This window comes from Loxodonta africana, chromosome 10, assembly GCF_030014295.1.
Source record: "Loxodonta africana isolate mLoxAfr1 chromosome 10, mLoxAfr1.hap2, whole genome shotgun sequence".
NCBI classification, from domain to species: Eukaryota; Metazoa; Chordata; class Mammalia; order Proboscidea; family Elephantidae; genus Loxodonta; species Loxodonta africana.
In genome coordinates this window covers 112,941,231-113,199,125 of record NC_087351.1, presented here as the reverse complement: position 1 = coordinate 113,199,125, position 257,895 = coordinate 112,941,231, and the positions used below count along the sequence as shown (strand labels likewise).

Below are 257,895 nucleotides of genomic sequence, written 5' to 3'. Positions count from 1 at the left end.
GATCCACAGAGGGGCCATGGGCGGCTGCAGCCGGTCTGTCGCCGTTGGGACTCCTGGGAAGGACATCCTTGGTAGCAGAGCCCCACAGTGGAGAAAAGAATAAAGACGAGGGTCCAGGCAGGCTGTTTCCTGCTGTCTGGGGGCGCTCTGGAGAGTGCTGGTCCCTCCCTGACCCCCTCCCTCGATGTGTGACCTTGGGCAATGGCAACCCTCTCTGAACCCCTCCATCATCTGTAAACCTAGCTTCTGTGAGTGGGGAGGGCACAGGATGTGGGGTCCACACTTTGTCCCCTCAGGAGATCTCCCGTTAACCCTCCCGGGTGGGGCTCACTTCCTCCCCAGGCCCACAATTCTAACACTGAAGACCCTCTTACAGCGAGGATTGCTGCCTGCTGTGTCTGCTGCCTTGGCATCTGAGTTGGTGATGAGGGACTCAGGCAAGGCTGAGGGGGACCTCAGGAGCTGGGCATGCTGGGGCACAGGCTAGGTTCTGGGTGCCAGGGCTGGAGGCTGGCCCTGGAGTTGCCTGGGGCCTTGCTGGGCCTCAGTGGCAGCCAGTGTGGGTGGCAGGGTGCCCAAAGCTGACTCCTCCTGGCAGTCTTAGCTGAGTGGGCGTGGTGTTCGGTGCACCTGTCCAACCCCAGGCAGGTGCCTAAGGACCCAAGCAGGTGGACTCAGAAAGTGCAGTGGGGGCGCAAGGGTCCTGGTCTTCAGGAAGGAGCCTCAGGGCAGGGGCGAAGGGGTCTGTGGCTAATCCCACACTTAATCGCCTCCACGTGGGGATTTGCTGTCCCGTGGGCGAGGGTGGACTTTTCAGCTGGCTTCCTGAGTCCTGCCTCACCCAGAACAGGGTCCCCACCCCCTGGGGAGGATGACTGTTGAATCCACACGTCTGCCGGGACCTCACCTCCTGGGCCCCAGGTGGGTGTCCTGGCCAAATGTTCAAATATAACCCCACTGGGGGACGAATACTGGGGATATCTGGACAGGTGGCAGGGACTCACTGAGAGAGGGTTGATCTTGAAACAAAGGTCGAAGGGGGAGGTCAAAGGGCATTAATAACTCATATCTCGCCCCCACGGCCTCATCCTGCACTTTTCCCTGGGCAAAGCCCCCAGTTGCCCTACTTGGGCAGCACCCCCACTTCCATGGAGTAGGGGGCCAGTCCAGTGTCCCTGTGGTGGCGCTCCAAGGGTGTGGAGACCAGGACGGGGTGAGCCTCCACTCTGAGTGGCTGTGCCCAGCCCCAAGCTCCCCTGGAGGAGAGATGGTTTGTCCAGTGGAGTAAGGCCTGGGATTTAAGGGGGGGTCTGGCTCAGCTGAGGGTGCAGTGAATGCAGTCAGCTCCCTCCTTGGTCACTTGGTAATAATTACAGCAGGAGGGAGGGGGAGAGACATGTGGGGGCAGGCTGGACATGGGAGGTCCCCTGTGGGCCTCAGGGCAGAGAGGCTGGCCATGTGTGTGTGCGTTCACATGTGTGTGTGTCTGTGTATGTGTGTGCGTGCAACAGGTCTGGAGAGAGCATGAGGCCTTCATGCAGGGGCCAGACTACCCAGGCGGGGTATAGGGGTTCCAGGGTCATTGCTGGGGGTCAGGGGCTAAAGGCTCATGTCCCCTCCCCCCTTCTCAGGCCCACCCCTCCTCTGGTTCCGCTTGGGGTGAAGGCAATGACAGCAACTGTACCGGGGCCCCTCGGTCCCCAGCCCAAGGGTAGGGTCATCATCCAAGCCCTCTGGGACCAGGGTGCGGGCGGGCTGTCCCCGAGTGAGAGACACTGGGTGAGGGAGAGTCAGAGATTACGTCGTTGTCGCGAGGTTGTTGACGAGGATACTGGACGAGGATACTGGCTCACCTGCTGGGCATTCCCTCGGGGCAGCCCGGGGCCCAGGCGTCCCTATGACCCTGGGCCCCTGCTCTACAGAGAAGTCTCCAAGAGTGGAGGGGCCTGCCCAGGTCACAGGCCCAGAGGGCAGCAGGCAAGCAATCCCTGTCCCTGGGGGCTTCACCCCTGCTGTGAGCCCAGGAGCCTGGGAGGAGGAGGGGCTGCAGGCTGGCTGTGAGGCCACACCCATCTCTGGTGCACAGCTGTCCCTCCACCCCCACCCAAGGAGCCTGAGAGCTGCCCATCCCTTACCCCCAGGGACATCCAAGGCAGCTGCAAGGGCCTCTCAGGATGCCTCCTTTCCTGTCTGGGAGCCTGGAAGCTGGGGCTGGTCTAAAGCCACCCAGGAGGCAGTCAGCTTGGTGTGCCCAGGCTGGAGGAGGGCCCTTGAGGGCATGAAACCAGCTCTCAGAACTGTGCTGGGGCACGTGTGCACCTGTGTGAGCCTATGTGTGTGCACCTGTGTGAGCCTGTGTGCACCTGTGTGATCCCATATGTGTGCATCTCTGTGAGCTCACGTGTGTGCGGTTGTATGAGCACGTGTGTGAGCCTGTGTGAAGCCATGTGTGTACCTGCGTAAGCCTGTGTGTGCACTTGTGTGAGTCCATGTGTGAGCCCGTATGAAGCCATGTGTTCATCTATGTGAGCTCATGTGTGCACCTGTGTGAGCCTGTGTGTGTGCACCTGTGAGCCCATGTGTGGACCTGCGTGAACCCCTGTGAGCCCATGTATGTGCACCTGTGTGTGTACCTGTGTGAGCCTGTGTGCACCTGTGTGAGCCCCTGTGTGTGCAGCTATGTGAAGCCGTGTGCACCTGTGTGAGTCCGGGTGTGCACCTGTGTAAGTACATGTGTGCATGTGCCTGTGAGTTGAGCCCATATGTGTGCATCTGTGTGAACATGTGTGTGTGCCCCTGTGTGAGCTTGTGTGTGTACACCTGTGTCAATCCATGTGTGCACCTGTGTGCACATGCCTACGATGTGAGCCTGTGTGTGTGTACCTGTATGAACATGTGTGTGTGCACCTCTGTGAGCCCAGTGTGTATACCTGTGTGTGTGTGTGTACCTGTGTGTGCCTGTGTGTGTGTGTGTCTGTGGGTCTACCCTGGGGCTCTCAATCCGTCCCTGTGGGTTTCCATGGTCTCTGCGTGTGTCTCTGTCCCTCGTGAGGGCACTGGCTTGTATGAATCTCAGCATCTGTCTGTTTGTGTGTCTGCCGTGGCCTGAGTTATAAGGAGGGTCTGCACTCCTTGGGCAGGACACAGGAAGTGTTGTCCCCAAGGCCTGCCGTGCCATCCTCATCTGCCCACAGCCACTCAGGCTTAAGAGGAGTAGAGGTGCCCAGCTGGTCCTCCAGTCCTGGCCCAAGTCCCAGGAAGGCCTCCCGTTTGCTGCTGCCTCCATCCCCCAGGCAAAGAGGATGAAGTCTTGAGCAGGGAGGAGACGTGGGCCTCCTGCAGCCCAGCACAGCCAGGTGAGCATGGGAGAGCAGTGGCAGGGAAGGAAGTGCGGGGGCGCGGGGCCTCCTTCCTGATCCCACCACCTTTGATCATGCCGCCCTGACCCAGCCCGGAGACACTTCCCTCCACACAGGTACCATGGCTGAGCAGCGTGGGAACCCAGAGCTGCCTTTCCTGGGGCGGGAGCAGGTGGACTGCTAGGTACTAGGCACCAGCTGAGCTCGCGATACACAGGCAGACAGCGACAGCCATCCCCAAAGTCTCCCCTGCGAGTGCACCCCGCTGACGTCCAGTGACTGCTCCCCTTCCAACTCCGCCCCTGAACACGAGGCGTGCACGGCGCCTGCCTGCCCTCCCATACCACTGACCACGCTCAGCGGCTGTGCCTGTTCCTGGACAGCCAAGCTGTCTCCACCTCCAGGGCTCCCCCTCCCACCTGCCCTGACCCTGTTCCTGGGTGGAGGGACCTCCTCCCTTCCAGGTCTCTGTCCCAATGGCACCTCCTCTGGGAGGGCCTCCTGACCACCCACCCAGCACTCCGGCTATTCCACCTTCCTTCCCGACCTCATTTCCTCGACAGCCCGCCAGGAGCCTGGGAGCCCCGAGAGGCCTGGCCAAGGTTCAGGCAGAGCAGCACTGCTGTGTCATGGGTGCCCCCTGAGCAGTTGTTGAAAAGGTGTCAGATGCTAGCGGTGAGCCTGCTGGGCGGCTGGTGCCACAAGAGACCTCGGGCCCACGGTGGGGATACAGAGGGCTGCCTGGGTTCCCTGTGTTCCCCATCAGCTGGAGGCTCGGAGCTTCAGGATGAGCTCGCAGGAGCCAGAAGGCACGCGCACATTAGCACACACTCACACACACACGCTCTCCACACATATGTCCATGCTCCCACACGCATACATATACACACGAGCCTGTGCACACATAGTGCACATATTCTCACATGCACACACACACACATACATGTACTCACACACACACACACAGAGCACCCTGCATACACATCCATGCTCCCACTTCTATAGCTTTGCACACACACACATGCTCCTGCACACATGTACATGCTCCTACACACCTATGTACGTGCATGCAGGAGCGTGTGTGCCCACCCACATTGTCATACACACCTTCTCACTCGCACTAACTCACACCTCACTCACACAGTGCACACACACACTTCCATGCACATATGTGCACACACCCCCATACGTGGTCACACACACTTGTACACTCATGCTGTGGCCCGCCAGCCACTGCAGTGTCGTCAGGAGCTGGGGAAGTTGAGTTTGGTTTTGTTTTCCCAACGCATGTTCCCACAATAAAGAAAACAGGAAGGGACTTGGAGCCAGGGACAGGAAGAGGAAGTGGCCTGCACCGGGGAGCTGGCTCCAGTGGTGGACACTGGGTGGGGGTTGGGTGGGATGGAGGGATAGACAGACAGACAGCTGCAGGGCAGGGAGGTGGAGTGCTCTCTATGGTATCTCTGCCCTGGCACAACCCTCACCTGGCAGGTGTCACTTCTCCTGGTGACACACCGAGTCTGGGGACGGGCCTGTCCCAGTCACCCAGGAGGGCTCGTGGAGCTGGCATTTGACCTAGGCCCATTGGATACCATGCGCTCAGCAACACCATGTCCTGGTCCTGGTCCCCGGCCTGTATCAGTGACCAGGTAGAGGACCTCGGTCTGGAAGTGCTGGGAGTTGGTGGGCCACTGGCCATTTACTCTGTGGAAGGAGTACCCCTCCCTGCTCTGCTTTTAAGGGTCCAGCACATCCCACCCCATGGGATCCTGGACTGAACTTTGTGCAGCCTCGTTGGCACCGGGGGGTGGAAACGCCCATGGGAACAGCACACCAGATGGCAGGGTCCTGCCTGATCTCTCCTGCTCGGAGCCTGGCCCAGGGCCAGGTATACAGAAGGTGCTCATAAGTGCTCCAAGATGTGTACATGGGTGCAGAGAGGAACCACGGCCTGCCCAGAGCCACATGGTGAGGCAGGGCCTGACAGGCAGGTCTCACACCAGCCGGGGCCTCCCCCACCCCCACGTCCTGAAACCCACCCCAGCTCCAGTGGGGAGTGGAGGTGCAAGAGGAGAGTTAGGCAGGTGGGTTCCCGCTGAGCCTTCCTCCCTGAGGCTTCAGCTGCCTCCTGCTGAGATAGCTGCAAATCTTCAACCCGCCAGGTACCGCACCCTGAGCAGATCTAGTCTCAGAGAAGCCCTGACAGGTGCGACTCCTTCCTGCTTGGCAACCTTCTTGACTAGCTCCTCACTTTGCTGACCCGCCTCCGATTCTGCCCCCAACACCCACCCCACCAGGGGCTTAGCGAGGGTAGCAGGTGCCCAGGTGCAGTCTCTAAAGTGCACCCCCACCCCCCCATTTCAAGATGAATAGATGTCGACATTGTTGTTGTTAGGTGCCCTCCAGTCGGTTCCGACTCATAGCGACCCTATGTACAACAGAACAAAACACTGCCTAGTCCTGTGCCATCCTCACAATCATTGCTGTGTTGCAGCCACTGTGTCAGTCCATCTCGTTGAGGGTCTTCTTCTTTTTCGCTGACCGTCTATGTTTATAGTGGCGCTGAAAAAGAGAAGCCGGGAGCCCTGTGGCTCACCAAGATTTCCTGCCACACCCGAGTCCCAGGCATCCCAGGCGTCCCAGGTGGCCAGGGGACCGACAGGCAGACTCTGGGGCAGCAGTCAGGGCTGACAAATCACTCCTGCAGACAGGCAGGGCTGCAGCAGCAGAGAGAAGCGCTGAAATGTGGCTGAAGCGGGCACGGGTTTTCTGGAGCAGCTCAAGTCCCGCATAGTTTGGTGTTGGACAAATCTCTGGACCATGTAGTGTCACCCCCACTAACAGCGTCACCCAGTGGGGTCCGTGCCCCCAGCACCCCCTAGTGACACCACTGGTGACTTGGCATGTCATTCTGCCCCTTGTCTGGCGCCTCCTTGGATTTGCGCCAGGGGAAGTGTCCACCTCTGACCCCCTGCTACGCCTCTGCACCCCTCCTGCCTCACCCGTCACCCCACCAGGCACAGAGCGGTGGTGTTTCCACTCACCCCAGAGTTGTCCTGTGGTGGAATCTAGGTAGCAAGGAGGGGGGCGGTGTCGAGGTGCAGAAGGTTAGAGCTGAGGGTTTCCGAGAGAACCCTAGTAGTTTTGTTGTCTTCCCCCTCCCCTTCTCTTAAAACAAAAATCTCAATTTGGAGGGTCCAAGGATGACCAATGGTCCTGGTTTGCTCAGGACAGAGGGAGTGTTCCCAGGACACATGGGACTGTCAGTGTTGAAACAGGAAATGTCCCAGGCAGATGGGGACACAGTGATCACCCTAGAAGGAGCCCAAAGCCATTTAATCTACCCTTCCCCTTCCTTGAACTCCTTCTGCTCTGTCCTCACCCCGTGGCTATCCAGGGCCCGCTTCCATACCTCCAACCACTGTGAGCTCATTACCTTTCAGAGCAGCGATTGCCAACCACAAGATAGACACAGCCAGGGCCAGGCAGCTACACCGTAGTGAGGTCAGATTTGGTGGAGCAGAGCTCAGGGACCTCACCTGCAGGGACAATCAGACAAGACTTTCCAGGGAAGGGGATGAACGGGGATATGGGGGGGAGGGAGAGGGAATCCCTGACCAAGCCAACCACAGGCAAAGGCCAGGAGGCCTGACCTACCTTCATAGGGACTGAATTCCTTCCCTCTTCTCCCTGGCAGCCAGTGCGAGAGGTAAAGGTGGGGCTGTGACTCCATAGTTGCCCCCACTCTGCAGAAGGGACTTATTTTAGGGAACATGGTGGTCTCCCCCCTCCAGCCTTTGCTCCTTGGTTTCTGAGATGGGAAGGCCTTGGTGCGGTTGGAAGAGGTGCTCAGATGCCTCTGGGTGCTGCTCCGCCCCCTCTTGTTTCTCTGGTGCTCCTGGAACTTCAGCACCAGCATCTGCCCCCTCCTCTGGGAAGCCTCCCTTGACTTCCCTAGCCTCAATACCTCCCCTTCTGCAAGCACCAATGCTCTTCATCCCTCAGGGTGGCCACCACCCTGGCCTCTGCCAGGCACCCCTGTCATCTCCAGTTAGGCTTTCCCACCTCTTACCTTTGCGCCTGCTGGCCCCTCTTCCTGGAATGTTCATTCCTCCACCTAGAAAAAAGGAGTTGTCTCTCAAAGACTCAAATGCCATCTCCTCTAGGAAGTTGTCCTGGATCTCACTAATCAGGGCTAATAACCGGCCTCTTGCCCTTTCTCTTTAAGCCACTTCACGTGCTCTGTCTCTGTGTGAAGAACGAGGTAGGCCTTGAACCCCGGGGGGCCAGGATGCTGCAGGTGGTGACCTGGGGCCCAGAGAAACCCACACTGGGATGCTGCCTCCTGGAATGCAGGCCAGGGGCTCAGAACGCTCCACCTGCCTCGTTGCCCTGGTTTCTGACCCAGGGCCCTTGATGGCACCTGCCTTTCACCTGTGGAGGCCCAGGAAAGGGGCTGAACTGGCCCTTAGCCAAGCACACAGAAAGTACTAAGTGCTTACTGGGGTGCGTTCTCTTCAGCAACACTTCCTCAACACCTGCTCTGTCCTCTCACAAGAGCCACACAGCCTCCCAGCCCCCCGAAACATGTCCAGAGCAGTGAGCATCCAGTAAGTGCCCAATAAGTGCTGGCTGGTGTAGCTCAACCAAGCGATCTGAGGCCAGGGCCATGCCTTCTGTAGCCTTGGAGATAGACAGCCCAGCTCCAGGTCCGGTCCTCTATCGGCTGTATGGTCTTGGGCAGGTCACTTAACCCCTCTGAGCGTTTGTCCCCTGTCTGGGGTGGAGAAGACAGTGGTGGCTGCTCGGGAGAGCTGGGCAGGACGACAAGCGGGCACCACTAGGGTGGATCACTCGCTGGTATTCTCCTTCTTGAGAGCCCGCAGCTGCCCCTTGCTGGCTGACTGGGACCACACCCAGGGATAGAGCATGCAGGCTTTCCAGGGGCCCAGGGGCTGGGGTCTCAGGGGCTGACTGAGTGCCTGGGGGTGCGGCAGCTTCTAAGGCGGCATTCTGGGCCACCCGGGAGAGGCCAGGCAGGGGAGGGCAGTGCCCAGATTTATCCACCAATCCTGTGGGCTCCCAGCCCGGAGTGCATTCTTATCTGTCCGGCAGCATGGGGGGGCAGCCGGCCGGGAGGCGGGACGCCACTGGAGGTTGGGCATGCAGCTGGGCCGGCAGCCCTGTGTCCGCCTGGTGGGAGACAGCCGCCACCGAGGTCTCTGAGTTCCTGTAGGCTGTGCCGTCACCCACTGTCCCCGCACCATGTCGGACGGCGAGGGCCCCTCGGCTGGTGAGTGGCAGCACTATATTTACCCCGTGGCTCCAGCTGCAGAGCCTGGGCCGCCAGTAGCCGAGGGCATGGCCCCACAGGCTGCAGGCAGCTGTGTGCTGGGCAGGGGGCCTGGCAGGGGGCTCAGCAAGGGCTGGACAGGGAGCTGGGCAGGGGTTGGGCAGGTGCTGGCCCCCTGCTTCCAGCCCAATGCTGGAGGGCCTATGTCCACAGGAAGGGAACGTGTCTTTCGAAGCTCAGCTTCTGCCGTGCGCCTGGGTTTCCATGGGGCGAGGGCAGGAAGTGGTGTGCTGCAGACCCCTCCCAGGCTGCCTGCTGGATGGGTAGAGCTGACCCACAGGGCAGGCGGCAGGGACCTAGACCACACTGGGTGGCTCAGGGTGCCTCGGGCCCTGAAACTTTATCTGGGAGAGGAGAGCCCACAGGCTGTGTCAGATCCCCCAGGTCATAGACGTCCAGAGGTTCTGAGCCCTTGGTCCATCGGCACAAGGCAGGCCCTCCATGGCCCTGTCTTCCTGGCTGAGAATGGCCAGAGACAGAGAAGTTCTCAGATTCTGCCCACATGCCCTTCACCCTGCTGAGGGCCAAGGGACTATGGTGGGCCTAGCTGTCTGCATCCCTGGCTGGTACCCCTGGCTCCTACCAGTTAAAAGGCAAACTCTGAGGTGGATGCCCCTCCAGCCATCCCTGGGCTGGGGCTGCAGGGGTGGTGGCAGCCTGGCTCAGGCGTTACCTACTGGACTCTGGAGTCAGGCTGCCCAGGCTCAAATCTCAATCGTTTCACTTCTAGGTTGGGTGACCTTGGACAAGTGGCTTCACATCTCTGAGCCTCAGTGTCCCCAACAGAGATAGTGATAATGGCACCTAATCGTCAGGGTGGCCGTGGACAGTGAATGCAGTAATGTATAAAAGGTCTGCCCCGGTGCCCCTGGTGCCAGGTGTGGAGTGGGTGCTCGCAGCTGTGGCCCTCTGGGGAGGCGGCAAGTGGGGGCAGGAGCCCAGAGGCAGCCGGACAGTAGATGCATCCAGGCCATGCCTCCCCAGCAGCCCCTGTGGAAGCCACTCCATGTTTCTGCCTCGGGTACTCGCAGGGCACCGCAGCTGTCCAGTGGGTGCTGGAAGGGGGTGGTGGTGTGGCACTGCCCTGCCTCTTGTGTGATGGACAGTAGGCAGTCCCAGCACCGCAGCCTGGCCGGGTCGTATTGGAACAGTGCGTGTGCGTGTGTGTGTGTGTCGTGGAGAGGGGACACTGAGAAATCCGGCCTGACCTCTCCTTTCCCGCTGGGCGCCGGTCGTGTTGGCTGCCAGGAATCGCCAGGAATTGGCTGCAGGCCGAGGGAGTTGGGGGCGCCGGCAGACAGGCGCTTTCTGGCTGGTCTGCCCCACACCTGACCCTAACCCGGAATAGCTCACCCTCCACCCGAGACAGGGTGCTGGTTTTAGCAGCTTGTAAACCCAGCCGAGCAGAGAAGGGTATTTCAGGAAGGCCAGGACAATATTTAGCCCTTCGGGTGATGGCATGGGTGCTGAGTATGTGTGTGTGTGCAGCCTGGAGACTGGGAGGGGATGGGGGTCTCGCTGTCCCTCCGGTGTTCGGGAGGAGGGCCAGCCCACTAGGAGGGGTGTGCTGGCGGGAGATGCAGACTGAATCCTGGCTCTGCGGCGCTGGCTGGGTGGGTGCCCTGGGCACACTCAGGGCTGGGTTTCCGTTTGTAAAAATGTGGCTCCAGTGTCATGGTCTTTGGCCTCTGATATGCTGGGCTTGTGACTCAGCCGGTGGCAGGACAGAGACATCCCCTGGAGCAGGGGTGCAGGTTTATTTGTGGGGGTAGGCTTTAACAGAGGAAGAGGGCTCTGTGGGGTGTGTTGTCTGAGTCCAGGCCCTTAAGGACTCCAGGCCTGCAGCAGTCGTTGGCCCAGAGCCTGCTGTGAAGGACCACCACCTATCGTCTGTGATCAGCTCCTGGCCCCGTGTTGACAGAGCAGGCAAGATCTCAGCTCTCCGCCCACGACTTGTGTGACCCTCGGTGGATCACTCAAGGGCACTGTGCCTCGGTTTCTCCACCCATTAAATGGGGACATTAATCTTGTGTTAGCTCCTCAAGTGGCCGTGAGGATTATATGACTCAAAGCATATAACCCACTTAGGGCAATCCTGGGCTTACCATTGGGCAGTCTTAGTTGTTATCATTCAAGCGAACAAGCTGCAGCCCAGAGGCAAGTGAAGGGACCAAATGACCTGCTGTGTCCTGTGTCCTGGCCATTTTAGACACAACTGTAGTCCCCTGAGGTGGGCAGCATGAACTCTATCGTGTAGCTAAGGAACCTGAGGCTCGGGAGATTAACAGGCTTGCCCAAGATCACCCAGCTGGTAAATGGCAGAGCTGGGATTCGAACCCGCCTGCCCAGACCCTGTTAGTGCAGAAGCCAGGTTAGTCCTCCTTCTGGGGGCCTGCCCTGCTCCCTGAGAGGGCTGAGCTGGCCCTCCTGGGCTGATGCCCCCATAGGCCTTGTTGGTTCTCGTCTAGCACTCAACGTTGCCTCCAATAATTGGAGCCTTGAAAAAAACCGTGATACCTTGTTAGGGTGTCAGAAAAATTCCACAGAGCAGGAGAGCCACAGCAGGCAGCCGGCCCCAGGATTTATGGCCCGGCGCCTGGTCTGGCAAGCCCAGAGGCTAAGGTTACCAGGAGTCAGCATCGTATTTATAGCAGGACTCGCTGCACCCGTTGAGAGCTGCTGGCCCACATGCCCCGGCCGCAAAGACACTTCCCCACAGTTGTCTGGACTCTAGGCCGGCTCTGCCTCTTGGTGTCCTGGAGATCTGGACGGGTCGCTTCAGTGCCTGAGCCTCAGTTTCTTCATCTGTAAAGTGGGGGGGAGGGGGCACCACATTTCTCACCATGCCTGGAGACAGTGCTTACACATGCTGGTCACAGTGCCTGGCATGGAGGGGGCCCCGAAGTGCCGGCTCCAAGCTCCTGGGTCTGTTTACAGTCTTTTCCTGCCTGACCTTGTGATACGTGCCTCCCTTCCCACTGAGCAAAACACCGGAAGGGCATCTAGGCCTCTGCGCTGTCAGTTTCCCTTCGGTTTGGGAAAGTTTCCAGCAAGGTGACTTTACAGTTCCAGGCACCAGAGTGTTGTGGTTGTTGGCTGTGTGGAGTTGGCCCCCAGCTCATGGCAACTCCATGCACAGTGAAACGAAATTCTGCCCAGTCCTGCACCGTCCCCACCATGGGCTGTGGATCAGACCGTTGTGACCCACAGGGTTTTCACTGGCTGATTTTCAGAAGCAGGTCTTCAGGCCTCTCTTCTCAGTCCACCTTGGAAGCTCTGCAGAAATCTGCTCAGCTTCACAGTAGCCCACAAGCCTCCACTGACAGATGGGTCGTGGCTTTGCATGAGGTGCATCGGCCAGGATCTGAACTCAGGTCTCATGCACAGAAGGCGAGAGTTCTACCATGAAACCAATAGGCTGCTGTATACTCAGCAGAGTCCAGGATTCAAATCCCAGCTCAACCACTTCCTAGCTCTGTGGCCTTGTGTAACTCACTTAACCTCTCTGACCCTCAGTGAAGGGTGGGCACCCGGCCTCCCTCAGAGGGTGTTGGGAGGATGAACACCCCGGCCGAGTAGTCTTGGCAAACAGAGTCACCCTCTTTCTCCTCCTGCCAGCCTGCACCAATCCTGCCCCCTGTGGGCACAGTCACCCGTTTGTACAGCAAGGAGGGGGTATGTTTTCCTTGGCTGCCTTTGCTGGTGCCTTTTTTTGGGGGGGGGTTCCCTTGTCTTCAGGAGTCCCTGGGTGGATCAAACGGTTAGGTGCTTGACGACTACCCAAAAGGCTGGCGGTTCAGGACCACCCAGAGATCCCTTGGAAGAACGACCTGGAGATCTGCTTCCCATGAATGAGCCATTGAACCCCATAGGAACACAGTTCTACCCTGACCCACACGGCGTCACCATCAGTTGGAGTTGACTTGACAGCAACTGGTGTTTTTTCCTGTCTTCACGCCTCCATCAGTGATGTGTGATTCTGCTGGGGAGCTGACGGCTCATTTGGGTCCCCAGAAGGCCTCCCGGCTGCTGGCTGCCCATGTAGCTCACTCTGCCTGACCTCAAATTTCTCCCAGGGCGGTGCCTAAAGACAGTGGGGTGGGCCAGGCTGTCCCTTACTCAGTTCACTCCTGAATTGGGACTCCCGGCCTCAGAACTGTGAGATGACAGATTTCTGTCATTCTAAGCCACCCAGGGTGTGGTACTTTGTGTGGCAGGCAGTAAAAACAAGGTGGGACAGTGTCAGGTGGGGGGCTATTTCCAGTTCAGGCCCCCCCTGCAGGATCCCAGCCCACCACACCCCAGCGGTGGACACAGCAGGTCCCTTCTCTGACCGTCAGTCAGGCTAACACCCTGACCTACGGGGGCATCCTGTGTTGTGGGGATTAGCTGAGGTGACACCGCTAAGCCCCTCACAGACCGTGAGCATAGGGCGGTGTGAGCCACCTGGGTGATCCTGCAGGAAGGAATCTGTGGTCTGTCATCGCAGGTGTGCTGGGCACCTGGGCTTGATGTGAGCAGCATCAGAATACCTCTCAGGGGAAGCTGGGCATGGGGATGGGGCAAATGTGGGGAGTACCTGTGGGATGTGGATTCCCGTGACTGGGCCCTCACTGGTGCCCATGTGTCAAGGTTTGCCCCACATTCCATGTCCTCTGTTGGTCCATGCTCCCAACCCGTGGGTTACCCATGTTACGGAGGAGGAAACTGAACCCAAGAGAAAGCTAGCTCCCGTCATCCAGCCGTGAATGGTGAGCTGGGACTCAGGCTCGAGTCCTAAACTCAGTCCCATCCCCAGCCACACCTGTGCTCAGATCTTACTCCACCCATGTGTCCAGAGCAGGCCCATCATCCTAGCCCAGCAGGAGCCCTGGCCTCCTCCAGGGTCTCTTCCCGGCATCTTTGGAGCACCCATGTCACCCCCATCTGCTCCTTTTGGCGGGGAGTGAAGTTGAATGGTGCCAACCTGGACACCAGGCCGGCTCCCAGGAGGCTGGAAGCCCAGGCCCGCTCAGCCCTTATGGTGTTGGCCTGGGACAAGCCGCCTCCCCTTCTGGCCACAGAGAGGCTCCTGGTTTGCATCCACCCAAGTAGACTCCTTCAGGCAAGCACAGGCTGGGCAAGCGTGTCCCACATCAAGACATCAGGCCCACCCACTCAGCACATGACCTCAGCACAGCGTGTGAACCTCTGAGCAGCGAATGAAGAAATTCACCTCACTAGGGAGCTGGGCTCCAGCACCTGAAGTGCCTGGGGTACATTTTCATTTCCAACTAGAAATACAGGTTAGAAGTTGTTAGCGATTCATTGTGGAAACAGGCGTTCCCTACTTCTGCTCTTTTAAAGCATTGAGTCAATTTTAATTGGGCATTCTTGAGATAGCAAGATAGGTTTTATTTATTTTTTATTTATTTTTAGACAGCCTTATTGAGCATAATTCACATGCCGCATAATTCACATGCCATATAATTCACCCATTTAAGGCGTAAGATTAAATGGTTTTTAGTGTGTTTCACAGATGAGTGCAACCATTCCCACAGCCAATTTTAGTAATTTTGTTGTTGTTGTTGTTAGGTGCTGTCAGGTAGTTTCCAACTCACAGGGACCCTTTGTACAACAGAACGAATCACTGCCCAGTCCTGCGCCACCCTCATAATCATTGTTATGTTTGAGCCCATGGTTGCAGCCACTGTGTCAATCCATCTTCTTGACACTTTAATCACCTCAAAAGAAACCCCATACCCTTTAGCTCTCACCACCAACCCCATTTTCTGCTCTCACCCCCAGCCCTAAGCAACCACTAATCTGCTTGCTTCTCCAGAGATTGTCGTGTTCGGGACATTTCATATGAACGGAATCACACACTATGTTGTCTTTGGTGTCTGGCGTCCTTCTCCTAACATAATGTTTTTCAAGCTTCATCCACGTTGCAGCACGGATCGGAATATCACTCATTTTTATGGCCAAATGATATCCCCTGGTGTGGAGAGACCACGTTTCGCTTATACATTTGCCAGTCGATGGGCATCTGGGTTGTTGCCACCTTTCGGCTGTTGCGAACAGTCCTGCAGTCAACTCTCATGTGTTTTTTTCTGTGGACGTAAGATTTCATTTCTCTTGAAATGGATTTGTTGGGTCAAATAGTAACTCTATGATCAATCATTTGAAGAAGTCTTTTTTTTACTTTGTTTTATCGTGGTAGAAATATATACTACGGAACTGCCAGTTTAACTTTGTCTACATGTACAACTCAGTGGCGCTGATGACACTCATCGTGTTATATAGCCATCACCACTATCCATTCCCAGATTTTTTCATCACTCTTAACAGAAGCTCTGTGCCCCCTAAACAGTGACTCCACCCCCTGCCTCTGGTAACCACGAATAAACTTTGGTCTCTATACTTTCACCTGTTCTCGTATTTAGTATAAGTGAGATCATACATTTGTCCTTTGGTGACTGACTTATTTCACTCATGATGTTTTCAGGGTTCATCTCTGTTGTATCAGGTATCAAAACTTTGTCTCCCTTTATGGCTGAGTAATATTCAAAACGTGTATGCACCACATTTTGTTCATTCGTTCCTTCATCAGGGAGCCCTGGGGACACAGTGGTTAGGCGCTCGGCTGCTAACGGAAAGGTCAGTGGTTCGAACCCCTCAGTGACTCCTCGGGAGAAAGTTATGGCAGTCTGCTTCCACAAAGATTAAAAAAACCCCAAACCTATTGCAGTTGAGTTGATTCCAAATCCTAGCAACCCTACAGGGCAGAGTAGAACTGCCCTAAAGGGTTTCCACGGCTGAAACCTTTACGGAAGCAGACCGCCACATCTTTCTCCTGTGGAGTGGCTGGTGGGTTCAAGCTGTGGATCTTTCGGTTACCAGCTGAACGCTTAACCACTGCATCACCAGGGCTCCTTCCCAGAAAGATTATAGCCTTGGAAAGCCCATGGGGCAGTTCTGCCCTGTCCTGTAGGGTCACTATGATTTGGAATTAACTCAACGGCACCTGGTTTGGTTTTTGATATTTTATTCATTCATCCGTTGATGGACACTTGAGTTCTTTCCACCTTTTGGCTGTTGTGAATAGTGCTGCAATGAACATTGGTGTAGGGTATCATTATTTTAAAATGAAGCAAACCATTGGCATTTGCAGCCACTTATCTGGTTTTTCTTGTTACTATGCAGTCAAAATAAAATACAGAAATTGGTTGCTGAGGTGAGTAAAAGATGCCATTTTTCATCCATAACTGCTGAGTTCAAATTTTTGTGTTAATTGGAACAGTCTTTTTTTGTTTGTTTGTGTTTTTGAAATCGTTGTTGTTAGGTGCCGTTGAGTTGGTTCCGACTCATAGCAACCCTATCTACAACAGAGTGAAACACTGACCAGTCCTGCTCCCTGCCCACAGCCGTTTTTATGCTTGAGCGCATTGTTGCAGTCACTGTGTCAATCCATCTTGACGAGGGTATTCTTTTTCGTTGACCCTGTACTTTACCAAGCATGATGTCCTTCTCCAGGGACTGATCTCTCCTGACAACATGTCCAAAGCATGTAAAACGTAATCTTGCCATCTTTGCTTCTAAGGAGCATTCTGGTTGTACTTCTTCCAAGACAGATTTGTTCATTCTTTTGGCAGTCCATGGTATATTCAATATTCTTCACCAACACCACAATTCAAAGGCGTCAACTCTTCTTCGGCCTTCCTTATTCATTGTCCAGCTTTCACATGCATATGATGCAATTGAAAATACCATGGTTTGGGTCAGGCATACCTTAGTCCTCAAGGTGACACCTTTGCTTTTCAACACTTTAAAGAGGTCCTTTGCAGCCAATTTGCCCAGTGCAATGCATCTTTTGATTTCTTGACGGCTGCTTCCATGGATGTTGATTGTGGATCCAAGTAAAATGAAATCCTTGACAACTTCAGTCTTTTCTCCATTTATCAGGATGTTGCTTATTGATCCAGTTGTGAGGATTTCTGTTTTCTTTATGTTGAGGAGTAATCCATACTGAAGGTGTGGTCTTTGATCTTTATCAGTAAGTGCTTCAAGTCCTCTTCACTTTCGGCAAGCAAGGTTGTGTCATCTGCATAACGCAGGTTGTTAACGAGTCTTCCTGCAATCCTGATGCCCCGTTCTTCTTCATATAGTCCAGCTTCTCGGATTATTTGCTCAGCATACAGATTGAATAGGTATGGTGAGAGGATACAACCCTTCCTGACTTTAAACCACACAGTGTCCCCTTGTTCTGTCCAAACAACTGCCTCTTGATCTATGTACAGGTTCCTCATGAGCATAATTAAATGTTCTGGAATTCCTATTCTTCCCAAAGTTATCCATAATTTGTTATGATCCACACAGTAGAATGGGTGTGCATAGTCAATAAAAAGGTAAACATCCTTCTGGTAGTCTCTGCTTTCAGCCAGGATCCCTCTGAAATCAACAATGATTTCCCTGGTTCCACATCCTCTTCTGAATCCAGCCTGAATTTCTGGCAGTTCCCTGTCAATACACTGCTGCAGCAGCTTTTGAATGATCTTCAGCAAAATTTTACTTGTGCGTAATATAAATGATACTGTTCAATAATTTCTGCATTCCGTTGGATCACCATTCTTGGGAATAGGCATAAATGTGGGTCTCCTCCACTGGATTAGCCAGGTAGCTGTCTTCCACATTTCTTGGCGTAGACGGGCATGCACTTCCAGTGCTGCCTCTGTTCGTTGACACATCTCAATGGTAGCACATCAATTCCCAGAGCCTTCAGTGCTGCTTGGACTTCTTCCTTCCATGCCGTGGGTTCCTGGTCGTATGCTACCTCCTGAAATGGTTGAACCTCAACAAATTCTTTTTGGTATAGTGACTGTCTGTATTCCTTCCATCTTCTTTTGATGCTTCGTGCGTTGTTTAATGTTTTCCCCATAGAATTCTTCGGTATCGCAACCCGAAGCTTGAATTTTTTCTTCAGTTCTCTCAGCTTGAGGAATGCCGAGCATGTTGGAAATAGTGGTAATTGCTGCACAACGTTTTGAAGGCAATTAATGTCACCAAACTTTACACTTAAAAATTATTAAAAGGGCAAATTTTATGTTGTATATACACATATATGTAATTTTTTTTTTTGAGCCTCTGTTTTTTACTGTCAGACTGGGTTAGGCATCCTATGGAAACAAACAAATCTCAGTGTCTTAAAGCAACAAAGATACAATTCTTCTTGTAAAATCCATTGTGGGTTTGGGTGGCCCTCTAGGACAGGTACGCTACCTGGGTGGCTTAGCACGACACCTCCATATAGACCCATGCTTCCCCAATGACTGCTGCAGGCAAACAGAGAGGTCCGGATACCAGCACTTAAATACTCCCACCTGGAAGTGACAGCTATTGCTTCTACTGGCATTTCATTCGCTACAGCAAGTCACATGGCCACCCCTAATGGCAGAGGGCAAGGTCTGGCCCTCCATTGGTGAACAGTAGTAATATCTGTTCTCACCATTGACCTTTTTTTTCCAATCGGTTTTTATAGTTTATGACTAAACAAATCTAAATAAAAATGTACAGCCTAACAAACAAATGGCTGTTGCAATAAACAACACACATTTTTTGTATAATGAGATAAGGCCTAGTTTAAAATTAGTGTTTGCAAAGACTAGATGTTATCTATGAGCCCTTCCATGAGAGTCGGTGATGTTGACTGAAGCGCTGGAAATAAAACTGGAGTTCTGTTTGGGATTGTCCTGGGCCCCATGTTCCAACCGCCAAGCAAACTGTTTAGAGAACTCTCTACCCACTTTAAACACATCCTCCAGGAATTCTGCCTCATTTATTTCGGGTGGAAAAACATGTCAAAGCACTGGGGCAGTTACAGAAACACCCTTCCTGCGCTTCTCACTGGAGGGACACGGTCCGAAGCAGTGGGTGCCAAGTAAGCAGGTTCTGTGTGCACAGTGGAGTCCCTGAAGGTGCAAATGGCTAACACACTCAGTAGTTTAAGACCCTTTTGAGACTCAGTTCTTTGCTGCTTTAAATTTTTTGCTGATATCATGTGTTTTCCTTAAAGGAAGCATGCTGAATCATTGAATGTTATTGAAGTTTTGGTAGGTAGCATGGATTTTTTTTTTTCACCCCTACCAACAATTCTACACCAGGAGTCCCAAGGGACATAAGGTGTCACACTATTTCTATCCCTGACACCCCCTAGAGTTTAGAGGGACATAATACAGTGTCCCAAAGAAAATTTTTCAAAATTTCTGTTTCCTACGAAAAATGCACACACCTCAGAACACCCTGTAGAAAAAGTGAATAGTAGCATATGGCCAAGTTTCCAGTTTCAGATAGTCACAAAGGCCCCTGCCTTGTGGCAGTGTGCACTGTCAGTGGGAAAGTAGGTTCCCAAGGAACCTGAAAGACAGAAAATGTTGGTGGGCAACCATGTATACCAACAGTTATGAAAGCGGTAATTATTAAGCCCACCCTGAGGTGGGAATCGACGGCAGTGGCAGTGAGTTCTGAGGTGCCTTGGAAGAAAGCCTTAGCCATCTAGTTCCTAAAAATCAGCCTTTGAAAACCCTGTGGAACACAGTTCTACTCTGACACACATGAAGTCACCATGAGTTGGAGTCGACTTGGTGGCAACTGGTTTCGTTTTATGTGCAGCGTGGCCACTTGGCACTGTGGTGAAGGGAGAAGCAGGGAGTTTAGCTATGGCTCTTCCCTTGTAGGGAATTGCCTTCATGTTCCACCCCAGTTTCCCTGTCCATAGGGTTAATAGACTGAGATTGCCAGAGGGCTAAACAAGAACACGTGGAGTAGGCACCCCTCTGTCAGCACGTCATACTGTGGAGGTTTGCGTGTTTCTGTGATGCTGGAAACTCCACCACCAGTATTTCAAACACTGGCAGTGTCACCCATGGTGGGCAGGTTCCAGCAGAGCTTCCAGACTAAGATACACTAGGAAGAGAGGCCTGGTGATCTACTTCCAAAAATTAGCCAATGAAAACCCTATGGCGCACAGCTAAACATTGTCCAATCTAGTGCTGGAAGATGGGCCCCCTAGGTTGGAAGGCACTCACAATACACAGTGGCTGCAGCAGTGGGCTCGAGTATACCAAGGGTTGTGAAAAGCAACATTTTATTCTGTTTACATGGGGTCGCCATGAGTTGGAGTCAACTTGAAGGCACAGTGTGGGTGGCCCACTGGGCACCGTGGAACATGGGAGGAGCGGGGGCTTAAGCTCTGACTCTCCCTCTGTGGGAGTTGCCTTCACCAACCCACCTCAGTTTCCTTGTCCATAGCATTAATAGCCTGAGGTTGCCAGAGGGCTAAATGCAGTAGGCACTAAATAAATAAATGGCTTCCCTTTCACACACTTTCAGTACTCATACTATAACTCTCTGTGGTAAGCATTATTCCATTTCCCAGATGAACAAACTGAGGTTTAGAGAAGTCGAGTGACTTGCCAAGACCACACATTAAGCAACTGGAAAAGGTGAGACTGGGCAGCAGGGGTGCTGCCTGCAAACCTGGGGTCTTTTCTTTTGCCCTCAAATCAGAGGGGCTCACTCCTTTCTAAAGAAGGGAGCCCAGGTCTGAGAGAGAAGGGAAAGCTGTACTTGAAGGTGAGTTTGGTGGGTCTCAGGGTCTCCACTACCAGTTGGCTGTGCCGGGAGATGGCAGGAAGAGGTGGACGGTGCATGGGTAAGGGTCACCTGAGGGTGTGCTGTGTTTGCTCCTGACTTGCTCAGCAAGCACGGCCACACTGGGCCAGGGCTATGGGGTGTCCGTCACAGGTGAGCAGGGCTCTGGGGTTAGGAGTGTGAGCTGTGGGCAGGATCTGAGCCCCAGCCTGCCCACCTGTCACTTGTCATGAGGACCCTGTCTCTCCTTGGAGGAATAAGTGGAGGATGGCTGGTACCCTTGGCATTGCTCCCACAGGCAGGGGCACCAAGACCACACCCCAGCCTGTCCTCAGCAGACAGCGACCATGCTGGGGGCTTGGGTGGGAACAGGGGAGCTGTGGGAGTCCCCGTGGGGAGGGTAGTTGACAGGGAACGGGGCCCTGCCTCACTTTGGGTGTTTGGAGCTTCAGGCCTGCCCAAAAAACCTCTCTCTCAGCCCCACGGACTTCCTTCCCCTTCCTTTGCATCCTGAAATGTGCTGAGCTTGTTGACAGAAGTGAGAGCCTCAGCAACAACCAAACATGGGGTGAGGAGCCGTAAATAGGTGCCATCGGAGCTGAAAGCTGTGATGTCACGGGACTGTGTGCGGTCCCGGTGCCCGGAGGTATACCGTGCACCACCAAGTCAGAACAAGACGGCCCAGCACCCCACGTGGCCGCAGCCAGGATCTCCCTGGGCACTGCGGGGTCTGTTGGTGGCCTCAGCCCCGAGCATCAGGGACAGCGCCTCACAGGGGATCCCCAGGAAAGCACCGATGTTCAGACCCGAACTCAGTACAGACAAGCTAACCCATCTTTGGGGCTACCAGAGGAGGGCTTGTGGATTTTCTTACTGTGTGCTGCTCGGCCCCCTCCCAAATGGGTTTTGTCCCCAGAGGGCTTTGGAGATAAACCACGAGCATCCTCCTGCAGGCGAGTGGCCTCTGTCCCTTGTCGGGGGCACCTGTCAGAGGAACCAATGGCCAGCAGATAGCCAGGCTGATTATAGCCGTACCCTGAGCCAGGAGGCAGGTGGAAGGTAAGAGAATCCAGCAGGCTGCTCACAGTGGAAAACAAACTGCCTCTGGCCCACAAGCACTGGACCCAGAGAGAGAAGCAGGAGAGGCCACCCTGATGTTCCTGTGATCTGGGAAAGGCAGACCGTACCCGACGGGAGCCTCCAGGCTCTAGGCCCAAATGTTGGATGCCGCAGGCAGCGGGAGTCCCAGGCCCTCTTCTGCTCCTGCCACTGTGTCCCTGACCACTTGGGGTAACAGGCAGAGATGCGGAGGGGGAACGGTGGCATTCAAGTTCTCCACCTTGTGCTGTGTGACCTTTACAAATCACAGAGCCTCTCTGTGCCCTTGTCGCCTCTTGTGCAAAATGAGCTGGATAATAACTTTCAGGGGATGGCAGGGGGTTTGCTAAGAGAGAATGAAGCTTGTGTTCACGAGCAGAGTGGGGGCTGGAGGTGGGGGTTCCTCTTCAACGGAGCCCCTAGAAACAGTGGTTTTAACATAAGCCTGTGGTTTCCTGGGGGAGGCTCCCGGCAGAAGGCAGAAGAGGCGGGAAGGCAGAAGTATAGGGTTCCAAGTGAGTCCAATTTCAGTTCAGACCGTACCACAGTCTTTCACACCCAGCCCCAGTGAGCCAGGGGGCTTCAGCCCCCAAGGGCAGTCCTTCAGAGAAGGGTTGGCTGGAGCACCCACAGCACCCAGGGCATCTGGGTGCAGCTTTGTCAAGAGTCATCACAGCCTTCAGAGGGGGCCAGTCCATGCTGCAACAACACCCCCAGATGCTCTGGGACGAAAACAATCCAGGTTTATTTCATGAGTCAGCTGGAGGTGCTGCCATGTGTCATCAATGTCCTCACTCAGGGACCCAAGCTGGCACACCTCCACCATCTGGTCACTGCCAGTCACAGGGCAAAAGTGCCGTAGGATGGACTTTCTCGGAAAGTGTGCAGGGTGTTGTCAGGGGGTGCTTAAAAAGGACCTGAGGGGTGAGAAGGATGAGTCATTGGGATCTTGGGGGAAAGCGACCACCACAGAGGAAACTTCAGGTGCAAAGGCCCTGAGGTGGGTGTGCCTGGTCTTTTCAAAGAGCACTGGTGAGATTAGTGTGGCTGGGAAGAGGGGACAGGGGGCTGGAGGAGGTGAGCTCACGGACGGCGAGGGGAGACTGTAAAGGGACGGGGGTAGGGGGTTAGCTCATGGGGGGTGATTGTACAGAGACAGTGAGGTGGGCGTGAACTCATGGGAGGAGGGGTGGTGATTGTAAAGGGACAGGGGGTAGGGGGTGAGCTCATATTGGGAGGGGTGATTGTAAAGGGTCTTCGCAGTCCCAGAGGGACTTTGGCTTTGAGCCTGGGTGAGATGGGCCTCGTGGGAGGGTTTTGAGTGGAGGAGCGGCGGGATCTCACCTGGGTTTTATGAGCAAGCAGCAGCAAGTGGGGATACCCGTTTCCCAGGATTGTGAGCGTCAAAAGATAAGAGATGTCAGACTCCGGGCCTCGTTCCAGCCTGGGCTGGAGTCAGTCACAGCGTTCCAGGCGCAGCTTCTCCAGAGCCACTGCTAATTGACCCAGTGAGCAGCAACTGACGTTTAAAATGCCATCAGCTGGCTCTCTGGGCTCCAACACCGAGAGCTCTGAGTTCTCTGCCTGGAGGCAGCTTAGCCAGCAGATCCCCCAGGAGAGCTTTTCCTTCTTCTGTACCCTGAAAGTCACTTGAAATGCCAAGGTTCTTGTCACTAGATCTCCCCACGACAAAGTCTTGAAATGATGACACGCAGACACACACAAACACACAGACACTCATTTATACTAACACACACACATACTCACTCACACACAGATAAACACAAAGGCACACTCATGTATGCTAGGGTTGACAGAGAGAACTCAGAAGTTAAATTAGAATTTCAGATAAACAAAGAATTTTTTAGCATAAGTATATCCCAAATATTGTTCCTCATTGGCAACTAAGAAGAGTCCCTGGGTGGTACAAATGGTTAACATGTTCAGCTGCTAATCAAAAAGTTGGAGGTTTGAGTCCACCCAGATGCACCTCAGGGGAAAGGCCTGGAGACCTAGTTCTGAAAAATCAGCCACTGAAAACCCTGTGGAACACAGTTCTACTCTGACACACTCGGGGTCACCACGAGTTGGGTCGACTCAATGAGAACTGGTAATGGCAACTAAAGAATCTCCCCTCCCCCCAGGAACCCCCCTGCCTCACAGGGTGGCCTTTTGGGCTCACTTTGACCCCCCCCCGCCCCAGCCCCAGCACCTCCCTGAGCACTGCGAATGGACCCAGATACGGTGGGGGTCAGTGTCACAGAGGTTCATGTCTACAGCTCCCCTGCCAGGGCAGCAGAAAATACCCTGGTTCCATTGGTGCAGGGAAGTAGGTGGGCTGGGCAGCCAGGGGCTGGGGAGGAAGGGGCATATTCCTGGGCAGCAGCGCAGCCTGAAGCTCCTGGAGGCTGGGGAATCACAGCTTGCTAAGGACAATTCCCTCCCCACCCCCTCATCGTAGGTTTCTAACCCCTTTGAGGAAGTGATTTACGGCCCTGAGAAAACAAGGTTGTGGGAGAGGACACCTGGGGGCCAATTCTGGGAAGATGAGCAGCTGCTATCTTTTAGAGAAACATGTTTTCAAACAGGAGTTTTTAAAACAGCGAAGCCTGAATAAGGAAATAAACCCCAAAATGTGTGAATAGTGGGAGAAATACCCCAGGAAGCTGAAAGCAGGAGAAAGAACTAGGAATGGAAAGAACACAGCCTTTGGCACTAGAGATCCCTGGCTTGGACTCTCTGCTCTGTCATTTATGGGCAGGCGATTGCACCTGGCTGAGCCTCAGTTTCCTTCTTTGCTATGTGAGGCCCACCTCAGGGTGGTGTGGGAATGAAGCCTGGAAATCAGGACAGTGGAGATGCATGCATGTCCCAGAGAAGCATCCCTGGTCCCCGCCTGCCCTTCCCAGGGGCCCCTGGCACTCACTCCCCTCAGCTTGTGCTAGGAGCTCTGACACTTCAGCTAATGAGACCCTTTGGGGAGAATTCTCCACTAGAGTTAAATCGGAACCCTCGGCCTGGCACACACCACTCTTCCTCAGTGGTCCCCTCTGAACTTCCTGCCCAGCTCTGCCAGTACCCCACTCCTCACACTCCACGCAGAGCCAAGGCAGATAGAACTGTTTGCACATTCCATGTCATTTCTCACCTGGCCCTTGCCAGATCCGGTCCTTCTTCCTGGAAACCTTGTTGTCCCCCAACAAAGCCCTCTTTCACTCCCACACCACTTTCCCTGGCAGGGAGGAGCACCTATGTGCCGACATCTCCCAAACTGTTTCATTCTCCATCACTGCTGGTCTACATGGCTCTGTTCTCCCCCAACCCCCTGACCACTAGACAGGGAGCATCTTGAGGGCAGCGACTATGTCTCATTCATCTTTAGGCCCAGTACCTAGCCCAGTGCCTAGAATATAGTAGGTGCTCAACAAGTGTCTTGTTATTTCTCTGATGCTGCTAGTCATTGTTCCTCCAACAGACTTCACAGGGCACTTATGGATAAGGGTTGTCTGCAAGGCCAGGGAAGCAGTAGTCAACAAATCAAATGAAGCATTGCATTGGGCAAATCTGCTGCAAAAGGCCTCTTTAAAGTGTTAAAAAGCAAAGAAATCACTTTAAGGACTATGGTGTGCCTGATCCAAGCCATGGTGTTTTCAATCGCTTCATATGCATGTGAAAGCTGGACAATAAATAAGGAAGATCAAAGACGAATTGATACCTTTGAATTATGATGTTGGCAAAGAATATTAACTATACCATGGACTGCCAGAAGAATGAACAAATCTGTCTTGGAAAAAGTACAGTCAGAACGCTCTTTAGAAGTGAGGATGGCAAGACTTCCTCTCGCATTCTTTGGACATGTTATCAGGAGGGATCAGCCTCCGAGAGGAACATCATGCTTGGTAAAGTAGAGGGTCAACGAAAAAGAGAAAGACCCTCAATGCGATGGATTGACACAGCAGCCGAAACAATGGGCTTAAGCATAACAATGATTGTAAGGATGGTGCAGGACCCGGCGGTGTTTTGTTCTGTTGTACACAGGGTCACAGGGTCACTATGAGTTGGAACCGACTTGATGACACCTAACAACAACACCAACACCAACATCGTATTTTCTTTCCCTCACAAACCCACCAGTTAGATATTATTATCACTCCCACTTTATAGCTAAGGAAACTGAGGCTCAGAGAGTGTGGATCATCACACAGCTAGCTAGTCCATGGAGGCGTGAAGATTCAACTGCAGGGCTGCTGGATACAAAACCAGAGGGCTTTCCAATAAGTGACCCTCCCTCTCTGCTGTGTGTCTGAGGCCCTCCTTGGCTCTGCCACTGCGTCGCCAGGGGTTCCTGAACAAATCTGTTTCTCTCTTGGGGCCTCAGTTTCCCCATCTGTAAAATTAGGAATGCTGCATCTACTGATTTCTAAAGTGTCACACCGCTCCAGGCATCCCTGGGGTGCCAGCCTCCTAAACAGGCTCATTGGCCCAAGCCCTAAACTGCTTGTTGTGACACCACCTTAATCCTGTGGCTGGAGACAGTGTCGCCAGATTGGCGAGGGCTCCGGGCAGCCCTGGCAGGCAGATGGCGAGGAGGGGCCCTGTCTCCCAGCTTGGAAGGCCACATGCCCCCCCCCTGCCCCACCGCTTCCACACTACATCGGTATGCCTGACACTTGGAGCCCATGGGAATCTTATGGGGCCCCAGGGGCTCCATCAGATCTCTGGGTGGGCTGTGACTCAGCTACCAGACTGGCCACTTGGCCCCAGTGCTGAGGAGGAAGCGGTGAGGCCGGGGCTGCAGACTGACCCCCTGGGGCTCCCTTGGCTGGCCTCAGATTTTCCCTGCTTGGCTCCATCCTAATGCTGGAGGCAGAGATGTGGGTGGGCAGGGTTTGCGCGCATGAATTCACTTTTTCCAAGTCTTTCTTTGAGGACACTGAGTCCGACTGACATCCTGGCACAGGCCAGAGAACACTGGCTAAGCCGTCTGCCAGCTGTGCAGCCTGAGCCTCAGTTTCCTCACCTATAAAGTGGGACCAGTCATGCTGACCCATATAGTCTGGCACCTGACAAGGCCCCGCCTGTGATGCACCTGGCTTGTGATAGGGGCTCTGTAGGGTGTTGCCTCCCCAGCCCCCGTGACTCCGCAGACAGCAGGCACTTGCCTCTCTGAGCCCATGCAGCCTTGCAGGAGGGGACAGGTGGCCACGAGGAAGGGCTGTAAATCTAGCCGGCTGCAATCCGTTAATGGTTTATCTTCCTTTCATGAGGAAGCCGCCCAGCGTCCTGCACCGGGCTAGCAACAACAGGCCTTTTGTGTTCTTCGGAGAAATTGAGAAGGACTCAGAGGAAGAGTCAGGTGTTGGCCCTTTATCTCTCCTGGCAAAGCGAGGGCCTTTGGGCCTGGTCCCCGCTAACAAGCCGAGGGAGGCATGAATAATAGAAGGGCTGGCACTGGGCTCCCAGCCACCCGGCTGGCTGCCTCAGGGGAGCTAAGGGGGATGAACGGGGGAGGATGGGTAACCACGGGCAGCCTCCAGATCCCAGAGGCCCAGAGGGGCTGGGGCTGAGGAAGCGGAGTAGAAAGGGACTGTCTGATGCTGCACAGGGCATCCAGGTGTTTTCTCAGGGCCTCTGTGAGGGGTCCGGGCATAAATCTCAGGTCTTATAAGCTGTGTGTCCTTGTGCAAGTCCAGCAATCTCTCTGAGCCCTCATCTTCTCATCTGTGCTTCCTGCCTACCTCTTGGGATGGTTGTGGGGGCTTCAGGGGAGAGCCTGCTGTGCAGGAGGTGCTGGCAGGGGCAGCTGCAGAGGGACAGTGCCCAGGGTGTGGCAGCAGAGAGTCTGTGTGCCTCCAGGACAGACCTTTCCCCCTGCTGGGGCCGCTGACCTGACTCCCTCCTGGGACACAAAGGCTGTTCTGGCTCCTGAAAGCTTGTACGACTCCAGTGCTGACTTGTATTGATGCTTAACCGGTGCCTCTCACATGGGGAGGGGTGAGTGAACTGAGATGTGGGTGTGGTCGAGCAGGGCCACCAGGGTCATGTGGAAAGGGGGCAGGGGCAGAAGCCAGGCCCCAGGCCAAGGGTCAGTACAAGGAGAGGATATTTCACAGATGAGGAAACAGAGGCCCAGAGAGCTCCGGCAACCTGCCCTGGTCACCACCCTGATGCGTGGCAGGGTCTGTCCTACTCCCCCCATAGCAGGCCACCTCCACATCCCATACCCAGCTCCCAGGTGTCACCATGGAGGAGAGAGTAGCCATGACATACTCGGCAAGGAGACCTCCTGGATCCTGGGCACCCTCAGTGAAAGGGAGGCTGGGGCAGAGTTGTACTGGGTAGGGTCACCAGGGTGCCAAGGGGCCCGAAATCCAAACCTACCTGTGTCACACTCCTGGTTGCACCCCAGGGCAGGGGGACTGCTGACCACTGCTGAGCACTTCTGATTTTAGGTGGCTCTAGTTTTTTTTTTTTCTAGACAGGTGGGGCCCCTGTTAGCTGCACCAGAAATCAGCCCTACCTCTGCTGGCCTGTGCAGGGAGGTGGAGGCCCAGGGCCAGCCCTCAAGGCCACTTCTTCTTGCCCTGCTCTGAGTCACTGCCTGGCAAGTGGCCCAGGCAACAGCTGAGAGAGCCCTCTGGCTGGGTGCCCTGAGGTTATCACTGACGGCCCAGTGCAGCTTTGGTGCACGTGGTTGCCTTCGCGTTCCTGGGAGGGGTTTTGGTCCATTCGAGAATCTGGACTTCAGATAAGAGGGTTTTAGCCTTGTGAGGTTCTCAACATATCCTTAAAGAATGGTCATTGGCCTCAAATGTCAGTGAAGGTGGGTCTCAGATCTCCTTATGCTTCATCACCCGGAGGAGGGGCTCGTTTGATCGACAGATTCCTGAGCCCCACCCAGACCATCGAGTCCAAATATTGGGGCTTCCCAGTGATTCACATATCCCCACTGTGTGAGGCCCTGGCCACAGGCAAGCCGTCTCTGATACCTTCTCATGGATTTTCAATACCCGTCTCAGGTCCACTGTCTTGTGCCGCACTCACACGTGTCCATGCACAGACCTGCACCTCACGTGGGCAATATACACACATCTGCATTCTTGAGTTGACACAGACACGCAGATGTGCAGACAGACACACGGACACGCAGACTATGCAATATGCAGGGCTCAGTGCAAAATGAACATGCAAGGCCCTCGTTCACAGAGTATTCAGAATTCCAAGAGGGCGACACAGCACATCAAGCCAAGTGCGGGTCCTTCCGAGCACGGGGCCCTGCGTGACCCTTGCGTTCCCACTCGCCCGTATTCTGGCACCCTTGTGGATGAGCCTACCCTGTGGCACACACAAATACCCTCATTTGCACACATGCTCACGCATTCTTTACTCCCTCCTCACATCACACACGCTCCCACGGACCCAGGCTCTGGATAAGACTTTTCACTGGGATGAGGAAGTGTGCTGGAGTTCAGTCATACATGGGGTGCTTGTAAGCGAGAAATGCCAGATGGAGGACTCAGTGAATCACTGTCCTGAGTTTTGTGAACCACATTTTAATTGGCTGTGACTAGTTTGGGAAAATTTTAAGGCACCCCGCAGCCCCCGCAATCCAAATTAAACCAGTGCTTATTTAATGCTTCAAAGCACTGAATAAAGTGTGGACTTAGAGGTTTCGCAAACACGCATCTCTGCTGGCCATATCCCCAAAAATAGGGAAGCCAGTTCTCTTGGGAACGAGCAAGGGAGGAATTAAACACCTACTACTTTTTTTATGCACCTGCCCTGTCGTGCAAGCTATAAAACTATTGGGTATGCATCGCTATTTGTAAGAGCTGGGCATGGTGCCTGGCACACAGTAGGTGCTTAGTAAATGGTGGTTTATTGCTCTATTTCATCGACGCCTGTGATCCCACAGATTGTAAGATGCACTTTGTTTCCTGGATCACTGAGAAAGAAGAAGCGCAGCCATCGAAACCCTAGCACCAGGCCAAGGTGTCCTGATGGGCAGACACACTCTAACATCCAAAACCAGTTGCCAGGGAGTAAGTTCTCGCTCCTGGCAACCCCATGTGTGTCAGAGTAGAACTGTGCTCCATAGGGTTTTCAGCGTCTGAATTTTTGGAAGTAGTTGCCAGGTCTTTCTTCCGAGGTACCTCTGTTGTTGTTAGGTGTCGTCGAGTCGGTTCCGACTCATAGCAACCCTATATACAACAGAACGAAACATTCCCTGGTCCTGTGCTAGCCTCACAATCGTAGTTATGCTTGAGTTCATTGTTGTAGCCACTGTGTCAATCCACCTCGTTGAGGGCCTTCGTTTTTTTTTGCTGACCCTCTGCTTTACCAAGGATGATGTCCTTCTCCAGGGACTGATCCCACCTGAAAACATGTCCAAACTACTTGAGAGGAACTCTTGCCATCCTTGCTTCTAAGAAGCATTCTGGCTGTACTTCTTCCAAGACAGATTTGTTCATTCTTCTGGCAGTCCGTGGTGTATTCAATATCCTTCCCCAACGCCATGATTCAGAGGAGTCAATTCTTCTTGTCTTCTTTATTCACCTGAGGTAGACTCAAACCTCTAACTTTTCAATTAGCAACCCAGCATGTTAACCACCGTACCACCCAGGGACTCCTATTTCACTATCAGAGGTGCTTAAGTGTGGGGGCCGGAGGAAAAGCGTGTCTTAAAACTGATGGAAGCAAGCACCCTAAAGGAAAAATTAGCCTCCCCATTCAACAGATGGGAAAGACTGAGGCCCAGAAAGGAGAACAACCTGCCTGAGGGGTATTTGGCTCTTGATGTGATGTTCTCTGGCATGATGTTCCCTGCCCCATCTGTCTGTGGGGCGAGGGCTGTCGGGGGGGCTGTCTGGGGAAGGAGACCTGCCTCAGTTTCCATGGAACACGGGTGGTGCACCCTGCCCTGAGTAGCCTGGGAGCTCAGGCATTTCCAGGGCAGCAGGCTTCACTCGCTGGTCTCCCCGCATTGGATCAAAGGCAGGCACAGTTGGGAGCATTTTCTTCGCAGCAAGTTTTAGGGGGGGACCCAAGGTCCTGGAAGGGGACACGAGACCTGCCCCAAGCCCGGCCAGAGGCCTCCGTCTGTCCTCGGCAGTGATTCATTGTGTGAGGATTTTTCACAGACGGCATTGGCCTTGGAAGGCAGTGGCTTCATGAATATGCATAGATACCCTCATAAATTATGCATTCTATACAGGACCTCTGGGGAGAGGCCAAGGAGGCTGAGAAGCCCTCAGCCGGTGACAGAAGGCGGCTCACAAGGCCTCCTTGTACAGCGTCATTCCTGCCCGGTCCTCCCCATCACAGTGAACTAGCGGCCACCACCCCACAGGCTCTGGTGTCAAAGAAACAGTTTTCTCTCCGGTTGCTTCACTGATGACATCACCCTTGGGTCAGCAGGGGTCTGTCGGAGGTCAGAACAAGCCACAGGCTCAGCTGGGCAAAGTTGCTGCGCCCCCTCCTTGCTCCAGGCTCAGGACATCAGGGAAGCAGTTGACCTCACCAAGGCTCAGCAGCCCGAGTGGGGTCCTGCTCGGAGCGTGGCCCCAACACCTGTCTTCACTGTCCTTGGGAGAACCCTGGCAGAGGGGCTGTGACCTCACTTTCTGCAGAGGAGGTTGAATGACGAGCTCCAGGTCACATGGGAAGGAGCACCTGCAGTGGGATTTTAACTCAGGCCCTCTAACGCCAAAGTCGCTGCTTCATCTTTGACCAAGACTGCTCCCCGAAAGTGAATGACTGCCCCCCAACTGGCGGTCACCTGAGACCTGGCCTGAGCCTGCAGCGCTGAGTCTGAAGGCTCACCACGAACCATAGGTGCCTGTGCTTTTGGCCTAATGCGTGGCCACCAGGAGGGACTTTGGAGGATTTCCCTGCCCCCTGCCCAGACAGGACTGTGACAAGTCTGTGAAGTCCCCCAGAGCTCTTTATCGAGGTTGCCAAATCCGGGTGCCTGCAACCCATGCCTCTCTGGCACACCACGGGCTCCCGTCCCACTGGGCAGCTGCTCCTGAGCTCTGTGTTGGCACCTCCTGGGGCCTCCTGATGGTGGCTGTACCATGGGCCCCAGCATCACAGCATGGGTCAATGTCATCCCTACTGGTTAGGCACACTGGAGTCCTCTCCATTCCACAGTGGACATGCCACATGTAAAAAAAAAAAAAAAATTGGCATAGTGACACCTATGAAAATAGCTCATGGGGGAGGGCGCAGTTGGCAGACAAACACAGAGGCATGCATTGTTTGCAATATTTCATGTAAGTGGGATCATACAGTCTCTATCTTTTCATGACTGACATTTCACTTGCATGATGTTTTCAAGGTTTATCCACGTTGTAGTGTGTACCAGAACTTCATCTCTCTTTATGGCTCAGTAATAATATTCATTGTATGGATAGGCCACATTTTGTTTGTTCATTCATCTGTTGGTAGACATTTGGGTTGTTTCCATCTTTGGGCTATTGTGGATAGTGCCCCAATAAACATTGGTGTGCCAGTATCTGTTTGAGTCCCTGTTTTCAAGTCTTTTGGAATATGCCTAAGAGTGGAATTGATGGGTCATATGGTAATTTAGGCTTAAATTAGGGTTGTATGTCAACTTGGCTAGGCCGTGATTCCCAGTGGTTTGGCGGTTATGATGTAGTTTGGCAGTTGTACGGTGATGTGATAACTGCCAGGACGAGATTTGACATAATGTGATCACCTCCATGGTCTGTTGTGTGTAACCAATCAGTTGAAAGGGAGTTTCCTTGGGCATGTGGCCTCAACCGAATATAAGTGGACATTCTGGCAAGGTTCGCAGGCTTTTGCTTGCTCTGGGTCCTACCGCTGGCTCCTGTTCGTCTGCCCTCTGGTTCTTGAGACTTGAGCTAACAGTTTACCTGTGATCTTGCCTGATGATCTTGGGATTCGTCAGTTTTTAAAGCCTGTAAGCAAGAGCCCTGCTGTCTGACCTACCAACCTTGGGTTTGCCTGTATGGCTACATGAATCAGGAGAAGCCTCCAGCCTAACTGCGGATTTGGGACTTTCTACAACCCCATGAGCCATTTCCTTTATATGAATCTGTCTATATAGATATCATTTACATGCTTTACTGGTTTTGCTTCTTTAGAGAACCCAACCTAAGACCCTCGACAAGATGGATTGACACAGTGGCTCAAACATAGCAACGATTGTGAGGATGGCCCAGGACTGGGCAGTGTTTCGTTCTGTTGTACATGAGGTTGCTATGAGTTGGAATGGACTCGACGGTACCTAACGACAACAGCATGGTAATTTATATTTAACTGTTTTCCACAGTGGCTGTACCATTTTATACTCCCACTGACAATGGATGAGGGTTCCAATTTCTCCACATCCTCACCAACACTTGCTCTTTTTCATTTTTCTAATAATAGTCATCCTAGTGGGGGTGGAGTGGCACCTCGTCGTGGTTTTAGTTTGCATTTCCCTAAGGACTAACGACTTTTAGCATCTTTTCATGTGCTATTGGCCACTGTATGTCTTCTTTGGTAAAATGTCTGTCCAAGTCCTTTGCCCATCTTTTGATTGGGTTGCTGACAGGAGTTTTAGCTATCCTCACCCAAAGCAGGGCTTGGGGAAAGCAGCTCAAAAACATTGTTAACATTCATGGATGAAGAGGTAGGCTTAAACTATTCCTTTAAAAAAAAAAGTAAAGCTTTACATATTTATAAGAGAAACACAACCTCTACAAAAAGTTGTTTAAATGGAGAAGAAGAAAATGAAATCAGCAGTAGTCATGTGCTTGGAAACCGAGCCCTGTCGGCAACATGGAGCTTCCTTTCTCTCACTGCCTGTTTCTGAGCAAAGTCGCCTGTGAAGACGCCCATAAAACGGCATCTCCTGTTTCCTTCACTAGCTATCATGGCATAAACTTTTCCCACGCTGCTGTGTTAGCTTTGTAATCATCAGTCCTAATGACTGCAGAACATGGAGTGGAATATTAGGCCGACTTTATGCATGTAGCCAGTCCCTTCTGTTGGGTATTACTGTCTAAGAATTTTAAAAGTCACCGTTCAGAAGAAATGACTTCCGGCCTTCTGTTAATTTAATTCGTATGCCTCATTACTATTGGAGGATTTCAACCATCTCTCCTCCATGCAGCAAACCTTTTATAGCAAGCCACCCGCTCCTCTCTGCGTCCTCATTGTAAGGGCCTGGAAGACAGGCTGGGGCCGGCTCAACTCCCAAACATGTGCTGACAGCCACCAGGATTAATCTTGGCCTCATCAACGAGCACCTAATCTTGTGCCAGATGGTCCCCCAGTGTGTGTCATCCTACACCCATTTACAGCTGAGCAAACAGGAACTCAGAGACGCCGAGCAGCTTGCGCTCAGCCAGTAAGTGCAGAGCTGGGTTTCGATCACAGGTATGTGTGTTACCGGTGGATGGGCCACAGGAACAACGAATGCCTGGCTCTGGGAGAGTCACAGACAAGCAGGGAGAAAGAAAACAAGGAATCACAAGCGAATGTCAGAAGTCCTAGTAGGCTAATAATGCCATCCGAGGCTTGTAAAGTGGTTTCTCTGTGTCAGGCACAAATGCTAACTCAATTCCACCATCATTACCCCCACCTTACAGATGAGGAAACCAAGGCTGAGAGAGGCTGAGTAGCTTGAGCAAGGTTGCACAGCTAGTGAATGGCAGAGTCAGGATTGAACTCAGGTCATCTGGCTCCAGGGTTCATGATCATAACCATCTTGCTCTCTTAGTTCAATAAGAACCAAGTTAAATTCAGCTTTATATACCCTATGGTCCTTAGCACAAGGCCTTGCCCACTGTAGGTGCTCAATTAATATGTGTTGAATGGATGGATGAGTGACAGGTGTCACGGAAGAAGGCTGCTGGAGGAGCAGAGGGTGGGTGGAGACCTAATATGGACCAGCACTGATGGGTGACGCAGTGGACTCTGGCAAGGGCTCTCGTTGGGCGTCCCGGGACCTGCCCAGTGTTTGTGTGAAGGATTTCAATGGAGACGCAGGAGGCATGCTTACCAAATGTGTGGACCACACCAAGCCTGGGGTGAGGAGGTGGACTGGCAGATCACAGAGTTAGTAATCAAAATTATTTCACCTAGGCTAGAATCGGGAGCAAGACTGACAAAAAATTTGAGGCTGACAAAATTCAGCACATGGAGCAGCATGAGGAATAACAGGGCTGACACCCTAATTTGGATTCCTGGCCTCCAGAACTGTGAGAGAACGGAGTGCTGATGTTTTAATCCATGCAGCACGTGGCACTTTGTTATTGCAATCCTAGGAAGCTAATCCACCCTGTCTGTTTGTTGCACTGTGGTGGCTTGCATGTCGCAGCAACGATAAAAACGGACTGCAGCCTCCCAGGCTGAGCCCTCCCCTTCCTGCACCTTGGGCACCTCTGAGAGTTCAAACCCCACAGGACAGCTGGTGGAGAAGTGGAGGCCCTGGCTGGCCAGACTTGTTTCAGAACCTAGCCTCGCCTCTCCAAGAGCATGAAGCCTCAGGTATACCCTTGGCTGCTGAGAGGCTTGTTTCCTGAAAGGTAGAAGGGGGACCGCCCCAGCTTCCTCAGGGGGCTAATGAGGAGAGGAATGTAAAGCACCTCCCCCAAGACCTGACCCAGAGTGCAGTGTGCAGGGGAGCTGCCTTTTGTGTTGTCCATCAAAGGAGCATTGGTGGAAAGGGCCCTGACAGTGAGGGGCCAGGTGGTGCTGACGCTGCTGGTCCTGGGCCTTACAGCCTAGAGGAGGGCACAGACTTACGGACGGACAGGACACCTGCGGAGGGTCAGGGCAGCTTCCTGCAGGGCCCACCAAGGTGCTGCTGGAAGGTGAGGAGGTGGCCACTGAATAAGGAGGGGAGAGGCCAGGATCTGCATTCCAGCCCAGGCTGTTATGAGTCGCTATTGAATCAGGTGACCTTATGTGTAACAGAAGGAAACACTGCCCAGTCCTGCACCATCCTCACAATTGCTGGTATGTTCGAGCCCATTGTTGCAGCTATTGTACCATCTCATTGAGGGTCTTCCTCTTTTCCACTGACCCTCTACTTTACCAGGCATCATGTCCTTCTCCAGGCACTGGTCCCTTCTCATAACATGTCCAAATTACGTGAGACAAAGTCTTGCCATCCTTGCTTCTAAGGAGCACTCTGGCAGTACTTCTTCCAAGACAGATTTGTTCCTTCTTTTGGCGGTCCATGGTATATTCAATGTTCTTCACCAATGCAACAACTCAAATGTGTCAATTCTTCTTTGATCTTCTTTCAATTCTTCCAGGGCAGAAAATGCAGGTGGATTATACAGGGTAAACTGCTTACCAAAGTTTCTGGATAGAACTTTGGCCTGGCTGCCCATGGCGTCAAGTCAATGTTTCAGGGACCTCAAATCATTGCCCTCATCCCTCAATCTGGTCTTTTTCACCACACACAGACCAAGTCGATTAACTATTTCAGGCAGGCTTACCAACAACGGAAACCCTGGTGGCGTAGTGGTTAAGTGCTACAGCTGCTAACCAAAAGGTCGGCAGTTCGAATCCACCAGGCACTCCTTGGAAACTCTACAGGGCAGTTCTGGCGGCAATGGGTTTTACCGACAACAACAGATAAGCTGGTCATTGTGCTCTAACATTATTTCACTTTCGGTGACTAGCTCTATCATTTTAGACTTAAAAACCAAGTTTGATCCTCACCGTTGCAATTCTACTGGACAATGTTAAATATCCACCCAAATCAACATTGATAATGTGTTTCACTTGGCAAGAAAAAATGTTTAAAATTTAATGGAGCCAGTAGATTTCCACATGCCCTTGTTGCCAAGTAGCAATCATACTAATAAATGGCCAATTCTTGTAGAAAGTAGGGGAGGCCAGTGTTTGCTTGGAGAGAGCTCATCAGTCGCTAATGGACTGGCCTGGCCACTGAGTGTCTATAGGAAGTAGAGTGCAATCCATCATTCTGGAGTGTTTACTTTGAAAACTCAGTGTGTTCTCGGGGAGTCACAGTTTTCCAAAGGTCCTCTTGCTGGTTCTGCTGATTCATATTCCCATAATCCCTTCACCACATAATATTTTCCCATTGCCATGGTGACCGTGTGAGAAGAAGGCATAGTGGGAAACTTCAGGGCTGACTTCTTTTATTTCACTGAACCAAGATTAGACTTTGGCTGAAAAGTGAGCTGCAGATTTATATTTGAAAGGGAAGAGTTGGGTTCCATTAAGCAGAGGTTACCACAGCCAAGAGCCACCACTCAGGGAATGAGGAGAGCTGGGCAACTGGTCCTGGTTCTAGAACTTTCTAACTGTTGACCTTGGGCAAGATGTTTTGTTTCTTTGAGCCCCAGTTTCCCTCTCTGTGAAATGGAGTGGAAGAATGGCAAACGGGTTCTCTGTAGAATCGATTGAAAAAATGCAAAATGTTTACGGATTGTCAAACCTTACTTGAAAAACAGACGAATGAAAACCTTATCCTAAGCCAGGAGTCCCTGGGTAGTACAAATGGTTAACAGATCCAGCTGCTAACCAAAAGGTTGGAGGTTCAAGTCCACCCAGAGGTATCTCACAACAAAGACCTGGTGATCAGTTTCTGGAAAGTCAGCCATTAAAACCCTGCGAAGTACAGTTATTCTCTAACACATGGGGTCACCGTGAGTCGGAATTGACTTGACAGCAATGGTGTTTGTTATTATTATTAAAATTTGAGGAGTCCGTGGTTGGTGCAAAGAGCTAATGTGCTCGGATGCTAACTGAAAGCTTAGAAGTTCAAGTCTGCCCAGAGGTGCCTTGGAAGAAAGGCCTGGTGATCTATTTCCAAAAAACCAGCCATTGTAAAATCTACGGAGCACAGTTCTACCCTGAAACACATGGGGTTGCCATGCATCGGAGTTGACCTGGCGGTGGCTGGTCTTTCATTCCAGCCCAAGATGCTGTTACAGGTGGTTCTGCCTGGCCTTACCATTGTTTGCTTTTGTGTGGCTTCCCCCAGGCCCTTTACTCACACACCCACCTCTGTGGCCTCCTGCAGGACAGGAACCTTGTTTGGTGTTAGTATTGAACGCTACACATTGCAGACCATGTAGCTTAGGTCATAGAAGGCCCCAAGAAACACTGAACTGGACTTGCAGTTGCCTGCCAAGTCCCAGGTGCACTTGTGGGGGTAGGGGGCACAGAGATAAGTCAGGACAGGAGGCTGAGTCACCTGATTTAAGATGCATCTTTGATCACATAGTAGCTTTTCCATGTGATGGGGGAAAGGGTGATGACCCCCATGTTAAAAGTCCACATTGAATGTAAGCACCCTGATTTCAGAAACATTCAAAAGCAAAAAGGTATGCCTTAAAAAACAGAGTTAAGGAAATCTGTTCATTGCAATGCCATGTGTTACATGGAATTTCCAGACAGGTGTACTGTTTGCAGAGATGACCTAGAGGAGGGAATGGTTAATTTTGCATGGTGGGGTGGGATCTCGGAGAGTTCTGGGAAGCAGCCATCTGAGCCTAGAGGGTGATGTCTGAGGCAGGACAGTGATGTCTGAGCTGGGAGGGTGGCATCTCGCTTGGAGGGTGAAAGACTGATATCAGTTGATTGAGCCACCAAGGAGGAGACTTGAGATGGTGGGAACAGCGTGATGCCACTCAAGGAACAATCTGTGATTCTGTGGGGCTGGAACCACGTGGAGACGGAGCCCACGTGGGAGGGGTGGAGATAAGCTGGACAGACCCTGGGCCGGGAATGACCACATACTGCTGCACTGGCTCAACTGGGCACAAAGGAATTCCGTGCTAAGATTACGTGCCATCTAGTATCAGAACAAGGAGCCCTGGTGGCCCAATGGCTAAACTGTCTACTGCTAACCAAAAAGGTCAGCGGTTCTAACCTACCGGCTGCTCCATGAAAGAAAAGACTTGGGGATCTGTTCCCGTGAAGATTTCAGCCTAGGAACCCCCATGGGACAGTTCTACTTTGTCCTATAGGGTTGCTATGAGTCAGAATTGCCCCCAACTGTGCACAACAACAACAGTACCAGAACAACTGGTCAAAGGGGAATATTTTAGAAATGCGTCTGAGAACTCCCCACTCAATTTTGTCTTTTTGGTCAGCATTTTGGGGCTCTAGGGCAACCCAGACTGGTACCTGTTGGTGGTTTTGACGTGGAGTCCAGGGAGCCAAGAATTGCAGACCTTCCACTTTTGAGGGAGCCAACCCAGATGGTCCCTTTCTGGTCCACCTTCCATGCCAGCCTCTGGAGCCTGCCATTTGCCAAGATTTGATTGAGCAGTGGGGAAGGCAGGAGCTTTCATCATCTCCTCCCTCAGCCTGGCAGGGGTTTTGCAGGACTGCTGGGCCCTTCGGGTGCTGCAGGGGCGGGGGGGGGGGTGGTGACAGCATGTAGACACCAAGACCTGCTTGGCAGATGGCATCCTGGTCACCCCATGGGGCACTTGACCCAAGTTAGGGGGCTCTTGTGGGAAGAACTCATCCTGAGCTTCCAAAAAAAGTGCCATCCCATGGGGCACCAGCTGTGGCCACAACCCCCCCACCCCACCCCCACCAGCACTAGCAGGAGAAGGCTCTGGGTGTGCTCTGGTAAAATGAGCTTCTTTACGTGGCCTTTTGCATTGGTTCTTTGGAAAAACTGTTTGAGAGATTTCCCCCCTAACCCCTGAGGAACTACTTTTGCCCTAGTTTTCTACACCAGAGGGTTTGTTACTTTTGCCCAGGTTGACTGACATTTCTTGGGTAAACTATAAAAAACTTGGTTTGATACTTTTTGTCTGGTCCTGGGCTGCAGCCTGCCCTGTGATTGGTATGTACCTTGCAGTGACTGGCCAAGAGACTATGCAAATGAGGTGAGTTGTAGCCTACTATGCAAATGAAGTGTCTCTGGCCTATTGAAAGGGGTTTGGTCAGTTTGTGCCCCCCACAGGGGCCATGCCTTGAAACTGACAAGAAGTTGTTGATATAAGTAGCCAACCCCACAGAGAACTGTGAGACAGAAAGAAGCAAAAAAGTAGCAGCAGGAAGAAGCAGAGAGAGGAGGAAGCAAGGAACCTCCTAAAGAGAGCTGTAACACGGGTCAAGGGCTGTGACACTGAAGGCAGAAGGGATCCTGGGGCAGCCAGTGGTGACAGATGGCAGGACCAAGAGGAGCCTGTCCTGAGGGGCTGCGAGGAGGCCTGCACACAGGGGCTGAGAGGAGCTGAATAAGTTGTCTTTCACTGAAGAAGGGAGGTTTGCCTCCATCCTTTCTGATCCTGATCCTGCGTTGTACCCTGTTCCTTCATAAACCACTCAACTGTAAGTACGGCCTATGAGTTCTGTGTGACCATTGCAATGGATTATCAAACCCAGAAGAGAAGTAGAGAATGCTGTGGGAAGGACAGCTGGCGTCACAATTGGTAAAACGGTTGGAGAGTGGAGGTCTGCCTGACCCTCACCGCATGGGAATCGCCTTGGGCTGGTCTTAATTCGAATTATCCCCCCTAAAGGCAGGCAGATACTGCCACTCTTTGTACCATTTCACAGGGGCATACACGCGGGGGATGGCCCTTTCGGAAGTCAGAACGCACAGTTCCTTAAAGCTCCTGTTCGTTCCAGCAGCTCGACTCTGACCTCTGTAACCTTGACTTTCCCAGGCCACATGGGCCACGGAAGCAAGTATCTCTGTCCTTTCTGGGGGTCCCTCCCTTCCCTCCATCCATGAATGTACAGCAGACGGTTCTCTGAGCTCCCTTGGTTTATGCGTTGAATGTGATCTCATTCCCTTTTGGGGCCTCAAACACCTAGTTTAAAAAAAAAAAGTCACCGAGGCATACGTGTAAAAACTGTTAAATTGGGGCATGTTTTGCTGTGTATACTCTCAACAGCAAAACCAAAATAAATTTTATATATTAAAAAAAAACAAACAGAAATGGTTGCCATCAAGTCAGTTCTGACTCACGGAGTCCCTGAGTGGAGCAGATGATTAAGTTCTGGCTATTAACTGAAAGGTTGGCGATTCAAACTCACCTAGAGGTGTCGTGGAAGAAAGGCTTGGCAAGCTGCATCTGAAAGTTTACAGCCATGAAAACTCTAGGGAGGACCGTTCTGCTCTGAAGCACATGGTGTCACCGCAACTACTTAAGCAGGATGCTAACTGTCTGCCTGTTCTCCGCACTACCGAGCCCCGCCCTTTGAATAACCACTCCGGCTCTGAGGACAAGTGCTTGGACATTTGGACAGGTGTCACGATGTCCTCAAGACGTACCTGCTTCTGATGTTCGGATTTTCTCTGGACATTAAGTTGGGGGCTCTCAATTTAGATGTAGGGAAAATCCCTCGTGCTGTTCCTTCTCTTAGTTCACACCATTCCCATAAACACTTTTCCCCAAGGCAAGGAAATAACGCTCCTCTGTTCTCTGTGGTTATTTCATAGGAGTCAGATCTTGTTCCGATTCCAGTTGTGACTAGCCAGTTATTATACCTCCCCGCCTAGCCCAGCCATTATGCCTCCCTGAGTGTCAGTTTCCCCATCTGTACAATGAGGGTGATGATACCACCTTGCCAAGAAACGAGAATTATACGAACTAACTGTAATGTGCTGTGCACAGAGTGTGGCACCCAGAAGATATTCAGGAAATATTAATTTTTTTCCCTTTCCTGGTCTTTTTTTTTAATTTTAATTATTTTGTTGTTGTTGTTGAGAATAAACACAACAAAATATACCAATTCAAGTTTCTACATGTACAATTCAGTAACATTTATTATATTCTTCAAGTTGTGCAACCATTCTCACCCTCCTTTTCTGAGTTGTTTTCCTAGTCTTTATAGCATTTCCACCAACATCAAAATGACTTGTGTCTGCCCCACCCACTAGACTTTGAATTTTCTAGGATCCAGGGCTTCAAACCAGTTCAGTCTGGTTTGACACCCTGCTAAGAATTTGCACTTCCACCCCAGATATACTGAGTCAGAATCTACATTTTAACAAGATCCCCAGATGATTGTTATGTGTAAATCTACATTTTAACAAGATCACCTGTTATGTGTTGAGATTCCCTCTGTTGTTTGTGATTTTTTTGTCTAGCTGTCCTATCAATTGCTGAGAGAAGGGTGTTGAATTCTCCTAGTATGATTGTGGAATTGTCCATTTCTCCCTTTAAAACCATCAATGTTTGCTTTGTGTGTTTTGAGCCTTTGTATTAGGGCATACACATCTATGATTGTTATGTCTTCTTGATAAATTGATCCTTTTATGAAGTATCTCTATTTTTAGTAATAATCTTGAAGTCTATTTTATCTGATATTAATAGTCACTCCAACCCTGTCAAACTTGCTATTTACATGTTACACCCTTTTTCATCCATTTACTTTCAACCTATACATCTTCATATTTAAAGTGTATTATAAATAGCATATAATTGGCTCTTGCTTGTTTTGCCACTCTGACAGCCTCTGCCTTCTAATTGGCGTGTTTAGTCCATTAACATTTAATGTAATTACTAATTTGGTTGGATATGGCCCTACTATTTTATTATTTAATTCTCTGCTTGTTCCCTCTGTTCTCCATTCATCTTTCTTGTCTTTTTTCATTCGAATATTTTTTAGAATTCTATTTTAATTTATCTATTGGCTTTTTTTTTTTTATTGGCTTTTTAGCTATACCTCTTTGTACTACTTTTTTTGGGTTTCTCTAATGATTATAACATACATCTTTAACTTTTCACTATGTCCTTAAAAGTTAATATCGCACCACTTCACATAAAATATTAAAATTTTCCATTCATATAGGTCCATTTATCCTTTCTCTCACTATCCTTTATGCTGTAGTCGTCATATGTATTATATCCACATGTATTATAAATCCCACAAGACAATGTTTTAAGTTTTGCTTCAAACGGTCGCACATATTTTTTAAAATTTAAGAGAAAAAATTTTTTTTAAATATTTACTCTAATATTTACCATTTCTGATACCCTTCATTCATTCCTGAAGATCAGAGTTTTCTCATAATTTCCCTTCAGACTGAAGAACTTCCTTTAGCATTTCTTACGGTGCAACTCTGGTGGTGATAAATTACCAAAGTTTTCCTTTATTTTAACACATCTTTATCTCATCATCAGGGAACCCTGAGGCTCAGAGGTTAAGAACTCAGCTGCTAACCAAAAGGTTGGTAGTTCAAATCCACGAACCGCTCCTTGGAACTTATGGGGCAGTTGTACTCTGTCCTATGAGTTGAATTGACTCAATGGCAAAGGGTTTTTTTTTTTTTTTTTTTTTTGGTTTATTTCCCCTTCATTCTGGCCTCCTTGGTTTCTTTCTTTCTTTCCTTTTTGTACTATAAACTATTTGTTTCCATGTAAGCTGTAATAGTATAATCATATCACATAAGACTTAAAAAGTAGGAAAAGGAAAAAAATTATTCTCAGTATCCCACTGCAATCTACGTTATCGTTCTGTTATTTGCCTTTCCATTCGGTTTCCTCTGCATGTAGTTGAAATTACAGTGTGTCCACACAATCTCGCAGTCTGCTTTCTCATTTGTCTTTTTTTTAATTAATTTTTATCGTGCTTTAAGTGAAAGTTCACAAATCAAGTCCGTCTCTCATACAAAAATGTATATACACCTTGCTATACACTCCTAATTGCTCTCCCCCTGATGAGACAGCACACTCCTCCCCTCCACTCTCTCTCGTGTCCATTCGGCCAGCTCCTGGCCCCTCTGCCCTCTCATCTCCCCTCCAGACAGGAGATGCCAGCATAGCCCCATGTGTCTACCTGATCCAGGAAGCTTGGTTTTCACCAGCATCCTTTTCGATCCCATAATCCAGTCCAATCCCTGTCTGAAGAGTTGGCCCCAGGAATGGTTCCTGTCCTGGGGCGACAGAAGGTCTGGGGACCATGACCTCTGGGGTCCTTCTAGTCTCAGTCAGACCATTAAGTCTGGTCTTTTTATGAGAACTGGGGCTCTGCATCCCACTGCTCTCCTGCTCCCACAGGGGTTCTCTGTTGTGTTCCCTGTCAGGGCATTCATTGGTTGTGGCCGGGCGCCTTCTGGTTCTTCTGGTCTCAGGCTGATGTAGTCTCAGGTTTATGTGGTCCTTTCTGTCTCTTGGGCTCATAATTTCCTTGCGTCTTTGGTGTTCTTCATTCTTCCTTGTTCCAGGTGGGTTGAAACTAATTGATGCATCTTAGATGGCTGCTTGCTAGCATTTAAGACCCCAGATGCCACTTTCCAAAGTGGAATGCAGAATGTTTTCTTAATAGATTTTATTATGCCAATTGACTTAGATGTCCCCTGAAGCCATGGTCCCCAAACCCCCACCCCTGCTATGCTGGCCTTTGAAGCGTTCAGTTTATTCAGGAAATTTCTTTGTTTTTGGTTTAGTCCAATTGTGTTGACCTCTCCTGTTTTGTGTGTTGTCTTTCCCTTCAACCAATCGAATTAGTGAAAACCCCCCTTCCTCCCTCCCTCCCCCGTCTTGTAACCATCAAAGAATATTTTTTTCTCTGTTTAAACTATTTCTCCAGTTCTTTTAACAGTGGTCTTGTACAATATTTGTCTTTTTGCAACTGACTAATTTCACTCAGTATAATGTCTTCCAGATTCCTCCACGTAATGAAATGTTTCATGGATTCATCATTGTTCTTTATCAATGCATAGTGTTCCAATGTGTGAATTTACCGTAATTTATTTATCCATTCATCCGTTGATGGGCACCTTGGTTGCTTCCATCTTTTTGCTATTGTAAACAGTGCTACAATGAACATGGGTGTGCATATATCTGTTCATGTAAAGGCTCTTATTTCTCTAGGATATATTCCGAGGAGTGGGATTGCTGGATCCTATGGTAATCCTATTTCTAGTTTTTTAAGGAAGCACCAAATCGATTTCCAAAGTGGTTGTACCATTTTACATTCCCACCAGCAATGTATAAGTGTTCCAGTCTCTCCACAACCTCTCCAACATTTATTATTTTGTGTTTTTTGGATTAATGCCTGCCTTGTTGGAGTGAGATGGAATCTCATTGTAGTTTTGACTTGCATTTCTCTAATGGCTAATGATTGTGAGCATTTCCTCATGTATCTGTTAGCTACCTGAATGTCTTCTTTAGTGAAGTGCCTGTTCATATACTTTGCCCATTTTTTAATTGGGTTGTTTTTTTTGGAGTTGAGTTTTTGTAGTATCACGTAGATTTTAGAGATCAGGGGCTGATCAGAAATGTCATAGCTAAAAATTTTTCCCAGTCTGTAGGTAATCTTTTTACTGTTTTGGTGAAGTCTTTGGATGAGCATAGGTGTTTCAATTTTAGGAGCTCCCAGTTATCTGGTTTCTCTTCTGCATTGTTAGTAATGTTTTGTATACTGTTTAAGCTATGTATTAGGGCTCCTAGTGTTGTTTCTATTTTTTCTTCCAGGATCTTTATCATTTTAGATTTTAGATTTTGGTCTTTGATCCATTTTCAGTTAGTTTTTGTGCATGGAGTGAGGTATGGGTCTTGTTTCATTTTTTGCAGATGGATATCCAGTTATGCCAGCACCATCTGTTAAAAAGACTGTCTTTTCCCGCAGTTAAATGACTTTGGGCCTTTGTCAAGTATCAACTGCTCATACATGGATGGATTTATGTCTGGATTCTCAATTCTGTTCCGTTGGTCTATGTGCCTGTTGTTGTACCAGTACCAGGCTGTTTTGACTATTGTGGCGGTATAATAGTTTCTAAAATCAGGTAGAGTGAGGCCTCCCACTTTGTTCTTCTTTTTCAGTAATGCTTTACTTATCTGCGGCCTCTTTCCCTTCCATATGAAGTTGGTGATTTGTTTCTCCATCTCATTAAAAAATATCATTGGAATTTGGATCGAAATTGCATTGTATCTATAGATGGGGTTTCTCTCTCTCTCTTTTTTTTTAATACATTTTATTTTTTGCTGTTGTTGTGGAGAGTATACACAGCAGAACATACACCAATAATTTCTACGTGTACTATTCAGTGACGTTGATTATATTTTTTCAAGTTGTGCAACCATTCTCACCCTCCTTTTCCAAATTGTTACTCCCCCATTAACAAAAACTAAGTTTGCTATCTAATCTTTCAAGTTGCTGTTGTTAATTTGATCCCATATAGTTTTTTTATTATTATTATTTTTATTGTGCTATAAGTGAAAGTTTACAAATCAAGTCAGTGTCTCACACAGAAACCCATATACACCTTGCTACACACTCCCAATTACTCTCCCCCTAATGAGACAGCCTGCTCTCTCCCTCCACTCTCTTTTTTTCGTGTCCATTTCGCTAGATTCTAACCCCCTCCACCCACTCATCTCCCCTCCAGGCAAGAGATGCCAACATAGTCTCAAGTGTCCACCTGATCCAAGAAGCTCACTCCTCACCAGCATCCCTCTCCAACACATTGTCCAGTCCAATCCATGTCTGAAGAGTTGGCTTCGAAAATGGTTCCTGTCCTGGGGCAACAGAAGGTCTGGGGGCCATGACCATGGGGGTCCTTCCAGTCTCAGTCAGACCATTAAGTCTGGTCTTGTGAGAATTTGGGGTCTGCATCCCACTGCTCTCCTGCTCCCTCAGGGGTTCTCTGTTGTTTTCCCTGTCAGGGCAGTCATCAGTTGTAGCCAGGCACCTTCTAGTTCTTCTGGTCTCAGGATGGTGTAGTCTCTGGTTCATGTGGCCCTTTCTGTCCCTTGGGCTCGTAATCACCCTGAGTCCTTGGTGTTCTTCATTCTCCTTTGATCCAGGTGGGTTGAGACCAATTGATGCATCTTAGATTGCTGCTTGCTAGCGTTTAAGACCCCAGACACCACTCTTCAAAGTGGGATGCAGAATGTTTTCTTAATAGATTTTATTATGCCAATTGACTTAGACGTCCCCTGAAACCATAGTCCCCAGACCCCTGCCCCTGCTACACTGGCCTTCAAAGCATTCAGTTTATTCAGGAAACTTCTTTGCTTTTGGTTTAGTCCAATTGTGCTGACCTCCCCTGTATTGAGTGCTGTCTTTCCCTTCACCTAAAGCAGTTCTTATCTATTATCTAATTAGTGAATGTTCCTCTCCCACCCTCCCTCCCTCCCCCCTCTCGTAACCAGAAAAGAATGTTTTCTTCTCAGTTTAAACTATTTCTCAAGTTCTTATAATAGTGGTCTTATACGATATTTGTCCTTTCGCAACTGACTAATTTCACTCAGCATAATGCCTTCCAGGTTCGTCCATGTTATGAAATGTTTCACAGATTCATCGCTGTTCTTTATCGATGCGTAGTATTCCACTGTGTGAATATACCATAAATTATTTATCCATTCATCTGTTGATGGGCACCTTGGTTGCTTCCATCTTTTTGCTACTGTAAACAGAGCTACAATGAACATGGGTGTGCGTATATCTGTTCACGTAAAGGCTCTTATTTCTCTAGGATATATTCCGAGGAGTGGGATTGCTGGATCCTATGGTAGTTCTATTTCTAGTTTTTTAAGGAAGCACCAAATCAATTTCCAAAGTGGTTGTACCATTTTACATTCCCACCAGCAGTGTAGAAGTGTTCCAATCTCTCCACAGCCTCTCCAACGTTTATTATTTTGTGTTTTTTGGATTAATGTCAGCCTGTTGGAGTGAGATGAAATCTCATTGTAGTTTTGACCTGCATTTCTCTAATGGCTAATGATCATGAACATTTTCTCATGTATCTGTTAGCTACCTGAATGTCTTCTTTAGTGAAGTGTCTATTCATATCTTTTGCCCATTTTTTAATTGGGTTATTTGTCTTTTTGCAGTTGAGTTTTTGCAGTATCATGTAGATTTTAGAGATCAGGGGCTGATCAGAAATGTCATAGCTAAAAACTTCTTCCCAGTCTGTAGGTAGTCTTTTTACTCTTTTCGTGAAGTCTTTGGACGAGCATAGGTGTTTGATTTTTAGGAGCTCCCAGTTATCTAGTTTTTCTTCTACGTGCTTTATAATGTTTTGTATACTGTTTATGCCATGTATTAGGGCTCCTAACGTTGTCCCTATTTTTCCTTCCATGATCTTTATCGTTTTAGATTTTATATTTAGGTCTTTGACCCATTTTCAGTTAGTTTTTGTGCATGGAGTGAGGTATGGGTCTTGTTCCATTTTTTTTGCAGATAGATATCCAGTTATGCCAGCACCATTTGTTTAAAAGACTGTCTTTTCCCCATTTAACTGTTTTGGGGCCTTTGTCACATACCGGCTGCTCATATGTGGATGGATTTACATCTGGATTCTCAATTCTGTTCCATTGGTCCATGTATCTGTTGTTGTACCAGTACCAGGCTGTTTTGACTACCGTGGCGGTATAATAGGTTCTAAAATCAGGTAAGGTAAGGCCTCCCACTTTGTTCTTCTTTTTCAGTAATGCCTTATTTATCCGGGGCCTCTTTCCCTTCCATATGAAGTTGGTGATTTGTTTCTCCATCTCATTAAAGAATGTCCTTAGGATTTGGATCAGAATCACATTAAATGTATAGATCGCTTTTGGTAGAATAGACATTTTTATAATGTTAAGTGTTCCTATTCATGAGCAAGGTATGTTCTTCTACTTATGTAAGTCTCTTTTGGTTTCTTGCAGAAGCATAGTGTAGTTTTCTTTGTATAAGTCTTTTACATCCCTGGTAAGATTTATTCGTAAGTATTTTATCTTCTTAGGGGCTACTGTAAATGGCATTGATATGGTGATTTCCTTTTTGATGTTCTTTTTTGTTGGTGTAGAAGAATCCAACTGATTTTTGTATGTTTATCTTTTATCCCAATACTCTGCTGAACTCTCCTATTAGTTTCAGTAGTTTTCTTGAGGATTCCTTAGGGTTTTCTGTGTATAAGATCATGTCATCTGCAAATAGAGGTATTTTTACTTCTTCCTTGCCAATCTGGATGCCCTTTATTTCTTTATCTAGCCTCATTGCTCTGACTAGGACTTCGAGCACAGTGTTGAACAAGAGTGGTGATAAAGGGCATCCTTGTCTGGTTCCCAGTCTCAGTAGGAATGCTTTCAGACTCTCTCTGTTTAGGGTAATGTTGGCTGTTGGCTTTGTATAAATGCCCTTTATCATGTTGAGGAATTTTCCTTCCATTCCTATTTTGCTGAGAGTTTTTATCATGAAAGAGCATTGAACTTTGTCAAATGCCTTTTATCAATTGATAAAATCGTGTGATTTTTTGTCTTTTGTTTTATTTATGTGGTGGATTACATTAATTGTTTTTCTAATGTTGAACCATCCCTGCACACCTGGTATGAATCCCACTTGGTCATGGTGAATTATTTTTTTGATATGTTGCTGAATTCTATTGGCTAGAATTTTGTTGAGGATTTTTGCATCTACTTTCATGAGGGGTATAGGTCTATAATTTTCTTTTCTTGTGGTGTCTTTGCCTGGTTTTGGTACCAGGGCTATGGTGGCTTCATAGAATGAGTTTGGTAGTATTCTGTCCTTTTCTATGCTCTGAAATACCTTTAGTAGTAGTAGTGTTAACTCTTCTCTGAAAGTTTGGTAGAACTCTGCAGTGAAGCTGTCCAGACTAGGACTTCTTTTTTCGTTGGGAGTTTTTTGATTACCTTTTCAATCTCTTCTTTTGTTATGGGTCTATTTAGTGTTCTGCCTCTGTTTGTGTTAGTTTAGGTAGGTAGTGTGTTTCTAGGAATTCATCCATTTCTTCTAGGTTTTCAAATTTGTTTGAGAGTAGTTCTTCATAGTAATCTGATATGATTCTTTTAATTTCAGTTGGATCTGTTGTAATATCGCCCATCTCATTTCTTTTTCAGGTTATTTGCTTCCTCTCCTGTTTTTCTTTTGTCAGTTTGGCCAGTGGTTTATCAATTTTGTTGATTTTTTGAAAAAACCAGCTTTTGGTCTTGTTAATTCTTTCAATTGTTTTTCTGTTTTCTTTTTCATTTAGTTCAGTTCTAATTTTTATTATTTGTTTTCTTCTGGTGCCTGTGGGTTTCTTTTGTTGCTCTTTGTATTTGTTCAAGTTGTAGGGATAATTCTTTGATTTTAGCCCTTTCTTCTTTTTGGATGTGTGCATTTATTGATATAAATTGGCCTCTGAGCACCGCTTTCACTGTGTCCCAAAGGTTCTGATAGGAAGTGTTTTCAGTCTCATTGGATTCTATGAATTTCTTTATTCCATCCTTAATGTATTCTATAATCCAGTCTTTTTTGAGCAGGGTATTGTTCAGTTTCCAAGTGTTTGATTTCTTTTCCCTGCTTTTCCTGTTATTGATTTCCACTTTTATGGCCTTATGGTCAGAGAAGATGCTTTGTAATATTTCAATGTTTTGGATTCTGCTGAGGCTTGCCTTATGACCTAAAATGTGGTCTATTCTAGAGAATGTTCCATGTGCACTAGAAAGGAAAGTATAGTTGGTTGCTGTTGGGTGGAGTGTTCTGTATATATCTATAAGGTCAAGTTGGTTGATTGTGGCATTTAGATCTTCCGTGTCTTTATTGAGCTTCTTTCTGGATGTCCTGTCCTTCACCGAAAGTGGTGTGTTAAAGTCTCCTACTATTATTGTGGAGCTGTCTATCTCACTTTTCAATGCTGATAGAGTTTGTTTTATGTATCTTGCAGCCCTGTCATTGGGTGCATAAATATTTAATATGGTTATATCTTCTTGGTGTATTGTCCCTTTAATCATTATATAGTGTCCTTCCTTATCCTTTATAATGGATCTAACTTTAAAGTCTATTTTGTCAGAAATTAATATTGCCACTCTTGCTCTTTTTTGATTGTTGTTTGCTTGATATATTTTTTTCGATCCTTTGAGTTTTAGTTTGTGTCTCTAAGTCTAAGGTGTGTCTCTTGTAGGCAGCATATGGATGGATCTTTTTAATCCATTCTGCCACTGTCTCTTTATTGGTGCATTTAGTCCATTTACATTCAGGGTAATTATGGACAGATATGAATTTAGTGCTATCATTTTGATGTCTTTTTTTGTGTGTTGTTGACAGTTTCTTTTTCCCACTTGATTTTATGTGCTGAGTAGGTTTTCTTTATATATTGTCCTTTCCTCATATTTGTTGTTGTTGATTTTGTTTCTGCTGAGTCTGTATTTTTCCCTTGTATTTTATTTTAATGAGTAGGATAGTTTGTCTCCTTTATGGTTACCTCGTTATTTACCCCTATTTTTCTAAATTTAAAACTAACTTTTTCTTTGTATAGCCATATCTTCCTCTCCATATGGAAGGTATATGATTACATTTCTTAGTCCCTCTTTATTATTTGAATGTTGTCTTCTTTTATATAATAACATCGCTGTTACCCTGTTTTGGGCTTTTTAAAAAATAATCTTACTTTGTTTTTTTGGATTTCCCTGTCTGGGTTCACTTCTGGTTGCTCTGCCCAGTGTTCTAGTCTTGGGTTGATACCTGATATTATTGATTTTCTAACCAAAGAACTCCCTTCAGTATTTCTTGTAGTTTTGGTTTGGTTTTTATGAATTCCCTCAACTTGTGTTTACCTGGAAATGTCTTAATTTCACCTTCATATTTAAGAGACAGTTTTGCTGGATATATGATTCTTGGCAGGCAATTTTTTCCTTCAATTTTTTAAATGAGTCATCCCATTACCTTCTTGCCTGCATGACTTCTGCTGGGTAGTGCGAGCTTATTCTTATTGGCCCTCCTTTGTAGGTGACTTTTCGTTTACCCCTCGGTGCTCTTATAATTCTCTTTGGTTTTGGCGAGTTTGATTATGATATGTCTTGGTGACTTTCTTTTCAGGTCTACCTTATGTGGAGTTCGATGAGCATCTTGGATAGATATCTTCTCATCTTTCACAATATCAGGGAAGTTTTCTGCCGACAAATCCTCAACAATTTTCTCTATTTTTTGTTATCCCTCCCTGTTCTGGTACTGCAATCACTCGTAGGTTATTTCTCTTGATAGAGTCCCACATGATTCTTAAGGTTTCTTCATTTTTTAAAATCCTTTTATCTGATTTTTCTTCAAATATATTAGTGCCAAGCGATTTATCTTTGAGTTCAGAAATTCTAGCTTCTACTTACTCAATTCTGCTTCTCTGGCTTTCTATCGAGTTGTCTACTTCTGTAATCGTATTGTTAATCTTCTGAATTTCTGATTGCTGTCTGTCTATGGATTTTTCCAGCTTATTAAACTTTTCATTATGTTCCTGAATAATCTTTATAATTTCTTCAATTGCTTTATCTGTGTGTTCCTTGGCTTGTTCTGCGTATTGCCTCATTTACTTCCTGATGTCTTGAAGGGTTCTGTATATTAAACTTTTGTATTCCTGTCTGGTAATTCCAGGAATGCACTTTCATCTAGAAGATCCCTGGATTCTTTGTTTTGAGAGCCTGTTGAGGTGATCATGGCCTGTTTCCTTAGGTGACTTGATATTGACTGTTGTCTCTGAGCCATCTGTAAGTTATTGTATTAGTTTATGGTTGCTTACTGTGTCATAGCTGCTTGCTTTGTTTTGTTTTGGTATACCCCTATGGGTTGCTTAAGTGAGCTAGCTTGATTATTTTCACCTTTGGAGCTCTGGTGTCCTGTCGCCAGCTGGCTAGAGGTGTTATCCGGTATATCAGTCTAGGAGTCCATTCAGTTTTCTTGTGTGAATTCAGCTCAAGTTTCCAGGTAGCCAATCATTATGTGTGGGGTACAGGTTCTGTCCTACAGTCTTAGAGGGGCAGGGGTGATTGGTGTATATACCAGTATCTGATTGCAGCAGGGGGCCACACTCTGAACAAGGCAGGGGGCTGAGAACTGACCCCAAAGTGTCTCTGAGGAAAACGCATCTCTGTTGCCTAGAGCATGCTGGTGAGTAGGTTCTGCAGAGGGACCATGAGCACCCAAAGTTTTTGGTTGTAAGGACTGGGAGGTACCAGTTATCTTTGGACGACTGTCGCAAGTGGGTGGTGACCTGAGTGGAGCTACCAGTCCTTAGGTCCCTGATGTGGGTAGGTGAGGACCTTGTTTAATAGGCAACGCAATGCCAAACGTCAAACACCCACCTCTCCACTGCACAGCTGAAATGGTTGGAGTTTGCCAACAAGGGCCTATTCCCCCAAAATAGGACCACACAGGTCCATGCAGAAGGGAAAGGTGCTCAAGGTCGATGGACGGTTCATGCCTGGACAGGAACCACTTCTGTCCTGAGCTCCCCCAGTTATTGGAGCTAGCAAATTATCTTTTCCCCCCAATTGCAAATTTTTTCCTTCCCCAAGGCCGGGAGGATGTCTCTAGGTGCTCACCAGGGTCTATCTCAGGCCCAGGGATTCAGTTGCTGAGGCTGGCTTGGGGGTTGGGGTGGTGCAGTAAAATATACGCAAGTGCTTAGCTTTTGCTGAGAGTGCGTTCTCCTCAGGTTCCAGAGGTGTGAGTAGGCTGTATGGCTGGCTGCTTCTCCCTGAGGAAACTGCGGTGGAACGCTAGGAGCAGCCCGCCACCGCCCACGCTGCTGCTGCTCTGGGAATGGTGCCTGAGGGCTCCCCATGATTCAAGTCTGGTAACTCCTCTCCACTTCTAAACGTCTCTTCTTCCCCCTGCCCCTCAGTGCATTGTCTAAGCTTGCCTTTGATGCTCAGGGCTCCCAGCTTGTCACAAATACATTCATTTCACTTGTTTTTTCGGGTCTTTGTTGTAAAGAAGGCTTGCCGGAAGCGTCTGTCTATTCCGCCATCTTGGCTCAGCCTGGATAGTTCTTAAAACAGTACAATGCTCAAGGCAGACATTCTAAACTAGTTAAGCTAAACTGTTGTTTGGTTCAAAAAAGACTTGGGAGAATATTTTTGGTCTAAGGTTTAAAGATTATCTCAGGGCAATAGTTTCAGGGGTTCATCCAGCCTCAATGGCACCAGAAAATCTGGAGTCTATGGGAATGTAAAATTCTGTTTTGCATCTTCCCCTTTTTAATCAGGATTCTTTTATAGAATCTTTGATCAAAACGTCAAGTAATGGTAACTGAGCACCATCCAGTTCTTCTGGTCTCGTGGCAAAGGAGACAGTTGTTCATGGAGGCAATTAGCTACACATTCCATTTCCTCCTTCTATTCCTGACTCTCCTTCTTCCTCTGTTACTCCAGGAGAATAGAGACCAATTGTTGTGACTTGTATGGCCACTTGCTAGCTTTTAAGACCCAGGCACTACACAATCGACTAGGAGGTAGAACAGAAGCACTAAATACAATATTTGGCCTTCTTGGTTTCTGATGAGACGTCTGCAACCATTCAAAGTATTGCTCCTCTGTAGGAAATGCATCATTTTTCTCTGGCTGCTTTCAGGAATTTGCCTATATCTTTGTTTTTCAGCAGTTTGACTATGTTGTGCTGAGATATAGTTTTCTTTATATTTATTCTGTTGAAATTTTGCTGAGCTTCTTGAATCTGTGATTTTTTTTTTTACCCAAATTTGGGGCATTTTCAGCCATTATTTCTTCAAATGCTTTTTCTCCCTGTTCTCTCTCTTCTCATTCTAGGACTTTAAAAAAAAGTCCTTTGATATTGTCCCATATGCCCTGAATATCTGCTCATTTTGTTCTTTTCCAGATTGGATAATTTTTTTTTTCATCTGTCTTCAAGTGTACTGAATTTTTCCTCTACCGTTTCCATTTTGCAACTGAGTCCATCCAGCGAATTTTTTTCATTTCAGATATTATATTTTTCAGTTCTGAAATTTCCATTTAGTCCATATCTTTTAGTTTATTTTTAAGTGTACCATTAAGTAGTTCTTTAGTATATTCTTAAAGTTGTACAACCATCATCACTAGTTCCAGAACATTTTTATTACCCCAAAAAGAAACCCAATACCTATTAGCAGTCAATCACCCCACTCCTCCTTGCCCCCAGTCCCTGGCAATCGCTAACTTACTTTCTGTCTCTCTAGAGCAACCTAGTCTGGATATTTTATAGAAGTGGAATCATGCAATAAGTGGCCTTTGGGGACTGTCTTGTTTTACTCAGCATAATTTTTCCAAGATTCATACGTTGTAGCATGTATCAGTACTTCATTTATTTTTACGACTGATTAATATTCCATTGTATGGCATATGATATTATGTTTACATCCATTGAGGAGTATTTGGATTGTTTTCACTTTCTGGCTATTGTGAATAATGCTGCCAATTGGTTCATTTTTATATTTTATATTACTCGGTTGAGATTTCCTACCTTTTTTATTTATTAGAGCATGTTTTCCTTTACCTCACTGAGTATAATTATAACAGCTGCTCTAAAGTCCTTGTTTGAGAATTCCAACATCTGGGTCAAGTTGGGATTGGTATCTGTTGACTAGCTTTTTTCTTGTGAATGAGTTACATTTTCCCTGATCTTCATATGTAATGTTAGATTGTATCCCAGAAATTGTGAATGTTCTGTTGTGGAGACTCTGAATTCTGTGATATTTTCTGAAGAGTGTTGATGTTTCTGTTTTAGCAGGAAATTAACTTTATTAGACTAAAACTGCAAACTATATCATACTCGTGGAAGGTAGAGGCTCAGATCTTGGTTCAGACTTCCTTTAATATACCTCACACATATGGGCAGCTCTGGTGGAATAATGGTTAAGAGCTTGCCTGCTAACCAAAAGATCAATAGTTTAAATCCACCAGCTGCTCCTTGGAAACCCTGTGGGCCGCTTCTACTGTGTCCTATAAGGTCGCTATGAGTTGGAATTGACTCGATGGCAATGGGTTTGATGTTTTTTTAGTTTACACATATGTGGGTTAGGGTTCAGCCAGAGACTTTGGCAGAATTGACACACAAAATTTGGGACTCCCTTTCTCTGGCTCTCTCCTTTCTGGGGGTCCTCCCCACTCTCCAGCAACCCTGGTTGCCCAAGGCTCCTTCTCCTGGTTCTTCTGTCCAGAAGAGCAACAAGCTTCTATTGGAATTTTAGCCATTTCATGCCACTACCACAAATGTGGCAAAGCCTCAAAATTGTGAAACTCACCCCATACAAATTGATTCCTCTAGGATTTGATGCTGCTCCAAAACCTCCTTGCTCTCATTCACTCTCCGGGGCCCTCAGGAAGTTGTTTTTTAAATTTTGTCCAGAGTTTGTAGATGTTGTCTGCAGGAGGTTTTTAGGTGTCCTCTCCTTCGTACCAGAAGTGGAATGCTGGTCTTAATCCTCTGATAAATTGATTTCATGATCCATTAACGGGTCACAACCCACAGCTTGACCGTTGCTGCCCTAACGCCCTCCTAACAGGGAGCAGGTGCTCTGTAACAGCTTGTTGCGTGAATCAAAAGCAAGAGTTTCTCCCATCCCTGCCCAAGACCTGGAAGGCTTTGTGTCCTGAACACACTGGGTGCAGGATGGTCATACCGCTGTCCCTGTAGATGGTGTCTTAGTCTCCTGGTGCTGCTGTAACAGAAATACCATAAGGTGTGGCTTTAAAGAACAGAAATTTATTTCCTAACAGTACTGGAAGCTAAAAGTTCAAATCAGGGTCTGATTCTTTCTGTGGGCCTCTCTCCTAGTTTCTGGTGGCTGTCCACAATCCTTGGCCTTCATTTGCTTGTAGACGAGTTTTCAAATGGCAACTGTCTTCCCCCTGTGTGTCTGTCTATTCAGCTCTTTTTATACCTCAGAACTAATTAGGTTTATGGCCCAACCTACTCTGGAATGACTTCACTAACATTAAAAAAACAAAAAAACCCAAATCTGTTGCTGTCACATTGATTCCGACTCATAACAACCCTATAGGTCAGAGCAGAACTGCCCCACAGGGTTTCCAAGGTAGATTCCAACTGCTGGCTTTTGGCCAGCAGCCTGAGGTCTTAACCACTGTATCACAGGTAGCAGAATTACATCTACAGGTACAGGAGCCAGGGCTCCAATCCATATTTGCAGGGACACAATTCTATTCATAATAGTTGCTGTGCATGACTGTATTCCCTCCCCGTCCTGGGCATACGATGACCAAAGCCGCAAGTGAGAGTCCTCCAGAGTTAAGACCTCACTGCCCAACGGTGATTTGGAGGCTTGGACGCCTTCCCAGCCCCCAGGGCAGCGATGTAAGGTTGCCAACCGTCTGAGTCTCCTAGTGCTGCCCTAACAGAAATGTGGTGAGTGGATGGCTTTAACTGACAGAAACCAGTTTTCTCAGTTCAGGAGGCTAGCAGTTGGAATTCAGAGCACCAGCTCTGGAGAAGGCTTTCCTTCTGTGGGCTCTGTGGTAAGATCCTTTTGTCTTTCAGTTTCTAGTGCTGCGGCATTCCTCGGTTGGTGATCTCCATGTGGCATCCATCTTCCCCAGTTTGTGCTTGCTTGTCACTGTGTCTATGCTGGAGCCCTGGTGGCACAGTGTTTAAGAGCTCGGCTGCTAACAAAGGGTCGGCACTTCAGGTCCACCAGCCACTCATTGGAAACCCTATGGGGCCGTTCTGCTCTGTCCTGTATATAGGGTTGGCGGCAATGGGTTGGGTTGGTGTCTATACTGCTCTTTATACCTCAGCATTGATTGAGTTTAGGACATACCCTACACTCTTATGGCTTCATTAACATAACAAGGAAAACCGTATTCCCAAAAGGGGATCATATCCACGCATATAGGGCTTAGGATTCCAACACATATTTACATATTTTGGGGGGACACAATTTAGTCCATAACACCAACTTTTTCTTTCACTAAATAAGGAAGTTTAAAAATAATGCCCATTGACTCAGTCATCATTTCATGAAAGAAATGCTATTTTATCACCAAAAGAACAATCTCAGAATAGAGCAAAAACCAAACCTGTTGCTGTCGAGTCGATTCTGACCCATAATGACCCTATGGGACAGAGTAGAACTGTGCCAGAGTTTCCAAGGAGTGCCTGGTGGATTTGAACTGTCGACCTTTTGGTTAGCAGCCATAGCTCTTAACCACTATGATGCCACCGGCGTTTCCCAGAATACAGCAGAGCCCTGAAATTAAATATGTTTCATTTCATGAAAAACTCACTCCACATTTTTCCTTACTGTTCCGTGGACAGGCATTTCAAAGCCTCTGACTCAGCGAGGGCCACAGAAGGTCAGGGCTGGGGAGACACCGGGAGGTCAGAGAAGTCACCTCCCTCCGGTGTCAGGCCTGGAGAGGAAGGGGACGTTTGCCTAGGATTACGTGGCTGGGAGAGGGATAAGGCTTTCCAGTTTATCCACAGGTAATGCTCAGCTGAAATTCCAAGTTGCTCTGATGGCAAAGACAGCCCAAGCTCCCAGATCCACCTCTCTGCCCAGTGGACAGGCCACTAAGCCCACATCACTCGCTGGGCTGCAGGTCCCCAGAGGCGACCCTGTCTGCCCTACTTGCCATCACCCAGATATGCAGGGTCTTGTGGCCAAGCACAGAAGCCTGGTGCTCAGAGGCCCTGAGACCCATTCCAAAAAAAAAAAAAAAAACCCATTGTGGTCGAGGTGATTCCGACTTACAGCAACCCTATAGGACAGAGTAGAACTGAGCCATAGGGTTCCCTAGGCTGTAAGCTCTCTACAGAAGCAGACTGTCATGTTTTTCTCCCTCAGAGCGGCTGGCAGGTTTGAACCACTAACCTTTTGGTTAGCAGCGGAGCACTTAACCACCATGCCACAGGGCTCTTTCTGAGACCCATTAGTGCCTACATAATGGACAGCACTGACTCCCTTCCTGGAAGTCAGCCAGCCCGTTGTGCCTGATGGCCACGAGAGAAGTGGGACGCAGCACTCTGTTCATAAAGCCAGCCTGTGCCACCCAGCTCCCCTGGAGGAGGGGCTGCCGCTGCTCACCCAGGAAGGCCTGTCTTGGTGTCTTTCTTCTGCGGACGGAGGCTGGGTGAGCATCTCCCCACTCCCACCCAGGTCTGTCCTGCTGAGGGGCTGGGCTGCTGGTGGGGGGACCTCTGGGCCCTGCTTGGGGGCTGAAAAGGAAGGGCTGGGCCTGCAGAAGAGCCCACTGAGGGACAGAGAGTGGAGGGAGGGAAGCAGAGGGCTTGGAGGTAAGAGCGTGGAGTCCTAGGGGCAGGGGCACTGTCCCTGGCCCTCAGAGATAGCTGCGTAGTGGGTGGTGGGTGGCCTGTGGCCTCTTTATTCACACATGTCCACCCTCTCCACCAAACTGAGGCTTCTCAAGGGGACTGCTTCCAGGCATCTCTGGAGCTGGCAGGGCCCCGAGTCAGCTGGCCCACCTGGTTTGGCCGTTGTGATTGTTAGGATATGGAAGTATTTCTGTAATGCTCAGTGTTTAGCTACTGTCCCGCCACTCCTTCCCCAGTGCTCTCTCCCTCCCTGCCCCCCACCCTGCTCCTCTTCCAGGCCCCCTCAGTTTCCCCAGGTCCAGCCGCTGAAGGGCTCACATCTGGCCATCAGGGGCCCTCCAGGACCCTCCTCCAGCCCTGGTCTGGGGGCTGCTGCTTATTTTCAATCACCCTGTTGGAGCCTGGGGGCTCAGCTGCTTGGCTGAGGGGGGGTCTGCTGCCATGGGTGTGTGCCCTGCTGCCTGTGGGCACTCCGAGGTTGTCAGCTGTGCTCATTGGTCCCTGCAGCCCTGGGCAGGGGAGAAGCTGGGAGGAAGGGCTGCAGGAGGGGATACACTGCCAGCACTCTGTGAACGGGAAAGAGAGCTGAGAAGGAAAAATTTAATTGCAAATCCCACTGACAGCTTGACTTAAAGGGAAAAGATGAGCTAAATTTAACCCAGCCAGTTAAAGAGCCAAAAATGCAATTTACTAATTAGCTTAAAATGGAAACTAGTGCAGTGATCAGAAAGAGTTTTTCTGGTTACAAAATGCAAAAAGAAAGGAAGGAAGGAAACAAAGAAGAAAGGAGGGAGAGAGGAAGAAAGGAAGGAAAGAAGGAAGGAAGGAAGAAAAAAGAACAGGTTGTCCCTCTTCTGATAGTGACGTGCGTTTTAAAGCAGTTATATAATTAGGGAAGTGGCTTGTGGGCCCGCTGCCTGTGACATGCAGGCAGAGCATCACGGCCACCTTGAAAAATTACAGGAAACTGGAAATATGCACAAAGTTCTGTGTTCAAGTCAGATCCATCAGAGAGGAATCCAGTCCCTGTTCTCAGGGGTGCAGAGCCCAGTGAGTGAACCAGGCAAGGCCAGGAAGGAGAACTATACACCTAAAAAAAAAAAAGAGAAATTACTGATTGGTACAAACAGTTTGCCCTCAGCTACTAGCTGGAAGTTTGGAGATTCAAATCTACCTAGAGGCACCACAGAAGAAAGACCCCGCAATCTGTTTTTGTAAGATTGAAAGCCCTATGGAGTGCAGTTCTATTCTGACACACGGGCAGTTGCCACGAGTCAGAATCCACTCGATAGCAATGGGTTTAGAAAAGTACTAGGCCCCAAGGGATTCAGAGGGAGAGAAGAAGGAGGGAGGGGTGGGATTCTCAGAGTAGGTGGCTATTGAATTGAATGTCGAGGGATGGCATCTAGGATTATGGCAGCCATGGGAAGGGACAGCACAAGCAAAGCCTGAGATGAGAAGGAGTGGGGGCTTATCCAGAGAACACAGAGTAGTCTTTTTCGTGGACAAGTAGGCTGAGGCTGGGTGGACATGATGGATCCCAGGCTAGAAAGGCTGGCCTGGCCCCATTGCAGCAGGCTCACTGGCCGGGTTCACTCTTCAGCACACCATGGGGGCCGCTGGGGACTTCTGAGCTGGGCAGTGAGGGGCTTAGGTCTTTAGCAGACCGAACTGGCCACACTGTGGAAGTTATGTTTTCATTACTGTGGTGTGTATTTTACTTAATTTAATTTTAACACCAATGTGAAAGGCACACCAAATACACCAGAACCAACCAAACCCAGTGCCGTTGAGTCGATTCTGACTCATAGCGACCCTATAGGACAGAGCAGAACTGCCCCATAGAGTTTCCAAGGAGCGCCTGGCAGATTTGAACTGCCAACCCTCTGGTTAGGGGCTGTGGCACTTAACAACTACGCCACCAGGGTTTCCACCAAATACACACATATAGCTTTATATGTGTCGTCTCCTTCCTGCATGATGGCGGTGCTGTGCTGGAACGGCAACAAGGACTTAGAACAAAACATCTTGTGGATCCATCAAGGCACAAAAGGTAACATGTGGGAGGGAGGCATTTTCACAGCGAATTTTCCTGATACAACTTATGTTTATATTCTTCCAGCTAAAACAGTTGGTTTTCTGAACTACTGCTATCTTCTGAGAATAGCTTCCTGCCACTCCGATTTGGTGCAATAAAATGTCCTATAAGCAAAAATACAACCTTTGAACGTAACCCAGGTGTTCGTATATTACATACACAAAAGACAAGTCGAAATCGACCCGACAGTGAGTCAGTCTCAGTCATGTTCTTACAGGTGAAGCTGACAGGAAGCCATTATATCTTTTATACATGGAGGAAACGGGAAAGCCTGTGAAATTAACTAATGTAGAATCCCAAGCATGTATAGCTGAACATTTTCCAGTCATGCTTATTGAATAAACCAAAATCAAAACCATTGTCATCAACTTGATTCCAACTCATAGCGACCCTATAGGACAGAGTAGAACTGCCCCATAGGGTGTCCAAGGAGTGGCTGGTGGATTTGAACTGCCAACCTTTTGGTCAGCAGCCAAGCTCTCAACCGTTGCTCCACCAGGGCTCTGTTTATTGGATAGTTAGTTTTTAATCACTAAGTCACATCTTTAAGGATGCACAAAATGTCATTAAGGACCACATCTCAGTTCATGGTTTATAAATGAATTCTAATTTGTCCTCATTAGTAATATTCGTTACGAGTGAATTCCCCTCTTCCCAAACAGTAACGCGCTGGCCATAAATTTGTCCCCAAGCCACCTTTCCCAGCGGCACATCTATTTGTCACTAGAATGGCAAATATATGAAAATGTGAGTTTACACATTGATGTACCGTGTGGGATTTTTTTTTTTTCTGAAAGTTTTATCATAAGATCTGTTTTACATTGAAAGCTTCAGCCACGCATTGCCCCACTATTTACACTGGTTACAAAGTAGAATTCCTTCTTCTTCAGAAACCCATGTACTAGGCAAAATAAAATAAAAAGACATATTGATCTTTAACCTCTTGTAGTTTTCTTCAATCAAAGGAAGGGTCCCAGAGGGGCAGGAATTGAGACTTCATTCTCGACCCCTCAGTTTCCTGGCAGACAGAAAGTTCGCAGCAAACGTCTGTAGAATGAACAAGTCAATGAACAAATGAAAATAATAATAATAAAATAAATCGAAGCTCAAGAAGTTAGATAAAAACGCACACGATTTTAAATTCAATTTGAATTTTTATCAAAGTCATACATGTACGTACTTTAAAAATGCAAATCCTTCAATTAGGCTTCTTACAAAAAAGCAGTCCCCCCACCTCCCGTGCCACCCCGACATTCTCACTTCCCAGAGGTAACTGCCACTCCCAGGTACGTCATCTGTCCCTTTGGTAGGCATTTCTTTTTCTTGGAATAACATGCGTACACTGCTACTTTCCGACTTTTCAGGTGCAGGCACTCAGTCTCTGTTCCTGTCCCACCACAGACGATGGGAACATAGTTCTCTGTCACGTCACCCCCTGCGCATACTCACCACCACCCACGTGTGTGCCCACACACACACACACACACACAAACACAAACATGAGTGCTTATACGCACACGCTTCCAAGCAGCCTCCCAATAGAGTTAAGTCATAACTCTTTATGTGAGCATTGTGTGTTTATATTATTGTGTCTACACAACACTATTCACAATTAAGCCATACAGTATGTAATTAGGTTTCCTTTCTTATACAATTTTCTGTTTCTCTGGAGTCATTGGTAGTTCAGTGGTGGAGCTCTCACTTTTTGTGACGGAAACCTGGGTTCAATTCCTGGCCAATGCACCACCACCCATCTGTCAGTGGGGGGCTTTTGTGTTGCTAAGATTCTGAACAGGATTTCAGCAGAGCTTCCAGACTAAGACAGAGTTGGAAGAAAGGCATGGTGATTACTTCCAAAAATCAGCCAGTTAGAGAAAGCCCTATGGGTCACAACCATACGAGACTCAACCCATCATGGGGGTGGCACAGGACCAGGCAGCATTGCGTTCTGTTGTGCGTGGGGTTGCCATGGTTTGCAGCTAACAACAACAACGTGATGTCCCCAGACCACCAGGATGAAAACATCTGTGATGAGGGTGGTGGGTAGGAGCCAGGCAAGCCTCAGAAGTGAGTCTTTCACTTGATTGTCCTGATGCATATGCAGATTTATGGTAATGTCTCCTCGTTTATTGCAACTTGGATGCTCTGCAGCAGCTTGTGATGGCATTTTTAAGTTTACCCATATGAGTGTAATTTTTTAATTTCAATACTCAGTATGGATAGGTTCTAAATCTTTCCATATTATCTAGGATGACCGTATAACTTATCATCCAAACCAGAGTCAAAGGGGGCACTGCTTATGATCTCCTGGGAAACTAGGCAAAAATCAGGACGGTCCCACGCACCCCGGGAGAAGTTGTTGCCCTATTATTCGCTTACTTTCTCTGTGATTTGTCAGTGGTACGCCAAGAGCCACCATAAAGCCTTATGGGGAACACCATGGAGCAAACAAACAAACATTCCTGAAAATAACTTTGTTCAGTGGAGATACTGCAGTCGGAAGCTGGTTTGCAATCTCCCGAAGTACCTGCATTACTCTATAAACCAGAGAAAATTACAACGCTGAGTTTCCTAAGCAGAATGACATTGTAAAAAGAGAAAACCAGCCAAATATTGCTTTTAATTTTCCACTTCACTTCAGACACTTCAAAATACATAAATCCTTTTGATCGATGCAAATCATTACGAATGCTTTTGAGTGAATAACCTACCAGGGGGAAAAGGCCACAGGCTTCTCAGATAATAAAGAGCTTTCATATCCGTTTGAGCTATTATGCAAATCATCTGAGGCAAGGCTCTGGATTTCATGATTCGGCAGTGTCACTATTTTTGTGATAAGATGATAAAGCTGCAGAGGTCCTGGATAAGTCTGTCTTTATCACATCTAGGCCTCCCGACCCAGGCCAACCTGGCCAGGTGTGGCGTAGGTAGTCAAGGAGCTGGGCTCATCAGGCTAAGGACGCCTCCCCCTTATAAGATAAGCTGCAGATGGGTATTCACACATGGGGTCTCCAGCCAGGGGCAGGCCAGGGTGAGCGCTATAAAGACGCCATGTTGGCTGCTGCGGAAGAATGAATGGAGTGAAGAGAGGGCCCTGCCCCCACCACGATTACAGTCCAGCTTCTACATGACAAAAGGAAAGTTGGTGTCCAACAGATAAAAGGGACTGGCTGCCTGCCGGGCTCAATCCAAGAAGGGAGGCAGGGACTCTGGTGGGATTGGAGGAAGTAGCATCTGAACCCGGCTTCACAAACTGGGTGCGAGGACATTTCCAACAGCAGGGATCACACAAGCGAGGCCCAAGAACAGACAATGGGGATGGGGGGAGGATTGGAAAAGGGAAGGCAGAGTGGGTTGAATGGGTGTGAGCTGGAGGAGCTGGAGCTGCCCGGTGAGGGTGGGCGGTGGTCTGGAGGACCCTGAAAGCCAGCCAGCCTGCATATTTAGGACTTGGCTCTACAGATTTCTTTTTTCTCCAATAAAGAAAATGATAGGAAAACTGGGAAGGGTAGAAAAACACTCCTTGGAAGGAATTGTCAAGAGCCCAAGATTGACAAGTGATGACAAGGGACCACTTAGTGTCTGTGACTGTATCCTCTAAAAAAAAAAAAAAAAAATAGGCCTCAGCAAATGAGCTCTAATTCTGCCAGACGGGAGCCACACAAAATGGGAATGAAAAAATGTCATAATTTTCCAAAAAGGCAGAAATGGTTGGATTCTGGAAAACACAGATTATAAGTTTGATATGGATACTGGTTCTGAGCAAGAGTTTAACAGATCTTTGAAGAGCTAGCATGTAAACGCTTGGACAGGAAAGGTGGTTACTGAGTCAAACCAACTTAGCTGGCCCTTTTCATGGCATCATTACCAAACGTGATTGACAAAGCACAGAATCCTTGTGGACAATACAGAGAAAAATAGGCTGGTGAACACATTAGACTGGTGAACACAACTGGGGGGCTTTCATATTTAGTTGGGCAAACATGTCCAGAGTACTGACAAACAGATCAGTAGAGATGCTGCCTGCAATCTGTCTCCAAGGCTGTTCCTAGACTCCACCTCACCCTGCCCACTAATGTGTTTGCCGATTACATGGATAAGGAAGATGTTCAAGGGTTTATCGTGGCACATTGGCTGCTGTCAAAACACTGATATGTTAGATGTCAGATTTAAGAGCTTAAAAGATATTGGTTGGCTAAAATGACGGATTGAAACCAACACAATGACATTTAACAGGGGTAAAGATAAATCCTGTTTTAGATTTTTCAGAAAATCAATCAGATCGGCACAGGATGAAGAAGACCCAACAGCAGTTCATTTGAAAAAGACAGATAGGTTTATAATTGACCAGAAGTTCAATATGAGCCAATGGTATATATCCTGGCTGCTCAAAAAAAAAAAAAAAAAAATCAATACAAACTTCAGTTGCATCAATAGAATTATAATATCTAAGTTACTAAAGGAAATGCCACCTAGTGCTGGTCAGAGTCCTCTGGGATTATTGTATCCAGTCTGGGTACTAAGATTCAGAAGAAAAGAACCTAGCTGGGTGGGGCATCTATGCAGACAAAGAGGAAATGGAGAACTTTATCCTGGAGAAGATGATAAAGCATTTGAAAGTCTGTCATGTGCGGTGAGCAACTGATTTCTTCCAGAACGTTCTTTCACTTATTCGCTCACTCATGCACTCAGTATTCACTTACCGCCAGTTATGCCAACACTGTGTCAAGCATGATGGTATCAGAGACATATATACAGGTAGTTCTCGACTTAATGACAAGGTTCCGTTCCAACGACTCCATCTTAAGTCGGTTCTGATGGAAGCTGAATATCTCTTTTTCAAATTTTCATAATTATTACCTTTTATTATCAGTATCTTTATAAATCTGATCTTTATTTGTCTTTGGGGGTTGGAAACATTACATATAAACTTACAGGTATATTTTAATACATTAAAAAAACCTACCCACTGCCGTCGAGTCGATTCCAACTCATAGCGACCCTATAGGACAGAGTAGAACTGCCCCACAGAGTTTCCAAGGAGCGCCTGGTGGATTTGAACTGCCAACCATACACACAGACATAAAAAAATACACAAATCCTAAAAAATACTTCCGCGATGAAAAAGAGTTGGACCACGTTGGCATTTTGTCAGTTCCGGTAATAACTCCACTGAGGAAGGTTCTGGGTCACCTGAATTATTCCAGGGCATGAGGATGGTGCTCCTAGTCAGAAAATTAGTGAGAGTCGTCTGTTTGGTCCTTTCCTTTTTTTCTTCATATATTTTATGGCAACATTTCACTACTTCCCGAATCTGCCTATCAACTTTAGCAAAAAGTGCAGCTTGTCATAACTCAAATATGTCATAAATCAGAGACTGCCTGCGATCTCTTGAGGAAGAGACACACACACACACACACACAAGTTTCTACAAGGTGAGGCGGCTTGTCGTACAGGATAGGGTGACATACCTGCAGACGGGGTGGGCTGGCAGAGGAGGACAGGATTGCTTGTGACTTCAGAGCTAGATGACCAAAGACAGGGTAGCTTCCATGCTGGCCGGGAGGGAAGACGGGCCCTCAGGACTGGTGAACGCATGCCCGAGGCCAAAGTGTTCAAATGTATGGCATGTCTGAGAGCTGTGAGCAAGAGTTTGAAGCACTGTGGTATGACAGGCACTTGTTGGATGCCCAAGACGGTAGCATCTGTGGCATACAAGTGGAGAGACTTAAAGTCCATACCAAGATGTTTGGACTTAACACAGTAGATACCAGAGAACAAAATATCAGTTAAACCTCCCTTTGGAGTCTGGGTGGCGCAAGCAGTTTGCAATTGGCTGGTAACCAAAAGGTTGGCTGTTCGAACCCACCCAGCTGCTCTTCCAAAGAAAGACTGGGAGATCTGCTTCGGTAAGGATGGCTGTTGTTGTGCACCGTTGTTCCAGCCAAGAAAATCCTATGGAGCAGTTCTCTCTATGGTGCAGTGAATTACTTAATGTGGCCGTTCTAGCCATAGTCTTTGTAACTCCCACCCAATGACTGGGTGGGACTATGTAAATGAGGTGCATGGAGCCCTAGCGAGGGGATTGGTCTGTTTTGCCCTCCTGCTAGGCTTAAATGGAGAGAGAGAGAGAGTAGGAGCTGTAATAGGGTAGAGAGGGACAGCTGTGATGCTGGAGATTGTGAGAAGTGGCAGAGAACAGCGGCAGCAGAACCAGGGGACCGGTAGGACGTGGTGTGGTGGGCTTCCGGGCCCATGGAGAGAGAAAGCTGAGCGCCTTTGAATAGGAGGCTTACTGGCGGAGCGGGGTGCCTCTCGGCACTTATCAGCAGAACTAAAAGAGCTTTATAACGCTTGCCTGAGCAGGGCAGAGGCCCGGGAGAGGGGCTGAAGGGCCAAGGGACAGGGAGAAACCTGCCTGCGGCCATGTCTGAGAAGAGGCTGTCTTGATTGCAAGAGCTGTACCCTGAGCGTTCCTGAACCTGAATTGTAACCGTTCACTTCCCTAATAAACCCATAATCTTGAATATTGTCTGTGAGTCCTATGTGGCCATTGTAATGAATTATCAACCTGCAGAGAAGTAGAGAGTGCCGAGGGAGGGACAGATGGCGTCCAAATTGGTAAAAAGGGCTGAGAGAAGGCATGTCTGACCTCCGCCTCATAGGAATCAGCCTTGGTCTGTTGATCTTGATTCTCCTTCCCCCTTGTGAAGTTAGAGGAGGTCAGACACCTCCACCACGCCATTTTTACACCTCTGTAACACACGGGGTTGCCATGAGTCGGGGGCCAACTGGACAGCAGCTAACTACAACAAGAAGCCCTCATTAACTTCAGAGTAATGAAACCAGGAAAACCAGGACACAGGCTGTTACAACTCCAAACAGACAGAAGCCTGAACCAGGATAATAAGGAGATTAAATTGACCTACCAAACAAGGATCAAGGAGGGACATTGAGGGGAGAGAGGGGGCGATTTGGGATAAAAATAAACAATCTTTTTAATGATTTGAGTCCTTCTGCTTCGAAATGAGCTAAGCAATCATTTATCAGGGACATTGTGGAAAAGATCACTGCATTGGCAGGCAAGTTGGAGACCATGTTTAATGTTCTTTATTGATGCTAAGAACCTGTGATTATCTCTCATTTTATAGAGAATAATCTGAAATTCTCCCTCTGTCTGTTTCCTAGCACTTTCACCATTTGCCTTCATTCGTTCATTTCTATGATTATTTGTCTCACACCTAGTGCTTCTCAGACTTTGACTGTGGCCTACAGGGAGAAATACATTCCACATCTCAATGTGGCACACTCATAAAGACCCAGGTTTCCAGTAAAAATACTTGTTCTTACGATGTTTAACTCACTGTAATTATCTTTTCTTCCACTTCATTTTAAAGTGCTGATTGTGACCCTTGAAACTGATTTTACCCACCACCAATGAACCATCCTGGGTAGCACAAATGATTGAGCACTGGGCTACTAACTGAAAGGTTGGTGGTTCAAACTGACCCAGAAGTGCCACGGAAGAAAGGCCTGGCAACCTGCTTCCGTAAGGTCACAGCCATGAAAACCCTATGGAGTGCAGTTCTATTCTGAAACACATGGGGCCGCCATGAGTTGGAATCCCCTTGATGGCCACAGTTTTTTATGTTTTTTTTTTTTTTTAAATGAGCCATCACCTGCAGTCTGGAAATCACTGCGTTCTGTGGGCTGGATTCCCAGCCTCCAGCCCAGGGCCTGGCACTCTGGAGCTATTTTTGGAGAATTGTTGAATTAAACAACAGATGCATGAGGCCTCACGTTTCTGGTTAGTTTTTATTACTTCTCTTTGAATAAAGGCTACAGAGCTCCTTTTTTCCTTCTGTTTTTCTATGTTGTACAAATGCTACTATTAACGCCACTGAAGGCTGTGGTTACAACGTCCTAAAGAGGGCACATCAGTTATTACAATGACAACAGTTTTTTGGACCCAGGCCATAAGTAATCTAAAAATGGCATGAGATAACAGCCTGTTAAGATGTTTGGGCAGCGAAACCACACATTATTCATTAAGTTTTCAGAGATTTTTCTTGAGCTTTCTCCATAGATATTTTTTAATGCTGTGTTGATTGTATCTAATTGACTTCAGGTGCCCATCCTTGTAATGATGCTAAATTTTGCTTTTTTTTTTTCCCTCGGGGTAAGATTTTTACCCTTGTGGAAAAAACATAGTGGTTTCATACTCTAGGTTAAGGGTATAAAAATGATCTTTATCATTTCAAAAGCAAATAGACTGAGTTCTGAATTGTGTTTTTGTCATTTGTCTCCAGTAGAAGTAACAAGTCTCCTAAGAAAATCTCCAGCCCAGTTTTACAGCCAAACTTTTAGACATATTTCTCCTCTCCCATTTTGGAATCTTCTTTATTCCCTAACCTTTCTTAGTTGGGGCCACCAAATATCATATCTTTAACATTACAAATTAGGAATATTAACGTTCTTAAAGAGAACCTTCTTTTCACAATTTGTTTATGATTATCACATCCTTTCCAAGTTCAAGGATGCCGCACATCAGTTTTTTACACCAATTGGCCAACAGATCCTAAATTATGAAGCTGCAAAGCGGAATAGAGAAAGCACGAAGACTGGAATTGTTAGTTGCCACTGAGTCTGCTCCAACTCATGGTGACCCCACGTAGAATAGAACAAAATGTTACCCGGTCCTGGGCCATCTTCATTTTTGTTGATATGCTGGAGTCCGTTGTTGTGGCCACTGTCTATTTTGAGTAACTTCCAGCTAAGGGGGCTCATCTTCCAGCGCTGTATCAAACAGTTATTGTCTATTGTGATCCACAGAGTTTTCACTGGGTAATTTTTGGAAGTAGATTGCCAGGCCCTTCTTCCTAGTCAGTTTTAGTCTGAAAGCTCTGCTGCAACCTGTCCACCATAGGTGACCCTGCTGGTATCTGAAATACCGATGGCATGGCTTCTAACATCATAGCAACATGCAAGCCACCACAGTATGACAGACTGACAGATGGGTGATGGAAAGATTGGAATAAAGGGGGTAAAGAGGGAGAGATAGGAAAACAGAGAAAGGCAGAGAAAATTGTCCACCTGGGTTTGGGTGTGTTAAGTCCCACCCTTGATGGTCCCTTGTCCATAGCACCTGGCTCTCAACTTGGAGATGCAAAGATGCACCTGTACTGGGCAGGGGAGCTCTTTACCTGACCCTCCTGCCACCTCTGCCCTGTCTTTGGCCCCATTTCCTTTTCCTGCCAAATGGACCCTCCCTTTGATGTCCAGCAACCCAGCTTCCAACTCACCGCCTTGCCAAGAGGCCAAGGTCACTTGGGAGCCCTCTGCCACCACGTGGAAGGGCCTTTCTCAGCCTTGTCCACCTCAGCCACTTCTGCAGAGGACCTCGTGATTTCTCCCACTGCCTTGAAGCGCTCGTGCCCTTGGCTTCTGAGATACCTTCTGCAGATTTCTCTGCCTCTGTGGCTGCTCCTTCAGAATTCTCTCTCCAAGGCTCTGCCCCGCTCCTCTGTCTTTCCATTGTCTTCTTTTGAGAGTTCAGGTACCACCTCTTTACTGACAGCTTCCACAGCTCTCCAGTTGCTACAGGGCGTTTCTAACTGGATGCTTTGCACCCAGCCACATGGTCCTAAGGACAGTTTTCCTCTTACTGTCCGAGCCCCAGTGCCTTGTTTCTGGAGCATTGCAGACAGACCTAGTCTGCTCCAGACCCTGGCCCCTGCAGGCCAGGTCACACCCAGATTCAGCTCCGGCGTGAAAGCTCCAGCGTGAAAACCTCTGTGGGTCCCTCCATCTCCTGCCAGGTCTGGTTCAGACTCCTTGCAGGCTGTCCGGGCCTCTCGTACCCAGCCCTTGTCTCAGCCCATCCCTAGTTCTTGTCTGCAATGTGATCCGCCAACTCACATCAGGCTGGCTCTCTTGGCCTGTCCAGAGGCCCTGTTCCTCCTTTCTTCCACTGATCACTAACAGTGTCCTTCCTGCTGTCCTGCTCCAAGCCAACAGCACCTGTGGCCCTTCGGCCTCCACCCACAATGTTCTCCTTCCCTTCTTCTTCCCACGAACAATCCCTCTTTCTGTGCTCAGTGTCCCTGCCTAGGACAGGAATCGGGTCTTAGACCTCTCCCCTCTGCCCACAGCATCTAACTGCAGTCCTTGCTAACCCATACACTAAAGATGCCACAGGAAAAGTGACAGAGTCCTGGGCCCTGACCTGCCATCCACTGATGTCAAAGCTGTCCTAGGAAGACAGGCCTCCATCTCCTCTGTACCCCAGGGAGGCCCACGAATTTCCCTCAGAGTAACTTTTTATTCAGTTCTTCTTTCACCCACTTGTGTTCAACCTATACAAGCTCATACCAATTTGAAACCTTTCGGACTTTTACATGTAATTGAATCATGGCTATCGTGCAACAACGAACACAGATGTTATGCAGCCGTCTTCTTGACCGAGCCTGTGCCTGGGTTAGATCACCCTATTCATATAAAAAAAAAATATATGTTTATGTACGTTGCTTCCTCTCCTGTTACCGCCATCTTTACTTCAGAGCGTGGGTAGGGAAGCTCAAATGATGGATCTAGTATTTGTATGTGTGGGTGTGTTTCTCTTCCTCTCCTATTTGTCCTAACTCTTTGCCTCTTTCTGGGATAGAACAAACAGATTTCCTGAGGTCATGCAGGGATCAAGTGAACAAGCCTGCAGTGCGACAAAGTTGCGTCCGAGGGCCTGGTCTTCCGGGGAAAGAAGAGCGTGCATGTTTTAACTTGGAGGGCTTCCACCGTGCTTTTAACCGCGGCAGTTTCCAGCCCCATATTAGGGTGGCCTCTTTGGAAGTAGGAAGCAGCATCTTTTTGGGCGTGTGAGCAATAGTTGACGCGAGTTACAAACCCGGAGGCAAGGCCCTGCTGCAGCGGAAAAACAAGTGGAAAGAGGGGCGCGCCTCGGGGGACGCGGCCAAAAGTGGAGCTGCTCGGAGGTGGAAAGAGCTGAAAAGGCTCCCCAGCTGCCCATGTTTGGTTCTGGAGCTGCCGGCGGGCCGGGTCTGGCTCCGGGGAGGGGTCACCCCAGGCCGTCCCCAGGGCCAGGGAGGACTTCCCCGCCCGGCCCATGCTGCTGGCGGCCGGGGGTCACCGTCGAGGCCCCCGCCCCGCCCTGCCGACGGGCTGCGCCCCCTGGGCGAGGACCTGGCGCCCCTCCGCGTGGCTGCGGCTCTCCCGGCCTCTCCCTTTGTCCCCGCGCCCGCCCCCGGCCCTCGCTCGGCGGAGGAAGGCGGCCAGGGGGACCGAGGGGGGCGCGGCGGCCGAGGCTCCCCAGCACCTCGCCCTCCCCTCAGGGCGCAGAGGGCGGCCGAGGGGGCGGAGAGGGAGGCCGGCCCCGGGGGGGCGGAGAGGGAGGCCGGGCCCGGCCCCGCCCCGCCACGTCCCGCCTCCCGCTCGGCCCTTCCGCCGCCGCGGCGCCCCCTGGCGGGTGGCCCGGCGCTCGGTGCGCGGCCCGGGGAGCGCGCGGCGGCGGCGGCGGCGGCGGCGGGCCCGGGGTTGCCATGGTGACCGGCAGCAGCCGCCGCCACAGCAGGGCCGGCCCCAGCGCCAGCGCCGGCCGCGGCCCGGGCTCAGTGTGTGGGTGAGCGGCGGCGGCGCGGCCGGGGAGCGGAGCGGGCTGGCCGGCGGCCTCAGCATGGAGGACGGCTTCTCGAGCTACAGCAGCCTCTATGACACGTCCTCGCTGCTGCAGTTCTGCAACGGTGAGGGCGCCGCGCCGGAGGCCGCGGGCGGGCGGGCGGGCGGGCGGGCGGCGGGGCCGGGCCGGCGCGAGGGCCGAGGCTCGGCGCCGCGGGCGAGGCCGCGCGAAGTTGCTGCTGAGGGGCGCGCGGTTCCCGCCGCCGGCGGCGCATTGTGCTGGGGCCGCGGGGCCGCGCCTCACCCCGGCCGGAGCGCAGCGCGGGGCCCGGGCGGACCCCGGGGGGACCCCGGGCAGACCCCGCTCCCCTCCGGGCTGACCCCGGGCGCACCCCGGACGGACCCCGCTCCCCTCCGGGCGGACCCCGGGCGGACCCCGCTCCCCTCCGGGCGGACCCCGGGCGGACCCCGCTCCCCTCCGGGCTGACCCCGCTCCCCTCCGGGCGGACCCCGGGCGCACCCCGGGCGGACCCCGCTCCCCTCCGGGCGGACCCCGGGCGCACCCCGGGCGCACCCCGCGCCCCTCCGGGCGGACCCCGGGCGCACCCCGCTCCCCTCCGAGCGCACCCCGCTCCCCTCCGGGCGCACCCCGCTCCCCTCCGGGCGCACCCCGCTCCTCTCCGGGCGGACCCCGCGGACCCCGGGCGCGCGGCGGGAGCCCAGGGCGGCGCACAGGCTCGGCAGCTTCGGGGTCCCCGGAACGTGTTGCGTTTTTGCTCGCAAACTCGCATCTGTTTGGGAATGACTGGCCAGAAAACTCGGGACACGAATCAATAACAAAACACTGCTGCGAGGATACACGCAGGGTTTGTTGCACAGGGACCCCCGGAAGCCAGTCTGTTCTACTTTAATGAAATTATCCCAGTTAAATGCAACCTAGAGCTTTTAGAACGGAAAGGTAAAGTGGACCGGGCTGAAAAGTGTTCCGTCTTATTTTTTTTTTTACGGGATGATAGATTTTTCTGCCTTTTTTTTTTTTTTTTTTAACAGGAAGGAAACATTCATAAATACTGATATGGCATATTCTCAAAAATATAAAATCCTACATACTTGAAAGATTTTAGGGTCCCTAGCCGGGTTGGAAAAGATTTTCACAGAACACTGCATATTTTATCAGAGCAAGATGTCAGATAATTCATGTAGGAAAGTTAAGCACACATTTTATATATTGGATTTATTGCTTCATCAAAGGGCCCCAAAAGTTTGTTAAAGGTAAAAAAAAAAAAAAGTAATTTATAGAATTTGCCTGAGCTGCAGTCAGAGTAATTTTGAATTCTAGACACTTCGGCAATTGGAGCAATTTATTTTGCATTGGGATTTAGGAGCAAGTGTTATTCAAAACTGTTGCAAATAGGAGGTATTAGCTGTAACCGTAGGGAGTAAAGAATGTGTTGATCCATCTTGTCTCTATAGTGATCTTTTTATCTCTGTGAAATCTGTCTTTTTCATGGCAGAGTTCCTATATACTGTGGTAACTTGCAGCTTGTAAATTTCTGATGAACAACGTGTGGGCCTTCATTAACTTAGTAATGACTCCTTCAGGGGAATGAAAGAAACTTTTTCACTCTCTCCAAATTTAACTGCAGTTTCTGAAAGCAGAGCTCCTGAGAGTTGGAGCCCCAGAAGGTGTGAAAGGTAGGCGGAGGATATTTGACACTCTGCTGTTCACTGGTACGCCTTATAATACAGAGTCATGGGAGCTGCTTCCCTCTCCCTTAGTTTGAATAGATTCCCTCAGTTAAATTTTGAATAGTTCCCATAACTGACTTATAATCAATCATGTTTCAATTGCTACTGTTGATCTAAAAGTTAGGCACAGCCTCCTATTTCAGTTCATGATAAAATTCTCCCTAAGTTAGTTGTGAAAGCGATATAGCTGAAAAATTATATTAAGTGACTCCCAGGCATAAAGGGTTTTTTTAAGAAAATGAATACATGGGCATTAATTGACAGTTTGGCTAAGGATATGAAAATGAGTGTAGATATTTTTATTTGAAGAGTTGTTTTGGAGCCTGGTCATAGAAAAATCACTCCAGAATCAAACAGTAAGATCACTTAAAAACACAAGTAAATTGTAACTGTTGAGTTACTTTTCTCCCAAAGCTCTTAGCTCGGTGCTTATTATTTTTGGGTTGCCTTCTGAATGAAGTTTAAAGCGAGAATAGCCTATGGGGCAGAAATGAATGTTAACTGATGATGTCTTAGGTAACAGATGTTTTGATGTGAAATTATTCATTTTAAGAGGCTTCCATTAAGTGAAAGTATAAATGAATACAATTCAGTTAATTACTATGATGATTCAATTAAAGCATTAGATCACAGAATCACCATCTCACCAAGAACTAAATTAACCATTTGGATATTTCATTAGCTACGTTGCTTTTTTTTAGTTAGAGATTTACATTACAATGGCAAGACGACATCAGCATGAAATATGAACTCAGGCATTTTCCTGTGATGTGCAAGCTCCGTGGTTTTGATAGTGCTAGGAATGAAAAAAGTCATAATTATATATGAGTTTCAGAAAATAACAATCCATGCTTACCATTTGGATGGCTATTACTGTTTTGTTTTGTTTTTTTATTACTGTTACATTCCATCTGTTGAGATAAAGATACGAGATGGTATAATACATGAGAAGAGAGAAAGAGAAAACTTCGTTCCAATGAATGAAATTTCTGTCTTCCTCTTAGACTTTCTTTCTTGCTATCCCTCTGACTTAATTTATAGTGAACACTAAGTGTAAACTGAGGTAGGATCTAGTCTCCTGAGAAGGCTGTCCATTTTCATGTAACTAGAAAGTGGCTGCCTTGGTTAACTAGAAAATTTGTGTGGCGTTTTTTTCTTCCAAGTATTTAAAACTCTGTACACTGAACTAGATGAGGGCAGTGGTGGTTCTGTGGTAAAATTCTCACCTCCCGTGTGGAGACCCAGGTTCGATTCCTGGCCAGTGCACCTCATGCGCGGCCACCACCCATCTGTCACTGGAGGCTTTCGTGTTCCTATGATGCTGAACAGGTTTCAGCAGAGCTTCCAGACTAAGATGGACTAGGAAGAAAGGCCTGGCAGTCCACTTCTGAAGATTAGCCAATGAAAACCCTATGGGTCACAAGGGCCCGCTCTGCAACCGATTATGGGCATGGCGCAGGACCCGGCAGTGTTTTGTTCCTTTGTGCGTGGGGGTCACCGTGGGTTGGGGGCCGACTCAAAGGCAGCTAATATCAACAACAGCAAAGTAAACTAGAAATCACAAACTTCTTCTAATGCGGTAAGAAAACTGCAGTAGTTGAAAAATGTGTAGTTATCATTTATAAGCCAGCTGAGACTCAGATGTTTTTGTAACTTTATAAAGGCCTCACAGCTAGTAGGGGCTTGGATACAGTCTGAATCTTTTTTTTTTTTTTTTTTAATATGTAGCAGCTTTATTGAGATATTACTCACATAGGATAAAATTCAGCCTTTGAAGGTATACAATTAAGTTGCTTTTAGTATATTCACGGAATTGTGCAAGCCTCGTCACTGTCTACTTTTAGAACATTTTTATCACCCCCAAAAGAAGCTTCAGTGCTCACTAATAGTCATTCCCCGTCCCCCTATCGTCCTGGCCACCACTAGTGTACTTTCTGTCTCTGTAAAAAACCTGTTGCCCTCAAGTCGATTCCGACTCATAGCAACCCTATAGGACAGAGCAGAACTGCCCCATAGGGTTTCCAGGGAGCAGCTGGTGGATTCAAACTGCTGACCTTTTGGTTAGCAGCCGAGTTCTTAACCACTGTGCCACCAGGGCTCCTTCTGTCTCTATAGAGTTCCCTATGTATTCTGGACATTTCATATAAATGGGATCACACAATATGTAGTTTTTTTGTGAGTACCTTCTTTGACTTAAGATAATGTTTTCCAGGGTCACTGAAGGTGTAGCCTGCGTCTGTATTTCATTCCTTTTTATTCTGGAATAATATTGCGTTATATAGATGTGCCACATTTTGTTTATCCGTTCACCAGTTGATGGACGTTTGGGTTGTTTCCACCCTTCGGCTATCATGAATAATGCTGTTCTGAACATTGGCACACACATTTTTGTGTGGTTGTGTGCTCTCGGTGGTCTTGGTAGGTTCCTAGGAGTGGAATTGCTGGGTCACGTGGTAACTCTGGGTTTCCCATATCAAGGAGGACCCATCCTGGATTTTTTGAAATCTAAATATCAGGCTCTTCTCACTGCACCCTTCGGATTGAAGAATAGGGAGTTAATGAAATGGATGGAAGAGGGAAGGAAGCGGATACAAAGAAGAAACATTTGTTACTTTGTTTCTGTGACTCACTTCAGATAGTTTCATCAGGCAAGGTTTACCAGAATGAGGGCATGCACCTCCTGGTTCAGTTGCCATAGGTTATAAGAATCCCTGCGTTTGAAGGGACCTGACAGATAATCTCATCCCTTGCTTTACCTTTTTAAGCCTTTGAGCTGTTTCTTCAAAGTAAAGCTTACCCAGAAACCCAAAGGGAAAGCAGATAAATGTGGCATTGCCCTAGCTGAACTGGGGAGAGGGCAGCACTCCAACCCCCCCCCCACCTGAGTCAGGCTAACCCCTGAAATCCCTGCTCCGTGGAGGGTGCTGGAAAGGTTGCTCACCCGGTGCTTGAGCAGTTCCAGGCGACGGCAACCTCACCGCTGTCAGGAAACCCACTCTTCCTTTGGACAGTTCAGACCGTCGTTTCCTCTGTGCAGTCAGAATTTGGTCCAAGCTCTGCCCCTTGGATCCAAAAACTTCCGTTGTAAAATCGACTCCGACTCATGGCGACCCCATGTGTGTCAGAGTAGAACTGCGTTCCATGGGATTTTCAATGGCTGATTTTTTGGGAAGTAAATCTTCCAAGGAACCTCTGGGTGGACTCAAACCTCCAACCTTTCAATTAACAGCCAAGCATATTAACCTTTTGCACCGCTCAGGGACTCCTGGGTCCATATAGAATAAATAGGTTAAATATCTTTTCCATGTACATTTTTGAAGATATTAAGGATGGCTCTCTCTCAGGTCTTCTTCCAGTTAAACACAATCATTTTTGAAGATATTAAGGATGGCTCTCTCTCAGGTCTTCTTCCAGTTAAACACAATCATTTTTGAAGATATTAAGGATGGCTCTCTCTCAGGTCTTCTTCCAGTTAAACACAATCATTAAAAAAAAAAAAAAAAATCCTCATAAGATACAGTTTCGGACCCTTAATCATCCTGGTTTCCCTCATCTACCCCGTTCCCTTTTGTCTCCATCCCTTTTTAAAGGTATTGTAACTTGAGGTAGTATTCCAGGCATGGCTTGTAAATGGCAGGATCCTCCGCTTCCCTTATTCTAAAGTTCTGCTTCTAATAATGCTGCTTAAGATCGTATTGGAAACCCTGGTGGCATAGTGGTTGAGTGCTATGGCTGCCAACCAAAAGGTCAGCAGTTCGAATCCACCAGGCGCTCCTTGGAAACTATGGGGCAGTTCTGCTCTGTCCTGTGGGGTCTCTGTGAGTCAGAATCGACTTGAAGGCAACAGGTTTTTTTTTTTTTTTTTTAAAGATCATATGTATTTTGCTTGTCACATCGTATTGTTGCCTCTTATTGATGTTCACCTAAAATCTTGTCTGTTTTACATGTAATATAAGGCCCTTTCTTCTCTTCTAGTTTTTTTTTGCTGTTGTTGGAGGGGGGGAGAGGCAGCAAATGCAATGCCTTAGGATACACGTTTACTGAACTTCATTGCATTGGATTCAGCTTGTCTTTTCAGCCCTTAAGTTCTCTCTCTCGTCACATGGAGTCCCTGTGGTCTAAGATCAAGGTTTCTATGCTGCTCTTTATTTGCCCGGGGAGGGTGAGCTTCTCCCAACAGACCTCAGCGTCAGAGCCCTCGTGGGTTATAGTACACCTGCAATCTGTGTTATGAAGCTGTAAATCATCTCAGCGTTCATGTAAGATATTTCAGCATTACAGTGAGATGGACGTGGTCCTTTTCAACCAAGCTATGATTCTGGCTAATCGGCTTTTCCCCACCTTGCCTTGGCAGGTGTCATGAGAGGCCTTATTAAATCCCTCTTACAGCCTGTACCTAGGAGCCCTGCACACACAGCGGTTAAGCGCTTGGCTGCTGACCAAAAGGTTGGTGGTTCAAACTCAGCCAGTGGCTCGCAGAAGAAAGACCTGGCAATCTACTCGCATAGAAGTTACAGCCCAGGAAGCCCTGTGGGGCAGTTCTGTCCTGTCACTTGGGAAGCCGTGTGGGGCAGTTCTCCTCTGTCACATGCCGTTGCTGTGATGGAAGTGGACTCGGGGCACCCACGGGAACAACAGCAGCTTCTCCATCGTGTATCTCCCATCCCTGGTCTAGCTGAGGTGCCTCTTCTGCAGGTGCTGCTTGTTAACGACACGGCAGGCCGAGTCCCGCCGTCGGCTTCTCCTGGCCACCTTTTGAAATAGATTGTAATAATCCTTCAAGATACTGCAGCTTATTTTTTCAAGTTTTGAAATGGAAATTTATTTTAATTTCCAAGCATTTGTATCTTGGGAATTACAAATAGTTCATTCGATCATTTTACACCTCCTTTGAAGGCTCTGATATTGACACCTTTCTCTTAGATTTGAGTATGATGGAATTTCCAAGTTGACAAGTAGCTGGATTTAAAACAGGATCAAGGACCTTGACAAGGCGAAGTGTTTTCAGACGGCTTTTGCTTTCTCATGTGGTGACAGAGTGCCCACTTAGGCTTCCTGTGCTTGCCAAATCAGAAGAAAAGGCTTTCGTGGCAAAGTTTTTGACCTAGGGGAGTGCGAAGCGGGCGCCGGTGCTAAGTGAGCATTCCTAATTGGTGCACTCAGCACTCTGCCAGTGAGGAATTTGTTTTATAGCCAAACCACAAGCATTTATGACATTATAAACAAACCCAAGCATTTCGGTGGAAAATTCACAAAACTGTGTTTTAAAAGTAACCATCAGTTGGTTGTTGTTAATTTCTGTGATGGTATAATTTTTTCTGTATTCTCTTAAAAAATAAACATTTTAGTGAGGTGGGGGAATGGATAGAAACATTATGCTTGTTGTGTAGGGGCAAATTTAACCAGTAGGTTTGGATGGTGCAAGAGGGCAAGAGCTCAGTGCCTAGGACCTGCCACAGTGGGGTGTAGGGAGAGGCTGCCCCACCCGCGGGGCTTTGCTCTCAGAGGCAGGGAGAACGGAAGCCGGCAGCTCCCAGGGGTGGCCGCCAGCTGCTGTCTCCTGGGGGGTGTGCTCACTGCAGTGCTGTGTCCCTCATTCTGTGCATCCTCTGTGGGGACGGCGCCGTCATTCTGGACTGCAGCTTATCCCCACAAAGAACTTTTCAGGGACAGCGGACAGCACACAGTTCAAGCTAACAAAGGCAGAAATGGTTAGGCAAATATTCACCGAGGGGCCTTGAAATCCACTTGACAGGTTGGACCCGTTTTTATTGCATGCCTACAATGTGCTGAGGACCATTAAAATGTTTACAACGTGGTCTTCCCTATTAGATTTCCCTAAGGACCATCTTAGATGCCTCTCTGCCCCACCCTCACTTCTGATTGGCTCAGTATCTGACCCAAAGTCAACCCAAATATCAGATATTCAATCTCTTGTGCCTTAGCGAAGACCCCGTCAGTTCTCACCTGATTTTTGTTTTTAGCAGCAGCCCCCCCACTAGTCCTCTTCCCCCAGTCTCGGTCCCCTTCAGCTCATTCTTTTGCATTTGACAAGCATGTGAGTCCCTGCCAAGCATGTGAGTCCCTGCCGTGTTCACTGTGACCTGTGCTGGGGCCTCCAGCAGTACACAAGGGGGCCTGGGCCTGGCCCTCAGGAAGCGTCCATGCTCATCGGGAGGTAGACAGCGTTATTGTCACAGCCGGTTATTTAATGACAGCAGTGGTGAAAAGCGTAAGGGCCAGTGGTAGAGTGTGAAGGCCCTGGGGCTGAGGGGCGGGGTGGGCATCAGGGAGGGCTTCCTAAGGGAAGCATATGTGAGGTTGGAGTCCCTGGGTGGTGCGAACATTGAAAGGTTGGAGGTTTGAGTCCACCCAGAGGTACCTAGAAGAAAGGCCTGGCGACCTACTTCTGAAGTCCCTGTGGAGCATGGTTCCGCTTTGACACACATGGGTCACCATGAGTTAGAATCGACTTGACGGCAGCTGGGAAAAAAAGTGAGGTCATCTCTAAAAGGAGTTAAGTCCACACACTGAAAGGGGGTGGGGTGAGGGTGAGAGAAGGGGGTCCTGGGCAGAGGAAAGTGCTTAGGAAGCTGGGAGGTGCCAATAGTCTGTGCTTGATTACTAACCTAAAGGTCGGTGGTTCGAACCCACCCAGCAGCACCATGGAAGAAAGACCTGGAGATCTGTTCCTGTAAAGATTACAGCCAAGGAAACCCTGAGGGGCAATTCTATCCTGTAACACACGGGGCCACTATGAATGGGAATTGACCCCACGGCAACAGGCTTGGTTTTTTTTGAGACAGGGAAGAACCCTTCAGAAACTGAAAAAAAGCCACGAGATGAAAGAAGAATGAGCAGAGTGGCTTGAAGTGAGGTGGGAGGGCCATGGGAGGCTTTTCAGCTCTGGTAAGGAGTTGGTCTTGCTCCCAGGAGCAGAGGGAAGGCAGGGAAGAATTTCCAAGCCAGGGAGTGAGGTGGTCTGATTTTCAGAGTCAAAGGTCACTCTCCCTGCAGGTGGAGGGTAGATCAGCAGAGCAGGTGAGGTGAGAGCAGGCAGGCGCGGCTGGTACCTTGGCACAGGGAGCCGGTGGTGATTTACATAGAAGGGAAGCTGGTTTGGGAAGTACTTATATCAATGGGACTTGAGTTACTAGGAATGGAGAGGGGGGAGTCAGGGTGACGCCCAGCCTCTGTCTCATCCTTGTGCAGAGACGGAAGGGCAGGTGGGGCGGGTGATGGCCCCAGTTTGGGCTTGTGGAGTGTGGGGGACTGAAGGGCCTATCAGCTGAGATGCTGAGCCGGCTGTTGGATCAAGGGTCAGGAGATGTCCAGACTAGAGATGAAGAATCTGAGAGCATCAGTATAGTCATTGAACCCATGGACATGGGCGAGCTGACCTAAGGAGAGATTGTGCTTGCAGGAGGAAGATTCACTGAGAGAGACTTGGTCATAACAGCCTTCTGCCTCAGAGCCTGTAGGGCCCTTCAGGGGGTGGCTCTTCCTTCTGGGGAGCTGCCTGTCATGTCCACTCCATGCTGCTTCAGGATCACCCACCTGTCACCATCCCCGGCTCCCAGTGTGATGAGGGGCCTTCCTCAGTGGCCACACCTGAAATAGTATAGTACTGTGTTATAATGGTCATCCCAGGGGCCGTCCCTGAAGCTTATGGCCGGGGCAGAGCCTGGGGCAGTCATGCCTGTCATCTGTTCCCTGGCAGGCCCAGCACGTGATAGGTTTCCTGTTGGATACTGGGTGAATGAAAGCAGAGGCTGTCCTGTTCACCCCCACAACCACGCACACCTGCTTTCACACTCGCCCAGCGCAGTGCCTCCCGTGTAACAGGAGTGCCCTACATAGTGTTAGAGAGGCAAAGCACTGCTGGCAGTGCGTCCCTGTGTGCTTGGGATGATGTATATGCTGTGTAGTTATATGTTATGTGTCACATGTGTGCATTGCATGTATGCATGTGTGCGTATATGTACATACACATACATATGACATTTCACTCCTCCTCTCACCAAAGAAAGGAGCTGCTCGGCTGCTAACCAAAAGGTTGGCGGTTCAAACCCACCAGCCACTCCACGGGAGAAAGATGTGGCAATCTGTGTCTGAAAGATTTACTGCCTTGGAAACCCTGTGGGGCAGTTCTATTCTGCATAGGGTCGCTATGAGTTGGAATCGACTCGACGGCAGTGGGTTTAGTTCTCACCAAAGGACGGTAGACGCAGGCACTGGGTAGGGAGGGCATGCCAGGTGTGGGGACATCATTGGTAAAACTGAGATGCATGTGGGATGGCAAGGAGCCCGGCCTGACAGGGAGTCAGAACTCATGTGCACAAACACTCCAGAAGGCTCCTAGCTGGGCACTGCTTCGCTTGAATCCCTACGGGAAACATTTGCAGTAGCGTTTCGTGGTTTAGCAGGCTTCAGGCAAATTATTTTCAGCCAGAATAATTGGTACAATGAAATAGTTCTTGGCAAAACCAGCATTTTTTTTTTTTTTTTTTAAATTTTTATTAAGCTTCAAGTGAACATTTACCATTCCAATCAGTCTGTCACATGTAGGTTTACATACATCTTACTCCCTTCTCCCACTTGCTCTCCCCCTATTGAGTCAGCCCTTACAGTCTCTCGTTTCGTGCCAATTTTACCTTCTTCCATCTCTCTCTATCTTCCCATCCCCCCTCCAGTCAAGAGTTGCCAACACACTCTCCCGTGTCCACCTGATTTAATTAGCTCGCTCTTCATCAGTATCTCTCTCCCCCCCACTGACCAGTCCTTTTCATGCCTGATGATTTGTCTTCGGGGTTGGTTCCTGTCCTGTGCCATCAGAAGTTCTGGGGAGCATTGTCTCTGGGATTCCTCTAGTCGCAATCATACCATTAGGTGTGGTCTTTTAATGAGAATTTGGGGTCTGTATCCCATTGGTCTCCTGCTCCCTCAGGAGTTGTCTCTTGTGCTCCCTGACAGGGCAGACATCGATTGTGGCCGGGCACCAACTTGTTCTTCTGGTCTCAGGATATTGTAGGTCTCTGGTTCAAGTGGCCCTTTCTGTCTCTTGGGTTCTTAGTTGTCGTGTGACCTTGGTGTTCTTCCTTTGCCTTTGCTCCCGGTGGGTTGAGACCAATTAATGTATTTTAGATGGCTGCTTGTTGGCATTTAGGACCCCAGGTGCCACAATTCAAAGTGGGATGCAGAGTGTTTTCATAATAGAATTATTTTGCCCATTGATTTAGAAGTCCTCTCAAACCAAGTTCCCCAGACCCCAGCCCCTGCTTCGCTATCCTTTGAAGCTTTCATTTTATCTCGGAAACCTCTTTACTTTTAATCCTGTCCAATTAGGCTGACCTTCCTTGTTTTGAGTGTTGTCTTTCCCTTCACCCAAAGCAGTTCCCATCTACAGATTGATCAATAAAAAGCCCTCTCCCTCCCTCCCTCCCTCCCTCCCCCCTTTGTAACCACAAAAGTATGTGTTCTTTTCCATTTTTTCTATTCCTCAAGATCTTATAATAGTGGTCTTATACAATATTTGTCCTTTTGCAACTGACTCATTTCGCTCAGCATAATGCCTTCCAGATTCCTCCATGTTATGAAATGTTTCAGAGATTCGTCACTGTTCTTTATCGATGCGTAGTATTCCATTGTGTGAATATACCACAATTTATTTACCCATTCGTCCGTTGATGGACATCTTGGTTGCTTCCAGCTTTTTGCTATTGTAAACAGAGCTGCAATAAACATGGGTGTGCATATATCTGTTTGTGTGAAGGGTCTTGTATTTTTAGGGTATATTCCGAGGAGTGGGATTTCTGGTTTGTATGGTAGTTCTATTTCTAACTGTTTAAGATAACGCCAGATGGATTTCCACAGTGGTTGTACCATTTTACAATCCCACCAGCAGTGTATGAGAGTTCCAGTCTCTCCGCAGCCTCTCCAACATTTATTATTTTGTGATTTTTGAATTAATGCCAGTCTAGTTGGTGTCAGATGGAATCTCATCGTAGTTTTAATTTGCATTTCTCTAATGACTAATGATCGAGAGCATTTTCTCATGTATCTGTTGGCTGCCTGAATATCTTCTTTAGTGAAATGTGTGTTCATATCCTTTGCCCACTTCTTGATTGGGTTGTTTGTCTTTTTGTGGTTGAGTTTTGACAGAATCATGTAGATTTTAGAGATCAGGCGCTGGTCTGAGATGTCATAGCTGAATATTCTTTCCCAGTCTGTAGGTGGTCTTTTTACTCTTTTGGTGAAGTCTTTAGATGAGCATAGGTGTTTGATTTTTAGGAGCTCCCAGTTATCGGGTTTCTCTTCATCATTTTTGGTAATGTTTTGTATTCTGTTTATGCCCTGTATTAGGGCTCCTAGGGTAGATCCTATTTTTTCTTCCAAGATTTTTATCGTTTTAGTCTTTATGTTTAGGTCTTTGATCCACTTGGAGTTAGTTTTTGTGCATGGTGTGAGGTATGGGTCCTGTTTCATTCTTTTGCAAATGGATATCCAGGTATGCCAGCACCATTTGTTAAAAAGACTATTATTTCCCCAATTGACTGACACTGGTCCTTTGTCAAATATCAGCTGCTCATACGTGGATGGATTTATATCTGGATTCTCAATTCTGTTCCATTGGTCTATGTGCCTGTTGTTGTACCAGTAAAACCAGCATTTTTGATGTGAAAACTCTCTGACTATTAAAAAAAACCAAAAACCAAACCAGTTGCCATCGAGTCTATTCCAACTCATAGCGACCCTATAGGACAGAGTAGAACTGCCCCATAGGGTTTCCAAGGAGCACCTGGTGGATTCGAACGGTTGACCTTTTGGTTAGCAGCTGTAGCTCTTAACCACTACACCACCAGGGTTCCCCCTGACTATTAAACCAGCCCCCAAAAGTTATTTTGTGCAACTAGAATTTTGCCATCCTTGGAAAAGCACGCTCCAGTTGAGAAACGGTTCAGTGGAGCTGGGACTCTTGTACGATAGCATTATTATACATTTCAGCTTTAACCCTAGTGACACAAACTGTTGACAGTCCCTAGGGATAGAGCTTGGTGATGACTCTTCACCTACTCCCAGTCACACCGTGGCCGCTGCTCTGAGGGGAATCTGCGGGAGATATCACACAAGTCATGATCTGTTAGCCCGTCTTCACCAGTCGGCCCTCTAGAAAGTAGTTAAGGAGCCTGGCCCACACTCCACTGCTCTCGAAGAATAAAATTGGTCTTGGTTTGTCATTTCTTTGCCTTCCTTGAAAATGTCTTTTCATTGAGTTGATAACATTTAATTATATAAAAATACGTGTTCCGATTGCATCTTGCACTTAGTAGTAGGTCTTACACCACAGAGCATGTGCTGCTTGAAGGTGGGGGCCTATCGCGTTCAGCTCTCTCTCCTCTGTGCCAGGCATCTTACGGACAGATGGAGATTAGGACAGATGGAGATGCAGGTACAGGCAGTCCTGAACTTACGACGGGCCTCCATCCCCATGACTCTGTTGGAAGTCGGTTCTGATGGAAGTCGAATACCTGATTTTTTTTTTTTCAACTTTTCCTTATTATTGCTTTTTATCATCAGTATCTTTATAAATCTGACCTTTACTTGTCTTTGGGGGTTGGAGACATTACCTGTAAACTTACAGATGTATTTTAATACAGATGTACATAAAAAATACACATCATAAAAATTTACTCTGATGAAGAAGAGGAGTTGGGCGACCTTGGCAGCTTGTCGGTTGCGGTAGTAACTCCACTTGTGGAAAGTTCGGGATCGTCGGTTTTGTCCGTGGGAATGGAAATGGTGTTCCCAGTCAGAAAATTAGTGAGAGTTGTCTGTATGGCTCTTTTCTTTTTTCCTTCATGTATTTCATAGTTTAACATCTCACTGCTTCCCGAATCTACCTGTCAGCTTCAGCAAAGCGGTCAGTGTTTGGGTCCAGGTTTTCAAACAACTGAAGCCCCTGATTTAGTTTAGAAAACTACGTCCATACGGCAGTGTTTTGAACAGTAAATCATAAAATTGAACATCTGAGAGCAATAACACCAGCAAATTACGTGCTGCTACATTGTATATGGTACATATTACTAATACGTACCCCCCCCCCAAAAAAAGGACAGTTGTAAGTACAGTTTGTCGTAACTCAGATACGTTGGAAGTTGGGGACTCACCACATATCAGCTGTTGGTCTTAGTACTTTATGTGTACTCTCTCATTTAATGTTCACAAACACCCCTTTGAGGTAGGTACTGTTATTGCCTCCGTTTGGTTGATGAGGAAATGGAGGCCCAAAGAGATGAAGTAACTTGTTCAGGGTGCCCTGGCTGGTACGTTTGAGAGCTGGGATTCAAACCCAAGCATTCTGGCTCCAGTGTCCACAGCAGACTAAGGAGGTACTCAGTAATGTTTGTGAATGAATGAGGGATCAAAAGGGTAGGAGTGATTATGACATGAAAGGCGGTTAGGAGATTTTTTCAGTCTGCCCCTTGCTTCTAAGAGAGGCCACGACACGTTGCTCGAGCAGATCTGCATTCCTTCGCACCTGATTACTGAGGTATCTGAACAGGTTTCACTGTCTTCTCCTATGTTCTTCTCCAAATCACACCACCTCAACACTTTCCATAAAAAATCTCCTTTACTTCTGAATTTCCCAGAGTCCTCACAGAGGCTCCCCAGAGCGTTCAGGACACAGGGCCAGCTCGTTGTGGGCTGCCTCCTGCCCACTTCCCTGACCCATGGGCAGCCTTTCCTCCCAGTGCCCTTGGGTCCAAACCAGCTGGACTTCCGGTAGTTTCTTAATGTGTTTTACATGCCTTCTCACACACTCTGCCCTCTTGCCTTTCCTGGAATGCCTCTTCCCCCATCCTTCTTCACTTAAGTAACCCCTGGTCCTTTAGAACACAGCCCCCATGCCACCGGAAGCGGTCCCCAGCTCTGATCTAATTTCGGTGTAGCTCACTCTGTGCCCAAGGCCCTGCTGCACACTTCTCTACTCCGCAAACCCTGACTTTCCCTCTAGACCACCATGCCTGGGGGACACTGCCTTGGGCTTCTTCAACTCTAGGCCCTCAGGACCTGTTTGTTGAACAGAAAAGTGAGCCTTTTCAGAGTGGAAATATTACATGGTAATTTCCGTCTGATAATCGCCTGGTTAGAACGTTTTAACATTCCCTATCAGTAGAGTTCTGTTGGGTCGCTATGAGCCGGAACTGACTGATGGCACCTAACAACAATAGCTCTCAGTAACACATTCTGACTGATGTAACTTCGTATCAATGAAACTTCCAGTTTTTCTTTTGCTTTTTTCACTTCCTTTCTGTTAAACAAGTTCTAGTTCTATCAGTTCTTTTTTCAGTGCTCTTATTCTAATTACTTATTGTCCTGCTTTCTTCAGAACTTTAAAAAAAACAATAGCTTTATTGATGCCACTAAGTTCCACACAAGAAAAAGATGAATTGGAAAATACTGTTATATATGGACCAATAAGCAGCATCATGATAAACTGAGAAAAGGTGGAAGTTGTCAAGGATTTCATTTTACTTGGATTCACCATCAACACCCCTGGCAGCTGCAGTTAAGAAATTAAGTGACACATTGCATTGGCCAAATCTGCTGCAAAAGACTTCTTTAAAGTGTTCAAAAGCAAAGGTGTCACCTTGAAGACTAAGTTGACCCAAGCCATGGTGTTTTCATTTGCCTCATTGCATGCAAAAGCTGGACAATGAATAAGGAAGACTGAAGAAGAATCAATGTCTTTGAATTGTGGTATTGGCGAAGAATATTTAATATACCATGGACTGCCAAGAGAAGGAACAAATCTGTCTTGGGGAGAAGTACAACCAGAATGCTCCTTAGAAGCAAGAATGGCGAGACTACATCTCACATGCTTATGGACGTGTTATCAGGAGGGATTGGTCCCTGGAGAAGGACATCGTGCTTGATAAAGTAGGTCAGCGAAAAAGAGGAAGACCCACGATGAGATGGACTGGCGCAGTGGCTGCAATGATGGGCTCAAGCATAACAACAATTATGAGGGTGGCACAGTATCGGGCATCGTCTCGTTCTGTTGTACATAGAGTTGCTATGGGTTGGAATTGACTCAACGGCATCTAACAACAACAATAACAATGTTATATATGGAGTCCTGGTGGCACAGTGGTTGAGAGCTTAGCTGATAACCACCAGCCGCTCCTGGAAACCCTATGGGCAGTTCTACTCTGTCCTATATGGTCACTATGAGTCAGAAATGACTTGACGGCAGTGGGTTTGGTTTTGGTTTATGTTACATATAATTTTGCAGCAAAAACTGTATATACGTATATACATACATGTAGTTGTTGCAAAGCCATACACATACACACGCACACATATTGTATAGTAACAAATAGGGGCTACTGATACTGGTACTTCTTAGACGTAACCAGTCACCTCACGGAATTAGTTTTCTTGGTTTGAAGACTTAGGGCATGGTCTCATAGGACGGTTCAGTCAGTTGGCATAGTATAGTTCTTAAAGTTTATATTCTGTCTCCTACTTTGCTTAGTAGTGTCTGGGATCTTTAAAGCTTACGAGAGGCCATCTAAGATACAACTGTTGGTCTCTGTTCATCTGGAGGAAAAGAGAAAGAAGGAAACCCAAGAATCGGAAGGAACCAGACTGTAGGACTAACTGTCTCCATGAACTAAATGTCTCCATGTCTCCTCTACCTTGAGATCAGAAGAACTAGATGGTGCCCAGCTACCACTACTGAATGTTCTGATCAGGGACACTATAGATGTATCCTGATATAAAGGAAGAAAAATGTGGACTAGTACTTCAAATTCTCAAAGAATCCAGACTTATCGGATGCAATGAGTTTGGAGGAATCCCTGAGATGACTGCCCTGAGATACTCTTTAAACCTTGAAGTGTAACTATCCCCTGAAGTCACATTTTAACTAAATAGGTTAGCTCAAAAAATAAAAAAGGTCACCCTTGAGTTCTGCACTGTTTTGAAAAAATTATCTATTTGAGACCAAATGGACAACAGTTACTCTAAAAATAGATGAGAAATTTGGGGGCCAGTGAAACAACTAGAATGGAAATAATAAGAATGTCGACTCAATGTGAAGAATGTAACCAGTGTCACTGAGCAATATATGTAGAAATGGTTGAATGGGAGCGTGTTTTGCTGTGTATATTTTCACCAAAAATACAATAAAATATTTTTTAAAAAACTAATAGTTTTAGAGAAAAAAAAATAACTACAAAATGAAACAAAAAGCAATAGTTTTATGAAGTTAGAGAATCCCAAACTGAGCAACATGTACCTAAGGGTTCAGACCCTGGTAGAAAGAGTGGGATAATCACCTGTACATTCTAGACTGTCAGAGTGTCTGCTGCCGTGTCACCAGTCACACCCACGTGCATCACAGGCACTGCTCAGCACGTGTAAAGCCTAAGTGTCTTATCTCCGGGATCCCAGTAATAAAAAGTGTGTTCCTTCCCTGAGCCAGAGCCAGTAGGAGGTTAGATGCAAAAAGGGCAGTGTGCAGAAGGTCGGAAAACTGGGCTCAGACTCTAAACTGCCCTTTCCATCACTGCAGGCAACAGAGGCTGCTCTGATAAACAAAGAATAGTGACAAGTGTCTCAGTTCTTTTGGGGAAGGAGGAGGTGGAAAAAATTCAGAGCAATTTATGATGGGGGCATATGTTTGCTAAAGAAATTCCATGACATATGCCTTCTGAGCACCAGTAACACGCATCCTCTCTCAGCTAGCTCAGAATCTAAGAAAGGAAACAGCAGATGCAAGGCCCATGATCTAGGCAGGAGCTGGACTGGAATCTTGGATTATCTCAGAGGTTTTTTTTTTTTTTTAAAGATGGCTGTTGCACATTTGGCACAAGCCGCTGACGTACGCGTCTGATTGGAGCGTCTCATTTGCAGAACTGCTTAACCCTTTGGTGACCCAATGATTTTCTGCTATGAATTTTTTGATGATGCTATGTTTGCGTTAATGGAAGCGTGCTGAAACATTGAGTGTGTCTGAATCTTTGGTAGACCGTATGGATTTTTTTTCTTGCCCCGTCCTACAAGCCTACTCTCAGTGTTCAGAGGTACACATGAAGTACCACTAATTATACCCCAGAGTCCCCACCAGGGTCTATTGGTACATATATGTAACAAATAAAAATTTTCAAAATTTCTGTTTCCCTACCAAAAATTCAGGCACCTCACACAATACCCTGTAAAAGCAGTAGTTTGCAGCACATGCCCGTTTCTTTGGTTTCAAACAGCCCTAAAGGCCCCTGTCTTGGGGCAGCACACACTGTCAGTGGTACAGCAGCTTCCCGGTAAGCCCTGGAGGCTGAAAAAGCTCCTGGTCCCTCTGTGTACTGCTGGGCACAAAAGGGTTGTTACAGAGCAAAGCAGGCACATGTCAAAGATGAATAATTAGCTCTGGAGAATTAGCACAAACGGTGATGTTCTTCTCCTCCAGCAGCCTCTGTAATTTCCCACCGGGTGACTTTTCCAGGTAGCAGAAAGAGCAGGGCCTTTGGAGGCAGACTGATCTGGGTTAGAGCCTTGGTTCTGCCGTTAATAAAATCACAGTATGATTTTGGATAAACAGCTTACTCTTGCCTGCCTCAGTTTCCTCAGCCCTAATCAGGGAAGGTTGTTGGTGAGGTGGGTGGACTGAGGTGGTTCTGTCAGAATTCAGGCAGGAGACAGATGATGGTCTCAAGTTGGGCAATTTGAGGAGACTGTTCACACAGGCGTGGGTAGGGCTTGGGGGGATGCAGGGGTAGTCCAGTGCCTGGGGCTGGTAACAACAGATATGGTCCCCTCAACCTGGAGCCTGAAGGGGCAGAGAGGGAAGCAGTCACCAGGTGCCTGTAGGTTGCTTGTAGCTACGTCCTGCTTTAAGAAAACTGGACGTTCACCAGTCTGAATGTCTAAACCATGAACCATTACAAGATTATTTACAGGATTCCACAGAGTTTTCTTGAAACTATAAATTTCCTTAAAACCAAAAACCAAACCAAACCCAGTGCCGTCGAGTTGATTCCAACTCGTAGCGACCCTATAGACAGAGTAGAACTGCCCCATAGAGTTTCCAAGGAGCGCCTGGCGGATTCGAACTGCCGACCCTTTGATCAGCAGCTGTAGCACTTAACCACTACGCCACCAGGGTTTCCTTACCTGCTTAAAATATAGTGTTTACCAAATTCTGACCCTGGTCTTTAGGGCCACATCCAGGCTTGCATTTTTTTCCCTTCGTGGTTCTCCCTCAGATTACAATATTACGTATCTTAAAGAGGCGGAGCAGCTGCTGACTTTGTAATACATCCTTGTTTGTGCAGTTTTCCGTGAAGGAAACCCAACATGCCCAGGATTTGTGGCTGAGGTTCGGACAGGCGCCCTGGGTGGCCCCCTGGGAGCTTGGGCTGATTTCTCTGTCTTGTGCTGGGTCCAGCCCCCAGAGTTGATCTCAGGTGACTCAGGGCCCAGCAGCCTGAGGGAGAACCAGCTTCTCACTCAGGCCCACAATCCCTCATCTGCGATTCCATAATCCAGAAAGCTCTGAAAACCAAATGTTCCTGGTAATTCATGTGTTAATAAGACTTGACCTGACCTGAAATCATTTGGCAGAAAAACCTCACCTAAATTGAAACATGGGTTTTTAAAAAGAATTTATTTCTTTTAGCATGGAAGTTCTTCTGTAAAAGTGTTTTCGAGTATGACTACAGGGTGCTACCCCAGACTCTTCTGAGGGCGTTGGGTGATCTGTGGTATGTCGTCGTTGTCGTTGTTAGGTGCAGTCGAGTTGGCTCCGACTCACGGCAACCCCATGTACAACACAACACAACACAACGAAACACTGCCCGGTCCAGCACCGTCCTCACAACCGTTGTTATGCTCGAGCCCATTGTTGCAGCCACTGCGTCAGTCCATCTTGTTGAGAGTCTTCCTCTTTTTTGCTGACCCTCTACTTTGTCAAGCATGATGTCCTTCTCCTGGGCCTGATCCCTCATGATACCACGTCCAAAGTACGTGAGACGAAGTCTCACCATTTTTGCTTCTAATGAGCACTCGGGATGTACTTCTTCCAAGACAGCTATGTTCATTCTTCTGGCAGTCCCTGGTATATAACCTGTGGTCTATGCCCTGTATTTCCTTTCTAAAGTCAGAATCTGCATTAAGACACATATCTGGGCCCTGGGCTCCTGGGAAGGGTTGTGGTCTGATAAGGCCTCATGACCAAACCTGCCCTGTGCCGACACCAAGGAGCCAGGGTTTTTCCTGCTGTCACTCTGGTGCTCAGGTCTCCCCACTGCCCTGGGCCTGTGGACGTATACCCAACGCTTGATCTGCTCCCGCGGTGTGCATTCACCTGCCCCAGCGTCCTCTAGAACAATCCGGCAGCTAGAGCGCCAGCCAGGCTATGCCAATTTTGTCCTGCGAAAGAAAAGCTCAGGGAGATTCTGCTGACTTTACTACATTCGTTTGTCTACTTCCTCTCTTGATTTTGTTGTTCAGAGGAATTTGTGTGTCTGCTCTCAGCAGAGTGCAGCACTGGTCTGGTGAATAGTAACAGTGTGTAATCTTGTTATAGGTCCTCACTCAGTCCTGGCAGTGGGTCAGTGGAATTGCTGGTGTTGTCTTTTTTAATCGAAGAGGAGGCTGAGGGTTAAGTCGCGTTTCCAGGGACGCACAGTATCCAGCCTCACAGCACCTTCCTGCAGAATTAAAGCCTCTTTTCACATTCATGGTCCCCGACAGGGTGCATCACCCAGGGAGCAAGCCTCTTGCTTTTCCTGTCTGTCACCTTATTATGCCTTCAAAATGGTATGTTGGTTTCAACCAAATTCTCCCTTTTAAGATTCACTTACTCTTCAAAACCTAGTCCAAGCAAAGCAGACTTACTTTCGGATACCTTGTACAAGTCATCTAGTCTCACTGTACCCCAAACCAACCCACCAAACCCAGTGCCATCGAGTCCAAGCAAAGCAGACTCACTTTCAGATACCTTATACAAGTCATCTAGTCTCACTGTACCCCAAACCAACCCACCAAACTCACTGCCATCAAGTCGTTCCGGCTCATAGCGACCCTGTAGGACAGAGTAGAACTGCCCCATAGAGTTTCCAAGGAGCGCCTGGCGGATTCGAACTGCCGACCTTTTGGTTAGCAGCCGTAGCACTTAACCACTATGTCACCAGGGTTTCCCATTGTACCCCATTTTCCTAAAATGGTGTCCCTAATCCTAGCAAAGGTACCCTGTTTTTTATTAAGCACTCAGCTAATATCCAAAAGGTTGGTGGTTTGAACCCACCAGCTGCTCCTCGGGAGAAAGATGTGGCAGTCTGCTTCCCATCTTGCAAGAGATCCCTGGGTAGTGTAAATGGTTTGATAGTTGGTGGTCCGGACCCAGCTAGCAGCACCACAGAAGAAAGGCCTGGCAATGCTTCCATAAAGATTATAGTTGAAAAAATCCTATGGAGCAGTTCTACTCTGTAACACATGGGATGACCATAAATTGAACTTGATGGCAACACGTATTTAATCCTTGCCGTACAAAGGAAGCCCTCAGTGAGATGAATTTACACAGTGATCATCACAACGGGCTCAAGCGTATCCAAGACCTTGCAGATGGCACAGGACTGGGCATCTTGTCATTCCGTTACACCTAAGGTCACCATGAGTTGGAGCCCACTCAGGGGCAGCTAACAACAATACCACCTCCTTCCAAGTCTTAAGTGAAATAATCTATGCAACTGTGCTTTGTGAACTGCAGAACTACCCAGTCACCTGGGGCAGCATTTCTGGATTCCTTCCTTTCCCGTCCCCACACCCAGATATCTGTCTGGGATCCCCGTGGCATTCCCCCATCCTTGTGGGGTTCACCTCATACGCTTATTTCTCTGCCGTCCTGAAGCCTCCGGCACAAAGCCTGTTGTGTTCATTCTCTCTTGAGAACTGTGCATTGCTAAGCATAACTGGTGAACAATACCTGTTTGTTGGAGCAGGTTAGTAAGTAAGCACGTGAAATTCGTCACAACAGATTAGTGAGTAAGCACAAGTAAGCTGTGTTTACCTTGTTTACCGGGTAATCCGTCCCTGACAGGGATTGTAAATTTGAAAAGAGGCTTTGATTCTGTAGGAAGGTATTGTGAGGTTGGGAGAGAGACAGATGCCAGCCATACCTAGAGGCAGAATCTTTGGTGTGGTGAAAAAATGTGAAATTGTTCACTTCACGCTAGGTGATCTGGTAAGCAAGGAAAACACTGTGCTTACCTTGCCTATCGGCTAATCCACCCCTGGTTGGAATGCATTCAACAGAGAGAGGTGTAGCTCATTGGAAGGAACACCAAGGCTTGGTGGTTCAGGCTTGCTGACATGGTCAAGGGCGCCTTGGCAGCTGTAGGGTCCCCAGCCCCCACAGCCACGATTTCAGTGTACGCGTGCCTGTCATCTGCGGGTGACCAGGAACGTCTACCAGGCTGTCTTTGTGATGCCAGAACACTTGGATGTAGACTGAGGAGGAACGTTAACCAAATGAATGCTTTCTAGCCTAAATCTAAGAATGTAGGTGTTAGGCATTGTCCAGGAGATGACTCTTTTCAGCACGCTGTTACTGAAACAGTCACTAGCTGTGAGGCTGAGGTGGTGGTTGACACGCCATCTGGCCTCTTGGCCAAGCTGTGCAGCGTGAAGGTGTTTGTGAGAGTGTCTCCCTGCTATAAACCTCTCCGTGACCCTCTCTGCCCGTACAATGCACCTCCCAGCAGGCATTGTCCCTGTCCCCGCCCTACACAGTTGGCTCTACAATTTGTCTGGCTCAAAGATGCCTCCCTACCAAAGAGACTCAGAGTGTCAATATTTAGGGGTGGTTTGAAATGCGTAGGGGCGGGGAAGGGGGCTGCAGGCTTCTCAGTAGGGTTGCTGAAAGTTTCAGGGGTCAAGGAAATTATAGAAACCTTTGAGAAGGGGCGCCGAATAGTTCGTTGGGAGATTCCCACTGGTGAGCATCTCAGTTACCAACTGCTTTGTAACAGATTGTCCCCGCCTCCTTTAGCTAAACGTTCCTAAATGGTTTTCAAAGCAAACGAACTGATAAAGTGTCGCCGCTTCTAATCTTTCTCCTTCGGAGCTGCTTCTGACAAAGTGGAGAGTGGGCACGGGGGCTGTCAGCCAAAGACGCTCTGACTGACTGCGCCACAAAGTCTGTCCCACACTCTGTCAGCTCCACGCATCTTCCTCCTTAAGGCGGAATCAATTGGGTGCTGCCTTTGAAGCCAAGTGCCCTGGTTGGCCTGGTAATCTTAGCTAGCTACCTTTCCTGAGCAAAAATGATTAATCTGGTTGTGCTGAGCAAAAGGACTGTGGGGATGGCCGAGGCAGTTCTGTGTGCTTTGAAGTATCAGCCCTGTCATTTTTGTGTTTCTTAATGAGGGAGTAACACGTGATCACCCCATGCAAGTGAAGCACTGGCTTTTGATTTAAGGAGAAAAAAATAAAACAGTTGCTTACCTTTTTGTAAAAAAACAAAACGAAACAAAACTATATTTTCAAGGCAAAAATTGAAATACACTAGCATATACATTTAATTTTTTTTAATTGTAAAAAAGAAGATTATCAGGACTGTCAAAAATATGTTGTTGGGTGCCATACAGTCGATTCCAACTCGTAGTGACCCCATGTGACGGAGAAGAACTACCCAAAAGGGTTTTTCTAGGCTGTAATCTTTATGGGAGGGGCCTTGGTGACACAATGGTTAAGCGCTTGGCTGTTAACAGAAAGGTCGACAGTGTGAACCCACCAGCTGCTCCTCAGGAGAAAGATGTGGCAGTCTGCTTCCATAAAGATTACAGCCTACAAAACCCTATGGGGTAGTTCCACTCTGTCCTGTCTGTGAGTCAGAATTGACTCCACAGCGATAGGTCATTTTTAGGGAACAGATCACCAGGTGTTTTTCCCGAGGAGCCACTGGTAGGTTTGAACCACCAGTCTTTTGGTTAGCAGCCAAAGGCTTAAACCGTTGCACCACCAGGTCTCCTTGGCAAAAATAGAGATGTAAAAAGGCTGTAAACTTTGCAGATCATTGTCTTATCCGGAATGGATGAATCGTTATCACTGATTTCATCAGTTCCGATTGAATTCAGCTTTGTTGTTAGGTGTCAAGTGGAGTCAATTCCGACTCCTGGCGACCCCATGGGACAGAGTAGAACGGCCCCATAGGGCTTTCTAGGCTGTAATCTTTAGGGGAGCAGGTCTTTCTCCTGGGGAGCCACTGGTGGGTTCAACCTGCCAACCTTTCACTGAGCAGCTGAGTGCTTTACCCTTGCACCCCAGGGCTCCTCGAATTCAGCTGTAGTTTAGACAGATTGAATATAGCTAGTCCCCAGATTACGGACGCTTTCTGTTCCTAAGTCTGCCTTTAAGTCAAATTCGTGCTTAAGTTGGAACAGTTAGGTACGGTTCATATCTAACATTGGTTAGCGAAATGTTTGCCTTAGCATATAGTATATAGTGTACCTTTCAGTGTATAAAAAACATTAAAGAAACACTTCCAAATACACTAAAACATCGTTAACATAATAATACAGTAATGAGAATAATGTTTTGATGTGCATCACAAAGTGGGGCCCCTGCATTATTACAAACCATTGTATGTACCTCGAGTTTTTAGTATAATAGGCTTTACGGGGGTTCATTTGTAAGTTGGATGTTCACAACCCGGGGACTGCCTGTACCTATTTTTGTGCTCTGGAAAACCTCACCTAAGAATCCATTTTCCACCCATTGTGAGGGTGCAGTGTCCGAGTCAACCACCCACAGCACACTGTGTCTGTCAGAGAGACCTTGCTTAGCAAACCAAGGCCATCAGCTCTAAAATGGGTGATGAAGATGCATGTATTTGAAACATTTATATCCTGCAATAGTATTTTATGTTAGTGGAACTTCCAGAGTTAATAGTTTTTTCCCCAAACACTAAGAAACGAAAGGGGAAGGTAGAGCTAATGTCATTTTAATGGAAGCCTGGGAATATAAAGAGCCTAAGAAATTTGTGCTTATTCTATCTGCATGCTGAGCAAATAATCCAAAAAGCTAGGCTATATGAAGAACAGGGCATCAGGATTAGAGGAAGAGTCACTGACAACCTGTGTTATGCAGATGACACAACCTTGCTTGCTGAAAGTGAAGAGGACTTGAAGCACTTACTGAGCCTTCAGTATGGATTACGCCTCAACATAAAGAAAACAAAAATCCTCACAACTGGACCAATAAGCAACATCATGATAAATGGAGAAAATATTGAAGTTGGCAAGGATTTCAATTTACTCAAATCCACAATCAATGCCCATGGAAGCAGCAGTCAAGAAATAAATGATGTATTGCTTTGGGCACATTGGCTGCAAAAGACCTCTTTAAAGTGTTAAAAAAAAACAGAGATATCACCTTGAAGACTAAAGTATGCCCGACCCAAGCCAGGTATTTTCAATCACTTCAGATGCATGTGAAAGCTGGGCAATGGATGAGGAACACCAAAGAAGAATTGATGCCTTTGAGTTATGGTGTTGGTGAAGAATATTGAATATACCATGAACTGCCAGGAGAATCAATAAACCAGTCTCAGAAGGAGTACAGCCAGAATGCTCCTTAGAAGCCAGGATGGTGAGACTTTGTCTCGCTTACTTTGGACAGGAGGGATCAATCCCTGGAGAAGGACATCATGCTTGGTAAAGAAGATGGTCAGCAAAAAAGAAGAAAGCCCTCAATAAGATGGGATGACACAGTGGCTGCAAAAATGGGCTCAAACATATCTAGTATTGTGAGGATGGCACAAGAGTGGGGAACGTTTTGCTGCGCCATACACGGGGCAGATATAAGTCAGAACCGACTCTTTGGCACCAACAACAAGAAATTCAAGGCTATAATTCATTTCAAAAATAACATTTAAAAAAATCCAAAAATGAAGGTTAAGGAACAAATTGTATTATAAAGCATTTTAAAATTAATAGGTTGTGACACTATATAATTAACACTATATAAAACAAAAGAATGGATTATGTAATGGATTGTGTTAAGATACGTGTTAAAGCGACTTTGCAGAACATCAGAGGCTGGCTGATGCTCAATTTGACATTGGGCAGACAGCACAGCCGAGGCTAATGAGCCTTCCTACTCCCCTCCTCCGCCCCATGGAGAGCCCCACCCCAAATGGAGCCAAGAAGATGCTCTTTGCCAGACTACAGACTGTACCTCTCCTGCAGGGTGGCCTTCGTGCAAGTGTGTCCTCACTCTGACAAAGGCCAGCACTGAGTGACTGACCACTTCGTGCAGGGTGGATATGTGTTCGATTAACATTTTGTAATAACTCTGTGATGGGAAGGGTAGGTCGGCTTACCTTGGGTTTCTTCATTTCTTTCAGCCTGAGAAATGCTGAGTGTGTTCTTCCCTTTTGGTTTTCTAACTCCAGGTCTTTGCACAAGTCATTATAATACTGTGTCTTCTCCAGCAGCCCTTTGAGATATTCTGTTCACCTCTTTTACTTCATCATTTCTTCCGTTTACTTATAGCTACTCGACGTTCAAGAGCAAGTTTCGGAGTCTCTTCTGACATCCACTTTGGTCTTTTCTTTCTTTCCTGTCTTTTTTAATGTCATCTTGCTTTCTTCATCCCACAGCTGGTCTGGTATTTGGTCATTAGTGTTCAACAAGTCAAATATTTTCTTGAGGTGGTCTCTAAATTCAGGTGGGATATGCCCAAGGTCGTACTCCGGCTCTCTTCGACTTGCTCTAGTTTTCTTTAGTTTCAACTTAAACTTGCATATGAGCAATCGATGGTCTGATCCGCAGTCAGCCCCTGGCCTTGTTCTGACTAATGATATTGGGCTTTTCTATTGTTCTCGTTCCACAGATATAGTTGATTTGATTCCTGTGTATTCCATCTGGTGAGGTACACGTGTATGGTTGCTGTTTATGTTGTCGAAGAAAGGTATTTGCAATGAAGAAGTCGTTGGTCTTGCAAAATTCTGTCATGCAATCTCTGGCATCATTTCTATCACCAAGGCCATATTTTCCAACTACCAATCCTTCTTCTTTGTTTCCAACTTTTGCGTTTCAATCACCAGGAATTATCAATGCATCCTGGTTGCATGTTTGATCAATTTCAGACTGCAGAAGTTGGTAAAAATCTTCAATTGCTTCATCTTTGGCCTTAGTGATTCTTGAGTAAATTTGAATAATAGTCGTATTAACTGTCTTCCTTGTAGGTGTATAAAGATTATTACTGACAGTATTGTACTTCAGGATAGATGTTGAAATGTCCTTTTTGACAATGAATGCAATGCCATTCCTCTTGAAGCTGTCATTCCCGGCATAGTAGACCATATGATTGTCCGATTCGAAATGGCCAATACCAGTCCATTTCAGCTCACTAATGCCTAGGATATCCATGTTTATGTGTTCCATTTTCATTTTTGACAGTTTCCAATTTTCCTAGATTCATATTTTGTCCATTCCACATTCTGATTATTAATGGATGTTTGCAGCTGTTTCTTCTCATTTTGAGTCATGCCACATCAGCAAATGAAGGCCCCAGAAACTTGACTCTATCCTATGTCATTAAGGTCAACTCTGCTTTGAGAAGGCAGCTCCTCCCCAGTTGTGTTTTGAGTGACTTCCAACCTGGGGGGCTCATCTTCCAGCACTATATCAGACAATGTTCTGCTGCTATTTATAAGGTTCTCACTGGCTAATGCTTTTCAGAAGTAGACGGCTGGGTCCTTCTTCCTAGTCTGTCTTAGTCTGGAAGCTCAGCTGAAACCTGTCCTTCATGGGTGACCTTGCTGGTGTTTGAATACCGGTGGCATAGCTTCCAGCATCACAGCAACACACAAGCCCCCACAGTACGACAAACTGACAGACGCATGGGGGTCTACAGGTATAGGGGTTTAGGATTTACAACACATATTTTGGGGGGACACAATTCAATCCATAACAAGGTGCTTATGATATTTCCTCTTTGTCTTCTTTATGATTTAAAAGAGAAATGGTGCTGGTAGCCCTGACGGTGATGCTGTTGTACACTTGTCAGATGGAAATTTTGCGTTATACTTGGAGGAAAAAGGTGTTCCCTAGAAGACAGCAATCAGCAGGGTAAGAATGTGGAGATTCCTGTGAAGCCAGTACCTCCCATAGTATGACTGCTGTTGCCACAAAGGGGTTTAAACACTGTTTTACTCTTTCCCTGTTCTCGCCTCTCTGCTTTATTTCTAAGTAGCACGTTTGTTCTGCTGGGTTTCATTGTACCCCTTCCTTTTGGAGGATTAGTACTGATACCAAATACTACAGAGGTATAGCTGGGGGACACCTGTGGCCAAAGAGCCCTGACTGGGAGTGCTTTCCTGTTTTCTCTGATTCTCACAGTAATGCTGAGGTGTGCGGCCAGATACTCCTCAGGCTAAGGCTTTGCTCAGCTCACCCAGTGAGCGTAGTTCTTAGGATTCCTGGTCTGCAGGCTTCTCCTGACCCACATGGCCTCTCAGTGTGGTCTAGGTTTGGAAGTTGGATTTTCAACTCTGTTGAAATGGCTGTGTGCCATTCTGCCAGGTCAATTCCAACTCATGGCGACCCCACGTGACAGTAAAACTGCCCCATAGGGTTTCCTAGGCATAGTGGTTAAGTGCTACGGCTGCTAACCAAAAGATCGGCAGTTCAAATCCACCAGGCGCTCCTTGGAAACTCTACTGGGCACTTCTACTCTGTCCTGTAGGGTTGCTATGAGTTGGAATCGACTTGACAACAACAGGTTTGGTGTTTTTTTTGGAATCTTTACGGGAGCAGAGCACCAGGTCTTTTCTCCCACAGAGCTGCTGGGTGGGTTCAAACTGCCTACCTTTTGGTTAGCAACTGAGTGCTTAACCATTGTGCCATGAAGGCTCCTTAGTTAAAAGGTATAGCCATCAAATGCAAGTGTGGTATCCATTTCTAACTGCTGGGGTGCATGGCCAGTTTCCTAAGAGAAGGGAAGAGTCTGTGTCCGTGGAGGTTTATGTGACTCTCTTCGCAGCTCCAGGTCCTTCAGTGTAGCCCTGGCAGAGTAGCAGGGACTTGTTCTGCTAGGTGGTGGGTTTCAAACCTTCTGGCTGTCCTTGGACCCATGCTTGATTTTGCACCACCATGCTTTGGTCATTTGAGAACTATTGATTCACTGAGTTACGTAGTTCTTCCACCTGTGACAAACTCATCATACAATATCAAAAACCACATTGGTTAATATCACCGTTAATGTCGGCAAAAAGAGACTAAGTGTTGAGAAGCTGTCAACCTCATGGAGGCAGATAGAGTTTTTCCAAAGTTCTACTTTTTTCTCGAAAGCTCAAATTTTATCACTGGCAAGAAACACTGTCAATTGCTTTTCTTGACGTGACAGGCTCATTTCATTCATTTTTGAGAAAATGATTGGAAAATACTTATGTCTGAATAACCTCAGTTTGCCTGTCAATTGTTCTTTCAAGTAAAAATGATGTTCCCTGAAAAAAAAGCGGCTAGTTCAGCTCACAAGGAACCCTGTTGGCACAATGGTTAAAGCACTAGGCTGCTAACTGAAAGGTCAGTGGTTCGAACCCACCGGTGGCTCTATGGGAGAAAAGACCTGTTGGTCTGTCCTCGTAAAGGTTATAGCCTCAGAAACCCTATGGGGCAGTTGTACTCTGTCACATGGTGTCACCATGAGTCGGAATTGACTTGACGGCACACAACAACAGCAGCAGTTCAGCTCACAGCTCAACTGCACAAGTGTTTTTCATTGAGACAACATTGTACGTTGGTATGCAGCGGAGGTGCCTTATATCTACTTCCAGTTTGTCACACAGCGTTATTAAAGAGGCATGTGCTCAAGGGTTGAGCTTTAATAACGTTAATCTTTTGGTCAGCTTCATCAAAGACTCTGCTAAACGAAACAGCCTTTTTGCCATGAGTAAGAGGCGGTGAAGAATGCAGTGCTTTGGGGTCTCTACTGTGATCCCTGCAGAGTGTCTGCAGTCTTACTCCCTCAGCTTTTGCACCATTGGTGCTAATATCAATAGTGACAAAGGCAAAGAGTATTTTGGTGTTATTATGAAAATGGCTTTGACCTCATGACCCCTCTAAGAGTCTCAGGGACTCCCGGGGGCCTGTGGACCGTACTTCGTGAACCCCTGCTCTAAATATTAGAAACAGTTATTCAGGCAGCACATTCACCGAGGGCCTCCTTGTGACAGATACCATGCGAGGTGCTAAGAATACCCAAAACGAGGGGCACAATCCTGGTTTTCAAGGGGCTCACGGTCTGATGGAGAAGGGTGTCCAGTAACTGGGTGCTTACAACATGGCCTTGGAAGTCCTGTGGCAGTGGTAAGAGGGGCGCCCCGGGAGCCTGTGCCCACCTTGCTGATTTAGCAGTGGCGGTTAAGGGTGTTTCCTGAAGGAAATACACTGAACTGAGCTTACAAGGGTAGGAGTAGAAGTAAGCCAGATGAAGAAGAGGAGGGAGTATTCCATGAAGATGGAGTGGCTTGGAAAAGGCCTGGAAGCAGGAGAGAACGCGAAGTGTTTGAGAAGCTTCAAATAGTCCAGGTAGAGCTGGAGCAAAGGGAATGGAGGGAGAGGGAGGGAGGAGCATAAGATGGGGCTAAGGACGCTTGCAGTGGCCAGGCCGTAAGGTCTAAATAGCTTGTATTTTAGTCCAAAGACAGCGGAGATCCATTACAGGGTTCAAGAAAGGATGTCAGGTGATCAGATTTGTATTTTAGGAAGATCACTGACATAACGAAGATGAGTGGGAAGGGAACTGATAAGACTATTGATAGGTGAGCCAGTTGAGGCAGAGGTCCAGAAAAGAAATGACCAGGGCCAAACCAAGGAGGTGACAAATATTTATACACATAACCCATCGCCATTGAGTCGATTCTGATTCCTGAGAACCGTAAATGACAGAGAGCTGCTTCATGTGGTTTCTAAGACTGTAAATCTTTATGGAAGCAGACTGCCACATCTTCCCCTGTGGAGCAGCTGGTGGGTTCAAACTGCTGACCTTTCAGTTAGCAGCTGAGAACTTAACCACTGGGCCACCAGGGCTCCCTACAAGTATCTGTACAAACAAACAAAAAAACCCAAACCCACTGCCATTGAGCCGATTTGGACTCACAGCGACCCTATCAGACAGACTAGAACTGCCCCATAGGACTTCCAAGGAGTGACTGGTAGATTTGAACTACCAACCTTTTGGTCAGCAGCTTAGCTCTTAACCACTGCGCCATCAGGGCTCTGACCTATCTATAAAAACCAAAAAAACCAAACCCACTGACATTGAGTCGATTCTGACTCATAGCGACCCTATAGGACAGAGTAGAACTGCCCCGTTGGGTTTCCAAGGAGTGCCTGGCAGATTCGAACTGCCACCCTTTTAGTTAGCAGCTGTAGCACTTAACCACTACGCCACCAGGGTTTCCAGCCTATCTATAAAAAAAAAAAAAATTAGAAGGTAAAATTGTAAGACTTGATAATTGACTTGATGTTCAGAGTGAGAAATAGGGAGGTGGTCAAGGATGACTCCAGGATTAGCAGATCAATGACTGCAAATCAATGCGTTCATAGAGACAAGGGACTATGGGCACATACTACAGGCAAGAAGGCGAATTTAACTTTGTTATCGTTGTTACGTGCCGTCGAGTCAATTCCAACTCATAGTGACTCCATGTGACAGAGCAGAAATACCCCATAGGATTTTCTAGACTGTAATCTTCACAGGAGCAGATTGCCAGGTCTTTTTCCTGCAGTGCTGTGTGTGGGTTTGAACCGCGAGCCTTTCTGTTGGTAGACAAGTACGAACAGTTTGCGACACCCAGGGACCTTTCTGAGATTGTATATTATATTGTTATTGTTAGGTGCTGTTGAGTTGGTTCTGATTCATAGCAAGCCTGTGTATAACAAAATGAAATCCTGTCCAGTGCTGCATCCTTACAATTGTTGTTTGAGCCCGTTGTTGCAGCCACTGTGTCAATCCATCTTGTTGAGGGTTTTCCCCTTTTTTGCTGATCCTCTACTTTACCAAGCATGATGTCCTTCTCCAGGGACTGGTCCCTCTTGATCACATGTCCAAAGTGAGACGAAGTCTCACCATCCTTGCTTCTAAGGAACATTCTGGCTGTACTTCTTCCAAGACAGATTTGTTAGTTCTTCTGGCAGTCCATGAATATATTCAGTATGTTTCTCCAACACCATAATTCAAAGCAGCAGTTCTCTTTGGTCTTCCCTGTTCATTGCCCAGCTTTCACATGCAGATGAGGCAATTGAAAATACCATGGCTTGGGTCTGGCACACCTCAGTCCTCAAACTGACATCTTTGCTTTTAACACTTGAAAGAGATCTGTCGCAGCAGGTTTGCCCAATGCAATACATCCTTTGAGTCTTGACTGCTGGTTCCATGACTGTTAATTGTGGAGCCAAGTAAAATGAAATCCTTGGCAACTTCAGTCTTTTCTCCACTTATTATGATCTTGCTTTTTGGCCCAGTTGTGAGGATCTTTGTTTTCTTTATGTTGATGTATTGTAATCCATGCTGAAGACTGTGGTCTTTGACCTTCGTCAGTAAATGGTTCAAGTCCTCTTCACTTTCAGCAAACAAGGCTGTGTCATGGGCATATCACAGGTTGTTAATAAGTCTTCCTCCAATCCTGATGCCCCATTCTTCTTCATATAGTCCAGCTTCTTGAATTGTTTGCTCAGCATACAGATTGAATAAGTATGGTGAAAGGATACAATCCTGATGCATACCTTTTCTGGTTTAAAATGACGCAGTATCACCTTGTTCAAACAACTGCCTCTTGGTACAGGTTCCTCATAAGCACAATTAAGTGTCCTGGAATTGCCATTCTTTGCAATGTTATCCATAATTTGTTATCATCCACACAGTCTAATGTCTTTGCATAGTCAATAAAACTCAGGTAAACATCTTTCCGGTATTCCCTGCTTTCAGCGAGGCTCCTTCTGAGATCGACAGTGATATCCCTGGTTCCATGTCCTCATCTGAATCCGGCTTGAATTGCTGGCAGTTCCCCGTCAATGTAGTGTTGCAAACTTTTTTTTTTCCTAATATGATCTTCAGCAAAATTTTACTTGCATGTGATACTAACGATACAAAAAAAAAAAAAAAAGTGCTGTCGAGTCAGTTCTGACTCATAGTGACCGTATAGGACAGAGTAGAACTGCCCCATAGAGAGTGCCTGGCGGATTCGAACTGCTGACCCTTTCGTTAGTAGCCGTAGCACTTAACCACTATGCAACCAGGGTTTCCATATTATCGATATTGTTCAATAATTTCTGCGTTCTGTACAGAGCTTTTTAAGTTTGAACCTCTCAGCCACCCTGTAAAATAGGGCCATTATCCCTGTTTTACCGATGAGGAAATTGAGTCTAGGGTTAAATGATTACTTGTTCTGGGTTCCAAGACCCTCATCTGGGTCTTCTGACATCCAGGGCTCCCTCTGATCCACTGGGCTGCCTTCTCCCTGGAAGAAGTTCACCTCCGAGGTTTCTTCCACCTCTAGAGATTCTGCACTACGTGGCAACACATGATGAAATGGAATTGGGGCAGATCTAAAACTAATTTAGATTAGGATCTGCAGTTGTGTTCCTATTTGCTAATATGTCAGTTTTAGAATGCCCATCTGTGGCAGCAGGAAATGTATCTGTGGCTAGCTAACTAGTGGGCTCCCTCTCTGCCGGGGGATGGGGGAGGGAGGAACCCAACGGGAGGGTAGTAAATCCAGACAGCAGGTTGAAGCACAGCTTCTGGTGCCACGTCGCTGTGGAATACTGAGCAATAGGAGCAGACAGACAGCCTGGTGTGCAGAAACGAGAGCCCGGGCTGCTCTTTTCTGAACAAAGGCATTTTGCAGCCTGTTAGGTGGTTGTGAGTGATTGCAAATAGAAGCTCCGGAATCTAACCAGAGGGCAGCTGTCATTTATCTTCAGTATGATTTAGGACTACATTCTAGGATTCTTTTTTACATTCTACCATTTCAGACCATAGGTTCATCATTAATGGTGTTTTTGAATATCAAATGCAGGAGCAATATATGAGAACTTTAGCACACACCTCTCTCTCTCTCTCTCTCTCTCCCTCTCTCTGTGTGTGCAAAATGCATCGGAACCCTGGTAGCCGAGGAATAATCACTTAACTACATTCAGTTGTTTGAATAACAATAGTAATGATCCCTTATATTTGTAAGGTACATTAACATTTTCAGAGCACTTTCATGGCTATCATTTGAATGGTAATTTAGTCAGGGTGCCTGATTCTGCATCATTATTGTTCTCCTGGTGCTCAGAGGAAGTGGAGGCCCCAGCCGGGGGTGACGGTGGGAGTAGAGATCTGTCCTTCCCCCTTTCTTTCTCCTGCTTTGATTGCGTTTACTCGTATTCATTCCTATTGCTTCTCTCTTTCCCCCTCCCCCCTCTCTCATTTCCTTTCTTACCCCCATTGTAGAAGTCCTCTTGGGCTGGGACCTCCAGGACCAGTTATTGTGGCAAGCCATGCTTGTTTGTTTGCTTGTTTGTTTGCTTGTTTCAGTTTCTTTCCTTTTTACTGTTGTGTGAGTGACACACGAGGGGCTATTGAACCTAAATTTGCTCTTGCTGGTTGTTGGTGGAGGAAGCTCCCCTGGCTGTGGATTTGGGGCCTGAAGCTGCTGTGCTCACCCTCCTTCAGTTCTCTCTCTCTTCTCCGCGTCTTTGGTCCCCACTTCATCCTCTCTGCAGCCTTTTCATTTTTCGCACTTCCTCTTCCTGGCTTCCTTTGCCCCACAGACATGCTGCTTGTCACCAGGCCAGTCCATCTGTTTTTCCTGGATGACGCTGAAGTGTCAGAAGCCTAGACAAGCATGGCTTCTGCAGCACGTGCAGGTGCCCACCCTACAGAGCCATCTCCTGGGGAAGGGACCTGGGACCAGCCTCTCACCCTGCTTCCACGTCCCTCAGTTCCAGGGGTGGTAGGCAGGCTGGTTTATGACATTTCGTCAGCTGCCTTTTATACCAACTCAGTTCCATTTGTGGTAAAGTTGCCACTGCGGAGACCTGGCTACCAGCAGAAAAGCTTCCTTCCTTGTGTCTGTGCTAGTTCCCGGCACACAGTGGTGGCACACAGCGGCATCTGTCCCATTCAGGGCTGTTGTTGGCTGCAGGGAGGTGTGGCCATGTCCCGACTTAGGCTCAAGCCAGGCTCTGGTGGAATGCACTGTGGCAGGAAGGCATCGTGAGACCTGGCTTAGATCTCACGTATAGATGAGTACATCCACTGTGAGCCTGAATTAGTCCCTGGTGGTGCAAAGAGTTAACATGCTCACTGCTAACTGAAAGGTTAGAGGTTCAAGCCCACCCGGAGTCACTTCTGAAGACAGACCTGATGATCTCCTTCCCAAAAATCAGCCACTGAAAACCCCCTATGGAGGAAGTTCTACTCTGACACTTGCTGGGTCGCCATGAGTTGGGGTCGACTCCATAGCACTGGTTTACGGTTCAGTGAGTAACTGCTGGGAGCTAAGGGCTTGATTATCCATTCTCTCTAATCCTCACTCCCCTCAGTGTGCTGTGTGTTATTTACAGTGAGGACGTGCAGGCTCAGAGAGAGCAAGCCATTGCCAGTGGCACGTAGCCAGGAGGTGGCAGTTCTGAGTGTCAGGCCCTGACTCCACAATCTGTGTTTTCTGCCACATCGCCCATTTTGTCTGCTCCCCCAGGCCCTATGTTCCCCTGCTCCAGCACACGCCACCCAGAACCCAGTGCCGTCGAGTCACACACACCACAGTCTATAGAAATTTATGCTTGCGTTTTTCCCATTAGCCTCTGAGTTCCCGAAGGGTAGGAGGTGTGTATCCTTAGCACTGGAGCAGTGCCTGGCAGGTAATAGGAACTTATTCCAAGTTTACTGAATTTATTACCTGCTCCAGCCCTTGCCATGTATATGGATGCTACAGATTTCCACCTAGGGGTCCCACAAATTTGCTCTATAGACTGCAATGGGAGCTGTCAAGTTGGATGTGACTGGTAGGAAAATAAGGAGAAAACAAAGATTCTTTCAAGTAAAAGCATTATTTCAGACATTAGGCATCTCTGTTCAGAGAAGCAGTGATTTTGTACAAGTCTTGCCTCTGAGCTTTGTGGTAAGCAAGCTGAGCTCCGTGCTTACGACAGCAGAACAACCTTGCTGTGCGGTTGTATATGAGTAGGTAGTTGTGTTGGCTCTATGCAAGTGTTTGTCCTTGTGAGAGTTGGCCATTTTATATCTGGAAAGCCTTTAGTATTTAAAATATGCCCCTATGCATTGATTTTGAGCAGGAAAGGGATAGAATTAAATTATGCCGAGGCACTAACCAAGAGGGCTGGGATTCTAGTCATGGCTCCTCCTCAGAGGAGTGAAATCTAATCACGGGGAGGATCATCACATTTAGCAGCATGTCACCAGCCATCCACCGTTCCCTGCCAGTTCGTGAAAATGAACGCTGTTGCTCGTGTCCCATCATGGATTCATTTCATCGTTCGTTGACTTGAGTAACGTCACCGCCATGTAACACAATGTTAGTGTCCAACTTTAATATCACCCTGCTTCTTGGAAAAGAATTTAGGGCAAAATATGACTATTTGGGCTAGTCAAGAATTCTGTGAGTGCTCTAAGCATTGTTCCATTTTAGAGGAAAAAGCTGAGTCCGTATTGATGCCAAAGAGAGGAAGCAAGTCGGGAACACAACTGGTGTTAGATGTTTGTTGTGACTGGGAATGTTCTACAAAACAAAGAACTTTGTATTGACTGTGAACAGAACACGATTGTGATCTGGAAAGCTGGAGAAGACTATTCAAGGTAGTTCCAGATACTGGTTTCAGCTGGTTGAGACTGTCAGTAAATGCATCCATTTATTTTTCCTTCGTTCAAAGTCAGACATTGTACACATACTAGATGTAAAATAAATACAACAGTGATAAATTAGCACAGTCCTGTTGCTCAAAGATCGATTTAGCCACTGGTAAATACCCTGGCAGAATAGCTGGGCCTGATAGGCATTAGTAATATATATAAAACAAAAACAAAACCATTGCCCTCGAGTTGATTCTGACTCCTAGGGACCATATAGGACAGAGTAGAACTTCCTCCCTAAGGTTTCCAAGGCTGAAATCTTTACAGAAGCTGACTACCACATCTTCCTCCTGTGGAGTGGCTGGTGGATTTGAACCGCTGTCCTTTTGGTTAGCAGCTGAGCCCTTTAACCACTGTGCCACCAAGGCCCCTATTACTATGTAGATACCCTAGTAAACTGTCTGGACTTAATAAGATAATTACTGGTGAATAGAATGCAAAAGTTAGAAACAAAGAAGGACTAGTAGTTGGAAAATATGGCCTAGGTGATAGAAACAATGCTGGAGGTCACATGATAGAATTTTGCAAGACCAGTGACTTCATCATTGCAAAGATCTTTTTCAACAACATGAATGGAAACTATACACATGGACCTTGCAAGATGGAATACACAGGAATCAATTCGACTACATCTGTGGAAGGAGGTGATGGAAAAGCTCAATATCATCAGTCAGAACATGGCCAGGGGCTGACTGTGGAACAGACCATCAATTGCTCATAAGCAAGTTCAAGTTGAAACTGAAGAATATTAAACAAGTCCACAAGAGCCAAAATATAACATTGAATATGTTCCACCTGAATTTAGAGACCATCTTAAGAATAGATTTGACGCATTGAACACTAATGACTGAAGACCAGGTGAATTGTGGAATGATATCAAGGGCATCACATGTGAAGAAAAAAAGAGGTCATTAAAAAGACAGGAAAGAAAGAAAAGACCAAAATGGATGACAGAAGAGACTCTGAAACTGGCTCTTGAACGTCTAGTAGCTAAAGCAAAAGGAAGAAATGATGAAGTAAAAGAGCTGAACGGATTTCAAAGAGCAGCTTGAGAAGATAAAGTATTATAATGGCATGTGCAGAGATCTGAAGATAGGAAACCAAAAAGGAAGAACCCACTTGGCATTTCTCAAGCTGAAAGAACTGAAGAAAAAATTCAAGCCTTGAGTTGCAATACTGAAAGATTCTATGGCGAAAATGTTAAACAACGCAGAAAGTCATCAAAAGAAGATGGAAGGAATATATAGAGTCATCACACCAAAAAGAATTGGTCGACGTTCAGCCATTTCAGGAGGTAACGTATAATCAGGAACCAATGGTACCGAAAGAAGAATTCCAAGCTGCGCTGAAGGCACTGGTGAAAAACAAACCAAAAATCCAAAACAAACCCAGTGCCGTCGAGTTGATTCAGACTCATAGCGACCCTCTAGGACAGAGTAGAGCTGCCCCATAGAGTTTCAAAAGAGCACCTGGCAGATTCGAACTGTTGACCCCTTGGTTAGCAGCCGTAGCACTTAACTACTACGCCACCAGGCTCCAGGGATTGACTGAATACCAGTTGAGATGTTTCAACAAATGATGCAGCACTGGGAGTGCCCACTCGTCTATGCCAAGAAATTTGGAAAACAGCTAGCTACCTGGCCAGTCAACTGGAAGAGATCCGTAGTTATGCCTATTCCCACGAAAGGTGATCCAACCAAATGCGGAAATTATCCAACAATATCATTAATGTCACACACAATTAAAATTTTGTTGAAGTTCATTCAAAAGTGGTTACAGCAGCATATTGACAGGGAATTGCCAGAAATTCAAGCCAGATTCAGAAGAGGACGTGGAACCAGGGATATCATCGCTGATGCCAGATCAATCCTGGCTGAAAGCAGAGAATACCAGAAAGATGTTTACCTGTGTTTTATTGACTATGCAAAGGCATTAGACTGTGTGGATCATAACAAATTATGGATAACATTGTGAAGAATGGGAATTCCAGAACACTTAATTATGCTCATGAGGAACCTGTACATAGACCAAGAAGCAGTTCTTCAGACAGAACAAGGTGATACTGTGTGATTTTAAATCAGGAAGGGTATGCATTATCGTTGGACCCTTTCACCATACTTATTTAGTCTGTATGCTGAGCAAATAATTTGAGAAGCTGGACTATATGAAGAAGAGCGGGGCATCAGGATTGGAGGAAGACTCATTAACAACCTGCGTTATGCAGATGACACAACCTTGCTTGCTGAAAGTGAAGAGGACTTGAAGCACTTACTGATGAAGATCGAAGACCACAGCCTTCAGTATGGTTTCCACCTGAACATAAAGAAAACAAAAATCCTCACAAGTGGACCAATAAACAACATCATGATAAAAGGAAAAAAGATCGAAGTTGTCAACGACTTCATTTTACTTGGATCCACAATCAATACCCATGGAAGCTGCAGTCAAGAAATCAAACGATGTATTGCATTGGGCAAATCTGCCTTAAAAGACCTCTTTAAAGTGTTGAAAAGCAAAGGTGTCACGTTGAAGACTAAGGTGTGTCTGACCCAAGCCATGATGTTTTTTTCAGTTGCCTTATATACATGGGAAAGCAGGACGATGAACGAGGAAAACCGAAGAATTGACACCTTTGAATTATGGTGTTGGTGAAGAATGTTGAATGTACCGTGGACTGCCAGAAGAATGAACAAATCTGTCTTGGAAGAAGTACAGCCAGAATGCTCCTTAGAAATGAGGCTGGCAAGACTTCATCTCATGTACTTTGGACATGTTATCAGGAGGGACCAGTCCCTGGAGAAGGACATCATGCTTGGTAAAGTAGAGGGTCAGTGAAGGAGAGGAAGATGCTCAACAAGGTGAATTGACATAGTGATTATAACAATGAGCTGAAGCATAACAATGATCATGAGAATGGCACAGGACTGGGCAGTGTTTCGTTGTATGTAGGATCACTATGAGTCAGAACTGATTGAATGGCACCTAACAACAACAGCAGTGGGCACAAGTAATGTAAATACCGGAGCAGAGTGTCTAAGCCTAGTAATCATGAATACTGTAAATACCCAAGTAGAGTGTCTGGACTTGGTAGGCATAAATACTGTATTCTGGTAGAGTGTCTGAATCTAGTAGTCATGACTACTGTAAATATCCTGGCAGAGTAGCTGTACCTAGTAGGCACTGGTAACATGTAGATACCGTATTAAATTGTTTGGACTTAGTAGGCATGAGTATTCTAGATACCTGAGTGTCTGGACCTAGTAGCCATGAGTACTGTAAATACCCTGGCAGAGTAGTTGTACCGAATGGCCACTAGTACTATATAGATGCCCTAGTAAATTGTTTGGACTTTGTAGGCATGAGTAGTGTAAATACCCAAGCAGACTATCTGAGTGGTCATTAGGACTATAAATACCCAAGTAGAGTATCTGGACCTAGTAATCACGAATACCTGAGTAGAGTGTCTGGGCTTAGTAGGCACAAATACTAATTCCTATCACACTGTCTGGACCTAGTAGTCATGAATAGTATAAATACTCTAGTAGAGTACCTGGACACAGTAGTCATGAGTAGCGTAAGTACCCAGTAGCGTGTGTAGACCTAGTAATCATGAGTACTGTAAGTACCCTAGTAGAGTATCTGGACCTGGTAATCCTGAGTACTGTAAGTACCCTGGTAGAGTATCCTGACCTAGTAATCATGAGTACTGTACCCTAGTAGAGTATCTGGACCCAGTAGGCAGGAGTACTATAAACAATAGAATACCTGGACCTAGCAGTCATGAGTACTATAAGTACCCTAGCGGGGTATCTGGACCTAGTAGGCACAAGTAGTATAAGTACTGTAGAAGAATATCCTGACCTAGTAGTTGTGAGTACTGTAAGTACCTTGGTAAAGTATCTGGACTTAGTAGGCAGGAGTACTATAAATAATAGAGTACCTGGACCTAGTTGTCACGAGTACTATAAGTACCCTAGCAGGGTATCTGTACCTAGTAGGCAGGCACGAGTAATATAAGTACACTAGTAGAGTATCCTGATGTAGTAGTCATGAGTACTCTAAGTGTCCTAGCAGAGTATCTGGACGTAGTAGGCATACAGAATTTCTGTCTATGAGGAACACTGAAGGAATTGAAGTTGTTGGGGCGCATATAGTCTTGGTTGGGTATTGATTTCTGGGTTCATTGATGTTTGATTTTTACGGTTCTTTCTGTTTAGGGTTCTAATCACTATCTATTCATCACTCACCAATATTTCATTTATATTAAAAGTACACAAACAACTTTATTAGCTTTTTGAACAATTTCGTTGTTTTGAACATTTCCGTTAGTTGTTCTTTGGATGTGTTCTTTTCTCTCCGTTCGGAACTCTTTTTAGTCCTTTAAAACTCAGCCACCAGCATCCCGGGACCAAGAAGCCTGTCCAGCCCTTGGTGCTGTCTGAGGGTCCTCCTCAGTGCCCCCTAGGCACGCTGCCTGTTTCTCTGCCAATGTACCTCTGCTAGTGCTATCTCCTGAGTCAACTAGAGTTTGATCGCCGTCACCATCACAGTGCCTGGTACGGGGGTCTTCTTCACTATTGCTTGTTGAATAAACAAGTGCGTGAAAGAATGTATATATCATTTCCCAAAAGACTGGCCATTCAAAATAGTTGAAATTTAAACTAAAAAAAAAAAAAAAAACGCTTGAGTTTATAGGAAAACTGCCCCTTTAAGAGGTCTGGATTGACAAGGTTGTTTTTATCATTTCCTGCCCCTCCGGCCCTCCTGTTTTCTCGGTTTTCTCTCTTTTTTCTAGTGTTCAGTTTTCAGATGAAACTTCAAATGGTACTTCAAATAAAGAATCAAACTGTAAAATTTCACCTTGGAAAGTGCTACAACTCAAATGCATATATATCCTTTTTAAGTGCATTAAAAATTAGATAATGAGACTGTCAATTTGTATTACTTATATGCATGCTCTTAAAAGTGATAATGTTATATAAACGTGCCCTGAGCAGCCTTTTCCAGTGTATTCTGGTGTGGGGGCTTGAGGCTGGGTTTCGAGTGTGGAGAGGCAAATGTTTTCTGGGTCAGATCTGGATATCCAGCGAAATGGTTCAGCGATGGTTCCACGTCAGTCTCACTTTCTGACTGTGATTGGGAAGAGCCGGGTGGCGCTGTGGCAGTCACCAGGGACGGTTCCTGGGGAGCCACGTCTGGTCGGGCTCTGTACCTGAGCCTGTGCCCGCTGGCCCTCTGCCCGTGGGCACTGTCGGCAGCTGTGTGCTGGGGTTCGTAATCTTATGTGGAATTTGGAATCAACAATCTTGAGTGGGATTTTAAAAGTTGTTCCAAGAGGGTAAAATTGGGGGTTGGGAGGTAGGGGAAATATATAGCTCTGCTGTGACTGATGGTACAGCCAGAATGTTCTTAGAAGCAAGGATGGTGAGACCTTGTCTCACTTACTTTGGATGTATGGTGGTGCAAACAGTTTGCGCTTTACTTCTAACCTAAAGGTTGGTCGTTCAAACCCACCGAGCAGCACCACAGAAGAAAGGCCTGGCAATCTACTTCCATAAAGATTACAGCCAAAAAAACCCTGTGGAGCAGTTCTACTCCATAACATATGGGGTTGCCATAAGTTGGAAGCGACTGGACAACAGCTGGTGTGTTTGACTATATTAATACATATTGATGTATTAATTATATTTATATACACGTTGTTGTAGACCAGGAGGGACATAATCAGGGGTGACCAGTCGCTGGAGAAGGACGTCATGCTTGGTAAAGTAGAGGGTCAGTGAAAAAGAGGAAGACCCTCAAGGAGATGCTGAAACATAGCAACGCTGGTGAGGCTGGTGCAACGTTTCGTTCACTGTGTTACACATAGAGTTGCTATGAGCTAGAGCCCACTTGATAGCACCTGATAACAACAACAATGACTGATGAAATATGCAACTCTGACTTGATTAAAAATATTTTTCATTTTCTTAAGGTCCATTAACAGCGACAGAAAGATCTCCTATAGCCTTTAGGCCCAGAGCAGTTCAATTTCTGATTTATCTTTTTTCCTTTCTCTGTCCAAACTGAATATTATTTTTTTTATCCTGCCTCATTCAACAAAGAACTAGATATCTTCTAACACTTGAGTAGTTTTTCTGGAATCATAAAAGTATATATAATTTTTGTTTATTTTTTTTCTCCTGAAAGGTGACATATTTTTGGCTGCTTTTTCTCCCTTTTTAAATAAGAGCTTTCTTGAGGTATTACTGACGTAGAGCAAACTGAACATATTTAAACAAATAATTTGACATGTTGTCATGTGTATATATCCATGAAGCCACAACCACAATCAGGATAACGAACATACTCGTCGTCCCCCAAAGCTCCTTTGTGCCCTTTGGTACCCCTCCCCCTCCCCCCCCACCAGTGATCCCTCTGCTGATGTCGCTGTAGATTATTACTTTGCATTTTCTGTAAATAAGTCATACGTTTGTGCTCTGTTTTCTGACTTCTTTCACTCAGCATAATTATTTAGACGTTCTGCCATGTTGTTACGTGTATCAGTGGTTCATTCATTTTTGTTACTGAGCAGTACGTACAATGTATGGCTGTCCCATAGTTTGTCTGTCCATTCACTTGTTGATTTCGGCCCTTTTCAGTTTGAGGCTGTTACGAATAAAGCTGCTGTGAACATTTGTGTCCAAGTCTTTGTGTGGACATATGTTTTTATTTCTCTGAGTGTCTTAGTTATCAAGTGCTACTGTAACAGAAATTTATTTTCTCGCAGTTTAGGAGGCTAGAAGTCCAACTTCAGAGCCCAGCTCATGGGAAAGTCTTTCTCACTCTGTTGGCTCTGAAGGAAGGTCCATGTTGATCAGGTCAGCCTATTCTCAGCTGTGTCTGCAGGCAGGTCTCTCTGGCCCTCAGCCTGGCCTCTGCCCTGCTTGGGCAAGTGTTACAAAGCTCTTTAGCTCCACCGACAAATGCGCAGAAGCACCCCACTCTGTCAGGAAGCCTCCTGCCTGAAGGCATTTAGCTGCCTCTCTCCATGGGTCAGCTCCCTCGCCATCTCACACAGGTCTCCTGGTTCTGCTGCCGCCATTTCTCTGCTTCCGCTTCTCTCCATCTTGTCCTCTCCCTGTGTGTCTCCTGGTTCTAGGAAGTTCTCAGTGCAGGGACCCCGGGTCTAAAGGACGTGCCTTGCTCTCATCTGTTTTTCTTGGTTGTAGTGAGGTCCCCATCTGTTTGCTTCTCTCTCCTTTTATCTCTTGTAAGATAAAATCTGGGACCGAATTAAGGGCATGACTTGAATAAGGGTGCTAAAGGTGGTGGCTGGGGTAAGGGACCTTGTAAGGCAGTGACTCAAGATACATCCCACTCTGATCCTACCTCATTAATGTAGTGGACAGCACACTCCCAGATGTGACCATAACCACAGCATAGAGACTAGGATTTAAAAACATCATAAAATGGAGGATAATTACATCAGATCACAAAAATGGAAGACAACCCAGAGTACTGGGAATCGTGGCCTAACCAACTTGACATGTATTTTGGGGGGACATAATTCAACCCATAACACTGGGTAAATATCTAGGACTAGAATGGTTGAATCAAGCAGTGGGTGTATGTTTAACTTTTAAAGAACTCCCCCAAGGGTTTTCCAAAGTAGTTGTACCATTTTCTATTTCCGCATCAGTATGGTCAGCCTTTTGATGTGCTTTTTGGACATCGGTATATCTTCTTAGGTGAATGTTAGATCTTTTGCCCTTTTTAAAAACTGAGTTATTTATTTCCTTATTATTGAATTGTGAAAGTGCTTCATGTATTCTGGATATAAATTTTTTTTTTTCAGATATATGATTTGCAAATATTTTCTCTTGTTTTGCAGCTTATTTTTTCATTCTCAACAGTGTCTCTTGAAGAACAGAAGTTCTTAATTTTGATAAATTCCAATTTACCAATTTTTTCTTTTATAAATTGGGATTTTGCAGTCATGTCTAAGAAACCTTTGCTTAGTCAAGGCACCAAGATTTTCTCCTAGAAGTTTTATAGTTTTGTGTTCGCATTTAGGACTCTGATCCATTTCGAGTTATTTTATCTGGTGCAATGTATGGACTGAAGTAGTTCTCTTTTTTTCTTTCTCCCTCCATCCTTCGTTTTCTTTTTCTGCTATGGATATGCTACTATTCTAGCATCATTTGCTGACAAGATTACACTTTCCCCACTGAATTACGTAAGCATTTTTACTAAAAAAAATCAGTTGCGCATATATTCGTAGGCGTATTTCTGAGCTCTCTGTTCTGTTCCATTGATCTATTTGTATGCTTTTATACTAGTACTATATTGTTTTGATTACTGTAGCTTGATGATAATTCTTAAAGTGAAGTAGTATAAGTTTCAACATTGTTCTTTTTCAAAGTTATTTTGGGTATTCTAGGCCCTTTGCATTTCCATATAAATTTTAAGATCTGTTATCAATTTCTGAAAAAAGAAATTCTGCTGGGAATTTGGTTGGAATTGCATTGAATCTATAGATTTAATTTTTCTTTAGAGAAAAAATGTTTATCTTAACAATATTGAGTCTTCCAGTCTGTGGTCACAATACATATTGCCCTTTATTTAGGTTTTCTTTGGTTACTGTCAGCAATGGTTGTACTTTCCAGTATACAGATCTTGAACATTTTTTTGTCATATTTATCCCTGATCATTCCACATTTTTGACACTATGGTATTTTAAGTGGCATAGTTTTTTAATTTTCACCTTGGTTGTTTGCTGCAAGTATACAGAAACACAACTGATTTTTGTTTATAGATCTTCTGTCCTGCAACCTTGACAAACTCATTTATTATTTCTAGTAGCTTTTTTGTAGCTTTTTTCGGCTTTCTACTCGGATAATCGTGTTGTTGTTAGGCGCCATTGAGTCCGTTCTGACTCGTAGCGACCGTGTGTACAACAGAACAAAATGTTGCCCGCTCCTGCACCATCCGCATGGTCACCGTTGTGCTTGAGCCCGTTGTTGCTTGCACCCACTGTGTCAATCCGTCTTCGTGAGGGTCTTCACGTTGTCTGTGAATAAAGACAGCTTTACTCATTTTCCAACCCGGATACCTTGTATTTATTTTTTCTTGCCTATTGTACTGGCCAGAACTCCAGTACAATATTGACTAGTATGATGTTTCTACTCTGTCCTGTAGGGTCGCTATGAGTCAGAATCGACTCAACGACACTGGGTTTTTTGGATGATGTTTGCTGTAGGTTTTCTGTTGATGCCCTTAGATTGAGGGAGGTTCTTTCTGTTCCCAGTTTAATTAGTGTTCATCAGCAATGGATATTGAATTTTGTCAAATGCTTTTTTTTTTGCGTCTATTGAGGTGATCACATGGTTTTTCTTTTTTAGTCTGTTAATATGATGGATGACATTGCCTTTTTTAATTGAGTGAATTTCATATAACATACAATTAATCATTTTAAACAATACAATTTTCCCTCTTATTAACATCTTGCATTCCTGTGGTACATTTGTTACAGTTGATCAACCAATATTGATACATCGTTATTAACTGAGGTCTGTAGTTTACATGAGGGCTCCCTCTTTGTGTTGTTCAGTCCTATGAGTTTCGACAAATGCATAGTGGCAGGTGTCCACCTTTATGGCATCATTCAGAATAGTTTCACTGCCGTAAATAGCCCATCTCCTCTTATCCATCCCTCTTCCCCCTTCCTGAGCCCTTGGCAACCATTGGTCATTTCACCATCTCTGTAGTTTTGCCTTTTCTGGAATGTCATATAGTTAGAATCATACAGTATGTAGCTTTTTCAGACTGGCTTTTTTTACTTAGCCAAAGAGATTTAAGGTTCCTCCATGTCTTTTCATGGCCTGGTAGTTTCTTTCTTTTTATGCTGAATAATGGTCCGTTGTATGGATGTACCACAGTTTATCCATTCACCCATTAAAGGACATCTTGGATCCTTTTAGTTTTTGACAATTATGAATAAAGCTGCTATAAACATTTATGTGTGTCTTGGAAGAAATATAGCCAGAGTGCTCCTCGGAAGCAAGGACAGCAAGACTGTCTCACATACTTTGGACATGTTATGAGGAGAGACCAGTCACTGGAGAAAGACATCATGCTCGGTAATAGACGGTCAGCGAAAAAGGGGAAGACCCTCAACAAGATGGATTGACATAGTGACTGCAACAGTGGGCTCAAAGATGATGATCATGAAGGTGGCACAGGACTGGGCAGCGTTTTGTTTTGTTGTACATAGGGTCGCTATGAGTCAGAGCCGACTCGGTGGCACCTAACAACAACAACAGACATGCGTTGGTTTTGGTGTGGACATAAGTTTTCAAATCACTTGGATAAATACCTAAGAGTGTGATCGCTAGATTGTATGGTAGGACTATGTTTAGCTTTGTAAGAAACCACCAGACTGTCTTTAAAAGTGGCTGTACCACCAGCTTTACTGTGTGTTGTAAACTTTTATCTTGGAGAACCAGCATCCCGCTTTAACCCTGCTGATGGATTTTTAAATCATTTAAATTATGCTGACTTTCATACCAATGGTGAAGGGCCAGACCTTCACCCAAGGGAATATTATCTGAACCCAAACAAAACTACTAAGCCCAGAAGTACAGTTCATTTTATGGTAATCTAGCCATCGCAAGTCAATCAAACCCATTGCCATTGAGTCGATTCTCATACATAACGAACCCACAGGACAGAGTAGAGCTGCCCCATTGGGTCTCCAAGGAACAGCTGGTAGATTTGAACTGCTGACCTTTTGGTTGGCAGTCTAAACTTTTAACGATTGCACCAGCAGGGCTCCTAATCTAGCCATAAAAAAAAAAAAAAATTTTTTTTTGTACTTTAAATAGAAATTTGTGTGCTAATGGAAGTTAATAGAAAAAAAAAGGTAAGCATATGTTTTATTTCTGTTGAAAACTTTTGAAACTGCTGAATCAAATAAAAAAGTATTAAAACTACCTTTTTAAGACACTTTTTAAGCCCGCTTACGAACTGACAACGTTTTCTCTAGACGTGTATGACAGATGTAACAAGTGGGTGTCGCGGTAGCCTCCGTGTCAGATAACAGCTTTAGAATTCTAGTGCTTGATCCGTTTCAAGCTCCACCCCTCCCCACCTCCAAAACTGTAATCTTTTCCTTTTATGATGAGGATTTGGCAATGCGTGACCTGGTAGAAGCATTATTAAAAAGCTTTAGAGTCTTTTTTTTTTTTCCTCCTCTTTCTCTCTCACCCCAGCTGTCCCGCCAGAAGGAATATGCTGCTGAACTCTAGAGCAGAAGGCCAAGTGTTTAGAGCACATTATCACCAGCTTCTCTTCTGCTCAACTACAGGATCTCATTTGCTTTAAGGCTGTAAAGTAGGTAAAAGGTATGAACAACTTAAAGTGCCTAGGGCTTTTGTTTCTGACAAAAACAATGTGAGTTCTGCAAGGGTAGTGGTTTGCCAGTGCGCACACGCGCGTGTGTGTGTAAGAGAGAGAGAGAAAATGAAATTAGAGTGTATCTTAAGATAAAGTCACAAATTTCCCTAAGTACTCAACTGGAGAATTCCTAGGCTGTTGTTAGGTCCCGTGGGGTTGGTTCTGACCCAGCGAGCCTATGAACAATAGAACAAGACGCTCCCCGGTCCCGTGCCATCCTCACAGTCATTGCTATGTCTGTGTCCATTTTTGTAGCCGCCGTGTCAGTCCATCTCGTTGAGGGACTTGCCCTTTTCCGCCGACACGCTACCAAACATGACGTTCTTCTTCAAGGATTGGTCCCTCCTGATAACACATCCAGAGTAAGCAGGACGATGTCTCACCATCCTTGCTTCTAAGAAGCATTCTGGAACATTCTTTTTGTAAATGAGCTTATATTTTTAATCATTATTCATTCATTGAAAACCCGTAACTGACCTGAAATTCTGTTCTTTCTCTCACCTGTTTTGATCTAGGTTTGTATCATTGTCATATTACATCAATAGCCGAACTTTTTGCCAAGCTTGTGATTTGGGCATGTAAGAGTTGGGGATGGGACAGGTCTGTTAATTACTCCCTCATCCGGTCGCCTTATTCTGGCGATGGTTATAGCTGGTTGTGGCCAGTCTCTCCTCTACCAGCCTGAGCTCCCAAGGTTGAGAAGATTCCAGAGTTTACCACCGTACCCAGCACTGTGTCTGGGCCTGAATAATGTTCAGATCCATCGTACTGAATTGAAAGTCTTGTCATCTAAACTAAATGTAGCCACATGTTGTGATGATGCTTGCATGGCTTCTTGGGCGGATCTTGTATATTTCTCCTAGTGTCTGGCACCACCGTTATGCAACCAAAGACTCTTAAAAGATGTTTATGCCATTTATGTCCAGATTCCAGAGGCTCTGCTGAAGTTCTTTTAATCAAGAGGCAATGGTAGCATTTTTGTATTAGCCAAGGGTTGCTGTAGAGTTCTGTTACAGTCGAACATCTGAACTTTGGCTCCTGAACTCTGTTTGAGATGGTTTTACTGATTGATAGGATCATTTCTTATAATTTTTCATGAAATGATGAATTTCAGAGCTAGAGCTCAAGTGGCAGGTCCTGACTGACCCAGATGACCACAGGAAAACTGGGAGTCTTAGAGTAGAAACAGAGCTTGGGGCCCTTCAACCAGGAATGGCATGTTGTTGTTGGGTGCCCTCAAGTTGATTCCAACTCAGGCGACCTTATAGGACAAAGTAGGGTTTTCCTGGGTGTAATTTCTACAGGAGCAGATCACCAAGACTTTTCTCCTATGGAGTGGCTGGTGGGTTTGAACCGTCAGACTTTTGGTTAGCAGCTGAGCACTTGACCATTGCTCCACCATGGCTCCTTAGGAATGGCATACAGGGTTGCAATTGTGATGGTCATTCTGAATCCAGACCTTAAAATGGCAGAGGATATTTTGCTTTTCAACAACTAATTGTTCCTATATTCCTTTTGCTGCTGAATACTAATAGAATGGCTGAGAGGGTGACAATATAACGTAACTTTCCCACAAATAACGCACAATATGGAAAGTCTGCTTTTACATGAGAGGTTCATCTGTATGTTACTGAGAGAAAGGTTATCATTCCTTATTGTTCAGGAGATTTGTTCTAAAACACTAATGCCCTGTTAGATTTTTTCTAGATAGCATTTGTCTCATGTTTTGTAAAAGATAAAATGGTGCAAAAATTCTGTCTGTATTTTACTGAGTGCCACAAAAGTCCCACCAGAATTAATACCTGGCACTTGGCAGACAAGGTGTTATGGTGAAAAGAGCCTCTGCTTTACAGCTCCCCCTGTCTGCAGGGGCAGAGCCCTCATGTCTCTACCCCTTCTGTGAAGTGGGGACAATGCCCACCTAGAAGGGCATTGTGTGGACTGAGGTAATCACTGCAGTACATGGGGTTTAACATGCAGAAGGTGGGCACAGAGGGTGCTAGTGTTGTTCAGCTGCTATCCTTATTGTTTCATATAATTAATGAAGGTGAGAACATCTCAGGGAAACCCTGGTGCATAGTGGTTAAGTGCTATGGCTGCTAACCAAGAGGTCGGCAGTTCGAATCCGCGAGGCGCTCCTTGGAAACTCTATGGGGCAGTTCTACTCTGTCCTATAGGGTGGCTATGAGTCAGAATCGACTCGACGGCAGTGGGTTTAGTTTTGGTGGGTTTAGAACATCTCAAGATGGAGGGGTTGTTACTGCTGTTAGGTGCCATCGAGTTGGTTCTGACTCATACTGACCCTACGTACAACAGAATGAAACACTGCCTGGTTCTATGCCATCCTCACAATGGTTCTTATGCTTGAGCCCATTGTTGCAGCCACTGTGTCAATCCATCTCATTGAGGGTCTTCCTCTTTTTCACTGGCCCTCTACTTTACCAAACATGAAGTTCTTCTCTAGGGTCTGGCCTCTCCTGATAACAAAGTACACAAGACAAGGTCTCACCATCATCGCTTCCAAGGAGCACTCTGGCATATTTCTTCTAATTCAGACTTGTTTGTTCTTCTGGCAGTCCATGGTATATTCAGTATTCTTTCCCAACACCATAAGTCAGAGGCCTTAGTTCTTCTTCAGTCTTCCTTACTCATTGTCCAGCTTTCCCATGCGTATGAGGTGATTGAAAATATCATGGCTTGGGGTCAAGTGCACCTTTGTCCTCAAAGTGACATTTTTGCTTTTTAACACTTTAAAGAGGTCTTTTGCAGCAGATTTACCCAATGCTGAAAGATGGAGATAGAGAGGACTGATTCTAATTTAACCTTTTTAATGGTCAATCCCCCTTTGGCTTCCAGAAACATTGCTCAGGCAACAACGTCTTAGTATTACCAGGAGGTTTAAAGCCAAGACTCTTTATTTTTTAATCCCTGGAGATAATCATATGAATAGAGAAAAAAGTACACTTCCCTCACCTTTTTAACAGAGTAAAACAGACAAGTTACCTGAAGACCCTTTTGTGCCACTTTTAAATGAAATTCTACAGTAAAAAGATAATTAAGCTTAAAAGTAATAGCCACAAATAGCTGCACAAGGATCTAAGGCAGGGGCCAAGCTGCAAGGTTCTCTTTCTGTCTCTGAAACCAGGGGTGATGTAAGATCTGGACCCATTAAAAACCAGTTGCCATCGAGTTGACTGCGATTCACAGCGACCCCACGTGTGTCAGAGTGGAACTGTGTTCCATGGGGTTTTCAGTGGCTGATTTTTCAGAAATAGATCACCAGGCCTCTCTTCCAAAGTGCCTCTGGGTAGATTCAAACCCCCAGCCATTTGGTTAGTAGCTGAGTGTGTCAACCATTTGCACCACCGAGGATGTCCTCTCTGGACCCATTACATAACTTGCAACTTAGAAAGAAGTCAAGGTTTGGCTAGAACCAGATGGCCCTTTTGAGAATCAAGTCAAGAGATTGAGGCCTGGGCGGCGATGCTCGGTCCATTCGTTTAGTGTTAAGCACATGCTGCCACGTGGGAGGGCTTGCACTGGTGTGTCTTTCTGTTCTTTGTCTTTATGTCACATTTCCTCACCTTGACCTGAGGCGCTACAGAAGGCAGAAACCCATGTCTTTTATTGCAGCTTTGCCCTCTCCCTTGGGCCCAACACTGCACAGTATTCACAGAATTTTTTCACTGTTTGTTAATTGTTGATGTCACCAAAGGAGAAGGTGTTTGCCTTTTGCTATTGTAAATAATAATAAGAGCAATGAACTATAGTAATACCAGACTCCCTTTTGTACTGAGCGTCTATTTGCAGTCATTGAACGAGCTGATCATAGATGTTTACATTTCTTCCACGAGAACACCAGAAGGCAGGTGACATAATTTCCGCAGTCGCCAGGTCGTCTACCCAAGGTCACACAGCCAGTAAGAATTGGGGGTCAATGCTCTCTTCTGTTCCACCTTGCTGCCTCTAAACCTCAGGACCCAGACAGTTTCCTGCAGTGAACATTTATTAGCCTTCCCAAAGCCTAGTTTTCTGACCTGTGCTTGCCCTTGACACAGGCCGCGAGCCCTGAGATCCGCTGCAGCGGAGGAGGTAGCGTTTTATGAAGGAGTGAGCCAGGGAAGACGTCTGAACTAAGTGCCCTGCACCCCACAGGCTCAGTTCTGCCACAGATCAAATCCATTCTGCCTCTTTGCCAGCGGAGTCAGTTTGGGCAGCTTGTTCGCTATCCGAGAGCCAGTTACCTGACACTAAGATAAAGTGACATCCTACAACACGTACACTGGTCATGTGTAAACATATCCTCATTCCTTCCCCAAGGAAGTGAACAGGTGCCTCAGCCCTGTCAGTGGTCTGGTTTATACAGAGGTTTTAAAAACCCAAGAGGCAAAAGCATAGAGAATATTGTCTTTTTAAGCCACTCCCTGATACCTACAAAACGAAGCAATGGTTAACAGGAATGTGAAGACTGAAAAAAGTGAGGCTCTGTTGGTAAACCTGTTTTAATAACCTCCATCAGTAAATTTAGAAACTAAAATTACTTCAAAATAAATTATTTATTAAGGTTTTGTTTGGGATGCATTTCTAACCTAATGAGATTTTCTCTGATGGAATTCAAATGAAATCCCAGATCTTGTGCTATGGAAGCCTGTAAAATGTTTAGAAGTTAGGAATGGTTTGTATTGGTTAAACCAAGCATTGGGTTTTGTCTTCCTTATGCTAATAAGTCCCCCCCCCCGCCCGCAACCGAATTAAACTGTGAAGTCATTGGAACAACATTGGCCTTTTCCGTAAACAAAAAAGTTAAGAACTTCAGACAGCTTACACTGCTGCCAAGAAGCCTCCCAGTTGTATTCTTAAGATTAATTACCTGCAGGAGCAGAAGGGAGAAAATCCTTTCCACGTTAAAGCAGTGATTCCGACAGGATTGAAAAGCACAAAGATCGTGTCATGGGGAAAACACTGGCAAATGTCAGACGGTGACGTTCTCTTAAGCTGATTAGACATTTCAGTGTTTATCACTTGTAGTTGAAGGCAGATATTGAGGTGATTGGTTTTTGTGGGGTTTTCGTTTTGGAATCATACTAAAATCGGACTTTTTCCTCTACAAATTTGGTAATATGAAAGTAGAATCTGATTTATGCAGTTTTATTAAATCCATCTGTACAGCAAACTGAGGCCCACAGTGATACTATTTTAAATCATAAACTTTTAGAACTCAGGAAGTAGGTCTGCCTTGGCTTACTTTCTGTGGTATTACACAATATTGATTTGAAAATGAAAGGTTGTACTGTAGAGATTGACTTACTCTTCTTCTGGACTGTTCTGGCAACTACAAGAAAGGCGTTCAGGTCCCAGTAATGAGTGTGTGCCCTCTCTACACAAACAACCCACAGGGATCATAGAAATGCATGATTCTGTACCACAGGTTCTTTCTTAGAAAACACAAACTGTTAGTAAAACACTAATTTCTAATGAATTATTCAGTGATAATTTGCATAAAATGTTAGCACAGCATATAGGAATTTTGAAATGTTAAATGAATTTACTTTGGTAATTTTTATCCCTGACAATAATGACAATAGCTTTATTTTCTTTCATTTATAAAAGCATCGTTTCTGTTGTTAGGTACAGGTCGAGTTGTTTTCCACTCATGGCGACCCTATTTACAATAGAATAAAACACTGCCCGGTCCTGTGCCATCCTCACAATCATTGTTATGCTTGAGCCCATTGTTGCAGCCACTGTGTCAGTCCATCTCATTTGAGGGCCTTCCTCTTTTTTGCTGGCCCTCTACTTTACCAAGCATGATGTCCTTCTCCAGGGACTGATCCCTCCTGATACCATGTCCAAAGTATGTGAGATGTAGTCTCACCATCCTTGCTTCTAAGGAGGTTGTACTTCTTCCAAGACAGATTTGTTTGTTCTTTTGGCAGTCCATGGTGTACTCAATATTCTTCGCCAGCACCACAATTCAAAGGCATCAATTCTTTTTCGATCTTCCTTATTCATTGTCCAGCTTTCACATGCATATGAGGCAGATGAAAACACCATGGTTTGAGTCAGACACCCCTTAGTCTTCAAGGTGACATCTTTGATTTTTAATACTTTAGAGAGGTCTTTTACAGCAGATTTGCCCAATGCAACACGCTTTTTGATTTTTTGACTGCTGCTTTCCATGGGCATTGATTGTGGATTCAAGTAAAACGAAATTCTTGACAACTTCAGTCTTTTCTCTGTTTATCATGATGTTGCTTATTGGTCCAGTTGTGAGGATTTTTGTTTTCTTTATGTTGAGGTGTAATCCATACTGAAGGCTATGGTCTTTGATCTTCATCAGTAAGTGCTTCAAGTCCTCTTTACTTTCAGCAAACAACGTTGTATCATCTGCATAACGCAGGTTGTTGATGAGCCTTCCTCCTATCCTGGTGCCACATTCTTCTTCATATAGTCCAGCTTCTGGATTATTTGCTCAGCATACAGATTAAATAGGTATGGTGAAAGAATACAACCCTGATGCACACCTTTCCTGACTTTAAACCACGAAGCATCCCCTTGTTCTGTTCTAATGACTGCCTCTTGATCTATGTACAGGTTCTTCATGAGTACAATTAAGTGTTCTGAAATTCCCATTCTTCACAATGTTGTTCGTAATTTGTTATGATCCACACCGTCTAATGCCTTTGCATAGTCAGTAAAACACAGGTAAACATCCTTCTGGTATTCTCTGTTTCAGCCAGGATCCATCTGACATCAGCAATGATATCCCTGGTTCCATGTCCTCTTCTGAAACCAGCCTGAATTTCTGGCAGTTCCCTGTCGATACACTGCTGCAGCCGCTTTTGAATGATCTTCAGCACAATTTTACTTGCGTGTGATATTAATGATATTGTTCGATAATTTCCACATTCAGTTGGATCACTGTTCTTGGGAATAGACATAAACATGGATCTTTTCCAGTTGGTTGGCCAGGTAGCTGTCTTCCAAATTTCTTGGCATAGACGAATGAGCACTTCCAGTACTGCATCCGTTTGTCGAAACATCTCCATTGATATTTCGTCAGTTCCTGGAGCCTTGTTTTTCGCCAGTGCCTTCAGAGCAGCTTGGACTTCTTCCTTAGTACCATCGGTTTCTGATCGTATGCTGCCTCCTGAAGCGGTTGAACGCTGACCAGTTCTTTTTGGTACAGTGACTCCGCGTATTCCTTCCATCTTCCCTTAACACTTCCTGCATCGTTTAATACTTTCCCTGTGGAATCCTTCACTATTACAACTTGAGGCTTGACTTTTTTCATTTCTTTCAGCTTGAGAAAGGCTGAGCGTGTTCTTCCATTTTGGTTTTCTACCTCCAGGTCTTTGCACATGTCGTTATAGTACTTTGTCTTCTCGAGCCACCCTTTGAAATCTTCTCTTTAGCTCCTTTGTCATTTCTTCCTTTCACTTTAGCTACTCGATGTTCAAGAGCAAGTTTCGGAATCTCTTTTGACGTCCATTTATGTCTTTTCTTTCTCTCCTTTCTTTTTAATGACCTCTTGCTTTCTTCATGTATGATGTCCTTGATGCCATTCCACAACTCATCTGGTCTTTGGTCATTACTGTTCAATGCAACAAATCTTTTCTTGAAATGGTCTCTGAATTCAGGTGGGATGTGCTCAAGGTCATATTTTGGCTCTCATGGACTTGTTCTAATTTTCTTCAATTTCAATATGAACTTGCATAGGAGCAATTGACGGCCTGTTCCTCAGTCAGTCCCTGGCCTTGCTCTGACCGATGATATTGAGCTTTTCCTTTGTCTTTTTCCACAGATATAGTCAATTTGATTCCTGTATATTCTGTCTGGTGAGGTCTGTGTGTATAGTCACCATTTATGTTGGTGAAAAAAGGTATTTGCAATGAAGTCGTTGGTCTTGGAAAATTCTATCATGCAATCTCCAGCATCGTTTCTATCACTAAAGCTGTATTTTCCTACTACCAATCCTTCTTGTTTGTCTCACATTCCAATCACCAGGAATTATCAATGCATCCTGATTGCATGTTGGTAAAAATCTTCAATTTCTTCTTCTTTGGCTTTAGTGGTTGGTATGTAAATTTGAATAGTAGTTGTATTAACTGGTTAATACTATAGGCAAAATATATTACTGTATGCAAAAATATATTCTAAGTGTTCTGCATATTTTAACTCTTTTTTTTTGGTGAGGTAGAATATTATTATCACTATTTTACAGATGATGAAACTGAGGCACATAAAGATTAAGTAATTTGCCATAGGTCATATAGCCAGTAAGTAGCAGAACTGGGATTTGAACAAAAAAAAAAAAAAAAAAAAAATTTTTTTTTGTTTTTATCTTGAACTCTAGAGCTCATGCTCTTATTGACTAAAGTATGTGCCTCTTCCACAAGTCCAATGCTAAGTTAAGTCTAGAATAACTTCTTCCACCTTAGTAGATCCCTCCCTGCCTCCCGCCCAAAGCTGGAGACTTCACAGGTAGGTCTGCCATGGCCAGGGCTTCCATGTGGCAGTTGTTGCAATGACCTACCTCCCTTCTTTTAGTCACACATTAGAAGATTTATTAAGCTGTTTAATTGCTCCTCAGATAAAAGACATATATAATATACCTCTTTTTATCCTTTCACTCCTTTCTTCTTATTGGCTTGACATTATGAAATGGGACCCGCCTACTTTCTCATCCAAGTCAAAGGTAAAATGGCGAAATCCCACAAAATCGCTGTCAGTTCCCAAGAAGCTGTATAGCACTTAAGGTAGTCTCTTTCCAGTGGGCAACAAGGATTCAGCTTTCTTTGCTGAGCTCTCACGGTGTCATAGAAACCAACCCCAACAAGCAAAAACAATAACCTCCAACTGACAAAGCCAATGGATAGACATTATCTACTTGAACTCTTATAGTGTTTGGTTTTTTTTCAGTCAACATTCAGTAAAACTGATTTTTTTTGTGACAGTTCTATATATTGACATGATGACAAAATGTCAGATAATGTTTTAACACCGGTGTAGACTGGTGTAACCGCTGCCGCCATCACCTCCCAAAGCTCCATATGCAACCCCTTCTTCCTGCGGCCCAGGCCTGGCACCCATCGCTCTCTTCTCCTTCACTGTAGTTTTATCTTTGAGAATGTCCTAGAAAGCGGCTCGTACAGTATGTAACCGTTTGAGACTGACTTCCTTCACTCAGCCTAATGCCTTTGGGATTTATACAACTTGTTGCAAATACCAATAGTTTATTCCTTTCTGTTACTGAGTAGTATTCCATTGAATGGATGTACCATAGTTTGTTTTTCCATTCACCAGCTGAAGGATGTTTGGGTTTCCAGTTTTTGCCAAGTGTGAATAGAGCCATTATAAACGTTCACGCACAGGTTTTTCAGTAAGTAAAGTGTTCATTTCTCTAGTGTAAACACTTGAGAACAGAATTGCTGGATCATGAGGTTAACGTATGTTTAACGTTATAAGAAACTGCTAAACTGTTTGCCGGAATGGCTGTACTTTTTATGTTCCCATTTGTGGGAAAGTTCCAGCTGCTCTGTATTTTTACCACATTTGGTAGGGTTGGTATTTCTCATTTTAACCATTCTAACAGGTGTGTAGTGATATCTCATTGAGTTTTAATTTGCTTTTCTCTGATGGCTACTGACGTTGCATATCTTTTTATGTGTCTGTTTGTCATCTGTATATCCTCTTTGGTGAAGTGTCTTTCAAATCTTTTGCCTTTTTTCCCCCCCTGTTTATTTTTTAATCCAGTTTGTTTTCTCGCTTTTGAGTTTTAATAATTCTTTATATATTCTAGGTGCAGCTCCTTTGTGGAATATATGAGTTGTAAATATTCTCTCCCAGTTCTGTGGCTTGTCTTTTCATTCTGCCAATAGTATCTTTTACAGATAAAAGTTTTAAATTTTGAAGTCCAGTTTATCAGTTTTTTTCTTTTAAGGATCACTCTTTTGGTGTTCTAAGAAATCTTCACCTAACCCAAGGTCACAAAAACTGTCTCCTAAGTTTTCTTTAAAAGTTTTATAGTTAGAGCTATGACTCATTTTGAGTTAATTTTTACATAAGGTATATGGTTTAGGTTGAGGTGTGTTTTTTTATTTTTGTTCTTTTGCTTGTGGTTGTCCAGTTGCTTCAATACCATTTGTTGAAAAGACTGCTTTCTCGATTCAATTGCCTTTACACCTTTATCAAAGACCATGTTTCTTAGGATCTATTTCTGGACTCTATTCTGTTCCATTGATCAGTTTGTTAGTCCCTTTGCCAATACCAGACTGCCTTGGTTACTGTAGCTTTATAATAAGTCTTAAGGAGACCTGGTGGTACAGTGGTTAAGCACTCAACAGCTAACTGAAGGCTGGCAATTGGAACCTACCAGTTGCTCTATGGGAGAAAGATGTGGCAATCTGCTTCTGCTTCCGTAAAGATTACAGCCTTGGAAACCCTATGAGTCCTACTCTGTCCTACTGGGTCACTATTAGTCAGAATCAACTTGATCGCAACGGATTTTTCTTGTTTTTTATAGTAAGTCTTAAAATCAGGTAGTGTGATTTTTCCAAATTTATTATTCTTTTTTAAAATTGTTTTGTTGGGCATCCTGGTTCCTTTGCCTTCCCATATAAATGTTAGAATTAGCTTGTGTATATGTATATAAAAAAAAAAAAAATTTTTTTTTTTTGTATGTATAAAAAGTCCTGCTGGAATTCTGGTAGCTGCTGTGTTAAATCTATAGTCAGTTTAGGGAGGATTGAGATCTTAACTATGTGGACCCTTCTAATCCACTAACAAATATGTCTCTCCATTTATTTAGGACTTCCTTGATTTCTTTCATCAGTGTTTTGTAATTTTTAGTATATAGATCCTGGGGTGGCGTAGTGGTTAAGTGCTCAACTGTTAACCGATAAGACAATGGTTTAAACCCATCAGCTTGCTCTTCAGGAGAAAGATGTGGCAGTCTGCTTCCATAAAGATTTACAGCCTTGGAAACCCTATGGGACAGTTGTACTCTGCCCTGTATGATGACTGTGAGTCGGAATCAACTTGATGGCAATGGGTTGTTTTTTTTTTTTTAATAAATAGTATTGTTCTTAAATTTCAGTTTTCAATTATTTGTTGGTAAAATGATTGATTTTTGTGTATTGACCTTGTAAAATGAGTTGGGAAGTCTTCTCTATTGTATACAAGTAGCATTATTTTTAAAAAATATTTGCTGAAAGTCATCAGTGAAACTGTTTTTTAAAAAGGTTTTCACCACCAAAATCAATTTTTATAGTAGTTATAGAGCCATTCAGGTTGTCTGTTTCATCTTTAGTGAGTCTTGGTAGTTTGAGGTTTTCAAGGAATTGATTCATTTCATCTAAGTTGTTTAATTTAGGTGCATAGAATTGTTCATAGTATTCCTTTATCCTTTTTTAAAATGTTTATGAGGTCTGAAGTGATGTCTCTTTTTCATTTCATTTTTGATATCCGCAATTGTGTCTCCTGCCCCCATTTTTGTTTTTTTTTCACAGTCTTGCTTGAATTTTATCAATTTGATTATCTTTTTAAAGAATGAAGTTTGGTATCATTGATGTTTATTAAATGTTGTTCTTCAATTTCTTTGATTTCTGCTCTTATCTCCATTATTTTGTTCGTTTTTTTTTTTAACTTTCTTATGGTAGAAGGTTGGATTATTGATTTGAGACCTTTCTCTCTCTAATTTTTCCTAATAAAAGCATTTAATGCTATAGATTTCTTTCTAAGCGTCCCTTTAGCTGTGTCCCACATTTTAATATCTTGTATTTCCATTTTGTGTGTATGTGTTTTTTTTATATTTCCATTTTTGTTCAGTTCAAAATAGTTTTTTTTTTTTTTAATTTCCCTTGAGACTTATTGTTTGACCCACAGATTCTTGAGAAGAGCGTTAATTAATTTCCAAGGGTGTGGAGATTTTGCTGTAAACTTTCTCTTATTTATTTCCTCTCTAATTCCATTGTGGCCAGAGAACAAACTTCATATAATTTCGATTCTTTTACGTTTGTTCAAGTTTATTTTATGACCCAGAATACGTTCTATCTTGGTGAGTGTTCTGCGTGTACTTGAAGAGAGTACGTGTTCTGCTCAGGTAGGGTGGAACATTCTGTCAATGTTGATTAGATCCAGTTGGTTGATGTTGTTCACTTCTTCCATATCCTGACTTTGCTGATTTTTTTTTTTTTAATTAATTGTCCCATCGGTTGCTGAGAGAGGGGTGTTAAAATCCTCAGCTGTAATTATGTAATCATTTCTCCCTTAGATTCTGTCAACTTTTGCTTCACCTACTTTGAAGCTCTATTATTGGGCACATACACATTTGTGGTTGTTACGTCATCCTAACAGAATGACTCTTTTTCTTTACGAAATGGCCCTTTTTATCTCTTGTAATAACGTTTTATTTGACATCTCCTTTATTTGATATTAATATAGCCACTCCAGCCTTCTTATGCTTACTGTTTGCATCATATATCTTTTTCACTCATTTGCTTTCAGTCTATCTGCATCTTTGTATTTAAAGTGTGTTTCTTGTAGACAACATATAGTTGGGTTTTTTTTTTTTTTTGAAATTTATTCTGACAATCTCTGCCTTATAATTTGTACGTCTAATGTAACATTTAATATAATTATTGCTATCTTAGGTTTGAGTTTACCATTTTAATTTTTGCTTTCTACTTGTTGTCTCTTTTTTGTACCTCTGTTCCTTCTTTCTTTCCTTGTTTTGGATTATTTGAATATATTTAGAATTTTATTTTAATTTCCAGGTTGGCTTTTTAGCCATAATTCTTTGCATTATTCTTTAGTAGTTCTATAGGGGTTACAATATACATCTTTAACTTTTCAAGGGCTCTTACAGTTAATAATGTATATTTCATGTAAAATATTGAAGCCATGCAACCTTATAGATCAGTATCTGCCCATCTGTTCTTATAGTAGTTATAAGTTATACATACATACATTAAAAACCCATAAGACAGTGTTATCGTTTTTGTCTTAAACTGTTACAAGGTTTATAAGAACACTGCGAGGAAAAGATGGAAGAAAAATAGTCATTGAATTTATTCAGATATTTACCATTTCTAACGCTCTTCATTCTTTTCTTAGGATCTGAGTTCTCATTTTATACAATTTCTCTTCAGCCTGAAGAACATCCTTTAGCATATTTTGTCATGCAGATATGGTGGCAATAGATCCTTTCATTTATCTAAAAATGCCATTATTTTCCCTTCATTCTTGAAGTGTGTTTTTGCAGGATATAAAGTTCTGGGTTGAGTTTTTTTTTTTTTTTAATTGACTAAAGATGTTTCACTCTTTTCTGGCCTCCATGGTTTATGATAAGAAGTCAGCTCTACATCAAGTTGTTGTTCCCTCATATATGATGTATAGATTTTCTCTTGCTGCTTTCAATATTTGCTCTTTGTCTTTGGTTTTCAACAGTTTGGCTGTGATTTACCTTGATGAGGGCTTCTGTTGGACTTTTCGATATCATCTAACAAGTCCCCAAAACAAAAATGAAACCCAGATGAGTCGATTCCCTCAACCCCGTGTATGTCAGAATAGAACTGCGCTCCATAGTGTTTTCAGTGCTGGTTTTTGGAAGTAGGTAATCAGGCCTTTCTTCCAAGGCACCTTGGGGTAGAATTTAACTGCCAACCTTTTGGTCAGCAACTGAGCAGTTAACCATTTGCACTACCCAGGGACTTCAACAGGTTCCCAAGGCTCTGTTAATATTTTCCAATCTCTCTCTCTCTCTTTTTTTTTTTCCCTGTCTTTTCTTTATTCTGGGTTCCGTCTTAGTTACCTAGTGCTGCTGTAACAGAAATACCACAAGTGGATGACTTTAACAAACAGAAATTTATTCTCTCACAGTCTTGGAGACTAGAAGTCCAAATTCAGGGTCCAGCTCCAGGGGAAGACTTTATTTTTCTGTTGGCTATGGTGGAAGATTCTTGTCATCAATCTTCCCATGCTTCTCAGCGCAGGGACCCCAGGTCCAAAGGATGTGCTCCGTCCCTGGCTCTTCTTGCTTGGTGATGATGAGGCCCCTTTCCGCTCTGCTCACTTCTCTCTTTTATATCTCAAGAGAGATTGACCCAAGATACAACCTAATCCTGTAGATTTCCTTCCTACCTCATGCATGAACATAACTGCCTCTAATCCTGCCTCATTAACATTACAGAGGTTAGAATTTATAACACGTAAGATAATCACATCAGATCACAAAGTGGAGGACAAGCACGCAGTCCTGGGAATCATGGCCTACCCACTTTGACACACATTTTGGGGAGACACGATTCAGTCCATGACAGAGACTTTCTATCGATCGATCTCCAGTTTATTAGTCTTCCCTCTGCCGTGTCCATTCAACTGTTAGGTCTATCTAGTGAATTTTTTCTTTTAGAAAATATATTTTCCAGCTCTAAAATTCCCGTTTGGTTCTTTTGAATTGTTTCTATTTCTTTGCTGAGATTTCCCACTTCTTTACTGAGATTTTCATTCGTTGAAAATAAGTTTACTTATTGAGGATAATCATAATATCTTCTAAATTTTTTGGTCTCTTAGTTCCAATGTTTTGTTCATCCTGGAGTTGGGTTCAGTTTGTTTTCTCTTGAGAATGTGTTCTGTTCCCTGATCCTTAGTACGTCGGATAATTTTGGATTGTATCCTGGACATTGTGAATGTTAAGTTGTGGACATTCTGTATCCTTTTTTTTTTTTTTCTCTGATGAGTGTTGTTGCTTTCGCTTTAGCAGGTAGTTTTCTTGACTGGGCTTAAACTGCAAACTCTGTTTCTTGGGCAGCAGCTCCAGTCTCAGTTCTGACCTTTTCTATTTAGCTGGAGGACTAGAATCTTCTGTGCATGCACGACTCAGGGGTCAGTCAGAGAAGTTGAGTAGACAGAGTTTGGGGATCCCCTCTGGTGTTTTCTCCTCTCTCTTCAGCATTCAGTTATTGAGTTCATTTTTTAGTTTCTGAGAACAAAAAGACTATGGGATTTCCCACATGTGCCCTAACCTCCACCATGTGCACCATGCAGACGGCACTTAGCCCCAGGCAAAAGCTGTGAAAAGGGGAATTTCCTTGTATATTCCCCCATCTCTCCTCCTCCAAGTAAGTGTGGATGCCCACCAGCATCTGCGTATGTCTCTGTTCACTGGCTGGTACCTTCAGGTGGTTGCTTTTTGTATTGTTTCCAGGTTTAATAATAGTTTTCTGCAGGGGCTTGCTGTATGGTAGGTTCTTTGTTATACCCAGAAGCAGAAGTGACTCCTATGCTTTTTACATTTAGTTAGGAGAGGCAGACAATAAACAAAATGGTTATTGCTTATAGCGCATGCTGTGAAAGAACTAAATAAGGCTGATGTGATAGAAAGTGGCAGCTTTGAATAAGGTTGTTAGGAAGGTTCTTTAAAGAACTCTCATTTGGACTAGAAGGACCCAGGCTGGAGGTCATGGCCCCCAGACCTTCTGTTAGCCCAAGACTGGAACCGTTCCTAAAGCCAACTCTCCAGACAGGGATTGGACTGGACTACGAGATAGAAAATGATACTGGTGAGGAGTGTGCTTCTTAGCTCAAGTAGACACATGAGACTGTGTGGGCAGCTCCTGTCTGGAGGGGAGATGAGAAGGCAGAGGCAGAAAGAAGCTGGCTGAATGGACATGGGGAGTGCAGGGTGGAGAGAAGGAGCGTGCTGTCTCATTGGGGGAGAGCAGCTAGGCGTACATAGCAAGATGTATATAAATTTTTGTATGAGAGACTGACTTGATTTGTAAGATGGGAAAGAGAGGAGACCAGGATGGCTGGAGCGTGCAGAGTGAAGGGTAGAATGATTTAAAATGAGGTTGTAGAGGGAAGGAAGGGTCATATTGTGTAGAGTCTTGTGGACTTTGACGGGGATTTGGGAATTAATGATTCTATACAAGAAAATATGATTACCATGACTGTAAGGGTATGTCTACCAAACAGATTTGACCACTCATATTGCTTTGTTAGAGCACCCCATCAGTAAAAGTCTTGACTGATGGGTAGTGTGGCCCTGGGATTATACGAGCCACGTGTCAACACTGTTGGGACAAGAGCTAGAAGACCATGTAGGATGGATTTCTGCAATGTGTGGCAAGTTGAAGTAGATATGTTCTAACATCCCTTCCACTTCTGAGGTTTTCTGAGACCATGGCAGAGAAAATGAGTTGGACCACATCTAGAAAAACATAAAGGCAATTAAAAACACAGTTTAAGAATGAAAAGTACAAAGAGAGTGGAAAGACCATAGTAGAATGAAGTTCCTTCATGGTAAAAGATTTTGCAGGATTTCTGCACTTAAGCACTTGTCTTCAGTTTTTAAATTTTATTATGTTAAAGCTAGTAAATGCCAACTGATCTACTTCTCCGGGGAACGTTTCAAACTCACCTGGCTCTTTCCTTGTCCTTAGATGACAGCGCCTCTGCTGCAAGTAGCATGGAGGTGACAGACCGCATTGCTTCACTGGAACAGCGAGTCCAGATGCAGGAAGATGACATCCAGCTGCTCAAATCAGCTCTGGCTGACGTGGTTCGGCGGCTGAACATCACCGAGGAACAGCAGGCCGTCCTTAACAGGAAAGGACCGACCAAAGGTGAGCATCTTAGAGCCACAGGAGGCAGAGCAGAACTGGTTTCACTGAAGTTTCTTTCTCTGGGAGATACATTGACAGAATCACAACTTAGAATAATGACGGAACGAGCTTGGCTCTGTCCACATCATCACACCAAGCATGGCAATATTTTTGGCTTGCTGATGAACCGTGTTGGTGAATTGTATAGCGCAGCGGTGTCAGTTTGTAGGTGATGGGTATTTATTTGTTGGGTCAAGGAAGGAACCATCCAAAGTGAACTGTTGAGGACAATTATTGGTTGAGATTCTCCAGAACAGAGACAGCTTGCGATAAGAAACTGTGGGCTCCTTTTGGAGGAAGTTCCACCCAGAAACTTTCTGGATAGCCTTCATCTCTTTCTCTGTTCTTAGCTTTTACTGCCCATTCAGGTCAGCACAGCAAGCCAATTCACTGATCACATACCCTACACGAGGCTCTGAGCCAAGTGTGAGGACACGGAGTGGCTGGCCCTTCTCCTGAGGAGCTCAGAATCCCCAGGATTATCACCAGCTTTTCCCCCTCCAAGCTGGCAGTCCACCCCTGGGCAAAGCCTTCTGTTTCGCTGTCTCCACTGTCCACGAAGACATAGCCCAGTCCAGAGATCTATACTTGGGTTTTTTTCTTTTTTTAATTTAGATCACCATTGTCCTTGTTGCTCCTAAAAAGGAGGCAGGTGGTACAGCGGTTAAGAGCTACGGCTGCTAACCAAAAGGTCAGCAGTTTGAATCCATCAGCTGCTCCTTGGAAACCGTATGCGGCAGTTCTCCTCTGTCCTGTAGGGTCTCTATGAGTGGGAATTGACTCGACAGCAGTGGGTTTGAGTTTGTGGCTTACCTGTGTATTTAAGGCTTTTTTGGAGTCCCTGGCTGGTGCAAACCGTTAACACGCCAGGCTGCTAACTGAAAGGTTAGAGGTTTGAATCCACCCAGAGGCGCCTTGGAAGAAAGGCCTGGAGACCTACACTTGAAAGATCACAGCCATTGGAAACCCGATGGAGCGCAGTTCTGTTCTGACGTGCGTGGGGTTGCCGTGAGTCAGAGTCGACGCAACAACTGGCTGGAATACCTTTTTAGCGACCCACCTCTTCAATTTTTGGAAATAAAATGCCCCATAAAACTTGATATCCTGCTAGTTAGCATCTTCGTATCTACTTCCGCCTGTGATACATTGTTCAGCCTCTGGTGGCACCATGTTTCCTTGTGGCCACGTCTAGAAAACACAACCGATTTTGACTGTAAAATTTCTTTGGTTCAAACATTTTGAGATCAGGCAAACTTAAAGGGCATGTAAATAACCCTTTAAAAATACCTTTTTAGTTTGTTTGTGTTGAACAAATAATTTCACAGTTAACGTATTTTCCATGGAATCAGGAGAGGGTACTGTCTGTAATTGGATGTGTTAATTTTTTTCTCAAGTGCTTGGCTACAGTTTTCCAAATCCACTGAAAGAACTCTATTTCTTTGTCCTTCAGGCTAAGTATCACCAGCTCCAGGTGGGATATACAGGCTGGGTGGATGTCTACTTTTTGGACAGTCCTTTAAGTAACCTTTTTCTCCTTCTAATTTACCAAGCGACTAGGTTATTTTAAATGGAAACCAGGTTGTTTTAGGTATTCTTGACCTACTCAGCTTTACAAAAATATATCTGATGACTACTGTATCCTAAAGGGTAAATTTAAAGTAGTTGTTTTATGTAAAACTTTAGCCTTCTACAACGTCTTTATTTTTAGAGATTTAAAAGAAAAGGGATTTGCCCAGGAGTTTTCTTTTCTTGATAAGGAGCGAATTTTGATTTTCATAGAAACTTCTTGGGAGAGAAATAAATTTTCATAGTTATCAGATGTTTCTTCATAGCATTCTTTTCATAGGTAAAATTAAATCAAAGCGTGGTAGCCATCCTGGCACACAAGAAACGGAGCGTGACCATGATCACAGGAAAGCCAATGAGGGGTGGTAGCCCCCGAATGGAGTGAGCATGTTCTTCTTCTCCTCTGGGTGGACTCAAACCTCCAGGCTTCTGGTTAGTGGCCGAGGGCACTAACAATTTGTACCACCTGGAAGCTTCATAGGCTATAAAAAAAAACCCACCAAAGCCATTACCACTGGGTCGATTCCTACTCATGGTGACCCCGTGTGTAAAAGAGAACTGTGCCATAGGATTTTCTTGGCTGTCATCTTTACAGAAGCAGTTCACCAGACCTTTCTTCCACAGTGCTGCTGCGTGAGTTTGAACCTCCAACTTTTATGTTAGTAGTTGAGCACAAACCATTTGTGCCACCCAGGGACCTTCTAGTCTGTTATTGTTGTTGGGTGCCATCAAGTCAATTCTGACTCACAGCGACCCTATAGGACGGAGCAGAACTCGAGGCTGTATTCTTTACGGGAGCAGATCACCAGGTCTTTTCTCCCTTGGAGCCACTGGTGGTTTTGAACCACCGAACTTTTGATTAACAGCTGAGAGCTTAACCATTGTGCCACTGGGACTCCTCTGTAGTTTATATAACCCATCCCATTGCTGTCAAATCAATTCCAACTCACAGCGACCCTAGAGGACAGAGTAGAACTGCCCCATAGGGTTTCCAAGGCTGTAATCTTTATAGAAGCAGACTACCACATCTTTCTCCTGCGGAGCATCTACTGGGTTCGAACTACCGACCTTTCATTTATCAGCCAAGCACTTAGCTACTGTGCCACCAGGGCTCCTTATAGTCTGTACAAAGGGAGCTATATCTCAGAATTCACTTTTTCTTGGTAACATTTTCCTGTCCCTGGGATTGGCATTCTTGTGCTAATGATCCAGTTCTCCTTATGACCTAATGATATTGCCCTGGGTCTTAGGATTTGTTCAGTCTCCACATAATCTCCCCAGATTCTGCTGTTCTCCTTTCCCTTTGCCTTTGCTGTTTTTTTTGGTACAAGTGGGCTGCTGTCAAACATCGTAACTGTGGAGAACCTCAGCCTGCAAAGTTAGCCTTTTTAGTTTGGGTTTCCTTCAGATAGGAAGATGGGGAATATTTTATTTTTCTGAGCTTGGATTACCATACAACAGATAAAAGAGAATCAAATGGAGTTTATGGAAGTGTATAGAGATCCATATTTATGCCTATTCCCAAGAAAGGTGATCCAACCGAATGTGGAAATTATAGAGCAGTATCATTAATATCACACGCAAGCAAAATTTTGCTGAAGATCGTTCAAAAGCGGCTGCAGCAGTATATCGACAGGGAACTGCCAGAAATTCAGGCCGGATTCAGAAGAGGACGTGGAACCAGGGATATCATTGCTGATGTCGGATGGATCCCGGCTGAAAGCAGAGAATACCAGAAGGATGTTTACCTGTGTTTTATTGACTATGCAAAGACATTTAGGTGTGTGGATCATAACAAACTATGGATAACATTGCAAAGAATGGGAATTCCAGGACACTTAATTGTGCTTCTGAGGAACCTTTACATAGATCAAGAGGCAGTTGTTTGGACAGAACAAGGGGATACTGATTGGTTTAAAGTCAGGAAAGGTGTGTGTCAGGGTTGTATTCTTTTACCATACCTATTTAATCTGTATGCTGAACAAATAATACGAGAAGCCGGACTACATGAAGAAGAACGGGGCATCAGGATTGGAGAAAGACTCATTAACCTGCGTTATGCAGATGACACAACCTTGCTTGCTGGAAGTGAAGAGGACTTGAAGCACTTACTAATGAAATCAAAGACCACGGCCTTTGGTATGGATTGCACCTCAACATAAAGAAAACAAAAATCCTCACAACTGGACCAATGAGCAACATCACGATAAATGGAGAAAAGATTGACGTTGCCAAGGATTTCATTTACTTGGATCCACAATCAACAGTCATGGGAGCAGCAGTCAAGAAATCAAAAGACGCGTTGCACTGGGCAAATCTGCTGCAAAGGACCTCTTCAAAGTGTTGAAGAGCAAAGATGTCACCCTGAAGACTAAGGTGCGCCTGACCCAAGCCATGGTATTTTCAAGTGCATCATATGCATGTGAAAGCTGGACAATGAATAAGGAAAACCGAAGAAGAGTTGACGCCTTCGAATTGTGGTGTTGGTGAAGAGTATTGAGTATACCGTGGACTGCCAAAAGAATGACCAATCTGTCTTGGAACAAGTGTGGCCAGAATGCTCCTTAGAGGCAAGGATGGCGAGACTGTGTCTTACATACTTTGGACATGTTGTCAGGAGGGATGAGTCCCTGGAGAAGGACATCATGCTTGGCAGAGTACAGGGTCAGTGGAAAAGAGGAAGACCCTCAACAAGGTGGATTGACAGTGGCTGCACCAGTGAGCTCAAGCATAACAACAATTGTAAGGATGGCGCAGGACCGGGTAGTGTTTCGTTCTGTTGTGCATAGGGTCGCTATGAATTGGAACTGACTCAATGGCACCTAACAACAACAATATCCTTAAAACTCTTGCTAACATTAAATTCTTCTGAGTTGTGTGTTGGGATGGGACAGTGCTCGCTGCTAGTGATGTGCAGTGAACAGACACCCTCGTACGTTGGTATCGTGAGTATACCCATTACCTGTTGCTGTCGAATGGGTTCCGACTCGTAATGACCCTGTTGTGAGTATAGATACAGAACAAACTTCATAGTAAAGGGGGTCCTTGCAGCCTTGTGCAATGCTGGATAGGAAACAGGAAGGAAACGACAAGCAACCTGTTGGGGCCGGGCTAGAAGGTTAGGGTACCACCATAGGATTAAATGTAGTCTTTTAAAAAAACGTTTATAAACTATTGGTGACAACAGGGAAAATGCTCATGTGTTAAGTGTCAGAAGCAAGATATGAAACAATGTCCTGTGTAATTTCCACTAAATATGCAAAATGTATGCAAAGGTGATTAGTAAGAAGTTTACCAAAAGTTATCCGTGGGTTTTTTTCTGAGGGTCAGGATTATAAAGGGTTCTCCTTTTTTTATACTTTTAGTTGATTTCTTAATGTTCTGTAGTGTGTGTTTCTTAATAATCAGAAGAAACTTATTTTTGAAAACTGACTCCTTTCTTTCTTCTCACGGAATCTGCACTCTGATGTACTGAGATCAGTAGCCGTGCTTACGAGAAAGTCCAGGCGGCTGGCGTTTGCTCACGTGGGTGCTCAAGCCGACGGGGAGTGGTGGTTTGCTCACGTGGGTGCTCAAGCCGACGGGGAGTGGTGGTTTGCTCACGTGGGTGCTCAAGCAGACGGGGAGTGGTGGTTTGCTCACGTGGGTGCTCAAGCAGACGGGGAGTGGTGGTTTGGCGTTAAATTACCAGGAGAGCCAGTGTGTTCACGCACGGCTCATTTCCGTTCCGGTGCTAGGTGAGCCTTACAGGGATTTACACGTAAAATGTTGATTAAAATATCGTCATCGTTCCATGTACCTGGCTTATGTGTTCCTTAGGCGTTAACCAGTGAATGGGTCTCGTTTTTAATTTTAAACTTTGCTTGTTTGTTCAGAAAGTAATTTGGCAGCTTGACTTTAAAAAAAAATTAATGTTAGCTTTTGCAAACTTTTTATTGGTTATATTAATAGCTCCAGTAATTACTGAATATAACCAAAAAGCTTCTGCTGAGGAGGCTGATCATGAAATCAGTCCTGCCACCCCAGGATGTCCGAACCCTCCAAGCTCAGAAATTGGCCTCCTCAGCCACTGTCAGAGCAGCCTGCAGACCCTCTGAACAGTAACACTTAACACTGATATTCAAAGTAATGTTTGCAGCTACTGTATATTGATTAGAAACCTTGGTGGCGTTATGGTTAAGCTACGACTGCTAACCAGAAGGTTGTCAGTTCGAATCCATCACCTGCTCCTTGGAAACCCTATGGGGCAGTTCTACTCTGTCCTATAGGGTCACCATGAGTTGGAATCAACTCGATGGCGACGGGTTTAGTATACTGATTGGCTCTGTGCTGGACTTTGCAATAGATACTTTGGATTGTTAACTTGTAGAATCTCTCCACAATGCTATGAGGTTGGTTTTATTACGCACATTTTACAAAGGAGAAAACAGCCTCTAGGAGGCTGAATAATTTGCCCCAGGATACACAGCTAGTTAGGGACAAGACTGGGACTGGACCTCAAGGCCTGGCTCACTCTGAGCCTGTGTCATTCTGCCATCTATGTTGCTTCTCTGTGTCTGCCTCTTAATGGTATTGTTTAGATTAGCGTTACTCAGATCAACCAAATGCTTAAGAAATTAATAACTTGAAATGAGACAAGTCAAATCAATGACTTGAGATAGAGTTTCTTTTATCGAAGCTTGATTTGCAAAGTGTCCCAGATACAGTGGAGCATATTCAGATCGTCACTGTGTGAAACACTATGTTGTGGCCCCTTCACAAATTTTATTAGCTAGGTGCAACAAGGGGAAACCCTGGTGGCGTAGTGGTTAAGTGCTATGGCTGCTAACCAAAGGGTCGGCAGTTCGAATCCACCAGGCACTCCTTGGAAACTCTATGGGGCAGTTCTACCCTGTCCTATAGGGTCACTATGAGTCGGAATCGACTCGATGGCTCTGGGTTAGGTACAACAAACAAATGAAAAAATTTAAGCTCTTTACTGTGAATGAAACTGATTAATAATTAACTTAGTTCTTTATCTTGCTTAACCAAAATTCAGATGCAGCTTTTAAAAATCTCTCTCTCTTATCTACTGTACTTTCTCCTTAGAGATTCATGAATTATAGAAAATAACTTCCTCTTTCTTTCAGACAGAATGTGCTGTAGTTTCTCGGTCTTTTTCTCATCAGTTGCTCTCCGCCATTTAGACAGGTGTTCTGTAGTGATTTGTAGAAGAGGGTTAGTAGATGTATTTTGGTTTTTTTCAGAAGCTAAGGAAGATTGCTTTTAAAGTTATGGAAAAGTTCAAACATATACAGAAGTAGAGAGAAGAGTATCTTTGACCTGCTTCGTCGGTTATCACCGTGTGGTCAATTTCATTTTATTTATTATCCCCCCAACTTCCTCTCACCCCACACTGGATTATTTTAAAGCAAATTTAAGGCGTAGTATCATTTTATCTATAAATACATCAGAATGTGTTTCTAAGATATAAAGACTCTCTTTTTGAAAATCCACAAGACTATTATCATGCTTAAAAATTCATATTATCCCTTAATATAATCTAATATCAAATCAACATTCGATTTCCCCAGTTGTGTAATAAGTGACTTCTTGAGAGTAACAGCTTTATGGAGACAAAATTTACATACTGTAAAATTCACCCTTCTAAAGCATACAGGTCATCGGCTTTTAGAATATTCACAGAGTTGTACAGATATCACCACTATCAAATTTTAGAGCCTTTTTGATCACTCCCAAAAGATAGCCTTGCCTGTTGGCGGTCACTCCCCATTCCTCTCGCCCCCCCCCAATCTGCTTTCTGTCTCTGTGGATTTCCCATGGTGGCCTTTCCATATTAATGGGGTCATACAATCTGGGGTCTTTTGTCGCTGTCCTCTTCTGCTTAGCATAATGCTTTCAAGCTTCATACATGCTGTAGCATGTATCAGTACTCCGTTCCTTTTTACTGTCGAATAGTATTCTATTCTAAGGATAGACAACATCTTCTTTATTCATTAGTCGATAGACATTTGGGTTGTCAATAAATGGCTTTTGCAGTCAGTCCATTTATGACTTTTTTCGCCCCTCACGTATTTCTATTATGTCAAATTTTAATGTTGCAAGATTCTTATACTACTAAACCCTGAGAATTCAAATAAATAAGCGTGCTACAAAGGTCACCCTCAACTACCTGTCAAAAGCAGCATATTAAAGCTTGATTCATCTACATTTTTATAATTGCAGAATCTTTTAAAAATAACATAAGAGAATTTAAAATCTGCTGTAGGTCTTCAGATGTCTGGCCTAGGAAGTCATTAAATAAAGCTTCAAAGTAATGATCTGATTTCATTCCTCCGTAATACAGCCTGCAACAAGACTTTGGCGGCAAAGACACATGCTTTTAAGGGAAAATACATGTTTCAAAGTTGACAAAAGTGTATAGAGATTTTTTCTAAATATTTTTGTTCCTAAATGAAATCTTTGCAATCCTTTGTTTCTCTGTCGAGCATCCAGTCCTTGGCTTCACACTTAGGTATACCGACCTCGGCAAAAGGTAGGCACCCACCAGTGGGATGTCAGAAAGTAACGGGCAGGTATTGTCTAGTGGCACTGTCTGTCACCCCCTGCTTGGACGCTTTCATTGAGATGCAGCCCCTCTGAAGGAAAAACAGCACGATACGCACACATCAGGATGGCTCTACCCGCCATTTGCTCCACCCAGACTAGCAACAAGCCTGCACCTCATGAACTTGATGCCGAAGTTGACTGTGGAGAGACGCAGACGCAGCACGAGTGGTCACTGCCGTTCTGCAGTGTTCCCATTGAACCAAGTGAACCCACTAGGAAAGGATCAGAATTTGGCAGTTCCTCTCGGTGGCTTTCTCAAGGTCCTTTTCAGGGCGAACAGTACTGGCTAGTTTTACATTTAGTTTTTAAAGAAGTGCCACCTTCCCTGTCTTTTGATCTCTCTTAAGGATTAGCAAATGGACAGACCAGACAAATGACAATGTTGATACGTCCCAAGTTTGTTTTTTTTTTTAATTAAAAGTTTTCCCTCCCTTGTCTTTTTCTTCCACTTATTTTTAAAGAAAATGGTTGGTTTGTGCGGTAGCATTTACCGACTCGGCTGATTGCATACCTGTGGTATTGTTTAATACACAGTCGTGAGCCACATAACGTCCATTCGGTCGACATCCACATATATGCCTGTGGTCCCATAAGATTATAAAAAAAAAAATCCTTTGCTGTCGAGTCGATTCTGTCTCATAGTGACCCTGTGACCCTGTAGGACAGGGTAGAACGGCCCCATAGAGTTTCCAAGGCTGTAAATCTTTACAGAAGCAGACTGCCACATCTTTATCCTGTGGACTGGCTGGTGGGTTCAAACTGCCAACCTTTCAGTTAGCAGCCGAACTTTTTAAACATTATGCGACCAGGGCTCCTACAGTAGACTTCAGAAATCTTGGTCAGAGAATAGGATGTAGGGGACATAACTGGCCGTAATAAATGCAACAGCTTCCCTCACGCACCACGTGTATCTCCCATCTCTTGTGTACGAAGCGATTGTGCTGCCAGGTGTGTAATGGTACAGTACATATATAACCTATAAGACTTATATCCTGATAGTCATTTAATAAACACCTTTGTTACTGACTTATGTATGTACTGAAAATGTTTAAGAAATTCCTACAATTCTTTTTGTCCTAAACCTATATCCCGTTAAGGATCACCAGTTAAATCACGTGAGATAATTCTTCTGTGTGTGGTTAATTCTTCCCTTGGTAAGTTAGACTTGTTTCATTTTCTATCAATTTTTAGGAATTTTTTAAAATTTAATTTTGTCATATAATTATGTATAACATTTACATGACTCCAAAGCCAACTCAATAAACCAAAGTGGATTGGGAAAAAGTTAGCTTCCACCCCTGTCCTCTGTACCCTGTTGCCACCCTTTTTTTTACAGGTAACCATTTTCCTGAAAATATATGTGTAACTGGGTTTTATACACATGTGAGCATATATAAATATCCCTCCCCCTTTCCTAGATAAAAAGTAGCATACTCTGTACACCGTTCTGTGCCTTGTTCTCACTTAACAATATGTCCTGGAGAGCGTTCCATTGCGGTATATGGCTCTTCCTCATTACTTTTCAGAGCTGCTTAGGACTCCTATTACAAGGCTGTACCATCATTTTCGTTTTACAAATTCGTGTTGCAATCATTGGCCATGTGTATATATCGTTTCGTATTTATGCCAATATATCTCTGAGATCGATTCCTAGAAGTGGGATTGCTGGATCCAAGCTAAACGCATCTGTCATCGTGCCGGCTGTTGGCAATAGTCATGATAGGACGCTTCCCTGCACTTATGTCATTATCTGCTTTGTCTTACGTGCCCGCGTACCGGGAAGCTGAAGCACGTTGCCTTCTCTAATCCCAAACATGGTCTCTTTTAAATTTTGAAATAAATAATTGGGTACTCTAAGTTCATAATGGTCAGATGCTATGCTAAAATTAAACATTGGGTTTTTACACATAATGACAATAACTGTGCTTTGAATAATTAAACTTGTTTCTAAACCTAACGGGAAGTTTTACATATAAAATATTGTGCATTGAGTTATTAATATGGTAGATGTTCAAAGTGTTTCCTCATCCTTAGATTATAATTCTGCATCCATATCATAATATTGTGGTATGCATTAGTAGATTTGACTTGTTATACTTGCATTTCTATGTTTGCATCAACGGTAGTTTCAGAAATACACTGTCAGGGATAGTATCTCTTGAAGTGTGGGTATAACGAACCTATTGTTTAGAGAGATGGAAGAAAAAATTCATTTCAGGCTTTACTACGGGTGTTTTCAGACCTGAGACCTGAATCCCCAGAACCGGAGATTTTCTGTTACCAAACTGGGGGGTTAATTTGCAGGGACCTGAACTCAGGGTAGTTTATGGAGATCTCATAAGAAAAGGTATGAAGAGTAGTAGGAAATTGCTGACTGGAAATACCGTACATATTACTGGAAACTGTAGGTTGTGGATTGAGTTATGTCCCCCAGAACGTGTGCTGGAATCCCAACCCCTATATGTGTACATGTAATCGTATTTGGAAATATGGTTTTCTGTGTTGTGTTAGTGAGGTCGTATCAGTATAGGGTGTGTTTTAAACCTACTCACTTTTGAGATATAAAAAGAGCAGATTAGGTACAGAGAAGCCAGTTAGATAGATAGATGAGGGGGAGGGGGTTAAACAGTGCCACTTGGAGGTTTCCAAGGAATGCAGAGAACACTAGATTAGCTGAGACGAGGAGTTTCCCCCAGAACAATCAGAGAGCCTTGCTCTAGAGCTGGTGCCCTGAATTTGGACTTCTAGCCTCCTGAGCTGTGAGAAAATAAATTTCTGTTCATTAAAGCCACCCACTTGTGGTCTTTCTGTTACAGCAGCATTAGGACACTCAGACACTGTGCGTATCCAGCCAAGGAGCCTGTTGACATCAGCTCCATTGCCCTTCTCCCTTCTTTCTTCACTTTTGGTGAATCCGTGGGTCTGTCTCAGTGGATTTATGCAGAGTGGGTAACTTGCATAGAAACTCAACACTGAGTTAAATACAAACATGGTTTTTCAGGACATTCATCTCACGTGAAATAGGATCATAGATTTCAGAGCAGGGAGATAGCTTTAAAAAGATTTATAGACACTGAATGTACACGTAGAAATTGTTGAATTGGTTTATGTTTTGTTTTATGTATTTTCACCTACGATAAAGAAATTAAAAAAAAAAAAAAAGATTTGTAGACTAAACCCTTTACGGATAAGGAAAATGAGGCCCAGAGGGACTGCCCTGTAGTCCGACTGCCAGTCAGTGACACAGCTGTGACTGCGCCCTGGCTCTGACTCCCTGGTCTGAGTCCCTCCCCTACAGTCTACTGCCTCCGACCATTTGCCTCGGCCTGAGTGCGAGAAGCACCGGTTTTCTGGATGAGAACCTGTTCTGTGGTCTTATCCTAACTCCCTGTGCCCAGGATCCAGCCCAGGGCACTCATGTTATCTGATTTGGCCCCAGCTACCTCTTGATAATAACTCATGTGCTACATTTAATTCTTTCACATCGCATTCAGGATACTAAAATCACACCCTGATGTCCAAAAAGGAAATAACAGGGCATTTCATCTTCTGGATGTAGCCATGGATGATAACTATCATTTCTTGAGTGACTACAGTAGTGTCAGGCACCATGCTGGCATTCGTGAGTGAGAATGCGTACTCAAACCAGGGACCTGTCTGTTCTCGCAAAGGGAAACCAAACACTCCAAAATGGTGGAGTCGCAGAGGCACATTTATCAGGTAAAATACAATATTCTAATTGGAAGTTGTAAGATTAGGTCAGCAGGAGGCAGGACAACGCAAAGCAGGGGACCTTTACAGTGATTGGTTGGAAACATGAATGCAGCCTAGTTTAGTTTAAATACGTGACTAAGGGGAGGTTTTACAGGGTTGTTGGGTTGTCCTTAGGTGTCCTTCAGTTGGTTCTGACTCATAGCGATCCTATGCACAACAGAAGGAAACACTGCCTGGTCCTGCGCTATCTTCACGCTTGTTATGCTTGAGCCCGTTGTTGTTGTAGCCAATGTGTCAGTCTGTTTTGTTGAGGGTCTTCCTCTTTTTCACTGACCCTCTGCTTTACCAAGTCTGGTGTCCTTCTCCAGGGACTGATCCCTCCTGATAACCTGTCCAAAGTATGTGAGAAAACAATGCTTCTAAGGAGCATTCTGGCTTTACAGGGTGGTCGCAAGTTAATTATCTTAAAACATTTCCTGAGGGCTGCTGCGGGGATTCCTGATAAGAGTCCTCTGTCAAGACCCTTCCTTAGGAACATTCTTTCCATATCTGTAGTTTAATCACAGAGAAAAACATTCTCTTTGTTCTGTACTTAATTCCCTCTAAGGGTTTGATGGTTGCAGGGGAAATCCTTTATTGTGTACTTGAGTCTGACTAAGGGTTTGAAGGTTGCTGGGGAAATAAGCAAAAGCTAAGATGGAGTCAGTTTTAGAACTCTCACACCCCAGAAACTTCGTGATTCCTAATCCCCACAGCCACCCTGCAAAGAAGCTGAGGCTTGGAAAAGTTAAGTGACTTATCCAAGGCCACTTAGGCAGCTGAGAGAGGAATGAGCCTAGTCCTGTCTGACTCAAAAGTCCTTGCTCTTTAAAGTATTCTCCCCTGAGGGGGAATTCAGCCATCCTGCTACTCCTCCCAATGAACCTGTTCTAAAAACAAGCTGTGTTCTGCCCCTAGGAACAATTAAATGTTATTTAACACGCACGCACACACACCCCTTTTATAAACCAGCAGAATGTCTCCTGTCTTAGTTTCATCTAGAAGTTAGGGACTCATTTTTCTTATAGCACCTCATGAGCAGGAAATTGTGTTTTAAACCTCCCCTGGTGCTGTTTCTCTCCTGGGTTTTTTAAAGAAGATTGCTTGTCTTAAAACGCTTCCTTACAGATGCTCTCGTGTCCTGCCGTCTTCATGATCTGATCATGTTCAGATTGGAGACATTTTTTTTCCCAAAAGTTTTCCTTTATGGCAGCAACCTCTGTTGTTTGGGCAGCTAATAATTTTTAGACATGGAAGAAAGTTGGTATGATGTCATGTGCAAAATAGATATTTAGTGGTGGTGATTATTATGCTTTTTAAGAATTCAGTCCTGGCAAAACCCTAGGATATTATCAAGAAAGATGTAACAGTGATTGAATCTTGCCAAGGGAGGGTCTTTCCAGCTTCCCTGTCATTTCAAGAGTGGTCACCCTTCTCTTCCTCTTCCTCCCTCCTCTCTTTTTTTCTTTCCTTTCAGAGTTTCCCATCACAACTTAAATGGTTCTGTCTGCTCCCAATGCTACTCTGTTTCTGTTATCGTTTAGTATATAAAACCGTATCATGCACTCTAGGGAGGCCTGTTGCACGCGCATGATTTTCTTTTCACAGGCTTTTAAAATCCTATTTCCCCTTTCGGCGAAAGGACAATACTAGATTATTATGAAACTCAATTTTAAAATTAAGACTCAAGAAAAAAATTTTTAAAAAACTTATTAGCGACTCGGAAATGGCAACATAGCGCCTTCTCACAGAAGCAGCATTCTCGTCACTAAAGTTTAATGTGGTTTCGATCGACAAATACATACTGAGTACCACCTGTGTGTGCAGTCTCTGGGCGGTGTAAATAGTTAACGTTTTTGGCTGCTAAGTGAAGGATTGGCGGTTTGAGTCTACCCTGGGCACCTTAGAAGAAAGACTGGGCAGCCTACCTCTGAAAAATCAGCCACTGAAAACCCCTACAGAGCACGGTTCTGCTCTGTCACATAAGAGGTCGCCTTGGGCCGGAGTCGAGGTGATGGCACCTGGCTTTTCTGTGTGTAGGCACTGTAGTAGTGCTTCCTTGCAGGAGCCTGCAGTCTCATGCCTTGGGGTAGAGAGCACAGCCATAGACAGTTGCAGCCGGGTGCTCTGTGGGTGACGAATGGTAAAGGCAAGGCACAGTGGGTGCCTCAGAGGTGCTGGGCGCCTAGAGGTGGCTGCCTGGCCTCTTAGATGGGTGTGTGGGTGGGGCGGAGGAGGGACCTGACCAAGTGCCTGCAAGGAGCTGGGGGCCAGGGATGTTCAGGTTGCCCCTCACGCCCTTTCTTTGCCCCCCGCTTCCGCCAGCTTCCAGCCCTGGAGCTGACCCGTATGGACTGCTCTGAGGAGCTCCCTGGCAGGCCAGCTTCCAGTCAGTGGGAGCTAGGGGAGGCCCAGCAGGAGGAGGATGGAAGAGAGTGAGGTCAGAGGGTCACAAGGCTGTGTCCTCCATTGAGTGTCGCTGCCCTGGGTTCTAGGAACTGCTCCCTCCTCTTGGGTGGACAGCCTCTGGAGCTGGGAGGGGATTCTACTCCACTGACACTGTGCCTGGGCACAGCAATGTGCACCCCCCGCTCCTATGTCCCCCAAGGCACAGCTGTCTCCACTCGCGCTAACTGGGAAGATAGGACGCATGTCCATGAAACTGCAGCATTTAATAGTCAGCGTGAGCTGTGAGGGGCAGACTTGCTGTGTACAGCGCGCAGGTGCAGACCTAGAGTCCAGAGAAAGCGGTGATCAGTGAGGGCTGGAAGAATGAGGAGCGGGGCGCAGAGCTGGACGGAAGCATGAACCAGTGGTTCACCTCGTGCCCCTGAACCAGCAGCTTGGGCAGTGCTGGAAAACTTGCTAGAAAGGCAGGTTCTCAGGCCCTACCCCAGCCCTACTGAACTGGAAACTATGGGGTGGGGCCTAGAAATCTGCATTTCAACGGGCCCTCCAGGTAATTCTGATGCACACTTAAATCTGAGAGCCCCCACAGAAACAAAGCTAAGGAGCTAGGGATGAAAAAAAAAAGGCGGGAATTTTTTTTGCTTGTTGTTTTGTTTTGCTTGTTGGCTGGTGAGTCTGGGAGCATAGTGTGAGCAATAGAGTAGGTTAGGTGGAAGGAGACTTAAGTCATCAATCCTTATAAGAGAATAAATTTACTTTGGTAGAGTGGAGGAACCCTAGCCTAGAAGGTGGGGGTCAGTATCCTCTCCCCCGTCCCTTTTCTAGGCCTTGTTGTAAAATGAGAATTGGATGAAGCAAGATAACGTCCCGATTACATGAGATAATGGTTTTCAGGTTGTTTAGCACTCTGCTTACCACCAAGCACTCGATAGCTGGTATCATTATTTCAGCTCTTTAAATTTCATGTTGGTGCTGGTAACCCTTGATGGTGCAGCAGGCTATAGGGAAGCACTGAAGATTTCTAATTAAGGATGTTGATAAGAGTTTTTAAGGAGATTAGCCTGGACACAGCCTGCAGAAAGGGCTGGGAGGCAGACGCTGCAGGGTACGCTGAGGAGAGACTGGAAGAGACAGTAATAGTAGATAGAAAGGACAGACATGAGACAATTTAATATTGCCTCTGTACTGGTTTCCTGGGGTTGCCATAAAAAAGTCCCACAAAGTGGGTGACTTCAAACAACAGAAGTTTATCCTCTCACTGTTGTGGAGGCTAGAAGCCTGAAATCAAGGTGTTGGCAGGGCTACACTTTCTCTGAGGGGCCCTGGGGAGAATGTGTCCTGTGCCTTTCTCCTGGTTCTGGGCGTCACTGGCAGCTCTTGGCATTCCTTGGCTTGTAGCTGCATCAGTCCAGTCTTGACCTTCATCTTCACGTAGCTTCCTCCTCCTCTGTGTCTTCATACGTCCTTCTTATAAGGACATTAGTCATTGGGTTCAGGACCAGCCCTAATCCACTATGACCTCATCTTCACTAATTCTATCTGCAGAGTCACTACTTGGAAATAAGGTGGCTGTCATGGATTGAATTATGTCGCCCCCAGAACGTGTGTGTCAGTTTGGCTGGGCCATGATTCCCAGTATTGTGTGATTGTAATTTTTTGTTAAAGAGGATTAGGGTGGGATTGTAACACCCTTACTAAGGTCATGTCCCTGATCCAATGTAAAGGGAGTTTCCCTGGGTTGTGGTCTGCACCACCTTTTATTTTACAAGGGAAGCAAGCAGAGCGCTGGAGACCTCATACTACCAAGAAAGCAGTGCCTGGAGCAGAGCATGTCCTTTGGACCCAGGGTCCCTGCATGGAGAAGCTCCTGGCTTGGGGGAAGATTAATGAGGGGGCCAACAGAGAGAGAAAGCCTTCCCCTGGAGCTGATGCCCTGAATTTGGACTTTTAGCCCACTTTCCTGTGAGGAAATAAACTTCTTTTTATTAAAGCCATCATCCCCTTGTGGTATTTCTGTTATAGCAACACTAGATAACCAAAGACAGTCACATTCAAAGGTCTCCATTTTGTCTCCACACTTGTTAGAAACAGTATGATTCTGAGAGACCATGCTGAGCAGCCATTGGTAACTCGTCAGTTATTTTGGATTTTAACCATTCTAATAGGTGTGTAGTGGTATCTCATTATTGTTTTAATTTGCATTTCCCTAATGACAAATGAGGAAACCCTGGTGGCAGAGTGGTTAAGTGCCTTACAGCTGCTAACCAAAAGATTGGCAGTTTGAATCCAGCAGGCGCTCCTTGGAAGCTCTATGTGGCGGTTCTACTCTGTCCTATGGGGTTGCTATGAATTGAAATCGACTCGACGGCAGTGGGTTTGGTTAGTGACAAATGACATTGACATCTTTTCATCTGCTTATTTTGCCATATATATGTCTTATTTGCTGAGGTGTCTGTTCAGATGTTTTGCCCGTTTTTTAAATTGGGTTTGTTTTTTTTACTGTTGAAATTTCAGAGGTCTTTGTATATTTTGTATATAAGTCCTTCATCAGTATGTGATTTGCAAGTATTTTCTCCCAGTCTGTGGCTTGTCTTTTCATTCTTGTATCAGTGCCTTTCAGAGACCAAAGGTGTTTACATTAAGTCCAGCTTACTAATTTTTTTCTTTCATGAATTGTGTTTTTGCTTTTGTATCTAAAAACTCCTCACAAAAACCAAGGTCACAGAGATTTTTCTCCCATGTTTTCTTCTAGAAGTTTTGTATTTAGGTCTACGGTTCATTTTGAGCTAATTTTTGTGTAAAGTGTGAGGACTGTGTCTGGGTTCATTATTCCAGCACCGTTTGTTGAAAATTCGATCCCTTCTCCTTGGAATTGCTTTGCAGCCCTGTCAGTTCTGCTGGCGTTTTTGAACTGATGCTTGCCCTTTCCACATGTCATAAGTTCCGCCGTGAGTTACCTCTGCCAGGGAAAGTTCTCATGTTCGTCTGTGCTTGTCTTACAGCAAGACCTCTGGTGCAGACCCTGCCTTTAAGAACCACTGTCAACAACGGCACTGTGTTACCAAAGAAACCAAGTGGCTCTCTGCCATCCCCCTCTGGGGCCAGGAAAGAGACTGCTGTGCCGGCAACCAAAAGGTAGGCAAGCCATGTCTTAAATCCTGAGAGCAGTTCCTTCTCAGATTTTAGAATGAGTATTATTATTATTATATAACACTTTACAATTACTGGTCTGAGCTAAAGCTTATAAAAAGTACAATATTTGGTATGTTGCCATGACAGAAACTACATAAATGTATTATTCGGCCTTTTTTTTTTTTTAGATTTAATCATATTAACTTTGAAATCTCATTGGCTAAAACCACAGTGTGCCATTTTGTATTTTTTACCTACTGTTCTTTTTTGAAAAAACGAAGATGAATTTGCTATTCCCAAGTCCATACATGGAATATAGCAAAATTCAGTTTTTATCTGTAAAATATGCACAAGTTTATACCTTTAAATTCCACGTAACGGTGAAATTCTAGATATTAATATTGTCTGTCAGATCACAGTTTGCTCTTTTCTACCTTTTCGTAGTTGTCATATTAAAATTTTATATCTTACTTGCCAGGCCACTTTTCTGAGTGGTTAGGCTCTGGGAAATCATGTACCTGGTGGTTATCTTGTATAGCAAGCCTTAAAGCACTTCTCCCACCACTCGACCTCGCTGGTGTGGTATAAGAATGCGGCAGCCCCTGTAGAGTTAACTGAGCTACTAACAGCCTCGTGTGCACGGGGGACGTGGGACGTGATGACGCACAGGTGCACTGAGGATGCCCAGTAGGCTTGCAGGGGTCCGTGCCTGACTCCGTGCTAGGCTGTGACTTGTCCTGAAAATCTCCTGAGCCCACTGTCGAGTGTCTGTGCACAACAGCTTGTCCTTGACCAGACACATTTTCGTTGTGTTCATCAGATAGAGTTTCATGTACTTCCATTTTGTGTTTAAGGAAGTTGGCTTTACATGGCTCTTCAGAACTTTAAAATGAAATTCTTGGTCTCCTTTCATATCTGTTTAATGCTTGTTTGGATCATTTGTATTTATCATCAACACAGATGACCTCCTGGATTCTAACTGGCAGCAGTAGAGACAGACAATCTTTTTATTTATCTAGGTGTTGTAAGATTGAGAGCAATGATGTTTTCAAGTAGCAGGTAGTTAATGAAGGATGAGATTCCTTTCCTTTATATTTAAAGAAAATAGAACTTCGTAATTTGTACCTCTTTAATATTTGAAATTTGAATAAAAGAAAAACCTTTTTTCAGAGCACTAAAAAAAAAACAAAAACAAAAACAGGAAGTAAAAATACAAATGTAGGTGTAATTTCCAGCTTTTGGTTCGTTTGCTTCTTTATAAGAGCCAGTGTCAAGCATTCGTGCCATTTGACTGTCAACATCTCTGTGTTTGGTCTCAAGTAACTTTGATGTAGTGCAGTGACGCCCTTCACCCAACCGACTGTTCGTGGTTTTCTTAGACCGCGTAGGATTCGTTGGCATGATAGTTAGAATTCCTGGCAAAGTATATTTTGCGTTCTAATATTTGAAACGTTTATTCAAGGTAGGGAAGGCTGGGGTATGCGATTTCTGACACTGACTGCAGGAGTCAGACTGAGCAATAGACTATAAATGGTACTTTTTTCAAGAACGTGAGGAAGACAAGGAGGCGTTAGTGGGTACTTCACCCTCTGTTTAAATCAGAGATCGTGAAGAGTCATTTTGGGGTGATAATAAAAGCCTAAGTGCCAGGTTTTTCTTACACCATTATCTCTAGTCCTTTAAACAGTCTTGCAAAAAGATATTATTTTCCCTATTTTGCCAGTGAGGAAACTGAGGCTCAGGGAAGTAAAGTGACTTGCCCAAGGGTCCCATGCTAGAGAGTGGGGAACGTGGGCTCAAACCCAGGTTGTTTGGCTCCAAAGCCCACTCTTTTCACTCTGCTAGGCTGCTCCCCGTCGAGATTTCCAGGTCAGCCCTGGTATCGACTCACAAAAAATGCTCGATGTAATTATACTTGGAAGTCATCACTCATTTATGCCCCCTCCTTTCTGCACACTTGTTAGAAGCAGTAGTGTTTTGAGAGGCCACAGGGAGTGAAGACAGGAGCAGCTGTCAGAAGTAGGGGACTCTGAGCAGAGATTCCTGGCCAAGTGCAAGTTCAAGAGACGGCACTGTCCATTAATAAGGGGCTGTGGGGCTGGACTCCATGTCAAGAACCAAGCTCTGATCTGTGAGCAGAGCCCTGGGGCTCCTGCCCTTGTGTTCCACCATGTTGGAAAGGGCTCATGGGTGGTGATTACTCTCAGTGACATTATCAAAAGGAAGAAAGAGAGGTAGAGAGAGAAAGGAAGGGAAGGGAAGGAATGAATGAATAATATTGTTAGTAATCTCAATGCCGTAGAGTTGATTCTGACTCATAATGACCATATAGGGCAGAGTAGAACTGCCCCCATAGAGTTTCCAGGGAGTGACTGGTGGATTCGAACTGCCGACCTTTTGGTTAGCAGTACAGCTCTTAACCAGTGTGCCACCATGACTTCTCATTGTTAGTAGCCAAATTATGTATATATATCCAAACCCACCCCAGTGCCATCGAGTCGATTCCGACTCATAGCGACCCTATAGGACAGAGTAGAACTGCCCTGTAGAGTTTCCAAGGAGCACCTGGTGGATTTGAACTGCCAACCCCCTTGGTTAGCAGCTGTAGCACTTAACCACTACGCCACCAGGGTTTCCATATATATAGTTATATTAGTATTCAAATGCTAATCTTCCTTCCAGAAGTATTCTAAGGGCTCTGTAGATGTTTCTTTTTAATTTACAAAATAGTCAGTATGATTGTCTGAAAAGCTATTGTTAGCATAGAGCTGCCAACGAGAAATACATGGTTTTCTGGTCAGAGTGTTCAGGACTCTTCCTTTTCAGTATGAAGGTATAGGGATTCATTTATTCTCTTTATTCTGGCGGGGCTCCGGAGGAGGTGAGTTCCCATCATGTGGAAGTTGGAAACGTGAACGGTAGCATCAAAGTGTTCCCCTGTGATAAGGCTCCTACAGATCTCTCACTGGGAGAGAATTTGGAAACAAAAAGAAGTGAGCAGGGCATTTGGAATATCAAGATTAAAATAACCCTCAAGCCATTTCAAACGTTTATAATCATGTAGGAATTTTTCCGTGTCAGAGTTCAAAACTAGCCCAGTTGGAGCATGTGTGGCTGAGAGGATAGGTCTGTTTGTTTTTTTTCCTCCAGTGTTTTTCAGCCTGGTACTTAAGGAAAAAATCCCACTTGGAAATTGTCCAACAACCAGTGGTTGTGCTTTGTGTTGCCAATTAAGACTTCGATCAGGGGCTTAATTTGGAATCCTTGGGAAAAGCTTTGTTTCCATTAGTCAGAGGAAAAGCAGCAGAAAATCCAGGGAAGACACTGTAGGTCATACCTTGCTCGGTGGGGATGTGAAGCAGACAATAGCGCGGCATTTCCCTGGCTCAGGAGAAAGACAAGCATTCTCCCAGCCCTCGGGTAGAACCTCACAATGGGGCAGCCCTGTGAGAAGAGAGATCAAAGAACAAGGCTGGTATAAAAAGAGCATTATGTAAAAAAATGCTCGCACCAAGTATAGGATAGAATGGTACGTATCTGCTACTTGCAAACAGACAGCCCATAGTGCTTTGGAAAAATTGTTCCACTTGTTTTGTGTTAAAAAATACAGCATCTGTAATTGCACTGAGATCAGAGCCAAATACGTACACGATTTAAGGACTAGAAAACCAAAATCTGATTTGACTCTCTTTTTAAAAATTATTTTCAATGTATTTCTCTGTTGTTTAGATCCATTGAAACAGAGATGTTAAATTCATGTTTCGAGTCCATTCTCAGTAACAAAGTAGAGATTGAAGTATTGTACTGCCGAACAGAGGAAGACCCATGGGTACCTGTCCCTTTACCAGAAGCAATACAGTTTTTCGCTCTGTGCTCAGGTTCTGTCAGATTTTCTCAGGCCACCAGCCTTCTAGGAAATGACTTGGTAATTGCCACAACAATATTTTTTAGATGGTGAAAGATTTAATTATTAAGTAATTTTTAATTATTAATCATTAAGTATTAATTATTAAGTAAGCAATCTCAGTCTATCAGAATTCTCTCATAATTTGCAGAAGAAATCAGGAGATCTGTCCCATTCTCCCATCGTTGACTCTCCAGTGCCCAGCCTAGCACCCAGATATGATTGATGCCTAATAAGTGTTTGTTGAGTGAATAATTGTTTTAACACAGGGTCAGTCACCACTGCTGTTATTACCGGTAAAATCACAAAAAAATAACTGGTCCTGCCTAAGAGCTATCTGCCGGATTTTGGTTTGTTTGACTGTAAAAGTTTCGGGTCTTTTAGCAAAATTTTGGAAAACCAATTCTTAATTCCAAATTACATGATGAAAGAAAGGTGTAATGGCAGCTTATTATGCTTGGAGTACTGTATGATGGTTAGAAGAAGGAGGGCCACTCTCCTGATCACCGGTTATATTGCAAAAAATTTGTTGTCTGAAATCTCCGTGAGTCGGAATCAACTCGATGGCAACCAGCAACGACAGCATTTCATTTAAACAGGCCAGGAATATTTAATGCAATATATAATGTAATGTAAAAACCATTGTATTTTCAGAACTCGAAGGTTTGTGAATGGGACGTGACAGTAGAGAGCAGGAGGGGAAAGAAAATCACGACGATATCTATGCATTTCTACACCAAAAATAGTTGACTTGCCTTACGCACTAGAAAATGCACTGCATTGTCGTGCAGCGTCTCTCACAGGCCAGTACTTCTCCCACCTTGAAAACACAGTGTTACTTTTCGCTTGCTGTCCAGCAGGCCTGAAACGTCTTTGATATTCCCCCTGTGTGTGAGAGTAGGCCCCCACTGTGAATGTACAGCTCTGGCCGGCCGCCCTCATTACTCGAATGTCTTGTCTTCAAGCTGTGTTTTCTGTCCCTCACTTGGACTCCTGGCAAATCCTCTTTAATTCGTAAGAGCTCTGGGCTCTCACAAGGAAATGTCTTGTTTTTTTCCTATGTATACAATAGTAGTAGATTAAAAAAAAAAAAGTTTAACATTTTAATGCAGGTGTGTGAATGACTGATACCCTGAAGAGTGGTGATGGAGTCTCTCCAGGTCTACATATGCAAACTAAAATGTTTTTCCTTTGTGATATCTGCTGTGTGTTCTGTAATCTATTGAAGCTTATAATATGTTTTCCCACGCTTTTATCATTGCACTCACGTTTTTTCTGCTTTGTTTCTGTGCCTCTTCCATATAGATTAAACAGGTCTGTGAGCCTTCTCAATGCATGCAAACTGAATAGATCAACACCAAGGTGAGGGGCCTTAGATTTGTGTGTATAACCTTAGTTGCTCCTTTGGTAGTTTTACCTTTCTTTTAACACCATGGCTTAAAGGTCTTATCCGCTGCCTGCAGTTTATGAGATCTGAACTCATGCACCGGTATTCATGATTGACATCAACCTGCGGCTTAGATGTCCAGCAGTGTACTTCGATGTCAAACTAGTGTACTTCTGGGTTTCAGAAATTGTAGATGATCATACTAAAGTGGTATGTGGGGCAGTGGGGAGGGGAGACCAGGGATGAAGTCAGCCCAGCCACTTGCTATGTGACTTCACCTCAGTCACTTTCTGTCCCTGAATTTGTTTCCTTAACTACAAGATGGGGATAATGATAACTTTTGTAGGGGACTTTTGAGATTTCAGTTAAATGATATGTATGAAACATGAAGCATTCAGTGCCTGTTGACTGCTGTTGTCTCCGTCATCACATCCCCTGTTAACTGTCATCTGCTAGATTGAGTCTTAGTCATTAGAAAATTGGCTAACGTTTGTCATAACTGATTAATAGTCATGGTTTGTCAGCTCTTCCAGGGTATGTGTACAATTCTTAAAATTGCCATGAACTTACCGTGGACTCCAGGGGGAGCCTAGGAGCTCTGGGTTGGTGTCTGCTGCTGCTCTTCTGTCCCTGTACCTGGTTGGGGTACACCATGCTTGGGAGCCTTGTGCTAGATGCTTGGAAAATAATCCCACTGAGTTAAATTAAAGGACCCCTCGTGGTGCAGTGTGTAAGTGCTTGGCTGCTAACTGAAATTTTGATGGTTGGAACCCTCCAGCGGCTCCACAGGAGGACGGGAGAAAGATGTGGCAGTTTGCCTCCTTAAAGACTACCCACTGCTATCGAGTCAATTCCGGCTTATAGCGACCCTATAGGACGGGGTGGAAACCCTGGTGGTGTAGTGGTTAACAGCTACGGCTGCTAACCAAATGGTTGGCAGTTTGAATCCACCAGGCACTCCTAGGAAACCCTGTGGGGCAGTGCTGCTCTGTCCTATAGGGTCACTATGAGTTGGAATCCACTCAACCACAATGGGTTTGGTTTGGTTTATAGGACAGGGTAGAACTGCCATAGGGTTTCCAAGGCTGTAATCTTTACAGACACAGATTGCCACAGCTTTCTCTCGAGGAGCGACTGGTGGATTTGAACAGCCCGACCTTTCAGTTAGCAGTTGAGTGCTTAACCACTGTGCCACCAGGCCTCCTTCCATAAGGATTACAGCCTTGGAAACCCTGTGGGACAGCTCTACTCTGTCATATAGGGTCACTATGAGTCAGAATCGACTCGACAGCAATGGGTAAGTTAAAATAGCTGGGTGTTTTTCCACTTGCACTTTAAACACAAAGGTTTCTATAATCTTTAGACTTCAATCCCAAATTTCAGAAATGTAATGCTCTCTTAAGATCTATAATTTCTTTGTCCCAAAATTGAGCGTTCCAAAAATTCATGTTTCGACCTTAAAGCACTGTCTTAGTTATATAGTGCTGCTATAACAGAAATACCACAAGTGAATGGCTTTAACAACAACAAAAAAACTATTCTCTCACAGTCTGGGAGGCTACAAGTCCAAATTCAGGGCATCAGCTCCAGGGGAAGGCTTTCTCTCTATTGGCTCTGGAGGAAGGTCCTTGTCATCAATCTTCCCCTGAATGAGGAGCTTTCTCAGTGCAGGGACCCCGGGTCCATAGGATGCACTCTGCTCCCGGCACTGCTTTCTTGGTGGTACAAGGTCCCCATGTCTCTCTGCTCGCTTCTCTCTTTTATATCTCAAAAGAGATTGCCTTAAGACACTATCTAATCTTGTAGATCTCAGTATAACTGCCACTAATCCATCTCATTACATCATGGTGATAGAATTTACAACACATAGGGAAATCTCATCAAATGACAAAATGGCGGACAATCACACAATATTGGGAATCATGGCCTAACCGAGTTGACACATATTTTGGGGGGACGCGATTCAATCCATGACAAGCACGCCATGCAAATTCTAGTTGTAAGATTCTGATGTAAGCCCAGCATTTCCTCGGTCACCAAAAAGACTATGCAGAAAGTGCATTAAAATAAAAATAGTTTTTCTCACGGTCATGTTATTTGTGTTTGCTCCTCAAACTGCACTTGTTGCTCTAAGCAGTCACGGGGTGTGGTGATTTTTCAAAAGGTGACCAACCCTACAGCTTTTGAAAACATGCTGAGAGATGATTAACTGAGAGATTAGACATTATAAAGGAAAAGCACTGACGGTTGAGCTGAAGGATGGACCGGGCAGAGGAGGGAGAAGGGAAGGAAAGGACGGCCAGGCAGAGGGTGTGATGGCTGCTGAGGAGGAGCAAGGGCGGGAAACAGCTACCTGAGGAGAGAGGCAGTCACTCTGGCTTACAGATAAGGATATGGACATTCAGCCCAGTAGCCGGAGCCCTGCTGCCTTCAGCTCTTCAGTTCTTTTTCACTCCTGACTGAAAGTTGGCTTCATCTCTGCCCTCGCAGAAGCCACTCAACACTTCTAACTGCCGGGCCTCATCCCTCAGTCCACCCTCCCAGTGTCTCTACTGCCTTAGCCTCCAGCAGCAGTTTCTTTTCCTCACCCACGTCTTTGTAAGTGGGTATTTCCCAGGGGCTTCTCTCCTTTCTCACCTCCTCGCTTGGTAATTCCCTTCAGTCCCTGTTCAGTGGCCCCTCAGTGACCACTAGGTGGACGATTCCTGTCCCTAGCTGTCTTGTGAGTGGCAGACTTGTATTTTCTCCAGCCCACCGTGTGTCTCACCAACACCCCAACTCCATGCGTCCAGATCTGACTCGCCCGGTCTGACCCTCTTCCCAGAGCCCCTGCCCAGGAACGCCACCACCCACCCATCCACCTTAGAGTCACCTCTAAATTAAAGCAACTCTTGTCCTTTCCTGAGATACTTCCATTCTCCCATTCATTCATTTCATTTAATAAATACCAATCAAGTTCCTATGCTAGGCTTTGCAAAGTATACAAAAAAGATAAATGAGATAGGAGCTGAAGACATGTATGACCTGCTGCTTCAGATAAACGAATGTCCTGGGATACCTAGCCTACATGGTGGTTCCACGCTCCACCCGTTACCCCTTCCCTGGCTCGGATTCACTGTCATGCCTGTGGGTTTCCCTTTGCCTAGAGCAGACTCACCCTTCTCTACTGTGTAATTACTACACATTCAAGCCATTCATTTGATTTCCAGAAACTCACAGTCCATAGGAAGCCTTCTCCAGACCTCCCTCTCCGGGCTTCCAACTACTCTGCTCTCCTGTTAACACAAAAGAAAGTTAAACCCTGACGTGGACACTGCTTCTAAACAAAGGCATTTTACATATGGTGGAATGTTTCTGTCATTATGTATGGCATTCTATTTGTGTATGTTCCACGTGTGCCGTTAGGCCAGGGCTCTTCCATCTCACCACTGTTAACATTTTAGGCTGGATAATTCTTGGTGGGGGGGGACTGTCCTGGGCACTGTAGGGTGTTCAGCAACATCCCTGGCCTCTACCCAATCCCTGGAGGGAGAGCAAAAAGGAGGAAGACCTGCAACAAGATGTGGATTGACACAGTGGCTGCAACAGGGGGCTCAAACATACCTACTACTGTTAGGATGTCACAGGCCTAGGCGATGTTTTGTTCTGTCGTACATAAGGACACTATGAGTCGGAGCCAACTCAAGGGCACCTGAGCTAATCTAACCCACTAGACGCCAGTAGCGACCCCCTGGTGTCTGTAGACGCTGCTAAATGGAGGACAAAAAGGCCCCGGGCTGAGACCCACTGCTCTAGACTGAAGCCTACTCTAGGGCAGGACTGTTTCCCTTTAGGCTGGGAGTGCTCTCACACTATATTGTTGGGGATCTGCAGGTTCCATTTTCTCTACTGCTTTGAGCTGCACTAATTGCCACAGTCACATTGGCAGTGAGCAGAGGCACTGATTCCAAGAGACATCCAGAAAACATTTTGTCTCTGGACTTAGGATTTTAGAGCCAGTCTAACTTGTAAATACCTGCATGGAAATATGATGCCCTATGTGTATACTGGAGCCCTGGTGGTACAGTGGTTAACCACAAAGGTTATCCAACTGTTTACCAAAAAGGGTGGCAGTTCGACTCCACCAGCCACTCCTTGGAAACCCTATGGGGCAGTTCTACCTGGTCTTAAAGGGTGGCTATTAGTCAGAATTGACTAGACAGCAACGGGTTTTTTGGTTTATGTGTATAGGGTCGCTATGAGTCAGAATTGACTCGATGGCAATGGGTTTGGTTTGTTTTTTTTGGTGTGTATTGTTACACTTGGCAATAAAATAAAATCATGGTATTTAAGTGTATCATTGTCATTTACACCCCTTTTTTAGTACCATCAAAAGGACCAGCTCTTCTGAACGAGTCTCTCCTGGCGGTCGAAGGGAGAGCTATGGGGACTCCAAAGGAAACCGCAATCGAACGGGATCCACCAGCAGTTCTTCTAGTGGCAAAAAGAACAGTGAAAGGTAAGGGACAGCTTATCTCCTGGTTCCTGCTGTTCAGATATTTTACTACCTGTTGTCCCCAGAGATGATTCAGAAGGTCCCCTTAGATGCAGACGAACTAGGGGCTCTGGCCAGAGCATGGGGCCGTCTGGTGAGGTGACTGTGGGCTCTAGTCAACAGCCATATGGGGGCAGCTGCTAGTCAGGGTTCACACACACTATTGCCCAGTTAGCACAATCATCACCTGAACTCCCAGCATTCTTGCGTAGATGTAAGTAGCTCCTGAGAATTTGCCCAGCACCAAGTACCTGGACCTTGGCAAGCTGTTCAGAATTTCCACAGGGAGCGTCTTATATCTCCAGAACACCCTGCTGCCATTTTAAAACTAGTTTTAGTGGATTGTTTTGAGGTTAGCAGCTGTATCTGAGGCTGAGTAGGTGAAAAGTTGTGCTTTTATGATTTGTTAGAAAATGTTTGTAATTGGGCTAACACCAGAAATATGAACCATTTTTCTTCTTGGTTTCATGAAATGCAGTTACTCCTGATTTTGAATGTTTCTCTGATGTTAGTTCATAACGTATTATAATAAATATCTGTGAAATTAACAGTAACATTTTATTAGTGAAAGCAAAGTTGTGGCATTGTAATTGCTTGTTTCATGTTTAATTGGTACTATCTCATTTTTCAAAGAGTGTATTATGGACATGAGATCAGCTTCTCTGTGTATACGTATCCAGCACTGCATTTTATTCTCTCTTTACATGTTGTACTTTAATTTTATTCTCTTTAGCAAGGCTTAGAGAGGAGTTTCAGCTTCTCGGGCTAACCGTGTTCTTTTTCAAATGTTCACGTAAGGAGAAAGCTTAGTCATAAAGCAATCAACTCAAACCCACAGGCTGCAAAAATTCCAAGTTTGTAAATCCTTTGGATTCAGTCCTATAAAGGAAACTTAAACTCCTTTTCAGTTTTATACTCAAAAGATACCTTTTGCAGGAGAAAAAAAAAAAAAATGCAAGTGCTTCTCACCTCTACAGCCGGTCAAGCCCACAGTCAGCTAACAATTTCTGGACCCTTGACATGGGGTTCTCCCTTCTTCAGACTGAGGCTTGGTATTTCTTATCAGAAGATTATGCTAATTGGGTGATAATACCTTGGAAGTAAGACAGCAACGGGTTTTTTGGTTTATGTGGTTACAGTGGTCACAGTGGCCACAGAAGGCGAGTTAGTGAGTGAGGCATGGTGGCCTCGGGTTTCTCTACTGTGAGAGTAAGCTTTGCAAGTTGACCTGAAATGCCTAGATCTTGGCAGTGCTCAACAACTTGGCCTCTTCTTTGCACATCTGATTTTTATTAAAAAGAATTTCCAAGAAGAATCCACATTGTGTAAACTCCAAATCTGTTTTATCTTTTAAATCCTATGGCTTTGGTAAATGTCCTGGGTAAATATTTCCATAAAAGATATTTACAAAGGATTTTAAAAAATGCCACAGTAGGAAATTGTGATTTGGAAGTAAGGGACTGGGAAAATGTACTAATCATTTTCTAAAAATAATCCAAGCAACTGAACATGTTCATTTCAAAGTAAAGTCTTTGTCTCCTTGTTGTCGTTAGATGCCGATGAGTCAATTCCAACTCATAGCAACCCTGTGTACAACAGAACCAAACACTGCCTAGCCCCGCACCATCCTCACAGTCGTTGCTATGTTTAAGCCCGTTGTTGCAGCCACTGTGTCAATCCATTTCATTGAGGGTCTTCTTTGTTTTTCTCTGACCCTCTACTTTACCAAGCATGATGTCCTTCTCCAGGGACTGGTGCCTCCTGATAACATGTCCAGAGTATATGAGTCGAAGTCTCCCATCCTTGCTTCTAAGGAGCATCCTGGCTGTACTTCCTCTAAGACAGATTTGTTTGTTCTTCTTGTGGTCCATGTGTAAAAACAGCTTGGGGGCAGTGTCTGACTTCCTCCAACCCCAAAAGGGGGAAAGAGAACCAAAATCAACAGTGCGAGGCTGACTCCTATTAGGTGGAGGCCAGACAAGGCCCCTCTCTCCGCCATTTTTTACCAGCTCTAACACCAGCCTTCTCTCCCACAGCATTCTCTACTGGGTTCGATAATTCATTAAAATGGCCACACAGACTCACAGACCATACTCATAATTATGGGGTTTAATAGGGAAGTAACAGTTATAATTCAGGCTCAGGAACACTCAGGATACAGTTCTCCCCAGCTGAGTTCACAAGCACGCCTCTCCCTGACCCTCAGTCTCTGCCCAAAGACTCTCATCCTTCTTTCACCGTGGGCCGGGAAGCCCACCACACTGTCTCCTACTGCTGGGTCTCTGCTGCCACGGTTTCTCAATGTCTTTAAGGTTACAGCTTGCTCGCTCTCTCTCTCTCTCTCTGTCTCTTGGTCTCTCTCGGTCTCTCATTCTCTCGGTCTTCTGCTTCCAGGAGCTGCTCAGCACAGGGATCCAAAGAACGCGTTTCCTGCTACTGGCTATTCTTCCTTGGGGTGGTAGGATCCTTCTGTCTGCTCTGGAATTGGCTCTTTTTAAGGCAAAACAGACCAATCCTTTTGGTAGGTCACAATTACTGTATCACACAGTCTCGCCCAATCACCTGGGTGGGGGTTCCAAGGCCACAGCTAGAAAGGCCACACATAAGAGTAATTAATCATACCACACCATGGTATATTCGGTATTCTTCACCAACACCATAATTTGAAGGCACCAGTTCTTTTTCAGACTGCCTTATTCATTGTCCAGCTTTCGCATGCGTATGAGGCAATTAAAGATACGATGGCTTGGGTCAGGTACACCTTGGTCCTCAAAGTGACATCTTTGCTTTTCAGTACTTTAAAGAGGTCTTTTGCAGCAGATTTGCCCAGTGCAGTGCTTCCTTTGATTTCTTGACTGCTGCTTCCATGGGCATTGATTGTATATCCAAATAAAATGAAATCCTTGACAACTTGCACTCCACATTGCAATTATTAATCGATGTTTGTAGCTGTTTCTTCTCATTTTGAGTCATGCCACATCAGCAAATGAAGGTCCCAAAAGCTTTACTCCATCCAAATCATTAAGGTTGACTCTACTTTGAGGAGGCAGCTCTTCCCCAGTCATATTTTGAGTGCCTTCCAACCTGGGGGCTCATCTTCCAGCTGCTATTGCTAAGGTTTTCACTGGCCAGTTTTTTCAGAAGTAGATTGCCAGGTCCTTCTTCCTAGCCTGTCTTAGTCTGGAAGCTCTGCTGAAACCTGTCCACCAAGTGTGACCCTGCAGGTATTTGAAATATTTGTGGCATAGTTTCCAGCATCACAGCAACACAAAAGCCACCTTAGAACCCAGGAATGGTTGAGGCCAGCATAGCACCAAACTAGTTGAGTTGCAGGTACCTAAGAAGTTTCAAAGAGGAAGTTACTGTCTTCTGCCAGGTAATTCCTGATACTTACAAGTACCTTTAGGAGCCCATGAGAAAAATTGCAGCAATAACTCAGACAGAAAGCGGAAGAAGCTGAGAAGCTATAGAAGCGAAGTCAAGTTGGCAGTTTACTTGCTGCCTGACCCTGTCCTTCATCTTCCTCTCCATTGCTGTGTGAGCTGCCTCACTTTTGGGCTACTTTTGATCTAGCACCGAAGCAGAGCGAGAGTCCTTTTGGCAAATATTGGGTCTCGGGGGCTTGCAGCATGCAAAGAAAGGTATAGGGAGGTGGCACCCATGGAATTCCTCTTTTAAACAATATGGCCTTTAGTCGTCTCAAGACATATGATCTTCCCACCATTTACCAGCGTTTGTGTATTGCTCCCTTATTTTTTATAAGATGTCCTCCCTTATTTTTTATAAGATTCTCCCTGCTTGGTTACCACAGATAGCAAGACCTAATGCAAAGGGTGCTGGCTGTAGAGTAAAAGAAGGATCTGGGTGTGTGACCAGTTCTGCCACTTCTCAGAGCCTTGGTTTTTTCCTCTGTGGATTAGGGTTTGTATGCCTAATTCCCTTGAACTTCATAACATTTAAATGAGCAACTCATGGGAAAATACCTAACATACTGCTTGGCACTCCGTGAGTGGTCATCATTGTGGTAGCTGCCATGTCGAAAGACCTATGCAGAGTCGTTAGGTGACGTCGAATCAGTTCTGACTCATAGCAGCCCTATGCACAACAGAACGAAGCACTGCGCCGTCCTGCCCCATCCTCACAGTTATTGCTATGCTTGAGCCCATTGTTGCAGCCACTGTGTCAATCCATCTCGTTGAGGGTCTTCCTCTTTTTCGCTGACCCTCTACTTTACCAAGTATGATGTCCTTCTCCAGGGACTGGTCCCTCCTGATAACATGTCCAAAGTAAGGGAGACAAAGCCTCGCCATCCAAGTTTCTAAGGAGCATTCTGGATGTACTTCTTCAGAGACAGATTTGTTCATTCTTCCAGCAGTCCGTGGTATGTTCAGTATTCTTTGCCAACACCGTAACGCAAAGGCATCAATTTTTCTTTGGTCTTCCTTATTCATCGTCGAGCTTTTGCGTGCACGTGAGGTGGCTGAAAACACCATGGCTTGGGTCAGGCGCACCTGAGTCCTCAAAGTGACGTCTTTGCTTTTTAACACTTTAAAGAGATCTTTTGTAGCAGATTTCCCCAATGCAGTACATCCATTGATTTCTCGACTGCTGCTTCTGTGGGCCTTGGTTGTGGAGGAGGGTAATTTATGAGATTTTCATAATTCTGGGCTTTATTTTCCTCATTTGTAAGACAAGGTTGTTAGATGACATCTCAAGTTACTGGTCTTTTTTTCTGGTCTGACTCATGTTAAATTGCATTCATGTAAGTGAATGTAAGTCCTGGTGTGCCATCTGGATTCTGCCACAGTCCAAAAGTAGTTGGTGGGACCCAAAGTGTCCTTGTGGTTCTAACAGCACACCTTTGTCCTGATTTGTAAAAGAAACAAACCGTTCGCACATGGCAGTGCTTTAACTGTTATTCATTATAGACTATTTGCAGCAAAGCTCATAACTTATCGCACACCATGTGCCAAGCCGTTGTTAGCACGTGTGACACTTCTCTGCAAGTTACAGCAAGGGCACGCCTGGGCAAGAGACGCAACTTCCCATCAGTGTATATAGATTTCTCAGTAATAACTGCCGCAAATAAAGGGCATTCTGTATAAATGATAAAAATCTGAGTGTTGATCATAAAAATAATAGTGATTTTGGGTTCTTAAATATCTACATTTTCCTTGATGTAAAAAAAAAAAGAAAGAAAGAAACCAAACCCATTGCCACTGAGTCGATTCCCACTCATAGCGACCCTATAGGACAGAGAAGAACTGCCCCATAGGGTTTCCAAGGAGTGGCTAGTGGATTCTAACTGCCTGCTTTTTGATTAGCAGCCAAACGCTTAACCACTACGCCACCAGAGCGCCTGTTATAAAATAATTACGTTTGTGTCATAGAAATTATATTGTTTATAGTTGTTTCAATCTTCTTCCCCTGTATCTCACTTTCTTTAGAAATGGTCACTAGATTTGACAGCCTTTTTATGACATTGTAGACCTTTAGCTTAGAATGTTTAACATTAAAAAAAAAGTTTAACATGTAAAAATACTTAAGTTGTAACAAGCCACATTTTAACGGTATTTTACCTTTGCACTGACAAACCTTCCGTAGCATCAAAAACAATATATACCAATTTAATATTTACTTTGTTTATTATTCATGGATGTAGGGTCGCTCAACCTGAATTGACTTGATGGCAATCGATTTATTATTGATGGTAAATGAATATTAATAATTAGTGATTCATGTCATAATGAAGTATTTTTTAAGTTTAAATTAGGGAATCAGCCATAACATTCAGATGAAAGACATGTTCTATTAAAGTAGCCAGTATACTAATCCCATAGGGAATTTTTTTAATTAAAAAAATATATTTTATGTCAGTCAGAAAAATGGCGCTTTACTTAGAAAAATAGCTTATGTTCGATGTCGCTAGATTAATGAAGTGTTTTTCCCTTTTTGTAATTCTGAGGAAAATGAGATCAACTTTGTAAGCAAGACACTTTGTTTCCATCTGAAAATTGTTACAATATGCTGATTTTGTTAGAACAAAAAATGTTTCAGCCATCTGCTAAGGCTTTTTTGAGTGACACCTAAACCCAAAACCCATTGTTACCCAGTCTATTCTGACTCATAGCGACCCTAGAGGACAGATTAAACTGCCCCATAGGGTTTCCAAGGCTGTAATTCTTATGGAAGCAGATTGCCACATCTTTCTTGCGCAAAGCTGCAAGTGGGTTCAAACTGCTGATCACCTGTCACGGATTGAATTGTGTCCTCCAAAATTATCTGTCAACTTGTCTAGGCCATGATCCCCAGGATTGTGTGATTGTCCACCATTTTGTCATCTGATGTGATTTTCCTACGTGTTATAAATCCTATCTGTATGATGTTAATTAGATGGGATTAGCGGTAATTATGTTAATGAGGCAGGACTCAATCTGCAAGATTAGATTGTGTCTTAAACCAATCTCTTTTGAGATATAAACGAGAGAACTGAGCAGAGAGACGGGGGACGTCATACCACCAAAAAAGCAGTGCTGGGAGCATAGTGTGTCCTTTGGACCCGGGGTCCCAGTGTTGAGAAGCTCCTACACCAGGGGAAGATTGATGACAAGGACCTTCCTCCAGAGCTGACAGGGAGAGAAACCCTTCCCTGGAGCTAGCACTCTGAATGTGGACTTCTAGCCTCCCAGACTGTGCAAGAATAAATTTCTCTTGTTAAAGGCATCCATCTGTGGTATTTCTGTTTTAGCAGCAGTAGATAACCAAGGCGCCGCCTAGAAGTTCCTTGAAGCTCAAGTTTCTTTTACTTTACCTGTCACTGACCATGTAATCGAGTCTGAACCCTCAGCCTAGGGCTCAAGCTCCTTCCTCTACTGGGTCTTCATCCTCTTTTGTGCCCTGACAGCCATGCTTTAGAAGGAACCCTGGTGGTACAGTGGCTAAGCACTTGGCTGCTAACCGAAAGGTCGGTGGTTCGAACCCACCAGCCACTCTACAGGAGAAAAATGTGGCAGTCTGCTTCTGTAAGAATTACAGCCTTGGAAACCTTATGGGGCAGTTCTACTCTGTCCTATAGGTTCACTATGAGTCAGAATTGACTCAATGGTTTCTTTTTTTTTAGCCACGCCTTCCCAACACCGTCTCTCACTTCTCTCAGCAAGATTTTTTTCCTTGTTTAATGTAAATAATTATACAAGTAACAAGTGCTTTAGAAAATCCAGATGTCCAAAAAAGAGGAAATCAAAACCACTCAGAGAACTCATAGCTAACGTTTTGTTATGTTTCATCCAGACTTTGCTTCCGAGTTGTTGAATGTATAACTTTGACATAACGGTGTTCTTCTACATGTGTTCTATAATCCACTTTTAATTTGCTCTATAAGCACATCTTCGGGTCAGTGCGTATTCTCTTTCCACATTATGGTAGAATGCGTCTTATAATGTCCCTAACCAAATTCTTTGGGCACGTGGTGCCCACCAGGTGTTTGTAATCTGGTCAGAGCGCTCCAGCATCTGAAACAAAGCCCAGCACATAGTAGGCATGCTGGAAGCATTGGTGGAATGAACTTTTCTTCCCTGAACAATATACCAAAAAAAACTTAAAACTGCAGAGATTTATTGCCACAACTAAGTTTTCATCCCAGCTCTATAACTTATTGTTGTGATTGCGAACAAATTACTTAATCTCCGTTTCAGTCCCATGGGGCTGCTGGAACAGAAATACCACAAGTGGGTAGCTTCAAAGACAGAAATTTATTTCCTCACAGTTCTGGAGGCTAAAAGTCCAAATCAAGGTCTGATTCGTGTCCATCCCTCCTGCAAGCCTCTCTCCTAGTTTCTGGCGCCTGCCAGAGATCCTTGGCGTTCTTGGCATCTGTCTTCTCCTGTGTGTGCCTCTGTGTCTGTTCTGCTCTTTTTATAACTTAGAAGTAACACACCCTACAATGGACAACCTCACTAACATAACAAAAGAGAAACCCCTATTTCTCAACAGGACCATATTTGCACGTCCAGGGGTTAGAATTTCAACACATATTTTCGGGGGACACAATTCAATCCGTAACAGTCTCTTTGGGGCTTAGTTACCTCAGTGGGAGTAAAAACAGTACCTACCTCACAGGGTTGTTGAAAGGATTAAATAAGGTCACATGTGTAGAACACTAAGCACAGAGCTTGCTGGTGGCTGGCACTCTACCAATGGTAGCACAGTTGTTACTGACCTGCCTCAAAGTGTTGGAGCCGATGTTTGCACAACTTGGCTCACTCCACTCCCCAAACTTGAAATGCCTCTCTACTAGGGACACTTCAGGATTCCCGAACTCCTGTTTCTGCCCCCCATTCCAACCTGAAAAGCCCAAGCCCGTTGCCATCAAGTCAAACCGACTCATAGCGACCCTAAAGGACAGAGTATAACTACCCCATAGGGTTTCCAAGGAGTGGCTGGTGGATTCAAACTGCCGACCTTTTGGTTAGCAGCCAGGCTCTTAACCAATGCACCACCAGGGCTCCAGTCTGAAAAGGGAGGAATCAAAAATTCTGATATTTTGTCTGTTATCACCTTGCTCATTCAATTCCACAGCACCATTTACCTAGTTGAGTACCTATTGTGTGCAGAGCATAGCACACGGTGTGGCGGGAAGTGGAAAGGAGTAGCACCTGAAGATCCATTCTTTCTGCGAATGGTCATGACACACAAAACTGAAAAGGGCCAGTTTCCTTGAGTTCCAGAAGGACTCAGGAAAAACTAATGAGAAAAAGGCAACCAACTCCACAGCAAAATGGGCAAAGGGCTTGAACAGGCAGCTCACTGAGAGATGCAGGTAGCTTGTTAACCTATGAAAAAAGTCTTAATTCAAGAAATGAAAATCTAAGCAAGTCGGTAGCATTTTTAGAAAACCCTTTTTATTGTCTTGTAAAATCAAACACAGATATAGAAGCCAGCACAAACGAGGCCATGGTGTGATGTGCAGTTCTCAGCGGAGGCTTTCCCCTCCCTGAGTGATAAAGGTACGAATGCAGATAGTTTTAGGGGCGAGGACAGTTGAGTGTATTTGGACTAACTCCAGCGTATCCTTCAGGACTCAGCTTAGGAAACCCTTTGTCTGGGAAGACTTCCCTGGGTCTTCAGTTACATGCCACCGAGGTTACATTATACCTGCCTGTTTATTTGCCTGTGACTCCCCCATCACACAAATACCTGGTGGCCTTCCCTGAAGCTTTGGGAGGGCGGAAGCTGTCACTTATTAATTTTTCTATCTCTAGGACCTTGCACAGTGCCTGGCACACAGTAACTGCTCAGTAAATATTTGTTGAATGAATGAAAGGATATTAAATATTTAATTAAAAAAAAAAACAAAACATAAGCCATTGAAGGACTATATAAACAGCACCACCTATTGGTAGATAATTTTAGCATTTCTTGAATTAAGACTTTTTTCATAGGTTAACTAGCTACTTTAGATTTTGAAACATTTTGCCCTCAAAATTAGGTGATTTACATTAAGCATTTTTTTTCTAACTAAAAAGATGGCTTCACTTTTCAAAACCATGGGTCTTTTATGGTTTGATAAATGTTAAAATAATAAGTCCTGATATTCTTTATGTTGTTCTAGTTTGGAGACCATTAGGGGAGGAGCCAGAAAGATATGTAGGCTCTTATCAATGAAATTATGAGGAGAGGAAAGTAATATTAATCAATTAATTACTGTGGGGGGGGGGACTCTTTATTACTTGTTTTATTCAATCCTATCAGTGCCCCGTACCTCACAGTGGTTTTATTCCCGCTTCATAGATGAAGGAAATGAAGGCTTGTGGAGCTGAAGTTACTTGCCCACACTCCAGGACATAGATCCAACTGGCGTTCATATCTGTGCCCCTCTGCCAGGCTAAGCTGGAAGTACTGGTTAGAAATGTCTATGAAGCGGTTGTTTTTGTTCCTAGTAGAGCCTCTAATGACCTCCAAACATTTAATAGATAGACTCCTGGTAGTGCAGTGGTTAAGAGCTCGGATGCTAACCAAAAAGGTCAGCAGTTCAAATCCACCAGCCACTTTTTGGAAACCCTGGGCAGCAGTTCTACTCTGTCATATAGGGTCACTATGAGTCGGAATCGACTCGATGGCAACTGGTTTAAATGATCCTGTTTCTAGTGTTAAAAAAAAAAAAATCTCTTAAGGGCAATTTTTATAAGGAATCACTCTTTACATAGTAGAGTATTTTGACTTCTAGGAGAAATTTTATTTCATCAAGTGAAATAATTTCCAGAAAGAGTCATGTTATGCCAAGAGCTAAAGTTTTCATAGAATGAATACATTTCAGGGAAATAACGTGTTGGCACAGTCTCCTCCTTGATCGAGCCTTAGTATGCATTTTCAGAAGCAAACATCTCTGCCAAACTGACAAATGGCCCCTATCAGTTCTCTAACCCCAGTCACCCTGAGTCCCCATTACACATCACCCACATGTGAGAGACCTGTGGCAGGCAGCCCCCAGACCCCTGGCTCCTCAGGAACTTAAGGGTAGGTTAGTCAGCATGGACGAAAGTGCTACAGGCAGTTCCCATCAGAGAGGAGAACGTCAGTGAATATCTGTCGAGGCTGAGTTTGAACAAGTTCTCCCCTGGTGTAAAATGGCAGGAGTAAGAGTAATAGTGCCATCATCAGAAACTGTCTAACTTCACGGAGGATAATGCAAATGGAGATAAGCCCAAGGCTGATCCCTGTGAGGCAGAGGTCAGACATACTCCATTCTCCAACCTTTTCACCAGTTCTGACACCAGCCTGCCCCCCACAGCACTCTCTGCTTCCCTGCTGGGTTTCATCCTCTGTTGCAATGGCCACACAGAACTCACAGACTATGCTTACAGTTGAGTGGTTTATTAAGGAAGAGGGCATAACTCAGGATCAGGATCAGGAAGCATGTAGCACAGTCTCGCTTCTTCAGTGCGGGACAGCTCTCAGCTCCTGTCAACTGTGAAGGCCTCCTCTCAGCCCCCCTGAAGACAGGCCTCCTCTCGGCCCCCTCAGGACAGGCTTCTCCTGGCCCTGCCATTGGGCCCCTTCTGGGCGCCTCGCTGTCTTCAGTGTTACAGCCTTTACCTGTGTTCCAGCTCTTTTATGAGGTTCCTTGCCTCCTCTCTTTCTCTGCGTCTTCTCTTATCTTTCTTCCATCTTCTTCCTCCTCCTTCTCCCTGCTGCTTTCTGTCTCTAAAGCCTCTGTGGGACTGGCTGCTTCAATACACTAACTCCTTGTCGATTTCATGGCATTGGATGTGAACTGACCAATCCCCTCTCTGTAGGTGACAAACACTTTATTTGCATAGTAGGCTACAACTCACCTCATTTGCATAGTCTGTTAACAAATCCCTGCAAGGTACATATCAATCACAGGGCAGGCTGCAGCCCAGGACAGACAAAAAGTCAGGTTGTTTATAGCTTACCCAGGAAGTGTCAACCAACCCGGACAAAAGTAACAAACCCTCTGAGGTAGAAACTAGAGTAAAAGTATCTCCTCGGGGTTTAAGGAAAAAAATCCCTCGATCTGTTTTTCCAAAGAACCAAGACAAAAAGCCACATAAAGGAACTCATCTTAGCACACCCAGATAGGCCACTGGGCTTTTATCAGGTCTCACCCTTATTAACATCCAGTCTACAGGGTAGCAAATGTGAGTTTAGTTAGATGAAGAGAGGGATAAAGAGAAAAAAAATTAGACCACAGTGAACCCCAAAGACCACAGTGAACATTTTCGGGGAATTTAGTATTATGTAAAGGAGCCCTTATGGTGCAGTGGTTAAAGTACGGCTGATAACCAAAAGGTTGGTGGGTTGAGCACACCAGGAGAAAGATGTGGTAGTGTGCTTCCATAAAGATTTACAGCCTTGGAAACCCTATGGGGCAGTTTTACTCCACCCTATAAATTCACTTAGTCGAAACCGACTTGACAGCAATGGGTTTGGTTTTTTTTGTTTGTTTTTTGGAAAGTTTATGTGGGAGTCCTTGGGTGGTGCAAATGGTTAATGTGTTTGCCTGCCAACTGAAAGGTTGGAGGTTCGAGTCCACCCAGGGGTGCCTCAGAAGACAGGCCTGGTGATCTGCTTCTGAAAAATCAGCCATTGAATAACTTTTGGTGAACAACTGCCTCCTTTGCTATGCGATTAGAACTGGATGGTACCCAGCTACCATCACTGAACATTTTGGTCAAAGATTCCATAGAAGAATCCTGATCAAAAGGGGGGAAAATGGGGAATAGAATTTCAGATTTTCATGGACTCCAGACTTCCTGGAGCCTTGAAGGTTTGATGAACCCTTGAAACTATTGACCTGAGATAATCTTTAAAAACTTTAAATTAAATATGTCCCCTGAAGCTTTCTTAAAACCAAACAATAGTTTAGCTAGTAAAAAACATGTCTACCTTAAGCATTATGCTCGTTTAAGAACTATGTTAGAAAGCAAAGATGTGACCTTGAAGACTAAGGTGCGTCTGACCCAAGCTGTGGTGTTTTCAGTCACTTCATATGGACACAAAAGCTGGACAATGCCTAAGGAAGATTGAAGAAGAATTGCTGCCTTTGAATTATAGCGTTGGCGAAGAGTCTTGAATATACCATGGACTGCTGAGAGAACGGACAAATCTGTCTTGGAAGAAGCATAGTCAGAATGGTCCTTAGAAGCAAGGATGACAAGACTAAGTCTCACATACTTTAGACATGTTATCAAAAGGGATCAGTCCATGGAGAAGAACATCATGCTTGGTAAAGTAAAGGGTCAGTGAAAAAGAGGAAGACCCTCCCCAAGGTGGATTGACACAGTGGCTGCAACAATAGGCTCCAGGATAACAATGGTTCTGAGTATGGCACAGAACCAGGCACTGCTTTGTTCTGTTGTCCATGGGCTTGCTGAGTCAGAGCCAACTCAACAGCACCTAACAGCAACGACAACAGGTGGGATTAAATTGACAACAGTAACTTGAAAGATTAGATAGGAACCTTGGGGAGGGGCAGTGAGTTTATGCTAAAGGGAGAGGAACAACTCAGAAAAGGAGGGTGAGAATGGTTGTACAACTTGAATGTAATCCGTGTCACTAAATGCTACCTGTAGAAACTGTTGAATTGGTGTTTTGCTGTTTACATTCTCAACAACAAAGTAAATAAAATTATACTTAAAAAAAGGAAAACCCTTGGAGCACAGTTCTACTCAGACATGGTGTGGTCGCCGTGAGTCAGAATCGACTCAGTGACAGCTGGTTTGGTTTTTTGGTTTTAGTGTTTTGTGACTAGACTTGTTAAGAAATGGGTAATCAGAGATAAATTACATAACACATTGGAAGACGACCGTCTCCCATCCATGTGAATTCACAGTCCGTGCATGTTTTAAGCGGTACTAGGTTTGAAGAACCAACTCTCAGCTCCGTTGACTGTGGGTTCTGGAAAGAATGCATGTTCAGCATACTCCTCCGAGGAGCTGATTTTGACTAGAAGCCATGCGTACCTTTAATTTTGGAAGATTGGCGTCATTATACATTCTGTGAACTTTTCCTTGTATCAGCAGCTGGGAGGATTCACTGTCATTTTATAGGTTTGTATTTAACGGATGCAGCGCTGGAAACGCTCACTCGTCTATGCCAAAAAGTTTGGAGGACAGCTACCTGGCCAACCAGCTGGAAGAGAGCCATATTCATGCCCATCCAAAAGAAAGGTTGATCCAACGGAATGCGGAAATTATCGAATGATATCATTAATATCATTCACAAGTAAAGTTTTGCTGGAGATCATTCAAAAGTGGTTGCAGCAATGCATTGACAAGGAACTGCCAGAAATTCAAGCCAGATTCAGAAGAGGGTGTGGAACAAGTGGTGTCATTGCTGATGTCAGATGGATCCTGACTGACAGCAGAGAATACCAACCAGAAAGATGTTAACCTGTGTTTTATGGACTATGCAAAGGCATTCAACTGTGTGGATCATAACAAATTATGGATAACATTGTGAAGAATGGGAATTCCAGAACACTTAATTGTTCTCATGTGGAACCTGTACATAGACCAAGAGGCAGTGGTTCAAAGAGAACAAGGATATGCTGCATGGCTTAAAATCAGGGTTGTGTCCTTTCACTGTACTTATTTACTCTGTATGCTGAGCAAATAATCCAAGAAGCTGGACTATGTGAAGAACAAAGGATCAGGACTGGAGGAAGGCTCATTAGCAACCTGTGTTATGCAGATGACACAACCTTGCTTGCTGAAAGTAAAGAGGACTTGAAGCACTTACTGGTGAAAATCAGAGACTACAGTCTTCGGTATGGATTACACCTCAACATAAAGAAAACAAAAATCCTCACAACTGAACCAATAAGCAACATCACGATAAATGGAGAAAAGATTGAAGTTGTCAAGGATTTCATTTTACTTGGATCCACAATCACTGCCCATGGGAAGCCGCAATCAAGAACTCGAACAACGTGTTGCATTGGGCAAACCTGCTGCAAAAGACCTCTTTAAAGTGTTAAAAAGCAAAGATGTCACTTTGAGGACTAAGGTGTGCCTGACCCAAGCTATGGTATTTTCAATTGCCTCATATGTATGTGAAAGCTGAACAATGAATAAAGAAGACTGAAGAATTGATGACTTTGAATTATGGTGTTGGAGAAGAATATTGAATGTACCGTGGACTGTCAGAATAACAAACCTGTCTTGAAAGAGTACAGCCAGAATGCTCCTTAGAAGCAAAGAAGGTGAGATTTTGGACATGTTATCAGGAAGGACCAGTCCCTGGAGAAGGAGATGCTTGGTAAAGGTACCTATACAAGGTTAGCAAAAAAGAGGAAGAGCCTCAGTGAGATGGATTGACACAGTGGCTGCAAACAATGGGCTCAAACATAGTGTCTTAGTCATCTAGTGCTGCTATAACAGAAATACTGCAAGTGGATGGCTTTAACAAAGAGAAATTTATTTCTTCACAGCAAAGTAGGCTAAAAGTCCAAATTTAGTGCTTTTTAGCTCCAGGGGAAGGCTTTCTGTCTCAGTCAGCTTTGGACGAAGGTCCTTGTCTTCAATCTTCCCCTGGTTGAGGAGCTTCTCAGCCCTGCTCCCAGTGCGGCTTTCTTGGTAACATGAGGTCCCCCTATCTCTTTGCTCGCTTCTCTCTTTTATATCTCAAGAGATTGCCTCAAGACACAATCCAATACTGTAGACTGAGTCTTGCCTAACTAACACAGCTGCCACCCATCCTGCCTCATTAACATCATAGAGGCAGGATTTACCACATATAGGAAAATCACACAATACCGGAAATCATGGCCCAGCCAATCTTGGGTTTCTCTTGTATATCTCTGTTGCTCCAGACCAGTAGGGACCAATAGGTCTATATCAGATGGTAGCAATAGTATATTTTCTAAATACAGTATACCAGAAAAGTGATACATAGTTTAGAGAAAGACTTAAAGAAATATAAGCACTGTAGTACCTGGTACCTCTCTCAGTGACCTCCTGCTGTTTTCAGTCATAATACCTTTTTCTAATGTTTTAATGGAGTCCCTAACCCAACCAGTGCCTTCGAGTCGATTCGAACTCATAGCGACCCTATAGGACAGAGTAGAACTGCCCCACAGAGTTTCCAGGGAGCGCCTGGTGGATTCAAACTGCCGACCCAGGTGAGGCAAATGGCTAAGCGCTCAACTGCTGGCTGAATGGTTGGTGGTTTGGATCTATCCAGTGGCAACTTGGAGGAAAGGCCTGGAAATCTGCTTCTGAAAGATCACAGACTTGAACCCTTTTGGAGCACAGTTCTACTCTGCACATTTGGGGTCACCATGAGTCAAAATTCACAGGATGGCGCCTGACCACAGCAACTCTTTTAATAGAAATCTCGTTCTTCCTACAGCACTGCACATCAGAAGTCTGTAGGCTCCCTATATTTGGAGTTCAGTTACTCTGTGGATTTTCAAAGAGGAACTTAATCCAGAATTACTTTTTTCTATTTCTAGGAAAGGTTCTGGACTGCTTATTTCTGTGTTCATGGCCTTTGAATCTTTCTACTTTAGTGATCAAATTCATGGAAAAAAAAAAGTGTTCCTATCTTCTGATTCCCTACATGACTTCTTTTTTATTATTTTTCCATAACTAGTAGATTTGCATTGTAATCTTTTGCTTTAGCCTTTTCTTGTTTGCCTTTCCCCTGCCTTTGAATATAATAATATGTAACATTTACAGGTAGGACTTCTGCATCCACTTCCAAACCCACTGCTGTTGAGTCGATTCGAACTCATAGTGACCCTATAGGACACAGGAGAACTGCCCCATTAGGTTTCTAAGGCTATAAGTCTTTGAGGAAGCAGACTATTACATCTTTCTCCCGAGGAATAGCTGGTGGTTTCGAACCACTGACCTTTCGATTGGCAGTCAAGTGCTTTAACCACTGCACCAGGGCTCATTGTTTCCACTTAGCACACAGAAAATCACAAGAGGGTATCACACCCACTCAAACAATGAGAACAAGCCAGATCATCTGCAAAACGATAGTTTTTAAAGCCCACCGGAGAGCTGAGATCACAAAGTAACATGATGAAATAAAATCCAAAATTGACAATCACCTCTAGGAAAAACAGAACCCACAGCTGCTTTCATCTTTGGCAGAGCAGCAGGAAGAGAAGGAAGCCTTCATAGATGTGAGTAAGAAGAAATCCACTGAAGTGTTACAGAATTCCTAAAGGCTGAGAGTAGACTGGCGTGATAATTCAGAATTCTTGGGAGCCTCAGACATAAGGGGAATCTTCTCACACACCAGCTCTTCTCTGCAGACCCTCACTGAGTGCTCAGGAGAAAGACTAGGAGCAGAACAGGAGTACGAAAGAGACCCTCTCTGAGGCCCAGGCTTGTCAGGCCTACTGTAGCCTGAGGGCAGAGCAGGAACTGAGAAATCCTCCACACTCTGGGCCTTATACTAAGTACCAGAAGGAGGGACAGGGCTAGCTGAGAGGGAGCCCCTTGAAGTGTGAGTACATAGTGAAGTCTGAGGACGGGAAGAACTGAGAGAAACTCCCCTGGGCACTCCAGGCCACACACCAAGTTTCAGGCAGCAGCTGTCTACCACTAGGGTAGGGATCTCCCTGAGGTCCAGACACACTGAGCCTGCTGAGGACTGAGGGTGGAGCAGGAAAACAGAAAATCCCCCAAGCTCTCCTGGTCTTAGACACTGAGTACCAGGGAGCAGCCCTCTACTGCTGGGAGGGGGCAAAGAGAGCTCTGAAGGGCCCATTAAAGTCAGAGAATAGGGCAGGAAAACGGAGGCAAACCCTCCAGGCACTCAGCTTTCAAATCCTAAGAAAGGGGAGGTTTTACCCCATCTAACAGTAATTTGAGTAAAACTAAAAGTGACTAAAGCAACCTTACAGCCAGACTTAGCTTAACTACAGATGAGATTGACTCAGCCTCCAACACTAATGGCCTGACAGAAGAAGAAACGTGCCTTAGTCTTTACTATTTTTTTACGCAGCATTCATCATTAAGTTAAGCAAAAAAAAAAAAAAAAGACAGGAAACACAAGAAAGCAAGAAAATATGATCCATCATCAAGAGAGGAAATAGTCAATAGAACAAGACATAAAGATGGTCCAGATGTTGGAACTGCAAAATAAATATGATAACAAATAATTAAATAAAATAATTTTAACAGAGATGGAAAGCATAAAAAGGAGTCAAATAGAAATGCCAGAAATGAAAAATATGCTATCCAAGACAAAGATCTTTCACTGAGTTTACCAGGATACTGAGGCACCAAAGGAAAGAGCCAGTAAACTTGAAAATAGTCAATGGAAATTACCCAAACTGAAAAACAAAGAGAAAAAAGAATAGAAAAAAGTGGAATATAACAACGAAGATTTATGGGATAATATTAAACCCTGGTGGTGTAGTGGTGCAGTGCTATGGCTGCTAACCAAAAGGTCAGCAGTTCAAATCCACCGGGTGCTCCTTGGAAACTCCAGGGGGCAGTTATACTCTGTCCTATAGGGTCGTTATGAATTGGAATTGACTCGACGGCAGCAGGTTTGGTTTGGTTGGTTTATCAAGCAATCTGTCATGTGTGTAATTGAAGTCCAAGAAGAAAAAGAGAGAATGAGCAGAAGAAATATTGGAAGTTTTTTGGAATTACTGGAAATAACTTTCCAAAATTAATGAAAGAGAACAACTCACGATCTAAGATGGCTAGAAAACCCTAAACAGGATAAATAAAAACACACCTAGGCATATCGTACTCAGACTTTTGATAAAGAAAAAAATCCTGAAAGTAGCCAGAAGAACAAGCCACATTACATAAAGGGAACAAGAACAAGAATGACTGACTTCTCATCAGAGAAAATCAAGGCAAAAAAAAAAACAGTGGAAAAACACCTTTAAAGTGCTGAAAGAAAACGAAAACCGTCATCCTAGAATTCTGTAGTGTTGTGGGTTAAATCGTTTCCCCCAAAAAGAAGTTTAAGTCCTAACCCCTAGAACCTCTGAACGTGTCCTTACTTGGAAATAGGCTCACTGCAGATATAATTAGTTAAGATGAGTTAATTAGGGTACACCCTTATCTCTTTATATCTGAAGTTCTTACAAGAAGACCCTGCTTAAAGAGACGTAGAAGGAAGATGGCCAGGTGAAGACACAGACAAAGATTGGGATTATGCCGCCACAAACCAGGGAACGCCTGGGCCACCAGCAGATAGAAGAGGCAAGACAAGGTCCTCTGGGGCCTTCAGAGAGCCTGGCTCTGCTGACACCTTGCTTTTGTACGTCTAGCCTCCGGAGGTGGGAGAGAATACATTTCTACCCAGCTTGTGGTATTTTGCTACAGAAGTCCTAAGAAACTAATGCACACATCCAGTGAAAATATCTTTGAAAAACGAGGCAAAATAAAGACATTTTTAGACAGACAAAAGTTGAAAGAATTTGTCTCCAACAGAGCTGCACTACAAGAAATTCTGAAAGAAAGCCTTCAGGCTGAGGAAAACGATAGCAAATAGAAAGCATTTCTGCAGGAAGCAAAGAACGCTGGAAAGAAGAAGTGCGTTGGTACATACAAAGCGCACAGAGAGTTTTGTGTATATAAACAGTACGGGACTGGACAACGTTGTGTTCTGACATGCGTCATGAGGTTGGAGCCAACTCAGCCGCAACCAACAATAACTATATGTGTGTGTGCATGTGGATTTATATAATTATGAATTACGTGTTTATAAACACCCGTGCTCGTTGCCGTCAAGCTGATTCTGACTCATGGTGACTCTATAGAACAGATTAGAACTGCCCCACAGGGTTTTCTAGGCTGTAATCTTTACGGGAGCAGATCCCCGGGTCTTTTCTTCTGCGGAGTGGCTGGTGGGTTCGAACTGCCAACCTTTAGGTTAGTAGCTGAGTACTTAACCACTGTACCACCGGGGCTCCTACTGGGAATATAGCCAGGAACAAAACAGACCACACCCCCTGCTGTGGTAGAGCTTACATCCCAGTGGGGAGAAACAAAATAAAATGATACAGCCAGTAAGTGCTGTAGAGAAAAATAAAGCAGAAAAGGAGGGCGGGGAATGTCAGAAGCAGGGCATGACGGGGTTGCAGTGCTGAGTAGGGGGTCAGAGAAGCCCCACTGTGAAGGCAGCTTTGAGCACAGACTTCATGCAGGTGCATGGTGACTCTCTCAGGGACTCATGGTCCAGGCGGAGGGCAAGCAAAGGGCTGACATCGAGTTTGTCTGGCAGGCCCGAGAGCCCCAAGAAGCAGAGGGGCTGGAACTCAGTCCCTGAGGGAGAGGACAGAGTGGAAGGGTCAGAACCAGGAAGGGGCAGGGAACAGCAGGAGATGAGGCAGGGCCTTGTGAGTCATTGGAAGGGCTGGCTTTCATGCCAAGAGGTTGTGTCATGCTTTTACCAAAGGTCAGTGTTTAGAAAATGAAGCCTATAGCAGATTCAGTGACTTAGAACACATTTGATAAGAGTATAGCCCAGTCTTAAAACATCAGTAGCTCCCCCACTAACTAGAAACCAAGAATATCGATTCATATGTTTTATTACATGGTGGGATTAAGTGTAATTTCTACTCAGTGTATGTCAAGTTAAAAATTAAGAGGAAAAGAAGGAATACAAGGAATGTAGCTGCTCAGGTGTCTTGGTCTCCTGACCTTACCTGTTTACCAGCTCTGACACCAGCCGTCCCTCCCATGGCACTGTCTACTTCTCTTCTGGGTTCATTAATCCATTGCTGTGGCCACACAGAACTCACAGACGACAGTGAAGCGATTTCTTAGGGAAAAGGGCACAACTCAGGAATCAGGACCAGGAAGCATGCGGGCAGCCTCCCTTCTGCGGTGCAGGCAGCTCTCTCAGCTCCTCTAGGCCGTGCAGGTCTCCTCTCTGCCCCCCACCCCACCACCTCCCTTCTGCAGTGCAGGCAGCTCTCTCAGCTCCTCTAGGCCGTGCAGGTCTCCTCTCTGGCCCCACCCCACCACCACCGAGGACAAACTTCTCAGCTTTGCCACTGGAGCCCCTTCCAGGCCTGTGGCTACCAGCTCTGCCGCTAGTTCTGCCGCTGGGACCCTTCTGGGCCTCCCCCTGTCTTCATTGTTACAGCCCATAACCAGTGCTACAGCTCTTTTACAAGGGTCCTTGCCTCCCCTCTCTCTTTTTTTCTTTCTGCTGCTTCGTTCTGCTGCTTCTTTATGTCTGCAAAATATGGGGTTGACTGCTTGTATCTACAAACTTCTTGTCAATTTCAAGGCATGGCCCTCCCACCAAGACCACAAACTGACCAATCCTCTCTCAGTAGATTACAGACACTCATTTGCATGGTAGCTGCAGCTGGGCTACAACTCACCTCATTTGCATAGTCTGTTGACCACTCCCTACAAGATGCATACCAATCACAGGGCAGACTGCAGCCAGGGCCAGGCAGGAAGTAGCAAACCAACTTGTTTACAATTTACCCAGGAAATATCAGTCCACCTGGACAAAAATAACAAACCCTCTGGGGTAGAAACTAGGTCAGAGGTAACCCCTCAGGGTTAGGGGGAAAACCTCTCAAGCCAGTTTTCCAAAGAACTAAGGCTAAAGGCCACATAAAGGAACTCATTTCACCACAGCATCCCTCTCCTTGTCTAGAGTGGACGTGACAGCACCTGCCCACAGGTGGTTGTCATGGGGAAGCTAAGCTGAGAGAGGGGTGTGTGTGCCTGACAGAAGGTAGCAGGCGTGCAACCAATGGCCGCTCTCTCTCTCTGTACATGGGGGCGCCCTCGTGGAAGTTTTCCTTGTGGGAAGCTTGCCCTAGGGATGACCTCAATCCGTCTGCCGTGCTGTCCTTGAACCCTTTGGGGCTTCGGTTTCCCTGGTACGGTCACAGGGATGGCCTCAGCCTCGGGGGGAGGCAGGCAGGCGCCCAGGGTGGCTGAGGCCGGGGGCCAGGCCCCGATACTCATTATTCTTCTCTCCTCCCTTCTGCCACCCCTTGTCTTTCTTCCGAGTACAGTCATCTCTTCTCTAGAAGTCCTGACCCAAAAGGTCTTCTGTCGAGAATTTGCTGGTTTTAAGAGTCTGTTTCAGAAGAGCCTGAGGAAGAGAAGTAACCCCTTTTTCACATTTGGACCGGGCTCGTCTTGATGAACCCAATGTCTTCCTTCCCCCAAATGCAGGTTGTGCCCCTAAGAAACACAGTGTTGGTGACAGAGTTAGGATTGGAATCTCTTGCATCTAGTTTTGGACATTTTTATAAAATATATGTTCATTTTTGCTGTTAAATTGGTTTTGTTTTCCTTATGAATGCAGGTAATTTATGCACTGTCGGCTGACAGACTGCAGCTAATGACTGTGGGGTCTTATATGAGTGGGACAACACCCGAGGCTGCCTTTAAACACTGTTCCTGTTTCGTTTTCACAGCAAACCCAAGGAACCCGTGTTCAGCTCAGGTAGGTCTGATTGCACTTTTTTATGGGTATCCCCCACTCACGTCTTCAGAGCTGGGGGGCACTATCCCAGGGGCCAGACTTGGACACACAGAAACTTCCGGGAGTGTGTAGTGGGGCTGAGGTGAACCTAGTTGTGATGTCAGCCTGGCATTAGCGGCTGAGGGGTGAGCGGCTCAGGTAATAACAGTAAGACCTGCATAAAAAGTTCATAAAGACAAAACTCTTTACTGTCCCCCTTCAGAACTGATTTAAGATCCATCGCTAAGGAGGCAGAGTGAGATGCCACCGCGCGCGCTGTAACTGAGTTTCCAGGTTCAAAGACGGCAGTGGCCTCTGTCATTCCTCCTTACTAACTGGGCTCTGGTCACAAACATTTGCCGTTCCCTTAAAGGGAAAGTTTTCGATGCAGCAAGTTACAACATTGTGTAAAAACAGCTCTCCTCTTTCTGCCTTTGATTTTCTAAACTGTAAACTAATAATTAATCTGTATCCCTTTCTATACGTCTTTTTTTTAACACTGTTTTATAATAAGGTAGATGCTATTTTTAGCACATTAACCTGATTTTAAAAATGCATTTAAAGGGCACACAAATTGGCAAGTATGTAATTGGTTAAAGAAATTCACTTAATTTTGATTTTGCCAGTTTTTTCTTAAGCTCAGAGTCAGAACCCAAAAGTCAGAGTTTCGCGTTTGTCGGCACCTGCTTTCATGGTCCTTTGGTTTTCAGGAAGCATGAAATTGTGCCCTGAAAATGTAGCCACCAGGAGCTCGCAGAGCTGCGTTCTGAGTGCACTTGCCAGAACCCCTGAAACGTGCCCAATTTCACTGCCTGGGGGCAGGGTAGCGTGTGACTGAGAGCTAGCCAGCTCCTGTCCCTCTGCCCCACTCCACGTCTCTTTATCTAGCCCTTCTGTCTCTGTCTCCGAAATCACAAGGGAAGCGCCGGGTGACGCACTGCAAAGGTAGGCGGCATCGCTGACACCTCGTAGCTCTCTGAGCAAAGCTGTTGCCCAGGCTCCAGAAACGGTTTTCATACAGGCAAACAGATGCTCTCCTTGTATGAAAAGGTTTTTGTGAGGCAAACTTCAATTCTAAGTTAAAAGCATTCTCGAGCATTTCCTTGGCTGGACTTTAAAAAGTGGCTGGAATTTGGATATCGATTGGTGATTGGCTGATTACAGGAAATTTAAAAAATCTGCAGAAAGTTTAAGAGAGCTATAGGGCATCCCCTGGCCGGGCCACCGTTTGAGCCTGCACCCGCACTGCTGCTGACTGCCCCGCTGTGTGCTGTTACCCTAACGTGCCTGAGAAGCAATCACTTCCCTCGCCGCCGCCGCGGCCTTGTGGTTTGAAATTAGAATATCCGAATTACCAGTGGGAAACCGTGTCAAGGATAAACTCAGTGCTTTTCATTTTTTATTTATTTTCGCCTCGTCGAGTAATTTAGAATTCTGCAGCCTCCGGTGTAAGGACTTCTTAACCAGCGCATGAGTACAATCCAGCGTGTGTCAGTATTCCGTATACGCTGATGGTGGTGTACACCCAGGGTGGACCTTTTCGTGTTGTGGAAACGGCCTGTTCTCTCCGCTGCTCTCTGTGAGCTTCCTGACAGGATGGATTCATTTCTTACAAAGAATCCACGAAGTCACCCTTCACTTAACCTTGAACTCACCAACACCTGCCCCTTGTTCACCTCTGACAGTCAGCGGGCGCCTTTAGATTCCTCCATCGTAGTGACTGCCTAGTTTGCTGAGATGCGGGTGAGGAGTTGAGGAAGGGGAGACCTTTGGGGCGAGGAGAACCGCAGGCACAGGTGATGGAGGAAGGAGCATCCAGGCCGGGTGGCTGTGGCAAACAGGGCGTGGAAGCTGAGAGCCTGGCAGGGCAGAAAGCGGTCCGAGGATTTTGAGTGGGAAGGACATGGGGAAATCCACCTGGGGCCCTGGTGGGCCTGGCAGTGCACCTAAGACGGCCTGGGGAAGGGATAAGAGAGCCTGCGGGAATGGGAGCTCAGGTGGGCTAATCACAGGGGGACTGGCGAGGAGGAAGCAGCTGTGAAACATCCTACCAGGAGGCTCCTGAGGAGGTAGTGATGGGCAGAACGTGCAGTGGTTTTCCTGAGAAGTCAGACTTAGCCCGCAGAGTAAAGGGGGTCTCACGTGCATGTGTTGGAGACCCGAGTGCATGCTCACGGTGACGCACACCCGGGACAGCCTCTGACAGTTGAAGCAGTAATGCATGTGGCCTTGCTCAGAAATCCTTAGGAATAAGACTTACAAAACTAATTTGTAAATGTTGTACTCACGGCTCTGTAATTATTGCGTGACTTTTCCTCACCACCTGCCTCTGTGCACATGAGTTTTCTGTTGAGTTATGTACGGGTAACCCTGTTCCCGACTGCCCAAGTTAAATGCCATTAAGGCCGGCTCCTCTGAGAGGCAGTGACGTGTCAGAATTCATCAAGTTCTGAGTCTGGACAGAATTCTTCAGAAGCTCACAAGGCATTTTGTTTGGTCTTAGTATACCCTGAAAACTCTAGTCAGAAAACCTCAAGTTTTTGGATTTCTTTTTTTTTTTTAAAGTTCCAGGATTTCCCCATATCAGTTTTATTATTGGTTTTTACTTTCCTCCCTATGATTTACTTATTAAAGCATCAACAGATGTTTTGTTATGGAAATGTTTGTTCTAGAAAGTGTTACTTCCTGTCTTTCTCTCTCTAAAGAGTCTTTTGTTCCTGGTTTCCATGTTGAGCTTTTCTTGGGCCTTTTCTCTTTTGCATGGGTCCTGGCATGTACTGCTGACTGCGTCCTTTCCACTTGAAAGAACGGTCCGATGTAAAAGATAAAGATACATGTCTTTACATTGCCGTATGACAAACCAGGCTAAATATTGAAAGATTTTATGAACTTTGATATTGACATTATGTATACATTGAACTCAATAAAAAATTTAAGTGGATTTCTTGTGTTGTAATTTTTTGGGGTGGCATTTTTTCCCCTCCTGATGATAAACAGAAGGAGCCCTGGTGGCGCAGTGGTTAAGCACAGGACTACTAACCAAAAAGTCGGTGGTTCGAACCTACCAGCCTGCTCCATGGGAGAAAGATGTGGCAATCTGCTTCCGTAAAGATTTATAGCCTTGGAAAATCCCATGGGGCAGTTCTGCTCTGTCCTATAGGGTTTTTATGAGTCGAAATTGACTCGAGGGCAGTGGGTTTCATTTTGGTTTGGATAATAAGCAAATTTAAGCACCAAAATTTCTCATGGGAGGAATAGTTGGGGTCTAGTTCTTTCCTGCCTTTTACAGTTTCTTATGTATTTTATGTACTTAAGTAAGCAAAATATGGAAAGAAAACAAGACACAAACTTTTATTTCAAACTGTGTTCAACTTTTTTTTTTCCCCTGAGGGCATTAATTAAAGGCTCAAGTTTTCACTTTCGTCTTGAAAGGCTAGAAAAGATGCATTTGTTTCCAGGTACACTGGGACGGGCACGGAGCCGTCTCACTGACGTCTTTGTTCTTTCCGTAGAAGAAGGATATGTAAAAATGTTTCTCCGTGGACGCCCTGTTACCATGTACATGCCCAAAGATCAAGTGGATTCTTATAATTTGGAAACGAAAGTCGAGCTACCAACCAAGAGACTGAGACTGGAATGGGTGTATCCTTTATCCTCTGATTCGGTCTCACACCAAGCTAGCAGATGAGCCATGTTTTTAGCTTAGTTTAACTATAGAAATTCAGAAAACTTAAGTCCTCTTAAGTTTTAAAAAAACAAAATCTCCTACTCTCACTTTGGAAAAAAAAATGAAATTGGCCATATGTTAGAACACAGCACAGTGGTTTAGCAAATGAGGAGCCCGTAAGAGCTACTGCTTGTTGGGTTGTTTAAGAATCAGCCAAACTGTTCCTAAGGTGATTGTACTATTTTACACTCCCTCAGCAGTGTACGAGAGTTCCAGGTCCTCCACATCCTCATCAACACTTGCTGTGATCAGTCTTTCTAATTGTAGCCATTCTAGTGCGTGTGTGGAAACCCTGGTGGCGTAGTGGTTAAGAGCCATGGCTGCTAACCAAATGATCAGCAGTATGAATCCACCGGGCACTCCTTGGAAACTCTGTGGGCAGTTCTACTCTGTCCTGTAGGGTCGCTATGAGTCAGAATTGACTCGACGGCAACAGGTTTGGGTTTTTTGGTTTAGTGGGTGTGTAGGAGCCCTGGTGACACAAAGGTTAAGCACTTTGCTGCCAGCTGAAAGGTTGGCAGTTTGAACCCACCCAGCAACTCCGTGATAAAAATCCTGTCTTCACCCTCAAACAAATATTTACTGAGTACATGCCTGATGCCTAGCCCTAAACGCAAAGTATAAGTTGGTTTAAATTGGAGCCATTGTGATTTCAATTAGAAGAATTACTCTTAGCAATTATGGAATCATATTCTTTGGAATTTATCAAAAATTGTCACTTGTACCTAAATCTCTCCCCCGACATTTTTCCTTCAGATTCAAATGTCACAAACATTTAACCACGCACCTGTTTTGGAATCTGTTTTGGCACATGCAATTGAAGTGACTAGGTTAGGTAAAAAATGATTTAAATTGGTTAAATCAAACCTGGAAAACATTCCAAACACATTTATTCAGCCTACTTCCTATTCATATTTTGGAAGATATAAAACAGTGGAATTTGCTCCAGATATATACTACTTTTTGCATCCAAGTACGAGTGATGTTTTCCTCTCAAAATAGTTTTCAGGGTTTGGAAGCATCCCTGCCAGAGTCTTAACAAGAATAATCAAGGAGCCTGGGAATGGCTTGGGGAAGGGAAGCCTCCTTCCCTTTTTACCTTTTATATATGTGTGTGTTGTTTATAAAGACTTCTGTAATGTTAAAAAAAAAAAATTTTTTTTTAATGAAAGATTTAACTCTTAAATTACAATAAAAAAATTAACTAGTGATTGACTCAGTAACTAAGGCATACAAAAGTCAATTACCAGTATCTTAAAATGTATTTTAAATATAAAGAATGTCAAAGCTCAGAGTTTTTTCTTGGAATAGGATTTATAATTTTAATACTGCTTAATGTTCGAAACAATATATCCCGACTCATAGCGACCCTATAGGACAGGGTAGACTGCCCCAGAGGGTTTCCAAGGAGCAGCTGGTGGATTTGAACAGCCAACCTTTTGGTTAGCAGCCGAGCTCTTACCTACCACGCCATCAGGGCTCCAATAATTGAAACAATATAATCAATATATATTATGTTTTCCCAAACAAGCTACAAAAGCCACAGACTATAATAAAGATTCAATCAATTTCCCAATCTCGATTCTAGAACTAGGCTCAATCACTCCCATTAAACCAGAGAGTCATGCTAGTTACAGTTCCCAGGATGCAGACGGTGTATCAATGGGAGGGTAGTGTGGAGAGCTGAAAGATGACAGGCTTAGCCCTGCTGCGCCTTTTAATTCTAGTTCAGAGCCAAGCCCTTACCTCTCTTTTAAGATCAGAGATTCAAGAGGGAGAATAAATGTGGGGTTGTGATAGTTAAGCAGATCTAACAAGCAGTATGATAACTAGATAGAACTGTGACAAAAAAAAGAAATAGCAGAAAGGAAAGAAGGAAAAAAAATTAGCAGAATATTGCAGCATTCTCGTGAAATAAGTTTAAACTATAACATCTGATGATTTTAATTCTAGGGTCAGGATGGTACTGTTTAGCACAGTGTTGTCATAGCGGTTAGCCTTTCCAAAGACCAGCTAGGGACAATTTTAATGGCAGACTAGGTGTGACGAAGACAAGTACCCATGTAAAATCCTAACAACTCAACGAAAAACTTTGGCCCCTAGCTGTTGCTTCCCAGATCTGTGATTGATCGGCTAAATTGAAAAGTATTCACCTTCCAGGAGCTTCACAAATGTGAAGTTACCTTTAGTAAATAAAATAATCATTTTCAATCAAGCTGAAAAATTCATCTTTCAAAAAACAATATATACTTTCTAAAAATGAAACCACATCTTGGGATTGTTAAAAATATGCATTCACATTACATCCATGACTGTTCCCCAATGTTATTGCATGCCTGTTAGGGGTCTGATGTATTTGGCGCTATTCGTAGTTTGGTATCCCTTAAATTAGTGAAATTGATGGCAATAGTTGTATAGAATTTTATTGCCGTGCCTGTTGAATAAAGCTGATATCTCCTCAGCTCTTAAAGAAGAGATTTTGTCTTGACCCACACACACAAAGCTACGGGTACAGGGGTCGAGACTGTCGCAACAACCTCTACCTGCTTCCGACGGGCGAGACCGTGTATTTTATCGCCTCGGTGGTGGTCTTGTACAACGTGGACGAGCAGCTTCAGAGGCATTATGCTGGCCACAACGATGACGTCAAGTGGTAAGTCCTCCATATTCACCGGCGGAGATAGTATGCTCAGAAAGAGCTCAGTATTGGGATATTATGAAAGAGAAGAAAAGAGGTCTGAGGAAACAGGATCTGTGGGGAAACCTTCTTTGTTTCCTAAAAAACAACAACAAAAATTAGTTGCTTTCGAGTCCATCCCAACTCGTGGCAACCCCATGTGTGTCAGAGTAGAACTGCTTGGTAGGGTTTTCATGGCTGTGACCTTTGGAACCAGATCACCTTTCTTCCAAGATGACTCCGAGTGGATTTGAACCGCCAATCTTCCAGCATTTAACCGTTTGTACCACCAAGGGACTCCTAGCTACTAGACAACATGAGGCTGCTAGACAACACGAGGCTACTAGACAACACGAGGCTACTAGACAACAAAAAAGTTGGCTAAGACAACTTTTATTTTTGTTTTTCTATGCTCACAACACGTGATCTTAATCAATCGTATCACCTAAACAAATAGCTCCAGTAGACTTCTGTTTGGAGGCCTCTGTAATGACATATCACATGTTAAAGGCTTCTAATTTGAGTCTTTATTTTTTAAATACAAATGTTTTGCCTTGTATTTATGGCTGGTCTGCTGTACCCGTAATTCATTTACAGCTTTTCGTAGGGATTGAATGTATCTTGGAAGGATGGGTAGCTGAATAGATGGGTTTATGTATTTGTATTGTCCTAGATCCTTGGTCAATTACAAAAAAACCTGTTGGCAAAAGATTAGTACATCTTTGCTATCTGAGGTACACAAAATGACTTGTTATTAAAGGTTGTAGGCTAATTAAGTGGTTCTGAGATTGAAATGTTATTTTCTCAGCAATGGATGCTTTTTCCCGGAGTTTCAAAATTCTTGAGAAGGAATAAAGTAAGATTAAATGAAAGATCCCCCAGTTGTCTAAAGTCACTGGGGAGCTGAGAGACTTTATTCTGAATCTGTAAGGAGTTATATGTTTGAATGTGTGTCTAGATTATATCTGATCAAGGGGAAAGGAAAGCTTACCTTTAAAGTTGAGTTTTTTGTTTTGTTTTTGTAAATATCCTTTTTTTTTTAGCCTAGCAGTTCATCCTGATAGGATCACCATAGCAACAGGACAAGTTGCAGGTACATCTAAGGATGGAAAAGTGAGTACTATTATTTTTTCATGTTTTTGTTATGAGCTGGTAGCACAAAGTAACTTTCTGAAAACATTATTTTTGCTGATTAATAAGCCTGCTAACATGTACAGTATCTGAATCCTGCTTAATCCCTCATTAGGTTTTTTTATGGAAAACTAAAAACCTTGCAATGATCTTTGAAATCACTTGAGTTCACATTAATTTCAACAAAATATTACACAGCATTGTTCTTGACTAAGGGTTCACTAATTCTTAAAATACGTACTTACATAAATAGTAAACTTTGAAATATCAAGGTCCACGTTTAACAAATACCTAAATACGAGACATTGTACCTCTTCAATGGATGTCAAACACTCTGCACGAATGCCCAGTCACCCGACTGGGGCCGTGGAGTTTGTGTCTGCAGCCATTCCCAAAGCTGCTGGGAGGGTCCCAGCACCAGTTCTGTAAGCACTTCACAGGACTTATTTATACCTTAAGGAATCAGATAGGGAACTAGTGGACATTAACAAATTAATTAATCCGAAAACAATTAAAAACTGGTTTCCCATTACTAATTTCCCACCAAACCAAACCAAAGTAAACCCACTGCCATTGAGTCGATTCTGACTCATAGCGACCTTACGGGACAGAGTAGAACTGCCCCATAGGGTTTCCTAGGCTATAATCTTAATGGGGGAAAACCTGGTGGCACAGTGGTTAAGTGCTACGGCTGCTAATCAAAGGGTCGGCAGTTCAAATCCACCAGGCGCTCCTTGGAAACTCTATGGCGCAGTTCTACTCTGTCCCATAGGGTCGCTATGAGTCGGAATCGACTGGACGGCACAGGGTTTAATCTTAATGGCAGATTGCTGGGTCTTTTCTCCCGCAGAGTGTCTGGGAGAGTTCAACCCACTGACCTTTTGGTTAGCAGCTGAGCACTTAACTACTGTGCCACCAGGCTCCTACTTACTTCCCACCTCTGTTACAATCATCTTGTCTTATCCAAAATTCTGTGTGGCTTTTTTGATAACCACTTTTGCATGCCTTATTATTCAACAATATATTACATTTTGTATCAACCTAATATTTTCTTTTAAGAAAGCATGGAGGCTACCATGTTTCAGAAAATATTTTAAGGACATTAGATTTTAAATATTAATTTTATGCTATTTTTCATTAAAATTCTACTCTTGAAGAGAGGTAACAGGAACAAAGAAAATCAGACTATTAAGTAAATACACATAAATGGAATGGAATCTTTACCTTTTTTTTTAATGTCAGGTGGCCCTTAGCAAGTTCTTTGAGTTACATGTATGTATGTATTTCCTACAATTTAAAAAAAAAGAAAAATCTTTGAGATGTGAGTGAATCATTTGTTCTCCCTCTAGTGGCTAAGAGGTGAATTTCACGTTCTGCCTTGGAAAATCAGAAGCTGTAGCACATGGAAGTGTTAAGCTCTCAGACCCAATCTTTCACTTTACTTATAAGAAAATCGTGGTCCAGAGAGGCCAAGTGCCTGCTACAGACGCCCAGCTACTTAGCAACTAGTCCACACTAGGGCCCCGCTCACCTGACCTAGTCTGCCCACAAAGTACAACATTGCTGTAGAATCTGTCAACAAATCTGATTGCTTTACGGTGGTTTCTTCTATCAGGGATTGGATAGTTAATATTAAAAATTAGTGTAACATAGAAAAGTTAATATAAATAACCTAGGACCACAGTTGAGAGGGTTTTGAATTAACCGTAACAATTCTAAATTTTATTTGTACGTATTTGATTGTCTCGTTTGCTTTTATGAGGCCCAAGAATGTTAAGCTCTTAGTAAGTTTGGTGGTGACTGTCTCCATGTCCTTGCTGTAGGCTCACACTTAGCAGCAGTATAAACTTTAAGAGAATGACCCATATACGAGATTCCATTTTTCTTGTCAATTTTCGTTTGGACGTATCTGGATGTACAAATTACAGTATCAATACAGTTATCAAGAATTGGAGATTCTAAATGTAAAATGGGTAGAACGCTACTAATGTTAAATTGGCCGCATGTGGCCATGACCTCGTGAAGCCGTTAGGAACATTTTATTTACATCAACGGGCAGACTCCTCAAATGTAGAAAGAGAGTTTTGTTTTGGCAAAATTGTAATTACTGCCCAGGTAATCTTTTTAGCTTCAAGGTAAAGATAAATTGGTATAACTGTCACAACTGATGACTGTGTTTTTTTGTTTTTTGTTTTTTTTAAAAAAAGCAACTACCACCCCACGTACGCATCTGGGATTCCGTGACGCTGAATACGCTGCATGTCATCGGAATCGGGTTTTTTGACCGAGCTGTCACCTGTATTGCATTCTCAAAATCTGTAAGTACGAGCCCTGTGAGTAACGCAGTCTCTGTCTGTAGGGAAAGAGACTCCAGTCAGGGTGGGGAGGGAGAGAGCCGACCCGCTCAGTAGCCACCCAGGTGTGCGTGCAGATTGGAATCCTGGGAGGTTCTGCTCCCCAGGCCCCCGTTGAGAGGCCATGCGTTCCCTTGGGGTTACACACTCCGAATCAGTGTTACCAGCCACTGCCAGCGTGGGGCTCGGTGATGGAAACAGATCCTACCGGGACATTACCGTTCTGGTCCTGAGGCAGTTTTGCTGGCTCCGGCCTTGACTTTCACCTGCTCCCTTCATCAGCGGCCCCCAAGGGTCTCTGTGTCCCCAGCCCGGCTGGCTCATTGCCAGCTGCAGCAGGGACGGCACAGGGCCTCGGGCTCTTCCACGCTCACAAAGGGCATTGGTGGCCCCACAGATCCGCCCTTGTGCTTCTTGGGCCATTCTGAATCTTCCGTTCGCGCACATGTGTGCGTGTTCACACACAAGCGTCTGTGCTCCAGCGCGTTTGTGCCTTCTGCCATCTGAAGGTTTGCCTAGTCACAGGGTGACAGACCCTGTACCATGCATGCTGTGGGCCACTGTCTCCTGGGGAGGGGCTTGCAGCTCGCTTTGAGGCCAGTTTAAGGGAACCTGGTGGGGAGGAGCAACCCTCTGACACCTCTGTCCCCTGCTCCTATCCCTTCACCGCCCCCTCCCACCCTGTTCACCTGCTCTCACATCTGGACAAGTAAGGTTTCAAAGGGAGTGGGTAAGTATTCTTTAACCAAAATGTAGAGGCTCCTTTTTAAAAGTAAAATTAATGTTCGTTTTTAGTCATGTTCAACCCATTTTATTCTCAAAGGTAGTTTCCCTGTGAATACCTTTCTCTTCCAGAACGGAGGAAGCAACCTGTGTGCCGTGGACGACTCCAACGACCACGTGCTGTCTGTGTGGGACTGGCAGAAGGAGGAAAGGCTGGCCGAAGTGAAGGTCTCACCCACATCTTCTGTTGGGCGACATTACCTGCTCCTGTGTGGAGCCCATCTGGCTCCCCTTCCCCTTCCGGCTGGCCCTAGCCCTCTTGCCTGTTTCTCTTAATGGGCTGCCTACCCCTATCCACAGCCCTCAGGTGTGACCCCCGCTCCTCTCCCCTCATGGGCGTCCATTCCCAAGTCTTGTCAAGTTTTCTCACAATGTCTGGAAGCTTTTTCCTTCCTCACTTTGCAGCCGCCACCTTTTTAATTCCTGCATGTGTTCATTTATTCCTTCACTCATTCATTCCACAAATTCGGGTGTCCCCTGCGCACTGGGACTGTGCAGGTTGGCGCTGGGCGTCATGACAGGCGAGGTGTGCTCGCTGCCCCTGAGGCTGTCCAACTGGGGAGGGGACACGTACAGGAGCGGGTGCCGCCAGCCTGAGGCTGAGGTAAAGATCGGTGCAGCCAGCGAGGGGGTGTCCAAAGCTGAGTGGACTCAGAAAAGACCAGCAAGTGCACTGGTCTGTCTCAAGTACCCCACAGGGACTTGTCCTGCGGCAGCCCCCTTTGGACTTCTCTGGGCCAGCCCTAGTCCGCTTGGCCACAATACATCAAGTTAGCGTTCCTTCAACACTTTTCTGTTTCCTGCCTATTAAGTCCATCATTGGATCCTATTATTATAGAATTCTCATCAGATTTCCCATCCTGGCAACCATTAGCCTTCGAGAAGCCACTTATCTAACATTAGAATTACGTTAGAAATCCTTCCTTCTCTGACTTTCTCTGTCATCTCTTAGATGCAGACCTAGTGTTCTCCTCAGGCAATTTTCCTACACCTGTTTTCATGCTGTAAAACCCCAAACCAGACCTGTTGCCATGGCGTCGATTCAGACTCATAGTGACCCCATGTGACAGAGTAGAACTGCCCCATAGGGCTTCCTAGGCTGTAATCTTAATGGGACCAAATCACCAGGTCTTTTCTCCCGTGGAGTTGCTGGTAGGTTCAAACCACTGACCTTCGGTTGGCAGCTGAGCGCTTAACCACTGCACCACGAGGGCTCCTTTTCATGCTATAGCCCTGGCTTTTTACATTCTGGTCAGGTAGCTAAATTCTTCTTGCTACCTTGCTGGGTAGCATGGAATTAATCAGAGGCTAGTTATTACTGAGTTTCAAGAATGTGTAGTTGAATGACCAAGCAGAAGGAACAATCAGGGTCACCTTTATCAAACCAGGGGGCAAGTCCTGGAAATCAAGACTGGGGTAGTGGTGAGGTGGGACCAAGAGTCGGAGCCATAACACTGGACCCAGGCATGGCCACCAAACCATGGGCAGAGCCCAGGGGTCAGAGCCAGGAGGGCCTCCCAGGGAAATGGCACAGCCAAAGTCAGCAGGAAGAGAGGGACTGTATAAAATCCAGGCTCCTGGGTCCTTCCCTGGAGATTTCAATCCACCAGATGAGAGATGAGGCCTAGAGGTCTGCATTTTAACTCACATCTGGCGATTCTCTGGTCCTGCCAGGGTTGGGCAGCCCTGCCTGCAGGCTCTTAAACTCTTAGCTGCCCTGAGTTTGCTCCTTCCGAGAAAGCATTCTGCTGGCTGCGCTTAGCCAGCTCCTGTGCTCAGCCCTGGCACAGAGAGGACCAGGGCATGGCCTGTCCTCAGGGCACAGCCCCGTGTACCTGTGCAGCACTGCTGCTGCGTACGGTGGTCCGATGCAAGGAGCCAGAGGAGACCGTCCGCTTCCTTTGCACAAAATGGGTGGGACCAGGGAGGCCCTGAGGGCTTCCCCCAGGTAACTCAGGGAGCATTCATACAGGTGCAGTCAGATGGGAGGGCAGGGCCCCTGCTGAGTGGAATACCCACATGTACACAGGCTTGCAGGGTGACATGGGGCACGTCCTCACCTCCACCTGATGCTGACTCGCAGGTTAACCGTGACCTGCCCAGCTCTGCAACCTGGTGCAGACACTCAGCTTGGCTCTGTCCCTCCCGGACTGCCGTGTTGTCATCCTCCACTCCATCCACTCCCGCTTCTGGCTGCAGATAAATAAGCTCACTCCTTGGTCCACAGACTGTTGAGAAAGTCTCAGGGCCAGGGGCTACAGTAGACTCCAGAGACACAGAGATGGCTCAGATGTGGCACCTGGCGTCAAGGGGGAGACAGCACGTCCCGTGCAGCCACAAGTCAGCTCGGGCAGTGTTAGGATGCACCTGGTGCTATGAGTCTGGAAGGGTTAGGAGGGTGTCCTGGGGGATGAGATGGTGGAACCAAGCCTGAAAGAATGAGCCAGCCTGGAAAGGGGCCGAGGAGGACAGGCCACATGACAGAGGCATGGAGGCTGGGGCAGCCAGCGTGTGTGTAGCTGAGAAGCAGCTCCGTGGGGCTGGAGTGTAAGGAGGCCGAAGAGCGGGCAGGGTCCTGGGAGGTATACGTACCTCACTACTGGGTGGTACTTCGATTTTATCCGGAACGCAATGCAGAGCCACCAGGGACGTAAACCATGGAAGTGTGTGGTTAGGGCTTCATTTGGGCAAATCTCTCTGGGTTCCATGTGGAAAATGTACTAGAGAGAGAAGAGTGGAAGAAGTGAGTCTCGTTAAGAGATTGCTGTAGTCGTCCGTGGGCAAGCGGTGAAACGTGAGTTGAGAGATACTGAAGAGGTGAGATTGACAGGACTTCGTGCATACTTGACTGTGAGTGCAGAGAGATTGTTGTTAGTTGTTGTTGAGTTGAATCCGGCTCATGGCGACCCCATGTGTGCAGAGTAGAACTGCTCCACGGGGTTTTCAAGACTGTGACCTTTCGGAAGCAGATCATCAGGCCTGTCTTCAAGGTGTCTCTAGTGGATTTGAACCACCAGCCTTTCTGCTAATAGTCAAGCGCTTAACTGGTTGTGCCACCAGGGCTCCCTGCAGAGAGAGAAGAGGGATCAAAGGTGGCTGGCTGGCTTCTAGCACGGGAGGAGGTCAGCAGTGGAGAGGAGATGGGAAGAGGAACACCCGGAAGAGAGGCTAGCTCTGTACTTGTTTAAGGCACCCAGGGGACCTGTAAGTAGAAATACCTCGTAGGCAGTGGCTTTGTGAACCTGGTGTTTAATGGGATGTGTGTGCTGGGAGAAGGAGATGGAGTTGACGGCATTTGCAGCTGGGGTGATGGGACCCACAGGGCTTAGATCATCAAGGAAAGCCCATAGAGGCAGGATGGTGAGCCAAAGGCAGGCCCATCCAGAGAGGCCATGAGGACAAGGAGAAAGAATGCTGAAAGGAAACCCAAAAGAGGTGGGCAGCTTCGCAGCAAGGGGAGAAAGTGTTTCACAGTGGTTCCGTGAGATAGGGCCTGGAAAGCAGGGTTGCATTTGACCACTCAGCGCTGCGATTTTAGTGACCATGGGCAGAGTGTTTTCCGTGGTGTGCTGGAACAGACACCAGATAGCAGTGAATTCGTGGTAAAGATGGGGTCTTTCTGTAACAAGAAAGGCTTAAACGCGTGTAAGGGCTGAGAGGGAACAGCAGTCAGGGAGGAGCAGTGCCAATCCCAGCGAGGAAAGGAGCCTGGAGTCTGGGAGGAGGTGGGACCAGACGGCTGGCCCCAGCAGAGCCATGCACCTGAGCTCAAGTGGCCTTCATAGGGCCACCCATTAGTGGTGGCTTAGCAGAGTACTTGCTGAGTCTTTCTGTAAATACCACTTGACTCTGTGTCTCTTTCTGTCTCCATGCTTCCCAGGGCAGGAACCCAACCGCCTGGTCCCTTGGGCTCTACCAGTGGGCTGGACATCAGGAAACACTGGGCTTGTTGCCTTTGTTGGCCTGACCCAGTTTCTGAATAAACTAGCACGATTTTTATCTTCCTGACTACTGCTGGTTTGGGTCATTTGGTAATTTATCACTTCTAAGGGGCAGTAGAAGAAAAATGTTGACATTTTTACTAGAAATTTTCGGATTTTTAAATTAGTTATAGGTAATTCTTAGATTTTTTTTTTCCAGCTTAGAAAAACACTGCTCTGTGTGTTTTTAAGTAAATGTAAAATTGCTGTATTGCAATCACTATAATAGAGAAGTATAAACATTTTCAGTAAGACATAAAATTAAAAAAAATTTTTTAAACATGTACTGGTTTGCACAAATATCTAAACACCATGAAAATCCTTTACCAGGCAGCCACCCTCCTCTCCGCCACCGGTGTTTTTTGATCATTACTGATAAATAGGTAAAGAGAAAAACCAATTAAAATGCTTAAACTATCTCAGTAATTGACATAAATGCTTGCTTTCTATTTTAAAAACAAATAAAGAGTCCTATTTTAGAAATGCCTACCACTGGGGGGAAAAAAACGGCTCTGGGTCCTTCAGCTGTGCCCTAGATAAACTTGTTATTTACAGTGAGTTGTATTTGAGAATGGTTTCACACTTCAGTTTCATCTACAATGACCCTAAAAATACCTTCAATGATATATATTATTTTCTTCATCATTTTCACTAGTAATGATCTATGTCTTTGCCTTGAAAATATTTCACATGGTTCCATTTTGGTTTCCTTTCTACTAAGAATTAGTACTTTTACCGTATACGTCACACAGCACGTTACTCACGTCTGTAAGAATGCCTGGCGTGGTCCCTGCTACCAGTGGGCACAAAGTAAACGTACGAATAACATTTATGGCAGGATGAATTCAATGTGGGGAGAATCAAAAGACATACCGCTGGACTCGGATAAGTTATCTCTGTGTGGCTCAGACTTAGATTTTGCTTATTTTCTTAACTCTCTGAAGTGGCTTGAGGCATTTGGTTCTCTTGTTTCTCTTACAGTGTTCTAACGAAGCCGTGTTTGCCGTGGATTTCCACCCCACGGACACCAACATAATAGTTACCTGTGGAAAATCACATCTCTACTTTTGGACACTAGAAGGAAGCTCTCTTATTAAGAAGCAAGGATTATTCGAGGTAAAGTTACATTACGTTTTAACTTTATGGGTGGTACATGGAACCAGCTAGGTTTTAAGGGAGCTTGAGGCCTCCCAGTCTTAAAAATTGTTTTAATTGATAAATCTAGGGTATATCTGGGGGGTGTGGTGATGAAAACTGTTCCTTGGACCCTGACATGGTTGGGGAGCCCCTGTGTCCTGTGGGTAACACTGGTGATGCTGAGGAAGAGGGTGGCCCAGCCGGGGGAGAAGAGCCAAGAGAGGAGACAGGCAGCGTCTCCACCGTGGTGCGGCTGGTCACGCAGAGCATGCAAACCAGGGCACTCACGAAGACGGGCATCGCAAAGGGTGACAGACATCTGTGTGCCTTTTGTCTGGCTGTTTGGGGGCCTTATGAGAGGGGGACACCAGGGGACAGCACTTCTTCCTGCCCACTGGGCCATTTGCCACCACCACCCAGAGGCTAATTTAGAGGGTGACTCCATTGTGGTGCTAGGGCTGTGTTCTTCAGGTGGTAGCTGTGGTGACACAGCCTTAATGACCTTCAGCACCCTCCTTGGCTTCAACTATCTGCAGGTGCATAACCACCGAGCCACTTGTAGTTGCCAGAAATGTCTTTATTTTAGAGCAAGTAATCTCATGGCATAAATTTTGTGATGGTAAATGAAATGAAAGGCACACAGTGTGGTTACAGAAGCCGACACCATGCAACCTGTAGTTCTAGATACGCTCACTACAAATGAAAGGATGCCTTGGTTAAATGTATATGTTTATAACGTTCTGCAGAAACAAGAAAAGCCAAAGTTTGTCCTCTGCGTGACTTTCTCTGAAAATGGTGACACCATTACTGGAGATTCGAGTGGCAACATCTTAGTCTGGGGAAAAGGTAACAAGCGACCGTTCCCAGAGCAAACGTTTGATGGTGTTATCACTAGGAGGTCAGATATAATGTCTCTAATAACTGCCCATTGATAAAATTTACAGGATTACTATTAAATTCCAAGTTAGGTGGGTTCGTGCGTACAAGTGTGTGTTTGCACGCGTGGGATTTGAAATCATAAAAGTAGAGCATGAAGAAACAAGAACAGCAAGAGTTACTGACCTTACATCATTTTAAAAGCCTCTTAAACCCAAGATATTGTGATGGATTAATAACTTTATCAGGAGATCTTTTAAAAATTATAATGATGAAATTATCCATAACTGTACAGCTATAAAATATTAGAATAATTTTTCTGATTCACAGCATTGGGCAGACATTTATTAAGTGGTAATTATATGTGCACAGCAGTGGTTTTGCCATTTTTAAAGAGATTGCTGATATGTTTATGTTCTAATTATATACAATTACCGTTTATATATCATAAATTGTAATATGTAATAAATTTATTACACAATACAGATAATGCTTCTTTAAATCTGTAACAGTTTTTGAAGCATTTTCTCACCTAATAATCTTATTTGATCCTAATAATAGCCTCTGTGGAGTAAGCAGATTAGATACCATCACACTTGTTTTAAACTGAATCTCGGACAGTTTAAATAATTTGCAGAGTATGTCATAGCTAGTAAGAAGGCAGGGAGGAAAGGAAGTGTAACTTTTGTAGCATCCCTGCCGCTCTTGGGGCTAGGTGTTTTGTACATCGTTGTGTTTAATCCCTGGACAACCCCGTGAGGTAAGCAGTAACCCTACTCCACAAAGGTGGAGACTGAGATGTAGAGCAGTAAGTAACTTGTCCAGAGGCACTCAGCTCACAAGGCTGTTGCTGCACACCGTCAGCCGATTCTGACTCACAGCGACCTATGTGACAGAGTAGAACTGCCCCGTAGGGTTTCCTGGACTATGATCTTTGTAGGAGCAGATCGCCAGGTCTTTTCTTCCAATGAGCTACTGGGTAGGTTCGAACCGCCAACCTTTTGGTTAGCAACCAAGCACTTTAACCACTGCGCCCACAGAGCTCCTTACGGGCTGTATAGCTGGGATTTAAACTCAGAGTCCGTGTCCTTAGCCGACTGTGCTCCCACTAAGCATACCAAGCCTGTGTACCTACTCGTCTGCCAGCAACTGGTTTGGCTTTTACACGTCGGGCTCTTTATTAATTTATGTTACAGTGATGTTATAACTGACACTGTCGCATTTTAAAACAAAAGTGAAATGAGATTCGAAAAGGGTGGCCGTGAGCCCTCTGATAACATACTAATGATGGTTTTCTTGGTGTGTTTAGGTACGAATCGAATAAGCTATGCAGTTCAAGGGGCCCACGAGGGTGGTATTTTTGCACTTTGTATATTAAGGGATGGCACCCTGGTGTCAGGAGGAGGGAAAGACCGGAAACTCATTTCTTGGAATGGAAACTATCAAAAACTTCACAAGACTGAGGTAAGACAGGAAGCAGTGCTATTGAAATTTGTTTTGAACATTAAACTGTTATACTAACCAGTTTCTTTGTTAATCTGAAATATTTTGCTTACAGTTTTCAGAATTGTTTAGAAAAATTTTATTAAATGGGGGCGACATAGGGCGACATATGTCTTAAAATCATGGCGGTCTTGGCAGGTTAAGTACAGCTGCTTAGCTGGAATTGTTACTGTTGTTGTATGCTGTCAAGTGGACTCTGACTCCTAGCGACCCTATAGGATGGAGTAGAACTGCCCCAGGGGGTTTCCTAGGCTGTAAATCTTCACGGAAGCAGATCGCCAGGTCGTTTCTCCCTTGGAGCTACTGGCGGTTCAAACTGCCTACCTTTCGGTTAGCAGCTAAGCTGCTTAACCGTTGCCAGGGCTCTTTGAAATGGAATTAGATTTATAAAATTTAAGGCTGCAGCACACTTCGTAGTTAGAATATTTTTGTAATAGAACCAAAAGATTATCCACACTTTGTTTGATCATCAAAGTCTTTTTCTGACTTCTATCCTCAGTGTATTGCCTTAGGGATAGAGTCCCTGTGGTTGGACAGGGCTCTCAGCGGAGTGCCGACACTTTCTCTAGCGCCCTAGCTCCTTTTATTATCTACTTTACCCCCTTATAACCCCGTCAGCACCCCTGCATGCCAGTAGGAGCCAGAGGCAAGAAATTTAATATTCCTTCTACCCGAACCAAGCCAAACCAGTTGCCATACAGTCGATTCCATCTCCTGGTGACCCCATGTGAGCAGAGTATAACCATGCTCCATAGGGTTTACCAGGCTGTGCCTTTTGGAAGGTGATCACTAGGCATTTCTTCCAAGGCACTCCGTGGTAGGCTTCAACCGCCAACCTTTCAGTTTGCAGTTAGATGCTTAACCATTTATGTATGCCACCCACTGATCAGTCTGTTTTATAAGCAGACAGATTGCAAGGCCAGCATCAGCCTGATGGGTGGTGCCCTTCATCCTCAGCACAGAACAGACATGTTGTAGAAGGTTTCCAACTTCTCCGTCAGCTCCCCGCAGCACGGTTGCAGATCACATCCCGGAGCGCCATGGCGGGGTGTCGTGGCAGTCTGCGGGCTGGCCTTTGCTGCCCACTGCCCTTAACAAAGGCAGGCCCGCGTGCGATTTTACCAGTGTGCGATCGAAGCTGTTGTGAATTGCTAGACTCATAGACCTACCCGTGTTAAATTAACCCATTGCCGTCGAGTCCATTCCGACTCATAGCGACCCTACAGAACAGAGCAGAACTGCCCCACAGGGTTTCCAAGGATCAGCTCGTGGATTCCCGCTGCTGACCTTTTGGTTCACAGCCAAGCTCTTAACCACTGCACCACCATAATTGCAAAAATAGCTGCAGGGCCTCATCTAGTTTCTTCCAGGTTATTTACCATTGTTTTGTTTTCTGTGATTCCTCTTCCTTGGTGTGGGTTTTCATGACCTTTTCTCAGATCTGTGCTCACGCAGCAGCCTGGGAACAGGATCTGGGAGAGCAGGCCGCTTCTCCTCCTGGAACTGCAGTCCTTCAGTCCCCCAGGTCCCGCTGCGGCTCTTGGGCTTTTTACGGCGAGGAGCCTGTCTCTTTTCCCAGAGCAAATAGCTCTTGCCTCAGGCATCTTGAAGTTCTGTAACTTACTGTTTAGGTTATTCCATATGTTTACCAACATGAGCAATGGATTTTTAAACTAAATATGGTGAATTGCCAGAGAATTTACCATTTTAAGTTGCAATAAATTTTTAGGAACTTTCTGGGGGTTTTTTTGGTGGCTGTGTTATGGTATTCTTTATTTTCCACGTTTATCTGCTATGGCTGTCGGAAGCCATAACAAGTACAGAGTACACAAACCAATAGTAGTCGTTATTTGCTCGTTTTGTCAAGAAAAATGCTTTATTATGTTTTTAACAATCTCCCTCTTGCCGATGCTTGCAAGATACGCAGCATGCTTGGAGTTTAAGGTTTGGGATTTTGATCGTTTACTCACGTATGAGTGACCCCTTGATAGGAACTGTCATGATATAGAAACAAGTGTTTTAAACGACTGAGTTGTGAGAAGTAACTTAATGAGATTCCAGACGTCATCTTTTCATGTGACTTTTGTCAATGCAGATTCCAGAACAGTTCGGTCCAATACGGACAGTGGCTGAAGGCAAAGGGGATGTGATCCTGATCGGCACAACTAGGAATTTTGTTCTCCAGGGCACCCTGACCGGGGACTTCGTGCCCATCACTCAGGTGCGTTCAGGAAGGCTGTGATAACCGTTCCTAACTTCAGAGTTCCATCTGCTGCGTAAGTTGAGGAGGAAAGAGACTGATGAGAGCGATGAGGAAGTGTGCTTGAGCCATGACCATCATCCTTCAAGACTGCTGGCTGTGGATTGCAGTATTTCAGAGAGCTGCCATTTGTCTTGGTTCTCTGTAGGGTCACACCGATGAGCTCTGGGGACTTGCCATCCACGCCTCCAAGCCTCAGTTCTTGACCTGTGGACACGACAGGCGTGCCACCCTCTGGGACGCTGTCGGCCACCGGCCCGTCTGGGACAAGGTCATTGAGGTAGACAAACACGTTACATTTCCATTGTTCCTTTCAAATTTCATCTGGAACATGTTTATTTAATTTTTGCATGAGATTAGTAGTGGTATGAAATCATCCCAGAGCAGATGTTGTTTGTCTATTTAGAATTGCATTGCTTTTAACAATTGCGCCTCCATCAGTTCTTAAGTTTACTGTTGAATTTGGGGGCAGCGAGTTAGCCTCTCCAAGTTGGTTGTCAGGTTTCGTGAGTGCACAGAGTCTCTAAAGTGTCTTAAATACTGAGAGATCCTTGTTACACCCCTGCATTCTAGTCACAGCATACTTTCTGAACAGGAACTTAGGAGCTGTACTGAAAATAGGCAAACTTAGCTTATCTCTACAGCATCTGAGTTTGACAGTAAACGTAAAGGGCTTTAGCTTTAAACTCAGCATCTCTGTGAACTTTGCAGAAGGAATTCAGATGCCCCTTGCGTGTCAGAGGGCTGAACCATCCTCTCCCTTCATATAATGCAGTGCACTTATTGAGCACTGTCTGCACGCCACGTACTTCACATGTATCATCCTTAATCCTGGCAGCAGCCTGGCAAGTTCAAGTGGTTTGGTTTGGTTTTGCTTTCTAAATGCCAATTTTATTGATTATGAAATTGAGATTTAAAAAAAAACCAAACCTGTTGCCATCGAGTCGATTCTGACTGTTAGCAACCCTCTAGACAGAGTAGAACTGCCCCATAGGGCTTCCCAGACTGTAACCTTTGCATAGCAAATGGCCACATCTTTCTCCCACGGAGCAGCTAGTGGGTTCGAACTGCCAACCTTTAGGTTAGCAGCCAAGCACTTAACCACTGGGCCACCAGGGCTCCTCATTGAGACCTAGAGAAGTTAAGTAACTTGCCCAAGGTCACTATGTTTGTAAGCAACAAAGCCAGTGTTTGCACCCAGCTCAGTCTGACTCCCAAACCCAGGCTCTTTCCCCTGCATCATAAAAAAAAAATCATAGTGGGGGTCAAAAACACAGCTCTGTGTTGCTTTGCCATTAATGGCATTTGTAGTCCCACTTAAGGGAACAGCCACTCTGTAGACCCCACACGTCATCCTTTCATTCCCCCCAAAGTTGCCAGCACTTCCCAGTGTGGGAGGCCAGAGTTTTGGCCCTCTTTCCATTCACTGTCAAGGATGTGCTACTGGGCCAGAGATCGCTGTCACTGGGGGCGGGCGTGGAGTGACCCAAGGCAGCAGGCCGGGGCTGGAGGAAACAGTGCTCAGTGTTATACCTGGCCTGGTGGGGTGCAAGGGGGAACAGATAGGACTGGGGACACGTGAGGGGTTCAGGCAGGGCTGATCACAGCCCTGCAGGCAATGGGGATACAGTGGTCAGGGAGAGCGGCCTTCCCGAGGTCCCTGTTGGCACAGCAGCCCTCCTGGAGACAGTGACAGCTCCTCATCTCCCTGCCCCTTTACCAGGCTGTTAGCCACTCAGCCTGACATCTGGGGAGCAGCGCTGAGCTGGAAGCCAGAAAGAGATGCAGTTAAGTCCCGGCTTCTGTACCTGCTGGCCACACAGTAGTGGATAGAACGCCCAACCTCTCTGTGCCTCAGTTTCTTACCTCAAAAACACTCTGAGGCTCCAATGACTTGTACATCCAAGTTCCCTGTCAACAGTAAAGCTTCACATGAGCCTGGTTTTTATGTGCCTGTCATTGGCAGCCCTGAGCTTAATTATAGCTCCCACTTTGGAAAAAGCATTGAAATAATATAATTGGTATCTGAAAAGTTTTCTCCAGTCTCTGGTTTTTTTCAGTATATCTGGTAGTTTCTCAATGTATCCTTTCATTTCCATGGCTACTGTCTTTTTTTCTTGGTCTTCCTGTTATTAACCCCTCCTCACTTCCATCCATTCTAAACATCCTGCCAAATGATCTACCTAAAACAAATCCCACATGTCATTCCTTTTATTGGAAGAAGACCCACCTTCACTGCGTTCTTACTTCCTAGAGATCCAAGTCCTCACAGTGGCACTGTAGCCTGTATTACTACCATCATCCGTGACCTTTCCCGCACAGTCCAGGCTGTAAACCCACCACACGCTACCTGCTACGCCACAGATATGTTGCTCCCATACCTTTGATCATATCATTGCCCCCTCAGGCCCTGCGATAGTTTTCTAGGACTGCCGTATCAAAGTACCACAGATTGGGTGGCTTATAGAACAGAAATTTATTGTCTCATAGTTAACAGAGGCTGGGAGTCAGAAATGCAGGTGTTGGCCATGTTGATGTCGGCCATGTTGATTCCTTCTGAGGCTCAGAGAGAAACTGTCCCATGCATCTCCCGCGGCTTCTGGTGGCTCCAGGCATTCCTTGGCTTGCAGCTACAGCGTCACATGGTGTCCTTCCTCTGTCTCCCTGTCTCTTTTCTTTCTTAAGGCCACTACTCAAATAACACTGACATCATCTTCAAAGACCCTATTTCCAGTCACAGTCACGTTCACAGGTACGGGGGTTAGAACTTCAAAGTGATCTTTTTGGAGGATACAGTTCAATCCATAAAAAATCCGAACCGAAACAGTTTTGGAGTGTCTGCTTCTCACCTTCGCTGCTGATGATTCTTCCTGGAGGTCAAAGGCTTTCCCACCATGAAGCTTTCAACCATCTTTCCTAACTTCATCTCCCCCTCCCCCGGGACCCCACAGCCCTTTGTTTTGACCTGTTTCATCCATCAGCTTCCATCTTGTATCGGTTACCACACAAAAGCTAGGTTGTGCCTTACTCAACGTGGGATCCTTCCAGGGCTGCTGGAACATCTTGCCCCAACTGTGCAGTCACCCAATATCTGCATAATGGAATTGGGCACAGCAGTCACATTTCCAGACAGTCCAAGCACACTAATGTAAGACAAGATAGAAGTCAGCATAGGGAGGGTCAACTGAAGAGGCTGCCAGTATAAACCATGGCTTTCATCTGATTACTGTGGATATGAAAGGATATAAAACAAGAAGAAAAAAAGTTATGAAAGGATAAAAATATAGTATTATTGAAACATAACATTCCTCCAAGCAGAAAGGATATTTTCCTCCCTGAAGAGAAAAGAGACTCTTTAGAATGGAGCCTTGCATCCCTGAGGGACTAGAGCTGTGCTTGTGTTTATGATGCAGTCTTGTGTCTGGCCGTCAATTTACACTTCCTTTAAAATATTTTAGGATCCAGCTCAGTCTTCTGGTTTTCATCCTTCAGGGTCTGTGGTTGCAGTTGGAACACTGACTGGAAGGTAAGCCCAGGCCAGCGTAGCCTGTGTTTTCAGAGCTTACGGAAAGAGGCATTTTTTTCTTCAGCATTAGGCACAGTTTAGCTCTGAGCTGCATCTTCTCAGCTTCTAAGGAGTTTACCAAGAATTAAGTCAAAACTAGAAAGTAAAACTTCACATGTAACGGTGGTTTTCACATTTTGGACTTTTGGAAATCTGGGGAAAGCTCTGGACCCTCTCTCCTAGAAAAATGCATGCCACAACTCCACCATACATGCACATACACTCATACACATACATACACACCCCCACCACACATATACACACGCATACCTACCCATACATACACATATACACACACCCCCACCATGCATGCACGCACACCCCTACACACCCATACACATATATAAACACCCATAGACACACACATAAACTCACCCCACCACACATACACATATACACACACCCCCACCATGCATGTACATACACCCCTACACACCTATACTCATATATACACACGTACACACATTCACCCTACCACACATATATACACACCCCTCCACAATACATACACACACTCAAACACACACCCTCACATACACTCACCCCACCACACATGTACACGCACGTAATACACACACACCCCCACCACACATACACACACATACACTCATCCCACCACACACGTACACATATACACACACCCCACCATGCACACACACACACTCACCCCACCACACACACATACACATATACACAACGCACACCAATTTGCCTGCACAGAGTTCCTCAAGCCCTGCTTAGAAACTCCTGATCTGGAGGCTAGGGGAAGAACCCAGTTTTGAAATCAGGTGAGAAAGCATTTCAAAGCTCTTCTCCTGGCTGTTCTTTCAAAATTTTAGAAACTTCCTATATTGATACCTCATATTCATATCCAGCTAACCCCAAGCACCGCCTCTGTGAGGCCAGGCAGCAGGTCTGCGTTGGAATCCCAGCTGGGCTGTGGCAGCAGTGCGCCTTTGAGCCCTTGCTTAGTCTCTGTGTTTGTTTTTCTGTCAAACAGCAATAGTATCACCCACCTGGCATCCAGGCTGATGCACAGAGAGCAGCTGTGGGATGCTGGCTGGTGATAGGGGTTACTATTATTGCTTCACATACTTTGACTGCCCCTTTTTGTTGTTTATCACAGTGTATGCACTCACTTTGGTTTTAATTCAATTAACTTTGGTGGTTTCTTCCCCTCTTTTCTCTCTCAAAAAAATATACCACTTAGATCCTATTGTTATGGCTGTATAAAGTATGTATAAGGAAATAAGTCATAGGCAGCAGTGCCTTAAGAGTTGGGCACCATGTAACCAATAGAATTCATCATGAAAATCTTTGCCCAGCAACAGGCATGTACAGCTAGAGGTCAGGGCTCCACATGGAGGGCCAAAACAACCTAACCTATTGCCATCAAATTGATTCTGACTCATAACGACCCTATGGGACAGAGTAGAACTGCTCCATAGGGTTTCCAAGGAGCAGCTGGTGGATTCAAACTGCCAACCTTCTGGCTAGCAGCCTGAGCTCTTAACCACCACAACACCAGGACTCCAAAACAGATCAGAAGTGCCCTATAGGGTTTCCAAGGAGCAGCTGGTGGGTGCAAACTGCCAACCTTTTGCACCACCAGGGCTCCTGTGGAGGGCAAGGAGGCAGTAACTCCAGCTCAGTAGACCTGCTGATGGAATGTCTGCCCTGGAGGTTTGAAACATAGCAGCAGGGAGCCCACATTCCTTTTTATCCCTGATATTGTCCAGGTGCCTTACTGCCACCACTTGAGAGTGTAGCTGGCAGGAGAGTGCAGCCCTTCAGCCGTTCAGCCAACATGCACTGGGTGCTGTGTCCTTGCTAGAGGGTACAAAGCACTTTCGTATCTGCTCCAATTTGGCTTTAACATGGAGCCTCCAAAGTGGACCTGGATTCTTATCCCCATTTTACAGTTGAGGAAACTGAGCCCAGACTGAAACCCATTACCATCAATTCTGACTCATAGCAACAGAGGTTAAATTCTCCTATTGAAGACCAGTCTTCTGTGCCCTCAGTCCCTTCTTTCACCCTGCTGGTTGCACACTAACATTCACATACAGTCTAGGCTCTCAGCCTGCCTGTATCTGCACACACAGTTCGGAACATCAGCTGCCCTGGGCTTGTCTCCGCCCGATGGCCCTGGGCCCGTTCTGCCTGGCCCTGTGTGAGATCTCTGGGTAAGCTCTCGCAGGTGATCCCTTCGCTGCTTCGTCTGACCAAGGCCCTGGCTTTGGCCCATCCTTTCTGCCCAGGGCCTCTTCTCCTTGTACACGTAAACAACAAAACACGAACACTAGGAGACTCAGCCAGAGCACTGATACGAGATAGTTTTGAATGGTAGCCAGTACACTCTTCCTTTTTTAAACAAATGCTTGCATAGAAAATCTTCTTTGAGTTACAGTTGAGAATAAGCCTTCTTGTTAGGCACAGAGTATTTATTAAGCACTTATGGTTAATTGTTTCAGTAGTCTTAGTATCGTTGTAACGGTCCTTCATTTGCTTGCTAAGCAACTTACTGTACTTTTTCTCACGTTTACAACAGGTGGTTTGTGTTTGACACAGAAACAAAAGACTTGGTCACCGTTCACACGGATGGAAACGAGCAGCTCTCTGTGATGCGTTACTCTCCAGGTTGGAAAACAACCGTTCACCATGATTCCAACAGAATTGTGGAACTCTGTGTAGATGCCTTAAAGAAAAAATTTCACAAGCCTTCTCAGAGTGAAATTTAATTTATACACACACATAACTGTGCATTTAGGGGTTCTCTTCCCTTCTTTGCATCTCTTTTTTTTTAGACTATGCTTGTGTGTCTTCTAGCTTTTTATTATGAAAAATGTCAAATGTAGACAGAATTAGCCAGAATACCATGATGAGCCCCATGTACTCCTCACCAGCTTCAATCCGTATCCACTCTTACCCAGTCTTGTTTGCCTGTAGCCCCACCCACTGCCACTGGTTGTTGTTGGGTGCTGCTGAGTGGATTCCGACTCATAGCGATTCCGTGTGACAATGTAGAACTGCCCCATAGGCATTTTTTGGCCGTACACTCTACGGAAGCAGATCGTTTGGTCTTTCTCGTGCCGAGCTGCTGGGTGGGTTTGAACGCCAGCCTTTCGGTTAGCGCCTGAGCGCTGTGACCATTTGCGCCACCAGCGCAGTTCCAGACACCTTGTTTTTTTATCTGTCAATATTGCTATATTTAGGTCTAAATGACGAAGACTTATTAACAGCATTATGGAGGTGTAATTTACGTGCAGTAACTCACCCCTGGTAAGCATACAATTTGGTGATTTTTCATAAACCCATAGAGTTGTGTGCCCATCACCACAATCGGTTTTAAAACCTGTTCATTACCCCAGAATGTCCCCTCGTGGCCGTTTAGCAATTAATCCCCACCCCTCCCCCAGCCCGAGACAACCACAATCTGCTCTGTGTCTCTACAAATTTCCTTTTCTGGACATTTCATCTCAGTGGGATCATACAATATGTAGCCTGCTGCATCTGGCTTCTTTCACTTAGAATAATGCTTCTAGATGAATCCATGTTATTGTGCCTAGCAGAACTTTATTCCTTTTTAATTGCTGAATGGTATTCTGCTTTCCAGATATACTGCTTTTTATTTATCCATTCATCGGTTAGTGGACGTTTAGGCTGTTTTTAGTTTTTAGCTAATATGAATAATGCTGCTATGAACATGACTCAAAAAAAGGTCCACACACGGTCATCGGTGGATAGTCTTCTAATGCAGAGGTATCCTGTCTCACTCTCCCTCTTTCCCTCCCTCTCCTGCAGTGTATTTGTTGAAGAAACGTTCATTTCTCCTGTAGCATTTTCCACAGTTTGGCACTGGCTGACTGCATCTCCATGTTGTGTAGCTTGTTCCTCTATCCCCCGTCTTTCCTATAAAGTGATTTTTGGATCTAGAGGCTAGATCATAGTCAGGTTCTGTGTTTATGGTGTGTTGTTCTTACAGGAACCACGTGACGTCTGCTCATCTCTTTTTTGTGTGGTATTAGCAGTTGTTGATGTTCAATCCATAGATCCATAAAGGGTTGAAAATGATTGACATCCCAGTTTCAGCTCTTCTCCATTTATGAGCTGCAGCACTCTAAAGAAAAACTTCCTTCCATCTGCTATTTGGCTACCCAGTGTTAGAGTTCGTATAGGAAAGTCATGATAGATGCTTGATTTCTGTGACTTTATTTACCAATTTCAGATTAGTGAGTTTTTTCTGCCTCCTCTGACAGTGACCAATTGGTGGCGGTGGTTTTGGTGTCATTATGAGTTTAAATATATTGGATCTGTCCCCGGAGCGCTGGTGGCACAATGATTAAGTGCTTGGCCGCTAACCAAAAAGTCAGCAGTTGGAACCCATCAGCCACTCCACGGGAGAAAGATTACAGCCTTGGAAATCCTGTGGGGCAGTTCTGCTCTGTCCTGTAGGGTCCCTGTGAGTCGGAATCAACTCAACAGCAATGGGTTTGGGTTTTTTGGTTTTGATATATTTCATTCTGTTACATTCAAAATAGATGGAACAATTTATCCATCTTTGGCCAACGGAAGCCACTTCAGGTTGAGTCCTGGTCCTCTGACCTGAACTTAACCAAACCACACCCATTGCTGTCAAGTCAGTTCTAACTCATAGGGAACTTATAGGACAGGGTAGAGCTACCCCACAGGATTCTTAGGCTATAATCTTTACGGGAGCAGATTGACAGGTCTTTGTCCTGTGGAGCACCTGGTGGGTTTGAACTGCCGACCTCTTGTTTAGCAGCCGAGCACTTAACCATTGCGCCACCAAGGCTCCTTGACCTGACCTTAGTGGTCTGTAAAGCTTGCTCTTTGGCATAAGTTGCCAGAGGGTCATCTTACCCATCACTTACCTCAGACCTGTATCAGCCATTTCTCCAAGGTGTTGTTTTAGTCCCTGGAAATACTTGGCAAAGACCAAGCTGCCAGCAATTCATTATTTTTCAGTTTTTCAGAATCTCCTCCTCTATAATCTGATTAGCGGTGCCATCTCTGCCTCATAGTGGGGCTGTGCTCTTGAGACTACCTCATAGAAAAAGCAGCATTTCTGGATGCTTTCCTGTGCCTGAACGAAGTTCATGGCTTCTTGGCCTCAACAGACAGCTGCCCCAGGCACCGTGGGAGCCTGTTCTCCACGTTGAGAAGGAGCTCGCTTGACTCAGAATGCCTTTTCTCTGTGTTGAGAAGGAGTTCACTTAACCCCTAAATACCTTTCATTTATGACCTTTGAGGCTCATGTTTCATTGTTAAGTCAGCTGGTATTCTGCATCCTTTTGTGGTTGTCTCATCATTTCCTTAGTTGTTTTGAACCTCTGGTAAGGCCAAGAGGGTCTTGTCTACTGCCTCTTCCCTGGAAAGCCCTCAGATGTCTGTCAGCTCCTGCTAACCTGAACGGGATCTCTGTGGGAGCGTGCCTCATTTCTTGTCAGTGATATTAATGACTATCCCCTGGAAACCACAGAGCTCTTCCTGCTGGTGACTGCCCTAGGCTTCGGAGCCCCTAGCCCAAGACCATGTGGGGCAAAGGCAAGAGCCCCGGGCCAAAGCCAGGACAGCCTGTGTTTGAGTCCAGTGCCCTCTCTTCAGTAGCAAGGTGACCCTTGTCAAACCACACAGCAGGTGACGGGGAGGCTCAGCTGAGAGAGAAGCTGTGAATATGCTTTTTGAAGAGCAGAGCTTTGTGCTGATGTCATGGGTGATGGTGACGTCACCACCAGCAAAGGCAGTGTTGGTGGCCCCAGGGGTTTGGCCCAGAGCCCTGTAAGGGTGTTGTTGTTGTTGTCAGGTGCCGTTGAATCAGTTCTGATTCATGGCAACCCTGTGTACAACAGAATGGAAGGAACACTGCCCCGTCCTGTGCCCACAGCCGTTGTTGTGCGTGAGCCCGCTATTGCAGCCACCGCATCAGTCCATCTCGTTGAGGGTCTTCCACTTTTTCGTTGACCCTTTACCAAGCATGATATCCTTCTCCAGGGACTGCTCTCTCCTGACGCCCTAAGGGTAGGGTCCTATTTCGTTCTGCACTGCATGCCCAGTTCCTAGCGTAGGGTCTAATACGTAGTAGGTGCTCAGTAAAGATTTGTTGACTGTGTGAACGTAGACGTAAGTACAGGGCAAATGACTATAGTACAAAGCAGAACGTGACTAGCACTGTGCGAATTCTGGTTGCACACAGATTTTTTTGGCCCATATTGTCATTGTTAGCTGCCATTGAGTCAGTCCTTGACTCATGGTGAACCCATGTTACAGTGTAGAACCGTTCCATAGGGTTTTCTTGGCTGTAATCTTTATGGAAGCAGTTTGCCAGGCCTTTCTTCCATGGCACTGCTGGATGAGTTCGAACTGTCAACCTTTAGGTTAGTAGTTGAGCACAAACCATTTGTGCCACTGGGCTCTTGCTGGCCTATAGACTATACCATTACAGATTACTGGTTCCATTTTGGATTCAGGTATTTACATATTTGTAAATAAAAAGATTAAAAGCATTAGACCCCCAAACACAGTCTGCCATAGACATGAAATTTCATGAGAAAGCTGCCAAAATGCCAGCATTTTGAACTGGATGCCGGCCCATCTTCCAGGTAGCTCCCTGAGCTGTGAGATGCTAAGAAGAGAAGGCATTGTGAAATTCTGAAGGCTTTATTTATCATTCTCTAAGTCTCAGGAAAGTTCTGGACGTTGTGATAGCTGCCTGAGTAAAAGCTAATGGCTCTAGAGCTTTTTAAATGCCACCAACTCAGCAGGATGCTGGGAAGGGCCAGTAAGCCCCCAGCTGCCGAGTAAATGTTACTTTTGAATTGGTGACACAGGCAGACGCTTACCCATCACACAGACCGGTTAGATGATGGAGCTTCAGGATGAATTGGGGCTACCTGGCAAATCCTCTTTAGGTTGGAGGCATGGGGTGTGGGGCTGAGCAGTTCCCTCATAAAGTTAAACTGTGCAGTCAGAATCTTTGACAGCAGGATTGAGGACCTACATCTTTCAGATGATTTCTTGATTCTTTGGACATTTGGACATCCTTGGGTAGTACAAATGACTAAACACTTGGCTGCTAACCAAAAGGTTGGCAGTTCAAGTCCACCCAGAGGTATCTCAGAAAAAAGGCTTGGCGATCTACTTCTGAATCACCAGCCGTGGAAAACTCTGTGGAGCACAGTTCTACTCTCATACACGTGGGGCCACCATGTGTGGAGCACAGTTCTACTCTCATACACGTGGGGCCACCATGTGTGGAGCACAGTTCTACTCTCATACACGTGGGGCCACCATGTGTGGAGCACAGTTCTACTCTCATACACGTGGGGCCACCATGTGTGGAGCACAGTTCTACTCTCATACACGTGGGGCCACCATGTGTGGAGCACAGTTCTACTCTCATACACGTGGGGCCACCATGTGTGGAGCACAGTTCTACTCTCATACATGTGGGGCCACCATGTGTGGAGCACAGTTCTACTCTCATACACGTGGGGCCACCATGTGTGGAGCACAGTTCTACTCTCATACATGTGGGGCCACCATGTGTGGAGCACAGTTCTACTCTCATACACGTGGGGCCACCATGTGTCAGAGTGAACTCAATGGCAACTGGTATTTTAGGTCTCACGTGGCTTCTGGTGAGCACTTTGTCTAGAATTGGTTGTCTGTATTTATTAGGCAGGCAGGACAGGTTTATATATTCATGAATGAATGTAGGCAAAATAGTGAGGATTTGAGGCCAGGGTGGCCGACCTCAGAGCCCACGACTTATCCACGAGCTCCCCGTCATCCTAGGCAGTTGCAGCAGGGAAGGTGCCAAGGAAATGAGGGGAGTCACTTGGAGAAGGCAGAGGTCTTTCATTTTGGGACATTGGGGGGTCTGGTACGGGGGTACCCTCTGAGGAAAGGAGCCTTCCCACCTGAACCCAGTGCACTGCCCTTCCTGGGCCCTGCGTCCCTGTTCACAGCGCCCTGCAGGATACTCCAGATGCAGCCAGGAAGTGGGGGGGAGGGGCAGGTGCTGAGGAACTGGAGACTCTGGTGGGGGAGGTGGGGTCAGGGTGGGCAAAGAGGACAAGGGAGGCCTCCAGGACTCCAGGTCTCCCTGTCCACTGCTCGGAAGCCTGGGGCCATGGGCTGTTCCAGTCCACGGGTGTTCCTCCATGCTGAGTGTTTCTCCAGCCAGCAGCGAGTTTAAACTGCTACATGATGGCGCTTGATGAGAAGTTCAAAGAGGAATTACAACCTGATGAAGGCTGCCGAAGACAGAAATGAATTGCCAGGGGAGGTTGTCAAGAATTGAAGCCTTTGAATTGTGGTGTTGGCGAAGAATATTGACTATACCATGGACTGCCAAAAGAAAAAACAAATCTGTCTTGGAAGAAGTACAACCAGAGTGCTCCTTAGAGGCAAGGACGGCGAGATTACATCTTACATACTTTGGACATGTTGTCAGGAGAGATCAGTCCCTGGAGAAGGACATCATGCTTGGCAGAGTACAGGGTCAGCGGAAAAGAAGACCCTCCACGAGGTGGATTGACACAGTGGCTGCAACAATGGGCTCAAGCGTAACAATGACTGTGATTACAGTGCAGAGCTGGGCAGTGTTTCGTTCTGTAGCACAGAGTTGCTATGAGTCGGAACTGACTGGACGGCACCTAACGAACAACAAACAATTTTTCATTCCTTTTTAAAAACCCAGTCAAAGATGGCGGCGGTGGTGGTGGTTTTTAGATGCCGAAGAGTCGGCTCAGACTCGTGGCCACCTCGCATATAACAGCATGAAACGGTGCCCAGTCCTGCGCCGTCTTCACGGTCATGTCGGAGTCCACCGTTGCAGCCATTCTATCAGTCCTTCTCGCCAAGGGTTTCCCTTGTTTTCGCTGACCCTCTACCAAGCATGATGTCCTTTCCTAGTGATTGGTCTCTCCTGATTATACGTCCAAAGTAAGCCAGCTGAAATCTCACCACCCTTGCTCCTATGGAGCATTCTGGTTATATATATATTTTATCCTAGTTGTATACATGGATATATATGTTTGTCAAAACTCATCTGTATACTTGAGATGTGTGCATTTCACTGTGTATAAATTATACCTCAACGTTGGTTTTTAAAATGGAGGGTTAAGGTAAAGCTCTAAGTTGATATTTTTTCCTTAAATAACGGGCCAATTACCCAAAACCTGTTTGTTAACTATCAGTGGTTCCGTTATGAGAGAGTCCTCGCTATGGAATTTACAAGCGGTAAGGTAGGTCTTCAAGGCCATTTGCTGAAGGGCGCACAGCCACCAGGCTGCTGCTGCACTTGTAGGTTTTCGGCTATTTTTCACCCTTAAGCTGTGTCAGAGGGGCTGTGGAATTTCACAGTGAAATGCTCAGGCTCTGGAGTCAGACTGCCTGGGCTTGAACCCCACCCTCTATAAAGCCCTGTGACCTTGGCCAAGTTACTTTACCGTCCTGGGCCTCAGTTCCCTCTCCTGGAAAACGGGGGCAATAACGCGTGCCTCATAGGGTTGCTGTGAGGATTAAGTAAGTTAACACAGGAAGAGTTTAGAACAGCACCTGGTATATAGTAGGCAGTCATACGTGTTGACTGTTGTAATAGTTACGGTAATTGTTATTGGCATTTAGTATCTATCGTTATCATCGTTGCTGTTGTTGGGGCTTGGATCATTGGAGGAACTGAGTATGTGGATGGATGATTTGCCAGGCACCTCCCTGACACGTTCTAGAACCATCCGCAGCAGATGGTGGCTGTCAGCTGGCTTCAGCGTCCCTGCCCTACTGCCTCCATCCTTTAGGAGTTCCCGCTCTGGCCAGGCTGGCCTCATCCTGCCAACACCCCCATTTGACCGGTCTGGGTCAAGACTTCCCCTAAAGTCATTTCCTGATGGCCCAGCCCCGCTGTCTCCTGTGGGGTTCCCTGCCTTGAGAAGGGAAAGCAGAGGAGAGGGGCCAAGAGAAACAATTCTTAGTGCCGGTGACCTCTAAGTACTTTAGGAATATTGGCCACGTGCGTCTTCTCAGTTACCCTGAGGCAGTATCATGTGCCATGTCTTGTGGATGGAGGGAGGAGCAAGCACCCTGTCCACAGCCCCAAGCTGGTGGAGAGACACCCCCACTGCCTGCCTTCGATTCCAGGCCTCCCCTGGCTTCCGGTGGCCCACCCTGCACGTCGGTTCCCTTCTCCTCCCTCTGGCTCTGGCCTTGGGGAAGCCAGCCCTATCCTTTCCACAGTATCTTCTGGACCTGCCCCTTGGACATCATACCTTTGAAATAATCCATTAATAGATTTATGTGGCTATTTTCTCTCAATCTGTGATGGTGGCTAGGCTTATCCCTTGTAACTGATAAAATGTTTACTGATAGAGATGTAATTTGTCCTGTGTTTGTAGATGGGAATTTCCTGGCCATCGGCTCTCACGACAACTCTATCTATATCTACGGAGTCAGTGACAACGGCAGGAAGTACACTCGAGTCGGCAAGTGCTCAGTAAGCACACTCCTCATTTTCACGAACACGCATGTGTCCGCTGAATGACCTCGCTTTCACAGACACGCGTGTGTCCGCTGAATGACCTTGTTTTCACGTACATGTGTGTGTCCACTGAGTGACCTCAGTGTAGTGCTGGGATCCAGGCGGGCGAGCTCACAGGCTCTTCTCTCTCCAGGGTCATTCCAGCTTCATCACTCACTTGGACTGGTCAGTAAACTCACAGTTCCTCGTGTCAAATTCAGGAGACTATGAAATCCTTTACTGTGAGTAGCTCCCTAAGAGCCGTCTGGGGTTCAGGTCTCGTAAAACACCCGCTCCTGTAACAGCCCACTTCCCTGTGACTGGGCACGTGCTGCCGTCTCCATCCTGGTTTCCTCCTCTGTAAAATAGGGCAGTTGGGCTGGACCACCCCTTTTGGGTCCTTCCTAGTGCCAAGAAACTTTAGGTCTGGGCTGGCCATGGGCCCCTGGGAAGGAGATGGGGGCCCACCCCAAGGAGGAAGAAGGCAGGTCTACCCTTTCTGTCCTTGAGGTAGAGCAGCCTCACCCAGCTGCCTCCCGAGGAGGACTAAGGCAGATCTACCCCTCTGTGGCTGAGGTAGGACCAGGCTCACCTAGCTTCCTCCCAAGGAGGAAGAGGCAGGACCCTGCAGGGATAGGCTGGAGGTGAGCAGACAAGGCAGAAAGAGAGTAGGTCAGACCCATCGCGTGAGGAGCCCTCGCTTTGTGAAGGCATCACACCATGCAGGTGTGACCCTGACATCCCTCTCACGCAGCTGGACATCCGCTCCCCAGCAATGTCCTCCTTCCCTCCCAACCCTCCCCGACAGTCTGTGCCCCCAGGCAGGACCTGGGACCCTGAGGACGAGAGTGACTGGCACTCACTGAGCACACACTACACACCATCCACTGATTCCACAGACATCTGCCAAGCGCCTGCCACATGCCAAGCTCGGGGCTAAGCACGAGGCCACAGGGGCCAGCCTCCACCACACGGGAAATGCTGAAAAGTGCAGCACCTTCGCCTGTGCTTTCCCTGAGCTGTTCCCCTTTACGGCTGCAGAAATGGGGGCTCAGGAACCAGGCTGTAGGTATCGAGAGCCTGTGGGAGGGCAGAGGGTCACACTTACTTGGGGCATGTCACTCACTTATTGGTAAGCCCAGGTCAGGCAGGGCTGCAGGTCTACATAGCATATCCCCTGACTTGAGCCCCCTCTAGTGGGGAAGGGGCCACATGGTCTGCTCCTTCCCCTCTCTCCAAAGTCCTGCTGGTTTTCAGGGATAGTCCTGGGTCTGGAATCTCCTCAGACTAGTGAGAGCTCATTTGTTGAACCAACCAACTACCTGGGGACTTGGTGTGACTGGTTTCTGTACGCTTCCATCACTAACTCACAGCTGGAGGAGGGTGTGTGTGTGTGTGGTGTTTGTGGTGTTTATGTGGGGGGTGGTGTTTGTGTGTGTGTGTGTGGTTGTGTGTGTGGTGTTGATGTGTTTGTGTGTGTGGTGTTTATGTGTGTGTGTGGTGTTTGTGTGTGTGTGGTGTTTATGTGGGGGGTGGTGCTTGGGGGAGTGTGGGGTGTGTGTGTGGGGTGTTTATATTGGGGGTAGTGTTGATGTGGAGGGTGTGTGGTGTTTATGTGGTGGTGTGTGTGGTATTTGTGTAAAGGTTATGAGTGATATTTATGTCGGGGGTGGTATTTATGTGGGAGGATGTGTAGCATTTATGTGTGGGGTGTGGGGTGTGGTGTTTGTGTGGGGGTGTGGGGTATGTGTTTGTGGTGTTTATGTAGGGGGTTGTTTATGTGGGGTTTGTGTATGTGTGTGGTATTTGTGTGAGGGATATGTGTGGTATTTATGTGGGTGTATGTGTGCGTGGTGTTAATGTGTGGGGGGGGGTGTGAATGCACTTACTAAGGGAGGGCTGGGATGCCTGGTAGCAGGGGGGCAGAGCTGTGTCAGGGTCTCCAATGGGGACTGTGAGCCGGCAGCGGCCTAGGCACCTGAGGACGGAAAGAAAGGCTGTGGGAGACAGACCCAGAGAAGGAGGTGGAAGTAGAACAGAGAGGAGAGGCCACTCCCCTGGGGCCTGGGGGCCTGCACTCCATTTCAGGCGAGCTGGCAGCTGTGAGCACGCTCTCATGGGCTAGGCAGTGGAAGGTGCCCCTCTGTTCGGAGGGCTCTGTAGCCACATGGGGCAGCTCTGTGGGCTCAGCCTCCCCCGGGGGAGGAGTGGAAGGGGCACGCTCATCTTGCTGTGGCCCAGATGTTACCAGACCTGTGTTTGCTTTTTCCAGGGGTTCCCTCTGTGTGTAAGCAGGTTGTAAGTGTGGAAACGACGAGAGACATTGAATGGGCTACATACACCTGCACTTTGGGGTTCCATGTCTTTGGTACGTTTTCTGCAGATTCTTTGGTTCAAACGTAAGACAAACCAGTTGTGGAATATTTCCCTAGTAGCTCTGAAGCCTTCTAGGCACCAGCCTAGTCAGCGGCTCTGCTGCTGCGTGAACACCTCACAGACACGCTCCTGAGCTCCTAGGGGGCAGGGCTCCAGGCCTCGGCCAGGTCGGGGAGCCGAGGGGAGGGGGGAGCTTTTTAGCCTTTTTCTGATGTAGGAAACGGGTCCTGAGACGATCGTCTAGAATTCTCTCCTCTCGGGTTGTGTCGAATGAATCGAGATGGACCTGGTGACACAAAATCATTGGCCTTATCCTTGGTTAGAGGTTTTGTTGGGGGGAGGGGAGAGGGTTGGGAGGGGCCCATAAACCAAATATTTCACTTCTTCAAAGTTCTGATTTAGCATATACTCATAAATGACCTAAAGCAAACAGCCACAGTTTAGTAGAATAAAAAGAGAAGATGATACCTATAATCTCTTCTTGTAAGACCCTCAGTCAGTAAGTTGGTAAGAATTCCACACGTCATCTTGGAGCTGGCGTTTTGCCGTTTTCTGGTGCCGGATATCTGGGTCTTTTTCAGAACTGCCAGACGAGAAAGTGGTATGCATCCAACCATCCCATGTCCAGAGTTATTGGGACCAGAGGGTGTTCCAGACACTGGCCAGGAGACACCACCCCAAATCTGCTCCAGGCCAACCTGGGAACAGAGGCCCCCAGCTGCCCATAAAGGACGGAGCCGTAGCCACAGTCACAAAGGGCTGATGCCGGGAAATACCCAGCAATCACACGCAGACCCAGACATTTCACAAGGCCATTGGAAAGACACTCACATGGAAAAAGTTACCAAAAAAGTTAGGACACTGAAGGCGTGAAGACTAGTCAGCCTCCCCCAGGATGCTTGAGGGTACAGGACAGGCCACTGTGCCCGGGACCGGGGTTGCTGGCTCTCTCTCCCCTGTAGCACCAGAAAGGGGCCCCGTGAGGGATGAGGGCCACAGGGAGCCTGTTGTTGCACCATCCCATGTTGAAGGGTTTCCTGAGAAATCGAGAGAGACTGGACACTGAGGCCGGGTGTCCTTGTCCCTTGTTTCTGAAGGCCAGGATCTAAGGCAATTGCTTTCCATGGAGCCCAGTGGCCAGGCCGTGTGTGGTGTGGCCCCAGGTGTCCGTGGAGCCCAGCAGTGTGGCCCCAGGTGTCCATGAAGCCCAGTGGTATGGCCCCGGGTGTCCGCAGAGCTCAGGGTGTGGCCCTGGGCATCCGCAGAACTCAGCGGTGTGGCCCCAGGTGTCCAAGGAGCTCAACGGTGGCCCCAGGTGTGTGGAGCTCAGCACTGTGGCCCCGGGCGTCCATGAGGCTCAGCGCTGTGGCCCCGGGTATCCATGGAGCTCAGCCATATGGCCCCAGGTGTCCATGGAGCCCAGCGGCATGGCCCCGGGTGTCTGCGGAGCTCAGTGGTGTGGCCCCAGGTGTCCATGGAGTTCAACGGTGTGGCCCCAGGTGTCTGGAGCTCAGCACTGTGGCCCCGGGCGTCCATAGGGCTCAGCAGTGTGCCCCTGGGTATCCAAGGAGCTCAGCCATATTGCCCGAGGTTCCATGGAGCCCAGCAGCATGGCCCTGGGTGTCTGGAACCCAGCAGCGTGGCCTGCACAGTGTGGCCTGTGTTCCCGCTATCTCCATTGCTCACTCATGGCCTTTGTTTCAGGAGTGTGGCCAGAAGGTTCAGACGGAACAGACATCAACGCTGTCTGCCGGGCCCACGAGAAGAAGCTCCTGTCGACCGGAGACGACTTTGGCAAAGTGCACCTCTTCTCTTACCCCTGCTCCCAGTTCAGGGTGAGGGACTTGTCGTCTCCCCTGGTCTGGTCCCTGGTAGCTTGCCTGGCTGCGTGGCCAGCGAATAGAAATGTGCCCAGAATGACGGGGCCCTGCCATGCTCCCTGCTGCCCCGGGCACAGCCCAGGCTCTCTCCATGACCTGCAAGACTTCGGGTCTAGCCTGTCTGCCACTGTAGCTGCGGGGGCATCACTCCTTCCCTCCACCTGTGCTCCCTCTGCGCAGCCCCGCCCACTCCCCCTCTGCATCGTTCCTGACCCGGTCCTCCTTCACCCTCAGCCCAGCCTCCTGCTGGCCCTCCTGCAGGCTGACCTCTTGTAGGAACAAAGCTCGTGGCAGAGGTAGCCACCAGACCCTGGACTGTTGATCTGTAGGGACCTCCTGAGCCCCTCGTGTGTCCCAGCACACAGCAATGCTCAGTTGAAGCTATGTAGTGAAGGAATTAAGGAATGGCTCCCGAATTCAAGCACCTCCTGGTCCCAAATACTCACCTTGTATTAAGCTTTTTTTTAAAAAATAATATATTATTGTGTTTTCAGTGAGAGTTTACACGGCAAATTAAGTTCCCATTTAAGTTTCTACACAGATTATTCAGTGACATTGGATACATTTTACACAGTGGGTCACCGTTCTCCTTAATTCCGTTCTGGTCGTTCCATTTCCCGTACTCTAGTTTCCCTGCCCCCTTACTCCTCATCTTTGCTTTAGGATTGTTAACCATTTGGTCTCATATAGATGACTTTTTTAAAGGAGCACAGTACTCACAGGGGGTATTCTTTATTTTCTGAGCCAATCTGTTATTGAGCTAAAAGGTGACCTCAGGGGATAGTTTCGGTTCAAGGTTTAAAGAGTATTTCAGGGTGATTGTCTTGGGGAGTCTCAACAGGTCCATTAAGTCTGGACTTCTTAAGAATTTGCATTCTGCTGTGCCATCAAGGCTCTTCTCTCGTGGCCCTGATCAGAATGGTCCGTAGCGGCAGCCAGGCACTGTCTGGCTTGTAGGAAACTTTTCTCTCTCGTTCTTTTCCAGGCACCAAGCCACGTGTACGGGGGGCACAGCAGTCATGTCACCAACGTGGATTTTCTGCATGCAGACAGCCACCTCATCTCCACGGGTGGCAAGGACACCAGCATCATGCAGTGGCGGGTCGTTTAGTCCCCACTGGGCCGCGGGGGCAGGAGGTTTGGGGGCTCACGGCACCCCACGCCCGAACACGGACTCGCATTATGCTTTGGTCACTGTGATTTCTGTTTCGTTTTAAAAATTCTTACAAACCTCAGGAAAAAAGATGCCCTCTACCGGTTACCTTAGCCTAGAGAATCATGGGTGTCACGTCAGATAGTTTGTTTTCTCTTTGGTTGTACAGTATATAATACAGTGCACATTTAATATAAAAAGACACCAAGGTTTACATTACGGTGACATCAACAGAAGTAACTGGTATGTACTTGGTAACTTTTCTATGAACTCTGCAAAAATGGTCACAGAATGCCTTTTAAAATATTGTGTATAGTCTTCACTGTTTCGCAGTAGCTTGCTGAGTTACATATTTATGACACTGGTGAGGTACTGAATCGTGGTCGCTGGTGATTAATGGGTCCCGAAGATGAACCGATAGAGAAGGAGCCCGTAACCGATTGGCTGCCCCGGGAAATGCAAGACTGAGGCTCTGTTTGGTTACGTTTTCTGAGGTGTCAGTACACACTCCTTCTGGGAGGCTGGTGAGGAAGGGGTGGCTGTAGGCGTCTTGTGTTAAGCAGTGCTGCCGCAGATTAGCGGAGATTTCAGCAGGGTGAACAGGCATCAGGGGTCTGAGCTGGACAGTGCTGCCTAACCGAGTGCGGTCAGCCTCTTCACACATGGGCCGCGTTCCCCTCTGCTCCCTGCTCACTGCCCGCTCAACAGCCAAGACATGCAACCACCGTCCTCTGTAGAGTAATTGGCATGGTACCGTATTGTATAGAGTGTTAGCGAGTCATAAGAAATACGTAAGGCTAGGCTTTACTGTGCTATGCTTATGGACATTGTATATTTGTATTCTAAGACCAAGTAGACCAAGTCAGAAAGATGTCTTTTAAGTGTACCATAAACCTGCTAGGGGAGCAGCCCGGAACGGCTCCAGGAAGGGCGAAGGGCAGCTTCTCCCCCGGCCCTGGGTGCAGGCGGCTCTTTCCCGTGCGAAGCAAGGCTGTGTTCTGTTGAGTAAAACGTAGACGGCATAAATTTGTCAAGAAGGCCTTATCCATTTCGATTGTGTGACAGATTGAAATTTATTGTTTACATTGGGGGATGTATCTCGGATTTTAAAATAGGAGAGTAATAAGCAGACTTCAACACAAATATTAAGATTTTTACTTGTTAGAGGCTGGCCGATGAATTCTCCAAGCTCTACAGCGCTGGTTGTGTGGAGCAGCTGACCTCCAGCCTGCGGCCAGAGGGCAGGAGAGCAGCCAACGACGTGTATCCACGGTGGCTTTGTTCGTATGTACCCTTACCACATATATTCTATGATGAAATAAAATCTGAAAAGTGAATTTCTTATTGACCGATATTCATGAAAGAATATAAATTAAAATATTTAAAATTAGATGTGATTTACACTATACTGTTTCACGGACAGATTTTCTTAGCCGGGTCGTCTGCAGGTGAAGCCATCGTTGCCGTGTGATGTGTAAGCAGTCGTCAGATCAGATCCATATCAAGAATTTGGCTTCATTACCATGTCCAGTTGTTAGCTCACATGGTTAGGTAAATACTACCAAAAAATCATTTTAGAATTAATAAATGAGGGGATAGCCGGACGAGGGAAGGGAAGGGGGCCCGTTGTTGACTTGGAAATTGCAAGATCCACTTTGAGTTAGTTCTGCATGTTACCTCTATTTTCCAAGCTCAGTCATGGAGAAAGGACATACACGGATTATCTTGCACTCTCCTTAATCACCTACGTTTTATTTTACTTTTTTTCATAATCGCCTACATTTTAAGTGAAATTCTTCAAACAACCTGCTGTTAGCCTTGCAGGTATTTAGTGTTTGCTCCCTCACCCTTTCAGGTAGCGAGCGCTGACCGTGCGGCCACTCACCCCCTCTCAGGCAGACAAGGCCTAGGGTCTCCAGGATTCTGCTGGGAAGAGGTCCAGGAGGCAGGGGGCAGCCTCCCAACCATGTAGCCTGGCCTTTTCCTCCCCTGCATCGTGGGGTCTTTGGGGCCATAGTGCCTCTTACCTGCTTCCCTGCAAAAGACAAGGACAGTACCCATTGCTGTCCAGTCGATTCCGATTCATGGTGTCTCCATATGTTACAGAGTAGAACTGCCCTGTAGGGTTTTCTCGGCTGTAATCCTTACGGAAGCAGATTCCCAGGACTGTCTTCTACGGTGCCGTTGAATGGGTTCAAACAGCCAGCCTTTAGGTTAGTAGTTGAGTGCACACTTTATTTATTTTTACTTAAAATAGTTAAGTTTGCTTGTGTAAGAGAATTTTCTAGTGAAAAAAGGCCTAAGGGAAATTTTTTAACCTGCCATTTTAAAGTTCGTGTTAATAAGATGAAATTGTTTTGGCAAGCAGAGTCTCGTCTTCCCGGCAGTCCCATACAAATAGTGCCATACATAGGGTGGGCACTGGGTTTTCTCAGAAACAGTGGACATTGGTGTGCAAGTGTTTCAGAGGCCGGGAAGAGCGTGCAATTAGTTCTGCTTACTGACAAGTTGCAGCTTGCAGTGTTGTTAAATCCACAGCACCCTGGATTTCAGAGCCAAGCCATTTGCAAAAATGTATGTTGACTTGTCTCATGGGTACCTGAGTGTTGGGGTCCTCTTCAGTGCCCACCCCTCCTGGCCACAGGGAGGCGTCAGGTGGCCTCACCCCACAGCTGCTTGGCGTCAGAGGGAGACAGACGTGCAAAGCATGCTCTAGCCACTTCTCTGATGGGAAAGGAGCGGTCTGCAGGACGAGGGGCAGAAGAGGCCCTGAGGCAGAAACTGCTGGCGATAGGTGGACACGGGAGGACGGATGGTGCTCTGGCGGGGTGAAGGGAACCAATGTGGAGGTTCCTCCTCTTGGCAGCCACCTGGGCCCTTGGGGATGGGTCCCTGGTAGTCCATGGCAGCCATTTTGGGACCTGGGAAATGGGGCTGGTGACGGTGTGGCAGGAAGGGCACCCATCAGGTACCTTGCTGCAGGCATTTGGGGAGTTCACCACAACTCAGGGGAAGCAGTCGTTTGCTGGATATACTGAGGATGGAGAAAGGAGAGAACGTCCCCAAGACTAGCACTTGTTCCAAACTTACCTGACTCATTCACTGAACAAATAATACACTGGGTGCTGGGAATACAAGGATGGGCCAGAATAGGCCAGGTCCCTGTTACACAGTGCCGTGAAGGAGACAGACGTTAGTATGGTGACTGCCCAGTTACGTGTAAAGTGGCAACGGTGGCGCATGACATAAAAGAGATGCAGGCATATACAGGGAGACACGGTGAGTGTCAGGCCCAGGGAACTTTCTGGAGAGGTGCAGGAAGAGAAGGAATGGCTGGCAGAGCGGGCAGAGAGGCATTAGATGCTGAGAGCAGCACATGCGTCTCCTGCGGGGGAGGACTACAGAGGTGGCCAGAGCACACAGCGTGAGGGATGGCTGCAGGAGATGAGGCCAGGCCCTGGGCAGGGGTCAGACCTGGCCAGGCCTGTGGGTCCCTGAAGGGCTCTATCTGAGTCCTTATGAGCAAGGGGCACACGCACTCCTGGGTTTTAAGAGGGAAGCAGTCAGATCGTGGTGTAAAGGGTCAGCAGGCTGGGGAGAAGCCTGGCGGAGGGCTGTCGCCATCATGCCCAGGAGAGATGATGGCCTGAGGGGGAAAAGTAAAGGAACTGGTCCCAGGGGGCGTCACAGGCTGGTGATGGACTGGACTTGCTCCCAACTCGCTCCTGGGCTGGTGGTGTTGCCGTTCACTAGGATGCAGGGCTTCGACCTATGGACATAGTCACGGTGCCTCCAAGACATCCTAGTGGACGCACAGAGTCGGCACTTGGCTACGCGAGCGTGGAACAGAAATCCTCGGTGAAGGCGCAAATCCGAGACTCCCTGCAGGAGGCTGGCTCTGGAAGGTACTGTGAGGTTGAGGTGCCCGCGAGGAGACGGCCTCCAGGATTCCAGGGCAGGAGAAGAAGAAGGCGCTGCCAGCAAGGTGGAGAGGAGCCAGGAGAGGAAGGGGGCAGCAGAAGAAAGCCCCTCACCTCACATGGGGTCTTCCATGGTAGGGAGGCAAGCTTGGTGACTCCATGTTCCAGGCTTCGTTTCACGTATCTCAGCCTTTGGCAGGGCTGGGCATTTAGACCTCGGGCCTGGTTTCTGACAACTGAGAAGTGTGAGTATTAGATGAAATGGAGGAATCGTGGTTAAGTTTGTCAGGGCAGTGATGTGATGGTGTTGACATAAATGCCCTTATCAGAGCTGAATGAGGCAGTGGTGGGTCAGTGGTAGAATTTTCGCCTTCCATGCAGGAGACCTGGGTTCAGTTCCCGGCCAGTGCACCTCAGGCACAGCCACCACCCACCTGTCAGTGAAGCCTTGCGCGTTGCTCTGATGCTGAACAGGTTTCAGCGGAGCTTCCAGACTAAGATGGACTAGGAAGAAAGGCCTGGCAATCTTTCTGAAAATTAGCCAGTTAAAACCCTATTGAGGGAAAAATCCCATGGGTCGCAACAGTCCAGTCTGCAGCAGATCACAGGGATGGCACAGGACATTCTGTTGTGTCTGGGATCGCCAGGAGTCAGGGACTGGCACAGCAGCAGCTAATGTCAATCAGAGCTGAAGTATTTTTAGGTAAAATGACATAGTGTCTCGGACTTGCTTTTAAAGTACCCCAGTCTCCGCAGACAGTCAGGGGAGACAGAGTAATCAAGATTTTCTCAATGTTGCTAATTTTTTGGAGCTGGATGAGAGGTTCTCTCTAGTCTTGTATATTTGATATTTTCTATAAAGTTAAAAAAAAAAAAAAAAAAACCCAGGAAGAAGAGGCCTGGAATCTGTTGCTACTTTGTATCAAGTGCATGTCTCTCAGCTCCTGTTCAGCAGAAAGCTGCTCTCCCCCCACCCCCCTCATACAGATGGACCCCCCTCAGCGGGTGGAGGGTCTCCAACGTTGCTTCTTCGACAACCCCTCTGCGGCGAAGGTCTAGTGATGGCAGCTGTTCCCACATCACACGGCCTGGGGCTAAGGAGTGTAGTGTTCAGCTTTGGGGCAGCCAAGGTAATGACAGGAGTTTCGGGGGGCTGGGAAGATGCCTGAGTGAGCTCCCCAGAGAACTGCCCACGCCCCCGCTGAAGGCAGCACCTCCCACCACTGCCAGCCAGGCCCACACTGAGGAGCCTGGGCCTGGACCATCCGCCCTGGGCAGTAAGCTGATGCCCGGCACCCGGGACTGGCTGTGTACCTGTCAGCCTCGTCTTCAGAGGATGAGTGGAGACTGGACCAGGGTCACACAGCTAAGTCGCCGACCCCCAAACCACTGCTCTCGGCCCCTAAAAAAACAACCAAACCAGATTCCAATTCACGGCGACCCCGCGTGTGCAGAGTAGAACTGTGTTCCATAGGGCTTTCAAGGCTGCGACCTTTCAGAAGCAGATTGCCAGGCCTTTCTTCCAAGGTGCCTCGGGGTGGGTTTGAACCGCCACCCTTTCAACTAGTAGTTGAGCACTTAACTGTTTGTGCCACCCAGGGACTCCCCCGGGGTCTCTAGCTGCCAGCTTTTCCTTTTATAGATTCGTTCGAAATTCATTCATTCATTCATGCACTCAGACAGCCAAGGCCCCATGCTGGGGGAGGGGAGGATGTCCAGGCCCTGACCCTGGCTCCACACATGCCAGCCTGTGCCCACAAATGAGGCCCAGACTTCTCTCACGCACGCCCCCTCGAACTGCAGCCCAGCTCGTTCCAAGGTGTCCAGGCCTCCCACAGGGGCTTCTGCTCCACACACCTCATGCTCCCCCTCACTCTGCTCTTCCACTGTGATGACCCCCACCAGGTCCCGGCACCAGGGCTCACTGGACACTGCTGCCGAAACCCTGTCCAGCCCACCTTGGGGGTCAAGGGGCTGGCTGCACTTGCCACCTTGAGGCTGGAGCGTGCCCCAACTGCTGCCCTGGTTGCTGAATGGACCAGGGATGGGGGGCAGGCGTGCTGAGGGCACTTGCTCCTGGCACATGGCCAGGACCTCTCCAGGCTTCTCCAGTCTCAGTCCAGGACCAGCTCCTCCCTGTCCCAGAGAGGAGAAAGCCTGTCTCTCCTCTTGCATCCCAGGATGTTCCCCTGGGGGAAGGCTGGTGTTGGGAACACCCACTCCCTACAGAAAAACCTCATCCTTACCTACACGTTAAGGAGCCCTGGTGGCACAATGGTTAAGGGCTCGGCTGCTAACCACAAGGTCAGAGGTTTGAACCCACCGGCCACTCCATGGAAGAAAAGACCTGGCAATCTGCTGCTGTAAAGAATCCAGCTTAGAGATCCCTCTGCTCTGTCCCATAGGATGGCTCTGGGTCAGCATACAACCCACGTTTGAGTCAGCTGCTTTGATAGCCGATGTTTGGCTCGTTAAACTATGTGCATGTAGAACTTGGATAAATAGTTTTTAAACAAAATTTTTTAAAACTAAAAATTGTATTAATCCAGTTGCCGTGAAGTCAGTTCCGACTCCTGGCGACCCCATGTGTGTCAGCGTAGAACTGCACTCTGTGGGGTTTACAATGGCTGATATTTTGGAAGTAGATTGCCAGGCCTTTTCGAGGTGCCTCTGGGTGGACTTAAACCTCAGCCTTTCAGGAAGCAGCTAAGCGTGTGGCCCACTTACACCACCCAGGGGCCCCAGTGAGCCACACCTCCCATATTTCTGCTCTTGGCTAGTCTTCTCTCTCGAGGACCCTGGCCAGTGAGATGTCAGCAACATGAGGCCAACAGGGCCCATGCAGTGCTTGCACCTTGGGACATGTCCTCTTAGGTCACTGGCTGTCAGTGTAAGGAGCACAGGCCTGTAAGATACCCCTGGAGGAGGAGGGGCCGTGGGAAGGGTGCCCTGGAGGTCGGGCTTGCAGCTGGATGAGTTTCCTGAGTAACCCCAGCTATACCTCATGGAGCAGAACAGTCCAGCTGGGCCGTGCCAACCCATAGAATCATCAGAATTTTGTTTCTTAAATGTGTTAAGCCACAAAGTTTTGAGATGGCTTGCAACGCAGCAGTGGGTAATTGAAACTGTGGCCCCAACAAAAGGAAACCTACGGCAAAAGCTGTGAAAAACAAAAAATACCATAATTACTATTAGGTCCTTTCGCTGTCTCAAATAAGTAAGTAATAGTGTCCAGTCCCAGGAAATAATTAAGTTGAACTTGGTTTAAACTTAAAATCCACCCCCACCAGGCTAGGACTGGCTACAGGTGCGCCCTCTGCTGGCAGAAAGCCAAGCGTGGTCTGTCTTCCTCCAGCTTGCCAAATTTGTTCTGGACTCATTAGGGTTGGGGTGTGGGGACAGAGAAAGGGAAAGGAGGACAAGAACATCCTTACTTGGTTAAGATGGCTCTCCCCGCTCTGGGTGGGACCCTTCCTCTCAGGGGTTCTTTGGAGACCTCCAACATTGCCGATGGTCTCTCACCTGTAGTTGCCTTGATCTGGGTGAAAACATTCTGTCTGGGCAGCTCTGTCTTCTGCAGCCCTGGAGCATAAGAGGTCCACCGCCATCCAGCCTGTTTGTGGCTGAGGTCCCGCCGCCCTGCATATGGCCTTGTGGACAGGATCTTAGCTGACCCCACCTGCTTGGTGGCCCACCTTTGGTCTGCAGGAAGCGTCAGGTACTTCCCCCCACACAGCCTTCTCTGGCCATCTGGCCAATAGCCTCCCTGTGGACTTCAGATTTCCCAGCCATCCCTCCACAAATTCCAGGGGATACCTGTCAAGCTCCCCACTTGGCTTGGGTGAGAGGCGAGCAAGACCCATTCCCCGGCTGGGAGAAGGGGGTTGGAATCAGCAGCTCAGCTTTCCCCCCAAAGAAATCCTCCTCCCAAATCCTTTTATTTTTCCTATCCCCGACCCTTCAGCACCCTCAGTGTGGATGAGGCAGCCTAATAAGCTAAGGGTCATGTAAGGTTTTTTGGGAACCTCCTTTGTCAGTTCTGCGCACGGTCTGGCAGCGCCTTGGACGCCGCACCTGTTGGATCCACGTCCGGTTACACAATGGCCATGGGTATGCGGGTAGCCTGTGCGTATGTGTGAGCTTGTCTGGGACGCACACCTAGGGGTGGACCGCTGGTCTCCCAGGGCGTGCACACGCTCGGCCTCCGAGATCTGTCCTGTCTGCTCTCCACGGAGGGTGCTGGCAGGGCGTGCGCGCGCCCGCTGTCCCATCCCCGGCCAGCATTTGGAATTGGCACTTTCTCTCACCCTCACAGGAGCCCCCAGAGGGAGGCCTCGCCCTCTTGACAGATGAAGAAACTGAGCTTTAGAGAGACAGGTACTCGCCACGGTCACTGAGCGGCCGGTGGCAGGGCCGGGGGGGACCTGCGCGTTCCCGCCGCCTCGCTCCAGGCCTGCACTCCCAGGCTGCTGTTCCTCCGAGCGCCGCTGGAGGCGCTGCTAACCGAGGCTCCCGGGTTAAATCACTTGGGAGGGTGCTGCGCGCTGCCTCCCACTATTAGACAGGTCGCTGCAGTTGCTTCTGACGGCACGGAAATGTCCCGTCATAAAGAAGCCTGTTGTGATGGTTAAGGTTAGCTGTCCCCTTGATTAGGCAGATACTATGTAATCAACCTCCATTTTGTGATCTGATGTGACGGCCAGTCAGTTGAAAGGGGAGTTTGCTTGGGGGCGCGGCCTGCCTCCAATACATACGGACTTTCTGGCAAAGCTCCCCCTTTCTCCATCCTGTATCTGACTCCTCATCCCCTGACCTCTGGTTCTTGGGACGTGAGCCAGCAGCCGGCTATCTGATCAGTGGTGCCACTGGGAATGGTGTTACCCAGTGCAGTAACTCCTGGTGTCACCACCCCCCTCCCCGTGCTAATTACCACAATATTGTAGCCAAAACACCAGAAAATTTGACAAAGTCAGCGACTATAAAACACCTGCGGCAATGAAAAAACAGCGCCTGCTTGTAGCGGGTGGAGACGAAACCACGTGATTCAAAGTGTCATTATAATTGGGTAACAAGGACCACTCCGGCTGGAGCATACTAGAAGGTTCAAAAAGGGAGTCACATAGTTTTAGACTTCGAAGTGTATTGACATATGTGAGCTGGCCTTATGAAAAAAATTGTTATAACTAACTACCGGGGTGTTTTTATACAAAATAATGAATTTCTGCTGAAACAGTGCACAAAAATTTTACAGACATTTTGGTGTCACCCCCCTGTGACAATGTCACCCAGTATGGTCCACACCCCCCACACCCTCCCAGTGATGCCACTGGTCTGACCCGTAGATTTTGAGATTTGCCAGCTCCGGCAGCCCTGTGATCCAGCAGCCCGCTGTCTGACCTGCCAATATTGGGTTTGTCAGCCCCTGCAACCACACGAGTCAGGAGAAGCTTCCAGCCTGACACCTGGCCCCTGGATTGGGGACTTGCCCGTCTCCACAACTGCATGAGCTTGGAGATAAATCTCTCTCTGTATATTTATATACATACTCTTCACCGGTTTTGCTCCTCTAGAGAACCCAGCCTCAGACACCTGTTTATGCTGGCACCTCCCAAACTTGAGCACTGGGCACTTTTGTTCCCAGAAGGTGGAATATCAGCCCAGGGCTCAGCGTCCCCTCGCCTGGCATCGTAGAAATCACGTGCCATTCCAGGGGAGAAGGTGACTCATATGGAGCCTGATGTAAAAGGAGGAGAAAGGGAACTCGGAGGCCAAGCGAAATCTCCGTCCCAGTCCCTCTGCCAGTTTCTGCAGGTGAGGGTTTCAAGGACAAATTCAGAATGGCCAGGACAGGTGCCTGAGGGCTTTTCTCTTATACCCTGGCTCCCAGCCAATTTCCTTAGACTGTGTAAGAGTCAGCTCCCCTGGTGTATAAAATCAGGCAACTGAGGCCCCTGGGGCCCAATGACGAGCACAGAGTGGTATCAGAACAAGGCCCCTGGGCAAGGGAGGGCCTGGAACCCCTCCTCTTGCCTCTTTGATTCAGTGCGTTGCCATGGTGATGAGAGGGGCAGAGTGGGAAGACACTGGAAAAGATTTTGCTTTTAACATTTCAGCTTACCCCATTTGGGGCAGTGTCTCCCTCCTACCTGTGCCTGGACTAGGAAATTTCCGGACTCCCTCCATGGCTCGGCTGATGCTGTGTGGCCCATGGCATTTCTGAGATCCTTGTGGCCAGGTGGGTTGCTCTTGAAGTTACTCCAGGACACTAAGATAGCTCCCGAGCAGCACAAACCTTTGAACTCGATTACCAGCTGAAAGGTTGGCAGTTTGAACCCACCTAGCAGAGATATCGAGCCCTGGTGGCACAGCAGTGAAGAGCTATGACTGCTAACCAAAAGGCTGGCACTTCCAATCCACCACCAGCTCCTTGGAAACCCAGTTCTTCTGTCCTATAGACTCGCCGTGAGTCAGAATCAACTTGATGGCAATGGGTTTGGTTTTTAGTTTTTTAGCAAAGCTATGGAAGAAAGGCCTGGTGATCTTCCATAAAGATTAGAGCCAAGAAAACGCTATGAAGCAGTTCTGTAACACATAGGGCACCATGAGTCAGACTCCTACCAGCAATGAGTAGGACCTAAGAACCACGGCTACTGAAAAACAGAGCAGTCTGGGATAGCCAGAGGCTGGCATATGGCCTGGCCCCTAGAGAGTTGTGGGACCGTACGGTGGTCCTCCGTCTTCAAGGGGCCTGTTTTATTCTGGTCCACACAGAGGTGACAGCTTTAGAAGCCACAGTATCGGCTCCTCATCCACACTTGAAACACCACAGGGGAAGCCAGCTGGCCTCCCTGCACCCCCGGCCTCCGAGGCACCTGCGATGCCCACCCTCACCTGCAGTCCTTGCTGGTCCACAGCATCTGGCTGATTTGAAAGCGCTTCCAGAAACTCAGCCTGCAGTGAAGGCTTTCCCGTGATCCGGCATGTTGTCTCCTGCTTTCTTCTCCTCGGGCTGAGACAGCACCGGCCTGACATCGGCCAGGAGGAGCAGGGCCCCACGTGTTCAGCGCAGCCAGCCTCTGAGTCCAGACGGGCAGCCCTGCATCGCATGCCTCCCGAGAGATGCTCTGGCTGGCCCCATAACGGCAATGTGTATTTGAACACATCCTAGAACAGTGGAACTGAGTGAGACTTGGGAGTCATCTTGGGGGAGTAGTTCCCAAAGTGTGTTCTGTGCAGCATCGATTCCACGGGATATTAATAGACTGAGTTTGGGAGTCTCAGGGTTGAACAGGGCTTTTAGTGGGGACCTTCTAGGGCTTTTGTACTGTTTTTGATTTGTGACTTAGGAGACCCCATGTGTGTAAGGGCAGAACTGCTCTATAGGGTTTTCTTGGCTGCAGTCTTCATGGGAGCAGATCGCCAGGACCGTTTCTTCCTTGGTGCCGCTGGGTGGGTTCGAACAGCCTACCTTTTGGTTAGCAGCCAAGTGCAAACTGTTTGCACTGCCCAAGGACCTTGTTCTAGAGCTTTTAATACATCAATCTATATCGTGAATCCAGAGGGGCTGTTGTGTCCATTCATTCATTCGTTCAGTGAGCACCATCCTGATGCCAGGCCAGGCACTGTCCTAGGGGGTGAGGAATACTGTGGGATACCAAAGTCCTTGCTGTCATGTAGCCCTGAGGAGTGACAGCAACAGATGGAGGTCAATGAGAGTGACAGCTGAGGACAGGCAGGGGTCAGGAGGGATGGAGGGGAGAGGCTGAGACTGGGCACTCAGGGAGGTGGCATTTGAGCAGAGAGCTGAGTGGCAGAGTGAGGGCCACTCGGGGGAGGCCTAGGCGGGAGGTGAGCAACCAGGGCTCCCTGACGCTGGCTGGCCACAAAGCCTTTCCTCCTGGGGCATCCCTGCCAGGCCAGAGTCCCCAGGAGCACACGTGGGGAAATGCTGTTTTGTTCAGTCCCCTCTTCAGCCCCACCAAAGCCCTTGGAGAACAGGGATTTGACCAAGGTCGCCATGACCTTGGAAGGGGGCAGCCCCCAACTGCCTTAGTTTGTTCTTTTTTATAAAATAAAGGTGACAGGAAACCATGGTGGCGTAGTGGTTGAGTTTGGCTGCTAACCAAACGCTCAGCAATTTGAATCCACCAGGCACTCCTTGGAAACCCTACGGGGCAGCTCTACTCTGTCCTCTAGGGTCGCTGTGAGTTGGAATTGACTCGACAGCAATGGTTTGGTTTTTGGTTTGGTACTTCGTAATTATAAAACCAGTCGTTATAGGTTGGATTGCATGCCCCCAAAAGATATGTTGAAGTTCTAACCCCTGTATCTGTGTGTGCTTGGAAATAGGGTCTTTGGAGATGTTACCAGGTTAACATGAGGTCATACTGGAGAAGGGTGAGCCCTATATGACTGGTGCCCTTATAAAAGAGGGGAGGAGACAGGAAGGAACCATGTGACGCTGCAGCTGCAAGCCAAGGAACTCCTGCAGCCACCAGAAGCCTGGAGAGAGGCGTGGGACAGATTCTGCATCAGAGCCTCAGAAGGGACCGACACAGCAGACACCCTGACCTCGGACCCTCGGCCTCCAGAGCTGTGAGACAGTACACTGCTGTCCTTATAATCCACCCCGTGTGTGGGATTTTTTTAGGGCAGCCCTAAGAAGCATCCATACTCATTATAGCCAAATCAGAGACGCGCAAAAAGAAACCGAGCAGATCCCTCTCTCACCCCCGGAAATAGCCACTCTGATTTCTAGCGCATTTCTTTCCTGAATTTTTTTTCTCCGCACAGATTTTTGGATGGGTTTCCATGGTTAGCATATTGCGTAGACAATACTTTATACTATTTTTTCTCTTGTAACTTCATAAGCTTTTCCCCATGTCGTTCTAACCTCTTTATAAATAACACTTATGGGCTACATAACACGCCACCACATGGCTGCGTCATGGCGCCTTACCCGTCCCTCTCACTCACGCCGATGATGACAGGGAAAATTAATAAAAGCTCCCTCACGGGAGACCATGTTCCCAGGCCCCGTCCTTCAACATTTAAACAGGCCCAGATCTTTCATGTTAACACCCCTCCCCCTCCATTGCTGCCCTTGCTCCTTCCCTGGCCGGCCACATGCTCCCCGGGAAGGCCTTTGCTCACCCCAGGCTGGCCTCAGACGCCTTCTCCCCTGTGGCCCTGACCTCAAAGTAATGGAATCAAGTGTGTAAGCATTTGGTGCCCATCCCCCACGCTGCCAGCTCCCCAGGGACAGAGGTGGAGTCAGTTCACCCTGTGTCCAGGGCTGAGCACAGCCTGGAGATGGTAGTACCAACTTCACGGGTGTTGAGATGGGCACAAAGGCAAAGTACAGAGGGGAAGCAGAGAAGGCCCAGCTGGAGGGATGTCTGAATGTACTGTCTATCCTCACCATACCCCACCAGACCAGCTGTCTCTGCCCACGCCTGTCCATGGGAAGTGCTCTCACAAAGGTCATTGGTCACCTCTCTAAGGGTAAAACAGATGGCCGAGTCTTGTGACCTCTTAGCAGCTCTAGCATGGCTGACCCACCACTCCCTTCTGGATGCTCTCTCCTCTGGGATTCCAGACCCCACGCTTCCTGCTCTTCCTTTGAACCATGTTGCCTGCCTGTCCTCCCCTCTGTGCAGCAACCCCCCCCACCCAGTTCATCCCTTACATCTTGGGGCTCCCCAGGGCTCTCTCCCAGGCCCTCTTCTAGCTCCACCCTCCCCTGGGTTATCTCCACAGCTCCCAGGGCCTTGGTGGCCTCTTCAACCTTGACAAGGCCCAAAGCAACATCTTGGTTCAGCCTGCCCCCTGTGCTTCAGACCTGCACGTTCACAGCCCATGGGGCGTCTCTACTTGCTTACCCCACTGTCTTAGGCTGAGTTCTCTAGAGAAGCAAAACCAGTAAAGTGTTTAAGTGTATATAGAGAGAGATTTATATCAAGGCTCCCGTTGCTGTAGAGACTGAAATGTCCCAAGTCTATAGGTGAGACTGGAGGCTTCTCCTGATTCATGTAGCTGCAGGGGCTAGTGAACCCAAGATTAGCAGGTCCGACAGCAGGGCTGTTGCTCACAGGCTGCGAAGATCAATGAATCCCAAGATCAGCAGGCAAGACCGCAGGTAAGCTCCTGGTTCAAGTCCCAAGAACTGGAGGTCAGACGAACAGGAGCCAACTGCAGGATCCAGCATGAGCAAAAGCCATGAGCCTTGCCAGAATGTCCACTTATATTTAATGCAGGCCACACACCCAAGGAAACTCCCTTTCAACTGATTGGCTTCTCACAGCAGATCCCATCATGGAGGTGATCATAACATCGTAGTTAAGGGCCGTCGAGTTGGTTCCAACTCATAGCAACCCTATGCACAACAGAACGAAACACTGCCCGGTCCTGCACCATCCTTACAATCATTGTTATGCTTGAGCCCATTGTTGCAGCCACTGAGTCAATCCATCTTGTTGAAGGTCTTCCTCTTTTTTGACGACCCTGTACTTTACCAAGCATGATGTCCCTCTCCAGACACTGATCCCTCCTGACAACATGTCCAAAGTATGTAACACACAGTCGTGCCATCCTTGCTTCTAAGGAGCTTTCTGGTTGTACTTCTTCCTAGACAAATTTGTTCATTCTTTTGGCAGTCCACGGTATATTCAATATTCTTCACCAACACCATAATTTAGAGGCGTCAGTTCTTCTTCGGTCTTCCTTATTCATTGTCCGGCTTTTACATGCATGTGATGCGATTGAAAATACCACAGCTTGGGTCAGGCGCTCCTTAGTCTTCAAGGTGACATCTTTGCTTTACAACATTTTAAAGAGGTCTTTTGGAGCAGACTTGTCCAATGCAATACACCTTTTGATTTCTTGACTGCTGCTTCCATGGCTGTTGATTGTGGATCCAAGTAAAATGAAATCCTTTACAACTTCAATCTTTTCTCCATTTATCATGATGCTTATTGGTCCAGTTGTGAGGATTTTTGTTCTCTTTATGTTTATGTTGAGGTGCAATCCATACTGAAGGCTGTGGTCTTTGATCTTCCTCAGTGAGTGCTTCAAGTCCTCTTCACTTTCAGCAAGTAAGATTGTGTCATCTGCATAACGCAGGTTGTTAACGAGTCTTCCTCCAATCCTGATACCCTGTTCTTCTTCATATAGTCCAGCTTCTCGGATTATTTGCTCAGCATACAAATTGAATAGGTATGGTGAAAGGCTACTACCCTGATGCACACCTTTCCTGACTTTAAACCTCTCGTTATCCCCTTGTTCTGTCCAAACAACTGCCTCTTGATCTATGTAAAGGTTCCTCATGAGCACAATTAAGTGTTCTGGAATTCCTATCCTTTGCAATGTTATCCATAATTTGTTATGATCCACACGGTCAAATGCCTTTGCATAGTCAATAAAATACAGGTAAATATCCTTCTGGCATTCTTTGCTTTCAGCCAGAATCCACCTGACATCAGCAATGATATCCCTGGTTCCGTGTCCTCTTCTGAATCCAGCCTGAATTTCTGGCAGTTCCCTGTTGATATACTGCTACAGCTGCTTTTGAATAATCTTCAGCAAAATTTTGCTTGCATGTGATATTAATGATAATTTCTACATTCAATTGGATCACATTTCTTGGGAATGGGCATAAATATGGATCTCTTCCAGTTGATTGGCCAGGAAGCTGTCTTCCATATTTCTTGGCAAAGACAAGTGAGCACCTCCAGCTCTGCATCCATTTGTCGAAACATCTCAACTGATATTCTGCCAATTCCTGGAGCCTTGTTTTTCGCCAATGCCTTCAGAGCAGCTTGGACTTCTTCCTTTAGTACCATCGGTTTCTGATCATATGCCACCTCTTGAAATGGTTGAACATCAACTAATTACTTTTGGTATAATTACTCCGTGTATTCCTTCCATCTTCTTTTGATGCTTCCTGTGCCATTTAATATTTTCCCTATAGAATCCTTCACTATTGCAACTCAGGCTTGAATTTTGTCTTCAGTTCTTTCAGCTTGAGAAACATCAAGCGAGTTCTTCCTGTTTGGTTTTCTATCTCCAGGTCTTTGCACATGTCATTATAATACTTTACTTTGTCTTCTCAAGCCACTCTTTGAAATCTTCTGTTCAGTTCTTTTACTTTATCATTTCTTCCTTTTGCTTTAGTGGCTTGACATTCGAGAGCAAGTTTCAGAGTCTCCTCTGACATCCATCTTGGTCTTTTCTTTCTTTCTTGTCTTTTCAATGACCTCTTGTTTTCTTCATGAATGATGTCCTTGATGTCATTCCACAACTCGTCTGGTCTTTGGTCATTAGTGTTCAATGCATCAAATCTATACTTGATATGGTCTCTAAATTCAGGTGGGATATACTCAAGGTTGTGGGCTTGCTCTGATTTTCTTCAGTTTCAGCTTGAACTTGCATAGGAGCAATTGATGGTTTCTTCCACAGTCGGCCCCTGGCCTTGTTCTGACTGATGATATTGAGCTTTTCCATCGTCTCTTTCCACAGATGTACTCGATTTGATTCCTGTGTGTTTCATCTGGCGAGGTCCATGTGTACAGTCACTGTTTATGTTGGTGAAAAAAGGTATTTGCAATGAAGAAGTCCTTGGTCTTGCAAAATTCTATAGTTTGATCTCTGGCGTTGTTTTTATCACCAAGGCCATATTTTCCAACTACTGATCCTTCTTCTTTGTTTCCAACTTCCATGTTCCAATCACCAGTAATTATCAATGCATCTTGATTGCATGTTCGATCAGTTTCAGACTGCAGAAGCTGATAAAAATCTTCAATTTCTTCATCTGTGGCCTTAGTGTTCGGTGCGTAAATTTGAATAATAGTCTTATTAACTGGCCTTCCTTGTAGGTATATGGAAATTATCCTATCGCTGACAGCGTTGTACTTCAGGATAGATCTTGAAATGTTGTTTTTGATGATGAATGCAACACCATTCCTCTTCAAGTTGTCATTCCCGGCATAGTGGATTATATGATAGTCGGATTCAAATACCAGTCCATTTCAGCTCACTAATGCCTAGGATATCGATGTTTATGGGTTCCTTTTCATTTTTGACTATTTCCAATTTTCCTAGATTCATGCTTTGTACATTCTAGGTTCTGATTATTAATGGATGTTTGCAGCTGTTTCTTCTCATTTTTAGTCATGCTACATCAGCAAATGAAGGTCCCGAAAGCTTGACTCCATCCACGTCATTAAGGTTGATTCTACTTTGAGGAAGCAGCTCTTCCCCAGTCATCTTTTGAGTGGCTTCCGACCTGGGGGGCTCATCTCCGGCACTATATCAGACCATGTTCCACTGCTATCCATAAGGCTTTCACTGGCTAATTCCTTTCAGAAGTAGACTGCCGGGTCCTTCTTAGCCTGTCTTAGTCTGGACGCTCAGCTGAACCCTGTCCTCTATGGCTGACCCTGCTGGTATCTAAATACCAGTGGCATAGCTTCCAGCAACACAGCAACATGCAAGCCGCCACAGGACAACAAAGTGACAGACACAAGGGAGCATAACATGATACGACTGCCAAACCTCTGAGAATCATGGCCCAGCCAAGTTGACATACAATCTTAACCATCAGACCCACTGTATCTCGGCCTCCACATGCCCCACATGAGTTCATCCCCTTCTCCCCAAAACCTGTCCTCCAACCTCCCAAGCGCCCAAGCCTGGGCGTCTCCCTTATCCCCTCTCTCTGAGCCACTGCCTACATCAACAAGCTGCCAACAACAGTAGCAATTCAAATAGCGTTGGGTAGGGAGGACTTAACCACACGCCAAGCACCTTCAGGAAGCCCTGGTGGCATAGTGGTTAAGTGTTGGGCTGCTAACCAAAAGGTCAGCAGTTTGGATCCATCAGGTGCTCCTTTGAAACCCTATGGGACAGTTTAACTCTGCCTTATAGGGTTGCTGTGAGTTGGAATTGACTCAATGGCAATGAGTTTGTTTTGTTCGTTTTATTAGGCACCTCCAAAGCTGTTTACACTGGGCCCTTCAGTCCTTTCAGCAGCCATCTGAGGTGAGCGATTTATCAGTCTCGTCCACCTTTCCTGAGGAGGGAACTAAAAACACGACAAGGTTGGTTAACTTGTTAAGGGTCCACCATGAGTGAGGTGGAGTGGAGTTCACAATGTTCATCTACGCTCTTGACCCCTGCACCGTCTGCTCTCTAGGACTGAGGATTCTGCCCCTTAAAGAGCCACCACACAGGTCCATGTCTATCCATCTACCCTGGCCACCACAGTCACTGTGGTCCTGGATTTGGCCACACATGGGAATCAGCATGAGATATCTACTATAAATCTGACCACATCACTCTCTCGCTTATGCCCTTCAGTGGCTCTTAGGAAAAGCCTGAACTCCTCATGTCACTCGCAGGGCCTGTTCAGTCGGCTCCAGATTCCTCTCCAGTATTGGCTCTCTGCTTCCACCACTGAGCTTCTCTCCGTCTCCCGCCAAGCACACTCCCTGTCACCACCTTACACACGCTGTTCTCTCTCAGACCCAACACTCTTCCTCCCATTGTTTCTGGCCAACCACTGTTAACTTTCGTAAGTCAGCTTAAAAGTCTCTTCCTCCAGGAAGCCTCCCTGGAATGCAGTCAGGGGGGCGGTATTACATTGAACTGGAGTGTCTGTTTATATGTCTGCAGCCAATGCCCATGAGCTCCTTGCGTGACTGTATCCTTTGGCTGCTGTGACAAACTGCCAAGAACTGGGAGGCTGATGAGAGCAGCACTGTATTGTCTCACCATTATGGAGGCTAGAAGTCCAAAATCAGGGTGTCAACCATGCTGATTCCTTCCAAGGGCTCTGAGGAAGAGTCTGCTCCATGCCTCTCTCCCAGCTTCTGTGATGGCCACTGATCCTTGGCATTTCTTGGCTTGTAGACGCATCACTCCAATCTTTGCTTCTACCTTCACATGACCGTCTTCCCTCTGTGGGTCTCTCTTTGTCTCGTCTCCTCTTTTATAAGGACACCACTCATCTAGGATTAGGACCCACCCTACTCCAGTGTGACCTCATGTTAGCCAAACGGATAACTTCTGCAAAGACCGTTTCCAAACAAGGTCGTCGTCTTAGTCATCTAGTGCTGCCATAGCAGAAATACCCCAAGCAGATGGCTTTAACAAAGAGACATTTCTTCTCTCACAGTTTAAGAGGATAGAAGTCCAAATTCAGGTTGCCAGCTCCAGGGAAAGGCATTCTTTCTCTGTTGGTTCTAGGGGAAGGTCCTTGCCATCAATCTTTCCCTGGTCTAGGGGCTTCTCAGCACAGGGATATGCTCCACTCTTGGCTCTTCTTTCTTGGTGGTAGGAGGTCCCTCCCTTCTCTGCTTGATTCTCTCTTTTATATCTAAAAAGAGATTTACTCAAGGTACAACATAATCCTATAGATTTTATCCCACCTCATGTCCCACGTGTCTGTCAGTTTGTCGTAATGTGGGAGCTTGTGTGTTGCCGTGATGCTGGAAGCTATGCCACCGGTATTCAGATACCAGCAGGGTCACCTGTGGAGGACAGGTTTCAGCTGAGCTTCCAGACTAAGACGGACTAGGAAGAAGGACCCGGCAGTCTACCTCTGAAAAGCATTAGCCAGTGAAAACCTTATGAATAGCAGCGGAACACTGTCTGATATAGTGCTGGAAGATGAGCCCCCCAGGTTGGAAGGCACTCAAAAGATGACTGGGGAAGAGCTGCCTCCTCAAAGTAGAGTCAACCTTAATGACGTGGATGGAGTAAAGCTTTCGGGGCCTTCATTTGCTGATGTGGCATGACTCAAAATGAGAAGAAACAGCTGCAAACATCCATTAATAATCGGAACCTAGAATGTATGAAGTATGAATCTAGGAAAATTGGAAATCATCAAAAATGAAAAGGAACACATAAACATCAATATCCTAGGCATTAGTGAGCTGAAATGGACTGGTATTGGCCATTTTGAATCAGACAATCATATATTCTACTACGCTGGGAATGACAACCCGAAGAGGAACGGTGTTATGTTCATCGTTAAAAAGAACGTTTCAAGATCTATCCTGAAGTACAACACTGTCAGTGATAGGATAATATCCATATGCCTACAAGGAAGACCAGTTAATACAACTATTATTCAAATTTACGCACCAACCACTAAGGCCAAAGATGAAGAAATAGAAGATTTTTATCAGCTGCTGCAGTATGAAATTGATCGAACATGCAATCAAGATACATTGATAATTACTGGTGATTGGAACATGAAAGTTGGAAACAAAAAACAAGAATCAGTAGTTGGAAAATATGGCCTTGGTGATAAAAACAACGCCAGAGATCGAACGATAGAATTTTGCAAGACCAAGGACTTCTTCATTGCAAATACCTTTTTTCACCAACATAAACGGTGGCTATACACATGGACATCACCAGATGGAACACACGGAAATCAAAAGACTACATCTGTGGAAAGAGACGTTGGAAAAGCTCAATATCATCAGTCAGAACAAGGCCAGGGGCCGACTGTGGAAGAAACCATCAATTGCTCCTATGCAAGTTCAAGCTGAAACTGAAGAAAATCAGAGCAAGCCCACAACCTTGAGTATATCCCACCTGAATTTAGAGACCATAACAAGTATAGATTTGATGCATTGAACACTAATGACCAAAGACCAGGCGAGTTGTGGAATGACATCAAGGACATCATTCATGAAGAAAACAAGAGGTCATTGAAAAGACAGGAAAGAAAGAAAAGACCAAGATGGATGTCAGAGGAGACTCTGAAACTTGCTCTTGAGCGTCGAGCAGCTAAAGCAAAAGGAAGAAATGATGAAGTAAAAGAAATGAATAGAAGATTTCAAAGGGCGTCTTGAGAAGACAAAGTAAAGTATTATGATGACATGTGCAAAGAGCTGGAGATGGAAAACCAAAAGAGAAGGACACGCTCGGCATTTCTCAAGCTGAAAGAACTGAAGAAAATTCAAGCCTGAGTTGCAATAGTGAAGGATTCCATGCGGAAAATATTAAACGACGCAGGAAGCACCAAAAGAAGATGGAAGGAATACACAGTCATTATGCCAAAAAGAATTAGTTGATATTCAACCATTTCAAGAGGTGGCATATGATCAGGCACCAATGGTACTGAAGGAAGAAAGCCAAGCTGCTCTGAAGGCATTGGCAAAAAACAAGGCTCCAGGAATTGATGGAATATCAATTGAGATGTTTCAACAAACAGATGCAGCGCTGGAGGTGCTCACTTGTCTATGCCAAGAAATATGGAAGACAGCTTCCTGGCCAACTGACTGGAAGAGATCCCTATTTATGCCTATTCCCAAGAAAGGTGATCCAACTGAATGTGGAAATTATAGAACAATATCATTAATATCACACGCAAGCAAAATTTTGCTGAAGATCATTCAAAAACGGCTGCAGCAGTATATCGACAGGGAACTGCCAGAAACTCAGGCTGGTTTCAGAAGAGGACATGGAAACAGGGATATCATTGCTGATGTCAGATGGATCCTGGCTGAAAGCAGAGAATACCAGAAGGATGTTTACCTGTGTTTTATTGACTATGCAAAGGCATTCGACTGTGTGGATCATAACAAACTATGGATAACACTGTGAAGAATGAGAATTCCAGAACACTTAATTGTGCTCTTGAGGAACCCTTACATAGATCAAGAGGCAGTTGTTCGGACAGAACAAGGGGATACTGATTGGTTTAAGGTCAGGAAAGGTGTGTGTCGGGGTTGTATTCTTTCATCATACATATTTAATCTGTATGCTGAACAAATAATATGAGAAGCCGGACTATATGAAGAAGAACGGGGCATCAGTATTGGAGGAAGACTTATTAACAACCTGCGTTATACAGATGACACAACCTTGCTTGCTGAAAGTGAAGAGGACTTGAAGCACTTACTAATGAAGATCAACGACTACAGCCTTCAGCATGGATTGCACCTCAACATAAAGAAAACAAAAATCCTCACAACTGGACCCGTGAGCAACATCACGACAAATGGAGAAAAGATTGAAGTTTTCAAGGATTTCGTTTTACTTGGATCCACAATCAACAGCCATGGAAGCAGTAGTCAAGAAATCAAAACACGCATCGCATTGGGTAAATCTGCTGCAAAAGACCTCTTCAAAGTGTTGAAGAGCAAAGATGTCACCCTGAAGACTAAGGTGCGCCTGACCCAAGTCATGGTATTTTCAGTCACATCATATGCATGTGAAAGCTGGACAATGAATAAGGAAGACCGAAGAAGAGTTGACACCTTTGAATTGTGGCGTTGGCGAAGAATATTGAATATACCATGGACTGCCAAAAGAACGAACAAATCTGTCTTGGAAGAAGTGCAGCCAGAATGCTCTTTAGAGGCAAAGATGGCGAGACTGTGTCTTACATACTTTGGACATGTTGTCAGGAGGGATCAGTGTCTGGAGAAGGACATCATGCTTGGCAGAGTACAGGGTCAGCGGAAAAGAGGAAGACCCTCAATGAGGTGGATTGACACAGTGGCTGCAACAATGAGCTCAAGCATAACAGCGATTGTGAGGATGGCTCAGGACCGGGCAGTGTTTTGTTCTGTTGTGCATAGGGTCGCTATGAGACGGAACTGACTCGATGGCACCTAACAACAACAACATTAATATAAGTGCCTCTAATTCTGCCTCATTAACATCATGGAGGTTAGGATTTACAACACACAGGATAATTACATGAGATCACAAAATGGTGGACAACCACACAATACTAGCCAAGTTGACACATATTTTGGGGGGACACAATTCAATCCCTAACAGTCATGTCAGTCCCTAACACTCTCTGAAACATAAACGCTCGGCATCTTGTTCAGTCTTCTGTCTCCAGCACAGTGCCCGGCGGTGACAGGTTATCACAGAAATGCAGCTGTGAGCGCCAGGGTGGGTGGTTGAGCTTGTATTAGATTCCTGAGCCTTTGCCCCTAAAACCTGTTGCTGTCGAGTTGGTTCTGACTCAGAGTGACCCTATAGGACAGGACAGAACTGCCCCATAGGGTTTCCAAAGCTGTAACCTTCACGGAAGCTGACTGTCACACAGCTTTCTTCTGTAACAGTGGCTGGTAGATTAAAACCACTAACCTTTCAGTTAGCAGCCAAGTGTTCAACCACTGTGCCACCAGGGCCCCTCTTTGCCCTTACCCGTGACTACCTTATCCTGCACCTAGTGTTTCATTACTTCAAAGGACACAGCAGTGCACATCTTTCCTTTTAGGTAAATTTCTTTCTTCAGGGCCAGCACCCACAAATGGAATGACCAGGTCACAGGGCAAGGACATCTTTACGTCCTCTGACATATTCTGCAAAAATGGAATCCGAAATGAGAGCAGCGATTTGGCAGGCTGCTGCTTTTTTAGCAAACGAGCCCTCCCTCCCTTTCTCTCTTCTGGCGGAAGCTGCACGGAACTATTTTTACCGAAATGGGAAAACTCATCATTCTCAGAGGAGAAAGCCGGGTGTCTGTGGGGAGCTGTCTGCCAGCCCCCGTGCTCTCGCCTCGTTTTGGGTCACTCAGAGAAGCAACTTTAAAGTATGTTCCAAATTAAGCAGTCATTTTGTCAAAGAAGGAAAAAGCACGCACACATACACACACACATCTTCATATGGGGACTAGATTACCTTTTAACACCTTTAAAGTTCTAAGTGCTGAGAAACCAGAAACTTATGAAACCAGAACCAACGGTCTTTGGAGGGCGAATGTTATCAAATGGTCAGGGGTAGAAGTGACTTGAGGGTGGGGCCTGGGGATCAAGATTTTCAAACTTTGCTTTAGCAGTAAAACCCTTCCTCAGATAAGACCTTCCAGAAAAGTCCACTCTATAGCACAGTTGAGAGCGCTGGGGCTCTCGCTGAGGCAGTAGGGGCTGGAGGTGGCCCCAAAACTCTGTCCTGGAGCCCTCCTCCCTGGTCCCACCTCAGGCTACCTCCAGCTACCCTAGGGGCTCTAGTCTAGTCTGACCCTCATACCTGAATCCAACTCCAGGGGAAACTGAGGCCCAGCAAGGGCAGAGGTCTGCTCAAGGCCGCCAGTGAGTGGTGGGCTCCTAGCCCACCTCTGATGATTCTCCACTTGCTGACTGGCCAGGAGACCCCTCGGTTATATACGGTCACGTGCGTAACATTTCTCCAAGCAGATCTGAAGACAGCTGGTTTCCCCAGTGCTTACCCTTGAGGTGCACCTAGCCATCGGTTAGATTTTAGGGTTCAGTTCAAGAAGCTCCCCTATTACGGCATATCTACCCGTTGCTGTTGAGTCAATTCCAACTTCTAGCGACCCTATAGGACAGAGTAGAACTGCCCCATAGAGTTTCCAAGGCTGTAATCTTCATGGAAGCAGGCTGCCACATCTTTCTCCCACGGAGCCACTGGTGGATTCAAATCGCTGGCCTCTTGGTTAGTGACCAAGTGTTTAACGACTGCATCACCAGGGCTCCTTGCAGCATTTCTGCCTGTTCATTTTTTCGAAAATCACGCATGTCATCTAAATCTTCGAACGTCGTGAAATAAAATGGTAATGGTATCCTCTTGCGATCATTTTCCCGTCATTTACCCCTGCAGTTACAGCCCCTTCCTCATTGCTGGGTGTCTTGTGCTTTTGTTGTCTCTGGTCTTAGTTCTTAAGCTTTGTGGGCCTTCCATTTTTAGTTCTTTTTGAAGAAGCTGATTTTAATTTCAGTTTTCTGTAGTTTTTTTTTTTTAATTCATTATTTTCAGTTTTTATCTTCATTCATTCCTTCCTCATAATTTCTTTTTATTTATTTGGTTGTGCATTTTTAGCTTAAGTTAAATGCCTCATTCATTCATTTATCCTCGTTACATAATACTAGGCCAGGGGTGGTGCAAATGGCTAAGTGCTTGGCCATTAACCAAAAGGTCGGTGGTTCAAACCCAGCCAGGGGAGCCTCAGAAGAAAGGCCTGCCTTCAGCCAAAGATTAGATAGGCCCATAAAACAAAATGAGATGAATGGGCACATCACCCGGGGCAAGAACGAGAAGGCGGGGGGGACAGGAAAGCTGGTAACGGGGAACCCAAGGTCAACGAGGAAGACCCTCAGCGAGGTGGACGGACACCGTGGCTGCGACAGTGAGCTCAAGCGTAACGATGATTGTTTACGGACGGCGCGGGACCGGGCCGTGTTTCGTTCCGTTGTGCACAGGGTCGCTATGAGTTGGAACCGACTCGACGGCACCTAACGACAACAACAAGGTCCAGAAGGGGAGCGTGCTGACATGTCGTGGGGATAGCAACCACAGTCACAAAACAGTATGTGTTAATTGTTTAATGAGAAACTAATTTGCTCTATAAACCTTCATCTAAAGCACAACAGAAAAAGAAGAAGGAAGTCCTGGAGAGCTGCTTCGGAAAGAGAAGAAAGCCCTACGGGCTACAGCTTCGTGAGGGAGCCATGAGATAAGGCTGACTCGACAGCAACCGGTTCTTGATTTTTATATAAAAGCATCCACCGTTATATAGTTTCCTCCGGGTACTGCTACAACCATATCCCTCAGGCGTTGGATGAAGTTTCCTCATTTTCATTAATTTCTAATTAATTTATAGTTTTACTATTGATTTCTTCGTTCGGCTAAGAGTTATCTAGGAACGTATTTTTAAATTCCCCAGTTACTTTTTAATTATATTTTTATGGTTCTTTAGGATTTCACTCACTGCACTGTGGTGACATTTCTAAATTCCAAAGATAACAGGAAGCTTTGACAGCTTTCAGGCAGGAAGAACCTGTGTGAAAAAAAAGATCAGACTGGTCATTGGTTTTCTTATTGTGATTTGAAGCTAGACGTTTACAGATCCGGGAGAGAAGAGGCCCGCGAACCTGAAATCCTGCCCTGCCTAAGATGTCACTCACGTGACAGCTCAAAAGGACATTTCTTGTCGAGGCATGCATCTTTCTACACAAAGCCTGCCTGAAACTTGGTGAACTCTTTTTTTTTTTAACAGTTTTATTGAGATATAATTAAAATTCCAGAAAATTCACTCAGTTAACGCATATACTTCAGTGCTTTTTAGTATATTAACAGTTGTGCAACCATCACTCAATCGATTTTAAAAATTCTCATCACCCCCAAAAACACCAGTACCCACTAGCGGTCACCCCCAATGACCCCTCTCTCCATGCCTACCCAAGTCCTAGGCAACCACAAATCTACTTTCTGTCTGTATGGATTTGCCTATTCTGGACATTTCATACAAATGGAATTATGCAATATGTGGTCTTTTGTGGCCGGCTTCTTTGTCTTAGAACAGCGTTTTCAAGGTTTATCCAACTCGTAGCGTGTATCAGTATCAGTACTTCATTACTTTGTATTGCTGAATAATATTCCGTTTTATGGCTAGACCACATTTTGTTTATCCATTCATCAGTTGATGGAAATTTGGGTTGTTGCTACTCTTTGGCTATTATGAACATTTGTATACACATTTTATGTTTTCATTTTTTTTTTTTATATACCTAAAATGTTGTTGAAGATCATTCAAAAATGGCTGCAGCAATACATCAGCAGGGAACTGAGGCAGGGGATATGTGCCCCTCACCTTTAGTGCCAGTGCTCTACAGCAAATCTGCCATCGACATTTCCCAAGGTACATTCTTACAATCACATGATGCTAACAACTTATCAGATTCCAGGGCAGCTGAGAACATGCCCAGTCTGGGGGTTAGAGTGGGCCACATGCTGAAAGTGTATCCATAAACCTGGCTGGGAACAGGCTTGGGAGGTCTTCTCACAGGACTTTGATATGCACTGACCAGTGGTAATCCCGCCCTCTTCAGAGGACAACCTGGACAAGACATATCCAGGTAACCTGAGGCTTGTCCATCTTGGTAATTTTTAGGATCCAACAAGACCCTTCTTCTGCGGCAAAGAAACCAGTCTTGGCCGTGAGAAGAGAGGAAATAAAGTTAGGAGGGGTTGAAACCCACAGGGGCAGCTAACAGGACAAAACAAAGGAGAGTAAGGTTTGCTTGCAAGTTTGACTCCACCAAACACCAGCTGCTGTAGAGTCGACTCAGATTCAGTGTGCTCAGCTACTAACCAAAAGGTTGGAGGTTCAAGTCCACCCAGAGGCGCCTTGAAAGAAAATCCTGATGACCTACTGCTGAAAAAAATCAGAAACTGAAAACCCTATGGAGCACAAGTTCTACTCTGATACACGCGGGGTTGCCATGACTTTGACTCCAGGCTCAGACAAACACGAGAAGGAAAGTGGAGATGTGACGATGACTCAGGAACTCTGATGACCGGTGGATGGTGAGGGAGGGGCAGCAGCTGGGTAAGGGAATAGACACCCAGAGACCCGAACCTCAAACTATCCAAGAAGTTGGACTATATGAAGAACGGGGCATCAGGATTGGAGCAAGACTCATTAACAACCTGCAGTAAGCAGATCACGCAACCTTGCTTGCTTGCTGAAAGAAGACTTGAAGAACTTACTGATGATTATCAAAGACCACAGCCCTCAGTATAAATTATACCTCAACAAAAAGAAAACAAAAATCCTCACAACTGGACCAATGAACAACATCATGATAAACAGAGAAAAGACTGAAGTTGTCAAGGATTTCATTTTACTTGGATCCACAATCAATACTCATGGAAGCAGCAGTCAAGAAATCAAGACACATTGTGCAAATCTGCTGCAAAAGACCTCTTTGAAGCATTGAAAAGCAAAGATGTCACCTTGAAGACTAAGGTGCACCTAACCCAAGCTATGATGTTTTCAATTGCCTCATATGCTTGTGAAAGCTGAATGATGAATAAGGAAGACTGAAGAATTGATGCCTTTTAACTGTGGTGTTGACGAAGAATATTGAATTTACCATGGACTGCCAAAAGAAGTACAACCAGTGCTCCTTAGAAGCAAGGATGACAAGACCATGTCTCATATACATCATGCTTGGTAAAGTAGAAGGTCAGCAAAAAGAGGAAGACCCTCAACGAGATGGATTAACGCAGTGGCCCCAACAATGGGCTCAAGCGTAACAATGACTGTGAGGATGGTGCAGGACCAGGCAGTGTTTCATTCTACCATACATAGGGTTACTATGAGTTGGAAGTGACTCGACGGCACCTCACAACAAAACAACAGCCTCCTAAATTGTGGAGAGTATACATTTCTCTCTGTTAAGGCCATCCACTTGTGGCATTTCTGTTATAGTAGCACTAGATAACGAAGATAGATGGATGTGTATTTTAAAAAAAGAGAAAACCTGGATGACCAACTTTGTGCTGTGTGATACCAGTGTGATTTTTGCATTTCTAACAAGTTCCCAGATGATACTAATACTGCTGGTTAGGGACCAATTCTGAGAACCACTGGTAGAGCAGTGGTTCTCAACATTTATTACGTATAAGAATCACCTGGGATCTTATTAAAATGTAGATTCCAATTTAAGTATGTCTGAGGTGGAAATGCAAATTCTCAGCAGGGGTTTGAACCTGAACGAACTGGTTCGAAGTCCTGGATTTTTCACAGGCTGCGGTTTGGGAGCAGGACTCTTGGAGGACTGGAGGACAGGGGTCTTCAGATGTTTCTATGGCCCCCAAGCAGCAACGCCGGGTCCCAGCTCCTGCTCATTCACAAAGACCTCGACACCTCGAGGACACCAGCTGCCTCCTGTGTCCCAGCTGGTAGGGCACACAGCAGGGCCAGGGTAGGGGAGATCCTCAGGCTACCGTGCATCCACCTGCATCCTCAGCAGCCTCTTTGTGTTCGTGGGGGCAGTGGCGTCACCAGGGCTGCTGTCACCCAGTGTGGTATCTCATGGTATCACCCACTCCATGGACCTCCTCCTGTACCAGTCCATACAGGATCCTTAATAATGTTTTTGTACTAATGTCACCGATAAATCGTAATTCAGGTATATCACTCCTTCTTGTCCTTTAGTTACTACTTCATTCTCAAAAAAGTTACTGATACTGGTTCACAAATACTAATTACCACAACACTGTACTGAGACACCAGAAAACGTGACGAAATCGGAGACTATAAAAACACCGGCAGCTACGAAAAGAGTGTGCTTGTAGCACGTGCAGACATAAAGCACCTGATTCGAAGCATCATTGTAATTGGGTAATAACGAGCTCTGACCTGAGCGCATTAGAAGGCTCAAAAAGTAAATCAGCGTAGAGTTTTAGCCTTGTATGTGTATTGATACATGTAAGCTGGGCTTACGAAAGATGTTTTTATTATTATAACTAACCTTTTTTTGGTTTTTATAGGGATATTTTTATATAAAATAATAAATTTCTGTTAAAACACTACACAAAAATTTGTGTAGTGTAGTGTACCAGCGTCACCTGGTACAGTGGGCACCTCCACACCCTCCGAGTGACACCACTAGGTGGAGACACCTCAGGAGGCAGGAATGGGCCCTTCACGTGCTGGCACCCTCGTCCTCGTGGCGGGACCCAGAAGAGGCACCATACCTCATGACCCCGCCCTCCCGGCCCCGCCCACAGCCACGCCCCTCCCGGCCCCGCCCCATAGCCCCTCCTTTCAAGGCCACACGCGTGGCTGCCGGCCCCACCCCTAGCTGCCGGCCCCGCCCCTCGCAGCCCTGCCCCTCCCGGCCCCGCCCCACAGGCCCTCCTTTCAAGGCCACACTTGTGGCTGCCGGCCCCGCCCCTCGCAGCCCCTCCTCTCAGGCCCCGCCCCTCCCGGCCCCGCCCCACAGCCCCTCCTTTCAAGGCCACACTCGTGGCTGCCGGCCCCGCCCCTCACGGCCCCGCCCCTCGTGGCCCCCGGCTCAGCCCCCCGGGAGAGGCGCGGACGGAGAAGCCCCGCGCCTTTTGTGTCGGGCTCCGGCCGCTGCGCGCGCACTTACCTCAGCGGCCGCGGGCTGAGGGGCCCGCGCGGGCACTCACCTCAGCGGGCGGGGGGACGCGCTCGGGCACGCCCGGACCCGCCAGCTCGGCGCCCGGGCTGAGGGCCGCCCGCGCGCGCCCCCGCCTGTCCCCTCCGCGGACTCCGCGCCGCCGCGCGCTCGCCGGGGGCCGCCGCCGCGTCCGACGCCGACAGCGCGCGCCCCCCTCGCCGCGGCGCCCGGCGCGCGCGCACCCCGGCCCGGGCACGCGCGCCCGCCAAGATGGCAGGGGCCGGGGCCCAGCTGTCAGCCGCCGCCGCCGCCGACCCGCCCCGCGGCTAGCGGCCCGGACGCCGCCCGAGAAGATGCGCCCCCGCTGCCGCCCGCAGCCCAGCGAGACGCGGAGCCGCCGCGCCCGGGGCCGGCTCCCCCGCTAACGCCCGCGCCCCGCCGCCCGCCGCCCGCCCGGCCCGCGCCACCCCGGCAGCGACAATGAGGTGAGTCCGGCGGCCGCGCGGGGCGACGACCGGGGGGCGGGAGCCCGAGCTGGGGGGGTCCGGGGGCGCCCGGAGCCGCGTGGAGGGCGTCTGCGGAGATTGGGGGCGGCCAGAGCGCGGGAATGGCTTCGGGAGAATCGGGGGGCGTCGAGAACGATGGGAGGGTTTTGGAGTGTCTGGGTGGGTGGATGCGCTGGCCTTCGGGGCTCGCGGGAGGCACTTCCAGGCAGCTCGGCACCGAGGGAGGTCGGGGACACCTACCCTCCGCAGGTGTGGCCGCGCGATGGCAGGAGTTGGCCGGAGCCCCCCGTCCGGTGCCTTTCAACGCTGAGGGGGCCGGCTTGAAGCCCCTCTGGCCTTCCTCTCGGGGGGCTCTACCCACGGAGAAGCCGCGTGTTCGGGGTTCACAACATGCCCCGTTTCGGCTTACTCTTAAAGCGATAGTTTCTCCTGGATCTGAAGCTGCTCACCCCCTTTCGTCTCCCCTTTCTCAACGCCTTGTCCTTTATTCTTGCGCCTTGGTAAAGTGCAAACCCCAAAAATGTATCACTCGTTGATTTGTCACCCAGGCAGCCAGCACTGCGTGTGGGGGTATCAGGTCAAGGCGGAAAACGCCACCAGCCCCCAGCCGCCTTGGTGCCCTCCCACTCACCACACCTTAGCTCTCTCCCCAGGGGTCACCTGATCCTGACTTCTTGGGTCATCATTTCCGCCACATAGGCTATAAAAAATACAGTGTTTATAGTTTTATTTTGCCTGTATGTGAACTTCTCCTAAACAAAATAATGCAATGTATGTTCCTTTGTGCCTGGCTTCTTACACTCAAGATGTCTTTCAGATTTCATCCATTCTTTTATAACTATCGTTTGTTCGTTTTCATTGATCTGTAGTATTCTATTGTAGGAATACATCATAATTAATCACTTCTACTCTTGGTAGACATTTAGGTTGTTTCTAGCTTTTGTTGTTGTTAGGTACCACCGAGTCGGTTCAGACTCATAGCCACCCTGTGTACAACAGAAAGAAACACTGCCCAGTCCTGTGCCATCCTCACAATCCTTGCTATGCTTGAGCCCACTGTTGCAGCCAGTGTCAGTCCATCTCGCTGAGGGTCTTCCTCTCTTTTTCTGACCCTCTGTTTTACCAAGCGTGATGTCCTTCTCCAGGGGCTGATCCGTGGACTGATCCCTCCTAATTACATGTCCTAAGTATGTGAGATGTAGTCTCACCATCCTTGCTACCTTTTAGGTATTAAAAATAATGCTGATATGAATATTGTATGTCTCCTGGTACATTCATTTAAGTTGCGTATAGATCTAGCAGTGGAATTTCTATGTCAAAACTAAGAACATCTTCAACTTTAGTAGATAAATGCACATCTTCAACTTTAGTAGATAATATCAAACTTCCAGAGCGGTTGTGCCAGTTTACACTCCGTCAGCAAGTACACGCGAGTTCCTGTTGCTCCACAGCTTTATCAGCACTTCGTATCGTCAGTCTTCTTCATTTTCGCCATTCTGG

General features: G+C 46.2%; 1 protein-coding gene across 3 annotated transcripts; it reads left to right on the top strand.

Annotated features, from left to right (window-relative positions):
* Positions 1–72,206: 72,206 nt before the first annotated feature.
* Positions 72,207–227,471, top strand: EML1 (EMAP like 1). 3 transcript variants are annotated; one of them, XM_064292985.1, is made up of 22 exons: positions 72,207–72,258; positions 136,699–136,881; positions 154,260–154,392; positions 164,044–164,178; positions 186,113–186,141; positions 189,672–189,801; positions 192,390–192,539; positions 193,607–193,676; positions 195,902–196,012; positions 196,904–196,999; positions 201,793–201,927; positions 202,695–202,794; positions 204,134–204,288; positions 206,423–206,548; positions 206,736–206,867; positions 210,046–210,113; positions 212,704–212,792; positions 220,571–220,668; positions 220,847–220,934; positions 222,965–223,060; positions 224,773–224,903; positions 225,934–227,471. In XM_064292985.1, the coding sequence occupies exons 2-22, from the start codon at positions 136,725–136,727 to the stop codon at positions 226,057–226,059; spliced, it is 2,355 nt and encodes a 784-aa protein (XP_064149055.1). In that variant the 5' UTR covers positions 72,207–72,258; positions 136,699–136,724; the 3' UTR covers positions 226,060–227,471. The 3 variants fall into 3 exon arrangements, with proteins under 3 accessions (XP_064149055.1, XP_064149056.1, XP_064149054.1); XM_064292986.1 differs by lacking the exon at positions 72,207–72,258 and adding an exon at positions 159,599–159,655 and having other exon boundaries at positions 136,509–136,881; XM_064292984.1 differs by lacking the exon at positions 72,207–72,258 and having other exon boundaries at positions 136,509–136,881.
* The last annotated feature ends 30,424 nt before the right edge of the window (positions 227,472–257,895 follow it).

Excerpts from the sequence above, each read along its gene's own strand:
- EML1 (XM_064292986.1), top strand. The coding sequence starts at position 136,635 with ATGCCAACTGATCTACTTCTCCGGGGAACGTTTCAAACTCACCTGGCT. Across the intron at positions 204,289-206,422 it reads AAAAACTTCACAAGACTGAG|ATTCCAGAACAGTTCGGTCC; the intron begins GTAAGACAGGAA and ends TTGTCAATGCAG. Across the intron at positions 206,549-206,735 it reads ACTTCGTGCCCATCACTCAG|GGTCACACCGATGAGCTCTG; the intron begins GTGCGTTCAGGA and ends GGTTCTCTGTAG.